Here is a 245,648-nt window from a genome sequence, read left to right as displayed (position 1 = left end):
CAAGGAAGTCAAAGACCAATCTCCATGGAGGCTGAGGAGTTGGAGCTTGCACAAACAGGCTGGTAAGCAGGGAAAGCTGACACAAAGTTGTGTGAGCTCCCAAGTAATTACATGGGGGTTGCATGGAAGAATGGGGAGGAAACTCCCTTTGTGTTGCTCTAGGTTAAGGAAGGATTTTAAACCAGATGCCAGCTGGGAAGGAGATAGAGGTGAAGCAGGGTGGCATGGTCAGAGCTGTCCTCGGATTCCCCCAGCACTTCCCAAGTGCTTGGCACGGCAGATCCTTATCTCCTGCAGGCTTTGAACCGCAGCTGCAAGGGGCACTGCCTCCTCCTTGTGCAAGAAGCAACTGGGCCTTCAAGCAGCCTAATTGCTGCCTCTCTTCTCAAGCAGGAGGGCCAGGGGGACTGCTGAACACAACGTGTGTGCTGGAGAAACACCCACCCGTGCTCCTGCCCGTACATGCTGGCTCCTACCTGCTGCATTCCTCCCTGCTTTCCGTCACCCAGAAACGTGCACCCCCTTGCAGGCCCAATCCCAGCTCTCTGTGTCAGGCTGCTGCCACTCCATGCACAAGTCCCTGCCCTCCCTAAGAGGAGTACTATGAAATTTCATTAAATTGGGTGTTCTGGGAATGCTAAGTTGGCCACTCACAGGGGTCAGCCCAGAGAAGCTGTGGCTGCCCCATCCCTGGAAGTGTTCAAGGCCAGGTTGGATGGGGCTTGGAGCAGCCTGGTCTGGTGGAAGCTGTCCCTGCCCCTGATGGAGGCAGGGGTAGAACTGGATAATCTCTAAGATCCCTTCCAACTCAAACCATTCTATGATTCTCTGATCTCTTCCTGACTGGTGCCATGGTCCACAGCTGGGACCTTGAGCCTTAAACCATTCTCAGCAGAGGATGTTGGTACCTGCAAGGCCCATCACAGGCAGTATTGCTATGCTTTCAGTCCTGCCAACAAAAAAATCAGTGAAACCCCATCCACCTCAAGGTGGATGTCCACAGCTTTGGTTCATCCCTGACTCCCTTGCCAGTCATCAGAGGTCAAGGGACAGCACCAGAGATTCAGGAGGGACTCATCTGAGACTGTCATGGACACTCCCTTCAGAGCTCCATCACCACAGAGGGACCCCCAGAACTCTCAGCTCGCTCAGACACATCCATGCTGGAGACCCCAAAGCCTTGGGACATGAACCATGGCTCACAGCTCTCCCTGTCCATGTTCCTATCCCACCTCAGCAAGCCAGGTCTCCACAGAGCAAGGAGGCAAAGGTTGCAGGGTCTTCAGTAAGTCCAGACCAGCCACAGTCCAGCCTCATAAGACTGGATTAAAAAATGTTTTCTGAGGGCTTCTTTGGTACATTCTGAACCATGATGAAACCTTCCTTTGATTATTTTGGACTGCTGCTGGCTGCCATGGCCAACGCTGGCCAGTGCTCCCAGGCACAGCAGAGCTCTCAGCACAGATCCCATCTGCCTGCTTGGGATCAGCCCTTTCACAACACCTCCACCTGAGGACATCCTGCTGCCTGAAAGGGTCTCCCCACTTCCCTCTGTGCCCAGGGATTCTTGAACCATCAGCTGTGCAGAGGAAAAGGTCTCACCTGCCCCCAGGACCTGGCAGACCCCAGGTCTGGGCACACGGTGCTGGAAGGTGGGAGGTGCTGCCCTGCTTGCACTGCATTATCTGGAAACTCCCATGCTGGTAGGGATGAAAATGTAGGGCAACTCTTGGATTGGAAAGAAAATTAAAATATTTGCAACAAATATAGCTGAAAAGTCAAGTGGGGAATTAGGCACTGCTTGGCAAAGGTACAGGAACACAGATCACCAGGGGTGGCTTTTGCCCTGGGAGCTTTCCCTGGGAAACAGAACAAGGAGGGGAAGGAGAAACTCCTTGCCCAGGCTCACCCAACAACCCCCACGGTTCAGAAAGGGAATCCTGCAAATTCCTGCTCCATGCCATGACCACAGCAAGGAGCTGTGCTGCCCTGTCTGAGCCACTCACCAGGCAGCACCTCGGGGCAGAATTTGTTTTCACCATGGGAGAGAAAGAACATTTGAGTGGCAGGAGAAGAGGCTTGCAGGGAGCTCGGAAAGGGCTGAGTCACTCGCTGTCGGCGTCAGCAGCTGAGGAGAAAAGCGTGACTGCCAAAGAGCCACCTGGAGCTTTGTCAGCTCATCCTTAAAAAAAAAAGAAATTGAAAAAAAAAAGGAAAAATAGCAAAAATCTCAACTGCCACACCGGAGAGCTGAATGTGCCGCACGCAGCCGGGGAGCTCGGTGCAGAAGCGGCGGCTGTGAAAATGAAAATATGAAAATATGAAAATATGAAAATATGAAAATATGAAAATATGAAAATATGAAAATATGAAAATATGAAAATATGAAAATATGAAAATATGAAAATATGAAAATGCCCTTCCCTGGCTGCAGGTGCTGGCTCCTGTTGCGACACCTCTCTTGGGGCTCGCAGCAGAGCAGGGGAGGCAGCACCCACTGTGCTCTCCCACAGCACCCGGGCAGCCTCCAGGGACGTGCCACAGCCAAGCCAGGCTCGGTCCAAGCACCGGGGGTGGAGGGGATTAGAGAGACCCGGAGCTGGCACAGGGAGGATGCAAGAGCTGCCTCCGCCTCGCAGAGATAACTGCGGCTGACTCACCTGAGCCAGGGCATCTTGTCTGGATATCAGGTGGAGACAGGGAGAAGCAATGCATTTAAATGAGCTTTGATCTTTAAAGCAAACAAGGCCTCCTTGTTTTGCAGCGCTCAGGCAGCCGGGCAAGGACGGCCGGGCTGGGTTTGGGGGGCCCAGTTCAGGGCACTCGGTTTTCATGGATGGGTGAAAGCACTCAAAACAAGGGCTGTGATAAAGGGCTTGTCATGAAAACTCACCTGGAGCTGTGAAATGCTGTCTTGTGGCTCTGTCTGCGTTGTAAATCTGCCAGGTTGAGTGAGGCAGCACAGCTGGGTAAGGCAGAGAGGCTGTGACTGCCCCAGCTGCAGCCAAGGGACACACCTGGCAAGAGGAGTCTACTCCTTCTGTTTGCAGCTCCTCAATTTGTTCTCCATTCTGGGAATATTTCAGGGTAAAGCTGTAAGGAACTAGGCTGACCCCCATGACTACCCTGCTTTGAGCAGGAGACCTCCTTCCAGCCTGAATCATTCTGTAGTCCTATGAAGATCCCAAAGAAGAAAAGGATATCTTATAGCTCATAGGGTGCAGAATTAGGTCACTGAAGGAGATTTTGGAGAGATACTGCCCTTGGGGCACGTACCTTCTCCTGACACTGCACCTGTCCCCTCCAGCTCCACCTGTTATGGATAAAATGTCCCTGGCTGCAGAGGGAATTATGTCCAGACTGCCTGCTCCCCCCACAGACAGCTCAGGATCCTCTCTAAGGTGTGATTGTACTGAGTTTCATAGGATCCTAGGATCACAGAATGATTTGAGTTGGAAGGGGTCTCAAAGATCATCCAGTTCCACCCCCTGCCATGGGCATGGACACCTTCACTATCCCAGGACACCTTCACTATCACTGTTGCTCCAAGCCCAGTCCAACCTGGCCTTGAACACTTCCAGGAATGGGGCATCCACAGCTTGTCAGAGGATTTCAACATCCACAGCTCCTCAGATGTGGATTCCAACTCATCTAAAGCAGTTAAATCACTTCCCTACATGCACCCATAACTCAGCCTGTCTTCTATTTTCTCTTGAGAGTATTTCTATCATGAGATGCAGATTTACCACACTCAAAGCCCTGCAATGAGATGTCTCTGTCTCCATCAGCTGTGATCCATCATGTCCTGAAGAGGCTGAGCTGGGGCCCCTCACATTTTGATCCCTCAATCCACCACTGGGGCCCTTTCCTGCTGGATAGACAGAAATCTGCATGGAAATGCAGGTGCCAAAGTGTGTCCTGTCCAGAAAAGGGTGGTGGAGCTGAGGGAGGGTCTGGAGAACAAATCTGATGAGGAATGGCTGAGGGAGCTGAGGCCTGGAGGAAAGGAGGAGGTTGGAGCCAGGTTGGGGCTGGTCTCTTCTCCCAAGTTACAAATGACCAGAGAAAATGGCCTCAAGTTGTACCTGGGGAGGTTTTGATTGGATATCAGGAAAAATTTCTTTTTCAGAAAGGATGATCAATCACTGGAAGAGGCCAGTCAGGGAAGCTGAGGAGTCACCATCCCTGCAGGTATTTAAAAGGTGTGTAGATGTGGCACTTGGGAGCACAGTTTAGTGGTGAACATGGTGGTTCTGGGTTAATGGTTGGACTTGATGCACTTAGAGGTCTTTTCCAATCTTGATAATTCTATGGTTCTGTGAAATGTTTTCATACTAAGAGCGATTGGCCAGTCCCTGTGGGTGTTTGTCCATTTTCTACCCCATTTTTCCCCCCTCACAGCTTCATCAGGAGCAATTTCACATTTATTTCCAGCTCACTGGAGGAAAAGGCTGCACAGCTTTGGGCCAAGGATTTTCCACTGAAGAAACAGATCCAGGCCCTGGTGATAGCCCACTGATCACCATTTTTGAGATCTGTCAGACAGCCAACTCTTAGCTCATTTAACACGTGCTCTACTGATAAGTGGTGCTTTTCCTCCCCACTGGAACACCACACTGTACAAATCTAATATTTTACAAGCATGTTGAATACACAGTTATGTTTATGGGCCAACCTTATGATCTAAAATAATGGCATCAAGCTGGTACAAGACCCCTGCTTCAGAAAACCACGCTGACTGGCATTTTTTATATTTATTCTATTTATGCTTTCATGAATCAGATTCTAGATCAGACTGTTTTTATTAACAATCAGCCTGTTGTTATTACCAGCCTGACATCACCCCTAGACATGTCTGGCCCACAAAGGCAGTTTTGCTGCTCAGCAGGCTCCTGAGGCTCAGCACCACCTTAGCACTGGTACCAGAGACCAGGAGAAGGTGTTGGCCCATGCATCAAGGCCTTTGCATCTTCCAAGGATCTGAGCTCCAGGCTTGCTTGGGTTGAGCCTGAGGCAGCTGTTCTGCATCCAAAAACCGGTTTCCTTACTTTGTCCTGAAGTTTGTATGAAACTCAGATAGAGGACAGATATTATGGCAGCTTCTAAACTCACGAGGGTTCATTGTGTGTTTCTTTGCACAGTGGCCAAGGAGAGGAGATGGTTGTGGGGAGCCTGGCAGGATACACCGGGTGAGGCCTGAGCTCAGGAGCTGCAGGAGAGGCACAGCCACAGTGACCCTGCAAAACTCCCTGTGTGTGACAGCAGTGCTGTGGTCCTTGACCCTCAGGCTGTGGGACAGCAGGGATCAGGCTGGGTGTGATTATAGATCATAGAATTATTTAGCTTGGGAAAAACCTCTAAGACCACTGAGTCCAACCATTAACCCAGCACCACTGTGTTCACCACTAAACCATGTCCCCAAGGGCCACATCTCAGTGTCTTTTGAACACTTCCAGGGACGGTGATTCAGTGGAGGGTGCACAGCTTTAGGAAAATGTCCCTGCCCCAAAAAGATTAGGAAGCAGCAGCAGCATCCCAAAAACATCAAATCCTACCCAAAACCAAAAGGTGAAGCAGCTGATCTGCTGAGACCACTGAAGCATACTCTCAAACCCTGTGTGACCATTTCCTCATCTCAGGCTCTGCTTGGGGCTGTTCGCCCTCATTTTATTCCACATATGCAGCATCCTCCGTAGCATGTGCTTCAATTCCTGATCTTCTGGGTCCCCTGAAAACCTCTAAAACTTATGTGAAAAAGAAGATACTTCAGATATTGAACCAAACCAAATCCTGGTGCAGTTTCACCTCCTCTCCCTGAGCTCACACCCAGCCCAGCCTCCTCCTCCTCCTCTCGCAGCTGGTGCTCCAGCAAAATCATTTGCACACTAAAAACCCCGCCAGACAAAGATCCAGCCGCCCACCCGTGCTCTCAGCCTGCCACCGGCGTAGAGAATCCCCGTCCTTAAGGACACAGCCTTGAACAAAAGCCAGGGAAATTGAAAAAAACCAAAAAAAACCAAAAAAAAAAAAAAAACTCAACAAAACAATCTTCTCTGCAGCCTGACCTTTTATTGTCTGAACGGGGCTGCCAAACCAAACCCGCGCTGCGGGTCCTTCCCGCTCCCTGCATCCTGCCCGAGATTCCTCCCCTCCCTGCAGCCCTGGCGGTGTCACTGGGGCTTCCCAGGAGTGAGGAAGACAATGGGGGGATTCTCGGGGTGGTGTGGGCGGCTTCCTCTTCCTCCATCCAAGGAGGGCCCGGGGGTTGGCTCGGTGGAGGGTGGGATCCGCAGCTCCTGGCAGATGGAGCAGTGAGCGAAGGTGGAAAAAGCATCCGCAGCCTTGCGGGGTTGGCAACATCTGAATGACCAGAGGGGACACGTCAGGTTTAAATAATCTTCTCCCCTCCAGGGCCCATACAAGACACTTCAGGAGGGAAAAAAAAAAAAAAAAAAGAGAGAGAGAAGAAAGAAAAGATAATCCCCCTGTGCATGCCTGGAGCCGGCCGCCAGAAGAAAAGCTTGGCTCAGGGCTGTGCTTGCCCCAGCAGAGCCTGCCTCGCTTTTGCTGCCCTTCACATTTCCCCACCACCCCCCGGCTCAGCCCGAGAGCTTCTGAGGACACGAGCTGAGCTGGAGCATCTTTGCCAGGACGTGGCAAACCCTGCGAGCGGAGCCGGGGCTTGTCCGCATCACACAGCGCCGGCTGCCTCTCATTAGCGCTGGGTGATAAATCCAGGGGGGAGATGACAGCCCAGCGGGACGAATCCAAGCGTCCTTCCCTTTCAATTCTCCTCCTCCCATCACACATGGCCGGGCTTGCCTGGTCCCATCATCCACCATCGCCCCCGGATGGGGAATGAGCCCTGACGGATGGAGCATTTCCTTTGTGCCCTCCTGTTGGGAGGCAGAGCTTGTCCCGGCCTCCCTGTCCTGCTGAAGGTGAAAGGAGATGCCATGACAGATGCCGTGGTCTCTCTCTCTCCCCCCTGAGAGGCCATGGAGAGACTCAGCCACGTTGTCCAGCGCAGAACTGCAGTGCCAGCTGGTCTGGAAAACCACTTTGGTTTGAGAGGCAGCTTGGGTGAAAAAACACCTGATCTCATGGCTTACTCCAGTGTCACTGTCCCCTCCCGAAAAACAGGCTGCAAAGAGATTTATGGAAGTCAGTCCTGCTGTGAACAGCCAAGAGAGGTGAGGCCCAGCATCCCCCCCTCCCTCCACAAGCCTTGATCCAGCCTGGCACAGGAGACTGAGAAGAGCTTGAAAAGCCAGGGTGCCACGGATGAGGATGTCTGCATGGAGGCTGGGTAGAGGCAGGTGGTAGAGAGGCTTCCATAGATCATTGAATCATAAAAGGGTGTGGGTGGGAAGGGACCTTAAAAGGTCATCCAGTCCAGACCCCAGTGAACCAGGTCAATCAGAGCCCCATCCATCCTGGTCTTGAATGTTTCCAAGAATGGGGCATCCACAACTGTCTGGGCAACCTGTGCTGATGCTTTACCACCCTCACTGTAACAAAACTTCTTTCTAATACCGAATCTAAATTGACACCTTTCAGTTTAAAGCCATTGCCCCCTGAACCATCACTACAGACCCTGCTACAAAGTCTGTTCTCATTTTTCTTATATGCCCCTTTCAGGTACAGAAAAAGGTCTTGCTGGAGCCTTCTCATCTCCAGCCTGAACAGCCCCAACTGTCCTGGGCTGTCTCTAGAGCAGAGGTGCTCCAGCCCTCTGAACTTTTTCATGGCCCTCCTCTAGACCCACCTCAAGAATTCCATGTCTGTCTTGTACCTGGATTGATAACAGGCATTGCCCTGACCCAGGTGCAGCAGCAGCACTTGGCTTTGTTGAACCTCATGAGATTCCATGGCCAACTTCCCAAGCTTGTCCAGGTCCCTCTGGATGGCACCGTGTCCCTCAGGCACATCCTTCAGGGTGGAGAGCACAGCTCAGCCCATTTTTGTGCCAGTGATTCTCTGTCCTCCATCCTTCCAAGCACAGGGAGGGGCCCCTCAGTGCCACAATCCCAAGGGCAGGGACTGCTTTTCCCCTACAAATCTGGAGGGAACAAAATCTCCTTGAGGGCTCTTCTACTCAGCATCATTTGGGTTGAAACTGCCTGGATTACTCACATAAATCTTGCTTCTTTAGGAAAACAAGGAAAAAAAGCTGGGCTGTGGTGTCAAAGTACTTTGCTGTGCCAAGAGCATCCCTGCTGGGTTTGCAAAGCCTTCCCTGGAGTCTTGCAAGCCCTCTCTGTCACTGGCACTTTGGGGAGACCATCAACCATCACTGGCCTGCCATGGTTTTGGGGACTGCCAGCCCCAGGGGTGATGGAGAACAATGTCCTCACTGCAGACCTACACAAACTGCTCTGAGCCCAGCCCTGCTGCTGTGCAGGGTGCACAAGCTGTGGATTGTTCCCCTTCTGAGGGAAAAAAGGGCTCATGACCATTTCTCAGCTCTGACCCCTGAAAAGAAAGGGGGCACCTCATTGTGGAGTCTCTGCACAGCCTTGTACAGTTGGGCTTTGGTTTATGGTGCATTTTCCATCACACCTTTATGGTGCATTTTCCTTCACACCAGACTTGTCTGCAATAAAAAGTGAGAGATGATGTAGGAAGATGAAAGCCTCAGATTTGGGGTTAAGTCAGGGTGGGATACATGCCAGATTGGGAAGGAGGAGCTGCAGGATGGGGCTTCATGATGATGCTCAGTTCCATTTGGGAGCACCTATTTCCTTCTGGAGGCATCTCAGACCCTGCCACCAGCCTGGGGAGGAAAACACCGCTGTGGGTTGGAGGATGAGGCAGCAGATGAGGGCATGGATGCAGAGGTGCAGCCTCAAACAGGCACTGATCTGCTGGTAGATCAATTCTCCTCCTTTGGAGCAGCCTGACCCATTTTTGGAGCACAGTTTCACTTGTTGGTGGCGGGCAGTGAACAGTGGGGTTGGCTGGCACATGTGGCTGGGGTGGGAGAGCTGCAGGCCCAGCTGCTCTCAGCCCAGCCCAGTGCTGGCCCAGCCATGTGTGAGGTATCAATGGCCTCTCCAGGAGCCCTGCAGCACCAGGGAAGGGTCCTAAGGCAAACTCCGTGGTCTTAGAGGAGAGAAGGGGACAGAAGGGATGTAATTCATGACAAGGCCAACTCACTTCTCCTTCTTTCCTCCCCACTAAGCTCCCTGGAGAAAACAGTAGGGGGAAATAAAAGGCTAAATAGAATAAAACAGGCTAAATAGAATAAAACAGACTAAATAGAACAAAAGAGAACACCTGGGAGCAGGTCTTTGTAACTCCAGCTGGAGTGGACTGCTCCTGAGCCAAGCCTAAAACACTTGAACAAGGCCAAGCTCGCCATCCCCCAGGCAGGCCATGTGAATGACAAACCCATCAGCCATGCTGGCAGCTCTCTTTCATGAGTTTCTTTATAAAGAAATATTATATAATTAACTGCAGGCCAATTAAACACATCAAACAATCATTGTTGATAACCTCCACCACCCTGTGCTGTCAGGAAATGTGAGAGTGGTTAAACAGGTCTGGGAATAACAACTCTGGTGGCTTGAGGGTGTCAGGGATGGGCCATGGCTGGTCACCTGGACACTGGAATGTCACAAGGCTCCTCCACATCTCCTGCCTTCCTGGCTCAGGTGGATGCCCCCAGTGTGGCTAACCAAACCTCCTGGCACCACAGCTCTGGGGCACAAGAGAAGGAAGACAAATCTGAAAATGAAACCAAGAGCCCTCCACAGGCTCCCGTTGGGATGGCCAAGGCCTTTTCCAGCCCCTGACACTCCAGAGCTCTCAGCTTTCTGCTGTAGCACCCACAGCAGGTTTGCAGTGAGTTTTCTTCAGTGTTTCTGCCCTGCTGCTCCAGGTTCTGGGAAAACTGCAGCCACTCAGAGCAAACTGGTGATGGAAAACCAAGCAGTATCATAAAAACAGCCCCAGGATTGTTCCAGCCAGTGCCATGCACGAGGGTAGAAAGCTTCTGTGGGCTCTGCTCTGCAGAAGGGTCTTCTGCAGCCTGAGGGGAGCAGAAGCTTCCCTGGGGCTGGTGGGCAGAGCCTGTGCACAGCAAGGGATGTTTCTGTCACAATCCTTACAGGAGATTGTTCATGAAATAACTTCACTGCTTGGAGCAGCTGGACCCAACCCTTCTTGAATGAACTCTCTCAGGTCCAGCCCAAGAAATTGCTCCTGGATCTTGGCTTTTCAGGAGCCCAGCAGCCTCCAGAGCAGTGGTGCTAGGAGGGTGCACCAGGGAGAGTGCTCTTCCACAGGTTTTCCAAAAGGAGAACCCCAGCATCTTGAGAATCCTTTTACTAAACCACAGACCTCACCTTGGACATTCAGTGTTCCCAGCTAAACGTTCCTCAGGAGTGCAGGAGGTAGGAGCTGTCTCCTGGTGGGCATTTCTCAGTAGTTATGTACAGAAAGAGACTTCCCCAGCCTGGGATCAGACAGCATAGGCTGGGTGCACCCCAAATTCAGCAAAATATCTAAGCACCCTTTCAGCTGATCTCTTCAGTCTAGATCTTCATGGTGCCTACATCAAACTGGGTAAGGGGAGCTGAAAGCCCTGAGATCCCTGGTGAGTGTTGGCTCAGGTTTTTTGCTCCTTTAGGTCATTTGTACTCATTACTATTGTGTCATTATTTGGGGAGCTGACACTGTAAAAATGGTCCCATCACACGGTGAGGCAGATAGATGTGAGAAAAGGCCTTTGATTTTTTGGGGGGCTTTATCTTAATTACACAGTTTAAATGCTTTGGAGATAATTTTTTTTTTTTTTTTTGCTTTTTTTCCAGTGCAAATGGAATGGGCAGTAATACCTTGTGCTTACAGGTAACTATATGATGTGCTTGCTTATTGGGCTAATAAGTACTGGGAAAAGATTAATGAAGGGCAGATATTTGAATAGTTAAGTACTATTTTTTTTCTGGTTTTGTTAAATGAGAGAAAGGATCGAGCGCCTTGACTGCTACACCAGCCACTCGCTGGAGCTGTAAGATTTGTGTTCCCTGTGCTCTTGGGCTAAGTTAACAAATATTTACAGGCTGGGGCTGTGGTTCAGCAGAGCACCCTCAGCTGTGTGCTCAAATCTCCTTGGCCTCAGTGGCATTTAAATGCAACCTTGTGCAATGTGCTAGATGTGAGGACCTTGGATTTTTTGGATAACAAAGACAACATTTGTCATTGCCAAACCAAGGGTCACCGAGTCACATTGCTGGCTAGCACAAAGCCCTTCATCCCCTTTGTTCTCTCTGAAATGGTGAAATAGTAGCTGACTAGGTGATTTTCACAAGTTTCTGCTTTTTTCTCTGTGTGTTTGTGTGTGAATGTTGTTGATTTCTAAATTACTTGGATGAAAATCATTTAACCGGGATCATAAGTTCACACTTACTTGATTTGCTTTTTTCTGCTGCTGCTGTAATCAGGAGATTTTCTCATATCCACAAGGAGAAGAAAGATTACTGAGAATGTCTGATGTCCTTTTATTGTGTGAAAATGCAGAAGGACTCACTCAGCAGGTGGCCAGAAGGGTCTCCTCCCCAGAGGGCTCATTCATCCCTGGCCAGGCTCATGGAGCACTCAGATCACACATTCAGTGTGCTCATTTCCCTTTTCCTTGCTCTTGTACTCCCTCTGCTGATCCCGAGGATCTGTTAGAAGAAAAATGCTTGTGCCAGAGATAAACAGAGAGGAGGAAAACAGCTCTATAGCAAAAAGTGAACCAACTCATCGCAGATGGAGAATACCCAAAGTTCAGAAAGCAGAAAAGAGAAAAAAACAGAGTGATAAATGAAGATGTAGCAAATATGGTTCCTCCTATCAGCTGATTCCTTCCTTCTGGTAACCAGTGACACAACCTGAGGGAATGGCTGGACCTGTGTCAGGGGAGGTTTAGATTGGATATTAGGAAAAGGAACAGATGGAATTTACCCTCCTACCCCCTTTCCAAACCATGACCATGGTCACCTGTCTGGCCCTCACTCACCCTCCTCTGTAGATTCCTCTTGATCCTTTGGGCTGAACTTGAGCTCTACTTGCATGTTGAGTGCCTACCCTACCTTTAGAAAAACCAAACCCAAAATTAGAAGACTCCTTGCTCAGAAAAGCTGGGGCTGTCCCATCCCTGGAAGTGTTCAAGGCCTGGCTGGATGTAGCTTGGAGCAATCTGGAATAGTGGAAGGTGTCCCTGCCCATGGCAGGAAACCAGATGGTCTCTAAGATCCCTTCCAACCCAAACCTTTCTGTGATTCTGTGATTTTTATGATTCTGCTTTGAGGGCCTGAAGAAACACAACCCACAGGGGCTCACTTAACCTTTCCCCAGGCCTTGCCTTTCATAAACCAAAGAGATAAAAACTGATGGGACTGCTGGGAAGCAGGGAAGAAGCACAGGATTGCTCTGTGTGTCCTTTGGAAGGTCCCAAAAGGAAAAGGTCCTTGACAAGGAGTTTATTTTCATTAAAAATTACAGGCCCAGCTCAACCAGTCAAATAAACAAAGAAAGTCTGTAAAACAGCAAGTGCAAAAGGTCCTGGTTATTTATAAAGGGCTTTTAAGTATATTAGGCCTAACACCAAGATAAATCAACCCTGCTAGGATTCCAGAGGCGTATCACATGTGGCCCTAGCTGTTGTCAGCTTTGTGCTGGAATATATTTAGTGGCCTGTTTCACTACAAACCTTCACAGCTTTTTCCCTAGTGATTCCCCCTTGAAAATTAATACTTTGGGACCAGACACAGGTTTTTGTCTTCAGTCACGTATTGATTTGATCAAATCCTTCATGGAATCATGGAATATTTTGGCTTGGGAAACGTGAAAGATCATCTTGTTGCAACCCCAGCCATGGGCAGGGACACCTCCCACTAGACCAGGTTTCTCCAAGCCTCATCCAGCCTGACCTTGAACATTTCCAGGGATGGGGAATCCATAGTTTCTCTGGACAACCAATTCCAGGGCCTCACCACCCTCACATGGGAGAATTTCTCCATCATACCTTGTCTAAATCTACCCTCCTTCTGCCTAAAGCCACTCCCCCTATACTCTCTTGGTGTGCTCTTGTCAAAAATCCCTCTTCACAACCATTCAAATCCATGCCACTGCATTCAACAGACATTTTGCCACCCAGTGTGTCACAGAATGGTGAAGGACCCTGTTCAAGACCAGGTTATTGGATCCAACAGGACTGGGAATTTTTTTCCCTGAAACAGGGACGTTCAGTACAGAGAGTCACCAACATCTGCCACTGTGAACTTCAGTTCAAATAAATCTCAGTGTGTGTGATTGCTTCTCAGCTGATCAGAAGGAAGATGAGGATGTTTTGGATCTTGTAGGATTTGTTCACATGGTCCTTTGAAGACCCTGGGCAAAGTCATGTGCTGGGAAGCAGCCATGTGCTTCTCTGCTGCTCCAGCTCAAACTTCTTGCATTTCAGATCACTCCTTACAGTGATCTGGCACAAACCCAGAATTTCTTTTTGGATGTTTTCTTCTCCAGTCCCACCAGAACAACTCTGTACCTTCCCGAGGGTCAGACCAAGGCCAGCACAACATGAGGTGTCCAGGAGTGCACAGAGCTGAGGAGGGTTTGACTGGGAATTCATGGTGTGATTGTTGGGACTGTTCTGGGAAGGGCCAGGAGCTGGATGTGAGGATCCTTGTGGGTCCCTTCCAACTCAGGCTATCCTAGGACTGACTATGGAATTGTCTACAAGGGGTTTATTTCATGCTAAGGGTGCAGTTTAGTGTCCTAACACAGGTGTTTCAGACCAAATGGGTGCTCCAACCTCCAGCTGCCACAAGAGGATATGGGTGTCTGAAGGATTCAGTGGCCTTCCATAAATATCTGTAGGGTATTTTGAACAGTACCAGATGTTTAGGCAACTTCTTAATTCTTTGTAAACCCCCAGAAACTTGGAAAGAAACTTTTGCCATTTAGTGCCTTGCACTGTAAAGTTAGGGATAGCCCCATTTCCAAGCCTCATTTCTGCTTTTTATTGCTGTTTGGAAAGAATGCCACATGAGGGAAGGGAACGCTTTAGAGGGAAAATATTCTTAGAGCAATGCCCAGATGGGTGCACATCACTGGGATCCCAGTCTGCTCCCCAAATAATCTGGCTGGCTTTGCACCCTGCTGGAGCAATCTGGACAGCTGATCCACCCTTCCAGAGAGGATTCAGGACAGGCTTTTCTGCCCCATTCTGTGATGAATTCAGACACCTCTGGGATCCCCTGCCTAGGAAGATGATGATTTTCTTTCACTGCCACAAGGCCAAGGGCAACATCACAGGTAAGTTTCCTGAAAGGGAATGCAGAGAGGGAAGAACATGGTTTGGGAAATCCTTTGGATTTGCTTATTTGATGCCAAATTCCTCAGCTGTTTCCAATTTGTTGAAATGAACTCCAGTTTAGTAACACCCAATAATTGCCTAATTGGTTTGAACTAATTGACTACATACAGCTCAGAAGATGCCAGCTGGTGATCCCCTGCCTTTCTGAGAGGGCTGTAGGAATTGTCTGCAGGAACAATTGCTCAGCAGGAAAGGCAAGTTATGCAAAATCAAGTTTTGCTGTGAGAAAAGCTGTGGTTTTGCTCAAATAATTAAAATTTTTTTTGTTTGTTTTTCTTCCCAGAAAACTCAAATTTAAAAAAAAATCTTCATTTGAACAAGGTTAGTGCCAAACATTTGCTTTTAACTTTGTGCCATGACACACACAGAGCCCTAGATCCTTATTTCAGCTGAGCTGTGTTGGTGGTGCCTGTGAACACAGTTTTGCTTTCTCCTTAGACAGAAAAGAAGCAGATTAAAACATTGAGACTGAGAAAAATAAAAATTTGGCTATTTGGCTGATGAGTTATATTATATAGCAACTTCTGTAGTTATTTGCTTCCATGACTAGAAAATAAAACTTTTTTTTCCCCTGGTGTGATCTCAGCTCTCCATCTTAAATAGAAAAGATTAATTATCTTAAAAATAAGTTAGAAAACTTTTAGCAATCCCAGAGACTCAGATGCTCCCTATGAAAAACAGAGGTCCAGCCTCCACTGCCCATTACTTTTCTTTCTTTCTTTCTTTCCTCTATCCCAGCATTCATCACCTTGCTCCCCGAATATTTCTGAGGGGAGAATCAGGCTGAAGATGCTGAGGATGAAGGTCATCTCTCCTTGAGCCGCTCAGTGCAGCAGAGCTGGTGCGGGACCAGCCACACCCCCCTTGTTCTGGTCAGGTTTTCACTCCCAGGCAGGTATTTCCCTGCTGGAGCTGCTCGGTTAATTCTGGGAACTTGCACCAGAGGGCGATGCCAGCCCATTTCCAGCTTCATCCCTGAAAAGGCAAACTCTGGATTGCATCCCTGGATTGTTTGGTTTGGGGTTTTTTTGTGTGTTGGTGGCTGATGCCTGCTGATATCCCTGAGCCAGGCAGGTGTCCCACTGCAGTGTTTCCTGCTAAGCTGTGCTCCCATAGGAATTCACTGCTGTACTTTGCCATTATCCTGTGGGGAGCAGACAGGTAGGAGAGAAAACAGCCTTCACTGGGTCCAGAACAAGGAAACATTCACAGGGATCACAGCATGGCTGGAAATAAGGGCTCAGAGCAGAGGGGGATGGAAGCTGCCAAGAGCAAGGTCAGGGCTGAGCAGCCAAAGAGGAAACTGCCCTGTCCACTGGCCCAGCAGAATCAGAATCATGGAATATCCTGAGTTGGAAGTGACACACAAGGATCATCAAGTCCAGCTCCTGGCCCTGCATGGGACAGTCCCAAGAATCCCACCATGAGCCTGAGAGCACTGAAATGCTCCTTGAGTTCTTGTCAGGCCATGACCACCCTGACCTCAAATAGACAGGTAGGTATTCCCACCTCAGAGGGTTAAAAGCAGCTTGCACAGAGCCCTGATAAATCTCTGATCACTGATCCCCCACATGCTGCAGAACTGACTTTGCAGTGATGTTAAGCAGATTTTGTAGTCTCTGAGTTTTTTGGGGCTCCCCTCCAGCATCTCCCAAGGGCCCACTGTCAGAGGCAGATTGCAGCCATCCCAGTCTGCCTGGCCACCAGCATTTTCACCACCCTGATGTATGCTCCCAGAATCTGTCAGGGAGCTGCTCAGTAAAGAGAAATTTGGTTTATAAAGCTTGCTCTTGGATGGGAAGTGCTGGCAGGGTGACAGGACAGACCCTGCAGGTGCCATCTGATCTCTGTCCAGGTGGGATCCCAGCCCTGCAGCCCAGAGGGTGGGAGGCAGAGCTCATGCCACGAGCTCTGTGCCTCATCTCCTGCCAATCCCTTGCCTTGGTTTGGGATGCAGCACGAGCAGGGCTGTGGGCTGCACACAGAAACACCTGCATGGACAAAAACCAGCATGATGAGCAGAGCTGGACACAAAACAGACCTGTCAAGACATTCCCTGGGAAAACTGAGCTGTTTCTGCACAGATCTCTGATGTGCTGGTCTGAAAAGCAGCAGCCAGTGAGAAGGGACTGGCTCCATTATCACACTGAGGATGCAGAGGGTGAAAGTTGGTTGAAAGATGCAACTTCCCAGCCTGGCCCATCTCTGCCCAGCATTTTTTAGGAATTATTTCCACCTGAACAAGACTGTGAATGTGATTTACCTGTTTGGATGTGTTGGAACTCAGCACATCCCTCCGGGTGTCCAGAGTTGCCGAGGACCCCGCCAGGGGGCTTGGAGACCCTGGCATGCTGCCCAGAACACCTGGGGATTTGATTTTGACCCTTGCAGCAAGTTGCCAACTTTGTATGAGGACATGAAAGTCACACAGGTTTGAATAGTGTAATAACAAAATGATCACAGGGTGAAAATGTAGATTTTAGGATTTTTGGTATGGAGGTTATGGGGACAAGATGGAGGAATCTGGGCGTGTCTAGCCTTTCTTTCTTCTTCTTGTTCTCCATTTGCTGCAGTGATGTTGGCACTTTGGGATTGGTTTAGAGTAGAAGTGCACTGTCTAACATTGGGAATTAAGTGTAAATATGTTATATGTAGTTTGTAGTAGAAAAGGACGACACCGCCTCGGGGGCGGTCAGAGTGCCTGTGGCTGCCCTGCAGAGCGGATCTCCGCTGGGCAGAAAGAAAATTTTATAGATAAGAATGAATAAACAACCTCAAGACCAAAAAGTGAAGAGTCCAGACTCGTTCTTCAGTTGTGCAGGCCGAAGCAGAGACATCCTGCACATCTCAGGGCAGCAAAAATCAACAGCAACCCGAGACAGATGGGAGCCTGGGCACCCTCCTGTGCAGAGGCGAAGGAAGGCTCTGGCGGGAAGCAGGGAGAAGGTGGCAGGGCTGAGGAAACAGTCTGGCCTCACTGGGACATGACATCTGCCATTGCTACTGCAATTTTAACTACCTGCTCTACACTGCCATGGTTTAAAAGCCCAGGTCACAGCCAGTGAAAATTCCCATCCCCCACTTGCTCCTGCAAACACAGCCTGATCCCAGGGGAATTCTGCATCAGAACCAAAATCTGTCCTAACATTAACATGTGCAAAGGTTTAGACCAGAGCTGTCAAACAAACCCTGATCAGTCATTGTTTAGCAGCTATGGATCCAAGCTACATAAATTGGTGACAGAGCTCACTGGGAATTCATCCACCTTTCTCTTCTGGAAGTTCTCAAGGAATTCAGCCATGACCCAGCTGATCTCTCCAGTCAGGCAGATGTGTTTGCAGGTGGTGTCAATCCCCTACATGACAGGATAAACAACATCTGAACACAGGAAGATGTTGCTTATCACATCTCTCAGGGAAGAGAGATGAAGGGAACAGAGAGCAGGATGAAGGCAGCTGGGAGGTAAATACTGCACAGAGTTGTCTCTCCCCTCTATTCCATGGAATGGGTAATACCATGATTTCCATATTCTCAGAGCTGAGAAAAAAAATTAAACCATCATTTTTATCCCCAGAAAATCAGAGGGAATGGGACAGATGTGGTTATTTTGTCTCACCCAGCCCACAGACTGGTCACATACCAGAGTTCACATCTCTGTTCCACCCTCATCCAACCCAGATACCCAACTTCCAAAGACTGCCACAAGTGAAACCATATTTACCCCTGTTATTCCAGAATCCCACAGTCTGGAAGGCTACCAACCTTTCCCAAACTGGACTCAGAGTCAAGATAACAGAGCCCAGTACATGGTTAATCATCACTGCCAAGAATCTCTACTGTCATCCACTTTCTAACAGCTGATATTCACAGCAGCAGGGATTTCAATCACTGTGATCCCTGTGCTGTGGGATTTTCACATCCTCCAGGCTCAGATAAAATGGCACAAACACTCCCTGCCCCTCTGGTTTTGGCCTCAAATTCAGATGGGGACCTGAGAAATTTTTCTCAACTGATGTTTCATTGAAATGGGTATGTTCCCATGGAAAGTTTCAGTTTCAATTATATCAGCACTTTTTATGGGGGAAAAAAATTAATCAGAAAACATTCCAGTCAGATCTAGACAAATTTGCTAATATTTACCCAAAAAAGACACTCATGGCAGACTTGTGTCTCATTATCAAGATATTTGGGCTTTCAGGTTATACCCAGAAATCTTTCTGATGTAGAAACAAGGCCTGAAAGGCTTTGGATTGATGACTTTAATATGTCTGTCTTTCCTTGATTAGAAGTGTTAGTGTTGGCCTGCCTTTGTTCTGCTGAAAAGCCTTTTCTGGATTCAAAGGCATATTTATTGCAATCTCCAAATTCTTCATCTGAACAGGGAAAGGAGGCTGAATCCCTAATAAAGACTTCCTTCTTCCCAGTGTTATTTATTCATTGGATAAAGATAGGCTAAAATAAACACAAATTACTCGTAGACTTAAAAACTTCAGTGATTAAAACATCATTCTCCTGGGCACACTCCACATAAATTTCTTGATTTCTAGGACACCATTTCTCAGTTTTCCCATTCAGCCTAAATTATCTCAGATGGCAAACAAAGCCAGTCTTTATCATGAATGAAGGTTACAGATTTTTGGAAATAAAGCCCTTTGTGCTTTCTGAGGTGGAATTCCTTAAATTGGGAACCAGTTAGGGCCAAATAGGGCCAAAAATAAAATGTTTTCTGACAGCTGATCATGCAAGAACTCAACCAGTATCCAGAGTCAGGCAGGCAAAGGGTTTGATAGCAGCAAATGGAAAGGGCTTTCCTTCTACACAATGCACGTAATTAATTTGTGGGACTCATTACCAAAGGAGGCCATGAAAGCCAACATTATGCATGAGATTACAAAGGATTTATAAAAAATTGTGGAGGATTTCATTGTGATAACTTAAGACAGTGGTCTGGCTGTGACTTCTACATCAGGAAATCCCTAAAATACTGAAAAACAAAGGCAGAGTCTGCCTTGGTTTGGGCATCTGTGTTTCAGACCCACTCAAGGGGCAGCAGACAGAGGTGCCCTGGCAGAGTTTAGCAGTTATTTATTGACCAGGGTGACAAGGAAAGATTGGGGATTAAGGACATCATTCTATATTTAATAGGATGTGAAGAACAGCTTTTCAACTGCTGTAAATCAGTTTGTGTTCCTGGTTTTCCATGAGCCTCTGGAGATTTTCCTTTTCCAGGGATGAAGTTCTTTTTGTCCTTTCCTGCCTGTGAGGACATCCATTTCCATCAAGCCCAGGGCATTGCTAAGGGTCCTGGCAAAGCTCTTGGGGCTTGCTGGAGTTTTCCTTGTGTCCCTTCAACCTCTGGATGTTCACAGGACCCTGACTCAGTGCTGTGCCCACACAGCCCATGCAGGTGTCTGATGGAGCTCAGGCACTTCAGCACCTTCCAAATGCAGGGGAGGAGCCTTTCTCCAATGCCAAGCCCTGCATCTTCCTCTCTTCTCCCTTGATCTTAAGCCTTTTTCTCTCCTTTCAGAACTGCCTTCAGCAGGGAGGGGAGAATTTCTTAGAAGTGCCCCAAGAGCAGCTAAGAGCTGGTTTGGGAGGGTTTTGATAGTGTGAGCTTCACTTAGCAATGAGAAACATGAACCTCTTGGGATCCACCAACCACCTGGACTTTGAGAGGCTGGAGAAAGGTATAAATCAATCCTCCAAACTAACCATGATAAGAAAAGCCAGTCCTCAGAAATAAAGGCAGAAACCCTCTCTTGACAGCAGAAGGATACTGTGCATACTAAGCACAGAGTGGGCACCTGCTTGGCAGCCCCCAACCCTTCCCAGAGGACAGATTTATCTCTTCCTACAGCATTTGCCACCATCTTAAAACATCTTGAGGTTTCTTTCCCTGTCATTCCCTAAATAAACTTTTCTAATATCCATAATATCAACTGGTCCCAGGTTCTCCAGGGACAGATGGCTCTATCACAGATCAGGATCAGATACTGATGTAGCACTCCAGAACTTTGCCTTCCTCACTTCCCACCCCTTGTGATACCCCATTTCCCTAAAACAATTCCCAGCCCAGCAGCCCAGCAGCTGAAAATGCTGCATGGAGAGGAGCTCTGTTCCTGCTCTGAAGGATTTATGCCAGCTGACTCAGTTTCTGGAGGCAGCTGGGGAGAAAGGTTGCCTCCAAACAAGAACAATTTATCTGGCAAGTTCTGTGGTTCCTCCTGATTGACACAGACTTGGCCGGGGATGGTGGCAGCCCATGGAAAACAGGACATTTCAGACCTTTCTCTGCTGGTTTGATTAGCATAGATCCCCCACAGAACTGACATCATATTCCAAACTATTTGGGATGAGAGGCAACATCTCCCTCTGAGCCAGTGGCTTTCCCTGTGTGAGTCAGGGGGTTCAGGGCAGGGACCAGCCTCACCCAGAGAGCAGAGCTGTGGCCCAGGGGCAGGCTCAGAGGTGCTCCTGGTGCATGCCCAGAACCCATCACACTTGTTTTTCCCAGGAGTTTGATGTCTAGGAGTTCTGGGTGTCTTGCCTGGCCCATCCACACCACAGAGCAATGGCTGCAGGAGGGTGCCCTAAAGCACCACAGCTACACGAGGCAAAGTGGGAAGCATCAGCCTCAGAGGCATGATCCTTCCTGTGCTGCATTCCAGCTTTCCTTCTGCCTCCAGACCAGTGAATCCCACCCCCCTGGCCACTTGCACCAGCCTGCAAGGCCCAAATTCTGACAGAAATGCCACAGGCAGCTCCTGTCCCCTGTATGATCCCATCACCCAGCCAAGGCTACTCCATGTGAGTGTAACAGAGACATATTTCAGAGTTAAACATCCTGCAGTTCAGTAGGGGCTGCCAAAGGGAAAAAAAAATTAGTTTCCTTCCTTTCTTTACATTTTTCTGGCTGGATACACCTCAGGGTCTTCTCTGGTGTTCATTAGTTACCTCTCCCCTGTCCTCAGTGGATGGATGCATCTCCAATCCAGCACAGGCCAGGAGCACAAGTCTAAACACTGAAAATCCCCTGCTTGATACCAGGAATCACTCTCATTTTGCCCAGTGCCAGCTCTAATGTCCAATGCTGCGTGATAATGGAAGCTCTCACTCCCATTTTGACATCTCAAGGCAGCACCACTGTGCCCTCTGAGACCACCTCCTTTCCTAGGCATGCTTTGGAGCCCCCTCCCATCTCTGAAATAGAAAAGTAGGGTACTGGGTCAAGCCTGGAGAGAGATTTGAGGTGTCCTCACACTCAGTTTTGTTTTCAGTATCAATTTCCAAGGAATTGTACCAAAAGAAACCTCACCAGGAGGTTGTTGTCTAATGCCACCCAGTTTGATGTATGTGAAAAACCACTTCACCTCCCTTTGGGCTGGTTTCTGCTCCTTCTGCTGCCAGCTCTTGATCCCTTCCTTTTCCCCAAGCAGAACTGGAGAGAGCAGCAGCTTCTCCTGAGCCTTGCACCCTGCAAAGGGCTCAGAGTAACCCCAAAAAGCTGAGCCAGTTTAACAACACACTTGTTTTACCCCTTTAACTAACTCAGCTTTTTCTTCCTGATTTGCTTTTGCTGACCCTGCAGCACAGTTTTCTGCCCTGCTCTGCAGCCCAGACCCTCCCAATCCCAAATCCCTGCAGCAATCCTGTTTATCATCAGAGGAAGGAGCCTTTGCAGCAGACAGACAGCAGCAAAGGGGTTTGCTGACTCTGCCTATGCCCCTGGGAGGCTCCAAGCCCATTTTTTCACCCCATGGCAGCCTGTCATCCCTGTGGGTTCAACCACTGTCCCATGGTGGACACTGGCATGGATGAGCTCCCTTGAGGAAAAGGAGACAAAGCTGCCAATGGATATTATAGCCCAGACAGCTGGATTTACACTCTGCTCCTCTGGCTTCACAACTTGTTGCTCTGCTTTGTGTCCAGCCCTGCTTGAATCTCCCCCCTCCCTCCTCTCCCTTTATGTATAGATATTTTATTGCAAACACTCTGCCTTTTACGACCGGATTTTTCACGCTCCGGACCACTTCCCCCATCAATTCTTTTGTCACTTTTACTGTCAGCAGCTCCTGGATAAAAATAACAAGAAGAGCCAGGTTTTGTGAGCTGGACTGTTCTCTGGGGAGAACCTACCAGAATAACCTGCCAGGAGAAGCAGTTGCTAATAATAATATGCCCTGTAAAGAGTGAAGAGCCCAGTGCATTGTAAGTCACTGTTTAATTGAAATTATGACCTCCTTTGAGACCTTCATCTGACCAGAGTGTTCATAAATCAGCCTCTCACAGCTGATCCCAGCCAGAAGCACACAGATGCTGCTGGAACTCCCCAATGAGACCCTGTTGCCATCAGAGCTGAGCTTTGTCCTGCTCCCACCCAACCATGGGAACCACCAGCCCCTCTCCCAGGCAATCCTTAGTGACTGATTTAAAAAGAACCATGCATTAAGTTAATTCCAGAGGAAAACTCATCCATTTCCAGACCCCTGCACCTTGCCTCATACCAGCAGTGTCACATTAGGAATGGGAAAAGCCCCAGAGCCAGGGAAGGCTGCTGGCTCTCCTTGCTTGCACCCTGTGAGTTTTGCAGCTAAGAAAGCAGAATAATCCCTATTTGCACACCTGATGTAACTAATGCTGGTTTTCCACCACCTTTGAGTAACTAGAAAGGGACTCTGTTAGAGAGGGATCTTCATAAAACCCACAAGAGCTCAACCAAGCAGAGTTGATCCTGCTTCTGTTCTTAACCCAAGCCCAACAGTCCCTATTTCTGTGTCAGCAGGAAAACACTCCTGGGATCACACTGGAATGTCATTTTTCATACTGTCAAACCACTGGCACAGCCAGCACTCTCCTACATGATTCCCTAACACAAAACTCAGGAGTTAAAGCCAGGCTTTCCCAGCAGACAATTTGCACACAGCCACCTCGTCCTGGATGTAAGGAGTGTTCAGCTGTGCCCTGGTCACTCCCACAGAGCTCAGGGGAGTGGGAAATTCCCTGACTCAGGACAATTTACTGTCACAGGCATCAGTGGCCTGTGCAGAGGAGCTGGCCTTGGATCTGCTGCCCTTCTTGCCCGAGCATGGCTCAGCCTGTAGAGCTTTGTAGGACTGTTCCTGATGGGACCAGGAGTCAGTGTGGCAGCCAGGGACTTTGCTCCAAGGTTGCCTACAAAACCAACAACTGGAACCCATCCTTCACAGCAGTTCCCAGCTGCTGTGACCAGCAGACCTGTTCTCTGTGATCAGAGAAGTTCCATCTCTCTGCTTGTCCTCCTCCACACCCTTCAACACCCAGCCCTGGTTTTAGAAACTCCAAGACACCTCTCAGCCTGAGCCTTTCTTACCACCACCTTTTGCTCCTTGCGCTGTTTGTATTCCCCAAATTATCTTCCTTTTAATCTTTGCAAAACAGACCTTCCTTGGCTGCTTCTGAGGCAGGAAAGAGAGGACACAGTCAGGCATTTTTCTTCTCCACAGCAGAAATCTGTGGGCTGCAGTTTTAGCTCTTTCCCTTCCCTTCCCAAGATAGTGTTGACTGTGCTTCTCATGGCAGCTCAAAAGAGCTTCCCAAATTTTCATAGAATGCTTAAATGGATTTTAAATGCTTAAAATGCAGCCAGTTTTGAACCTCCTGCCATGATAGGGGCACCTTCCACTATCCCAGGTTGCTTCAAGCCCTGTCCAACCTGGCCTTGAACACTTCCAGGGATGGGGCAGCCACAGCTTCTCTGGGCAGTCTGTGCCAGGCCATCAAAGTAAAAAATGTTTTGCTAATATCTAATCTAAACCTGCTCTCCTTCAGTTTACCCCTTCTTCCATCTCCCCATGCCCTTCTCTTTCAGTAGGTTGCCATTTTCTGGTAGAATAAAAGCCAAGTCTGAAAAGCCAACTCTGAAAAGCCAACTCTGAAAAACAAAGCAGGCACTTTGTTTTTCAGAGTTTCAAAAAGAGAGAGCAAAATTATTTTCACTTTACAACAGGCCTCCAACAGTTAAGCATTAAAGATGAGTCCATCATTTAAATTTTTCTCTTATTAGCATCTGAACAGACCATCCCATGTGTATTGTAGCTGAGTCTTTTCAGATGTTAATTATTTCTGATAAAAATACCTTCCTTAAAGATGGAAGTTTCTCCTTTAAGTGTTTGCATATCTGCCATACAACAAGGGTTACAGTAAACAAGGGCTGGCTTTGGCATAGAATTCAATTCCTTGCAGGGAAAGAAAAACTTGACTTAGATTCTAATAATTTTCTTTTGAAAAAATAATTTCTCTGAGTTTTTTCACAAGCATGGAAGGGAATGTGGTACAGCAGCTCATAAACACCTGGAAAATTAAGCAGCCCATCTCCAGAGATATGAATTTCATTTGTATTACAAACTAAACAGAGATACTAAAGTCGCACAGGTTTTTTCATTTGCATTCGTGAGACTGAGGGTTTCACAGACAAAATGACACAATTGTGACTGTAATTGGCAGGAGAGTGCAGTTCCCAAGTTGACAGGAAAAAAATTTCCTGTCCAAATTGGATTCGTATCAGTAAATGCCTCATTTTTAGTTCCTACAAACTGGAAAATTTCCAACTAAGGTGCACGCCCACCAGAGTTGGCATTTTATCAGTTCCATATCAGAAATTGATACCAACTGTGCTGCAGTGCCACAGGCAGCACCCATGTTCCCCTGCTCTTGGGTTTAATCCCTCTGAGAATTCACCCAGTGCTCCAAATCTGGCAGGTTCCAGAGTTCCTGGCCCATAATCCTGGCCAGCTTCCACTGATGTCTAACCTTGGACTGAGTAAAATCACTTTTAACCCAGTTTTTTTTTTTTTCCAAATGAAGAATTTTGTGCTTGCTGAATTGATTTTTTCCCATGACTCTTTAGCACAAAAAAAAAAAAAAAAAAGAAAAGAAGAATTTATATTTCCAGTTGCTACACAGGTCTTTTATGTGCCTGTCCTTGATTTTACACGGGTATCTGTGCAACCTCTCCTACCCAACCAAGGGCCAAGCATGTATAACATAACCACATAGCTAATAAAAGTGGTTATTTCAGACAGCCTGGAAACAGGAGATAAAACCACAGATTAAAAATAACTTCAACCCAGATGAAGTCAAGGTTGAAAACTTATCAACAGCTTTCAGGTAAGCAAGTTTTGGAGTGCAAGTGCCAAAAAAAAAGAAAAATAAAGTATTGCAAACACTGGGAAGTTACTTTAAGTTTAAAGAAATCTAATCACTTTGATGTAAAGAAATACAAAGGATAGGCAAAAAATTAATTCTAACTGTATGAAGTCCACATTTTACTGTGATGTAATTCTGTTTTAAGTCATCACATAGATTGAGGTGCCCAAGGTCACGTTCGATACTCTCACTTTTCACTTTTGTGATGCGATTTGGACAAAATTAACAAAAAAGACGTCAAGAGCCTTAAAAAAGTGGTTTTGCAGAAGGCCATGTGGGCAGTGGAATTTTCTTGCAATAACAGTCTTCCTGCTGGAGCAGTTTAAATCTGGATGAGGCGCTTGAGAACGAAGAGAAGAGAGAATCTCGTCCCGCTCCTGCCAGGGCATGTGGACAGGGTGACCTAACAAGTCTTTCCCATCTGCCATCCCTGTGGTTCTCTGAGAAATGAAATCCCACAGGACCCAGGGCCTGATCCTGAGAGGTGAACCCAGAGGACCAGACTTCACCCTGCTTAAGCTTTGCTATAAATAAATTTGTCTCGGGGCCAATTACTGGCATTTGCCTCTTTCTCAATCCTTTCAGTCAGAACCTCTTGGCATTTAATGATGTGATTTTTTCCAGCAATATGTGAATTGCTTTCACTTCTGTGTTTTTCCCAGCTGTCTGACTCAGAAATGTGGGCTGGCTTGGTTAAATCAAGGGTGCCAATGCTAGAGAAATGGGCAAAGATGTAAAAAAAAAAACAAACAACAACAAAACAAAACAAAACAAACATACCCCACACCCTTATTTTGCAAATATTTGTGCAAAGGAAGAAGTGAATGTGCCTCTCGTATGTCTCACCTTTGCTGAGATCATAGTGATCTCAGCAAAGCCAGTGGATGGCTTTTCTGGCAGGAAAATTGGTGTATAAAGCACACATTAAGTGAGCATTCAAAAGCAGTTCAAGAGGGTTAATTTTCACAGTGCAGCCTCATCCTAAGTGTCATTAATCTCAACAAAGATCAAATATTTTGCTGATTAACCTGTGTACCCTGCAAAAAGTTAACCAGACATGAAGCTGTCACTAACTGAGAAATGTTTACCACCACAAGATGAAAAATATTGTCTTATAATATGTACAATCAAGAAAACCTTCATCCCCTAGAGGGCAAATTAAAAACAGAAAAGGAGGGTAAATTTCTGGTCTGTGTTATTTAACTGAATGATGTTCTCAGCCTTCATTTCAATTTTTTCATATGTGCCTTCCAGTCTGGGGAAGGCATTTGACAACATTTTAGAACTGTTGAATTTTTCTTTTTGTTTTTGTGAGAAATCACTTATGTGCATTAAATCCACTATTTTCTGTCCAACTGGTAATTTACACAAGAAGTTTCTAATTTTTCTGCAATAATTTTGGCCTTCAAAAATGCCCTGGGACAGACATCTCAGTCCATCTAATGGATGTTATCAATTTAGTAACAGAATCACAGAATGGCTGAGTTTGGAAGGAACTGGTGGGGTTATGTGGTTCAACCTTCTCCCTCCAGACTAAGTTGCCAAGAACCTGAAAATTATTTTCACTCAGCTTTCAAATATGGAAAAACTGGAACTTTAAACATGCTAAAAATCATATGAAAGTACAGAAAATGTCCTTTTTTTCACAAGCCCATCTGGGGGCAGAAGGTGGCCTTCTGGCACATCCCAAGTTCTTCCCCACATGCTGGCCCCACTAGAAGATCAGCAGCACTGTTGATGCCAACCTGCTGTGTCCTGTGCCTGGCAGCTCCAAGAATTTGTCATCACCAGGGTTGCCCCTCAGTTCTTCATGGAGACTTTCTTCCCCTTCATGTCCCACTGGGCCAGAGGCCCAGGAATCAATGGTGGAAAAATGCTGATGAAAAAAAATAGCATCTGATAAAGATAAAAGCTTCCAAGTTATGTTAAGTAGCGCGCACACATATTATAATTTCTGCAGCAAGAGTGGCCAGAGAGTTTTTCCAGGCCTTTTCTCACCCACAGAGGGTCCTGAATCCTGGACAGAACATCTGTTCCATAATAGTTCTCCATGATTCAATAATGAAACCTCCATCCAGCCCAACTTCAGACCAGAAAACTGTTCCTTGACATCCCAGAACGAGATATAAAGGAGTCTTTTGGGGTACAAATAGGGGATTTTCTCCTTCTGATTCATCCCCTGGTTTTCATTTCCTATTTCCTGTCCACCCTTCACAGAATTACTGTCCATGGTGAAGATGAGGGGTGGATCCAGTGTGAGGCTGCCTCAAGAGGCCACTGAGCAACAAGATCAGAGGTGAAAAAATCCAAGTTGAATGAAGAAAATGTCTTGGTAGACATTGGTACCTTGAGATGTGGTAAGATGGACAGATCTGGGGATGGGCAGAGGGATTTTTAAGGTCCCTTCCACCCCTTCCAGTCCCATTCTGTGACTCTGGGGCACTCCTGGCTCTCTGTACCTTTTTCAGCACAGATTGGTCTGTGTCCATCTTGGACAGAACCACATCATGCACCTGAAAAAAAGGCAACAAAGAGAATGTCCTCCATGCCCTGCTGTGTTTATATTCATTGTCCCCATCCTTCCACCCAAGGCCTGTGTCTGGAAGGTGCTGGGTCCTTCCTGGTGGAAAAACCAAAAAAAGGCATTTTCTTCCCATATCCACACAGTCTCAGCACTGGACAGCTGGACTGTGTCCTGAGCTTCCACCCAGCCTGAGTGTGTGGAAACCCAGGGCACTGGGAATATTTCTCTGTCTGCTCTGGGATGCCCTGACCCCCAGGGGAGCACTGACTTTGACCCTCATTCATGGAGAAAGTTTCCTAGATTTCAAGATAGACTAGAATCCACAAAAGTGTGAAATAAATTATAGAGAGTAGTGTAGGTGTATCACTTGGTGAGAAATTTAGGTTTTGGGATTTTCAGTATGTTGTGGATGGAAACAAGATGGAGGGCACAGGGCGTCATCCTGGGTTCCTTCTTCATGCTGCTTCTTCCTTCTTCTTCTTGGGTTTGGGTGGCATTTTGTAATTGGGCAGAAAAGTCCACATTGTGGGCTCTTTGGGATCAGGTATTGGGTTAAAAGGGAAAATAATCTAGGTGTCAGCTCTTAATTGGATAGTTTAGTTTTAAAAGACCTTGGAACAAGAGATTGTTGGCCATTTTGTGCCTTGCTAATGAAAGCCTGCAGAAATCACAGTAATGAGACTGTTTTACTGATAAGAAATAATAAACACTTGAGTCCATACATGAAATACCGTTTCAAATGTCTTCAATCCAGACCCAGAGAAACCAACAACTGGGACCCCCACAAGAGAGGGCTTTGGAAGTTGACAACCCTTCAGCAACACAGTTATTCTGTAATAATCAGATCAGTTATCAGTGATAATGTGAAATGCATTTTTGGGGAAGGCTGGGGCCACACTGAAGAATGACTACACCTAAGGAAAAGACAACTGCATGCTCCTTCTCCCAGGATTTTCCCTACACTGAGCTAAAAACAGGCTGACCAGCAGGTTACCAGGCAGGCAGTGAGCTCAGGGAGGTGGAGATGACCATGCTGTACCTCTCCAAAGGACCTGGCTGGCTGTAGGATGCTCCCACCAGCATAGATTTCTCAACACAGTCCCAGGAAAGCAATCCCAGCAGTGCACAGTGCTGCCTGGTCTGCCCAAGCCAAAAGGCAAAAACCTTCCGTCCACAGCAGTCAAGTCTTCAGTTCAGTCTATGCAATGCCTTGCCCTCACCAAAAGGACTGGTTCCAAGGGGCAGAAATGGAGACCTGTTAATCTGAGCCCTGAGGAAAACAGAGGCAGCAAAGGTAGCAGGAATTAGGGCTGCTCTGTGCCTGGTAGGTTTGTGCTTTTGTACCTCTAGCCAGGAATGAAAGCTACTCCTCTTCAAAGGAAGATCATGTTCCTATCTCAGCTGACAACAAAACATCCAGTGCTTTCAGTGGCAGCAGGAAACAGCCTTGGGGGAAAAAAGGGCAAAGAAAGGCAGCAAATTCACTGTTGCCATAAATGGAGCTGCACATCAGCTTTCTATCTGCAGAGGCTTCGTGTGAGCCAAGCTCCCACCATCACCACAAGCCCTCAGCTGGTCAGGGCAGGTTTATGGCAGGGTGGACGTACACCAAGGAGCTGCTGAGCATCAGAACCCTGCTCTGCCCAGAGAGAACTCCCCACAGGCTGACATGGCCCACGTTAGGAGGTGATCAGGAGACAAGTGGCTTTTGCTAACCCATCATGCCAGGCCAAGGAGGCAGATGGGGGAAATCAGGTGTGGGGCTGGGAGCATCCCAGCATTGCCACAAGGCACCATCATCCAGTGGCTGCTCATTCCCTGCTGATTTCAGAGGCTGTCCTCATCTCCCCATGCTGCTGACACTCTGCAGATGAAGGTGATAGTACTGGGAAGGGTCTTTGGGGTGCTGTTTCAAAATACAGATTTCTTCAGGATTCTTTTTTTTTCCCCAGGAAACAGCACAGAGGCCAGGTTCCAAGGCAGATTGGCAGGCAAGCATCCTGGAATCTCCAGCTCTGGGCATTTCACCTGAAGGTCCACAGAAAGCCCAGGCTGCCCAGGAGCCCCCACATTAAGCAGCAGATAAACATGGCAGTAACCAGGCAGATGTGCACTACAGTCCATTTTGATTGGAGCTTTACCAGCCCAACTGGATTTGCTGGCATGTCAGTGCCATGCAATGCTCCAAGGCATGGGAGGGTCTGGACTATACGCCCACCTAAGGGTAATTATTCTTTATTTGTCTAGTGCATCACCTGGGCAGTTTGTCTGGTGGGACAGAAATTACTTCTCATTTTATCTATTCACAACACCTCCTTCCTGAAAGTCCTGCAGAGAAAATTAGAACATGATAGACTTGGAGATGCAGCTTTTCTCTTGGAGAAAAGCTCTTGGTTTTTCTCTTTCTGTTTCTTTTCTCTTCCTTTTTTTTTTTAAGGGAGGGAAGTGTTGACAACCTTTATGGAGGAAGGATGAATAAATATTTTATAAGATGAAAGAAGGAGGCAGGTGTGACATTAGCTCTCATCTTACAGAACTGTGGCTGGAAGGAGAAGGATGAGGGCATGGGTTTTTCAGGCATTCGTCTCCAGCTCTTGTATAAACAAAACTCTTATCCATCAAGTGAAGACTTTATGTCCCAGGGAATGTAACATTTTTTTCCTGAGAGCTCTTCAAAGGAAAAAAGGAAATGTAGTTCCAGAGCTGCACAACTTTCTGTAAGCCATTGTCATGGTTGATGTCACCATAAATAAACAAAGGAATGCTGGGGCCAACCATGACAAAAATGTCAAATTCTTCCTAGAACAGTCACCTTGCCTGCTCTGAGAGCAAAGCAAGCTCTTGTCCTGCTGGACAGAGGGGTCTTTAGAAAATGGAACAGAGCCTGGAAAGGCCACAGAGATCTAATTGCTGACCCACATTGTCACAAGTACCACCATTTTTGTCAGTGGACAGAATAGCCCCAAGAAAATTGTGCTCCAGGCCAGTCCTTCCTCATCATCCCTCATTTGTGTGGCCAGGGGTTTACATGTGGAGGATGGGGGCATTATCCTGCAACAAAACAAATGTTTGTTCTCTCCTCCCAAGTTTGCCTGAGAGGAATGAAAACAGGATGAAATGGTTTGCATGAATGGCACCTAGGAGGCAGAGCAGGGCAGAGCAGAGCAGAGCAAATTTGAGACTCCCAAATTTGGTGTCTGAATTTCCACTATAGGCACTGAAGTTACAGTCAGCAACCCTAGGACTCAATCCAGCCCAAACTCAGCTTGGGGTGGATTTACTTGCCTGAAAGGAGAAATCCACAGAGGTGTTCAAGGGTATCCAAGTCATCCACATGAGGCTCTTTCGAAAAGACACAGGATCTACTTTAAATAAAGAGTGTTTCAGCAACTGAATCCTATCCAGAACTGCTCCATGGGGGTCAATGACATTGACAAATCAGGTACAGATCTGTCCCCTGGGAAACATAAATGCTGTGTTTGCCTTGTGTTCACCTAAATGATTCCACAAAGTTTGGAGATAGTGTTAGGCAACTGTGCCATCTTTCCTGTGAGGTCTGAGGAAAACAAAGCTTTCAGCTCCCAAGGGTGCCAGAGCAGCATTTCCCCTGAAAGCTCTGAGGAGACACCTCAAAATAATCACCATTCTCCAGCTTAGTGTCATGCTGTTTTAATGCAACTTCTTGATTTTCAGAAACATTCATTATATTTTGGGCTTCCTACTACTTATGCACCATTTCCCACCTAGTCTTTGCAGTGGCTTCACCAGTGATGATGGAACCTCTGTACAAATTATGATCACCCTGTTTGAAGGGTTTGAAGAGTTTCTTCATCCTACAGGGCTACATTTGAATGTCAGTCATGTCAGCCTGTTTCCACTAGCTCAAAAATAAGGATTCAGAAGAAAACCCTGAGCCACCAGGCTGTGTCTGAACCCAAGGTCTGTATCCTCTGGGCTATTTCAATGTCTCCATTTGGTGTAAATGTCTCCACACTGTCAGTTCCTTCAGCATGGAGGCTGAGACAGCAACAGGACGTAACTGCATCCATTTTCCCACTAAAATAAGGATTTCTTTGACCCCATCCTAGACGTTTTCATTCCCTGGCTCTGGTGCACCAAGCTGTACATACATCACTTCTCCTGGACCCTTCAGCCATCCCCTGGGACCAGCAGGAGAACAACTTGTGTGAGTCAGCATCCTGCCTCCAACAGTGGACGCCCAAGAAAGAACATAGGCTTAGAACAAATGTGTAACAATATTTCCTTGAAACACTTCCCAGCATTCAGCAGCTTGTGGGTTGGGAATTTCCCAGGTAAGAAAAGGGATCTTTGCATTTTGTAGTCATCAGTGAACGTTTCTGCCAAACTTTTCCAGTCTCTTTTGGAGTGTACACAAACTTTGCATATCCACAGCCTCAGGTTTTATAACACAGAGTGCGAACAACCACCTCTTTTTTTCTCAGACATGGCTCTCAGTAATTTCTCTTGGTGTCCTCTAGTTCTTGAATTGGCAGGGACTCTGGAGAGTCATCCCTGAGTCCCCACCTTTGCACTGCAGGAGTCATATTGCCCAATGACCTTTCAATCCTCAATTTTCCTGAAACCCCAAAATTTGGCTGCACTGCTTCTCCTCACTGCAGGTCAGCAGAGGGAGCTGATGGTCTGAGCCCTTCCAGCAGCTGCTGTTGCTTTTTCTGTTCCAGGTTTTAACATTCAGTCTGAATATAAAACAATGCCCGTTGTTTCTCCCGGCTGCACAGCTGAAAGCTTCAGAGGAATGAAATCAAATAGCCAAGAAAGGCAATGCACTCAAAAGGAAGAATACTGGTAAATAAGATAATGTTTTATTGCAAACTAAGACAAATTTCAGGGCTTGTGCTAAGACAGCAGCCAAGAGAAAAAGAGAAGTAAGAAAAAACAATCCTGATTCAGACTCCTCAGCAAGGTTGACAACTCCACTTTGGTTTGTTTTTAACTAGTTTCTCTCTTATGCATTATCAGAATATGAAAGATCTTGCCTTGAATGCCCCATACAGTGGGGTCTGCAGGAGGAAAGCTTGACTTTTGTAGGAAACCCACTTTAATTCTCAGAGATGTCATCTGAAGTGTCTGTGCCTCAGTTTCTCCACTCCTCTATGCTTTATCTATTTTATTATAGCTGCATCAGGACAAGGAGCATGCCCTAGAGTCACAGAGGATGGAATGATGTGGGTTGGAAAGCAACCTAAAGATCAACCAGTTCCAACCCCCTGCCATGGGCACAGACACCTTTCACTAGACCAGGCTGGTGAGAGTCCCACCCAGGCCAGTCTTGAAACTTCCAGGGATGGGGGAGCCACAGATTCACTGGGAAACCTGAGCCAGGGCCTCACCACTCCCATCACCCTTGTCACATGTTCAGCTTGGAGGAACTGATTATCTGCAATTGTCTGAAAAAGCTCTATTTCCAGAGTCTTTCCCCAAATTCTTGAGCATGTTTCCCCTAAATACTTTCTGCACTGTAAAAGGACTTTGCCTGAGCTTAGGGGAAACCAGGAGCTGGCGGGATGTTGCCCAAGAGGAGGTGAGGTCTGCCATGAGATTTAGGGTGTGGGAAGCCCTGTCTGCAAACCCTGATCTCCCCACATGTCCCTAGCCCAAGGCCTGGACCCACCAGCTGAAATGTGCTCCCTGGGGAGCCAGCTGCATCAGGACAACCAGGAGCCTGATTCCTTCCAGTCTTCCAGAAGCTTCAAGGGGAAACAAATCTGGTTTTGGTCTGATTTGGACACAAACGAGCTCATTAAAAAAAAATTACAACCCAACACTTGATGAGATTTCCTGCCAAGAGGAAAGCCAGTGAGCTCGCACTCCCTCCATCACCCCTGGTTTTGGCATCCTCCAGGGCCCACCTGCTTTGGCCAAGTTTTGTTTGATCCACAGTGCAAAAGAGCCCTGTGTCTCCTCTTCTGGCAGCTGGATTGCACCACTGGGTAATTCTGTGGCTAAACTGTTTAAATAACGTTAATGTCTTTACAAATTCACTTTCAAAACAGCCTGAAGTGTTAAGCCAGTGGAGCTGAAGCAGCTTGCTGGGGCTTAGGCATGTTTAGATAAGAGTGGGTGCAGAGTAAGCTTTCCACATGAGCTACAGGAACCAGAGATTGCTGCCTCTCAGCCACCTCTCCTGCACTGCAGAGGGGTAGATGTTTGCTGCAGCAGGTCAAGGATGGAAAGCCAGCACAGCTAGAGGCTTTGGGAGCAGTATTTTTGTTCTTCTTGGCAGCCAACTCCCTCTGTGGCAGGTGCTGTTGGAGAAAACCACAGCAAAGCCATGGGCAGTCTCAGGTTTTCAAAACAGCAATTAAAAAAATAAATAATAAATAAAAATTAAAAAAAAAGGTTAGCTGACAGTGCTGAATGCACAATGAAAAATCAAGATTTGACGCAGGGCAAATCTGGCTCACACCCACCTACTTGAGGCAAAATTGCAATTCTCTGGCAGGTGTCCTGCTCTCTAGCTTTTATTCACGATGCTCCCTGGCTCCTCAGTTGATAAAGAGGAGCTTGAGGAATGCAACACAGCTTGCTGGAGGGCAAAACTGAGCTACATGAACCTGGGGAGAGTGCAAGGTACAAGGACACAAGTCCAAAAGCAGAGGCACAAACGTGGCAATGGGGACAGTGACTCTATTTCTCCATCCAGACCTTTTCTGTGCTCAGCACAGAAAGCTGGGAATACCAGAGCTGCCTGTGCTTGTGTGTATTTGCACACAGGCCCTGCCTGGTACCTGCACTGGCTTTGTGCCCACCACAGGTCATGCTGTGATGGTGAGAGAGTCATAACAGCATCATGCAGGATTATCTGAGCCTCTCAGCAGCCCAGATTTCACACAGGTCACCCATTGCACTCCTGTAATCACAGTTGTACTCCATAATCTCTCTTGGCCAAATAAAAATAGGTTGGGACAATGTTTGTGCTTTGATTTACATCAGGATAAATCAGCTGTTCTGCCCCAGTGGTCAGCTGTCTACAGGCAAAGGAAGAGTGAGGTGAGGTCAGCACAGACCTCTGGAGTGTCTGCAGAAGAGATTTAGTGTCTGACAGCATGGCTCAAACTTGTGTTTAGGAAACCAAACAAGTTCAAAAGAAAAATTAAGCACATGCTTAAACAATACAGATAATAAAACACTAAAACAAGTCAGTAATGGGAAGGGATGGATTTGCCAGTTCTTTTTCCTTCAAATCAAAACCAAAAACTTTTCCAGTGAAACATAATTTATGGCAAGTGAGATGCTCTCTGAAACACCCTTTGCCACAAACTCTGAAAGACTTGGGGGTTTTACCAAACAGGAAATATGGGTTTGCAGCCAGTGCAGAACCATCCTCACACTGGCACCAGCTAAGAGGAAAACCAGATATGACCAAGTAAAACCCAAACACCCCCAAAGCTGCATTCATCCTGTGTCCAACACAAACCAGCATCTGCTCCTTCCCTCTGGATCCACCCCCTTGTTTGTGCAGTGCCCCTGCCAAGAGCATCCACACTTTTTCCAAGTGCAAACCCAAAATCTCAGGAGAAGAGGAGGCTCAGGGGGGACCTCATCACTCTGTGCAACTCTCTGAAAAGAGACCAGAGCCAGGTGACAAGTGACAGAATGAAAGGAAATGGCCTCAAGTTGTGCCAGGGCAGGTTTAGATTGGATATAGGAAAAATTTCTTCACTGAAAGGGTGCTCAGGCACTGGAAGAAGCTGCCCTGAGAAGTGGTAGAATCACCATTCCTGGAAGTGCTAAAAAACCATGGATGTGGCATTTAAGAACACGGTTCAGTGGTGGACTTGGCAGTGCTGGGTTAATGGACTTGATGATCTTAGAGATCTTCCCCACCCTTAATGATTCTATGATTTATTAAACCACTGGCTCCAAACATGCTCTGCACAGAGCTGTTGGTGGCACAGAGCTTGTGCAGTCCCAGGGCTGGGTCTGGTGGCACAGTCTCATGCTCAGAGTTGGGTTTAGGTACTGTGTGGGACATAGTCCATGCTGCCATCCCATTCCCATGTCCCACAGGGCTGGCACACCTTCCATTGCACTGGATGGGGACTGCCAAGAGCTCCTGCTCTCTCATGAGCTTCTGCCCTGGAAGTGGTGAGAGGGATTTTTCCAGTCAGGAATAGAAAAAAAAATGCTAATACACATCATTTCATCAAGCTGCCCCATCTCCTCCCCTCCAACTGCAATCCCACAGGTTCTGCTACAAAGGAGCAGAAAGATGGGAACAAATCATTTAAAATGGGAAGTCTGGGGGAAATTATTTCACTTTGTCAGGTCAGTAGATGCTCCCCAAATATATTTTTCAATCTGTGCACATCTGGAGTTAATAGAGATGGTGAATAAGAGAATTCAGAGACTCATATGTGATGGCTGGCCACTGGTCATCTACAGGATCCTTTTTCTTAATACTTCCTCCCAAAATTGTTCTGGGCAAATTACCCAGCAATGACGCAAAATCCTGAGGCTGCTGAAGTCAGGAGGAGATCTGCCAGTGACTCTGAAGATTTTCAGTCTGGTTTTAGCCCTGATAGGAAGAGAGAGATCAAACCATGGAATCATTGAATATCCTGAGTTGGAAGCAACCCACAAGGGTCATCAAGTTCAGCCCCTGGCCCTGCACAGGACAATCACAAGAATCCCACCAAGTTCCTGAGATCGTTGTTCAAACTCTTCTTGAACTCTGTCAGGCTTGGTGCTGTGGCCACTTTCCTGGAGTTCCTGTTCCAAATGTCCTTGTACCTGTTCATCCCTCACCTGGGCTGGGGTCAGGTCCCCCTGCAGGCTCAGGTGTGTCAGAGTAACCCTGCTCAAAGCACCCACAAAGAAAACAGCACAGGAGGAGGCACAATTCCATGTTTGCTGAGGCTGGACACAGCCCAGGAGCCTTCCTTCATCCCTCCCCAGGAGAAGAACAGTCTGTGGTCCCACCCAAGGGACTCAAGGGACTTTTCTCTTCCCGCACCCTCAGTCCCCATGTCCTCAGGGCTCTCCCAGGTTGCATGAGGACAAAGGCACCTCATGCTGCTCCAGGTTTGCTGTGGATCCTCCCAGCTCAACTTCTCCAGCACGTGTGTCCTGCAGTCCTTCCCCAGCTCATGCCCTGCCATGATTCATGGCTCCTCCTCTTCCTTATAAGGGGACTTGGAACTCCACATTTCCTGCCCTAGGAAAGCCAATGCCAAAAATTGCCTTTTTCTCTGCTCTGCCACCAGCCCTGTCTGCTCCCCTGGTCCCCTGCCCATGCTGGGCAGAGACCCAGCCTGCTCCACAGTGCTCCCCACAAGAGTTCCTTGGGGTGCCCCTGTCCCACACCATCCCCTACCCCAGAGATGCCATCCACAGGCACGGGTCCCTTCTCCATATGGCAACCCCTGGTCATTCCCATGTCCCCAAATTATGGAGCATGTGCAGAAGGGCAGACTGTCCAGGGAACACATCCCTGCTGACCCAGACATGGGAAGTGGCTGTGGTGCAGCAACCTCTCTCTGTTTTATCCTGACTATTATGTTCATTTTCATCTAATTGCAGCCAAACCAGAATTTTTGCTTTTATGCTTCGAGGTGAGATTTTTTTCTATTTGGAAATAAATTTAAAAAAAAAAGGGTGAGGATTCTTTTAGAGAGCAAAAATGTAATAAAATTAAAGTAAGTAATAAAATAAAGTAATAAAATAAGTATATTATAATAAAGTGAAATAAAGCAAAGTAAAATAAAATAAAATAAAATAAAATAAAATAAAATAAAATAAAATAAAATAAAATAAAATAAAATAAAATAAGCACAGGAGTGCAGTAACTAACTCTTAGAGCCATTAAACTACATGTTTTTAACTGCCGAAGTCCTCAGTGGGAATATTTTGATCTGTAAATACAATCTGCCTTCTCAGCAGAACTTTCTTGTCCAGCAATTTCCTGACAAGGGTTTGTCAATCTTGACTGTGGCAAGCAGTTTGAAAATTCTGTTTTTGCAGCCAGGGAATACAGCAGATATGGCAAAAAGGGATTGGGAGATTCAGGAAGGCAAGTCACGAAAATTCAGGAAAACAGTTCAGGAAAACTCTCTTTTTGCAGCCAGGGAATACAGCAGATATGGAAAAAAGGGATTGGCAGATTCAGGAAAGCGATTCCCAGAAAAAGAATCTGGCTGGTGAGAAAAGGATGGAAAAGAAGAGGATGGAAAGGAAAACTCTCCTGAGACAGAAAATCCTTTGGAGGTGAGATGAGATGATGCAGCACTTCAGACCCACCAGCTCTCTCTCCAAACATCTACTTCTCCAGAATATGAAAATAAAAGAAGGGTACACAAAGGGACAAGTGTGGAGTGGGAATGAGTTGGTCAGGAATTCTGGAAAAGGAAAAACTGTTTTTTTCCAAACATGTTGGATGGGAGAAGAGCATCCAGCAGGTGGGTACCCAAGCCCAGCAGGATGGAGGATCATTGAACATTGATCATTGCTTCTCATTGAACATTTGCTTCTCATCCATTCCCTCCCACCTCGTGACAAGCACAGCACCCACAGTGACAACCCCTCCAGAACCATCTCAAAGAGAAGTCTGAGGAACAGGAAAAATTGATCCTGCTGGGTCTTATCCAAAGGGTAGAATGAGTTTTCTGCAATTTCCTCCTCCAATGTTTTCCGCTGCTGTGTCTCAGGGTAGTTTAGATCTGTGATCATTCCAGCTGCTTATCCAGTAGGATAAGCCTTCTTCCCTTTCCAGGCAAAGCCAGCTTGTCCAGTTCTCCAAAGGACTTCAGAGGGATGGAAGACTGCAGAAATCCCCAGGGCCCTGGCTGCAGTTGTGGTGCTCCTGGAAGGAGTGGGGATGTGTGGCCAGGGTGATTCCTGTTTGCAGCTCTCACACACTCAGTTGGAGTTTGCAGTCACAGAGATTTGGCTCCAAAGCCCAGGGTGTGATTTCAAATCCCACAGTCTGTGCCACCTCCCTGAATTGCAGCTGCTTTTCCATGTCCCTGGCAGGTGAACAAGGAGGAGGTGACACGTATTCTCACAGGCCTTGGGCAAATTTTGCTTTTGCTGCTCACATTTAACAGCCACATGTTGCCATTGACATTTATCTCTGCCGCCTTCTGTCTCTCCATGAAATGATCACAGCTCTCTGGATGGAAAATTTAGCTGCTCTGAGAATCAAGCTGTGCTGCTAGTTCCATGTGGGAAGGATGGGAAGTGGATTAAGAGGGGTTTCAAAACACAGATTGAAATGATGGGCTGGAACAGGATCTTGGTTTGGAAGCACCATGAAAACATCATCTCGGATTTTGGCATGCTGAAAGTCAGGAGTGAAGTGCATGCCAGGATTTTTCAGGCTGGGAAAAAAAAAAGAGAGAGCAATAGGAAGGATGCAGAGATTTACAAAACCATGAAAGGAACAGAAAGGGTAGTGATTTTTTCACTGTCTCTTTTAATGCAAAATCTAGGGGAATCTGATGAAACTAAAATAAGGAATCTTCAAGGCAAAATGCAAGTCAGTTGTTCATGTGAGATGTGGTCACACTGTGAAAATCCTCATCACGAGACTTTGTAGTGCTAAAAGAAGTTAGGCTGACAGGTCAGTCATTCCCAGAGTCCTCCTAGTCACTCTTTTTATTCTCATTAAAAATAAGTTCAATGGGTTCCTTTTCTCAGTCCCTGGGGACTTCACCAACTGCCATGACTATTTAAATATCTTAGAGAGTGGCTTGGCAACTGCCTCAACCAATTCCCCCAGGACTTTGGGATGCTTCTTGTCAGGTCTCACAGACTTATGTGTGCTCAGAATCCTCAGGTCATCACAAACCTGATCTCCTACAGTGGGAGGGACTTTGCTCAGCCAGTCCCTGCCTTGTAGCCCATCCAGTTTAGCTGTACAGATGATGTTTATGCTCCTGGGATGCTCCTGAGTGATTTGCTGCTGTAGACACAGCCTGTGCATCCCCTCAGCTCTAGGTATGATGGGACACATGAAGACAAAACAGCATAAAGTCTGAGCTGCAGTGACATTGAGGTGTTGGACGAGGTGAGTTCAGCTGTGACTTATATTCCCAATGTTCTTCATGGCTTGCAGCTGTCTGGGCATCTGTGGAGAACACTGTTCACCTGATCCAAAACTGGTGCTGATGCTCCCAAGCATCCACAATCACTCAGCATTGATTAAACACTCAGTCTCCCCCCAAGCTTGTCTCTCTCCGGCTCTCTGCTCTCAAGTTCAGTCTTCCCTCAGGGGAATTGCTGCACAACTTGGCTTTAACCAAAATAAACTGTCCTGGCACGAGTTCCTGTTTTTCAAGATATAGCTTTAAAATAACAAGGAGCAGATTTTCCCCTTCCTTGCTCTTACAGGCTCCATTGTGAAAGCTTCAAAGATAGTCACCTACAACACCATGGTGACCCCAGAGCACCCATATATTTATTCTCTCACGAGAGGCATTTCTGTAGCTGATGGAGATTTATAGGTTGAAAGCAGACAAGATTTTCCATTACTTGTAAAATTATGGACAAATCAGAGGGACAAAGATAGCTTGGGGCTTCCAAGTCATAAAACAACACTCAGCCCATCTGATTTTAAGTGTTTTAGACTTTATGTCAATATTGTTCTTCCATGGGGGGGTATGAAGAGGGACTCAGTGGGAAGAGGGACTCATCTACCCCAACAGCAGGAGAAATCTTTTGGAAACAACAACAAAACCACAGGCCTGGTAATCCCTGTTAACAAAACAAAGCTGCAGTTTGGATTGTGTGTACAAACTCAAATCAGGCAGATTTATTCCCGTGGTGCTATGGGACCAAAGAGATATCAAAATGGTCACACAAGTATTTTTGGAAACTCACCAAGTGCATCCTTTTGTCATCTGCTCTTTTCTACTTCAATTGGAAGGAATCGAGCCCCAAGCACTCTAATCCAGCTTGGATCTCCCACTCTGTTCCTCCTGTTATTTTAACTTTAGGCACAGCAGTCCTTTGAAAAAGTGCCCTGTTCCCACTGCCTGGGAGCTATGGGAAAAAGCTATCTTGGTCCTATCAGGAATGTGCCTCGCCTCTGCCCTGCGGTTGTGTTGCCTTCGGAGGAACTGGTGTCACGAAGCACTGCAGAAGGACAGGCCAGAGCGTTCCCTTGGAAAAGCTGGGGAAAGGAGGGGGACAAGTGGCTCAGGCTGTGCTGTTCCTTTGCTTCTGAGAAGCTGGAGGAAAGTTGGAGATACCTGGGTTGTTTTTCCTGGCTCCTTGGGGATGTTTTAGAGGTGGAAAGTTCAGGACAAGAAGAAGGATTTGAAAAACCCAATCGCTGTGAGCAGCTGGAGGCTGAGCTGGATTTGATAATCTTAAAAGGTCTTTTCCAACCTTAATGATTCTTCCATTCCAGGATGCTAAGGGAGATCCTGGGAAACATCTCACACAATGTTAGGAACCCACACATTTGCAAGTGAATCAAGACTTTTTTGGCTGATGTCTCTCCACAAGGTATAATGGGAGTTCAGAGCTTGTATACATGGATACACAGACATGGAGACTCCCACACATCTGGGTCTCCAGCCAGAGCTGAATCCCACCCTGGAGACAGTGAGATGAATTTCCAACCACCTAGCCAAAGGGTTTTATGGGTGTGGGTACCATAAGAATTACACAGCAAGTGTTGAGCGGGGAAGAACACGTTTTGTAGCTTGGGTTTGCTGCATGTCCTACCTGACACAGCTCCTGGAAATTCATCTTTCAACCCAAAGGTTCAGCACCTTTGAAGGTGGAAGAGCTTAAGAGAGAAAAATGATTCCAGTGAGTACATACAGACCCTCCATGTGAGCACCTGTACTTGCCTTCCAGCCAGGAGGGGTGTGAAGCTGGAATACATCACATGCTGAAGAGATACATCTGCTATTTCCCAAATAGAAGCATTATCCGTGTAAAGTTAGACTATCTTGCCCAAAATTCCTTAACAGAGCTACAAGGAGTAACCAGAAGTGGCAAGCTGAGAAATTGGGACACCCAGGCTCAGAAGGATGAGGGCCACTGTTCTCCATCTCACAGCCTGAGAGCTCCAAAAGTGTCTCATGCCAGTGTCTGAAAGTCCACCTGGGGATGGAAGATTTGTCCTCTCAGGAACTACAGGAGATCCATGACCTTCTGAACCAACTGATCAGACAGTATTTCTAAGGGTATCTCAAATACCACTAAAAGCACCTATTGAGGTAACTGGAGCCTGACCATTCCTGACCATCTGACTCCAACAGTTTGATTTCAAGGAGCATTTGGACAACACTCCCAGGACCATGGTGTGGTCTTTGGGGTGACCTGTGCAGGGCCTTCCAAATTAGCATATTCTGTGATCTTCTTATACACCCAAACCCAGCATCTCTACCAGATTTGGAGGTTTAGCTTGTGTCTCTTGGTTGCTCAAAGTCCTAAAATGGGCAGGTATTTCTTCCCTTTATGTCCATAGCAAAATTCTCACTGAACTCAGGGAGAAGAACCAGAAATCACAGCTCTCAGTTGTGGAAAATGCATTACAGACAAGTGATGAGGAGGAAAATCACAGAAAACAGCTCAGCTAAAGCTCCTCCAGACCACTGTCATTGCCCCCTTCACCTCAGCCTACTCCTCAAGCACATGGACCCCATCTGTGTCCCCAGGTACCAGGAACATTGTACTTGGTACCTGATGTGCCTTCCCCAAAAACCCTCAGCTGTGCAGAGCATGGAGAGCTCCAGTCTGGAAACACAAGCCACTCTGAGAAGAGCTCTTCCCCCACTTGCTGGGATGGGACAGAACAGGTTAATCCTTTTTCAAGGGTGCTAGGCCAGCTGCCAAGCCTGCCTGTGGGGAACCCATCCAAACTTGACTCATCCTCAAGTGACTCAGATTGTTCCCTTTGGTCCTTTGAAAAAGGTTATCAGTCTTCTTGCATCAGGCCAGAGCAGGGTTGATGGATGAGGGAGAAGGCAACATGCACCACACTTGGCCTCCTTCAGAGTGATTTGACACTGGCTATTCACTTGTCCTCCACAGAAATCCACTTTCCATATGTGAAATGAAGGGGTTTGCACTTCTCTGTAGCTCTGAGTACCTCAAGAGATGACCTTGGGCTAGCCAAGCATCCTGGCTTTACTGGACTGGGAGCCCATAAAAAGCAAAGCAGGGGCTGAGTCAAGCCCTAGGTATGCTGCCCTTGCAGCAGCACTCTGCAATAAATGCACTGGCCAGAGCACAAAGGCCAGTCAAAGAAAGAGCATGTCCAGTGCCAGCACTTCCTAGAACTGGGAACATCTCACTCTCCACAGACATCCCCAAGACCACACTGTTTTCCAGGCTCTGGAGAAACCTGGGAGAAAATGCCTCACCTTTGCTGAGCCACCAAAGCCAGGAGAGGAGATGATCAGCATCAAGCCACAGGTGGTCACTGCTTCTTTCTTCCTCCCTTGGAGCAAACAAGCTCCTCATCCTCACTCTCACAGATGGGTAGGATCTCCCTCACTGGGCATGTCAGAGAGTTTTCTGGTAAATAACTATTATGAACCTGTAGGAGAAGGACAGGAAGAGCAGGTGGGAAATTGGAAGAGCAGTAAGGATACCTGGAAAGGATTAGGGTGAGCTGGTTCTGCAGCAACACACTCAGCACCACCAGGTTCTACACTTGGTCTTGGAAACTGTCTCCTCTTCTCCTGAGCCCACATCTGCCCTTGCAGGCACGCCAGGGAACTTTTAAGACCCAGGATAACTTAGGAGGAGATTTAGGAATCCTTTTGACTCTATAATGCTGAAAGTGAAAGAACAGAACTGAAACTAAGAACAAAGAAGATCAAAATGCCACTTACAAATAATGGGATATCACAATAGCCCTAATTAGATCAAAGACACAAAAGACAGGTCATAACAAATATCATCTAGATGGGAGGTCATGCTTATGTCATTGTGTCCCACCCAAAGCAGTCAGAAGTGACCTTGGAAGACCTCAGAACCAGAGGCTGATTCTGGTAACAGCACAGTTATTTCTCAGTGCTTGATATGGGTTTGCCTCAGAGCTGTGCTGGCAGACAAAGATAAATAACATCAGTTTCCCATTAATCTATGCCACGTGGTCATTGGGTGCATGGAATCAAAACAATATTGCTGAGATCGACTTCTTTCCCCTGTTTTATACTCGTGGTCTTTTGCCAAAAGCTCCCAAAACCATCAATACAAACAAATCAATAACAGGACTGAAATAATTTCCAGGAATGAAATGTGTACTTTTTTCTAGTAAACACCTAAAGGAAAGAGTTTCGATTCCTTGCTCAAGCCCACAAAAAGGCTGTGTATAGTGCAAATTAAAAAAATATAAAATATACCAATGGACTAGCTATTCCTTAAATATTTTACTGCTGCTTTTTATGTCAATGCATCTTCTTGACAGGCTTTTGGCTGATGGCAGGTTGGTGGCTACCACCAGTTGTGTAAGTAGATGGAGGGAGCTCAATGCTTCAGTTTGCACAGCACATCCCCTCCAACAGGCTGGTACAGCAGCACAGGGGGTGATGTCAGAGGCCAAGTGCACATCAGAAAAGAAGCATTTTCTGAGCTCAGAAGGGTAATGACCCACGGCACTGTGTCCTTACCACATCTGCCCAAGTGTGGCCTCGCAGTCATCTCCAAACTGCTGCAGCAAAGGCCAGTCCTGCTTCACCCACCATGACCTCCCAAGCACACATGAGCTCCCACGCTCCTATTCTGCGGAAAGGCTGGTTGAGGAACTGCTCCAGCGTGGGATTAAGCAATTTTTCATTTTTCCAAGACCCTTTCACTTCCAATTCTCTTCAGTCAGTTCCTAGGAATCAACTCTAGCATTTTCCCAGTGCAATTGGGGCAGGAGAAACATTCAGTTGGATGGGAGGGGAGGGTGAAAAGACTGCAGAGCTCTGACTGAAGCAGAGGAAACAAACAGAACCCCAGGCATGACTCAGGCATGACTCCTATCCACCCACAGACAGAGACACAACTTCAGAATGTGGCCTTCAGCTCTAGAGAACAGTTCCCTGAGATCAGTAACTTTGTCACTACCACCAGACCCTTTTCACCTTCTCTGTTACTATCTTTTACTTCCTCCATGCCAGAGCAGACATCAAAAAAAAAAAAAAGTACTACATTTGCATCCTTTTAGGGCTCCTTTGCATCATCAGAGGAAATTTTTCATGTTTCAGACTCAGGCTCACAAGTGAATTTGTCTATGGAACATATTCCTGCACATACCACAGAGCATGTTGATGGTTTGCCATGTTCATACAAGAAGTTGACCACTTTAAATTGTAGTTCAGGGACAGCCCAGAGAGCTTCCTCTCCAAGGCAGGTTGCTGTCACCCCCTGCTCTGGGTGTAGACAAGGCTACTCAGTAGATACACACAGGAAGAGGAGCACTCAGCCATAAGCAACCTGGAATTTAAACAAAAGAGGAATTAAAATAATTTCAGGTTTCATTTGGTTGGTTTTTAACAAATTGTTTTGGGAAACTCTTTTATCCAAAATGACCATTCTGGAGAAGACCAGGAACAGCTAATGCATCTCAAGTAAAGACACATAAAGTCCTATGACAGCTCTTGCATGCCTATCACAGTGCATGACACATGCTTATCATAATTTGTGTGGAAGATCCTGCCTAGAAGCCAAAGGACAGAAAAGAAAATTCCCATTGATTTCATAGAATCATAGAATCATGGAATGGTCTGGGTTGGAGGGCACCTTAAAGATCATCTCGTTCCAACCCCTGCCATGGACAGGGACACCTCCCATTAGACCAGGTCACTCAGAGCCCCTTTCAGCCTGGCCTTGAACACTTCCAGGGATGGGACAGCCACAGCTTCTCTGGGCAACCTGTGCCAAGGTCTCACCACCCTCACAGGAAAGAATTTCATTCTAATATCCAGTCTGTCAGTTTAAAGCCATTCCCTCTTGGTCTATCACTACATGCCCTTGTCAAAAGTCCCTCTCCACCTTTTTCTACAGGAGATTTAGCTGCAAAACATTAACCCACAGGACTGCATCAGTAATGTTCAGATTCTTGACACTTACTCATCAACATGACAGGATTGCCAAGAAGTCCACCTAATTCCAGTCAGCTGATTTTGACCCAATAAAGTCCTGGCAATTCCTCCATTGGGTGTGCTGATCTACATAAAATAAATGTGTTGTTTCTTTTCCAAACATCTCACCTCATCCCAGCCACAGACCTTTGAGTTTGGTACACTTACAGCAAACTGGCTGAGAGAGAGCAAGGACACACTTAACACAAGTAGGGCAGGAAGAACATGAGTCCATGAAGCTGGAAATTAAAGGGAATAGATTTTTCCCTCCCTTTTTCTGCTCTAGGATAGATAAATCCCTCTAACGTCCAAGCTTATGTATTATCAGAGATGGCCACTGATTACATACCCACATATGAAATGAAACCACAGAATTACAGAATAATTGAAATAGGAAAAGACCCCCAAGATCATTGAGTGCAACCTTTGACCAAACACCACCATGTCAAGTAAAAGACAGCACTAAGTGCCACCTCCAGCTGTTTCTTGAATTTCCAGGGGTAGTGACTCCACCACTTCCATGGGCAGCCCATTCCAACACTTATATTCCTTGCAGTGAAGAATTGCATGTTACCTGTCAAAAGTCACTTTAAACAGCCAAGGTGCAAGTGCAAAAAGGGGCATTTCTGCCCTGAACTGGCATTTTTCTGATACACAGCTTGTGGTAGCCCTTGTCAAGGTTGGGAACCAGCCCAGCTGGCATTGGCATTGCTGCTATGCTGCTGGGCACCCATCCCATTGCACAGCAGGGATGGGAGCAGGTGGTTCCACCCAACCACCTCCATCAAAAGTTAAACTATGGAAAATTCCCAAGTGCCAGATGATCTGCCATTAACCAATCAGTCATGTGTGCCCTTCTCTGACCAGTTGAACTAGGACCCACATGAGTTGTGCTGTTGACTAATGGAAAGTTAAGCCTTAAGGGCTCTGAAGGTTGGGCTGATGACCCTCAAAATCTCTCTGCTTTGCCAGTTTGTTTGAGATATTTTGGCCTGTACAGAACATTGCTGTTGGGCTTTTATTTTTATTTTTAATCTTAATTTTAGCCAGAATGGCAGAGCAAGAGGATGGAAGAAATGTAGTAAGTGTATTTGAAATGGGCATGGAATTTTACACAGGGCACAGCTCCCAAAAATAGCTACAAAACAGACTGCTTTAAAAATTTTGAAATGACAGATTTTATTGGTGTTAGAAGAATGATTTCTCAGGGCTGTATTTACTGTGGCAAGCCTAGAAGGATGGGAACATGTGTTCCTACACAACAGAAAGGAGGAGATGTGCCATCACACAGCCAGACAGCTCATGGCACCAGGCTGCTCCACCATGCTTATCACAGTGGCACTGCAGTACTGTATGTTCAAATGCCTTTGTAGATATTGACTAAAGACTCTTGAAAATTTGCCCACATCACAGGAGAGGAAGAGGAAAAGTGAAGACACGGATTGGTCACAAACTGCTTCTTCACTCGGTCACTGTGGGAAAAAATATCCCCATGTTCATGTGTTAAGGAAAATCCTCGGATACAGTTTTGTGTATGAGTCTGGCCTCATACCTAAGTTTCTTTAATATGGGAAAGGAATAAGAGGAAAAGTTCGTAGCAAAATGAGCTCAGCCAAGTTCCCAGTATCATCGCAGTAAAGGTCCTTTCACAGAGGTGCAAAGCAAGGAAACTGCAGGCTCAGAATGCAACCTCCAACTCAGGCAAAAGCTCACTGGGAGAAACAATAACCCCTGGCAGGTCTCCAAACAAATCATTACATCTTTATGAGCCATTGTTTCCCATTGATGGACCTGCTCTCATTCACAAAAAGCTGCTTTTGTGAGGGAAGAGGAAAAAACACATTTGGAAACACATAAGTGAATCCCTGAGTGGTCAAGGTAGCATAGGAGCACTGTGAGAATCCAGCTGTTATTTACCCCAGACAGCTGTGTGGACAGTGTGGAAATGTCTTCATGGACAAATCCTCTTGCTGTATTCTTCTGTCCTTTATTCCTGCAAACTTTGCTGTGGAGTTTTCCCTTTGGAGCTAAAGTTTGGCTACAGCACCTCTAGCAGTTCCTCTTGCTTTCCATCCCACCAACACAGCCCACGTTGATCACAGGGCTCAAGCACTACTCAAGGGTTTAAATGAGGACAAAAGAGGCTGAAATCTGCTCTGTTTCATCCCTCCATTGATTAGTTGGCCAAGTGACAAGACCACTGCCCACCCAGCTTGGGAGAGGGTGCTGGGGCTCAATTTGGTTGTGCACCTGGTGGCACCTTGAGCCATTGGAGCTGTCCCTTGGCACTCAGTCATGGCATGTGGAAGCCCATGCAAATAAAGAAGAGCAAACAGAAGTGATCACTTCTGAAATGGCATCTACATGTGGGCAACAGACTGGAGATGCTCCTGGCTTGTGCATGAGTCTCTGTGTAGGCTACTCAGCTGTGTTGACAGGATGTCCAGTGGCTGGAGCAGGAATCTGGACACCCAGTGAACAGGAAAACACCAACACTTAGGATTCTTCACACCAGACTGAATCTGTGCTCTGATGTCTAGCGATGCCTGAGATGTTTTACTAAAACCTGCACTCCTCACAGGGCTGGGAGATGAGGGACAAGTCCTGCTGAAGACTTGTGAGCTCAGTGGCTTTTCAGCATCTCAGGTGGGACCAGGCACATCCATACAGACAGACAGACAGACAGAGTCGAGCCCCAAGCTTGTCTTCTCTGCTTTCTCCTCCCAGCCGAGCCATGCTGGGCCATGCCATGAAATGCACTGACATGCAGAGCTCAGGATGCCAGGCTGGGCTGGGGACCAGCCATGGGGACATGGCCACACGGTTCTGTGTGCCACTGCCAGCTGTGATGCCTCTCACAGCCCAGCCTGGCTCTGAAGAAGGACACAGCAGGATGGCTGGGAAAGGGATGCAAATGCTACTAAAGCAAAGAGCTCCCACTGTACTCACAAGGATTCCAAGAGTGGTGTGCCCCCCTCTGCTGGGTGAGAGGCATTTCTTTGGCAGCATGAAGGGCTGAACTCTTGTTTGACTCTACCTCTGCATGTTCACTTTTGGAGAGGCCTCTGCTCTTTCTGGAATGATGCAGATTTCCCTGCCCGCAGAAGTGGTTTGGAAGCAGCTGTTGGAGCAGAGAGAGCCCATTCTGCTCTCCCTCCCCAGGATACCTTGGATGTTCATGTCTTCAAAGTACAGAGCCAAGCTCCTGCAGGCTCCAAGAGCCACCTTTGCTCCCAGCACTAGGAACTGTAGGAAATATTTTCTCGCATCCTCAAAAACTCCTCAGATATGTGCCAGGCTAAATCTACACTCTCCCAGCTGCTCTATGTTCCTCTACACAGCATGGGATTGGAAAGCTCATCAGCTCATCTAAGTACCTAAAACATTTGGATGTTTGAAGCCTTAGGAGTCTGACACTGCCTGGGGCCCCTGTCCTGGAGGAAGAGGGAAGATGGGGAAAGGAGCATCTTGCTTGGAGCCATGAGCAGCTGAATATGTACCAGGGCATCCTAAAGGCAAGGAGCAGCCAAATCCTCCCTGCAGGGCCTGGAGAGCTGCTGTTCAGCTTTGAAGAAGAAACATCCCACAGACTGCAGCCCCCCAGAAGAGGATCTGTGGGACATCATCCTCCTGAAAGATTTGGGAGCCTACAGCCTCCCTAGCTCCCAGCTCAGGCTCAAAAACTGTGGTCCTAAACCTCTCTTTCACCAGCTGCTCTGAAACCTGAAGTCTCCAGTGTACCTAGGGGAGGCTTGACAATATTTTTCACTGTGAAGCTGAAGACACCTTCTCGAGCCTAGAGGTACCTGTATTTTCAGATCTGGTCTGCTTATCAGACCCACCTCAACACTGAGTCTTGCTGAGATCAGTGGCAGCTCAGACCAGGAGGCACCTCAGCACAAGCAGCCCTGCAGAAGAGCACCAAAAGATGAAGAACCTGCTTATTCAAATATTTTTTATTCAATAGCTTGGAAACTCACTCAAAATAGGGAGAGAACTCTTTTTCTCACTGCAAAGTCCCTCCTGTACACATCAGGATTCAAATCCACATGACCTGACCCTCAGTTACCAAGATAAAATATCCAGGGATGAGAGCCTCATACTCACTGCTGTAGAAAATTCCTGGTTTCCACTAGGACTCCCTGCACAGACAGGGCACATTATTGTGCAGCTCCATAGCCAAGGTCATGGAAGAGTCTCCACTCTAATGAACATTAAGATATTTTAAAAAAAGCAGACCCTGAATATATTCCTCCAGAGTTAACAGAGCAAGGACTGCAGGTCTCCAGCAAAGTTTTCTTATCTATGAGGCATGACAGAGAAAAGCCCCCAAATCTCTGCCATCCTTGAGTGTTATCAAGGACTATGTAATGAGAAGTGTCCACTTTTTATTCAAGTTGAGAGTTCTGAATCATGGCTTTCAAGTTCCTGCAGCCAGGTGCAATCTGTGTAGTGGCAGTAGATCTCATTTCCTGGATGTCCCTGAGAGCTCTAGCCAGGATATGGCACTTTGCTTTCAAACTAACACCTACATGACCATAAGATCTCCCTGAACAATCCTTCACACTTGTTAAAAGCTGTGAAATATTCTAAAAATGCCTGTCAGGTAAAGGAAGAGTTAATATTCCTGGGAGGTTATCACTAAAATGGGATTCCTGCCCAGGAGTGATGGCTTTATGGGCACAGCTCCACCGTGATGCTTTCTTCAGATCTAGCTGATCTGCCTTCCTCTGTTCAGGAGGTCCATTTGTAGTAAAAATCTATAAATAGTCTGATAGGTTGGGAGAAGAGATGAAAAAGGGCCAGTGCTCAGTCATTTAATGTATAGACAAAGACATGTTCACTTCATCTGTCATGTAAACCTCAACTACTCAAGTTTATCATTCACTGCCAAAAATGCTATTACAGCAGCTTGAGATTAGAAAGACAGTTTTATTCCTGTTCCTGACTGACCTTTGGATGGATTTTTCAACTCGGAAAAAGAAAAAAACACTTTATATGATCTGAACCGAAGCTTAGAAAAGTCTAACACATTTCTAAGTATAGATGTGGTGATTTACAAGGAACTCTTTTTCTGGTTTTTATAAGACTCTGTCTTTCTTCAGCCATGAACAGTGTATTGCTTCTGACAAGGACACCGGGAACCTTTGAGATAGAATTATTTATGACTGGGAGCGTGTGATCCAATGGATAAGAAACTGGACTTATTACTTGGCTCTGCCACAGATGTGCTGAACAACAAGAGCTTTCCCTTTCTGTGTCTCTTCTTCTCTGCAGTGATGGTACATCAGAGTGAAAAATCTATTTTCTCACTTCTGTTTTCCAAACAAACCAGTACAGCCCAATCATCCTGGCAGCACCAGATGATGCCTCCTTGTCTCTAATCCCTGCTCCCGGCAGGGTTTTTTTGGCACAGCCAAGTGTCCTCCAAACCAAATACATCAATGTCATCAGGTCATTGGTGCTCTTTATGAGTCTGTACCTGGATTCACACAGAGCAATCTCAGTGTCTGTTCTTGAAAGTTCACAATAAATTATTTGTATCAAGGTAGAGATTGTCTAATAATGGATGATACACCAGTTGTGTTAAGAGCTGGAAAAGTGATCCATGATCCAAAACCAGCACAGGTTTAATTGTTTAGATTACAGTTGGTGCAGCAGCACTGGGGCAAATTTTGTATTTGCCTTACCTGAGGCTCTGAGATCCAAGTGCTAAATGGTTTGCAGCACACTACTCAACAAAAACCTAAAAAAACCCCACCAGCTTTTAGGGCATGAAAGCCTGAGTCTGGAATTCCTGGAAGTTATGAGGTCATGCAAAGGCATCTGGCTTTGCTCGTGGCCAAAAGAAACCTTAAACATAGGTGTGATTGATATGCTGTGCACAATTTGGCATTAGTGATCTCACTTTCAGGCTCTGTTTCCTGATGGTGCTCTCCAAATCCCTTACAAATATCAGCCCTTTCCACACCCCCTAAAAATGTCCATGCACACTTTAGCTGCACAGTAAGTGTACAGGGCTGGGGGAGGGAAATTCTCTATGTAGAAGGTAGTGAGGTACTGGGACAGGCTTCCCAGAGAGGCTGTGGATGTCCCATCCCTGGAAGTGTTCAAGACCAGGTTGGATGGGACTCTGAGCCACCTGATCTTGTGGAAGGTGTCCCTGCCCATGGTAGGGGATTAAAACTAGATGGTCTTTAAGGTTCCTTCCGACCCAAACCACTCTAAGATTTCTATAATTTCTGTGTGAGGGTCAGGTCTCCAGTGTACCCATCTTCAGGCGACGAGCTACACCCAGGATTACCTGGTCTTCTTTCAGCATGAGCCCCTAAAACCTCCCATCGCTGACTGCACACATCACAAAACTTCATCTCCAGCTCATCCTCACTCCTCTCCCTTCCCGACCCCTCCCCTCTCCCTTGAAGACATCCTTTTTACCAAAACGAGCCGTGGAGGCTCCAAAAGACACTGACGTCAACGTAAAAGTAAACCAAGGAGGTCTGGTTCCTGTATCATCCATCCCGCGCCGAGCGCCGGGAGCGAGCCCACGGCCACTCGCTCCGGGAATCCGCAGCGGGCTCCGGGCTCGGCAGCTGAGCTTTCTCATCCCGGCGGGGTGAGTCCTGCCTGAGGCGTGATCCGGGCTGGGAGAGAGCGGGGAGAGGGAGGGACATTCACCGGCTGCAGCTTGGGAAGGCAGCGTGCTCTGATCCGGGCTGGGCTGAGAGTTTGGAGAGATCCAGATGGGGATGGGAGCCCTGGCAAGCTGGGTCGGGAGCGGAGCACGTGGGTTTGGATGCGAGATGGCTCCACGTGGGTGGGAATAGCGCTGGAGAGGAAGGAGAGTGTTCCTCACCAGGTGCTGGAGGGCTGGGGAGGTCAGAGCTGGTGCAAAGGAAAAGAGCATCTCATCGAGGGAAATGTTGGGTTTTCTATAAACTGAATTATCTGTTTGGATGGTAAAGAGCCCTGCGAGGGATTCTGCATAAAAACTTGAGTATTTCTGGTAAACTTCTATATACAGATTACTTGTGTCAAGTCCAGCTGCACACACACCTGTGCATCCCACAAGTGTCCCTATATAAAGATGCAGAGTTAGACACAGGATTTTTAGATTCAGGCCATGAAAAAATTATCTGAGAAGGCCCAAAATGAACTTTATAGTTTAAGTTCAGGAAACAAAACTTTCCCTAGGGAAATGATATGGAAATGTCCTTACTCTGATTGCTGTGTGGGTGGGGGAAGTGGCTTGGCCAGAGCTGGGATGGCTGAAAGGGATGAATGGCCTCACTAGGTCTGTTGGCAAGTCTCTGCCAACTGGGACATGTCTGGCCACAGTACAGCACAGAGAGAGCATCTCCCAGTGTTTACACAACCCACACTCAGTGGCAGTGTGATGAATTGGCAACGTGGCTCTTCGGAATCATTTCAGCTGTGTTTTGGTGACAGGAGGCGCCTTTTTCTCTAACATTTCTCACATGCCAGGGCCAATTGCTCTTCTTCAGCAAAAAGCCAGCCCTTTTCCTGAAATGACAGCTCCTTCTGCTAAGCTAGAACTCCCCCATTCAGAAATAAAACAGTGGACATACAAGTTTAATCCCCATTACTTGCGCGTGACGGTCCCAGTTGAAAACCACCAGGGCGAAAACCTCTGTCGCCCACGATTAGATGCAATGCTGCATCTCAGCTCATTCTGTAAATCTCTCCCTGAGCAGGAGAAAGCTGGGCAGCCGTGGAAAAAGGAGGCAGAAATGCCCACCATCCTCCTATGTAGCATCTGCCAGCAAAAGTGAGGGCAGAAGCCTCCCTTTGGCAGAAAGCTCTTTACTACGACATTTTCCATCTCCTTTGTGCACAGGTATCTCTGCCAACCCACAGTTAGAAGGAAAATCCCTATCTTCTTTCTTACAAGAACACATGGCAACTTAGCTATGCAATTGAGCAGCTATTTTATTCATCTGTTTCAGAGCATTTTCCCTCACCCTGCTCAAGCCTCCTAACCCATGTCCCCAGTGCACTGAGATAAAACACAGACATGGAGCCATTTCTCCCCTCTCCACAGAGCCTAAAGGTGCCAAAAGCACCCTAAAAGTCTTTCTTCCCCGGTTTTGAAGCAGAAGGCAAAAGCCAAGGAAGGATTTGCACATGAAACATCTCTCACAGCACGTTCTCTCCGAGGCAGAGCAAGCAGAACGGAGCAGGCTGCTGAACACAGCAATAAATCCCACCAGGCGCACGTACAGCACCACCACAGCTCTGCTCCCCCTCAAGTGCATCATGCCCTTGGGATGACGTGGTTCTCACAGGGATGCAGGCTGTCCTAGCCCTATATCCCCCCTCAGAGGGAGAAGACCAAATCCTGCACTCCAAATTGTCAGAAGGGCTGCAGGATTTTGGCAGTCCATGTTTTAAGGGGCTGGAGACAAGTAAAGGGGGATGTTTAGCAGGCAAGTGCTCATCACCTCAGGGTTCAAAGAAACCTCACCCATTAAGAACATGTGAATCTTGATGCCTAAAATCAGAAATCCAAATTCCTGAGCCCTTTTTAAAATGGGAGACAAAAATTCCCCATGGGAGTAACATTCTAAGTTCAGAATTTTTGGACTTCAAGTCCAGGTTGGATGGAGCTTTGTCTAGTGGAAGATATCCCTGCCATGGCAGGGGGCTTGGAACTAGATGATCTCTAAGTTTTCTTGCAACCCAAGCCATGCTGTGGTTCAATGATTCTGTGATTTCTCTTTCCACCTGGGCTGTTATAGCAGGTTTGTATAAATGTCCAGTCACCATGTTTAGGAGGAGATGAAACCACTTATTACCTAAAGGTACATGTTAGTGAACATCCCATGACACCTGGTAAAATCTACAGCCCCTTCTGAGGAATGTCTGCTACTTCTTAGCCAACTCATCTGTAAATACTCAAAGGACCCTTCCTGCTCTCTCTTTTGCCTCTCATCCATTTTTCATTTTAATGTGTTGCTTTTAGCTGTACATTTTTGCATTTGTTGCTTTTAGCTGTACATTTTTGCAGATCACAAATAGCTGAGCAAATCCTACTGATGGCTTAGCAGGGAAACACTTCCCATCCAGTAAATCCCAGAGAGGCACAGCAGAGTCCAGCCAAGCATGACAAAGTCCAGAGACAGAAGTAGTTGTGCTGAGGTGAAGGATCAATCAGGGGATTAGAAAAGTGAAGCCCAGAGCCAGAGTGAAGTATCAGTAAAGCTGTGAGGGTCAGATGGGATTAGGCTGAGCTGGCTGTGACAACTAAAGAAATGATGTCACCCATCAGGATGACACTAAGCAGGGATGCTGCTGTTCAGTCTCAGCATGATATTTACTGGGATCGATACACCATTAGTGTATAGACACAGAAGAACTAAATTCTTCATTACCTCTTACACATAATCTATAAAAGATGTACATCTCATCTATCACAGCCTGAAAAGCACCACTACAGTCATTACCACACAACAGAAAGGATGGCTTCTTCCACATTGATGCAAAAAAGATTTACTGTCAAATGTCCCTTCCTCTTCATGGCTCCAGCCTCCTTCTCTACAAATATCTGCCAAAAAGATGAGGCTCTGGGAAATGTCCCTAAGGCTGAAAATGTAGTGAATGGCTTCCAGTGTGCTGGTCCAGCAGACAGCTTCCCATCCTTGAATGTACTGAATTTGTCACCCTGTCTATGGGACACCTAGAGAGATGAATTTGGGCCACTCTGGGGAGCTGCCCCATATTGAAGCTATCACAAGTAGTCTTTAGCCTTATAGATGAGGGCAGGGATGCCTGTGGAGGTTTGCCAAAATTTTGTTTCATTCAGAGCTCCCAACAAATGCAAAGACCTACACATCAGTGTAGGTTGATTGCTGCAGGTAGGCATTAGCAAGGAGAAACAGCACTGAGCTCTGAGCACACTGACCCACACAGAGACCAGCACTGGCATTTGTAACCCACCAGGGTCCTCTCAAAATGGTGAACTCAGAAGGATGCAGCAAAGTGGGTGCCTGGGCACAGCAGGAGAGGGCACTGAGACAGCCTCAGCAGGAAAACAAACTTCTTGCATGACATGAAGGAGGTTTCTAGCACTCAAGTGCAGAGGGCATGAGATTGCTGGAGGTCACACACCTCCATCAAACAGAGCCACTAGTGTGCAACCAGCTTCTCCTCTCAGTGGGATCTATGGTCACCCTCTTGCTGGTCTGGCCATGTTCCAGCAGCTGATCCTGAGCAGAGCAAAGTGAACAGGCAGAGCGCACCTATTCCTGCACCCACCACAGTCTAACTGGTCATTATCCATCTCAACAGAGAGCTAGTGCATTATTAGGCATATCAGAATCACAGAAACACAGAATAGTCTGGGTTGAAAAGGACCTTAAAGGTTGGACCTTACTTCCAACTCTGCTGCCATGGCAGGGACACCTCCCACCATCCCAGGTTGCTCCAAGCCCCATCCAGCCTGGCCTTGAACACTTCCAGGGATGGGGCAGCCACAGCTTCTCTGGGCAACCCAGTCCAGATCCTCCTCACCTTCACAGTGAAGAATTTTTTGCTCATATCTAATCTAAATCTATCCTAGTTTAAAATCATTCCCCCTTGTCCTATCAGTAACTCCTTGTTCAAAAAGTATAGAATTGTAGAGCAGCTTAGGTTGGAAGAGACCTTAAGCAAGACATTCAGCCAGGTGCAATTTCACCTTTATTCCCAAAGTCTTTTTCTGGCAGAACAGAGAGAGAAAGCTGAGTTGTCATGCTTGGTTTCACCTGCTTGGCACTCACAGAGCTGCAGTTCCCCGGCAGCCAGGCTGGCTCCTTTTGCCTGGGTAGAATATGCCAAGCAATACATCTCTGAGAAAAATCCAGGCTGCCAAGCTGTGTTACGCTGTCTCCAGCTACCAATTATGTGGATAAATTGATTCTCGTTAGAGTGATGAAGTAGCACAACAAATACACTTTCAGGAACCAGGCATTTTTCACACACCAACTTTGAGGCTTCCCACTGCTTTGATCAAACACACAGAAAATTGTCTGCAGGCTGAAGTGGTGTCAGAGACACAGACTTGTGGAGGCTGAGGAAAACCACCAAGAGGCTTAAAATACACCAACTGGTCCACATTTGTGCACTATTTTGCAAGGCAGGTTGATCAGATGCTTTTTGAAGAGGCCACCATAAAGCTCACTCTGACCAGCAGCCGCCTCAGAGGATACCCAGGACTGAAATAGCAAGGGGCAGACGTCAGGAATCAGAGTCACTGGCAGGAGAGGGAAAGGAAGAGGAGTCGTGCTGCCTCTGTCCCCTGCCTAGATTAGATCTGTCTCATACCAGGGCTGCTCTTCTCCCACTCACAACAGTATCAAGTTCACCCAGAGAATCAGAGCTCCTAAGATGCTGACATTAATAATTCCCAAGTGTATTTTTCTTTGTGAGCGGCTTACCTAAGGAAGTGTAAGATTATTTTAAACACTCGGATTTATTAATACACCCAGGATGGCTCAAGCCACTGGTTCTTGTCCAAGGGAGTTCAGCAGTGGAGCTCAGCATCTTGACTCACAGTATTGGGACTGATATATGACTAGCTATGATCAGATGGCATATCTAAAAATACTGAGCCTGCAGTTTATTTTTCTTGGAAAATGGAAAGACACCCAAAGAAGCAGAGCCCAGTTTAGCAATCACAGCAGGCTGGATTTTTGCTTTAAAGAAGCCAGCAGAAGTTGCCCAAAAGGTCCCATCTTAGGTTGTGTTACAGCCATGGGATTAACCTGTGGCTCCAGCACTGTGGGGGAACCTCTGGCTGCTGCTGTGGCTCTAACTCTGAATTAGAGAGGACAGGGATGCTGATTGCACATCCCTGCCCTAGGAGACACAAGCAATAGGATTCCTCTTACCCAAAGGAAGCCTCTACACTGAGACCATCACAAACTGGGCTGGTCATCTGGTCCAGACTAGTGTTAATGAACTAAACTAAACATGATGAACCCACCTTGCACCATTCCCAGGGAAGCTGCCTGGACATCTCCACAGCTGTTATCAGGTTTGCCTTCTGTTGTCTTTTCTGTAGATTAAACAAGCCCAATTCTGCTGGTTTGCCCTCATGGGTCACGTTTGCTGGCCCTCAGGTCATTCCAGCTGGTTTGGTTTGGATGTTTTCCAAGGCAGAAACACATCCTCTTTCGTTAGTCAATTTAACACTATTTATTACATGTAATAGTGCTTTTGTAGAGAATAATCCGTCCAGGTGACATGAAAGGCAAATCAAACAGCACCTTGCAGCACTCCAAACATAAAAAAGACTGAAGCTGTCAGTACCAAGATGAAGGTATGGAAAGGAATGATTCAGCAGTGACAGGTGGAGCTTTTGCTCCTGATAAAAAATTTGCTTTGAGATCTTAAGCACAAACTAGAGTAGGGGCTTGGTCTTCCCTCCATCATGCCATCCACTGACCACCCCTCAGTGAGTTCAAGACCTCACCAGCAGGGACAACCTGGTGCTGTCTATAATCACATGCCAGACAGAGAAAATATCCCCTTGGATTTCTGAACCATCATGTTTCCACCTGACTCAGGTCTCAGCAGGTTTTCTCTGCTCCAGGTGCGAGACAAAAGAGTCCATGACCCCATGCCAAAACACACCACCACCACCACCACCAAAAATAGTACCAGCTGGGTTCTGCTGCCCAGCACCCTGTTCCAATTTTTTTTAGGAGAAAATTTATTATTTTGGCATTGCAGTTTCCAGTAAATCACATATGTGATTCTCTCCTTTCCTTCCTGAATATTTCCCAGAGCACTTCTGCACATTGTGCTTAGAGGAATAGTTTCAACCATAAGGAAACTGAAGCACCTCCCTAGAAAATGGGGTTTTTTTGTCCCCAGTGAGGCCCCTCACACAGAACTTGCTTCAAGGACATGATCTGTAATTCTAAGCAGCTGAGAACACAAAGGAACACATCCCCTCCAAAATAAAAGGAAAAAAAAGATCAGCAAACGTACCAGCTTCTTCCAGAGGCAGCAATTTTAGGAATCACTTGTAAGCAAGCAGCAGGGTGGTGGTTGGGATTTTTTTTCTTCCCAAATGGGGCCCTTTCTTTTCTTCCCATTCCTACAGGGCTTTTCATCACTGTGGCATTTCCTATGATAATCCCCCAGATTTATGCTGCCCTGTTCCAGATCAGAGCATTGCTGAGCTCTGTGCACGTCTAACAAAAGACAGCCCTGCCCTGACCCCTTCCAAATCTCTCCAAACCAGGCAAACAAAGGGAATGGGAGAGGAGGATTAACATGTTTGCAGAGAGTGAACAGGGAGAGGATGTCTTTCTCTAAAGCCTTTTTTGAGGTTTGTGGGTCCAAGTACCAGATTTTCCAAGTTGCAGGTGTCCTTCCTCCTGGGCTAGGTTACTAATACAGCAAAAAACCCCAAAAGTTGAACAGATGGCCCTGGGAGCCTCCTGCTGCCCCTTTCCAAATCTGTGGTCACTGCTAAATCAGAGCAGGTGGAGATACCAGACTGGGTCCTTAAATTCCCCACAACTTCCTTTCCATAGGTTTTCAAATGTTCCTCTGGACTCTACATCCTTGCAGGACACAGCACATCTTGAGTTCAAGGTTTTCTAGCTCAGCCCTGCCACGCTGCACTTCCCACTGCCACAAACACAGGAGCAGAGCACAGAGAGCTCTCTGGGGGCTCTTCAACCATCCAGGACCAACAATCCTGCCAATTCCTGCTCTGCAGCCTTCAAACCACAGCTGGGCAAGAGCCACTCCACCCAGCATTGACCTCCCAGGGCATGGTGCCCAAGTAATGCCAAAGCCCAAAGCTTGTGTAGCTTTTCCCTTCAAGCATTAGTGTCCCTGTGTGCCCAGTGACAAACAAAACCAACAGGAAATACTTTGCTGGGAATGGGGAGAGTTCTGCAGTGAGGTTATGACACTGGACATTGAGTTCTTGGCAATTAGCTTCTGAATCTTTGAAAATAACAAAAAAAAAAGAGTACAAGAGGTGACTGGCCAGACCTGGATTGGGGGGCCAGAAAGGTCACAGTGGGACCCTGCAAAGGATCCCCAAGAGGTTTGGATCAGTAGGGGCAGGTGAGACATGATATGCTTTGTTGGGTGGCCAAAGAGTCCTGGTGGCTCACTTTGCTGGTGCCTTGAACTGAGGAACCTTGTCAGAACCCTCACAGCTGTGAGACCTGTGGTAAACTGGGCAGACTGGGATGGAGAGAGGGATCCTGGCTCACCCTCACAGGGCGCATTTATAACAGGTAAGGGACTTCACACCCCTTGTCATGAAAGAACTGGAGACAGGCAGGACCAATGTGCTCCAAACCACTCAGGAAAGACCTCAGGGCTGCCCAGAGGAGCAGCTCTTTGTGCACTGCAGACATCTTCATTTTTCTTTCAGCTCAACAGGTCCATCAGCAAAAATGCCACAGCCTGGGGAGAAAACGGAGGGGGAACCAGTGGTCAGCAAAGCCAATTCCCAAATATGCAGCAGGCAGGCAGGAAACTGGCTCCTACACTCCTCCTCCCCCGTGCCTGACTCACCCAACAGGAGCCATGACCATCATTTTAGGGCACCACTTGTCTTTCCCTGTCCCTCATCAAGCAGATGAATCACAGCTGGATCCCAGCAGAGGCCTCATATGGTGAGAGTCTGATCTCCCTCCTTGCACAAACACACAGATGGGGATCCTGTTCAGAGGCAAGGATACAAAACTATGGTGGTTTCCAGCCCTTGCAGTCCTCTGAGGACAGCAAGTGACAGTCCAGCAAATGCCTGTGATCCTGAGCAGTTGGCAGAGGACACAGACTGTGTCCTGCAGAGCTGCTGACGTCAGGAAGGTACAGCTGCCTCTGGACCCTGCTGAGATGCCATCAAGAGAGCCAGCTCTTGATGAGGACCATATTTTGTAGCTCTCCACAGCCTCTGTTGCCCATGCTGACAGTCAGGTAAAAAGCCCTGGGGTACTGAATATCACTGGGGGAGCAATCTAAGCCCTCCTTCTCCAGGGATAAGTCGTTCGCATTTCTTTGTCTATTTGGTGTTTCTATCCCAGCATTGCAGGAAAGAGACAAAAGTCATCCCTTGAAACAGATTCTGTCTAAGAATTAAGAGAGGAAGCTCTGATCTTTTCCTCCAGTCCTTCCAGCTGCACCTTAGGCATAACCAGCATGAATGTCTCAGGGCTCAGATCCCAAAGCAGTCCCAGGATCTCCCAGATGTCCCAGCATGACACACCTGGATCACCAAAAGAACAGAGAAGAATGACCTCTCAACAGCCCAGCAGGTGAAGCCACATGTTGCTCTCTTTGGCTCCAAACAAGCAAGGGCCACAAGCTAAAAGCCAGGCTGGAGACAGATGCCAGCCTCAATCTTCAAGGTTCTTTCAACTGGACTTCCCTTGGATTCTACCAAAAGCACCAGAAAAACCCTGGATCTGCTTTCAGGGTCTGCCCATTTGCCATGATATTACCTCCATAAAGTACCAGCTCAGGAGCCACCAAAGAGGAGTGTTCCCACACACTTCTTTATGATAAGGAAGTGTGGTGGGGTTGAAGAACACCTGGCCTAAGTGGAAAATTCCTATATATTTGGGAAGAGCACTGTTGCCCACATATTCCCCCTCAATCAAAGGTGACTCCTGGAGGGAGGTCCAGTGCAAAAATTTCTCCACACCTGGTCCACCTGTGACAGCCTACATGCTTCTCTGGGTCAGTTCTGATTCACAGCATCCCATAATAGCCTTGGAGACCGTGGACAATCAAGATTTTAGGGCTCCTGGGCAGTGCATATCATAGAGACATACATGAATGTTTTCCAGCACTTTTTAAGGCCTGGGGATATTCTAGGGTATATTTACCAGAAGAAGGAGTCGTTGGAAAGGGTAAAATTAATGTAAACTCTCCTCAGTGCCATTCACTTTATCTGCCATGGCAAAAGGTTACTCCCTGGCAAACTCACATTGTTGCCTCTCCATCAAGCCTGCTGCTAAAAAGAGGTTTTCCAGATAGGACAATGAAGATCCCACCCTTCAGTGTCTTCCATGCAGTGAGGATCCCACTCTTTGGTGACCTGCACACAGTCATGGTCATGGGTAAAGGCTCCTCAGTTTTCTGAACTGTTATTTCTATGTCCAACACTTTCTTGAGTAAGAATTCTCCTTCACTGCTGAAGAAAATAATTCATTTGTGAGGATCTGTTCAGTATAACAGAACCAAAATCAGCTTTCTAAAAAAACACAGGCATGTTTGGACATTGGACTTGGGTCCTTGCAGAGCTGGTCAACAGAGACACCTTGAAAGCTGATCTGGCCATGTGCCTTGAGCCCATCTCAGCTCTGTTAAAGTTCATTATGCAGTGCCCAATCTCAATCTCTTCTCCCACAGCAGGGGATCAAAGGATGCTCAGTTCCCCTTTTTGAATAGGACTGGAAGAGTACACCCTTCTCCTGACAAAAACAGGACACATCTCCCCAGAGGGATGTGTGGTATCAACTTTCTCTCCACCTCCCTCCAGAGCTGTCTGGCCTCCTGCTTTTCTGCACTGTGTCACAGAAGATTTTAACCAGAGCCCTGTTCTATATGGCAAGGTTAAGGGATTGCTAGGAATTACCATGGGCTAGTAGCATCCTTCCCTGATGTCATTATTAGTCCTTCTACGTGCTGATTTTGACTGAGCCAATACCTTCTTCCACCTACAATCTCACTCCAATATTTAATACTGTTGTATATTCAATGAACAAGCTTGAAAATTTTCCACTTACTAAAGCTTTACTTTTTTTTTCTGCCTTTCTCACTCCCTCTGGGAGGGTGATAAATGACTGAAAATCAAGAGATGATAGAAGCTCTTCATTTATCAGCTATGGTTGCAACTCCTCCTGAGGTTGAGTGTGGGAACCGGGTCTGGGACAAAGCGTGGCCCTGAGCCCGGATGTGCCTTCTCCACCTTAACAACAGCATCTGCTTCCCAATATGGCATGTTCTACACTATCTCAGGCACAACTTGAAACTTTGCAGCTGTTGCCACTCAGAGCCTAGCTCTAAATCCAGCAAGGAGGGAGAGGCTGGGATAGTGGGGGAGTGCAGGGCACTGATTATCCCATGCACAGGGATGGGAACGCAGCTCTCATGCATTACGTGGAAGCAAAAAACCAAACCAGTCCTCACAAAGGAAGAACCAGACATTCCCAGAGAAGGTGGACAGAGTGCAGGTACCAATAGCTCATCCTGGAGAAAAGTCATCTCTTTCTTACAGTCTCACATTTGTAACTTCAGAGAGTCATTCCCTAAACATAAAAATTTTGTTGACAGGCTGGGGGAAACTTAAGCATTTGCCACCATAGGCATTGAGAATGATAGAATCATAGAATTCTGGAAAGGTCTGGGTTGCAAAAGACATTAAAGACCATCTAGTTCCAACCCCCTGCCATGGCAGAGACACTTTCCACTACACCAGGTTGCTCCAAGTCCCATCCAGCCTGGCCTTGAAGACTTCCAGGGATGGGGCAGGCACAGCTTCTCTGGGAAACCTGTCCTGGTGCCTCTATAGGGTCCAAGTTCACCCACCTTGCCCAAATTAGACCATGAGTTGGTTTCTTCTCTTTGTTTTTACCCCTGTTGAACTTCCACGATGGAGGGAACTGAAGGTAAGATGATCACCCAGACAGGGCTCATCAAGACTTTCCAATCACACTTGCTTCCCAAGCATAAGGAAGTGAGAAACAAATGAAAGTTCAGGCATATGCCTGAGCTAGAGGTCTGTGGTGGAATGCCTGGATCAGGTCTCCTGGATCAGGGGCTCATAAAGCTAAGGAGGATGTTCCTGAAACTGGGTGAACAGTCTGCTCCTCAATGTGCAGAAACTCAAAATAGAAAATCAATAAAATAACCAGACAAAAAGGATCAGCTCAGTCTTGCTGGGAAAGATCCAAGGGTGAAAAAGTAATTCCAGAAAATGAGGTCAACCTTCTCTAATAACCATAGCTACTGTTTGTGCTCCAGTGAGACATGCATGTGTGGAGTTTACCTCTCCTCTATTTATGGATTTGGCCTCTTGACCTGGAATTCAATGCCTCTCAGTTGATCCTGTCGTGTTGTGACAGGCCATATCCTGCGTGTTTATTGCATTGGCACCAGTGTTGTCTTTATCTAAAGTGTGATGCAGGCCAGGGCTGATACTAAAATCCAGCATCCATCCTCTCTGTATTTCTAAACAACCAATCTCAATGTAAGCTCTTGCTTTTTTTCTGCCTTTTCTCCCAGAGGAAATCTCTAATGCTACTGAAAAGCCCCTGGGGAGAGCATCTGTGCAAACCCCCCAAAAATATTGGGTTTTGGTACCAGTTTAGAGCAAGAAGTGGAACTTGAGATGGAACTTGGGGGATTTTGAGTCCTTAGTGCATCAACTATCAGAGATATCTTAAAAGCTGTTCTAGGGTGTGATTTGAACCCATCTCAAAAATGGGTTTTTTCATTAAGCTTTGCACAATGTCAGTCTCTTCTCATATAGCTAAGGGTGTAGAGATACTTAAATTCCCACTCTGAGAGACACCCGACACCCACAATGACTCTACCACAAGTAGGGAAGGATTGTATGAGGATGGAGGAACATGTTGGAGGGCTCCTTGGTGGAGCCTCAGACTCTCTATTGCCACCCATGCTCAGCCATTTCAGGCCTGGATAGATCTCATTATCTCCTCTCCCAAATGACTGAGCAGCCCTACCAAAGTGTGCAGGGTCACCCTTTGGTTCCCTGTGCCAGGGGTTTTCTCAGGGTCTGGACAGCTGGGGTGGTTCAAAGCACATCACAGGTTTTGCTGAATTTGGTTCAGCACCTTCCTGCAGCTGCCAGGGATGCTTCTCTCTAATAACAGTTCACATCAGGAAGAGGAAAAGAGGGATATTTTCCTCATGTCACGCATGGTGGTGGGATTGAAGTGGCCTTGAGCTGGCAAGTTCCCAGCAAAGAGATTTTGTTCCCACAGAGACACAAGAAAATTGACCTGGGGCCAGTTTTAGTTTACTAGAGATGTTCAGGCATTAGCACCGTGAGTACGGCTGGAGCCCTCTTCAGCATTTACAGCACTTCATAAATTTCAGAGAGATTTAGGGCAAGGAGCCAGATGTTTGGGGAGAAATTCTGAACACTACAGACAAGTGGAAATATTTTTTTTTTTGGTAGTGTATATTTTTTCCCATTAGTTGCAAGGCTATATTTAGAAGGGGGGTGGGGAGGGGGAAGAGAGGGAGAGAACGCAAGAGACAGATTAGGCATTTCTTCATATTCTGTAGTCACTCCAGTTGTTCTGCTTGTAGGAACAGATGTCTCTTTCCTGGGCTGATAGCATTCAGGTCCACAAGGAAATTTTCTTACCAGCAGCTCCTCTAACATAGAAGGGAGATCGGGCCAGAGGTAAGTCAGTCCTTCATGCAGGAATACATTGCAGGGACCATTGCAGGGAATGCTTTGGGATATTGGTCAGAGACAAAGAGGGGGGCCTGGGATGGGAGACAGTGGGGGGCCAGGAAGGATTTGCTGGATATTGGACTCCAAGTCCTGGCTATTGCAACAGGAAACCCTGGAAGGGGTGGGAGCAGAAAGGGTCCTGCACTGAACACGTGGATGAGCAGCTCGGGAAGTCTCTGGCTCTGTCCATGCAGCAGGTGTGGAAATCCCTTGGGAAGTGCCTGACCCAAAAAGCCAGGCTGTGCCAGCAGCTGGCAGGGGCTACAAGGAGCTTCTCCCTTGTGACTTTCTTTGCTCTTGGGATTTGGGCAGTGTAAGGATATTTGGTTGTTCTTCAAGGAGATGGAGGGTAATGGAAGTGTGCAAAGTTTCAGGCTTTCCCTCCTTGAAAAGTACTGTGACAGCTCTTGTGAGGAGGGGGGTGATGTCGTTTGTATATGTGTAATCCCAGGTGTAATTAAATTCTGGTGAAATGCATTCAGGAAGGTTTTGGAAGCCATGAGAAGAGATGGTGCACTGCCTGGAATGGGGTCAGCTTCAAGTGGGGATGTTTTACCTGTTTGGCTATGCAGCAGGGTGCAAGCTCAGCTCTAGGAGAGGTGCTGTCTTCCCTCTCTGAGCCCAGTTACGGGGTTAGTAGAAGGAGAAAGCAGATCCTTTCCAAGGTCCTTAGCAGACCCCTGCAGAAATGCTCCCTGCTTTCACAGCAGCACACTCACCAACAACGTGGAGAGTGTTAACAAATGCCTGAGTGTTTCCAGGTTAACCTGGTGAATCCAAAATTTGTAGAACTCTGAAGGCACTGTGGGGTCTGCACAGCACTGTCATATGTGCCTCGCTAAGGAAACCACAGAAACCAGCCTCCCAAAGGGTTAAGACATGGTTGTTCATCCTGGGATGCCTCAAAAACTCTCTGCTCCCTAACTGGGTCTCCCACCTCGCTGCATTCCCCAGGCCAAGACCACACATGGCTCTGTGCCTCAGTTTCTCCATGCAGCCAAGAGATCAGCACAGCTTGGAGTGAGTGCTGCGAGGCAGAGCTGGTACACCTGACCCCTCTGCATCACCCCTGCATCCCTACCTGCACTGGTGCCCTGTGCTCCCTGGGCTGTGAGCATTGTCTCACCAGTCCTGCGTTCCCTGGCTATGCAGGAGCCCAGGTATTTCCCCAATAATTAGAACTCTGCTGTTGTTCTTCTCTTACTGCCCTTCTCAGTTTCCAATCAAAGGACAGAGCAAGCAGGCAGCTGAAGGCAGAAAAAGGAGAAAGTGCTCAAAGAGTGCTAAATTTGCAATTTAAAATTTCCTTGTTAAAAGCAAGCAGCAGCACACAGGTCAGTTATTGTTTTTGCACTTGCCTGTGAAGTTCCTGCATGTGCCTAAATGGTAATTTTCACTGCACAGCTCTCCTTGCACACAGCCACAATAGCTGTTATTCCAAACTGACATTTCCAGCACTTTGTCTCAGGCACCCTGGAAACGCTCGATGGATTATTGTAATCCCTATAAAATCAAATGCATTTCTCTTTTATTGTTACAACCTCCCAAGAAGACAGGCTCAAATCCATCCTACTGGCTGAATCCATAAGAGTCCAAATCTATATGTTTTAAAATGTAACTTTAAAAAAAAAAATGTTAATCATCTTGGAAAAAAATTCTCTCAAAAATATGTGTTTTCCCCTCACATATAATGGTCCACAAGGGACAGAGAGGGATACACTCAGGAAGTCATGCTCTGATTTCTCTGAAAGTAACAGAGCTGGAAACACACAGCACCTACTGCAGAGATGTCACTCCATGCTCCCTTGTGACAGATGGCACTTGGTACGAGCCCTGACAGGGTATGAGATATTGGTCTTTTAAATGCTAGCAGCATGATTGATGGAGCATTCATCAAGACACTTGGCATTTCTGTCACTGCAAGGCCAAGATCTGATAACACAGAAAAGAGGGACATGAAAAATACAGTGGAATAGATAAGACATCGTAGACATCCAAGTATTTCAGGAGGGATTTTTCTACATAGTGTGGTATAAACAAGCAAAAAGAGGCAAACCCCCTTTATCATTACCTTTCTTATAGGTGACCAGTACTAGCAAGTCTCATCAGAGATGTGCTGGGGGACCTCTAGGTGCCCACCACTGCTGGGTGGATATTTGTAGGTCTGGAGGGGCAAAGTATGTACAATCCCACTTCTCTTTTTGCTTGCACATGCACATCTAGGCTCTTTCTTTCAAAGACTGAGGCATTGCTGCTGCAAATGGCCATAGAGGAGGTATAAACTCATAAGAAATCTGCCAGTATGTGAATTTCTTCCTCTGTGTATCTCTGGGAGCTTCATTTCAGTGTTTTCATGCATGCTCAGGACAAGGGCTGAGGGAGAACCATGCAGACCTTTCCAAGTTTTAAATAGATTGTCTCTGGGGTGTCCAGGACTGTGATCTGTCACCTGGCTTTAAGCAGCAGGTTCAAGCCTGGATGCAGAGAGTTGGCATTTGGTCCAAGCCAAGTGGCATCAGTCCCATCTGGGTCACTTTGCCCCGTGGAGAAGAGGAATGCACTTTGGAGAGCTGTGCTCTCCTTCATCTAACTGGCAGTGATCCCTCATGGCCTAGGGTGACCTGCTGGACTAAATCATTGCTTGGACACCCACAGGCTATTTCTTGTCACAAAATGAGCTAGGGATGAGGGTGCCTCACCTTCAAAGGATGTGATTTTGGCCTTGGGCCCATGGAGAGCACAGGATCCACCCGTGTGTACACACAGCGTTAAACTGGGTGTGGTGGGTGGAGCTCAGATCACAGCACGGAGCAATATCCATTGCCCATCCACAGCAGGGCCTTGGAGATGGAGGAGCACACAGAGGCAAACTGGGCATCTCAGGCAGGAGGCAAACAGCTCAACAGCACATCAACAACACCAACTCAACAACCAGCACTGCATCAGCCTCCACACATCCTCAATCTGTGATTGCTTACAGGTTTTGAAGGATTACCCCTTTGACTGAGACTGGACATACAAGTTTTCCCCCTTGCCAGATGGGAAATCTGATTTTCATGGCCAACATTAGAGATTCAAAAGTGAGTTTGGGGGGAGTTAATCTCTCTTGGCCTTGAGAGGAAGCTGTATGTATGAGCTGATTTGGTCTATTCAGCCTAGAGGAGACTGAGGGGAGACCTCATTGAAGTTAAATCTTCTTTGTGAAAGGAGGGGCAGGCACTGATCTCTGTAGTGAGCAGTGACAGGACCTGAGGTAATGGCCTGAACTGGTGTCCAGGTAAGCTTAGATTGGATATTGGGAAAAAGTTCTTCACCCAGAGGGTGGTTGGGCACTGCAACAGGCTCCCCAAGGAACTGGTCACACCACCAAGCCTGACAGAGCTCAAGAGCTTTTGGACAACTCTCTTGGGCTCATGGTGTGACCATGACCATCTTGGTGATGGTCCTGTGCAGGGGCAGGAGTTGGACTCTGCGATCTTTGTGGGTCCCCTCCAACTGAGGATATTCTGTGTTTCTGTGATTCCAGACAAAAGCTGTAATTCAGCACACGACCATTCAAACCACCAGACAAAGTAGGACTTGCTGGCCATCATATGGGCACATGGGCAAGCAGACCATGGCTGAATAGTGCCAACACCCAGCAATTAGCCATCATCTGTCCCAGTCAGGCTGGTTCTCCCATGTTTTGGCATAAATCTGAAATTATTTCTCTTCAGGAAAACAATGAGAAGCGGGCAATATTCTCTTTGTTTCACAGAAACCATCCAGCCCTGTTTGCTGTGTTTCAATGCCAAAGCAATTGTGAATTTGCAGGGAATAAGACCTAAAAGAAAGGATGTGTGTAGCAGAGAATGTTAACAAATGACTTGCAGGTTCACATTAGAGGAAACAAGGATCACTCTTAGTGCCTGTTTGTGTGGTTGTCAGCTCCTATTTCCTCCGTCCTCCTAATGTTTTTCAATCTGCTGCCTAATTTCAACTAGAATTTGGCAGAAGGGAAAGATCACCTCAATTTTCAGGAAATTAGGCAGCAAAGAAAGGAGAAAGTCAAACAAGTGTTGGAGCCAAGGGAAGAGCTGGAATGTGAGTGTTCATTAAGGCAGCCAAGTGTCCACATGGGAAAAAGTTATAATAAGTATCTCAAGCAGGGCAAAGCATTCCCCCAGCCCTGCGAGCCACTGTGAGACATGAGACTGCAAGAAATCAGGTGTCATTTAATCTGACACTCAGAAAACTATGTGTTTTGTGTCTCCAAAGTCCCTTTTATGTCCATGGCATTGGAGGGGAAGGAATAATCCAGCTCTGCTCTGGATTTGGCAATTTCTAACTGTAACTCCCCAGAAGGTGGGTGTTTCACCCACTTGTTCCAGCCACCCTCAGACCTGGAGGTTTAAAGGAGACATCAGTGCCCAGGAATCAAGTGAGAGCAGAGATCTGATGCCTACAAAAATGGGATCTTACCTGCCCTGAGAATAGCCCCATTTCTGCTTCAGAGTAGAATCTGCCTCCCCCAGAATTATCTCTCTTCTCACAGCCCAAGGGTCAGATGGGCACCAGCTTTTTCCTTTCAGCAGCTGGATTCATTCCCTTTCTCTCCCTTTTTTTCTCTGTTCCCCCTGTCAGCAAACCCACCCTCCCCAGGCTGAGCACAAGACACATAGAGCAAGCTCTACCACATATAGAGCAAGGTCGACATGCACAAAAACACCATATTTGGCCAGTTTGATCCAGAGTTGAGTGAGAGCTTGCCAGAAAGAGAATCATACAATTTAAATTGAAAGAGAGTGAGTTTAACCCTTCATTTATAAATATGATGATAAATCACCCAGGGAACTTTAAACACAGGAAGGCTGAAAAGCTAAACACACACTGCTGCCACCCCAGGCAGCAGAATAACACCAGCAGGCAGGACAGGGTGAGGGGAACAGGGAGGATGATAGAGGAGCCAGGTTGCCATATCAGATGTTCCAGTTCAGGACAGGGAGAGGAGAAAAGCTGAAGCTGTTTATACTAAATTACACTCGTGCTTGTTAACGTCCTTTTCAGCTTTCTGATCCCAGTGTGTGGCTCTGGTGTTCTCCGGGTCTGCACATAGAGATCCTTTCTGCACACCAATAAATAATCCTTTTGGCATGCAGTTAGGACAAAACTCAGTTGTCTGACCTGCCTTTTCTTTTGTAACCTATTATTTGAATTGCTGAGCCAGATCCAAAAGTCCCCTGGGCTAAGGAAGTGAACCCCGTTAATTTCAGCAAGGTCAGGGTGAGCCTTAAGGCTGTCACCAGGCACAAGGCTGGGTGAAGTGGATATGGATAGTCAAGGATCTCCTCCTGGAGCAGATATAGCACTGAGCTGCCCATGCTAAGTTAACAAGTGTGATGCCAAGCAGTGAGTGAGTGGGGGAAGAGGCTGCAGGACCTGTTTTCAGCACAGTGACCATCTGTTTCCTATTTGGCCCAAGAATGATGGAACTGGTTGTGTCACACAACAATGAGAAAGTATTTCAGAGCAAGTCCCCCTCTCCCAGTGCTGAGCAGGGACCTTTATCAGAACGAGGGAAAGCAGGTCAACCTACATTCTCTGTCCCTCCCTTTATCCCATTTCTACCCAGATTCCTGCTGTACTTTTAAGGAAATGCTACCCACAGTTTCCCAGACAGACAGAATCCAGCCTGAGAGGTATAATATAACAGCCTCAGCCAACTGGCACGGTCAGACAGCACTCAAAAGGATGCATGTTTACCTATCTTGGGCTTTGCAGACTGCCAGCTCCAAGAAACAGGGATTGCATGGAAATCTGGGGGGCTGAGAGCTCAGGAAGGTATGAAGCAGACTAAGCTCCAAGCTCTTTGAGGATTTTAGTAAGGGGGTTAACCCAAAATCTATTTGCTCTGTAAGTAAAGGTGGTTTTTGCAGCTCTGCATGAGCTCATGCCATAGTCACGAGTAATAAATAGTGCAAAACACAGCAAAATAAAGGTTTGCAGAGGCTGAAAAGCTTCTCATTAATTTAACCATGCCCCTCACTGACTTTCATATGCCACCACATCATAGTGATGAGTAGCTGAAATTACTCACTTTAACACCTGCATGTGTATGTCTGATGGTAGAGAAAGAGACCTGGTTGAGATAATATTTGAACTCAGTGAGAGGAAGAATTCAAAATCTTTGGAAATGTTTAGCTTTGCTCAGGCACAAGGTCAAAATGCCTTTCTGTGTTGCAAAAAGGGGCAAAGTACCTTTCTCACAGGCTTGGAGTCCCACAATGGAAAAATCCTTAGCAGCTGTAAACTGGGGGTTTGGTCCAGCTCCATCTCATTAAAACACTCAGAGGAATTCTGTTGCTTTGCTAGTCCAGTTCTCCATCCTTTCTGCTTGTGAGCCATGAGATGAGAGCAGTCCCACAAAGAAAGGAAGAGGCCATTCACCCAAACATCCATCAGTAACAATTTGATTAGATGAAGATTTTTCCCACCACAGCCCAAGAGGCAGCTTTTCCACAGACTGTCAGGGAGGAAATCTTCAGGATTAATTAAATTTACTGGGACTTCTTTCATGTAGTTGTTTGGATTTTGAGTTCAGATAGGGCAGCAATGGACTGGGAAAGCTCTAATGCAGCACTTCTTTGCATATTTAATTTGGCAAACACAATGTTACCTGCTGTTTTTCAGCAGTTTACAATATCTGGAGTTTATTTCCTTGCACATGGGGCTCAGTAGAAAAGGTGGCTATGTAAGCCAAGACATTGTGTATGCTGATTATTTTAATTTTCTATTTGTCTGTAACACATCCTACATCCCTCAAAGGTATTGTGAGGATGAGGAATATTTGAATGTATTTGGAATTGCTGATTTCATTGAGACAAGAAAGGCAAAATAAGATGAATATCAGGTATTTGTGATAAGGGATCTCAGACTGAACAAAAATCTCCCAGAGGAGGCAAGCTACTAACAAGAGGCAAAATCAGAGCAACCAGCCAGTGCCACGGAATTACAATGAGAAGACAAATGCATGTGCAATTCAATAGAGTTTACTGCAAGTTCAGGGATGGGTGATTTTGTCTTCTCCCCTTGCTCAGGTATGTGTCAACACAGATATACACTCTCACACTGCACTCCAGGGGCATCAAAGTCTTTCTTTATTCCTTGGCTTCCACAGTGCTCCTCCTGATAGCATCTGCAAGGAGAAAGCTGGGAGCAGATCCAGGCATCTGCTCATTTCAGTTTGTTTTCATAATTAAAGAGTGAAACAAACAAATAGAGAAGATGGTGAGAATTTTAGGAAATCAGTAGAAAACAGGCCAGGATTCTGCATCATCCCCATGAATCTTTCTCAGGTGCCAGACTTTGCAGTTCTACCACCTTCAGCCTATTTTGGGGGCAGTTTTTCCTGTTTTTCTCTGACAGTGTGCTTGGCACAAAATGTGAAGAGACAAGACTCTCCCTCAGGAGTCTGCAGGCTCAGTCAGAGCCAGACAAAATGCCATGAACATGTGTGCCACTTTGGCTGCCACCAGAGCTCAGTGCAGGGTGAAGTAATCTGGTCATTCCCAAAACACATGATGTTCCAGTGTCTGGTTTCTGCTGGGGATGGCCTAGAGAGAAAAGGGGACAGAAACTAGCATTGTTCCTCTTTGCCCAGTAGTTCTTTGGGCCATTACAGGTGGTCTGACCCCAGGTTTCAGGATTTCAGTCCTGCAGTGTATTCTGGCACTAAGTTGGATCTCAGGAGGGCTTTATGTTTGAGCATCAGCTATTCCAATGGACAATTCAACTCCTTGGGCTTCAGTGTCTATCCAAATTTAAAAAATTTACATTTGGTTAGAAATATCCTTCTGAGCTCAAGGACATTAAAAACCAACTTTTTCCTTCAAACCAGTTCCACAGACTGAGAGGCAAGAAGAAACTAGAGCAATCCCCAGATTCCAGGCCAACAAACCCACGATCCATCATGATGGCAAAGTCACTTCTCCAAGAATTTTCACACCTGGTCTTCTAAATTCTCAGTCCTAATCTCTGCTTTCTCTCAACAAATGTTCTGCTTCACTCTCACCCAGCTTGAATGAACCAAGCAGCGTAATCACAACAAGGCTGTAGCATCCCATGAGGACTATTGATTTTGAATGTTGACTATTGGCCAAACACTGGTGAGACACATTAGGAGTGTTGTATGCAGGAAATGCAGAGAGACATGGTGACCAGGCAGAAGAAGGCTTTGGCACTCAAACAGAGCTGCTGTGGTGTTCTCTGGACTCAGTACTGTCCCTGCAGAACATTTTCTTTTGGCCAGCAGGGACTCTCCTCAGGACCTATTTTTCACTTTTGTTCTAAGTAGCTTCCTCCGCCACTTTGTACACAGCCACCAACAGCTTGAAGTACCTCACAGGTGATACAGCACCTTTGGTCCATCCTCCTGATCCCCATAAGCAGCAAAAAAGATTGGAGGAGGGGAAAAAAATCTGCCAGAGGATGGGGTATGCTTGGGGGAACTGGACATTCAGACTCCCTCAGCAATTCCAGACTTCCACACTGAGACACCCAGCCCAGGCACACTGCAGTTCTGTGAGCACTGGGAGATGTGTTTGCAGCTCCTTGTCTCCCAGTCCTTCAGCATTTGGCTCATTAGCAGGGATTTCAAACCCTCATAAATCAACTCTTTCAGCATCATTCTCTGCTGATCCAAGCTGATTTTTTTAACCTCAAAGCCCTGCCCAGCCACTTTGAGATATTCCAGACATTTTTCAACCATTTATTTTTATTGAAACCAGCCAAGTCTCTGTATATATTTGGTCTTTTTTTTTTGTCTTTTAATATACAAATCAGTTTAAAATAGTGTATAAGTCAGGAATGATTTGCAAATTAAACTGTCAAACCCTGGCAGGACCAGTGGCTTACACCCTTAGCTTGAAATCTTCTGGCTGCTATTGCTGTGAACACAGATCTGTAGAAGATGCCACACAACCTGCTTCTGCTTTCTCAGACAATTCAGCCTTTCTCTGATTTTAGAGAAATCTTACAGCTCCTGAAAACACTGCTGCATGTAACTCTCTAATGGGATCACCTGCCCAAGGCAAGGGATATGATATTTTAGGAATCAAATGCTAGGGTTATGGTTATGCAAAGGTCTTCCAGCCTTAAAATCATTTTTGTACAAGGAAGAGGAAGAGAAACTTGAAGTGGAGTGTGTGTCTTTTCCCTAAAACATGCATCTGGAACCACTGCAAGGCACTAATTATAAGCTCAGGTATTTCCTTGCAATTATTGGTAATCCCATATTGGTAGATGGGGATCTACTACTCAGGATGTGTAAATATGTTGGTTAAAATGTTTTTAAGTGACAAGATTTTTGAGCCCTAAGGAATGCTGACATATTTATCACTATACCTCTATTTATTTTCTTCCAGATTGCTGGAAGTCAGTGACCATGCCGACCTCCTCCACCCAAATGTCACCCCTTGACTCTATCAACTCCACCGAGGAACCTAACTCCAACATCAACTTGTTCTCCAAGTTCATCAACTCAGACAAACAACTGTTCACAGATTTTTATAACGTGTGGATTGTCCTGATGGTAGTCAATGCCATCATTTTCCTGGTGGGTGTTGTGCTGAACAGCTTGGCGCTGTATGTCTTCTGCTTCCGTACCAAGACAAAAACCACCTCTGTTATTTACACCATCAACTTGATTGTAACTGATCTCCTGGTGGGCTTTTCCCTGCCTGTCCGGATCATCATGTTCTACAGTGCAGGGGATTGCAAGAATTGTTCCTTGGTTCACATCTTTGGCTACTTTGTCAACATGTACTGCAGCATCCTCTTCTTGACGTGCATCTGCGTTGACCGCTACCTGGCAATAGTGCAGGTGGAAGCCTCACGTAAATGGAGGAACCCCACCTGTGCCAAGGGGATCTGCATCTTCATTTGGATCTTTGCCACCGTGGTGACTTTCTCCATCCTGACCATGGCAATACGGTTTGCCAAGTGCTGCCTCTCCAAGATCCTGGTCCTGATGGTCTGCGAGTACTTCTTCCCCCTCATCATAATCATCTTCTTCACCACCAGGATTATGTGCGCCCTGTCCAAGCCCAGCCTCATGCACCAGAGTCGGGAGAGGAGAATGAGGGCTGTGCAGCTCCTTATCACCGTCCTCATCATCTTCATGATCTGCTTCACTCCTTTCCACGTGCTACAGGTCGCAATCTCCATCAACCCAGACATGCCCCACAACGTCAGCCTCCTCGTCTACCACGTGACAGTGACTCTGAGTAGCCTCAATAGCTGCATGGACCCCATTGTCTATTGCTTTGTCACCAATAACTTCCAGTCAACCATGAAAAACATCTTCAGGAAAACCGAGCCAGAGCAAACTAATGCAGACATCCTGGGTATGAACAAGAACTCCAAGGGCTCCAACGCAAACATCGCCTTCTCAAACACAATAGGAAGCCCTCTGAGCTTGCCATCACCAAGCAGTGTTCAGATATAACCCACATGTGATGGGACACGTTGCAGTAAACCAGTGCCATGATGCTGGAATATTGATAGGATGCACAATACAATAGTTTTTGAACTCTTTGTGTTTTAGGCTGAGGTTCAGACCAACAGTGGTGGAATTTATTCCTCAAGAACATTGTAGTCTGTTTGGAAATGGAACCTACAATGCTGTTAGTACCATACAAAAGAGAGTCCATTAATTACTGTTCCCAGCAGGGAAGTTTTCTTTGTATTTTAATACAGACGTTTTGCTAGCAACAATCTCTTTAATGTGGTTTTCTTTGCATGTTTGTCATCATAATGCAACACTTCTAGGATGACTTAGAAAGCAGGATAGCTCTGGTTTGTAATGAAAGATTTTGTGCTTATATACTTAAGAATAAAGGTCAAGAAGGATGTTTCCAGAGCTATCCACTACAAAGGTTTTAGATGCCAATGAAATGGGAAAGAAAGTATTCTAGCCCACATGTCACTAGTGACTACTCATTCCTTCCTGAAAAAGTCTGAACCTTCTCAGGGAAGAGATTAAGTCAAGCAGTGAAATCTCTTGGCTATAAGAAAAAATACATCTCAATGTATTTTTTCCCCAACACACATTGTCTGTGTTGAGGAGAGGTTAAGGATATGTTCCACCTGTATTTGGATCACTAAATCCCCTGAACTGCAGATGAGTATACAAAAATCTGTGAAAATGAACATGAATCCCAGCAAGCTCTGCTGTTCTGCTCTGTCTCCCTGAGGAATAGCCAAGATGAAAACCAGAACCAGACTATGAAGCTATACTACTCTGGTTTGGTTTTTCTTCCTGGCACGTTGTAACATCAGGGCTTGATGTCCTAATTCCCCCAGCAGCCCATCCACTCAGTCACTCAAAAGCCAATACTTCCAAGCACAGAAAAAGAATGCATCTCAGGCACCTATGTTGAAATCATTCACCCCAGGACAAACTCAGTAGGATGTTTTAAAGAGCCATATTTAAAGTCTCTTAAATGCCTAAAGAGGCTAAGGATGCTGCAAAATTCTAGCCCCAATAGTGGGGGAATTTTTTGGATGAGATTATATCAATGAAACCATGCAAATGCAAAAAAAAAAAAAAATATCCTAGTAAAACTGCAAAATCTGTGGCATGAACAGCAATAACTGCTGTTGTTTCTCCACATTTCCTCACTCTATGACCACTCCATCTGGAAGGCTACTATGATTTCATCAAGTCTAGTGATCAGCTTTTCCTAGTACTCACTGGTGTTACCTGTCAGAAGAGCAGGCATTGGTCCAAGTTAAAGCATCCTGGAGTAGTACTCTGCTTCCCTGAGATCTGACTGTGGTACAGCCATCTCCATTCCACAGGAACACAACATAAACAATGCCTCAAACTGCCTCTTGCAACAGGGTTTGCAAGAGTTTGCTTCTTGCAACACATATATGTTTAACCTAACCTATTTCCCTGACCAACCCAATGGGTATAAAATTTGAACCATCAATATCACTGCAATACAGGGAACTGGGTGTTCCAGTACCTGTTCCAGTGGAGTCTGTAATTGCTAGAGCCTGCAATGTGAGCTCTTTCCCAAGCAATGCAGCTGAGTCAGTGCCCTTCTGCTGGGACCTCTATTCCTTTGAAGAGGATTTTCCCTCCAGGGGTGGTGATGAGAGCCACCAACACTATGGCACTATCCCATGGGAGGTAAGACTGTAGTTCTGCTCATGGTTTCACTTCCCAGGGCCCAATTGTACCATGGCTTCCTTCTGCCTCATATATTTCCATATTCCTGTAAATCACTGATACAGGCACCTCACAGCCATCATCTTTCAAATGATGCATCAGCACACATGGATCAGGCTGTGACTTCTCGGCCAGGCTGACCATTTCACATTTCTGACACCATTTTCCACCAGTCCCTCTCTTGGAGAAAGCAATTTTTTGCCTCAGAGGTCTGCACTTCCCTTCAAACTCCCGAAAACTCAAGCCTACCAACCCACCACACATCCTCAGATCTTTCCATGCCTCCCAAGCTGCTTGTAATGAAAATGTGTGTCACATATACAGAGTTGTTAACAGCACTGTTTTGCCAAGGCTACTCAGAAAAACAGTAGAAAATGTGCAGGCCCTGTGCATAGCTTATTTTAGCTTCTTTGTTCCAACAACCCACAGATTCACACCTCCCATTCTCTTGCTATCAACAGTATTTTTGCCATATACAGAAATGTCTTAACATCTTTCTCAGTTCAGTTGTTCATTTGAGGTCAGTATAAAATCTCTAAGATGATTTGCTTAGATTTTTTTAAAGTTCCTAAACAATGTCTCAGTCAAAGCTCTGTCTGTCTGCTGTAAACTTCACTTGTGGTAGTCTGAATTCTCCTTACTGTCAGTGTATTATTCACTCCCCATAAAAGCCTTCTGAGACTGGATAATTCTCTTGATCTTTAATGCCTATTGCCTTATCCAGAGCTTTCAGCAGTTCTTCATTTTATAGCAGCTCCAAAACAGGGTCTGGTTCCTTATCAAAGACACAGTCTCTGAAAATTGGAAAGAGATCAATTTTTTCACAAACTAACCTATTTTCTGGTGACCTTTTGAGCTTTCTATATAATCTATACTGCTTAACATTGTGCTTTTCCTCAGGATGCTGTACTTGCTAAACTTCTTCCCTGTTTAAAATCACCCATTTGTGCTCGGGGCACAAAGTTGAAAACCAGAACCAAAACCACAGCTATCATTTTATTTCTATTATATTTCCTAGATATTCCTCCAAATGGCACAGTTTTGGGGGGCACCTTCCACCTGCCAGTTCCTATTGCTGTTGAAGCATCCATCTGTGTTTCTGGAGACTGGGGCAAGGTCTCTCACCCCCTGTTCTGCACCATCCCTCTGCTCAGGAGATCTCCTTGGATTGCCTCTTATTAATCACCAACAGGGATTAGAATTGTCCTGTTCCTACTCCAACCTGCCTTTTCTCTAATGAAAACAGCCAGACACGACAAAATAGGGACACCTTCAAGGACAATGTGAGTGATTCCATGCATCACTGAATACATGCAGAGACTGCCAAGGTAAAGCACACACACACAAGTCAGCTTTTGCAGGGCAGCCCTTTATGCAGAGTATTTAAAGATTTAGATGCCAAATTCTCGATGATTTCAAATTCAATCCAGTACTTAGCAGTCTTTGAGGATCTGGACCATTCCCTAGAGGCTGAAATAGTAATCAGGATGGATGGGCATTGCATGTCAAACTACCACCACCCGAGTCTGTGGTAGACAGAATGCGTTCCCTAAAGAGCTTAACAGCAATAAAGAGCTCTGTAAAAAGCCCCGAACTTTCAGGGAATTACAGCATTCATTCCTCTTTGATGTGCTGTGCTTCTCTTGTGCATCTAAAATCCTATAAAGTGAATTAGAAATATCCTCTTCTACCAGCTGCCCAGAGGCCAGCAAAGAAAGATGGTGAAAAATCTCTCACGTATTTCTTGGGAAACCTCGATCATTCCTGGGACACAAAATCTCTGACCATGAGCCTGAGTCACAGCACACAGATATCTGCAGTCTGTTGACATGCTAGGGGAAGGGAATCCAGAAATGGTTGAGTATCTTTCTCTCCCTGTTGTATGTCTCACCTGCATTGTATCCAGCACAGTCCATGATTCAAAGCACTTCTGTCTTTGCAAGGTTTTTCCTGTTCAAAAACCTGTAGCAAGGCAAAGCTGTACAACAGCCAACCCTCAGTCATACTGCAAATATATCAGGGCCCAGCAAAGCTGAAGATCTCCAATTCTGCACCAGAAAATGGGCCCCTGACCCCACATGTGGGGTTATCTGCCAGCCTAGCTTCCTCCTGGGCTCTGAGCAAGCTGTGCCCTCCCTCCACAACCTCTTGGTAACTGCCAAGAGGAAACAACACAGCCACGTGCAAGGGCAATTTCTTCCTTCCTTGTCCCTCTGGGGTTCGGCATCTCTGAGATGTGTGCACAAGAGTCTCATTAGTCAGGCTAATCAATATTACTAAGCACTGCTAGCAGGTGTGGGCTCTGTGGGCAGAAAGGCTGAGGAAAATGGAATTGCCATGTTAGGAATATGAGCACAGGTCACTGCTCTTCTGTACCTGTCTTCCAGGTGTAAGGGCAGGAGTTGCTCTAGGCCAGGATTTGGGAGAAGACAGGTCTGATCTCCACAGCTATTCTGGGACAGAGGAGAATGAGGAAGACACTGCAGAGGAACCCAAGCCACAAAGTAATAAAGGAGGAAGGAAAGGAGAAGGACCCAACAACTTAAACAACAATCTGAGTTCCACGAAGGGCAGGGCTAGTAAGAACAAGGATGAGGAAAGTAGGACAAGGGAAAACAGGGAATGCAGGGACATGATACCCTGCAAAGGATGACATAGGAAAACAAATGTGGGTTGGCTTGCTTTTCCCCTTCTGGACACAATTAGTCCCAAAACAGGAGCTCTGGGGAGGGTGCCAGTGCTTGGATCAGAGCTGAAAGACTCCCATTTTAGGAAGAAAAAGCTTTTAAAGCAGGGCACTTTATCGCCTTCCCATGGTGAGGCCCCGGAAAGGGACAAGTGTGATCTCCCCCCATTTGTCTGAGCTTTTGTGGTCATGCAGTAGAAAACAGGAAGGCCTCCAGTGTGCTGAGAAAGAGGAAGAGGGTGTCTATTCCTACACCCTTGGGAAGAGGGTGCTAGGGATGCAGGAGGGGATCTGGTGTGGTGTGGGTGCTCATGGACTCGTATCAGCATCCATTGTAAATGCTGGCTACATGATGAGCGGGACTGTCATGGGAAGTTCTGAGTGAGGCTTATGATAGGTGGTGCCACCTGTAATGTCACATCACAGCACATGTCCCCTGCTCTGCAAGGCACCCTAGGCAGGGCAGACTGGGATTGCAGCATGTGCCCTAACACAAGAAATAATCAATCACTTCACTGTAGTATTTCAGTGCTTTGTGGTGGGCCCTGTTCGGCTATTGGAGCTTAATGGGGATGCCAGGGAAAATATCCACTGCAACCATAGAACTGTAGGATCATTTGATTGGAAATGATATATAATGATAAGATCATCAAGTCCAAACCTTCCCCCAGCTATATCAAGGCCACCACTATGTGTCTAAGTGTCACATCTACATACCTTTCAAATATGTCATGGGATGATGACTCACAAACTTCCCGTCCTTCTGATTCCTTCTTCTTCAAATGCATCAAAAAGCACCAAAACTTCCATGGCAGAGATGTTTCTCTAAGTGTTCTTCTAAGCAGCCAGTGCTGGCAGGATATCAAGGTCTTAGTTCCTGAAACTGTCCTTCTTCATGATTCTTGTCAGTAGTGTCAGAGATCAGATTAATTTAGGTACGGAGATATGGATCTGAGTTCTAACACAAGGGATTTTGCTTTTCCTTCATAGCTTATGCAGAGCTAACAGCCCAGCTCAGGACTGAGGTTCTTCTTTCCAGCTGCTATGCAACAAGAAAGAGCCTGTCAGATGAAATAAAGCCGAGTTTACGTGCAGGAGAAAGTCCTTGTTCACCTCACAGCAATCTCAGGGAAAGCTCACAGAGAGGAGCTTCTGCCATCCCAATGAGAAGGTAATGGAATCATAAAATACCCTGAACTGGAAGTGACCCACAAGGATCATTGAACGCAACTCCTGGCCCGGCACAGGACCATCCCCAAGAGTCACACACCATGTGCTGAGAACTCTGATCCAAACCTATCTCCTCCAAGCTCATCACCTGTGATCTTTTCAGTAGGAAAAGCCAAAGAGCAAGGACTAGTCTGAACTCCAGTCCCAAAAGAAGCATTCTTGAGGATGTCTTGAAGGCCTTTGCGGGAGACCCCTTGGCTTCTCTTTGATCCCTCTGTAGACCTTAATATACCTCACTAACATGACTTTAAAGCAACCAAATTTCCCTCTAGGGGGTTCAAGTACCCAGGACCAAAATAGTGGAGAAGGTTTTGTTTAGAGCAGTTTTACTTCCGTCTCCTCCAAAAGAGGATTCTAAAAAAGGTCTAGAAGTGCTTGTTTGTCTCTACAGATGGAGAAAAATGGAAATTGCTGCAGATCAGTTAAACAGATTCCCCCAAGAGACTTGGCTAGGGGAAGTCCACATGGGAGTAGGGCATGGCATGAAAGCCTTGGGCCAGAGCCAGCTGTTGGCTCATCCGTCCTTTGAACCCACAGTCAGCATCTCTCCAGAGAAGGATCCTTATAAATTCATTCCTGAAGGAGCTTAGCTTTCATTAGACAGGAGCTTAGACCAAAGCCCAGTATGCAACCCCTTGATGTTTTGGATAGCTTGGAGACTGCCCAAATCCTGACTTCCCAGGGAAGGCCTCTCTTGATTGATAGTATTTAGAGCTGGAAATGCCACCCTGCCCACATTGCTTGGAAAACACGGTGTGCTCAAGACGCCGGTTCAGACGGACTCCCCTGCACAGCTGTCCATTTGCACAGCATGTGGTGGGAATCTGTTGATAGGTTCTTGACAGAAGTTATGGCTTGTTTATCTGGAAGCTTTACTTTGTGCCTCCTACCCAACCTGGAAACCCTTCCTCTTCTAACCTCTTGGCCTGCTATTATACACAGAATTGTCTACATTATAATTTTGGTAACCATGATTCATCTTACGACAAACACTGCGTAAAGCAAGCAGATTTGTATTGTAATAATTAAAGCAAATGATTGGATGGTTTATCCATACAATCGTAACAGTTCTGCCACTGCTAGTACTGTACCTGACCTGCAGAGTTTCAGTAAGTCACTGCAGGGTGTATTAACCCATGGAATATTAAAACAGGCTCGACCCTCCTGTTTCTCAAGGCTGGAAGGACTTGGAAGCCAGCAGAACTTCTTTCTAAGGTTATTGATTGCCTAATGGAGGTGAGAAAGTCTCTCCCAGTCATCCCAGGATCTACCCATTTAAACTACAGCCCCTTTTTCAGAAAGCCTCCAGTTCTGCTCTAATTTTTCTGAGGTTTAGAGAAGATACATCTCCTTCTTTGTCTTTGCAGTGTTACATTCCAAAGCCACAGATATTTGCTCTTTGTCTAAGAGATAACTACACCCTGAGATGCCAGACCTTTTTTCCCCAGCAAAGGTATTTGTAAACAACCCTCTATTCCTGCATTCCAAAAAAATTAAATTACTCTGTCTCTTCCTATGAGGCATGTTTCCAGGGTCAGTCTTTCTGGTGGTTATTTGCTGAGCTTCTTCAGATGTTTCAGCTGCCTTTTCCAGGTTGAGGCATGAGAGAACAATGGGATTGGGGAACAGAGGGGAGTTAATCCACCAGTTGATTTAAAATAGGTTAAACCCCTTCTTTACACTGCGGCAGAAGCAGGCTGATACAATTGGTTTAAGGAACACACTTGATGTTCTGGGACACAGGAGCACGGTGCTTCCATACCCACCACCCAGAGCTCCAGATCTGCCAGCCTCAAAGAGCATCCTTAACATTTTTTGCTTCCTTTCAGCCACCACGCTATCTGTCTAGACCTGCCCAGCAAAGCTCACATACTCTGCACTTGGCAGCCACATGTGAAGCCCTCCCAAGCCCAGATGGATTGGAGGAGTGGATGGGAGGGTGTTCTCTGTATGTTTTCTCTACAGCTGCCATGTCTAATACCAACAGCAGCAGCTGCCAGTGCAAGGGATGTGGATGTGCCATTTGTAACTTAACTTTCATGAACAATAGCGCAGCTGTTTGTGCTGCAAGATGCTGGGAGGCAAGAAAAATCAATTGGTTCTGCCATGAGCCTCCTGGAGGGTTATTTGTCAGCAATGCTGAGCAAGACAGCAGCAGAATCCCAAGGAAGGGATGCACCGAGGAGGGTAGGACACCTGCACAGAACACAGCTGTGCAGGTAAGGGTGGCAAATATGGAGTGCGTGTTTGCAGTAGTACCTGTGTGATAGACAAACAGGGCAAGGAGATGGCAGAGGCAGCTGCAGGCAGGGAAGCTCTCTCCTCTGTGGCAGGCAACAGGAGCCTGCAGGTTGTTTAATATACCCTCAAATTCTTGCTATGTGATGCAGATAAGACATCACCCAGATCCCAACCCAGCACTCACGAGCAGCCATGGAGGATTTCAGAGGAGTGTCTGGTGTCTGTTCTGGCCTGTTCCTGGAAGCCCTTCTCCCCTGCAGTTCCAGTGGCATTGTGCAGTTGGGGACTTTGCAATATCTCCTGCCCAAGGACCCCAGCATGTGGCTGAACACCTGCAAATCAGGTGAAACACCTAAAAATCAGGGGAAAAAATGCATCATAAATCCAAATGGAAAAGTTTGTGCAACAATGTGCTTGTGTGTACATGTGATGAGAGAAAGAAATGCTTCAATGTGACTGGGGAGAGGATTCACAGATATGAATGAATTCACCATGAAAGCACAAAGAGACCAGAGAGATGAGAGGCAGGACACAGGTACAGTGAGGAGGTGTGGGGTGAAAGCAAGAAGGAAATTAAGGCACAGTGTCTGCATTCAGGTTCTAGTGAAACATGTCAGGAGTTTATCTACACCACATCAAACTGTGTCCCTAAGGGGTCTGGGGAGTTTCCTCCTTGCCAGGAGTGTTTGTGGTGGGAGAGCAGACAGCAGCATGGGCACCAGCAGATGACATGAGCAGATCAAAACCACAAGATAACTTTTGTGGGGGAGGAAGCTTTTTAATGCAGCTTCAGTGGGGAAGGAGAGCCCTTCATTCTCCCTCCAGTTCCCCTCAAGGACAAAATTTCTTTCCCGTACATGGCAAGGTACAATTTTTTTCCCTGCCATCAGCAAAAATCTTTCACAGATTAAATATGTTCAAACAGCTCTCCAGGGGATCCTCTTTGTCCAGCTGTCAGTGCATAAAATCACAGGAAACAGCCTGCCTTAGGGCTTTGCTCAGCAACTGGAGAAAAGATAAAGCTGCTGGGACACAGGTGTAAATATCCCATCAGTTCTTTTTAGACTTGGGCTTCATGCTGTGAGGTCTCATCCCTTTTGCCTGCAGCAGGACCAGAGGACACTCAGCACCAGGCAGAATTGGTGTTACAACTGTCCTGGGTATTGTAGATGCTCCATTTGGCCCAGGTCCTTTTATCTTTCAGTGTTTTCACAGCCCTTCCCATATGGAACCTATAGAATATATTGATTTTGATTAACATGTACTGTTAATTTTTCCTGAACAAGATTTTTACTTAGGTTTCAGTTTTAAAAGCCCCATACACCTGCGTGGGGAGGAGCACAGACCTATGGCAGGCACACAGAGGGATAAAAGGCTCCAGGTGGGCAGGCAAATCACGACCAAGTGCTTGATTTATTTTTGAACTTCACTTCCAGTGCTTCCAGTCTCCAATTCCTCACAAGCTCTGTTCTGCACTTATATCCTTGTTACAGTCATTCTCCCTCTCTTCTCACCCATCCTCACTCACACCAGTACATCCAGAAACCCAGCTCTTCCTGCACAGAGGTGGGATCCTAAAACTGGGATACTCCAGCAACCCCAAGGCTGCTCTGCACCACTAAGTTCAATGTCATGTCAGCTGCCACCAGCCCTGGACACAGCAACTGGCCAGGAATCCCCAGCCTTGGCTGCCCTCCCACAGCAGCATCTGCCATGCCAGCATCCACAGGGAGACCATCACAGGACTTGTCCTCCAGCATCCCCTTCCCCAGCTTTCTGGAGCAGCTCAGAGCATCTCCACACCAATTTTGCTGTGTTTAAGTAGCTTTCCCAGGACCACTTAGGACACATCGCTTGGTCCAGGTGGCTGGTATCCCTGTGCTGAAGGAGTCTTTCCTTTTTTTTTCACATCTCTTCCCTTCCCACGGGAACAGGATGCCCTAATGACAAGACACTGTATTGTATCCTTCACTCATATGAGCATTACTGGTTACAATTACTGTCTAGGGAAATTTTATAAACACATACAACAGGTTTAAGCTTTCTTTTTATTTATTTTCATTAAGTACTTGTGGATAACAAAATGCCAAACTTTTAAAAAAAGCAGCAGTAAATCTGAAGATCTAAACAAGGTCAAGGAATCATCATCTTTTTCCTTGGAAAGTCTATATTTGTAAACTCATACAGGATGGGAAGAGGGAAGTTTGCTGAATTTCCCCCAGAGACTTCAGTGACCCACCATTACCTCTGCATTACACTGATGCAAGGCAGTGAGGATTTGCTTGCACCATCCTTTTCTACAGCTTTTTGGGATATTCTGCAGCAGAATGATTTCAGCAAATAGCATGGGAGTGTTTTAAGAGGCCTGACCTGCCAGCCAAGCAATGACCAAACCAACCACTGCCCTCTGCTGAACACAGCCCAGAATCCCCACAGAGCTCCCAGTGGTCCAGAAAATTATGGTCAAAATACTATTTTGCTGTCAGGATGGAAAAACTCAAACTATTCCCATAGATCATGAATCTTCCCTTCAGGTCAGCTGCCAAAATCCTATATGTCATGGCTTCCATGTTGTATTCCTGCTGCAATGGTGCACACAGCTCATTTAAGTACCTCCTTCAACCTCAGAATATTAATCACACTGTTAACTAATGCAGTTTGGGTTCAGTTTCCCTCAATACAAGAGCTCAAGGAGCCTTGGATGTTTTCTCATGCACACCTTGGTGTGCTGGACCCTGCAGAAATCCCTGGTAGGGTCCCCAGCTCACTGCTGACAATAGACAGCATTGTTTGTTCATGGGCCTGGACAGTAAGCACTGGGGAGAGTGTACCCCAAATTCTGTGCTCAGTTTTGTGCCCCTTATGACATGAAAGACATTGAGATGCTGGAGCAAGTCCAAAGAAGGACAATGGAGCTGAGGAAGGGGCTGGAGCACAAGTCCTGTGAGGAGCGGCTATGGGAGCTGTGGGGCTCAGCCTGGAGAAAAGGAGATTCAGAGGGGACCTTATCTCTCTCTACAACTCCCTAACAGAAGGTTGTAGCCAGGTAGGGGTCAACATCTTCTCCCAAGTAACAAGAGACTGAACAAGAAGTTGTGCCAGCATAGGTTTAGGTTGGCTATTTGGAAAAATGTTTTCACAAAAAGCATTGTCAAACATTGGAACAAACTGCCCAGGGAGGTGAAGGATTCACAAACTTGGAGGCATTTAAAAGACATGCAAATGTAGCACTTAGCTACATGGTTTAATGGGGGACTTGGCAGTGCTGGGTTAATGGTTGAACTTAATGATCTTAAAGGTCCACCTAAATGATTCTATGATTCTGTGGTTTCTTGTCCCACTCAGAGCTTGTCTCCAAATACCCAAGGGTCATCACTACTACTCCAGGGCAGTCCCTGCTTCAGGACCTCTGGCATGGCTGGAAATGGTCACCAGAGCTGCATTTAGGCAAAGACAGAGGGTGGGGAGGCCCTGGCACAGATTGCCCAGAGAATCTGTGGCTGCCCCATCCATGCAAGTGTTCCAGGCCAGGCTGGACTGGGCTTGGGGCAGCCTGGTGTTGGACAAAGCGTCCTCCGGGCACAGCAGTGGGAGGAGGTTGAGGCTCAGCCTTGTCATGGAGGGGCAGCTACGGGGCACATCCCCCCTGGGGCCCCTCAGGAGATCCCCTGCAGGGGCTGGGCCGTGCCTGCCCCTCGCTCTCCTCCGCCCCAGCCCCAGCCGGAGCTCGACGCTGGCTCCTGGGGCCTGGCAGGGCTGAGGGGAGCGGAGCGGGACCGGGCCCCTCATCAGGTTCCCCACAGGGACAGGGCCGTGCCTGCTCCTCATTCCCCTCAGACTCAGCCGGAGCTCGGCGCTGATTCCTGGGGCCTGGCCGGGCTGAGGGGAGCGGAGCGGGACCGGCACCTCAGCAGGTCCCCCACAACGGCTGGGCCATGCCCGCTGCTCGCTCCCCTCAGCCCCAGCCCCAGCCGGAGCCCGGCCCTGGTTGCCGGGGCCTGGCCGGGCCGAGGGGAGCGGAGCGGGACGGGCAGCGCGGCCGCCGCGAGATGGCGCTGAGGGAGAGGCCGAGGCGGGAGTGCAGCGGCCCCTCAGGGACGGGACCGTGGCCCTCCAGGGCGGGCTCAGACCTTGTCCTCCAGAGACAGCATCTCCTCTATCCTGTCCCCTCTCCAGCAGGACCGTCGGTCCCTTGATGTGGGGCACAGCGTCCCCTCAGTGACCGGATCTTCATTCCCTCAGTGGTCGGGCTCAGACCTCGTCCCCTCAATGATTGGATGCCCATCCCCTCAATGCAGGACTCCCCTTCCCTGCAGTAGGGGCTCTCACTACTCTGAGTTCTGCCTCCTCTAAGGCAGAACCCTCACTCTGTCCCTTGGATGGAAGGGGACTCAGATTATGTCCCCTCAGAGACAGGATAGCCCTGCCCTGCTGTGGGGCTCAAGACACACATGAGGCAGGACCTCTATGGTGGGGATCAGACCTTGACCCCTCAAAGCCAGAACCTGCAGACCCTCCATGGAGTGCTCAGACTGTGTCCCCTAAGAGGCAGGAGCACCCTGCCCTGTGGTGGAGCTCAGATCACGTCTCCTCAGGGGCAGGACTTCTGCTCCATCCCTCAGTGGGGTGCTCAGACCTCTTCCCCCAGGAGGCAGGGCCCCAACTCTGTCCCCTCTATGACCAGACCCTGTGTGTTGGAGCTCTCTGGACACTCCTCCAGCTGCCTGTGGTCAGAAGCAGGATCCAGACCAGATGTTGACAGATGTGGCCAAGGCCAACCACTGTGATCATGGCCACAGTAAGAAGCAAGGGTTCAGCAATAGAGGGAATCCACAGATGTGCTGGGCAGCCCTACTTCCCTCAGCCTGTGACACAGGAAAGAGGACACTCTTTGCCCACCTCCACACATAACATAGCTGTGCTGTGGCTCCATCGCTCAGCTGCTCTGGGCATTGAACAGTCTACGTGCTCCCAAAACCAGCAGCAGTCAGGCATGGGACATGGTCAGGGATGGGAATTGTCTTTGGGCATGGTCACAGCTGGGAGTTGGCTTTGGGTGATGCTGTGTAGGGGTAACTCCTCTAGCCAAGCACTGGAAGGGATGTCAGCCTGCTACAGGCCCTTCTGCTGTATGGCGACTGTACAAGAAGGGTTGCTCTGTTCTTACCTTCACACATGCTCATGTAAATGCCATGGGATAGCCCTGGGATAACCTCTCCCACTACAAATCCTTCCTCTGTATTTGATGAAGGCCTGGTTTGGTCTAAATGACCCCTTCCATCCTGTAGTCACACGAGGAGGTCACTATCTATGTCTTGACTTGTTTGCTGAGCCATGTTCAGTGTCCCAGAAACACCTGGCTTGAGCTGCTGTCATGGTCTGGAACACATCCACTCCAGGACAACTGGTCCCAGCCCAGGCCTCCATGAGAACTGTGGTTATCCAGCATGGGTGCACTGACTGAGAAATGCTCTGGGTCAGTCCAGTCACTGGAGCAGGTATGGGACTATTTTTTCATCTCCAATACAAACCTGCACAGTTACACACCACACTAGACCCTGACAGTTTCCTGTCTGAAACTGTTTCATTTGTCATCTTCTTGAGTTGCCAGCAAATCAGAGGGGGAAAAAATGCTATGACTTATCCCTTCCACCCTGACACACAAAGCGCTCCTGGTTAGATAATGCCCGCATCAGGAATTTCCTTTGCGTTACCAAGTCACTACAGAAGGAAAAGGTTCTCATAAGTCACCACACACCAGTCCTGGGAACCACTTACCTTGGAGCACAGAACTCCAAAACAGATCACCATGCTTTATGCATTGTCCCCAGGCAGTAACTGCATGTCTGAAAAAGCTTCCCAAAAGCTCTGTTTAGGGTCTTGCTCAACTACTGCCCTTCATGGGCATCCCCAGCAGTTCACAGTAAAGACTTGAAATGTAAAGAACTTAAAAGCCTCCAAGTACGATGTGCCATTTCAGAAAGGCAAGAGACAGCAAGTATGTTGCCAAGGTTATGGATCCATGTCAAATGATGTCACCCACCCTCTGCATTACAGAGAAGGAAGGACCCAGCCCAGTTCCTCTCTGACGTTAGGTCTGACTCTGGGACAATTTTTGGGTGTGAGAATGAGCTCGGCACTTGAAACATTTCTTTCTTCTTCTAAAAGCACAAGTGGAGTGCTCAACCTTGCCTCAAGCTAACTTTGATGTGGGTCCATCGAATGCTAACTGATAATGGAGAGAAAAAAAATCCCAGGAACAAACTGAACCTGAAGCAAAGTTCTGCATTCCTCCTGGCAGAAACCCTGAAACATGGGAATAATTAAACCCAGCCAAAATGGCACGTAACAAACTGAGAATGGCAATGATCATCTCCTTCCAGTGCCTTCCTCAGAATATTGATGAATTCCACACCCTCACTCCCTGTGCAGTTCTTTCCTCAACTTTACCTCTTGCACACTGAAAGAGGCTTGATGCCTTTCTTTGGAAAGGTTTCCTAAAAAGTCTCAGAGGCTTAGAAACACTATTCTCCTTCTCAAGCTGAAGATGTCCATGTCCAATTTACTCCCACTTGATCCTCCACTGGTTCTACCTTTTAACAGAAATACTTCTTTTGCCACAATATATTTAATATAAATACTTCTTTTTCACCCAGACTTCTTTTGCTTTGCTTACAAAGCATCTTTCAGCTTTGGCTGATTAAGCGATATGGATGTTTGTAGCAAAAAATATATCTTGCTTTCTCTCATCCAAGCATAGTCTGAATTTCCTGAGACTGTGCTGCACTCTGTGGACATGCTTCTAACCCTCAGTGATTAATTCCTCCTTGTTTTTCCTTAGGAGCAGAAATTTCTATGGTTCAAAATGCATCAAGAGAGACAATATTTTCCTTATCCCACTTCTGTCCCTCATTGCACAAAGCTGTGCCAGTGACACAGCCTTGCTGCAAAGCCATGAGGCATCCATATCCTGAGAATATTTTTTGACGTTCCTTTCCTAATCCATTTGAACCCCTTACAATTTGACAGGTCAGGCAGACCTAACAGGTTTTTCTCCCAGCTGGCAGAGCAGAACAGAAGAGTTCATCCCGCTTAAAGCAGGACCCAAACGACCACAGGTGGCCACAACAGCCTCCAGCCCTGTAAAATTCGTGATTCGGTGAGGTGCTCAGGGAGACAATCACCAGTAATCCCGGAGCCTTTCCCTCTAATTCACACTCACGAGGACAGGGCATGTAACCTGCCTGTGACTCATCTCGTTCTCAGGCAAAGTGCCACAAAGGAAGAACACTCAAAATGGTTCAGGACAACGCTGGGCTGCTTCGCTCCAAGTTAAACAGGAGAAGGAGAGGCAGCTGCAGAGTTGTTTCCAAACAGATCCACCGTGAAATGGTGACACAGCAATTCATACAAGACCAAAACAGAGGACAGATCTGACATAAGCAACCTCTTTTACAACCCAGCCTAAGGAGGGGGGCAGCTTACCTGGCTGGGGATTTGATCTATTTCTGAGTGACAAGTCAATGCAGAAAAACCTGTGTGCATCAGTTAGAAAGAGTTGTGTGCAGCAGCCAGACAACTCCAAAACCTGCCCCTTCCCCTCTTCTCTGCAGAGTTTTGTCCCATGGGTGAACATAGGCTGTTATTTCAGAGGCAGAGGTGTCCCCATCCTTGCAGATGAAATGTAGACTCCATGGAGGAAGTGCAGTGAGTGGATACATCTGGCTAAATATCCATGTGGAGAAATGGCATCATTACCACCTCAGCACTGATGTCCATCAGAGCTCTGGGATCTCCTATACCCTCTACCCTAAAACATTAACCTACCCTGGTAGATATTATGGTTTTCTCAGTATACTGACACCTTGCTTAGACTACATTAAGTTTCTATTTCTGCACTGTGAAAACTAAAGTAACTTTATTTCTAAGCAGTTTCATTCACTTTGTCCTGATTTAATGCACGCTCTTTCAACTCACCCCTTGGGTAGTCAATTTAAAATGCAAAGGTATCTCTGCAGAGATGAGCTCCCACCTAACTTCTCTGTGCTACTGCCTTGGCACATATCACAAGTTTATTTCTCTGTGCTTTATTTTAGCCTGGTTCTGGAAGTGGAAGCTCTGGAAACTCCAGCAGGAAGGACTAACCTGGCTAGTATTTGTAGGATGCTATCTACATCCTAGCTGAGACAATTTCAACATAAATGTTGACTGTACTTATTCTCCCCTGCATTTGCTCACACAAGACCCACCTAATCCTCTTCCCACTCGCATCCATCTGGTGAGCTGAGCCCAACCCTTCAGATCTGAGTTGATACCAAAGCTGTAGTGTTAGAAGGCAGAGAGTCCCAGGGAGAAGGGCAAATACAGCTACAGCCATTCAGGGAGAGGAGCTGGTATAGGCCAGCAGGAGCAGAAATGAATGGGGCAGGGGTGCTGGGTACAGCAGGTGTCCCTCTTAGACTATGGGGTTGCTGTCAAGTCTGGGGCCATGGTGGTTGAAGGGAAGAGGAGAGAGCTAACAGCTCAGAGAGCAATAGATAGAGTGCTCTGGTCTGACTCACTCAAAACTCTGAGTCCATCCTTTGCATGTAGGGAAATGTGGTGGGAGAGGTTCCTCCTTCTGTCCCTGAGGAGACAACACACAAGTCAACCTCATCAGTAGAGGGTGGTCCCAGCCAAAGACAAGGAAGAAGAAAAAGCGTTAGTGACTTTCATGAAGGGGCCCTGCTGCATCCCAAATAATCTTCCTTGCTGAGTACAGGAGCCAGCAAAGCTTAGAATCACAGAATCATAGAATATCCTGAGTTGGCTTTGTGTAATTCCCTTAGGTCCTGTAACTGGTCACCAGAAGAAAGACACTGATGCTGTCCCTCTGCTTCCCCTCTTGAGAAAGCTGTAGTTTGTCATAAGGACAATCCTCAATTTCCTCTTCTCCAAGCTGAATAAGCCAAGTGACTTCAACTAGTCCTAGCAGGATTTCTCCTACAGATGCTTCACCATCCTTTGGATGCTAACAGCTTAATATCTTTCTTGAATTGTGGTGCCCAAAAAAAGTGCACACAATATTCAAGGTGGGACGACCCCAGTGCAGAGCAGAGTAGAACAATCCCCTCCCTTGCCCAGCTGGTGATGCTGTACCTGATGGCCCCAGGACAGGGTTGACCCTCTTGGCTGCCAGGGCACTGCTGACCCACATTCAGCTTTCCACCGACCAGGACCCACAGGTCCCTTTCTGGAGCACTGATCCCAGGCTGTCCATATATCCAAAGTTCTCCCATCCCATGTGCAGAACCCATCAGTTGCCATTGTTGAACTCCATATGGTTGGTGTTTGTCCAGGCCTCTATTTCATCAAAATCTCTCTGTCTTTGAGGGACTCAACAGCTCCTCCCAGTTTAATTACCAGGGTAAATCCTCTTGCTTTTCTTAAAAACTGGGACAACATTTGCCAGGTTCCAGCCTGTGTTGCATGTAGATCCTACCAAGACAGAGAACATGATGAATGTCTTCAGGAGTGCTATTAAGCATGCAGAGGGAAGCTCACAGTGAGATGAAATGAGGTACTGTATATTTAAAAGTGTAAATAATGCCTCTGCTTGTACATCATATTTCCCACAGACTGGAAACTGCATTCTCAGGAATGTCCAAGCTGATCTGTATCTCTGTAAAAGCTTAGTCTTCATTAATCCAAGGAAATGCATCATTTGAAGGAAGCCTTTGTGCACTCCAGACACAAGCTTCTCCAAAATCACCCCCAGCTGAGGCAAACTGTTCCAAGACTTTACCATTCTGCTGCAGTACAGGCAGCCACAGTGTTTCAGCTGACATTCTGGTTCTGGGAGAAGGTTCAAGTCTGCCCAGGGTTATAACCAATAAGTGAAATTAGCAGTGGCTTCATCTCAGTTAACCTCAAATTGCCTCTGTCTACACAGACGTGCCTTGAAGCAATTGAACTCAAGCTTTCCCTTGGCACTGGATCAAGCACCATGGATTTGCATTTGAGTTTTAGCTCATACTTCACATAACATTTATGCAGACAACAGGCATATATGAGCACTTACCATCAGCTTCTCTTCCTTCTTCCTATTTCCACAGCAAATTGGCAAGGAGTGTTTCTGACAGGCTTCTAAAGCCCAAATGGTCAAAATAAATAGGTATGGTATTTATAGTCTGAGGCTATAGGAATAAAAATAATAAAAATAAAAATAAAAATCTGTAAAGCTCAGATTCAGCCTACATTAAAGCATGACCTTCAGAGGTCCCTTCTGACCCACACTATTCTGATTTTCTGCAAGCCCCTCCACACACAGCACAAGATTTTACTGTGCACAGAGATTGTATTTACATGTAACACATGGTTACTATAGGTGAAGAATTAGAATGCTTGCAAATTGTTCCCTTCAACCCCATAATTCCCAGCATTCTATGGCACAGAAGTCACAGGGACTGCCTTCAAAGATGCAGTTTCACCCACTGAGTCCCACTGCCTTCCCCACTGAGAGACACAGGCAGTTGGAAAAGTCAGTGGTGCTCTGGAGAGCCTGGGAATTTGGTTCATTGAAACCAGGTTCAGGAGCTGGTGATGCAGTTTGTTTATAGCAATGCCAACAACTCTTCATTCCTGCAAAATAAAGCTATGTGTGTATCATGGCCACATCTCTATGGCTGCCCTAAAGCTGGCAGCAATACCTTACTCAGATGTGCAGATGTAAGAAAATTACTTGATGCAGACAAGGACAGAGTTGTGCCCTGTGCTTTCCCAGATCTCCAGGATGTTGTTCAGCACAACACTCTGAGCTTCACCACACCAAGCTCTGCAGAAGAACATCCTTGCTGTCACCAGTGATGTGCTACAAAACTTTAGCAAGTGACAAGGCTCTTTGGGATCTGGCTAAAGAAATTCAGACACAGGCCAAAAGTGGAAGGTGGCCTACATGGAAAACAAGTTCTGCTGAGACACACCAGCCTTCATTCTCCTCTTTTGGGGATAACACCCACTCGGAAAATTTAAGCAGTCCATAAAAGTGAAGCAAACTGAATGATGGCTGGAAGAGGTGGCAGAAATCTGTCTCAGAGGTGAGCACAGTCTGAGCTACAGCAGATGTCTGCTTAGACACCAGTTAGACAAAATTCTCTTTTGCCTCTTTCCTTACAAAACCACAGTCAGATAAACATCAAAATCTTTTGATGTTCCTGAAATATTGTGGGGTCTTGGCAAAAGACACAGTGAGATGTCTGGGACTTGTTTACCTGGTACATGCATGTGATAGTTCAACAGCATTTCTCAGATCAAAAGGAGAGGCTAGGCCTTTTTTATTCCAAGTGCACAAGGTCTGAAACCCCCAGATCCCTTCATTTCTGTTTATTTAGCACTTCCTTTGTGCTGATGTTTCATTTCCATCTGAAAACCTTCACTTTTGGATTCAGGTGCTGTGATGTGAATCAGATGCTGTCAAGGAATAACAATCTGTCCTCTTAAAATGACAATGTATCCCTTGCTTTTAAAACAAGAATCGCTGGCATTGATATACTTCACAGTTACAATATTACTGCCTGCTGATCCCATTCCCCTTCAAACTGTCCCCCTTCCCACTGTCCTTCTGGACAAATGAACACTTGCAGATTATAACTCAGTTTTCCTATCTTTTGATTAATCCTCCCAGAGTCAGCCAGGTAGCCACATGTATCATTGCAAGGAATGTTTTCTACCTCTTCTTTCCTTTCAAACCATTATGCCCTGGAAAAATATCTCCATCCATCACTGCTGATAAATTTCAGACCATCTTTCTCAGTTCTCTCTAGAGACTGCAGGTTCCCACCAGCCCTTAGCCTGTCCTATGGCTCCACAGCCATAAGAGTGGCAGCTCCTGTTGTTTCAAAGATGCTTTTACAGCAGAGGCAAAACAGGAGGAAGGAGGATGCTCACAGAAACTTCCAGAGACTCCTTTCCTTAACAGCTTCCAAGCCCTTAGGATCAAGCAGAGGCATCTGGAAGACACCTGTGCCTCCAAGCCCTTCAGAAACCCTGTGGAACATCTCTGGCTGAGCATTCTCACCACACCATGGGCACTGAGGGGCTGAATGGACGTACTGCTCCTCTAGCAGACATAAAGCACACGTTGCACAGCTCCAGATCTTTTTGCCTTGGCCTGTTTATAAGAAAGGATGTCAGTGTCAGGCACTGCTCACTCAGCTGTGCTGTTCAGCACAGGGAAGGTGCTGGATCAGAGGCTGCTTGGTTTTCCCCTCTTAAACCCCTGGTACTACCCCTCATGGAAAATTCAGCCCAGACTCTGAGCTGTTACAAATGGCTATAGCAATATCAAAGGTGTTTAAGCTGCTGTAAATCAGGAAGGATCTGGATCCTTTACCTCTGGTCCATCCCTGCATGTGTCATGACTTTATAAGCAATAACTAAGAATAACATTTAGCCTCCCAGCCTGAATGCTGTGCAGAATATCAAAGTAATTCACCAGGAGTGCAACAACACGACTTTCTTCTGTCCTTCAGGATCATAAAAATGTCCTCACCTCCCACATCCAGGGAAACAGTGAAATCATTTATCCCCTAAATTATACAGAAATCAACAGAAGCAGCAGAGTCCTTGTTTTACCTGATGTTCCACTTGAGAAGGAGCAGCGTGAGAGGCTCTGTCATGGCAACTGCTCGTCCCTTGCAGACGAGCTGTCTCCAGGCCTCTCCGATTACATCTTTGCCGTTATAATTCACATCCTGCACTTATTAGTGATAAGGTCAATGGGAGCAATTACAATGGGAGCCGCTGAAAACTCTGTTGTTGCACATGCTCCCAACAACACTCACTGTGCTACAGAAACCAAAAATAACTTCCTGGTCTCCCAGAGTGGCATGGAAAATATTTCCCTGTATTTTCTAGGTTATGGATAGCTTCCCTTCTTTAGGTTTGCAGTGGCTATTTCTCCAGGAGAGCCAAATACAAATCTCCCTTGGGGCATGTACCATTTTCCTCTGCCTTCACCCTGGAGATCTCCATGTCCTCCTTATGAGGACAAGAAGTCACTCTCTCTCACTTCTCTGACTCCTATTTACATGTACACAGCTTTAGCTCAGTATTTTTCCCTTTCTTTTTTCCAGCATCCTCAGAGTTATCTCAGAGTTATCCTCTTACTTTAAGGCTTTTAATGCTTGTATGAAGGTGTGAGCTCTCAGTGCACACCCATGGCAGAGAGCAGTGACATCGCTTGTGTCCTCTGTTGTTCCTCTAAATAAAACACATGAAACCCCTGCAAGTCCCAGAGGCTCTTTTTGACTTCCCTTGTAAAGAGAAGGAGGTGTTCCAGGAGCTGCATTTCTTCCCTAAGAGAAAACACATCTGCACTGCCTAGACAGAGTGACAGCAATGGACCAGAAAAATTACTTCTGCTCAAGAGATCTAAAATTTCTGCTTCTTCCTACCACTTTCCCATTTCTTCCAATGCTGTCTGTCACTGCCTTCACCTGGGTCTGGCTGTAAGTGGCAAATGAAGAGACTGCCTCTCTGCACTGGCTTAAAAGCTCATGAATTATTTCTGATGGTCTATAAATGTTATTTGTTTTTGAGAAACAGTTGTAAATTACAGAACCACAGTGAATATTAGAGGAGACAGGAATGGAATATGAGAATCCAGCTGTGTTGAGAGTGAGAAAGAGGTGTATCCAGGGACCTTTGTGAAGGTCAGGTCCTGCAGATAAGTCACTGTGCCATAAAAGCCATTAGCACAAATTGTTTTCTAGGAAGAATCCAAGTCCCTTTTCCCCATGTGTTTGAAAATACAACTCACATACACATGGGGTGACCCTAGAACTGCCATTGCAGTGATACCTGAAAACCTTAGAGGCTATCAAGGCCCTGCTGTACTGTCCTATGGAGATGAGGTGAATCCCTGATCAAAGTAGGATAAACTGACAGGGCAGAGAGGGCAGAGCAGGCACAGGCAGTGCTGGGCAGGGGAAGAAGGGATTCAAAGCCCCTTCACTCTAAATTTATTCTTGCACTAGTCACAGAGAAAGATTCCTTTGCTGGGACTGATCTGTCTGGCTGATTCCAGTCTCCCAAAAAAGCACATGAAGTTCTGCAGTTTGAAGTATGCTAAAAGCTGTGACTTTCCCTGATCCAGATGCAAAAACCAGCTTTCTTGACAGCTACAGCTGTGGTAATGACTTGTTGTCAGAGCAAACATCTGTGTCTCATCTAACACACGGGGCAGCACAAAAAGGGACCAAGTTATTCTATAAAGAAACCTGATGGTCAGGCCAAGACAAGGAAGGCTTTAAGCTGGTCTGCACTGGTCTGCAGTCTCTAGAATACTATTAAATGTATGAGGATGTGCAAGGCCTGGAACAGGGTCCCATGCCCTTTCCTGACCTCACATGCTGCATCCAGTTAAGATACTGAGCATCACCCTGTGTAAGCAGGCAGCTGCTCAGGAAGACAGCCTGGATTATGTAAGAAGGGTCAAATCCTGTAGGAGTAGGGTCTCCTCTGAATGGTAAAATTCCTAACAACCATTCAGATCCCCTCCAAGCCTATGGCTCTCACCTTCTTCTTCTTGATCACCTGAAACCAAGATCAAAAAACTTGGACTCTACTCTCCAGCTCCTTGACCCTGTTCTCCCTGATTCCTGGTCCTTTTCAAGAGCAGACTTCCCTCCATCCATCCCACAAACCTCACCAGTCTTCTTTTTCTTTCATGCCTTCTACATCTTCCATGGCCCAAACCTTGGGTGTTTTAGAGCCAGCCCATGCCAACATAGGGAACAATTTGGTTTACTCCTGTGTCTTATGGGATCAGATGTGACAGCAGTGAACACAACAGAAAAGCTCTTCACTGGAGGAAATACAGGGAGACTGGAGTTCAGATCTGATGACTGGGAACCATTTCAAGTGTTAATCATTCTTTGTTGTTCTTTATCCAAGTTGAAGCTAAATCTTAATCTCCTTAATCCCACTATTTCCATGTGAAAGGTCTGCAGGCAATGTGGGAGATAAACTCATTTATTTCTCTTAGAAATTATGTCAAGGATGGGAAGATCCGCATAGGCAGGAATTTTTAGGTACAGTCCCCCAGGGTGTGAGAGCAGTGTTCTTTTTTCAAACCTGATTAATTCTGCATCAGCTGGGCACATTACAGACACCATTTTCCTGAAGTCTTCAGTGTATTCCCTGGGCCACAGCTGCTGCTTCTGCCACTACTTGCTATTTGTGGAGTGATTGCATCTGACAAATAGCAATGGGGAGACATTCAGCAATGACTCAGAGGCAAAGGCAATTTCACATCCAATTTTATATCCAAGGACAGCTCTTCACTGGTTACAGAAATATGAATGGATGAGGCTTACTCCCACTGCAGCACACTCTTGGGATCTTGTCACATCCTAAGCCATGAGTATCCATCACCCTTCAGCATTTCTCTGCTCCAGGCACTGGGGGCAATGACTATCAAGCCCTCAGCACATTTCTTGGGTTTCTCTTAGGTTGGTGACAGTGTGCTGAGTTTGGATGTACCTATTTATCCCTGAAGGAGCTGCCAGTGATTGATCTCTCCAACCTGAACTACCTTTGCAAGTTATCAGGATTCACTAACTGACTTTTCTTTCCCAGTCTGGGTGTCCTGAGACATTGCACATAGCTGTGCTGGGATCTTGCTGATTTTCTCATCTAGTGGCCATCTACACCTGCCATTTTTGCAGCCCTCTGCTGTTTGTCCCTTCTGGTGCTCCTACACCAATCTTCATCCAATTTCCATTCTTGCCAGTCCAAGCATTTCTATTATAATTCCCCAACACACACAAAATCCCTTCTCCTGCTAACAGCATAACAGTACCTTCAAGATGGGACAAGATGCTGCCACACAGGAATCTGCCCACACAGACCTCATCATCTGAGGCATTTCAAACACAGCTCCAAGTTCCTGTGGGAAATACTGCACGATCAACAAATTCAGGCTACTGCTCTTCAAATCCCTTTGCTAGAAACAACTGTAAACTTTTAGCCACTCTGGTGTAATCAGTCAAGAAATACCCTGAGCCAAGGGTTGCATGCTCACACCGAGTTGTCCCTAGGGGAACATTTATCTTTGGTGGCAGAGATTGGTGTGACTTTATCCCAGAGAGGGGTAAAACAACAGTAACCCTGCCTTCCTCCCTTTCAGCACCATTCCACAGAGCAGAAGCTCTCTCTGCTCCATCCTGGGGAGGCCTGTAACATGCTCCATGTCCACCAGTTTCACAGCACATGGCTGGGCAATTTGTGGAGTGGGAGCATGGTTAAGGGCAGCCTTATGCTGTAGTGATGAATTATCCATAGGGAACAACCAGCCTGACAGTACTGAGTGCTCAAGCTCCATCAGGGCAATGTCAATTGAGGCTATTTCCCTTCACATCCAGTCCTTTCTGCAGCACTGTCAAAAGCCCATTCAGGAAACCAAGCAGCAAGTGGCAGATGTCAGCAGTGCAGCTTGCAAGCTGCAACATTGTTGAGCTTCAGATACAATCCCAGAGCTGGCATATTCCCCCAACAATTAAAAATTGATCTGCAGTGCTCAGTTTCCAAAGCACCCATGATGGTGACAGAACATCAGTCAGGATGGGATATGGCCACAGTGGTGATTGTCCTGCACCTGCAGGACCCACCTGAGAGAAACCTTGTCCCCCCTGTGGGTAAAGCTACCCCTGTTACCACATCCCTGCTACCCCTGCACAGAGAATCATCGAATCACAGAATCATTTAGGTTGAATATTACATCTAAGATCATTTACAGGCATTAACCCAGCACTGCCAAGCCCATCACTAAACCATGCCCCTAAGTACCACATCTACACATCTTTTAAATACTTCCAGGTATGATGACTCCATGACTTCCATGGGCAGCCTGTTTTGATGTCTGACCACCCTTGTCAGACCACACTGTTCAAAACCCCATCCAGCCTGGCCTTGAACACTTCCAGGAATGGGACAGCCACAGCTTCTCTGGGCAACCTGTGCCAGGGCCTCACCACCTTCACAGTAAAGAATTTCTACCTAAGATATAATCTTTCATCTTAAAGCCATTCCCTCTTGTCCTATCACTGCCTTTGTCAAAAGTCCCTCTCCAGCTCTCTTGTAGCCCCTTCAGGTACAGGCAGGCTGCTGTAAGGTCACCCTGGAGCCTTCTCCAGGCTGAAAAACCCCAATTATCTCAGCCTGTCTTCATATGAGAGGTACTCCAGTCCTCTGAGCATCTTCATGGCCTCCTCTGGACTCACCACAACAGGTCCATATATTTCTAACATTGGGGACACCAGGGCATCACTCCAGGTGGAATCTCACCAGAGCAGAGCACAGGACAGAATCCCCTCCCTCACCTGCTGCCCTCGCTGCTTTTGTAGCTGCCTAGGACACAATTGGATTTCTGGGCTGCCAGTGTACACTGATAGCTCATATCCAGCCTCTCATCCCCCAGCACCATCACTGAGGCTGCTCTCAATCCATCCTATGCCCAGCTTGTTTGGGAATGCCCCAATGGAAGTGCAGAACTGTATACTTGGCCTTGTTGAACTTCATGGATTCTGACAGTAATGGTAATTTACAGTAGATATTAACACCTAATTTTACTCCCATTGTTATTAATATTAATTATAGCAATTTTTGTTATTCCTCTGTCAATTAGAAGAATAATAGACTTATTGCAGGTATTATGTGCTGTTGTCATTGACCTCTAACCCTGAAGCACATCAGAGTGCTCATCATGGATGAGGACACCCTGTTCCAGGCTTTCTCTGAGCCAGCCATGGTGGCCTGAGCCTCAAAGCACAAGAGGCTGCTTGGGGAGATGCTGGAGGGAGGTGAAGAAGTGGGGACATGAGACATGTCAGCACCCTGGCATGGTGAAAGTGTGCGAGTCGAGGAGTTGAGAGATCCAGAAGCATTCCCCATCTCCATCACAACCTTCCTGCCTGACCTCCAAGGAGGTATTTGGAAAGCCACTGGAGACAGGAGGCAGATGCAGCTTACAATGCTTAATTGCAGGTGTCTCCCTGTGTGTTAATGCCTGGTCTCACATTACAGCCACCAAGGAGCTCATCAGCACTCTCAGTGCAGACTAATTAGCAATTTAACTGAGTGAATGTACAGCTAACCCATTTGCCTAAACATAAGCACCACACATTATTTGAGATGCTGGAATGGATCCCTGACTAAACCTGCTGAATCTCTTCGTGGTGCAACTCCCCACCAGTTACATGGAGATATTACAGCTCACTCCTCTTCAGCTGAGTGTTCTGACATCCTACTCCCCATGATAAGAGGAGCACAGAGCTCTGTTCTCAACTGAGAGACATCAGTTATATTAGTAACAACACAAGAGTTTTGCTTTGTGGCAATGCCACAATGCTCAGCACCTGATTAACTCAGTTTTGGGCTTCTATATGAATCTCACATCTGCATGGAAATCTCAAGCCAAACACTACATCTATATTTTGAATATATTTACATATTTCAACCCATCCTGGAAGCTTATAACATCTGTGAATGAGAAGACAAGCCCAGCTACATAAGCTGACCACATCATTAACAGTGATTCACTGTTCCAGTCAGGAACATTGCAGAAACCAGCACTGGTCCTGCTAGCCACCCTCTTCTCCTCAGGAGTGACACATGACAAACAAGATTCCTTGTCCTTCCCCCAGGTGTACCACAGGTTGTACCAGAGACCTTCCCATGTCCACTCCAACCTGAATTATCCTGCAATCACAGACTCCTGCAACAAAGCATGGATGCATGATGTGAATGTTGTGCCCACCAGTGTGGTCCCATGTCAGGAAGGGTTCTTTAAGGGGCAGGTTTTTATTGATTTTGGAATAACATCAGTTGCGCCATTTGTCCTTCTCTCATATCTCCTCTGTGCCAGGAGGCCTGGGGGGCTCTGCCTTGACAGCAGACCTCAGGTTACCCTGGACAGACCTGGCTGTGGAAAGCCTGCCAAGGCAGCATGGCTGGGGCACACCTCTGCCTCCATCCATCTCTGAGCAACAGCACAGCAGGGCCAGAGCGTTGTTTTTGGCCCCCCTCCAGCAGGTCATTGACCTTCCTGCTTCTGAGCAGGGGTTTTGGCAACAAGACCCATGTTCAGTATTTATTTGTGAGTCAGACAGATAAATAGCAGTTAAGCCATGTCCAGAAAAGGGCAACAGAACTGGGGAAGGGTGTGGAGCATAAGTCTGGTGAGGAAAAGCTGAGGGAGCTGGGGGGGCTCAGTCTGGAGAAAAGGAGCTTCAGGGACGATCTTCTAGGTCTCTACAACTCACTGAAAGGAGGATGTAGCCAGGTGGGAGTGGGCCTCTTGTCCCACATAACATGTGACAGGACTATAGGAAATGGCCTCAAGGTGCACCAGGGCAGATTTCAGTTGGATATTATGCAAAATTTCTTCATGGAAGCAGTAGTCAGGCATTGGAACAGGCCACTCAGGGAAGTGGTGGAGTCACCATCCCTGAAGGGATTCAAAGGAGGTGTAGATGTGGCACTTGGGGAGGTGGTTTAATGGTGGAGTTGGCAGTGCTGGGTTAATGGTTGGACTCAGTGATTTTAGAGGTATTTTCCAACCTATATGACTCTATGGATTCTATTTCAGCTGCCTCTCCCTATGTGCTCCTTAGGATTGTGACTTGGAGCCTTGGGCTATGGCTAGACAGCCAGCCTGGATCCCCATCCCAGGAATTACCATTGGTGATGGTTGTTGGATGGAGCTTGTGATTTCTTCCTCCTGTCCCAGGGCCATGGGAAGGACTCTCTGTTACTCAGCACCCTGTTTAATCATTTACAGCAGGGCAAAGGTGGGGCAGGCACGGTGTCCCTGTGCTCTCAGTGCCTTGGGAGGAGTCACACAGGAGAGCCTCCCAGCCTGCCCATCCTGCTCCTGCAACCCCACACCAGGGTGACCCAGGGACTCCTCCCCTGCTGTGGCACAGCTCTCTGGGAAGGCTGAGCTATTTCAAAGGGGTTTCAAAACACTGTTTACTCCACATCCAGCCACAGATCTCCCAGGTAATGCCTTTCTTTTGCTTCACACTATGTACCTACTTGACCCACACCCAGTTCTTTGCCCTCCCCACCCAAGAAGAAATTAACTCCTTCCCACCCGTGGCAAGATTCCCTTTCACACCCAGGAAGCCCTGGCCATTTCTGGTGACACAATCTCTGTCCACAATGCTGACACTCTCTCTGAGCCTCAAAATGTTCCAATGGGCATCCCAGTACCTCCCTTGGGGTCAGGAGCACCTCTGCAGTTCCCCTCCCCACTGCCTTGCATTGGGGGTACTCACATTCCTGGATGAGTGCCTTGCTCAAGGATCTGTGTGTGTGTCAATTCCAGAATCCTCCACTCATGGCCCCAGAGCCCCAGGTCCTGAAAATACTGTGGGAACAAGAACATTGGTAAGACATAAACAAGCAGACTGTAAGAACCTGTGTGTCACTGACGGGAGGGCCTTGTTTCCAGAGAAACTGGGTGGATCTTCAAACCACTGAGAGCGGGATTGGGAAGGACATGAGGAGGTGACCTTGTCCTTCCCTCTGCCCCAAGGCAAGATCAAGCGTGCCTGAACCAGTCCTGAGAGCTCTCACTTTAACCTGCCTTTGGAACATCCAGGCCCACAACATTTGTTGCCTCCAGCTCTGACAAGTTCCTGCCTCAGTTTCCCTACCTGTAAAAGGAGGAATGGTCAGAACTAGTGGATCAATTGCTAGAGAGGAAAGAAGTGGGGAGGGAAACTTTTGGCTGGTGACTGATGATTCACAAACATCTGGTGAAAAGCAGTAAATAAGCCTGGACTTGTGTACCTATGGGCAGGATCTGTGACCCGATTTCCAGAGGATAACAGGTATCTCCTTTTAACTTGTAGCAAGCCTTGTTTTTTTGGTTTTTTTGGGGTTTTTTTTTGGCGTGGAGAAGTGTGGGAATCACAGAGCTGGACTTCCTAAGAAAGGTCAACATTTGCTAGATTAGGCCAGCATTCAACTGCAGTCAGCAGAGTGGCAAGAGGATCATTATTTGTGTCCTGTCCACTGCATGTATCTGACACTTGTGTGAGCACATGATTCCAAGTACACCCAAAAGGGTGTTTTTAAAAGGGTAGCATTTTTATGGCACTTACAACCTCAAGATTTGAACTTTACTGCCTTGAAAGACGTCTTGAGCCTCCAAAACTTATTGGTTATTGTGGGTCCATGTGTCTGGTCAAGAAGAGTCTGAAGACAGGAGATGACAAAGGCTCCAACATGGGCTGTTGGGTATCAAAGTAATTTGGGGCTCATGAAGAGGCACAAACCTATTTCAGCTGTCTGAAACCATGGATAGGCTGCACCTCTGCTGGAAAACATGAAGAGCCATGAAGAAAAGGAGGCTGAAAACCAGGCTTTTAACTGCAGATTTCTTTCCTGCACTATAAGCCCATACAATGCATTATAACAGCATTACAACATACATCCCAGAAACCTCCAATATGACAAAGGAGCAGGAAGAAAAAAATAAAACCAAAAAGGATTTTTTTTCTCAAATTTGAACAATAGTTTTGGCACATGCCAGAGCAAACTTAGCTGAAGTTGATTTGGTGTCCTATATCTTATTATGTTCCTAATTTAGCTCTGAAGTCACTGCTTCAGCCAGTGACTTGATACCCTAAACCTGTGTCATTAAATCATCTCACAGCTCTCTGGGGAGCAGATAAGATTCAGGATGGCCTCTCAGCATTACCGTGCAATTTAGGTCTCTATAATTCCCTTTAGCCAAGAAATATGATGAAAATGTATCTAGGAGACCAGTAATCAGCCATACAGCTTCTATTCTTGACAGATGCACAAGCCCAGCTTTCCACTGATAGTAATTGCTGAAAACCAGGACCTCATGATTTATCCAAGGCTCCTAAGAGCTTGATATCTGCTGTTCTACCAGCAAGGAAATGCAAAGTTTAAATATAAAACCTGCCTTGAAAAGTTCTGTGCAATCCAATCAGCCAGTATATTTCTTGCAGATGATAGCACACTGATCCTGGCGTAATCCAATGTTTCATAAATGTCTTAGAAGATTAAGGCATCATTTTCTGCCCAAATGACAGAGGAGATGCACATGTCTGCAGAGTAAACACTGGCAACACTCTTGCATAAGAGCCAGCAATATTGTTAAAATTCTCCTTTGTGCTTCCTTACAAGGGCAATTACATAACCAGAAGCCTTCCATCTATCAAAATAAATCCTTTTCATTAAACAAGATGCTGTAGTGTAAGTGCACAAACACACATCCATGGGAAGGAAGGCAAGGTGGCTGGATTGAATTGCATGACTGACCTGGAAAGAGGATTTTAACCCTGCAGTGACTCACCCCTGCTGGCTATTCTCTTTGGTTGATTTCTAGCTCTGACTCATGAATCATAGACCCCAACACTGTGCTTACAATCACACATGTCCCATTCTTTTTAACAGACAAGGCTTGTGCCTGCAAAGGAGAATGAGTCTGGCTGAAAGACCTGCAGGTGCAGAACTGCCAAAGAAACCTCACCAGCTGCTTGCCTAAATGGATCCTGCTCAGCCAGGCACCCTTAGGGACTAGGAGTTCTGCTGCTCCCTCTGCCAGAGGCTCTCTTAGTTCCCAGTTTATCCTAAACTGCAACAAGATCTGCAAGTTACAACAATTCCTGTCTGAATCCTAAGGTGACAACAGACAGGAGCAGGTGTCTGCATGTGGCCTTTCATCCAGATTCCATAGCATTCATGAAGAGAGACATTCCCTAGGATGAGATGTCCTAGTCAAGCCTGTTTCCCTCTGACTGTGGAGGGTGAATCTGTCACAATCTGCAGCACCTCTGCATCAGTTCTACAAACAGATACAGCAATGGGCAGCTTTGTCACCACCTCCTCTGGTAGTACACATAGCAGCTGGCCCAGGAAAAATCACATCAAGAGCCACATACATGTCATAAAGAACCATGTCCAGTTACAGAACCAGCAAATGTGCCAACTAACCTGGAATAAAAGATCCTGCTGTCTGATTCCCAACAAGAGACCCTGGGAGATCCTGGGCTTGCTCCCTCACAGGAAAGCTGTGGGATCTCTTGCCCTCACTGGGGCTTTCTCTTGAGCTGGCAGCTCAGATTAGGATGGATATATTCTCCTCAAGGGAGAAAAGGCCAAGTTGTGCAGGGACTCTGAGGATGCCCCTCAGGAACTGAGATGAGCCTCATGTCTCTGTTCTTCTTATTGCCATCCATGGTGCAGCTACAAGGGGAAAATTAGGGACAGAAAGGACTGGATTTAATACACATTATCTCCTCTGAGTCAGCTGAGGAGGGATGTAATTCACTGAAGTGCCTTCCCTCAGCGGGAGAAACTTTCCTGACTGCTGATAATGAAATAGCAGGAAACTGTATTTTCCTGCTCAGACCTGGCAAGCACACAGCACAGAGGGAGGATTTTTGAAAGAGGTCCTGTCAGAGAGCAGATAGTAACATGATAATTGGATGAAGGCAAATGGGAAGCAAGGAGAAGGAGGCCATGATGACAAGGTCAGAGTCTGCAAGACAGGAGTCTTCCTTCCCTGGAAAGGGAAGGAAAACAAGCACAAGGAAAAAGAGATGGACCAAGAAATAACTGGGATAGAGAGCTAGGGGCAGGACATGGGTGTCCCCAGAGAGTCCCCACCAGGAGCAGACATACAACATACAGCACAGCTGTGACCTGCTGGTGTGTATGAGCCTCCTAAAGGCTTTTCCCTACAGAGCAAAAACAGGAAACCAGATGAGTTTATTGCTAAGATCCCACATCATATTTAGGCTCATCCACTTGTGATCTAAAAGTCACACATTATCTTTCACTGCCATTTCTCTGGCTTCAATTCTGGCCTCTTGGGTTTCAAGTCAAAAACAATGAAGTGTCATAAACTACAGAATGGTTCAGTTGAAAAGGAAAATGAATCCCTGCTTCTGAGGCTGTAGGTGGATCACATGAGTGGCAAAAGGAGTTGATTTAATGAGCACAGAGATCAAGACTGGAGGATTCTGCTGTGGTCCTCCTTCCCATCACCAGCATGACCCAGGCTACAAAGCCATCCTCCTGCAGTGGCAGTTTTTGTGGTCTCTCAGATCAAGTCCAGGTCCCAGACTGGGAAACTACAAGGGCAACAAGGTAAGGGAGATGACCTAACAAACCCCTGCAAATCATTCACTGCAATGAACAAGCTGTCCTTGGAGAAGTGAATCAATGAAACCTGCTTTAAAAAGATTGGAAGGGTTTTTACAGATACATTTTGGGGATTTTTAGAAACTTCTCTGGGGTAATATGTAAAGTCCTCATAGCATTGTATTTCCATTAGTGGAGGCACTGAAAGAGATTTTTCCTTTGTCCAGCAATTAATATGTGCAAAAGTGATAGGAATTTTGATATCTACCATCATTGGCACTTCACCAGACTTGGCTGAAATGGGAAAGGATTCAAAGGTATGGACGATGAAGCAGGAAAGGCACATCAAGAGAAAGCAAGGCAGTATTAGTTTCCTATCTCCAGTATATCAGAAATCAACATCCTTAGCTACTTATTGCAGGAACTGGACCCTGAAAGGTATGAAAAGATGGCTCAGTAATTTCAGAGGTTCAGGATGATTTTGCCACTTCCCATTAGCATTTTCAGGAAAAGCTGGGCACCCAGTGGGAGGAGGAGAGCAAACACAAGGCGATTGTCTGAGTAACTTTCACATACGTGCACACAGGCGGCTGTGCACTGAATGCTCCCATTGAAAGTGTTTCAAAGCCAGGCACGAGATTGGTCATAGAAAAAAAAGTTTTTGTTGGAAAGTATTAGCACTGGAACTAAATACCTGTTGTGCTCTGCCCCTGGCAAGGTTGTAGCTTATCTCTGCAGCAGCAAGAAAGCAACACAAGCCCTCCAGCAAAACAGCAAACAGCAGCAGGATTAATTAATAACACCCAAAAATGAGACAGTGCAGGAACAAGCTACTACTACTGTACTCAGAGGCCAGACCTGCTCTTGGGAGCCACTTTCAAGCATTTGAGGATGAGACAACAAAAGGCTTATAAGATGAATTACTCTTTGCAAAAGACCCCCTGTGATGCAGTTTCCATGGGTCCAGACAAGGTAACACACAGGTTGTGGTGAGAACCAGGGCCACCATTCGTCCTCTGAGTCCTAGCAAGGTAAACACAATGCTTGGGACAGTAGAAATGTCAGAGCCTGCACCAGACAGAAGAAAAAAATACAAGGAAAACTGCTGATACTGCAGCTGGGGGGATTGAAAAGTTGAACTGACTTAGAGCAGGTCACTTCCACAGTGCTTGGAACTGCCTTCGAATTATCCGGTCAAATGAGCGTTAGATAAGCAGAGTCCTTCTGGGCCTGCAGGGGAATTCAGACAAGAGGGTTATTCAGCAGCTGGGTGATGACTAAAACTTTCTGAGGCAGGTGGGGGATAAATCCCTTCTGTGACCAGAGACTCAGCTGGTGCTGGAGGGCAGGCTGGGAGGGTGCCCAAGGTAACCGGGGTGACTGAGCTGGGCCAAGGTCAGGGTCCTTGTCTGTGTCTGTCCTGCCCAGTTACCACATCCCTGAGCTCTTTGAGGAACCTTGTTTCAAGAAGGGATTTTTTTTCTCTGATTTGTATTTCTGTCAGGTTTCCTAAGTTGCCAGGAAATCCCCTTATGCAATTGCTGTGCATGACTGTAACTTTGCTCCTGACCAACAGTTGTTTACCTCACCAGTGCAGGGCTCTCAGAAGCCCAAAGAAAGGTTTTTTCAACACGTGATGTGCAAATGGTGAATGAGGAGAGCAAGGTGTTTGGGATCAAAGGGTTTAAGCAAAGCATGTGATCTCTGTTCCCTCCATAACATCAGAGGCGAGGACAAATCCCTGTAGAAAAGCCAGAGGATGCCCACCCTCAGACACACCTCCAGTTGTAGAGATGGACAGGAGATGGAGAGCATTCCCATCTGGTGGGGATCATCTCTGCCTGCCTGCAGCCAGGGCTGGGCCTGCTCTGGGACCCTGGTGAGCACTCTGAGGCTTTGTGCAGAGGAGGGACCTGGAGAGAACCATATCTGCAGTCTGGCACAGGGCTATCCTTGGAGATAGCCTGGCTGGAGATGGAGAGGGCTGAGAGATTGGAGTCTGGCTGCTGCCAGTGCGTCACTGCAGAGCTGGGCAAGCTGCCTGTTCCCTAATGCCTCCACTCCTGGCAGAGCCTGGGATACAGCTCTGTCCCCACACTGGACTCTGAAATCAGCTGAAGGAGGCAGGGGTTGTTCATTAGCCATCCCAGGCCTGTCCCTGTGAGCCTTGTGAAGGGAAAAGGCACAGTTTCTCCTGCAGCCAGCAGGGTCACATACACAGCTGATGATTCAAAGTGTATCAGTAAGGTCAATGAAGGACACTGAAGTTATTGCTCCCCCTTCTCTTTCCTCTCCTCTTGTCTAAACAAAGATCTTCTCTTTTGTATGCTATCAGAGGAGAATGGAATAATTTTGGTCAGAAAGGTCCTCTGGGTGTCTCCAGTCCAATCTCCTGCTCTGAGAAGGGTCATCTTCAAACTTTGGTCAGGATCTTACCCAGGTGACTTCTGGTAATTTCCAGGTGTGGAGATAGCACAGTGTCCTGTGTACCTGACCCCTCTCCAAGTGAAAAAGATTTCCTTTGCCATGCAGGGCTCCATAACAGAAATGTTCAGACTGGAGGGAATGTGGATGTTCAGTGTGGATGCACCAGAAGGAACAAATGGCAGGGAAGGGCTGCACAAGCAGCACATTCTGGTGGCACCTGGCAGAACAAGCCAGCAACATCCCAGCACATCTCCATACACCATCTCAGGACATTCAGGATCGGACACAAAGGCCAGTGAGTAGATCCTGGTGACTTTCAGACATGGGACAGGATGGAGAGGCTCAGCTGCTGATATCCCTTGTCCTCCATGGCTTTGCAGGGAACCCTGGACAGATGACTTGGCCTCAAGTGTTTTGGTGCCAGACTGGTGGGTACACACAGCTGCTGTGGGCATGAAAGTCTGGATGCAGTAAGTGACAACTTTTGTTTTGATTTGGGTTTAAAATGTAATCAACTCCCAAGAAATTCCTCCTGTTATTTGTCAAATATCTGCATGAGCAGCAAGAACAAGCTCCTGCACCTTTGGCAGCAAGTCTTTAAGTATTTGCTGATAACTAACTTTCTCCACTCCATTTCATGTGTCTCCTCTGCTCTGCCTGATAAATTGGCACCCACATTTCCATCTCTGCTGAGCAAAAACTGATTAGGAGCAAACATAAGAGAAACAAACAATAGAAGGTTCCTGTCAGTTTGGAGATGAAAGGGTGCTTTTAAATCATTAAGAAAATAATTGAGGGGAGTTTTCTTCCTCCAAAGCAGGAGCCTAGATCAGCTTTTAATTATTTCTTCACCACTACAGCCCCCTTGGGAAGTTATTTCTCTGGCTGGTTGAGCTCATTGAGGCCCAGAAGCAAGAGCAGGAGCTGCAAGACAGGCTGTCTGGGCTCCCCCCTGATTCTGCCCCTGTCCCTGTCCCCTGCTGTGGGGAAACACAGCTCAGCCCTGCTCCTGATGGGCTGAGCCTGCCTGAGGGGTGGGTTTATGCAGCATATGTCACTGCAGCTGTGCTTTCACTGACTGACCACTATGGTGCTCTAGTGCTTCCTTGTCTTCTGCAAGTGTCAGGAAGATTAGGTGGTGTTTGCTCAGCACTGGACAGATGCAAGGGGAGGGGGAAGGTTCTCTGCCAGCTCTTCCTTCTCACTGAGCACATGCAATTCTCTCTCCTGTTTTAAAGGCCTGCCAGGATCCTTGTTCTTGCCTTTGCCTCCTCCTCTCCTGTGGCCCTTGCAGACCACTGTCCCAGAGCAGAGCATCTCCACCCAGCATGACAGGAGCCTTCTATGGGAATAAATCAAGGCTCTTAAAAAGTCCTTCTCTTTCCCATCTGGTTTTTGTGTCATCATAGAATCATAGAATGGTTTGGGTTGGAAGAGACCTTCAAGATCATCTTGCTCTAAACCCCCTGCTATAGGCAGTGGTACCTTCCACTAGACCAGGTTGCTCAGGGCTCCATCCCTTGAACACCTCCAGGGATGGGGAAGTCACAGCTTCTCTGGGCAACCTCTGCTAGTGCCTCACCACCCTCACAGTAAAGAATTTTTCTCCTAACATCTAATCTAAATCTGCCCTCTGTCAGTTTGAAGCCATTGCCCCTTGTCCTATCACTTGAGGGCCCTTGTCAGAACTCCCTCTCCAGCTCTGCTGTAGCTCTTTTAGGTCCTGTCACGGGTCTGGGGAAACCTTAGAGCCCCAGTTTATCTTCTCCAGGTGGAACAACCCCAGAGGTTCTCCATCCCTCAGAGCATGGCCCAAGTTCCACTCTGGACAAGCTGAGAAATATCTACAAGGCTGACTTGGCCATCAGCTCTGGGGTATAAAAAGTTCCCCTGCCAGCTCTCTGTGCCTTCCTCAGCTCTCTATGCTAATGCACAATTCCCTCTGTCTGAGACACTGTCAGGAGGAACTGAAAGTGGTGACACAGCACCACAGGTGACACACACCCCAGTGCCACCACACCAGGGTGCAGAGCAGCCTGGCTGCCTTGCTCTGAGCACACTCTGCAATGCAGGTGCCTTTCTCCCAAGAGTGACCAGCCAAGAGCTGCACCAGCTCAACAGCACAAAGCCAAGGCACGACCTGCCTCTGGCAGGGACATCCCATTTGTCTCATCTATGGTCCTGCTGGCTTGTCATTCCCCATGCTGAGCACTGCCTGCAGTCATTGGGCATCTCCTGATGCCTCCAGGTCTGGTCTGAGCTGGCAGAGTCTGCAGCAGGGCTGCTGTGTCCCACAGATCCCTTCTCCTGTGTGGGCACAGGTCAGGGTGTAGGAAGCACAGACAGAGCATGTGTAGCCAGGCTGGTCAATCCCACAGCCCCTGGGGTATGTCAGGAGCTCTGGTTTCATGGCCATGGCCCATTCTTGGCAGACCTTCCCCTCCCAGCACCTCCTGATCCCCCCAGCTGATGCCCTTCCATGTTTCCTTTTCTCCACCCTTTCTCCAGCTCCAGAACTGAAGTGAGCACATGTGCTCTGCTCCACTCTGCAGAGAGCTGTGGCCATTTCTCCAAGCCAGCAGTGCCATGGGGACAAACCCTGTGCTTTTAATGAGCCCCATGGGGAATAACCACGGAGAGTGCAGAAAAACATCAGCCAAACAGCACTGCAGCTCTGCACACTGAACTACTCTTTGAGGAATGAAGAAATCCCATTTTCTGTGACCCTGCATTTGCCCTGCTCCACTCCCTCTTTGCTGCCTGAAGCTTAGACACTGCCATGATTCATCCCCAGGAATAAGAGGCAGGTTAGCTCTGAGTTACTTCCAATCCCTCACACAGCCTGGTGCCTGCAAAATTCCACATTGCCACCAGCTGAACCAGCTGCTGCCGAGTGCTGAGCCAGACTCTGAGGCTCCTCTGTGTTGCAGATCAGAAGGGCTGTGGGGCAAGGATACAAAACCAGCAGCATTGCTTCAGGAGAGCAACACATATCTGGCTGCAGTGGGGAAAAGGGGAAGAATAACTGGACTTGCTTCCAGCTAAAGGCTGACTTCACTGAAGAGCATTTGACTCCATGCCAACCCCAGAGCTAGTGGATCTTGATGGGAAAAAAAGCAATCCAACAACAAAAGTTCAAAGTGATGCATTCCTGTACTTGGAGGGAGGTTTCATGAGGCCTTGAGTCAAAGGATTTTTTTAAACCTTATCCTTAGCATAACCAAAAGGAGGGCAGGAATCTCAGCAGTTGAGAGGACCTTCATCTGGCCAAACAGTTCTGAAAGCTTTCTGTCAAGGAGGATTCTCAGGTGACCGAGCTGTGAGCAATCTCTTCCCATGCTGGAGCCTCTGCTGGGGCAAGGCTCCTGCTGCTGCCAAACTTCCCAGCTTCAACAGAGGACAGCAGTTTGAGGCATCAAGGAGAATTTATGCATCCATCTCCTTGCCCTCCACCTTCTGGTCATGCTTCTGCTTAAGCATTGTCTCCTTCAAGCCCAGGTTTCCCTCACCAAGCACCTCTCTGGTGCTCCACTCTGCTCTTCATGTGCACATCCCAGTGCCATGGGAGCAGCTTGGGAAGGGGGCCAGCAAACACGGGGGTGGGCAGGACCCCTGCATGCTTTTCTTGCAGGGAAACAGGTGTGTTGCAGGCAGAGACATTGCACATCCACATGTCTCACTCATTTCAGGCACCTCTTTCACTCAGCTGTGTGAGGTCAGTGCAAAGACAAGGCATGAGGATGGCTCCCTCAAAGTCAAAGTCTCCCCAAATTTGTGTGCACACGAAGCAGAGATTTTGTAAGCAATTCTGCAGAGCGCCTCCTGGCCATGTAACACACTCACAAAGCTTCTCATGACTCTGGCTAAGAGGGACCAGTGACCAGCATCTGGTTCAGAGTCACAGGGTTTAAGGCACATGGAATGAACAGTACTCAGCAATCTGCCCTCTTGCAAAACCCAGCACTGACCACTTCTGCCAAGCCCGCAATTTCCTTTTGAGCAATAATTTTGCTGTGTTGATTTGGAGATTTCCAGCAATGGAGAACCTACTGTGCACCAGCTACCACAGGTGGCTGTTCACAGTGGTCTGCAGCCTCCACCAGTAAAAGCCAGGAGGGGATCAGACTGACTGGACACATCTGGCCTCTGCTCCACATCACTGGATGTGGTTTGGTTTTCCCAGTGGGGCTGAAGTGTTGTTCACCCCTTGTAAAGTCTTTGCATCCACCTCATCCAGGTCAGCGCCTTCTTTTTTGAACTTCATTGCTGCTTGGGGCACAGCTGTGTCTCATTATCCACAGTGACCAAGAGCAGCTGTGCTCTGTTCCCTGCTCTGATGCCCCTGATTCCCCTCAAGGCCATGTTACACAAGATCTTCTCAGATGTTCAAAAACCAAGAGCCACATCAGGGCAAGGAAAGGCTGAATCAACATCTGCTGGACAAGTTTCTCTCAAAGAAATCACAGAGAGGGTGCAGGACAGACACACAGGACCTGTGGATGTTATTATCTGGTTGTACTTTTATTAAGACTCCACATCATGTGCTCTCATAGTCTCCACTGACCCCCAGCACATTTTTGGTGACCCTGGTAGTGCCAGCAGCCTGGGATCTCAGTTCCAGTCATCCTGCCTTCTTGCAGGCCTATGGGTAGAGGCAGGTAATCTGTCCCCAGATCAGCTCATCCTTTCACCCAGGGACTGCTGCTTTAAGCCTGGGGACAGCCACTTTCATGGCATTTGTGTCCAGTGTGCAACTTGTTCTCCCCAGGAGCATCAGATCCCTGGAGACACTCTGGGCAACAGAGGTGCCCCATGGTGGAGATGTGGGGGATGTGGAAAGCCAGGATATGCCTTGTCCTCAAGTCCAACCCCAGACAAGCAGTTGTTGAATCCCTGTGAAAACTCACCACAAGCACTGATAAAGACAACCCCTTTGTATAATTTCAGTGACCAACAAACTGCTGAGCTCACCCCCATTCCCATCTCGGACATCCCTGTGGCCACTCCATCTCTGCTCTGGTTATCTCCCCAGGCTTTTCTGACTGAAGTCAAACCTCCTCCCCAGCATTCTGTGCCAGCAGAGAAGCCACTGTGCCTTTCAGCTGCCGATTTCACACGAATCTTTGATTTGCCAGCACCTGCCAGGTGGGACACGGCAGGATCCCGGAGCAGCACGAGAGCCGCAGGGATGATCGGCGCAATGCCTGAGCTGCAGCCGGATCTGGAGGGAGAGCACTCGCCTGTGAGATCTGACACGCTCATAACAATCCCAGCTGGCTGGCACACACACCGAGCCCAAAACACCCCAGGCCACCCCCCTCCCACCCTTCTGATACCATCACACCCCTCAGCAGTTAATTAAAAAAGGATTAAAGCAAGGCTGTAAGGACGTGGGCGATGCTGAGGTCAAGGGGTGCCTTGCAAAGCTACGCCAAGCCCCGCAGCTGGTGCTGGGACAGGGGGCTGCCTGCTGGTGACTTCAGCTTCTCCAAGAATAAGGCAGGTCTAATCCAAGACCCAGGCAACCTATCTGGGCTGCTTGCCTGTGGCAGTGCTGCTCTGTACAGAGAGCTGCAGGGCAAGGATTGGGATCAGGGATGTGGGAGCCTGCAGGGTAAGACAGCAAGCAGTTATGGCTTGTTTGCCAATGCTTCCATGCTGCCCTGCTGGCCCTTCCAGAGCTCATACCTTTATCCCACATGAGCCACATGCACCCATCCCAACCCTGGCAGTGAGGTTCATCTCGTGCAAGCAGTTCTGTTACAACAGTACAGGCTGTTCCTACCCGCTCCCTGTTTCCGAAAATATTAATGTTTCACCAGGGCAGCGCTCAGAGGCTTTTTCCAGCCAGAGTGATGCCAGGTACATAGGTCCTTCCCACATCCAGCCTCATTGAAAGCCCTGGGAATATGTGTGTGGATGAGGCACAGTGCCAAAGAGTCCCTCATCTTACCTGGCTGAGATGCCATGGTCATGGATGGCTGGAAGTCACCTGTGCACAGGGATTAACCCAGGGATTAAAGCTTCAGTATCAGTGAGTTACACCTTCAAGGGGGGACCTTTTTTCACAAGGAGGTGGAAAACACCCTGCCTGAGTCTGAGGATGCTCCTACCCTGTTCAAAGGTCTTTGGGAGCAGACTCCATGACATACCTGGGAAGCTCCCACATGGAGAGAAGCAGAGGGCAAAGCTCAGCAAATAGAGAGACTGTGGAAGATGCAATTTGCTGGCACAGAAACAAGACAACAGGTCCAGGTCTGAAACTCACCCCTGAGTGACAGGACATGTTGTATTGTGGCAGCAGAAGAGATGTCTCAGGCTGGTGATGGACTGCACCAACATTCCTGATGGGAACCCTCACAGCTTGTAATCCCTGCATGGAGAACTGTCCCTGCAGGACACAAATTGGGCCCTCAGCAGCAGATCCATGTCCCACCCAAGCCTATAACATGGGGCCAGTCCCTGCAGGGAAGTCAGGTGAGTCCATGGCATATTTAGTGCTCCCCACTTCACCCAAACCACTCTCACATCCCCCAATGCATTTTGGTTCAGCCCCAAACCCACCTCTTTCAGAGTAACTTGGCCAAAACAAGCCTGAAGAGCTCCACAAAGTTCTTCATGGTCTTTTTACCTCTTTCTTCTATGAAACCATTGCCTTTCCTTCCATCACCTAAGGGACTCCTGCTCCTTAGACCCAGCTGCTCCATGCAGAACCTGACCTTTTTTTATATCCTAAGCATTCCCAGTCACAGAATCACAGAATGGTTTGGGTTGGAAGGGACTATCAAGATCATCTCATTCCAACCCCCTGCCATGTGCAGGGGCACCTTCCACCAGAGCAGTTGCTCATGGCTCCATCCAGTCAGGCCTGGAACACTTCCAGGGATGGGGCAGCCACAGCTTCTCTGGACAACCTGTGTGAGTCCCAGTGACCTCAGTAATTGCTGTTGTCCCCTAACCAACCCATCCTACTGTCACCCAGGCTTGAAAATTTCCTCCCTCATTACCTTGCACTTGCCAGAGAAGGCTGATTCATCCACTCTCTGCCTCAGGCATCCCACTCAGCCACTGATGATTGAGTTACTCAACAATTAAGCAGAGCCTTAAATCTTTGCAGCACTTAACATGTATTGACTAATTAATCCAAGCCTTATCTGAGGTAGGTTAGTTCAGTCTTGTGTGTAGCTTCCAAACATGCCCACGGCCGCCTCACTGGTCAAAGGCAGAAGCTGCTCTGCAGAGAAGGATGGGAGGTCCATCATCCCCACTGCCCACCCTACAAAGAGGGGCCCATGTAGCACTGCCCTTCTGTGCTGTGACTTCAGAGACCACTGGGCCCAGGGGAGCACGTTCCCAGCCCAGGACTCTTGCCAAGCTTGCCCTCAAATGACCTTTTCTCCTGCATCTTCTCTGGCCCTCCATGATTGCTTCATTGCCTGCTGTCCCACCCAGTGGGGCTCTGGGCACATCCACCAGCTGAAGCCAACTTGCTTGGACAAGCACCAAGTTGCCTGAGGCTCTGCCAGACCTGGAATGCAGGTGGGATAAACCTTCCCCTGGGGTCTGGCTGGCAGCCATCCTGAGTTCTGCTGATGCAGGAGACCAAACCTGGCCTTGCGAGGTTACAGGTGAGCACAGCACACTGCCCTGCTGCATCCTGCTGAAGTGACACCAGGGGAGCCAGGCTTCCCCCTCAGCCTATTCACAGGGACTGTCTCAGCCACATCAAACCCCACATTCCAGTCCTGCTGGCAGCAGGGAACAAGGCCAGGTGTGGGAGGCAGGGAACCCATTCCCTGCATGGATGAGCTGCACAGGAACTTTGTGCAGATGAGTGGGATGGGAGGTGCAGGGACACACCCAGGGTTATGCAGAGAGTCCGTGGCAGAGGTCAGTGCCTCAGTGGCTTCTGGCCCTGGGCTTTGGGAGAGAGAAAGGGAGGGAGTTGGCAGTAGCTAAAGCCAGGGAGTTGGGGACATGAGTGGGTTCCCAGCACACAAGCCTTGGGGCCTGATCCTGAGTAAATCATCTCATTTTCCTCCAGTGCAGTCACTCGAGTTCCAAGACTAAAGGAAAATGCCATGTTCCTTGTGCCCACAGATTCCCAACCATTAGCTAAGACCAAGGCAGACATCAAAACTCTTGCCATGCCATGAGCCTCTTGCACTGGAGCATGGGATCCCCCCAGCACAACAATAGAGACCCAGAGATACAAGATTCTCTTTGATATAACACTGACACCAAAATGTTTCAGCCCACCTGAGTCCTTTGAGCACCTCTTGCCCTTTTTCTGCCTCTCTGTCAACCCCAGGGTTTCAGCTCAGTGATATCCCCAGCCTGACAGGCAGGTGATGAGCCTTGAGAGATGCATGATGTGAAGGACATGGCAGAAGAAAGGGACTTTGTCAACCTGGGGAGTCATGGAGCAGCCAGGTGGAAGAGATTTTAATCCAAACAACCTCACTCAGGAAAGCCAGGACCAGTGGAGTCTGGATCTGCACAGCTCATGTGGAGCTGTAACAGCAAGGTGCTGGTTTGAGTCAAAAGGCATTAGCCTGCAGGTTATAAAGGAATCTCTAGTGCTTGTACGGGTGTCTTTCACATGTCCTCTACCTCATGTGGCTAAGAATGGGTTCCTGCCTACCCCATGGATATCACCACCATTTGCTTGCTTTTTAATACATCTAACACCAAATGCAGAGTGTGCAGAATTCCCTATGAAATTCACCCCAGAAAATCCTGAGTAGTAAAGCAGAGCAACTTGTGGACCGACACTTTTCCTCTGGGTCTCAAACCATCACATATATTTATTTTTTTTTCCTTGACTGAATATGTGCTGATCTCATTCATCCTGGGAAAAGCACGGGGTGTTCTCATCCCGGCTATACCTGGCAAGCTGCACACACTGTGACAGAGGGAGAGAACTTCTGATCAGGCTCTGCAGTGGCTGCTGCCCAGCTTCTTGTGGCTCTTTCCTGGAGCGAGAGGCCGGCTTCTTCACCTGGCATTCCTGGGAGAGATGAAGGGTAAGTCAGCAAATCAGCTTCATGCACTGCACACATCCTCTGCTTTCAGCCATAGCAGAATTAGCTCAGGTCGGGATTTGCTGGTAGCTGGGCAGAAAAACATCAACAGGGCTTTTTTTACCCCCTCTCCACCTTCTTTGGAGGGAAAAAGCAAGAAAATGTTTTTAACGTGCTGCGAGCAGGCAGGCTGCGGGAGCCGTGGTCCCCGGCATAGCTCAGCAAGCACTGCCAGGGAAATCAACAGGGAACGTTCCTGATGCTATTTTAGACACCGGCAGAAAACGCCAGATAGCAACACCGAGTTCGACGGGGCTGCGCGAACCCGGAGCGGCGGCGGCGGCACGGAGCGCAGGGACCCGCTCCCGCCGCCGTGTGGGTTGTCAGTCGATTTGTCGATGAGCTCGCTAACCACGACGTTGCTTTGACATGTCAGCTGGCGAGCCGGCGTCTGGATGCCTCGGTGTCATGCAGGCAGCTCCGTCTGAGCCCTGCGGAGAGCAGCTTAGATCCGCTGGCCGGGGTTAGAAATGAGCCGCAGTTAAGCTGCTGAAAGGGATCCGCGCTGCCGCCAACGTGAGTGCTCCGCGCCTGCCCGAGCAGGTGGAAGATGCATGCCGGTCTCCAAGGGGGGATGCAGCTCTGGCCGGGTGACTGCCGGCTCCATCGGGAGCCTCCTGGCTTGTTTGCCTGGGAGAGGATGGAAAGAGGGCATCTTAAGGGATTGCTGCAGCCAGAGGTGCCGCTGAAGGCAGAGTGTGCGATTAAAGGCAGTATGCGAGCATAAAGATACCGCAACCTGATTTAGGAATAACGAATATAGCAAGGCTGGCTGCTGCAGGGAATGTCCCCTTTGTAAGTCGGGCTGTTTGGAGCAAAAAAAGAGCAATTATGCGGATTCTGCTGCAGCTCATTGTGCTTGGGTTAATTTGGGAAAAGGATGCTTGCTGGCAGCTGAAGGAGGCAGCCTGGCAGAGGGGTTAAAATGCACAATTACCAGACCAGGCTGCTGTTTTGAAATGGTACAATAATGCCAAGGCAGGGGAACATTGTTTGGTATGATTTATCTTCTGAGATAGTCAGGAGCAGGAAGACCTTAGCTTAGAGGGCTACTCTTAATAAAATTTAAAAAAAGAAAGATTTTCAAAGACAGACCCTATTTTGCAAAGCCCTGACACCACAATGACAGGCACTGCTGATACCAGCTGTCCTGCCTGCCATCTGAATGCCAGGCCTTCTCAGAAATGCTGCTTGTGAAAGATCCATCACAGGGAAGTTTTTACCACCCCCGTTTTGTGTGGGGGTGCGAAAGCACATCCGTGTTTGGGGAGAAGAGACATGAACTGCTCCTTGTACCCCAAACCTGGCTGTGCAGCCAAGGAATTTCTGTAGCTCTGATGATGAGTGTTAGGCAGGGCTGTGCTTTTAAAGGACAGCCTGGCTGGGTTTAACATGGTGATCCCTCCTGGAGCTTTCAGCACTCATGGTCTTGGGCATCTCATGGATAAAACTGGTGCCTGTTCTTCAAAAGCTGGTGTCAAATGCCTGGTGCTCCCATAGGACCTCCTGCATGGACACAGCAAGGACACAAGGTCCAAGCTGATTCACAGCTCCAGCTGGGATGGCATAGTGAAAATGCCATGGAGGGCGACTTGGCAGGGTTGATTTGGACAGGATGGGGATTGGAAAGGCAGGCAAATAGCAGTGAATCTTCCTGGAGAGGTGACCAGGGATCAAAAGGGAGAGATGGCATTGGTGTGTGCTGGGACAGGTCTGGGATGTGAAGGGGACAAGGGTTTGTGATGGCAGGGAGTGCTCCCAGTGCTAACCCATCACTGTCTGTACTTGTCAGCAATACACAAAGCCACAACTGAGAGATATTGTCTGTTTGCAAGAAAAGGGGAATTTGCTCCTTCCTCATTTCTCTATTAAACTTTGCACTGCAAACTGTGCCTCAGCTCTCCTTCCAGAGGGAAAAGAGCAGTTGCTGTGAAGGCTTATTTTTTAAAAGCAGTAGCACAAGGAACCTAAAGCACAACCTTCCTCTGACATAACCTTACTCTGGTCTCATTCCCAGTGGCTGCTTCAGGACTGACCAGAACCAAACCATTCAGCAGTGTAAGAGCACATTCTTTGCAGAAGCAGCAGCCTATCCTCGAGGGCTAGTTCATTTTCATTCATTAAATTTACTATTTGTATTATTTTGTTTAATGCTGTTGAGGGAAAAGGGCCCTCTCTACTGAGCATTCCTATTAAAACATGCCTGTTAAACCTCACTCCATGAAATCACAGGGGCTGGCTGGTGCTAGTGGCAGTCCTGCTGATGGTTCCAGTCCTGAAGGGTATGGAACCAAGCACAGACCAATGTTGCTGTTGTCAAAGGCCAGGGGTCTGCTGGTATGAGAGCAAGAACAATGAGGGAGGGAGGTTTTACAGCTCTCTAGCTGGCAGGAGATCTTCAGGATGTTTTTTTTCCTTCCCCCTTCATCTAATGTGAAAAAGGAGATAGAGTGAAGGCTGTCCCTTCATGCCTTGTTGACAGCTTGTCAGGAGAGGATGGGAGGAACCAGTTAACACCTGGGCATTCCTGTAATTTAGTTCTTCTAGCAACTAATGCTGGTTCATGATCTGTGTTTTCAGAAACCTCTCCATCCACTTCTGAAGCACAGTCACTGTTTTGCTCAGCAGGGATCAGAATCCTGGCTATCACTTGCTATTGACATGGGCATAGCATTTTATCCTTTACACCTTCCCACCATGAAAAGATGAAGCCCCACCAGCAAACAGATCCAGACTGCTCTATGGGGTGACATCACAGGGTGCCTTTCTCTGCCATGGAGCCCTGTGCCAGTGCAAGCTGCTCTGAGAACATGGACCCAGACCCAAAACTGGGTGAGGGCAAGGGCCTCCAACACCCCAGAGCAAGGGGAATTGTATCACATGCACAGCAAACACTTTGCCAGCGGCTGCACCATACACTGAAGCAACCACACAGCCTGCAGCCCTGATACAAAACCACTGACCTGAACAGCAGCCAGATCATTTTTCTTATGAGGATGCACCATTCTTGAGCAATTTTTCCAGCACATCCCACGCAAACAGGTTTTCTGTGAACACTGCATGGCAGCATTTACCATCTCATGCCAGCTCTTGTTTTTCCCTAATGGCAGGGGCTGGGAGGGCTCTCACGTAGCACTGGTGTGTCTGTGCCGGTGGGCACGGAGTCTGAGGGGTATCCTCATGGAAAACCAAGCACTAAATCATTTCATGTCACCAGTTCTGCTGAGGACAGAATTATAGGATGGTTTCGGTTGGAAGGGATCTTAAAGATCATCTATTTCCAAACTTAAGTTAGACAAGGTCACACCTTTCTGCAGAAATCTGAGATCCTGAACCTTGCATATACACACTAGTCTAAGAACACATCCTTCATCTTCTTATCACTGCAACAGCTTTCCCAGGAAGGGCACATTGACTCTTCCCAGCTGGCATGCAGGGGGTTGCAGAAGCAGTGTTGATACTTCAACACTGACACTAACTCCTGTTGTTTGGGATGTTATGCTAAATTAGTTGAATTCTTGGTGGTAAAAAGGAAATGTAGAGGGAAATGGATAGTGTCTGTAGAGTCTCACTTATGGCCCAGTGTATTTTGAGCCCACTCTGACCTGGAGTTTAAGCTACTGTGGAAGCAAGGAGATTTTAAGGCATTTTTTTGGCCCAATTTATCGACTTCCATTGCACAACAGCACCTCAGGGCAGCCAGGGTGTATCACCAGATACATTAACTGGGCTTCTTAGTGGTGAGTGATGGCCATGTGCTATTTGTTCATAACTAAGAGAAAGAAATGGCCAAAATCCCTCTCTTCCCACATGGCAGAAATGGAGGGTTGTTTCTACAGAAGCAGCCCTGCTCCTTGGCAGTGACTAGTTTTTGATCCAAGCTTGCAATCTTCTCATGTCCCTCATTTCTGTATGCAGGAGGGAGGAGGAAGCAAAAGCAGCTGTGCTTCTCCTGCTTGTCTGGCCCTGGTACTCCATACACTGATCTGATGGGAAGAGCAGGGAAAAAAAGTATTTATTCAAGATGATCTAATTAACATTTCCCATGTTGTCTCATTTGGTAAGAGACTGATACCCTATTTCTCCCTTGATCACCCTGAAAGGTCCATTAATTTTAACCTGCCAAAAAAGGATTGGTGGATATAAAATTTGACCCTCAAGCAAACAAAAAAAGAGCAGAAATTAAGTATTTTCCTTTATTTGTAATGCAATGCACTAAATAATGTTCAGAAGTGGTGGATGCCCAGAGAAAAGCATTTCATCAAATAATTTTACAAGGGACAGAAGAAGCAAACCCAAAAGTTATGGATTCAGTGGATAGAGTGGATTGAGCCCTGTCCCTGTGCAGTACTGCAGTCAGTCTGATCAACCTCCCATGTCTCTTGCACTTGTCCTGTCAGACCTATCTGAGGGTATTTGAGGTAATTCTTACCTCAGGCACAGAAGCAACTTCTGTCGGGATCACAACTATGCTGTGAGTTAGGAACTTCTGGATTTGATTCCTGTGTTCACAAACTTCAAGCAATTCTCTCCCTCTCCTGTTGGGAGAGGAAGAGAATGAGCTGGGTGGTAAGCCAGGTTCTTCTTGCCATTGTCAGAGGATTCAGTGTGCTTTGGAAGAGAGGCAAGAGACTTTAGGAAAACAATTCTCATATACACAAGTCTACAGAGAAAGCAATGATCAGCACATAAAGAAAAACACAGCTTAACTTTAGCAACCTACAAAATTCACAGCAGGAGTGCTGCACAGGGGGGGCTTGGCATGATATGTGAAAAATTTAAGTGTCCCCAAGAGTGAAAATACAGCTGCCAGTGTATTATGCAGTTCTCAGCTGAGCATCTGAATTCCCCCTCAGTGAGCTGCGCTAGGCTGCAGAGCAGTCTGTAATTGGGAAGTTTGGCAGTGATGACAGAGATGTTCCTGGCATCCATTTTGACCAGTCTGTTGTGCAGCCAGGTCTGCAGAGCCTCTCTGGGTACCAAAGAGAACAGAGGCCTCTCCTGCAACTGGACAAGAGCTGTGGCTCTCCACACATTGGACAGGATCCACTTCAGCCTCCGGCACAAAGCCCCGGGAGCAACGGAGCCGGGGCCACGTTGCCTCTTTGTACCGAGTCTGGGCAGACACATCCAGGTCACTCACTCCAGACAGCATTCATGACCTGTGTCTTTGCTGTTTTTCAGTTGCCCAGAGGGGAGCTCAGAGCCTTGGCAGCAGCCCTGTCACAGTCCCCAGAGTCCCTGGGCTGTCCTGCCTGCTGAAGCACGGCTGGAGCGTGTGGCAGCTCAGGAACTTGGGAAGAGGCCACCACGTCCAGCTTGGATGTGATGTGCCTCACCCCACGGTGCCTTTTGGGTTCATTTAGGCACTCAGTTCATTCTTCAATGGCTGAAGGGAGATCCAAGAACAGGATTTAGCTGTGGCTCACCCTCCCTTTCTACTCCTCAATCCTCTAGAAAGAATAAATGCTAAAGAGAATGAAGGTCATCCACGGTCAAGGCAAGTCCACGCTAATCCCTCTCTGGAGTCTTGGCCGAGTCCAGCTTTTAAGTCCTGGGAAGTATTAGGAAATGGATAATAGAACAGGAAATGCCAGATTTTGGTAGCTGTGAAAAGGAGAGACACACATTGCCCATGCCATAGAGACAAAGGAGAGGATTTCCCTCTCCTCCCAGGCTATGGATGCTAGAACTGAATGGACACGGTGTCCAAAGTGGGTGAAAAAAGACTGTGCCACTCTTCTTGTGGGGCTTACAGGGAGGGCCCACACTGGGAAAAAGCCAATGGCTTGAGGATGACTTTCATACTTGGTGCCTAACCCCTTCTGTGCTTGCCCATATGGAATTTTCAGTAGGCACCCTTGCATGCATTTCAGAGGGAAAGAAAACCTGTCTGACAGCCCATTGCTCTAGCAGATCTTTCCTTTCATTTCTGAGCCCAGCTCAAAAAGGACTTTTCTCTGCCATCCTGGAGAAAGAACTGAAAGTGCATGATCAGCTGAAAAAGCAAGCTCAAGCAGCTGCAAGCAAACCTGACACCTTCTGCAACATCCAAGAGATCAGAAACTTTATTTGCTTTGTTTCTACACAAGTGATCAATTGAAACCAATCGATGAAACACTGGGGGCTGGCACATTCCTGCCTCCACCCCGTGGGCTCTGCCTGATCCCAACAGCAGCCCAGAGCTGGCTCCCATGCTAATGCATGCTCAAGCACAGATCCTCCAGTGACATCTGATCCTCCAGGATATCCCATGGGTATCTAATTATTATCTAAAGCCCAGCCTGGGTAAAACAGAGTTTTTGATATCCCTTTTCTCCCACACCTTCTCCCTACATCTTCTCAAAACACAGTGGGCAGCATGATGTTTATCTGATGGTTTGTCTGTCATGCAGGCAACTGATTCTGATGCCACTTCATACCTCTCCTTCAAAGCCCATGAATTTAGGCTGCAGTTAAACCTTGCAGAATTTTTCAAGCCCAGCTTCTCCAGCCCTGCAGGTAAATCTCTTGCATATCTTTTCCTTCATCTGTTACTGAAGGACTTCTTGTGGGCCCTGATCACATTTCACTCTTACCCATTCACGATACCACCACTGAGATTTTTCTCCTAACCCTTCTCTTTTGTTCTGTTTCTCAGGCTGCATCCCTTCACTGGTTCATCCCTTCCCATAACACCAAACTCAGGTCTTTGCTCTCAGTGCCTTCTGACTTCTCTGTCCATAGCTCTTCCAACCAACAACCGGCCCACAATGGTGGCCAACCTCCTTTCTATCATGTCTTTGGAAGTGCTCCTCAAAAAACCTCCAAAAATCACTCTATGGTAGAAACCCATCTTTGCTCCCAGTATCTGCATACTGGTCGTGTTGCCACACAACACATTGGCAAATATCACTTTCCTTCTCCATGTTCCCATTTTCTGAGCCACCCATTTTCCTATGTCTTAATCTTGGAATAGCAGTCATGAGGATTTGTTGCGTAGCACAGCTCAGCCCAGCTGCAGCTTCTTGTCCTATGGCAACAGGAACCAGGAATAATAACAGCAAGGTGATGACTCATTAAAACCAATAACCTCAATAATTAGACTTACTTAACTTTTCCAATTGTATAAACAGCTGAGAAAAAAAATAGAATCTTATGCTTTTCCAATATTTTTCCTTCTTCCAGTTTCTCACACAGAAATTGTCAGTATTGGGCACTTGTCATAGTCAAATTTCCTCTCTCTCCACACAACAGTAAATTCATGGAGTGAACTGAAATGTTTGCTTTGTCCATATTCTGTGAGTGCTGAAGACTCTCCAGCATCTCTTTGCTCTGAGCAAGGAGGAGAACAGCTGCAGCTCTGCCTTGGTGCCAACATTGTTCCAGCTGCTGTTGCTATAGGAAAAAGGCAGAACTGTCCAAGTTTCGAGTTCCTGAAAAAATCTGTTTAAGTCAGCAGGGATAGAATCTGGATGCAAATTTCTCTCCAGATCTGATGATCAGTGGGTGCCATCTACCACTTCATTCAGCTGCTGCTGGTTGAAGCTGCACCCTGGTACAGCCTCTTTGCTCCCCCTGTGACCTGCCCCTCTTAACACTTCCCTGCCCATTGCCTCTTGTCAGAGGCAGAGAAAGAGGCTTGGACCAAGGAAAAAGCTGCCCATGGGATTAACTATGAGACAAGGAGCCATCACAAGTAGGACAGAACTCAGAGAGCACTGGAGGGAAAGGTAGCCTGGGGGCAAAATACTGGGACAAGCTAGCTGGTGAGATAAGGAGCAATCAGGCTGGCAGGGAGTGGGAGAGAGGAGGCAAGGAACCAGGGAAGAAGACCTGAGAGGACTGAGATGAAAAGGCAATGAAGTGACCAAACTGCTAAGAGAGGTGCGTATCATCCCTGAGCAGAGCCTCACACTCCACTCTTCTTTCTCAGTCCTTGTCCCTGCATTTTGGGCCCACCAGGACCTTGTGTTTAACTTTGTCCTTTTTAATTTCAAAGGATCTCAGTCCCCTGTAGCTGAAATGGCTGCTCTGGCCCCAGCAGGGCAACTGCCCTGCTGCCAGCATTGAGGGAACCTTAGTATGGATCAGACCTAAGGAACCTGGCTGCCAAACCTGCCCTACAGACCTCACCCCCGTCCCAAAAGAAGCACACCAGTGAGTACAATAATATGGAGTTAAAAATGGAAAGTGCTTTTGGAGAGAGATCAGCTGCTTTGTGAGGCAGCTGTATGTTCTGGAGCTCCTTTTGATGTAAATGTGTGAAATTACACATTTATTGCAGGATTCAAATGTAGCCATGGCAACATGATTATCAAACAGTTTCATATGGAAGTGTAAATCCATACAGGTTTCTGGCTGGCGAGATTAAACTGCCCAGAGACAGAGCTCAATGTATTCCAAGCCCAGACCCTCCATGCCCAAAAGGATTCATCTCCGGCTTCTGTGCCTGGGAAAAATTCCATTTCTTTGCAAGCAAATTGGCTCCACTCAAGTGGGCCAACCACCAAACAGATGGAGAAGAGCACTAAACAGGCCAGTACCCTCAGCAGAGAGAATTCACTGCTGCACAGGGTGACCCTTTCCTGAAGGCTGGTTTGGACAAACTCCTCTGCTCAGCCTTGCAAGGGGCAGGGACAGTTCAGGCAGGAGCTGTGTCTGCAGAGCAGGTTTAAGTTACACCTCGAGCATCATCAGGCTAAATTCATAGAGTCCCTGGGCATGAAAACAGGCTGGGCAGCCAAAGTCACCCCCTCACCCACAGTGTCCTCATGTGACAGCAATCTGGTGACATGGTGACATCTGAAGAGGGGACAGCAAAGCTGGCATGTGTACTGGCTGCAAGTAGGAAAGGGCTGTGCCCTTATAGCCTGGAAACCGTGACCTTGACGGTCATTCCTTGGAAACAGGGCCCATCCATTAATTTTCCACAGCTGTCAGTTCCAGGCTGAGCCACAGTGTCACAGCCAAGGAAAGTCAGGCACAGTCTCCTCCCCTGGATATGCAGCAGGCTCTGACACCTCATGTAACAGTGTCTGCACATAGACTGGGCTCAGCCCAGGGACCTTGTGTGTCTGGAGTGATAAGTGATGTGTATCATCAGGTGGACTGTGAAACAACAAGGGAAAAAAAAAAAGAGGAAAGAGAAAAGAAAAAGAAAAAGAAAAAGAAAAAGAAAAAGAAAAAGAAAAAGAAAAAGAAAAAGAAAAAGAAAAAGAAAAAGAAAAAGAAAAAGAAAAAGAAAGAGGAAAAGAGAAAAAAGGAACCTGCACCCCAGTACGGAAACAGACTGGTGGGAAGGAAATAGAGGTTTTAAATAGGCACTAAAAGATTGGCAGAATTTGGCTGTAAATGAAAACAGAGTAGTGGAAGGGCAGAACTTTGTCCTTGTTTTGCTTTTTTTTTTTCCTGAGCCTTGATGAGGCTCTTTCACTGAGAAACACAAAAGTAGGGCACAGTCCTGCAGCAGGCACCCGGGGTATCCACAGTCCTGAGGTTTGGGGATCTGCAGCATCCATCTGGAACCAGGGGAAAAGCAGGTTTTCTCCACAACAACGTGGTGAGCAGCTTCCTGGGACACCTGAAGCATTTGATGGCAATGCCCCGGAGCCATCACCTAGGAATTCACAGGATGGCTTCTCAGTAGGATGTTCCTATAGTTAATTAACCTCTGGTCCTGATTTTCAGCGGGAACATCTCTTGTTTTCATCTCCAGCAAATGGCTCTAATAGATTTGACAGCCTGCTTTTAACTGGCACCCTCTTCTGCTGCAGGTATTTCTGGGCAAAATCCCTTCTCACCTTCCCTGCTGCAGTGTAAACATCCTGGAGCTCCACCTCACTCCTGTTTCCAAAGCTGTGAAGTCCCAGATGGTCCATCAACCATCTTCCTCAGTTTCTTTCACTGCATCGTGAGATTTTCTAGCAGAACCTCTTTACCTTTTCTCGGGGACTTTTTTAATAGTGCTGTTTCACAGAAGATTTTTGGGTTGGGGAAAAATATAGGCTCTTGGCACTAAACATAGATCCTTCTCAGTAAACATGAGGCCCTTGATTTTAAAAGTGACAAACCTTGCTTCTTAATTTAAAAAAGATTAATTTTTCCCAAGCGTATTTAGAAAATAAAGAGAAACTGTTGCTGTGCTAATTGCTATTACCAAAAGATTTTCACATCATCTCCCACCTGTGGCCACACAAATACAGGTCAGAAAAATGGACTTGGAATTCCAGGCTGTAGCAGATCAAGTATCAGGTTTCTGGCTAACCATGAATTATCACTAAAATTTAAAGGCACCCAGCCCTGTCATTAATGCTGCCTGAATACCATGACTTGGGAGTGCTGCTGTGCTGTGCTGCCATGGCATCTGCTCCCCAAATTTGGCCTCTGCTCCTTGAGAGAATGAACCAAACCTCCCTAACAGGGGAGGTGAAGCTGTTACCCACATCTCCTAATTCCCCTCGCTGCAGTCCTTTCATCTCTATGCTATATTAGCATTCTGGAGAGCACTAATGGGTGTGAAGTGGCTTAAAGCCATTTTCTTTATTGCTGGATTAGTGCTGGAAGGGTATGAAACTGCCGGCGCTCGGCTCGAGCACGTCGAGAGCTTTCTGCTCCAAGCAGACACGAGAGCTCAGAGCCCCAGCCCGCTCGCACAGCCCAGCTCACTGCTTTTATGAATGGAGTTAAAAACAACACACGCCGTGAAAGTGCTGCTTAGAAGCTTTTTTTTTTTTTTCCTGATGTCCTGACTGCTCCGGCCAATACAAGCCCCAGTGCTCCGGAGCAGTGCACAGCCATGAAAACAAGGAAGTGGGCAGAAAAAGCAAAGCACAGGTTCCCTATCTGTTCCCTGCCTGCCTTTAGTTGAGCAATTATACAACTCCAGATCTGTGATTATTCCTGGCAAGGTTTGTTCATCTCATGGGAGACTTTTGGAACAACGCAGTGCTTTTGTAGGGAGTGTCAACCACCAGGCGAACGTGTCTTCCAGATCAGATTTTTTTTTTTTTTTAATATGTAAGTAATTGTTTCTTTACAGATTGGTCTTTGCCTTTTAATGACTCACATTTCTACCTTGTCAGCTTTCAGCACGGGCCCTGCCCTCCCTCCCAGTGCTACAATCCTCCCAGATCTCACCCACAGTGCCAGGTCACACCAGGTGAAATCCTGAAGGAGGAGAATCCATTTTGTTGGCGCCCTGTCCAGATGTTCTGCTTACAGGGGCTGCTTTTTGGAGGGCTGCAGAAACTAAAGGCACAGCAATCAGAAGGCATAAAACCGAGGTACAAACCTGCCTCTAAAACACTGAAATAGGGGTTTGTCTGTGGTTTATTTTTTGGACAAACCCAGATACATTTTCATGGCAATAGTGACAGATTCTCATTCCCAGCACTGCTGCTGTGCCAGGAGTCTCATTCCCACTCTGGCCTCCTGAGGTGCAAACATGCTCTTGAAAATAAGGAGGGAGAATGCTTAAACACCCATAAAACTAATAATTAGTTTTAAGCTCAGTGCAATATAACTGCATCTTTTAAGAGGGTTGGTTTTTGGTTTGGGTTTTTTTTTTTTTTTAAAGCTTTTCCCCCTTCATTGCTCTCTGAAAATCTATTCAACATGAGGCAGGGAGCAATTATGGAAAATTTCAGGCTGGATGGTTAAAGCATGGCCAGCTTGTAAAGTAATTGGAAAGGCAGAAAGAAAATGTTTGGCAACAGGGGATAAAAGGTGGTGTGTAAGTGGAGGATTTTTTCTTACTGCAAACTGTCCTCTCTGATATGTCAATTGTGTTTGGCCTGATCCCTTGACAGTCCATTAATTTTTTGTCCAATTGCAGGCTGCTGAGGGCAGATAAATTTCAGGCTATTATGGGAACACCCTAGAAGTTTGTATAGAAAGGAAACTCTCTGTTTCCTGTATCATCCTTCTGGGGATCTTGAAAGAGTTCACAAAAGCCACTTAAGCAAACTTTCTTTGCTGGATAACGGAAGGAAAGGAAGCTGTGAACAAGCAAACAACACTCAATTCCATGAGACAAGAGATACTCATAGGTCATTTGAGAGAAAGTAAAGTCTGTGAATGAAATACACACACACACACACGCAGAAGATATTTTGTACTCTGAAAATAATGGGTATTTTTTGCACCTCTGCTCTCTTTCTGATTAAAAACAATGTAAATCCTGCAAACCACCAGTGAGATAGGTGGTGGAACATCCATCCCTGCAAGGCATGAAATGTGTGGAGGGTTTTTGTGGTTCAAATAATACATCTCAGGATGAGCTGGAGATGGTCATGGATCAGCTGAACAGCTCTTTTCCTTTCCCCTTCCTTCCTTCCTTCCTTCCTTCCTTCCTTCCTTCCTTCCTTCCTTCCTTCCTTCCTTCCTTCCTTCCTTCCTTCCTTCCTTCCTTCCTTCCTTCCTTCCTTCCTTCCTTCCTTCCTTCCTTCCTTCCTTCCTTCCTTCCTTCCTTCCTTCCTTCCTTCCTTCCTTCCCTCCCTCCCTCCTTTCTTTAACAGTGCAGCTGCCACAGTTCTGCTACAAGCAGCTCGGTGTTTTTTGTCACCCAGACAAAAAGCAAAGGTGTGAAGAGCTCTAGGTTTCCCCAGGGCTGGCTTCAAGCACAAAATTCAGACAGAGCTCAGGGAGCTGGGGCAAAACTCAGGATTCAAGTGTTCAAAACTCAGCCTTCGAGCCCTGGAAATATTGGGGGGTTCCTCTTTATAGATTTGTCCCTGTCTCTGAATTTTACTCCAGTAATCTAAGGAGGTGACATTGGTCAAACAGTGAATCCCTTTTCCTGAGAAGTTTTAAATATCTTGGTTTCAGCTGCATTTCAGAGGGAGAACAAAACCACAGAGAGGATGAAATGCTGTAAGTTTGTTAAAATAAGCTCTTAGAGGAGAAGATTTGTAGCTCATCTGAAATATGGGGGTTGTGGTTTTTGATGTGAGTAAATCCAAGTGGTAGAGAGACCTTGTATCTATTCAAACCACAAGAAAACAGGTTCAAGTTTGCAGTCAACAACAATGCATGGTCATTTTAGAAGAAGAAATGGTTTGGGAGAATACTTGGTTAGCAGGAAACTACCTGGGCACTGACTGAAAAAATTTTTAAGGCCTTTAGGAAATCAGTTCATCAATTGTGAAAACATTTTTTTCTAGCAGATTCTGCAACATATGCCTATGGTCTGACCAAAACCACTAATGCTGGGGGGGGGGGGGGGGCAGAGAGAGAAAGAGCAAGGAAAATATATTGAATATTTAATATATTAAATATTTGCCAGCTGGAATAAAGAAAAAGGTTTTGTTGAAATTTTGGGCAATCCACTCAGGCCAGTTCTTGTTTCATTGGGACTGGGGAAGGCCTTTTCTGACAGAAATATAGCTGATTACTTGACAGGAAAAATCTAAATTCCTCAAAAACATTTCTCCTGGTCTCAAAGTTATCCACAGGAACAGTGCTTCCCTGGGGAGCTTGTTAAACCTCCCAAATAACCTCATTGCTAGGAGCTTTCTCTCAGTTTTACAAACTTCCTTACCTTCAGCTGTAAGCTCTTGAGTCTGCTCTCCAGGTTGCAAATGATCTCCATTCAAATCATCTGTTGTCCTTCTGTGCTCTGGCCCAGGTGAGGGCCAACACATCCCTGTGGAGAGCGTCCATCTGCCCAGCGTAACTGCATCACCAGTCCAAAGAAATGGGCTGGAACCTGTTCAAGGAGAAAAGTTCTTTATTCCTATTCTGACAGTAATACAAAACTTTTGGTCCCACCAAAGCAGCCTTGAGTCTTTGAGGTGCTTAAGTCTGGAGCTTAGTTGCCAGGCTCCTGATATAAATAAGGAAAGAAGCTGCTGAACTGATAGGATTGTCTAAGGAAGAAGAGCATCAGGAAAGCACAATTCCATCCTAATCTTCCTGGTCTTCGCTGTTGGCACAGTGTTCATGCACACAGGAAACCTTCAGGTCCCCCTTCAGCAGGTTGTGTTCTAGCCCTTGGAAGGTCTGGGAAGTGTTTGAGGGAAAATTATGAAATTGCTTGAGGAGAAACTGGAAAATGAAGCTGTTTTTATAGGGGTCAAAAGTGAGAACTGGAGGCTGATTTGTTCTGTGAAAGGGCCTGACCATGACCTGCCAGCCTTGGCAGGCTCACACAAGGTGTAGGACCGTGGCATGAGTCAATGTGTGCGGTTTCTTCAACAGAAAATTACACTTCTTTTTTTTTAGGGTTTCCTACCAAATCAACTAGATGAATTGATTCATCCCAAGACTAAACTCTTACAATTCCATAGGCTGAGTTCTGGGGTTCCACAGTGTACTGCCATGTATTTATTCCCACAAAAATGTCTGCAAATTGCATTACCTATCCCACATTCCAAAAGGCTTCTGTCCAGTGCAGACACTTGAGGAGAGCACTGTATTTGTGGGGGTCTTTGTAAGGGCCCCTACAGGGTTCAAGCAGTGCCTGGATAATGTCATAAGGTTTAGTTTTAGGTTCTGCAAGGAGCATTGAGCTGGAGTAAAAGACCCTTATGGGTCCTTTCCAAATTGAAGTATCCTATGATTCTATAGAGTACAAGGAGATGAAAAGGAAAGGAAAAGTTACTCCTTTTGGGAGTAAGTGATTTTAAAATCATTTAGGTTGAAAAACGAAACTAGAGCCCAAGAACAGTGGTGTGAAGTATCCACATTGTACTTCAGGTAGAGGGACTTTCACAAGTCCAACGCTCCATGAAAATCAATGACTGGGGTGACATTCAGGTCTAGGAAAAGGGGAAAATTGCTGAACACATAAGTAACTCAAAACAATTGTTTTGAGTTAATTCCAAAAACTGTGAATGTTTCAGTTTACACTCAGTTTTTAGGAGCAGCAGGTTGGGGGGGAATGATTAAAAGAATCCTGAAAAAATCCCAGTATTTTGTAGGGGATTTCCACTCCAATCAACTTTGGCATTTCATTTTTTTCCTCAAAGTTTAAAATTACTTTCATAACAAACACTTTAGGGTCTGCAGCTGCTTGGTTCTCTAGTTGTGTTTGGAAATTCAAGCAATTAGAATAAAAAGTATTTACCCAATTTGGTTTCTCAGTCACAAGTAAAACAGCCTGCTTGGGGTTATTCTTGAAACTTGGGTTGCTTAAGTAATTTAAATAGATTTCTATTTCAGAAACAACACAAGAGCCAACAATTTCACAACTAAAAGCTTGAGGGCTACAAAACTTGGCTTCACCTAAGACTCTTAACATTGTTTTTCATTATCTTAATCACTAGGTTCTTTACATACTAATTTTCCATCCCGTTGCCAACCAGTGCCAATCCAACTCGCTTTTCCATCACCCAGGTGAGTGTTACTCATGTTTTCATGGAAATGTGAAAACACTCTGAATACAGTCAGCACAACAGTGTCCATTTCTGTGACTGCTCATTGGCTTCTGCCAACACTGAGTCATATCTGCAGAAGTCACTAACACAGGTGTAGCTTCTGAGTTCTTTCCTAGGATTTTCCAAAAATATGGATAAGGCTGATGGTTGTCCAGATGCAGTTTTGATGACACAGGGCTAAACAATTTGTTTATGCTGGGACCCAAAATATTGCAAACACCAATTAGGTATGTGACTGATTAAGCAAGGGGAGAGATGAGATAAATCACAGCACGTGGTTCTAACAGGCCTTAGCAGAGCAGAGAATAAAGTGAATCCTCCAAGAAGGCTACAGAGGATTCAGGTCCCACCTGGTGATCAAAACAGTGGGCCCAGTAACACCTGCACAGTTTGAATCCAGCTGGAGCCACAAGGCTGCAAAACAAGCAGGCAGTGTGAACAGGGATAAATGCTCAGTTAACTAAAGGTCATCACTCAGTGTCTAGAGCTACAAACTAAGCATTTGTGTGGTGTTCAGGTAAGAAATAGTATTTTCTTCTCTCTGGGTTAGTTCAACTGCCTAGCATCTATTAATTAATCCATGAAAAAATTGTGTTATTATGAGAAAGCATTAAGTAACCAAGAACTATAGAATGGTTTGTGTTGAAAGGGACCTTGAAGCCCATTACATTCCAATCCCCCTGCCACAGGCAGGGACACTTTCCACAATCCCAGGTTGTTCCAATCCCCATCCAACCCGGTCTTGAACATTTCCAGGGATGGGGCATCCACAGCTTCTCTGGGTAACTCATGCCAGTGCTTCACTACCCTCTGAGTAAAGACTTTCTTCTTAATATCTAATCTTTACTCTTCCCTCTTTTAGCTTAAAACTGTTCCCCTTTGTTTTATCACTTTCTGGCTGTGTAAAAAGTCCCTCTCCATCTTTTTTTACAAGCTTCCATTAAGTGCTGAAAGGCCACAAGATCTCTGAGGTGAAACTTCAGAAAATTTGGCTTTATGGGAGGCAGCAGGAGTCTGTGCAAGCAGAAGACTAACTGATCTTTTTTTAGACATTCACCAGTGTAAGCTGAAAATATTACCAGTCAGCTTTCACCAAGGTAAAGCTAAAGTGAATTAAGTCACTTGAAAATCATCTCAGACTTAAACAGTATCCTGTACTTGAGGCTTTGGTTCAGAATTTTGGTTCTCTGCACACACAATATGATGAAAATATATCCATTTTTCAATAAAAATAGAGCAACCAAAATACAAATATCCCTGTGCAGCAATGGAAACCTCATAAACATCACAGTCATGGTTTCATAAGAGGCAGCTCAGAAGGAAAAGTGACTAATCTCAGCTCATTGCCCAAGTGCAGAGAAACAGAAAAGTTTCAGAAAAGTAAACAGAATTAAAGAAAAATTAAAAAGAGAGGTTCTGATGTCTCCAAGACAAGGGAAGCAGTGACTGAACTGAACAAGCCCTGCAGTTCTTAAGTGCTGTCTGGCAGCATCTTAACTGTTCTTGGCACTTGAGGACTGAAAGCCACAGTTCTTGAAGGACTGTCACGTCACCCCTTGACACCTATAAACTATTCTGAAACTTAATTCCTCACAGTTTTATTGTGAAGATAATTATAGACCACATAAACTCAAGAGGCAGGATAATTTCTGCAGCCATTAATATCAGGTTTCAGCTGTGCAAACCAGGAAAATAATGACAGAGAACTCTCATTCTTCAAGGCATGAACTCATGATGAGACCTCACAAGTGGCAGAGGCAGCAAACCCAACCTTACAGCCTGTATGAGCACCTTGTAACAGAGCTGCTATCATGAGCTGTTATTTTCCGTATGAGGGTGATGTGAGAGAAGTTATAGCTACTGCTTTTAGAGTCATACAATCATTTCAGTTGGAAAAGACCTTTAGGAACATAAAATCCAACCATTAACCCAGCACTGCCAAGTCCACCACTGAACTATCTCCCCAAGAGTGACAGAGATCACCTCGATCATCTCTCTTGTAGACAGTGATAAGGTCACCTCTCAGCCTCCTTTCCTCCAGGCTGAACACCCCCTGTACCCTCAGCCACTCATCATCCAGACTCTTCCCTAGCTCCTTCTTTGGACACACTCCAGGACCTCAATGTCCTTGTTGTTATGGGTCTAAAACTGAACAAAGGATTTGAGGTGTGACCTCACCAATGCCCAGCACAGGGGGATTCCAGGTTTCAGTGTAGGACGAGGGCAAAGGGAACCTACACCTCCACCACCCTGTTTGCTCAGGACTGTTGACATTGCTCTGGGGTGGCATGAACCAACTGGTTCCACATGGGTGGACTTTGGGCTGGTGACAGGGCAAAGGGCTGAGTCACACTCTACACCTTGAGTTCTGTTGGAAGCCCTTTGGCTCTCAGAATTAGAAGTCAATTTTGGCTAACATGGGCAACCTGAATGGACCTGAAAATCTGCCTGTCTGGGTGCCAGTCACAAATTCATACAATCTCCTGCTCTTCTTCATAAAACCTTCTTGCATCTTATCTGTGTCCAGATAAAATATCTTTGGCTGACTAGCCACAAGTTCATATCTGAAAAAAAAACAGAAGCATCCCAATGCTTTTAGGGAAAAAAAAATAGGCATCAAGGGACATGGGCCATTTTTTGTACAGCCATTAAAGTTCCATTGTAATGACAGCATGTGTTGGGGGAGGGTGGGAAGGATAAACAGCAGTTTCAAGTCCAGAGTCTGGGTCTCCCATCAGATATATCACCCTGGGGCTGAGTTACAGGCCGAATGTGTAGAAGTTGAGACTCATTTTTTATGTCCTGTTTATAAATCTCCTGGCTGGGAGACCTCACCTGGGTTTCTGGGTGCTCAGATTTGCTCCAAGCACAGCCTCAGGCTTCCCAAACCCACGGCCACTCCCAATCAGGAGACACCTCAGAGAGCTGGCTGTGTCAAATATCATTAAGTCTGAAAGCAAGTCAAAACAATCCCAAGGGCTTCTGTCCATCCAGAGGGAGAATTACCTTTTTTTTTTTTTTTTTATATCACAGCTTTGAAAGGATTTAGGAGCAGCAGCGTTCTTGGGAGGTTTGTATAATCTAGGAATCCCCTTGTTTCATATAAGGCAATTCACACTAGATCTGAACACTGGCAAACAGTCAGCTAAATCCATTATCGCATGATAATGCTCAAACATTTCATTAATTCCTAACCAGCTGTCCTCTGCTCCCTTACCCCTTTCATCATGCAAACATTTCTTTAACTGTCTAAGGGAGGGGAGAAGGGAGGATCAGCCGCAGCCTCATAAAATTCCTTCACCCGCTTGGCCTGCGGCAAGTTATTTCTTTTGACACGCGTGTAAAATAATATTGGGGGTGGTGTTTGTTTGGCTTGGCTGGATGGTGAGTTTTCATAACAATTTGGTAAGCCAAGTACCTGTGAAATGGAGTACAGAGAACTCATGGCAGCTTGTTGATGAGCCTGCCGTCTGGTTGATTAACATCTCATTAAATAGGGAAGACCCCTTGCTCCAGCATCTATGCCAAGACACAAGGCAAGGTGTTTGGAGCAGGATGCTGCTCTCCAGTGGTTTGAGGTCCTGTAGGTTATTTCTCTTTTAAAGTCCTCGGGTACTCCACGCCAAACAAACCAGGGGAAGTGAGGGTAAGCAAGGGATCAGTACCTTGGAGGGTTCTCCAGCTACGTGACTCACTGAAGTGGATACATGCATGCCAAGAGCCAGAGAGAGATTTTAAGGGGATTTCTGAACGCTTTTTTAAAAAAAAAGCTTTCCCTGAAGTGCCTCAAATCCCTCCATGTCGCTTAGGGACTCTCCAAAGACCAGGATTCGCCACTCTGCTGAGGAGGGACCTGAGGGGAGGGCTCAGGGGGTGTCTCCAATCCTGCTCTCAGCCTCAGTCCAGGGGCTTTTCTCCCAGCCCCTCTCCCAGGCAAACGTAGCACAGGTCTGGACAGCACATCAGGCTCCTGACTGACACTCGTTCCTCCCCTGCCAAGACATGAGAGTGCGTTTATTTATTATGGGTTAAATATTTGGAGTTGAGTAAGAACCTCAGAGGGAAAAGGTGGGTCTGTTTCCTTGGATTTTTTCCTACCCCCTCACTCAGTATGAAAAATCACATTCTTTTAAACTAAAATGTTAGGTTTATGGAAAAATTCCCCTTTCTGACTTTAGGCTCAGCTAAAAGCTGAGAATTAACAACTACTGAGTGAAAATAACATGAGGAAATACAGTGGAGTAATATCTGGACACGTCTGGACATGTCTGGACATTGCCAGAACGGGTCTAAAATGTCAGGCTGAGGTAAGGATCACACTTCACCACAACAGCAGGCAACAAAAGGACTGAAAAAGAAGTACTTTTAATTTTTTTTCAGTTATTTAAAAATGAGGTGTCAAAACATGAGGTAGCTGGGGCTGCCACAAACTCATGGGTAACAGCAAGCACATCTTAGAAGCTGTAATGATATCTTGAGATCCTTTCTTGGTGTTTTTAGGTGTGTTAGGGTCTCAGAATTTCTAATAAAGTAATTCAAGACTTTTTTTCTTACCACAGAACCATTAGACATTTCTATAAGTATAGGTATATGTTGTTTCTTCTGTGGAAGAACCTTTAATGTTTTATTAACGTGTATTGCAGTTTTGATACAATGGATGTTGTTTTGCTGTCAAGAGAAGGTGTTACACTGGTCTGTTATGGGTGTGTATCCTTTATCTTCACCATTTGACTACTTAAGATAATTATTTGGCCACTTTTTGTGTTTATAAACATCTGTAGTATGTCTTAAAAACCATCACTCTTTGAATGGACTTTGGACATCCTCACCAGAGGATGTTTAATTTAGTGAGTTGTGCATGACTGGTCATGCATGCTTTTCAGCCCTCAGTCTGAATTAGCCTAAAACCAAAAACATATTGATAACAGCATCATAGAACAAAATATTGCTCACTTTTTTTTTCTTTAGGACTTGTAATACAGTCTCTCTGTTAGACTCAAGATTCATCTTGCTTTTTAACAGATGTGTACAGTTCTTCCATTTTGCCTTCTGTGGTTTTCCTTTTCTGAAGTCTGGTATGCTTTGCGGTTTATTTATTCATGAGCTGTAGAAAAAGAAGTTCACCATTAAAAAAAACTTGTTTTGGAATATCTACTTAATGGTGTGTCAAGAAACAGAAAACAATTACACTTACGCAACGTAACGTGCATTTTTACATGCCACTTGCAGGCTGCTTTACGTATCCCCAGTTTATGTAAGTAATGAAAATTAAATATCATGCTAGTCTGCACAATGCAGTCAGCACAATTAAAGCTAGGAGACCTTAATTGGGAATAAAAAAAACACACACCAGTGCTAAAAAAACAGTCTTTTATGGCAAGTTTGCAGAGAGTTCTTCCAATTTGGCAGGGCTATGGCTGTCATGGGGAATGAAGTGTTTTCATGTCCTGAGAGTCACTGGGCACTGTGTGTTGATGGTTGTGTTCTGCAGATGTGACAAATCCATAATAAATGCCACATGTCACCCTCTCCATGGTGGCCTGGCACATACCCTGTCATAGGGCTGGACATGAGGAGAGGCAGCTCATAGCCTGTGGCAGGCAGAGCAGCAGGGGAAAGTGGGAGGCAGGATGGGACCTTGACTGCAGCCAAACATGAGGAAAAGGTATTATCCTCCTTCATGGTGAAGGCCAGTTTCAGCAACTTGGGGCCAGCATGTTTGCAGTGTCTCAGGTAGAGAACAGCACCCACTCCTGCACTTCCAAGTTGCTGGCTTGCAGCTGTACTTGGCACAACTTTGCCCTGAGTGGGGCAAGGGCTCTGTTTCTGTGCAAATGCCCACTACCTTGGCAGAGGCAGTGCAGGTAGAGCCTCCATCAGCCCTCAGGTTGCAACTTGTGCTCCCTTTCCAACCAAGAGCCCCCCTTCAACCAGGAGCGGTGTCAACACACTCGTCCTTCAACCCTGGGCAGAGGGAAAAACTCCTGCTACACAAACTGGGGAACAAGATGCTGGAAAGAAGCATTTCAGAAAGGGATCTGAGGGGTCCTGGTTGCTGGCAAGATGAATGCAAGTCAGCAGTGCCCTGGCACCCAGGACGACCAACCCTGTCCTGGTGCCATCAAGCACAACATCACCAGCTGGGCAAAGGAGGGGATTGTTCTGCTCTGCTCTGCTCTGCTCTGCACTGGGGTGGCCTCACCTTGAATATTGTGTGGGGTTTGGGTACCACAATATAAAATAGAAAGCTGTCAGAGAGCAACCAAAGGAGGGTAATGAAGATGCTGAAGGGCTTTGAGGAGACAAGGAATAGGAGGAACGGCCGAGGACACTTGGTCTGTTCACCCTGGAGGAGATTGAGGGGAGACTTCATTGCAGTCACAATTTCCTTGTAAGGGGAAGAGGGGCAGACACTGATCTCTTCTCTGTGGTGACCAGTGACAAGGGAATGCCCTGATGTAGTGTCCGGGAGATTTAAGTTGGATATTACAAAAAGGATCTTCACCCAGAGGGTAGTTGGGCACTGCAACAGTTTCCCAGGCAAGTGGTCACAGCACCAAGCATAGCAGAGCTCAGGGTGTGTTTGGACAGCTCTCGCAGGCACGAGAGTTTGTTTGGATTGTTGGGGATTGTCGGGGCTGTCCTGTGCAGGGCCAGGAGTTGGACTGGACTCCTGAATACTCTGTGTCACTCTGTGACGCTGCCATCCTCCCACACCGGCCCCACCATCGCCCGCCTCGACTCCCCTCACGTGGTCACCCCTGCGGCGGACGCCTGAGCGCCCCCGTAGCCCGCCCGCCGCCACCCAGCAACTCCCCCCGCCCGTCCCCACCCTGCCCGAGGCCACGCCCTCGTTACATATTCATGAACACGCCCACAGCCCGAGGGACGCCGCGCCTCTTGATACATATTCATAACCCACACCTCACGTACCCCCGGGAGGCCACGCCTCTCTCGCTGCATATTCATGACCCCGGGGGCGGGAGGGGGCGGAAGCGGAAGCGGAAGCGGGTGCCGGTTCCCGAGGACCCGGTATAAAGCGGCCGCCGCTGCCCGGTGCCGCCGCGTTCGCGCCGCCGTCAGTGACCTCGTCCCTTCCCTCCTTCCCTCCCTCATCCCCCCCGCCCTCCCCGGCGCCGCCGCCTCCCCCCTCCGCCGCACGGAGCAGGTCCCGGGTGCTGGGGGAGACCCGGGGGCAGGTAAGGGGGGCGGCGGGAGCTTGGGCTGTGAGGGGTGTCTGGAGTGAGGACGGCGTGTGGAGGCGAGGGGCGGCTGAGGAGCTGTGGGGTGACGGGGGTGAGGGGCTGGTGAAGGTGAGGAAGAGTCTGGGGTGAGGGGCTGGTGAAGGTGAGGAAGGCTTTGGGGTGAGGGGCTGGTGAAGGTGAGGAAGGCTTTGGGGTGAGGGGCTGGTGAAGGTGAGGAAGAGTCTGGGGTGAGGGGCTGGTGAAGGTGAGGAAGGGTTTGGGGTGAGGGGCTGGTGAAGGTGAGGAAGAGTCTGGGGTGAGGGGCTGGTGAAGGTGAGGAAGGGTTTGGGGTGAGGGGCTGGTGAAGGTGAGGAAGAGTCTGGGGTGAGGGGCTGGTGAAGGTGAGGAAGGGTTTGGGGTGAGGGGCTGGTGAAGGTGAGGAAGGGTTTGGGGTGAGGAAGATGAGGGGCTGGTGAGGATGAGGAAGGGTTTGGGATGAAGGAGGTGAGAGGCTAGTGAAGGTGAGGAATGTGAGAGGTTGGTGAAGTTGAGGAAGGGTTTAGGGTGAGGGAGGTGAGGGGCTAATCAGGATGAGAGATTTGGGGTTAGGAGCTGATAAGCTTTTTAGGTGAAGGAGTTATGGGACTGGAAAGGTGAGAGGGTTGGGGAGCTTTGGGATGTGGGTATGTAAAATCGTGGAGAAGACAATGAGGATCTTGGGAGTGAGGGACATGTTAGGCTGCAGAGGTGGAAATTGGAAATGCTGTGTGCTGTGGCAAGAAATCAGGTCAAAGGAACCTACAGAGGTTGGGAAGGGATGAAGAATGAGTAAGGTGATGTTGGAGAGACTTGTTTGGGGTGTCTGAGATAGCCACCCCTTTCTCATCAGAATTTGTTAAGCGCCCCTTTAGGGTTGTGTTAGGTGGAGACTGCGCTGGAAGCGGACTTGACAAAGGGACCAAAGATGGAAATTAGCGTGCCTTTTCAGACTGTTAAACTTCAGTAGTCTGCCATTTGAATAATTCCACACTTAATCTGTCACCTGATCTCAAAGCTTTATCACAAAACAATTGAGTCTCTCCTTGCCTGATATGATGGTGGGAGGGTACTGGGGAAAGAAATTACTTCCAACTTTGCTCTTAAAACTCCATGAATGCAGCAGTTTTCCTTAAGATCATGTTATCAGTGATCTGCAACTCTTGAGGTGCCTCAATTTAGGACCTTTAGCAGGTGCAGAAACTCTGCTTGACCTTGAAAAATATTCTCTCCATGGGGCAGTTTTCTGTTGGAGTGCTTTGCCTTCAGTATTTTCTAGGTATAGAGAGGAAAAAGGAGGGGAGGCAAAGATTTTGCCGAGGCTCTGACTTGGCACTGGGTGCGGTGAGTTGAATCAATGTTTCTGGAGCCTGGCTAATTCAGGGACTTACAAATGGAAAAGCATAGGAAAGATATTGCAGGATATTGAATGTTAGACAGAGGAGATGCTTTCTCCTTCAGGAAAAGAGATGATACAAGAATTGGATCTACAAGGAGAGGCAGCACTAGGTACAGACACAGCCAAATAACTGCATCATTATGAGGATCCGTGGGAAGGAATTGCACTGTTACAGCATGTATCCTCTGTGCTCTGCAAAAACTGCTCCAGTGTGAGCTGCATCATGTTCCACTGCTGTGATCAGACAGTGCTACTAAAATATTTAATGAAATATGGCTTGAGCAGGTGCTTGAGCTCAAAGAGTGAGCTTGTGAATACTTTCTGCTTCCCTCCCCAAGTCAGGCTTTTTTGAAAATATCTGGCAGAGGGGGGTTGCTGATGTGATTGCACTGCTTGTGTGGCTTGTGTGACTTCTTCCCTCCTACCAGTACTGTGAAAGATAAGGTCTTCCTTGCTTGGTTTGTTTAGTGATTATACTGGATTGATGAAATGTTCAACATGCCTAGTTTTCCCCTTCCTAAATAAGGGAAGAGGTTTCAGACAAGAGATGAAACTATTTACTTGACACTTTGGCTATAAATGCTTACAGAAGTGTTTTTTACTGTAAGTTTGAAAAGCTGACACTACCTTAAACTCCTAAAGATGCATCCAAAAAACATCTGTGAGTTCCTGTTTATGTCAAAGGTAGTGGCAGCTGCTGTCTTGGAAGTGAGAGCTTCATTCCTCTATTAATGAGATTAAATTGGATACTTAAGGGAGTTTTCATGACAAAATAACAATTTCCATGATCTAATGGGTGGGATCAGTGGAACAACTTCTATTTTAGTTTGCTATTTGGAGTGTCAGAGGCTGGTTTACATGGGTTGGCTTGTGCCTCTGCAAGCAAGTAAATGATAGCAGTTCTTGTGTTCAATTATGTATGACTGAGGCATCTTCAGCAAAAGGAAAATGTGTGGTTCTACAGATAAACCCTCCTGTATAGCTGTGGGTTAACTCCTGCAGGATCCTGCTGTTCTCTGCGAGTCTGTTGCTAAGAAAGGAATGAGCAGTATCTGCTGACGTGATCTTGCTTGGATGCTGTGGGGACTGCCTGCAATCGAGGGCAATCCTCTCCTTCCAAGATGAAATGTGCCTTGAAAATTCAGTCTGTTTTAAGTACAGTTGTATTGTGCTGCCTTGGGAGGTTGTTTTCTGCTGGAGATGTCCTTATTAGTCATGAGAAGGTGGCAGGAACACTGACTAACAGCTGATGAACCTGCTGCTCCTTCTGTGTTGTGTTACAGCAAAACTCAAGAAGTGCAACTTCGTTCATTTGCCTTTTCAGTGGGGTGGCACAAGTGGAATATTTTTGTGGCTTCCAGTGAAGCGTGGTGTAACTCTGACTGAAACAATGCACATGCTTGTATATCTAAGTGCATGTGACCTTAAGTTTTCCCACTGAAGCAGTGTTCAGCCTGTTTGAGGAGCTCTCTGAGGTAACTGCCTTGATTCTCCAGGTGGAAATCCAGGCTCTGAGAGAGCAGACTGAAGTTGGACCTGTCTCACAGGGCTGTGACCTCCAAGGTTAATTACCTTTAAACTCACTCCAGTCCTGGATTCTCTGGCAGCTAGAAAGTTAAGACTTGGTAATATAATGTTGCTCTGCTTGTATGCTGAGGCAGGAATGCATGGACTCTGCCTCTATCCCTGTATAAACTTAAATGGATCATTTATAAAAGCAAGGAGAATATTAACATTGCATGGTACCTGCAGAGTAATTCACTAGGGAACCTGCATCTAACATTTGAAAAACTTTTCATGCAGTCAAAATATGTTGCCAGCTTCAAAAAGATGTTGAAGCTTTAGGGGTCATGAATTCCTGGGTAGGAAGGTGATGCCTGGCATGACCTGCCAGGTGATGCCTGCAGTTGTGAACACAGCTGCATGTAACACTTCAGCAGACACTGATTTAAGCTATAAACAGTTCCTTTACACAAGAGCATTTGATCTTGTCTAGCCTGTAAACTCTGCTTGTGATGCACCATTTATTTGAGCACCTTATGACTTCCAGCAGCAATTCCTAGAGTAGAAAGCCAGTTCCACTGGTAGAATGTGGGCACTGCTACTTGCATATTGGGCAAAAGCAGTGAAATCCCTCACATTGCTCGTCACAAGAAGTTGGAGCTGGCAGCTGCTTTTGAGCTTAACTTGTGGTCTGTAACTCCTCTGCCCCTCTAAGAACATAAGCCATCCTAAAATAATTTCATCAAATGATCAAGCAGTATCTGTTGAGCAACAGTGTATGTGTGCTGGTGTCATGTTTGACATAAAAACAAGCTTCACTTGCCCTTCAAACTGACTGCAATGCTATAGGCTACTTTTAATAGTGTAAAAGCATGCTGAACAGAGGCAAAGCTATTGGAGTTGAAATGGAGCTTTCCAGCTGATCTGCCAGGCGAGCCCTGTGGAAGTGACAAGGCTGTCGTGACGGAGGAGGAAGCTTTAGCAGCTTGCAGAGGAATGAGTAATATGAAGAACTGTTTGTGCTGTGTTTTAGTTTTGCAAGGGTCACTCCCATGACCTTTATATCTGTAATACTTGTAAGATCCCAGGCTGTGACCTATTCCAACTCTAGGCATAAGATTCACCAAAACTGCCAACAGAACAGCCTTGTGTGCAGTTGTTTCCTTTAGAGATGGATTAACTGATCTGATACCTGTTCTGTTGGAGCTCATGGTCCTTCAGCTTAGTGTCAGCCTTACTGAACACTTTGATTCAGCAGTAGTCCCTTGACTTGGGGATTACAGAGTGCAGAGAGCATTGCTTAGCTTAATATACCAGCATTAAACATGACATGAGTGAAACAATACTTTTCCTAAGCAGAGCATTACACCTGCCCATAATGGCTGTATCAAGTCCAATAAACTTTCTAGCTATTGTGTGTTTAATGCTCCATGCAAAACCAGAAAACAATCCAGTTGTCAAAGTTGGAGCAGAATGCTGTCAGGATGAGTGACACCATGTGTGTAGCTTGACAGCTGATGTTTTAACCTGAGAGTCACCTTTCAGACAGGAGATCTGGGTAGCCCAGAAACCAAGCATGGCAGCAGACACATTAAGCTGTGGGGTGTTGTGAACCAGGGACTGCGTGCTTTCAGCGAGCTGCTGCTGTCAGGTGACTTCTACGGTCAGCAGCTTATCAGTTACCCACACATCTTGCAGTTGGGTCACAGCCCTGCCCAGAGAAACTACCCAAAGCTTCCACTGGTAAACAGATATAATATCCTGCTTCTGGGACTGTGAGGGGCTCTTGTATCCAAGCACTGAGTAATTACTGGTCTTCTAAATAAAATGATTACTCTTTAGTGTGGTAAAGAAGCATAATATTCCTCCAAGTGAAACAAGGTACTCTGCATGAAAAAGAGCTGATTTCCTGCTATTAAATCTAGACCTCCAATAGAGTTGCCCAAGACTGAATTTGCCTTAAGTTAAAAGCTGGGCTTTGGACACTCAGTGATGGGTTCAGAGCACTCAGTGTCTGAGCCATGGAGTGGTTTGTGCTGTGACCTAACTGGCACACGGTGGCTATTAACTAAAGCCCCTTCTTGCTGGTACTTCCAACAAGTGCTGTGCAGTCATTTGGACTGCAGCTGGCATACGGCTTTGTAACAACTCGGGACAAGCAGCCAGGTTTCCTCATCAAACTTGCTCTTGGCAAGTGACTCTGGCAAGCATCAGGACACAAGGCTTTTGTTGGGTAATGATTGGGTTTGGCTTAAGAGCTGCTCCTGACCTTGGTTTGGCTCTTGCTGGCATGGATTCTGCTCAAAACATGAATCTCAGTCTATAGATGGTGGGAAGTTGGTCTCTACAATGTGGACAACTACCGAAACTTAAGACCCAGTTAAAGATGGAGAAGACTTGATTTCCAGGACTCCCATTTATGGAGGATAAAGACTATTAAACTTTAGCTTTAGGAGGCCTGGCTGGCCTGACACTTCAGGCTTGACTCAATCTCTTTTGCAGTGTTACATGAAGACTGACTAATCTGGTGGCCTGAGGTGTTCTGGGAGGGGACTGAGACATACTTTCCTTGCACGACTGAAATTGTCAGTCAATAGCTGCTGCTCATGCAGCAAGGCACAAAAGGGTAGGAGATAAGATTTAGTCTTAAGAGTAAGCCAAAGATACTTTAAAGAAAATTCTAGTGTGTAAATGGCAGCAGAAAGGTGTTACCCTGAATTGTTTTGCTAAACTCTGTTTGAAGTGGATTTTGTCAGTATTCTGGGGAGAGAAGGTTGGTTCTCTCAGCAGAGTGGGGAGAGGACCTAGTTTCCTCATCTTGTTTTAAATGAGAGCTCTAATGTTTTTGTAACTGAAATTGAAACCAGTGTTATGCTGACCCTGCATATTTTCTATCCTCTGCTGGCTGGCCTGGACTACTTCTGCATGCAGTGTAGTTCATTTATTTTGGAGACTTGAAAACAAGCCATTATCACCCTTCAGTGCCAGATAAATAAATGATCTAACTGGGGGCCGAACCCAGTGTTCTTTTACAAAAGCACAACGGCATGTCACTCTTATCTTCTGCATTCTGCCCTTGAATATGTGATCAATCTTTCTGGACCACATCCAGAAACCAGTGGCTTAACCCAGCAAGCGATGACTGCAGAGCAGTCAGATTTCTGTGCCACTTCATTTCCTATCATCACTTACACACAGCAAACAGTCTTCCAGCACTGTTTAACCTACAACTTTCTTATCAATCACATGGAGATACAAATAACAGAAACAGGAGTCAACTCTTAAATAGTCTTGATGCTGGATCTGTGCCTCCAGGTAACTTGAGGGGGTGTTGATTTTTTTGTTTGGTCTTTTTTTGGGGGGGGGAGTGGGGGGCAGGGTAAAAAATCCTCCGATTTCGTGAGGGGAATATCTGAGCGAGTGCACTGGCCTGAGCAGTCTGGCTCTGGGTACTCCCAGAGGAGTGATCTGACAGTCTGAACTATTGCTCCTTAGAGTAGTGTGGCTGGCCAGCTAACTCCCAAGAGTTCAAAAAATAACCCAAAACAAATGCACAGCTTGCTTTAACACCAGCCCTTCCAGTGCATGTCCCATTTGCTGTCTGATTCGTAGCTGGAGGAATCAGCCTGTGATGCAGGCTTGTTCTTTTCCTTGGCTCTTGTTCTGCTTCTAACTTTGGTGTAGAGGGAAAAGGCTCCCATCTCTCAGTGCACAGGTACCCTAATTGTTTCCAACATCATAGCACTTCCACTTCCCTAAAAGTCAAATTCCTTTCAATGAACTGAAAAAAGAGAGTGAATGGGCAGTTACCTGTTCCCTTCACTTTCCTACAGTCATTTCTGACCTTACAGTTGGAGCTTTTTCTGCTGCTTTGTTTTCAAATCACCTTTCCAATTTGTCATCTTCCAGGTACAGTCTGTTCAAAGCTCTCATTATGCAGCTGCATAGCAGATCTTTCAGTCTACTGAAGAAATGGAATTGAATCAGATAAGGTGTGTCCCCTTCCAGACAATTGCTCTGGGATAGTTTGCGTGACAGCTCAGGGTGCCAGTTGAAAACAAGCCTTTTGACCCTATAGCACTAGTGGGATCTCTAATCTTCTTTGTATGCAAATGACACATGGACACTACCATGGCTGTTCAATTGTGTAGTAGCCCCCAATTAAGCTGTATATAAAAGGGTTTGGGTTCCCATACAGTGAATTTTGTGCTAACATCAGATGCCTGTGTGTCTAGTGAGTTTGGTATTACATTGTTAGTAAGTCTTTTACTGGTTAGGAGCAGCAGGATATATTTGTGGACAAGTAATAGCCTTGGTGTGATGACTTAAGATAAAGCCTCACTACTCTGTCCCAGGGTATTCTTAGCCTGGTCATGGCTAGATGTCTGTAACATCACTTTGTCAATGTAAAACCTAATGAGTTCTCAGGGATGTACAGTATAAACTTGACTCTGCTCTTTGAACAATTTCACTGCATCACCCCTACCTCTTTGTGGTAAAGATACACATAAAAAAACCCCCAGTGCTCAATTACTGCAAACTATGAAACATGTACATTCATCAGACTACAAACTTCCAGCTCATTCCAGCAGCCCAACACTGCATGGCATTTCCCTCAACTGCACTTAGTAGTTTTCTCTTCCTCATTAACTATGCTCCTAAATTAACACGTTCTAAGAGATCAGTTCCAGTTCTTTGTTAGGGCTGGTTACTGAATAACTGGTTGTAATTAATGCCTGAATTTATCACTGCTACAATACTGGCTACACTGTTCCCTGTGCTTCAGCCTCTTTAAGAAGCTCTTTGTCAACAGACTCCCTGTCTGGGTGGCTCTGTGAGGAGTCTGTGTATTGCTGAGTATCTCACTTGCAGGATCCTTCAATGAACCTGGTGAGTTGCCCTGATTGTGGATCGCAGCCTCATTCTGTCTGTTGGGAACTTAGTAACTGATGTGTGTCCCTGATGGCCTTTTTGAAGTTTTAGGGGCTACCTAGTGACAAAGCCATGCTGCTAAGTGGCCCATGGTGACACATCAGTGACAGAGAAAGCTTTAAATCCCTATGTGAAATTATTGTATTGACTGGATATATATATACACACACACACACACACACACACACACACACACCATAGCTTATAAAAGACAAATTCTTTAAGTAGGGAATAAGGTTTCAGCTTTACATGCAGAAATTGCTGCTGTCCAAATGATTTGGAGATCTTGGCCTAGAAGATGGGATAAGAAAGTTGCTGCAGTTCTGTGCTTCAGGCATTCACAGTAAAATTGTTTTCTCTGTGAAAAAAAAAAGTTTGAAATAAGGAGGTGTTGGTAGTGGTTCTCCAAGCTTTAATGCTAAAGGTATATCTTCTAATAAGGGCATGTGTTTGAATACTTCAGCTCTGTATTTATAACACCTTCACTATGCACTATCCTCTCCTTCTTGCATGTAAATGAATGTGGTCAGGGTGAAAGTACTGTGCAAATGAAAGCAACACTTGGTTTATCTCCAGTAGCAGCATTCAGTTCATTAATATTGCATTTCCCTGTAACTTAGTGGAAGCCTGCCTGTGTCAAAATATTAAATAAAAATGGGTTCTGTATTTTTGCATTAATGACTGTCCAGCATAATTTTTAATTCTTACCCGATGTAGTTATGCTTATACCATTATAATACTTCATTTTCTTACTCACTGTTGATGTAGGGTTTAAATAACTTCCTTTCTCATTGTCTGGATAATAGTCATATCTTTTCAAAGAATGAGAAAAATAAGAACACTGGCCAATTCTTGGCTTTCACCAGAGAAATTTTTAAAATATTGGACTGGACCGAGAGGAAAGCAGGAAGCCAAGGCTGGAAATTTCTCTACTCCATCCTATCTGAAAAAGCAAGCAAGAGCCCAGAATTTTCCTTCATTAATTTGTTGGCCTCATAGGACAATCTGGAGCTCTAAGTTGCTTGATGTGAGCAGCTAAGACTAAAGCTACACAAGTCTGTCTTTTTGCATCTGAAAGGGCTTAGGCTTGTAATAATGCTGTGACCCTTCCAGCCTTGCAGGGAATAATGAAAATACAGCAGGAATAATGAAAATACAGCAGGCTTACATGAGCAATGAATACATCCTGCATTGTTTATATCTGGGCCCCATAATTTCATGTTAGATCTTCACTCCCTTCTGAGACTAAGTAGTTTAGGTGCAGAATTAAACTGTAGATTGTGCAGCAAAAGCCTGAAAGTCTGGGAAGCTTTTTTTCATCAGGTAGGTGGGGGGTTTCACTCCCAGCCTGTGTGGGGAGGATGTATCCAAAGTGACAGACAGGTGTCACTGCTCACAGACTGGTGGGATTCAGCTGTGGCTGCAACATTGAACTGCCAGTGCTTCTGAAATAGTTTAATCTCAGCAAATGGTTGTCCAGCCTGCCCCTCATGGAAGGGAGTGTTTAACAAAAAGCATATGAGAAGGCACATACTTGAGTGCAGTTTATTTGCTGTTCAGCAAAGAAATCTGGGATCAAGCCTCTGAAGATCCTACCCAGATGGCTGATTTAGCCCATGTGTCCTAAAGTAAACTGGAGTCTGTTTTGATTACTCTGTTCTTCAGAAGGAATTCACGTTTCATACCTGGGAAATTTGTCTATGTAAATTTCAGTTCCACGTTTTGAAGGCTGAGTTTTGCTCTGCTTGCCAGTGAAGGTTTAAAACGCCTGGTTGATGCTCATTCTAACATGACAAGTATTCTTTCATTGGGTAGAATACAGAATACAGTTGCACATTTTATATTCATTGTGTTTTTCCAGACTTCATGTGTGAGTGGTGAGCAAGGGCACACAAAGTCCTCAGAGGAAGATGAAAAAGCTTTCATAGCAAAAACTTGTTTGAGTTATGCACACTGCTGTTCACATTACTAGAGATAAATAGGAAGAATTTTACAGGCACCATGTGAACTCTTTTCCTGCAGGTTTTATTTTTTCCTGATAAACTAAGACATTTTTATCCCCTAACTCTCTACCCCAATTAAGTTAACATAAACTGACTGCAGCTTGATTGAAAACCAGAATACAAGTTAAGGAGAGTAATGTGTCACATTATGGCTGTTTTAATGTAGAATTGAAACTTAAATTTAAATGTCTTTTGGCTTAAAAGGAAAGGTTTAAAACAAAATGGAAGTGACCTTTTGAATTATGCCTGTTCTACTATATGATCATATGTACTTCTCCAAAGAAGTCTATGGGTCAAAAGTCTCCCCATGTGTTTTGCAAAAGTCTTTATCTAGAGGCAATACATTGAATTTTGAAATTTGTTACTGGAAGAATAAAAGCTTAACAGGATGATAAATGGTTTTCACTTAAATGAGATAACAAGGATGTGGTGTCCCTGTTTCATCTGTTAAATCTTGACTGCTGTACAAAGCAACATTAAATTATTTTAAATCTATTTAGGCTCTTAAAACCTAAAACAGTTAAGGGTATATTATGGTTAACTGCTGATTGCTTTAATCAAATCTTATTCCTCTTGAAAATCTGTCAGGTGATTACTCAAATGATAAAAGCATTAGTTTATTGCATGTGCTGGTCCTGTGCTGTTCATAATTGAAAAAGTAAAATGACTAAGCACAATGCTCTCAGTAAAGCTGCCAAAATAAAATACACCCCAGAAGGGCAAGCCATGCATTTCATTAAAATAAGGTTCAGTAAGCATGAAATTTATCACCCTAAGGGCTTCCTCACTCTGACAAGTGACTAAAGTGTAAAATGTCAAATACCTCTGAATTGACCAGTAACTTGCATTAAGATTTTGTTAGGTGTACTTTCCTGTTCACAAGCTACAAGAAATGAATAGTTTTCTTCCTCAGCTTCCTGTGTTACTGCTGAAGACTCACACCTACACACGCAGCACATGCAAATGTCTGTGCCTTTGTGGGCTCAGGGACATGGGAAACTCTGTGTGCTCACAAGGAGGATGAAAGAATGGCAGGGAGCAACCTCAGCTTGTAGAACCATGAGAAGTTGATCCATGAGTGGGGCAAGGAAGGAGTGAACCTGCTGGTTGTCCTCCCCCTGATGGATAATAGCACTTCTGTTACCCATTGCATCTAGAAAATATTCTCTAAATCTCTAATTTGGCCTAATCATTACCTTCCTCATGGAGAGATCACATTATGTTGTTCTTTCAACAGCTTCTACATTTGAAGCCCTCTGTCAAGACTTTGTTTAAAAATAATCTCATGCCTTTCAGACTTTGTAGTCATGTCTTCTGGTTCCTGTCCTTTTGATTATTTCCTCTCTCAGTTTTTTCTGCTTGGCTCAATTTGATGTATAGCATGCTTTGCTCACTGAAGTGTTTGGCTTGAATGTTGTTGTGCTTGATGAGGAATCATTTGTCATATAAGGTGATCCTCCCCTCTAAAAGAACAATAGGACAAAAGTGAGAATATCTCCTTTCAACAGGATGTACTGACTTGGGTCATGTTTCTCTGCTGGAATCCACAGGTCTTCCTAAAAAACGTGCAACCCCTTCTCTAAACCACTATCAGGAAGCATTGTTTGAATAAATATTTGTTAGGTTTTTGGTTTTATTTCACACTATGGTTTTGAATCCTTGCAGAGAGATCCCTGATCAGTAAACCTGCTTGCAGTGCATGGGCTGATATTTCTGGACCAACACCAGAAATCTTCTGAAACCCTTCTTGGGAATACTGTTTTGGAATACTCCAGCTACTTGGGAGTACTCCAGCTACTCTTCATAGCAAAATTTGTGGGAGCTGTTGTAATGTCCTTTAAGTCTGAGTGTCCCACCCACTTCAGTGATGGTTTCATCAAAGTTTGACAGAGCCTGAATATATTCAGGAATGCATGGCACATCCTACTGCTTATTAAGACTTGTGAAATCCTATGTGATTGCTAATTTATTAAAACCTTCAAGTGTTTCAGAGTAGGATTTCCTTGGAAGATTTCTTGAGTGACCCAATTCAGGCAATTCTACTTGTCTAGAATCAATTCTAAAATCTCTTCCTTGAATCAGAGGCCTATAACAAGCTATCCATTATGCCAAAGTGCTTACACAAGGCTTTAAGAAATTCTAGGCAAAGTTAATGTCACCAGGATAACTGCCAGTTGCTCAAAGCCTCATGCACTTCATATTTTTGGTTTGCCTGCTCTTAACAGCTGTACACTTCAAGCAGGTGTAGCACTTGAATACTTAGGACTATATGTATCACCATATGAAGGTAACAACTTTTTGTCTGCTTTTCAAGGACTTGGGGTGGTAAAGTTGAATGACAAGTCAGTTAATTTCAACAAACTCTTACTTATAAATGCCTTGCAGACAATGAGACAGCAAAATAATTCAGGAATGAATGTTGTATCCCTTATCAATTCCACGTGTGATAAATGGATGTAGCTGGTTGTAATGTTAGAGAAAGGAATCTGTAAGTGTTAACTATCTTCATGGGAATTGGGGTGGAAGCCAAGCCACTATCTTGTACCAGAATAAACTGATAAGAGAAAGTGTTCAGTTAAAAGTAGAGCATTTGTTTAAAGAAATAGTCTGAAGATGTAAAACTCTTTGAAAATTTGAGATTAGGTAATATGTGCAGTATTCATTCAAGTACCTGACTTTAGTTTTGTAACTTTAACTCACCCCCTGGGAGATATGACAGCTGTCCTCCTGGTCTCCCCCATTTCTTTCCATAGATGCAAGCCTTTCATTTCTTCTGCAGCACAGAAAGAGAACATCCATTTGAAATTTATCTAGTCAGAAACACCAAACAGCTTCAGCCAGGTGTATGTGTGCTCCCATCATCCTTTGTCTGACTTCTGCCATTTGTGATACTCCTTGCTTGGGATGCTGCTGTGGGCAATCTCCTGGAAGACAAACAAGACAGTTTTGAAATTTGAGAAATTTAATATCTTATTGCAAGTAGAATCTTGCAATAATAAGTTGCAAGTTGATTAGGAGCTGACAGATCAGGCAGCTGCAAATGTAACATCTGGAATACTGTGAGGTCAGGCTCAGCTTTCCAGAGGAGCAGTGAGAAGACTCTGCATCCATTATACTTTTAGGATCAGAGAACAGAAAGCTCTGAGAGCTTAGAGAGCTGAGTCCCTGTCTTGTGGTGTGCCTGTTCCCAACAGCTGCTGCCAAACCATAAAGGTGATTAAACCACAGAAAAGAGTAGAAACTAAAACTCTTGTTCTGGTATTTCTTCTGCCATCTGAGCAGAGCAGCAGAGATAAATCCAGACTGAATGTGAGTGGAGCAAGATGAGGAAAAGTCAGTGATGGAACCACAAGTTTTAAGCACTATAATAAAAGGTGTGTGGGATGACAGATAGTGAATGAGAGCTATTTAACTGAACTCTCTTCATAAAGCCCATGCTCTTGCTAGATGCTATTACTCAAGTTTAGAGAATGCTCCTGTCAGTCTGGTGAGATGCATGAGCAGGTAGCCTCAGAGCACTGAAGGCAGCATTCACTGATCAGCTCACAGTTTGGTGAGTTCTTCCTCTGTTCTGTGAATAGCCCTACAGTTCCTGAGCTGAGGTCCTTTAATGCTAGCTGCCTGTTAGACTAATTCCAAAAATTTATCTGAGCAAGATGTTGCTGTTCCTGTTTATCCTTCAAATCAGCACCCACTCTCCAAGCTCTAGTTGGTGTGCCTTTTAGAACTATTAGGAGACACTCAGTCCTGAATTGAAGCTGTAGCTGTTATTTACACTCAGTCTGTGGAGTCCCTTTTATATTCCTCCCTCTGAAGATAGCTTACACTAACTGCACGTGTATTTTGGTGTCTCTTTAAACAATAAAGGCACAAAGCCAAATTTATCTTGTTGGCAGTTCAGGTTTCTACTTCTTTCTCTGGATTTCCCCCTTGGCTTGAGATTTCAGGATCTATCCAGGGTAATAGAATAAGGAAAAGAGATTGCTTGTTTTCTGAGTGCGCTTTGCAGAGAGGATCCCATCCCTTTCTGAGGATATTAGATGTCTAGTAGGATAACCTGCCAGCTCAGCTGTTACACTTCAGTATCAAACTACTTTGTGCACTTCAGTTCTGGTGTTTCCTTCATTGTTTTGCTCTTCACATATGCTGCTTTCAGTGCCTGCACACATTAAAGCAGCTCTGCCTACTTAGAGAAATACCTGTGATATTATCTGACCACAAATTCATTCTGCCTCTGAGAATGATCTGGAAAGGCACTACAGCTGGTATGCAATTAGCCTTGCATAAAGAAACAACCACTAGATTAGCTTTGTTTTCTAAACAATCAATCGTGCTCTCACTGCCCTGTTCTCTATGTCAGCAGCCCTGTATCTGCAGAATGACTCAAGTGCAATCACTTTGAATCTTACAGCTAAATTAACATTGGCTATGACTTGTTGATTTTAAATAACAATGCAGAGAAATCTCCTCTTCCTAGAAGAAGCCTGCCTAGTCCAGTAGACACTATTGCAACAATGTTTTTGTTCTTATGGATATTCAAGAAAAGCAGCTTTAGCATGTGAAAGGTTAATTCACTGAGGATGTTTTAGGTAATCCATCTGTGTTATCTGATTGTAACCTCCAACAAAATGCTTTCAGGAGGCGAGATGCCTTTCAAACAGCATTTGCTTGTTGTTTTGGGTGGGTTGGTTTTGGTTTTGTTTGGCAGAAGGTGGGAATAATAGCTCACAAGGGGAACCAATGTTCAAGGTATTTAAATATACATTAGCATCTCTACTGCCTTTACAACCTGCTTGTGGTAGTCCCAGCTGCCTTGTAACAAATAGTTATAGAGCAGCTGCTGAGAACCATTGATTCCTCTTAACCACTCTGCCTTGGAAACTTGCCTCTGTGGGGACTTGGAGAGATGCAAGACCCGTGATCTGGATGAAATGAGGATGCTTAGAGTCCCATGGATGAGATCTGCCACCATCTCACAGTGCAGCTTTGTCCCTTGGGTTATATGTTGAGTTTCCCTTGGAGGATGGCAGCTGTCTGTTTTGCTGGAAGCAGGCAGGAAAAGTTGTTGGGACTGACAGAGCGTGACTGAATTGTCTGACTGTGACAGGGCTAAACCTAGACTGGGAGTTGGGTTTGCTTTCAAATATTTTCACCTGCAAGAATTTCTATAGTGATTGCACTGATGTGACAGCAGGGTACAAACACTTCTGTGGTGCAGGAGTGCTGCAGGTCTCATCCCAGAGTGTCCAAATGTCTGCTTGTTGAAGTGGCATTGGAGGCTGGAGCTTGTGCATCCTCTAAGAGGAGAACAGCTGACAGTCATTCCCAAATTAGGTAAAAATGCCAAATTCTGGCAAGCCTTTGCCAAGTATTTCATAGTTCTCCAGAGTCACAAATGCAAGAGGTTTGTGTCCTCTAAATATTGCCCTGCTAGCTGGTCTTCATGTATCAAGTCCAGCTGCCAAGCACTTGTAACCTCTTATTATTTTAGTGTACATGTCAGTAAATATCTTATCCTGACAGTTCTAACAGGGTTAGAGCTTGGCAAAACACATTCTAAAATAGCATTTGTTCATCGTCCAAAATCAAAATGTCCTGATCAAGCTGCTCTTAAATGTGACCATCAGCTTTCTATGGGGCTGCTTATAAACCAGCTATCTAAAGCATTTTATTTGCACTAAAATGAATAGTTTGTACCTTGGCCTAAATACAGTCTGTTTATTATCTGTATTTCTGTCTCCTATAAGGCGTAACTCTTATGTGGTGTGGGTTTCCTACTTTGTTAAAAGTACTGGTTGTGGAAGTTCTTACTGTATTGATCCTAAATGCTGTAAATAAGGTCTGAAATCAGTGCTGATTTATCCATATTATTGACCAAACAGTAATTCTCTGATTTTAAGGTTTAGTAATTATTGGGGTTAAGAGGGAATTCTTAATTTTGTTTGTCTTGTTTTGTAATCTTACACCTTACTTAAAATACCCAGGCTGTGCATCACTGCTAGGTCAGTTCAAATGTTTATTTAAATAATTGAGAAACTAAATCAAATAGCTCCACTTCATGGCAGTGTACATAAACACGTCTGTCACGCTGGTATTTGGGACAGCCTCAAAAACTGGAGCAGGGATCTGCTCAAGTGCTCCAGCAATACTTTTTATGGAGTGTGCTTTCTCAACGTTTGTTTGTAATTATTTGTGCGGCTAAAGGGAGGCGCTGGAGATGTTTACCGAAGGTGCTGCACCCTAAACCTGCAGTTTCCTCTGTTAGCACCACCTCGTTCATCGCAGGTGTGGGGCCAGAGGGGTGGAAAGCAGCTCTTTTACCACACCCTTTGCAGCAGATTTAGGAGGAGGTGGTATTCTTTCGGTGCCAGGAAGTAAGAAAGAAATAAATGTTATCTCTAAACACCTTTTATTCCTTTCTTTCAGTACTGAAGTGATGAGTTCTATTTAATACTTCATCAGGGGATGTTTGAGTATTTTCCTTGGCTCAGATGGAGGGAAGCTCGGCAAAGCTTGCGTGGGGAAGGGAAGGAATCTCTCTCCCTTGTGCTGACAGGAGACAATTTCCAGCAATCCTGATGAGTCGGTGTGGGCTCAAGCTGCAGGTTAGGCTGTAAATGTTGGTTTCTTTACCAAGCAATCACGGTGATGAGGTTCCCCTTTGATCTGTGAGTCCACTCAAACAAGGCAAAATGAGAGCACTTAGTGCAAGATGATATAACCAGTTATATATACTTGTTTACAAACCCTTTGGAGAATCTGAAATGTGAGAAACCCTCTTCTGAGATGTTTTGGTTTTTCTCTGAGGGAGTAATTATTTCCTCAGAGTTAGTAAAATCTGGTCAAAACCTGACTTCTCCCTCTTTGTTGGAGGGTGAACAAAATTCTAGGGATGTTTTCAAAAGCTTCCTTTAACAGAGTTTTCTGAGATTGAATGATGGTAATGCGTTTAGGGACTGGTAATTGAAGATAATTCCAATGAATTAGACTTTGCAGACATTAATGATATGCTAGAGGAAGTCGGCTTATGAAGATCTATGCTGTGCTCTTTTTTTGTCTTGATCTATTGAATAGCTTCTGTAATTGTCTAATACATATTCTGTCAGTATTTGGGTTTCTTAAGTATTTGCAGCCTAAAGAAACCAGCCTGTGAATTTTCAGGCAGTGAATATGATTAGTTTAAATGCCAGTATGTGAAAATAATGTGCTTTTCACAGTAGTATCTGCAAGGGATGTCTAACTTTGCAGATACAGTCTAAGTAATCAGTCCTGGCTTGACTTTTTTTATGGATGAATATTCATGCAAAAACTCTAGTCTCAACCTATTATAGATAGTATTTCTTATTCTGGAAAACCATCAAAGGTTGCTCTGGTGTATTCCATTTTCCCCACTGCAGCTGGGAGGACAGCCTTGGTGAAAGAACTTGCTAAACAAATGCTACTGGCAACAATGTCCCAGTAGGATTATTCTTACACCACCAGCCCAGCTGGGTTAGACATTGCCCTTCCTTCTGCAGGAAGGTGGGATTGGTGCAGTTAATCCACTTGGTTATGTATTAAGAAGTTTGCTGATGATAGCCTTAATTTTGTTTTCCTCTGTTGCTCTACTTCATAGAGACAGAGGGAACAAATCTGTTTAATTCTGATGGGAGATAACATTTGGGGTCAACATGGTTTAAAAACTTGAGGATCTTTTAATAGGACATTCCAAGCTGGACCATAGCTTTAGCTCAGGCAGAGTGAAGTTTGTGCCTATCTGACCAAATCAGTGAGTTTTCTTAGTGGCTTGCAGCAGTGTCAGCCCATAACACCATGTTTGCACACCAGCCTGAGTGATCTCTGTCCCCATGAGGTTTTGAGTTTTGTGCCTTTGTGGTGACTTGGTTGTTGGGTTTTGGTTTTGAAAGCTGTTAGTGCTTGCTGTCTTGCCCTTTACCTAATTTTGGGTGTAGAACCTGCTAACTGGACATGCAGTTATCACAAATCAAGCATGCCTATGTGTTTGCTGTGCTGTGACACTGCTTCTTAGTGCTTGTTTTCTTCCCAGCATCCCTGGTCTCAGCTGTTACGTTTTCCATTAGCTCTGAAGGCTTCTCTACTGCTATTTATGCATGTACTCCCTTAGCTGTTTACTTGTTTAATGTATCTGTATTAATAAACATGAAGGTAATGTGAGTATAAATGACTTTTTTATATCAGTAAATCAAAATATAAGTTAAATCAGATAATGCCACCTCTCCAGTTTAACAAAATGAAGTATTTCCTACTAAAAACAGCAGCAGCCGTGATTTAACAATGTAATCTGATCTAATATTAGTAACAGGCTGTGCCTTTAGGGAGCAGTATAATATCCAATCCACTGAATAAAGTCTCACATTAAATTCTGGATCCCTCTTAAAAAGATGGCTTCCCAGAATTGTTTCAGTAATTGCATAAAGACCCATGATTTCCTACTTATTTTTCCCAGTAATGAATGGAGAAATTATGTTGGCCCCCAAAATACAAATAATGATGAAATAGTGCTGTCTTACAAAGCTGTTCTCCCTGGTGCCACAAGTATCTTCACCTCTCCACCTTACCTCTTGAGCTTTCTATTCTTCCTCATGTGTCCAGACAGGAAAATTCCAGCTGGGGAGTTTGTCATGCCCAGATTGCCATCTGTGACTGCATCACCACCTCTTCCAGCAGGAGCCAAAATCTTACTCTTGGTTATTTTCTGAGTAAGCTGTGAGGGGGTGGAAAGAGGGTCCCAAGAAAGCCAAGGGGGTTCTAGTCAAGGCCATGCTTTATGGAAAGAAGGAAGCAGGAAAACCTATGGAAGATTTAACTTAGGCAGGGCTGGAGTTTGTAAGCCTGTCAGGGTTTAATAATTTCTGGAATTTTGTATACATACCAAGGAGAGGGTGCAACAAGTCTTCATTAACCCTTCCAAAATCAAGCTGTTCACACCCTCCCTTTTATGTTTTGGATTGTGGTTTGGATATTTATTTGTTGGGGGAGTAGAGGATGTCAGATGTTCAGCGTTAAGAGTAGAAAAGCTGCCAGCATCATCTGCTTCTCTTAGATGAATTTGTATTAGAAACATCATGTTTTGGCTTAAACAGCAAGGTTGTAAAAGACATCAACTGACTTAGAGTGTGTGAGGAGTCCTGAAGGCAGGCAAAAGTTTGTGTTGGAAGAAGTGGGAAAAATGCTGTTTCTCCATGTGAGGTGGATTGCTTCATATTGTTTTAATTCACAACGTGCTGCAGAATGACTTACCCCTGTCCAGACCTTGCTTCTGTGGCCTAAATTGTGTGGTAGCTTCAAAAGTAGGTCATGATGCAAAAGCACTGTGCTGTTTCCAGTGGCTCTTTTCTCTTTTTTTTTTTTTTTTTTTTTTTTTTCAAATCTCAGGTTTCAAGATAAACTTGCTAAGAATCTGACCTGCAGTCGGTATTTGTCATAGGGTTGTTTGGGCAAGATGTCCTTGTAGAAGAAGCTGGTTTATGCTGTTGTGTTTCAATGCCTTTGATTACCTAAATGATGAATTAGATGTTAGGACATGTCAAATGTGGTTCTTTATTGCACCCAGTTAGCCTTAACCTTTTTCCTTTGGCAGGGTTTTAGTGATTCACAACAGGCCAGTCCAGGGTAATGTAAGACTGTTTTAAAGTGAGAGATTGACTTTCAGGAGCTGGAGGTAACATAGCTCATATATGGAAATATTGTTAAGTCATACATGATATAATTGATTTTTTTAAAAAGTATTTCTGAACAAGTGTAGTCTTCCCCCTCTGATAGGGTTAATACAGTTCTTTTTTAGAAAGTAGTAGCTACAAAGCTTTTAATGTTTGCATTTAGCTGTCAGAAGTCTTAAAGAGACTTGAAACAACTGCCTGCCTGTAATTGCTGCCCTTTTGAACCAAAGGCCTTATGACTCACCTATATAGCAAGTCACAGAGTTTGTCTACACTTTTATGATGGAACAACTTCATTAGATCACAGAAGGATACAGCCCTTCCTCTGAACTTCGAGTAGGGCAGTTGAGCACATTTATCCAGCTGGGCCAAGACTTCCAGGTATGTGTTCTAGATGCTTTTCTTCCTAGTGCAGTGACTGAACACTTCAGTATTGACATGGGCCAAAAAAACATCCCTTGTCACCAGTTCTGTTACTATAAACAGCAGCTAATTATTAGCAACAGAGCCACAAAACTGCCAGGGAGAAAATAGCTGCCTGTTGGCCAAGCAAGTGGTGTTCTGCCTTGCATCTGGCCAGTACAAGGAGAATACAGGAGAACTCTCCCAGCATGCCTGAGGATCCTTCTGCACAGCAGGTGTCTGGAGCTGAGCATATGAGTTTGCTTTTTGACCTTGTAGCTTCAGGGACCCACCAACAGCGCCTTTGTGAGCTGCAATTTCACCCTGGCTTTGGGTATTGCTGCCCAAAGGGACACTTCCCCCGCTGTTACTGTGGTATTGATCCCTGCAGCCAACAGGATTTTAGAAAGGATTTCTTTAGCTGCTTGGACCTGGTTTTGTCAGCTTCGTTTTCAGCCTGGATCAGTTACAGTGTCTGGTTCACTGCTGTGCTGCTCGTGTGGCTGCGCAGGAAGCAGTGGGAGTAAGGAACAAGGGGCAAAGAAAAGGAAGAACAGAATGGTGCTCTTAGAGGAAGTACTGGTTTATACCAGCTTCAAGTGAATGAGAAACCTAGAGTGTAAGCCGTGGAATAAGCTGGTAATGTATTTTATGTGATATTTCTTTACAAAATCAGTTGCCTGATCTTACAGAGTAGTTTTTAATGTATTTTGAGAATGGGCAAGGCTTTGTAAGCTGGTGCAGCCATGCTTGCAGAAGGGATTGAAGGTCAGTCTTGCCTTTAAGAACTTCTCTTTTACAGCAGCATTCTCTTTGTCTGTTGGTGTGGTGGAGCACAGAGCATTTGAACTCAAAACACCAATTTTGTCCAATTATGCTTGGACAAAATCCATTTTACTCTTGAAAAGGCACAAGCCCAAACGATGTGTCCTTTCAGAAGCCAGTCAGATGCCAAAGCAGAACCCATTGTCCACTTTGCATTGAATTGTGGAAGGAATAATAAGTAATGTTTGTCTGAAACATGGTGGTGGAAGTGCTCAGCCAAACATTTATTCAGCCTGAAGAAAAGACAGATAAACTCAGAATACCTTTCTTTCTAATGCTAATATTAAAGTTAAACTTAAATCAATCTAGATAACTCTTCAAGATATGGCCAGATTACTTGAAAACCTGAACATAAACCAACTTGGCAGAAAAGTCTTTGACAAATAAATGGAATGACTGGGCACTTACAGGCTTGTCAATCTGACATGATTCACAGGTGAAATATTGTGGTTGCTAGCATGGATGTCTGTGGGATGCACTCATTGAAGCATTGGAGGAGGGTGAGTTGTAAGGCTCTGCAGAGGAATGAAAATCCTCTCCTATTAGACTGGCAGCTTCTGCAGTCTTACACTTTTTTCCCAAGTAAATATTTGAAACTTTCATGAGGAAGTTCACCTACTTGGGTTTTTTGTGGTTTGGGGCTTTTTGATGTGTTGAGGAGAATGGATCACTGACAGGTCCTAATGTGACGATGACAACTGTGACTAGACTTATTAAAGCCTATTTAAATTCTGTAATAACTGATTAATTGATCCTTAGCTATTTTCCCTTGTCAACCTTCACAGTAATAAACAATGAAAAGTCATTGTATGCAAGGATAGCTCAAGGTGGCTCTTCATCCTTCCTCTCCATCAAGGTACCATCCTTTTACCATCAAGAAGGTAAAATTCATTTAAACTCTAGAATCTTAGAGTATTTCCAACATCATTAGAAAATAATTCCTATGAGTAAAACTGAGTGCAGCTCTTCATTATTTAAGACAGCTTTGGTCACACTGTACCCTTGCATGTAAAAGAGAGTCATGATAACGGAAGGGGCAGATCTTGAAGGCAGGAGATAACTACATGAATGACTGGAAGTTAATGCAATAAACTTCAAAGAAGAGGATGAGATAAGGGGTAGTTTATCTCTGTTCAATCCTCTCCTTTTTTCCTTAGATATTCAGTAGTGCTTGGGCAGAAGTATTTCCATTGTTTTCAGTTTGCTCATTCCAGTTTTTCATAGGCTGTGCTTATTTTTGTCGTTGTCTTGAGTTTTTATAATTAGTGCATACCACCTCTTCTGAGATTGTTTCCTACACCAGTAAATGCCTGAAGGAAGTGCTCAATGGCTTTATAGGAAGAAAACCATCTGAAAGATTTGAAATCTTCTCATGGTATGCAGTTGGGCCTATTTAACTGTTTTCTACTTGCTGGCTTTTTTACAGCTCAGAAAAATACATTTGTGATTACCTGAAACGTGCTGTGTACTCCACAGCTTACAGTCATATGCTTTGGCACTGGTTCAGAAATTCTAGTTACTTGTCAAACAGTGCATTCCAATTCCTTGTTAGCAAGAGAGATCTGGAAACAGGCATCAAAAATAGTTCAGTCTTAAACAATTTGGGCAGGATCACTGTTAACCTCATTTTATTTTGGTATTGATGGATGTACTACCAGTCTGCTGGCCTCCAGATGGTGGCATCACAAGTGCAGGAACACTGTTTGTCAAACCCCCAAGTCCTGAACTTAAAAACACACTGAGATGTGTGATAGAAGTCATTTGCCCGAGGCATCGTGTTGGATAATTATGCAGCATGAGCTCTTTGTGCATCCTAAGCATCATAGTGCTCCCTAGGGAAAAGAAAACCATGAAATTTTGTGGGCTACAGATATGACCTATATAACACTTGCTCTTCTTTGGCAAACCCTGAGGAAAGGCAGTGATTTTCCTTTGGTTCTTTGATGGTTCACAGACTCTGTCTGTGAAGAGTACCTATTTGAGGATTACTGATTTGTCAAGCCTGTAACATGTTTTGTGTTTGACACAGTCATATTATGCCTCAGTGGAAGGTAGGTAGTAAAAGTATAACAAAGATAAGATTGCAAGCAATTTGAGAAGCTTTATAAAATTTTGCTTACAGAGTAGGTTTTGGACTATATTACTCACCTGTTTTGTTGGAATATTAACTATTGCTTTATATGTTTTTGTCATTGCTAAAACATGGCCAAAGGTCAGAGTAAAATATGTGCAATTAAGCTGACAAAGAGCCAGTGTCATCAGTCCCCTCCTCCCATAAACCCTCGGCAAGATCAGAAATATTTCTGTATCTGAAGTTCTCTTCCCACCCAACCTGTGTACAATGCCCAACAGGAATCTTTTCCCATGGATGAAATTCTTCATTTTTCTGCTTTATTTGTTGTTAGTTATGAAAATACCCTTGAAAACCAGCCATGAAAAACAATTAGTGCTGGATGCAGACATCAGAGAATTCTGCATTGGTATTTTAATCCAGCTTCTCTACAGGTGCCATTTACTTTGGAGTTCTTTGCTGCATAAAAGCCTCTGTTATATTTACTTCCATCAAGTAAATTAATTTCTCTCCCTCTTTGAGAAGAAAGAACGCCAGTATTCAATCTTGCCAAATTCAAAATGAACTTGGAAAAAAAGAAGCAGAATATATATCAGTCTAAAATGAACATCAACACAACTGGGCAGGGCTTAGGAAAGAACTGAAGACCTTTCTGAGAGGCTCTTGTTATTCTCTGGCTCTTGTATTAGACCTGCACTTGGAGTCAGATGAAAGTGCTGCAGGAAGTCTAGCGTTATGCTTACCACAAAATTGACATAATGGAACAGTAATTCTCTGTTCTTTTAGATAAAACCTGTCCATTGTGCCTCCTCCTATTGCACTTGAACACTGTAACTGCTTTTTCTGGCATGTTTAGAATGTGCTGTTCTTATCTGTGTCAATTACAGCTTCAAAGTCTACCTCCATCTACCACCCATTATTCCTGGCTCTTAAATTATCTGATCACTCCCCATCATCTTCCACTTCAGAAATAACTTTTTCAGTCATCCCTTAAGAGCCTTGCTCAAATGGGCTAAATCTCAGATATCTGCTTTTGTCCTGCCTCTTTATCCTTTCCCAGAACAAATGCTCCTGGCTTGGTGTCATCCTCCTTGCCATGTGCAGGCTGCCCCAGTGCATCACAGAATATTCTGGAGTGGTGAACTGCCTTCCTCAGTGCCTCACCCTGGAACTGCATATGGAAGGAGGTGTTTAGGCAAAGGCAATTAAATCCTTCACAGGAGGGGAAATCAGGCATGAAAAAACAGTAGAAACTTTAAACCAGACTGTGCAGGAAAGTAATCCATGACCCTTAGTCTGTAATGCAACATAGATGTTCTGCTGAGGTTTGGATAAAAAGGGCTCATATGTATACTTTCAAATTCTACTGAATGTCATGATGCCTGAGTCTGCCAGCAGTTAAACATTTTATGACTAGTCTGTAATTAAAATAATTGCTCCTACTCCAGAACATGTATTTTGTAGGCTTTACTCTCTCAGAACTCGTGTTATGTAAGGTGGATGTGTTTTTTTTAATGCACAGAGTACTTTACATTTATTATAAACTACTTACATCTTAATTTCTGTTAATTCTGAGTGGGTAGAGAAATGCTTTCCAAGTCCTTTTTGTTCTGACCTATTTAATGCTTATAGATAAAACCTTGAACTTAAAACTTGGTTTATACTCTAGTTCAGTGAGTTATTTTAACTTTGTCATGTAATTTAAAGGTTTGTCCAGCTCAAAATAAAGTTTTAGCATTAGTTTGTTGTTGAGGTGGTCAAATGTGAGAGTTCCAGTAATCTTGGGGAGCATGGAAGAAGACATGTACCAAAAAAGATGCTTTTGAATGGAAGAATAAAATATGTGCAATAAACAACTCTTAGGAGGGTGTCAGCAGGAGGGAGTGCTCAAGGTGGTGTTCTCATGATGCACTTTTAGTAGAACAGTGTCTCAGTCCCACTGAAACAAAGCTGCTCTTGTGATTGAACACCAACCATGGCATCTGTTTCCTAAGGCTCAGTTTTAGGCTCACCACTTAATGATCTGGTGTGTGCTCAGGCCCACAAAGAGTTTTTGTGGCCACAACTGAAGAGATGGGGAATTGCAGCATGGGGACTTCTACTGAGGCCAGCTTTGCTGCCAGAGCCAGCATTTCATGGAACCGTATCCCTGAGGGGTTTGGTCCTGGGGTCACAGCTCAGTCACCCTGTGTGCAGAGATGTAAACATGCATCCTTCTAATACAAACTTGATGTAATCTGACTTTCTTATAAGAAGCTTTGTTTTCTTCTCCTAAGTGCTTAAACACATTTTGATTGGCATGGTGCAGTATTTGTACATCTGCTTAGATTTTGTCTATGGCACAAAGGAGGGGAAGGTACAGAAGAAGCTTGTCTTACCTGTTTAGAATATATTTTAATAATTTTAATGTGGAAGATACTGTACCATAGAATATATTTTAATAATTTTAATGTGGAAGATACTGTACCATTCTGCTTTCACAAATTTCAGCAGCCTCACAGGATGTGGGAGTAAGATGGTCTGGTCTTGTGTGCAGAAAGAAGATGAATTCATATGCTGTGTATATCTTCATTAAAGTTTAAATATTTAAATATCAATCCTTAGTTATATTCATCATGGCTTATTTTGCTCATGCTTCCTTGAGAAATATCTTCAGTATAAAATGGTGTGATAGTTACTGCAAAGTAACTTGCAAGTTCCAAAAATCTAAATGGAGATATGTGTGTGTGACCATGGTAATTGATGAATCATCTTCCTGGCATAGAACTGGAATATCCTATGCTGTTTCTGAAATGCAACGTGCTTTAAATTTCCCAGAATTTTAGTCTTGTGCTCGGTGTTCTGAGGATCTTGGACAAGTACCCTGACATTCTTCTGTGGCTTTGTGTAGGACCACAAACCAGAGGAACTGGAGTACAGTAAAGCATCATTTAAATACAAGGCACAACTGCTTTTCAATGGAAAGTGCAGAGGTAGGAGGGAACGTGGAATAAAGGACCCTACTCTAGGCAAGGACAATGGAAAGCATGAAGCAGGAAATAGGTTATATGGTTAAGGGGGGGACACAATATCCTGAAAAAGCCTATTGAAATTTTTAAATGCTTGCTCTTTGTTGCAGATTAATCAGCCACTCGATGGGGATTAACAGTGGAGCACCTCTTTGTGTCGCCTTTCCACCTCTGTGTAGCACAAATAACAACTTCAGCACTTCTTCAATAATAATTATGAAACTGGTATTAACTGAATGGCAATTATGGATTTTTAACTCTAACTCACAGTAAACCAGCAAGCCATATGTTGAAATTCTTACCAAATAGCTTTTCATTCTTAATGTCTCGTATCTCTACAAGAAGTTGCAAGATACCTGTTTGTACAAGAGGAATATAAGCATTACTTGCCTGAGGAACAGAAGCTGAAAGAGAAGACACCCTAACTTGTTCGTGGAGTTATGGTAGTATTATTTATATAGATATAACAAATACATATATTTTTTATGGTAATGAAAATGGCTCCTCAGAATGCTGACTCGGAATCTATGCAAGTTCAAGATCTACCTGTGGCACAGCTTCAGAAACCAGAAACCAAGGAGAATGAAAGTAGGGAGGAGACCATTAGTGAAGGATCCATAGACCGGATACCAATACGCCTGTGGGTGATGCATGGTGCAGTAATGTTTGGCAGGGAATTTTGTTATGCCATGGAGACAGCTTTGGTAACACCTGTATTGTTACAAATTGGTAAGTAATTCTCATTTCTGTGAGTCAAAGCTTTCTATATATTTTTGCATTGATTGAAGCCAGGCAAAGAGGGAAGATGTGTCTGCCAGCTAAAGGTACATAAGGTAAAAAGAATTTTAGTTTTTTTCCTTAGTGCCTGTAGCACAGACTCAACTGTGTGATCATGTTTAAGTGGGAAGGATTCCTACATGCATTCATCTTCTGTCTAATATTGCTTCCCTCTGTAAAAAATGTAGCCTGATTTAATTCTAAAATTCTCTACTACAAGGTAAGTGTCCTAGAAACTAGAAACAATGTTAGGCTATAAAGGCTTGCAGTGAAGCATTTTTTTAACTTATGGCAAAATGCTTCAGGTTACAGTACTTTACAATATCTAAACAGTTAGATAAATTGTTTTTTCCAGTTAACTACTGCATTTATTTCTAACCACTAGAGAGTCTTGTTTTGTGTGATTAATCTGCAGTTTACAGCATGTGAATGCACATGAATAAACTATGAATACCAATAGCCTTAGATGATAATGAGGGGAGTGGTGTGGTTAAAATAGGGATAGTCAGTGTTGAATTTCATGGTGAGTATTGTCATTAGGTTTCAAATAAACTGTTTACATTATTAAGAGTATCTGATATTGCCTTTATCAAATACAGAAACTGGTCAATCATATATCAGAAAATATGACATGACACAGAATGGAAATGCCAGATTGAGTGGGGAGCAAACCAACCATGTGTGTGCACTGTATAATTGTCTATATATTTGTATATTATATGTTTGCTTTGGCTTACCTGTGCAGGTGTACCTTACAGCTTGCTCAGCTGTGGCCAAACAGAAACACTCAACCAACTAAATAATAATGTTCAATGAATACTATTTACAACATTGACTAAAAATTTCCAGGTTAGCATATTGAATTAATCACATGGGGGGCTTTTTGTTTGTTTGACATGAGAAAAAGGCATTTTAGATTCAACTTTTGAGCATGTGATGTACAAGTCCTTTCATGCAGTCTTGCTGCAGTTAAAAATGTGTTTTCATATTAAATTGCAAGTTGGTTTATTTTGAGTGAATGGAGTGAATAATCATAGCAGTTAGTGCCATGGGAGATGCTGAGGAGTTAAGCCTCTATGTTTTCCTGAAAATGTTAATTTTCAGAGCTCATCAGATGATCTTCATGGATCTGTTGTTTGCATAGTTAAAACAGATTCTAAAAAGCTCCAAAAAAAAGAGCTTTTCTGATCAACCTACTTGCTAAATAAAACACATGCAGCTTCATCTAGGAATGTTTGTAATGTTCATAAATTGTTCTGTGAGGTTTTACCTTTTGGATAAGTTGAGATTTAGAGACTTCAGTCCCTTTTACTGGCAGCATTGATTCAATAACTGTCTACCATAAACTCAAAAACTTTCATCCTCCTTTGCATGGAGAAGATCCCTGCTTTTGTAAGTGACCTGTACGTTTTTGTTTGCTTTGTTTGTGCTGGCATTTGGATGATTAAAATGTATGGCTGGCTAAGCTGACTTTACCTTACCATAGGGTAAGGTCAGACAGTGTAAATAAACCATCCTCCTAATTACTGATCCGTCTTCCAGTTTACATTTCTTTTGTGAGCTTTTCTAGCTGTTTCCTCCAGATAATTGAAAAATATCTCTTCCCTTCCTTCCCTAACTCCAGTGATCAAAATAACATTGGGATTTGGGGGAAGGGAAGAAGAGGGCTCCCAGTTCTAGAAAAGCTGCAAATTGACAAAGAGATGTCAAAGTCTGTGGGGATGCAGCAATGATGTTCCAAGCCACAGAGATCAGAAATGGAGGTAGCAGTTACATATGTCAGTGCTTTGGGAGCTAATTGAAATCTTTCTGCTTGGCTTCTGTGCCATCAGCGTGGCTAAAAACAATGTTGGATTCACTGAAGGGTTAAGTTATTCACGGGTGACTTATCTGGCCTCTTTGTTAATTACCTCTTACATGGTTCTGTTTACCTTTATCAACCTCAACATCTGTCTGCCTCAGCATGAACTATATTTATTCCTCACTGGAGGGGGTTGCAATATAGCTGTCGAACTGATGTAATATTCCCTTTGCTTCTTGTTTTGGTAAAAGCAAAGATCAGTTTCTGTGAGATTAAATTGGTTTGAGAAACTATATTTGAGAATTGGCACCTGGGGAAGTGGGGTGACTCAACCAATTTTGCTTATAATACACTGAAGAACAAGAAGCCTTTTGGGTATCTGAAAAAAGATGACTCTTTACAGGCTGTGTTGAATATTAACAATTAAACCTTACAATGTGTGCTTGTGCTTTTCTGCACCTGGGAAAACTTTGATCACTGAAATAATCTGAGATTCTTATCAGATATTACCATGAAAACCTTAGCCACATTAGTATGGTGTTACACTTTCTGCTTGCAGTATTTGACTTTCTTTGCAGTTTGAGTACCCTGGATCAGAGGTATAGTTATGATTTGGCAGATGACCAACCTGTTCTACTTGGTCTGTAGCCCATAAGATTTTATCAGCTGAAGGAGATGGTCACTCAGATGGTCCCTTTCCAGTTTAGTGGTGGTTGAACTCATTGTGTTTAAGTTTCCTGAAGTTCTGAAATTTTAACAAGATAACTTGAAAGCATCAGTGAAAACTGCTTGACTCAATGCATACTGTGAATTGGAAAGGTGCTGAAGCACCCCAGTTACTGCACCCCTCTGAAAGAAACTCTAATTTGACTTTAATCATTGTCTTTATTGCTATAATTGATGTTACATTGCTGTGTCAGAAATGCAACTACAAATCTATAACAGCCTTGTAGTCATAACTGGGCTTTAGTAGCCTGGCAACAAGTGCAAGCCAAATATATATTACATGGTTTTTTTAATTACAGCTTGCTCTCTGGTTTCTTAGTATTTGCAGCTTAAGAATTCAAAATGAAGCGGTGAACTTGTTGAGAATTCAAACAATGTAAAAAAATGCCAAATATGAGAATTCTAGTCAGAGTCCAGATGAAATTATATTAGTTGACACTTGCAGAAATTATAACCTCTAAAAATCTCCATTAAACTTTTTGGGACCTGTTCAGTAAGCAATTTCTACCACCCAATGTTAAATTTTACTAGAAAATAAGCTTTCAGCACCTTCAGAACTTAAGTTTTACTTGTTCATGAGTCCAAGGATTGTGAGAAACTGAGTGATTCATGTTTTGCTTGACCATTAACACTGCTGTTTGCTTCCCCTGCACAGAAACTACAAATTCCATAGGAGCAGGATGAGGCCTTTGTCTTCTGAAACATCTGGTATTTAATGCTGCTTATCTGTGAGAGGGAATTAAAATCCCTGCTATTGTTTATAAATGACAGTGTATTTTCTTCCATCATTAAACTTGGCTTCTAAGGATTAAGTCTCTAAAATCATCCCAGTTCATAAGTTCATGGAAGATTTGGATACATGATAAATTTATTTTGCACAGGATTTTGCATGAATAAAAGTAAAAGGAGGAGAAACCAAAGACTGGTGTGATGTAAACTTGGAGAAACTGCTTTTTGAAGAGACTTGTTCAGTGAAATCACAATACATTATTCTGTTAAAAACACTCTAAACCATTAATAAATACATAACTTGGTAATTTCAGATTATTTCTACTTTATTTCAAACAAAATTTTTGTTTTAATACAAGATGTAAATCCATTTTAGTTCTTCTGAAAGGTGGGATGCCTGTACCTTTTTCATTAGGACTATGGAAGGGAAAAAAAAATCTGTATTTTGTGACTTGGAGTGGCTGCTGCTTTCAGCATGAAAAACTCACTGTCTGAGTAATGAGTAGTGGTAGCTGTAAACATGAATTTCACATTTTATATTTAATATGATAAAAGCTTTGTCAAGCCTTCACTGTTGCTTCAAAGGCTCTTTCAATGCTATTGAGATTTTTATGAATAGTTAATAGACCCAGAAGTGACTGTCAGCACCAGAGCTGTTCCTCTTTCCCCTGCATCAATTAAATATATTACACTGGTGCTCTTTAAAAGTATCTGTGTACATTTACATAGTTTCATAAGGAAGCATAAGGAAAATAAGTTTACATGTGCTGCTTACCTTTATAATGTCACTTAAATTTAGGGATGTTTGTCTGGTATGCTGCAGGAATAGCTGGGTTCTTTATGCATTTCATATCTGAGTGCCTCTCTGTGATGGCATCACTTTGTTTTACTGAGAGTTAATGGGTTCTTCTAGTAAACATTGGCTAGTCTACCATTAAATATTGAAGTTGGTCATTTTTAGCTTAACCCTGATCATCAGTGTTGTTTTTAGGCCACAACACTGAAAAACAGAATTTCTGGAAATTGTATATGTCACTGCTAATTATTAGATTTTATTAAAAAGAAAGGCTGAGCTACAGAGAGCAGAATATCGTAGATTACTTTTGTTTGGAAATTATTTCTCTCATTAGATTCTTTCAAATCAGCAAAATGCTGTAGTTGCTCTAGTTTCATATACATAGAAAAGCTGTTCAGGGGTTTGGGCTGTTATTTTACAGCTAAAGCAGTTATATATAATATCTCATTAAAAAAGAAATTGTCTAACATTCAAAATTCATCCAGCCTAAAGCTTAGCAGACTGTGCATAAAGGGTCTTGAAATCTAGTTCATGTGAAATTGCCAGGATGGAAAAAGTGTGTTAAGCAATAATCCAAACTGCTGATTTTGAGAAATCTCTGTGGTAGCTGAGAACTCATTATGCAGAAGAGATTCAATAGTCCAGAGTGAATTCTTTTAGTTTGCTGTAGTGACTCTCTCCATTGAAATGTAGTGTTGATACCTGCCTGAGAAGAATGCTTGTAGGTAAAGAGAGATTATGGAGATGTATTTAGAAACCAAGCATGAGATGTTACAGCTGAATTGGCTTCTAGGTCTGTTTCTTCAAAGGAATTAAGGTATCAATTGCTGACTCAATTCCTGTGGAAGCGGATAGCCTTCCTAAGGCTAAGCCTGAGATCAAAGGACATCTAAAAACCTGAAACATTTCTTGGGGAAGAAGGGAGCAAAGGGTTGCATGGGCTGTTAGAGGCTGCCTGTAATTTAAATGAAAAAGAGCTGAGTGGCTGGAAAGCCTCTTGCAGATGGAGGAAGCTCTTCAACACAAAGCAACACCAAGTCTATTTCAGCTCAGCTCCAGTAGTTGAGTTTATTCCTCATCTCTGCCAGAGGTTACATTAAGGTTATGTATTTTTAACTGCCTTTCTGCAAAGCTTCATCTTCCATTTCAGCTGTGTCCTACCTTACCTTGTTTTACCAGGAAGAAACTGATTTGCTATAACCTGGCCTTTTACTCCCAAAGTTAAATTCCTGTTCAATCCAGCTGCATCCGTGCTCCCAGACCTGGCTACATTTGATGCTGAGAGTGAATTGCAGGATCTCAATTTCTCTTTGGAAGAATTAATGGCTTGAGAGCTGACCTGTCCCAAGAGAGGGCTGTAACACAGCTAACCTGAGGGCAAGAATTGAATATACAGTGGATCCAGAAAACCTGGAATAATAATTAAATCCTTTTTTCAGCCTTGTTAGCTTTAGTTAGTCTGTAAGATCCTGTAAAGTTTGTATTCACATCTCATGTGGTGGATTGTATAAGACTACAAATACTGTGCCTGAGGCACATGTTAATTGCTCTATAAAACCTCCCCACCCATCTTTTTTTACTTATTGACTAATTTTATGTTCACTAAGGGGTTGTGTAAGACTAATTTTACTGTACTTCTTTTTAAACTAACAAGCAAGCAGGCTTTCATATCATGTATCACTCTTACATAAAATATCTTTTGACCTCAAAGCAATAGCAGCACAGATTTTGAACACAGATAGCCTTAGTGGAAGGTTGGGTTGAAGATATTTTTAAAGCCCTTTTAAAAGAAAGATGCTATGGAACTGTTAAGATTTTTAATCCTGGGGCAGTTAGGAGCATGTGCTTTATTTCCATATGAAGGCAAATGCCATGCAGTTTGGCAGTTGTGCAAGAGCTGTTCTTTACAGCATTTTTTATATCAATGTTCTGTTTTTCTTTAAGTAACACTGAATCTGGCATTCAGAGGCACCACTGATAACACATGGCAGATTTTCAGCTGGGTAATGTGAGGATTCCTGCTGGCTCTAGGGTCCTACAGACTGTGAGTTTGGATGAAAAGCCTTTCTAGGAGCGAGAAGTTAAGTGCAAATGGCTTCATAGGCTTCTCCCATAGCATGGAATATGGTTCCTATTGCTACTTACCAGTAGATAACTTTTTGTTCCCTTTTTTTTGGCTGAATAAGGCTCACTGGAGAAGCTACTTCTAAAATAAGGTTCATATTTATTATGGTGCTGCTTTTTCCCATTCTAAATCTTTAACAGAATTCCTTGAGCTTTTAATTGTGTGCTGTGGGAATGTTAATGTGGTTTGGGTTTTCTCCCCCCTAGCACAAAGAGTGTTCACAGTACAAACTGTTGTGTGAACACTCTTTGAATCCTCAGAAGTTTTCATTTTTAGAGTTTGTGTGGTCTGAGGATAGAGCAAGTGACCAGTATATGACACAAGAAATATGAGCAGGTCTGAAAACTGTGGGCTGATAGAAGCAGCACAGTGCAGGGTAAAGCAAACTGTGTGAAAATGCAGGCTGTCAACAAAGGATAGAGGTTTAAAAGCAGTTTTTTATTTCATTGTCACCTCTGTTCTTCAAATACTTTTTTTTCCTGCAGCAATAGACATTTTAGTCTATGATTTGTCAGAAGAGCTTGAAGCCTCCAAAAATAATCACTCTCTAAGAAGGAAATGTACGTCTCTATCCTTATGTAGCTGCTTCTTCCTACCTGTAGATATTTCCAGCATGCTTCCTACCTTTTATTTGGAGTAGCCAAGGGTTAAGAGAGGCTAAACTCTTTGTTATGACTTACTTTGAGATCTCTGTTCCCTTTCTTTTCCAAGTTCCTTTTCTCCTGCTCAAAGATCTAGTAAAGCACAGAAATAAGAACAATTCACTTACTAACTAACTGGAAGTTTAGGGGTGAACTAGATATGGGACCTTATTAAATTAAAGAATTTTTTTATAAAATTTTCATATCAGCTAATAGCATTAAATTCTTTTTTCAGTGTATTGTAAACAGGGTTTTATATATCTCTTATCACTGGGTCACCAAGTTGACTTGAAATTCTTTCCTCTCACACATACCAGACTCACCTTGTTGTGAGGCTCAAGGCAAGCCTTTCTGCTGCTTTCAAGGGCAGTTCTAGAGTAGAAATGGGCACAGATGGGAATAAAGGAACTTCAGGATCCCTGGATTTTTACTAAGATTTCCTGTGAGTAGTGGGGAAAAGATGAGAGAAGAAGGGACAGACTTTGGCCTCCTGGAAATGCACTAAAATTTGAGTGGTTTTAAACACACATTTATGCAATGTCTTTCTTAGCCTAAACCCTTCCTCTTAATCTGCTTTCCACTACATGCCCAACATCTCTTTGTACTTCTGTCTAAACACCCTCCTCTGGAAGAAGATGTCAGGAGAAGCCTTGACTGTACATACGTGAGTTTTTCTGCTCAGGATTTGAGTTTGACCCTCAGCTCTGACCCAGAGGTAACTTTGCCATAGCAATAACAGGTGAAACATGATAGTGCTTCCATGCTCCTTTATTACAAAGTAATTGCCACCAGGGCAATTTTCCAGCAGGCAATTGCCTGTTCTTTACTGTAAAAAGAAACCTTTTAGCTCTTGGATGGGGTTCTGGTGGCAGAGACTTGCAGATGCAGAACTGAGATTTGGATGCCCAGCATTGGAACTGGCAATCCCAGCTTACTTCAGTGGGTTTCTGTTCAATGTGGACTGAGGCAGGTTATAAAAAGAGAATGACTGGGAACTTTTTAGTGAACAGGAGTCTTACTTTTCAAGGAAATAGGATTAAAGCCACTTTGGAAATGAAAAGACTGTTAGCAGGCCAACTCTTGTAATGTTTTAATATAGGATTGTCAGAGCTGCAGCCCCTTGAGCTCTGTTCCCCTCAGTCTCCTGTGTGCTTGTTGCAAGAGTCTTTCTGTTGTGATGCCCCTCTGGGACCCCATTTAATCATCCTCTTTTCACCAAACAACAGCTGAAGAGGTTTCAAATACACTTCCTGCAGGCTGTTTTGCAAGAAATTATTGGAAATGTTTTGTGCTACTGATTCAGTTTGATAATATTTAATACAAGTCCATTTAACTAAATAGGGAAAATCCATGTTATAGATTATGTCTGCATTGGTTTGGATAAATCTCCTATAGGTCATGTAACTCCATAAACATCTTCCTTTCCCTGAAGTCTTGAATAGCTGGGTACAGATGGAGATTTTTCCAAAAACAGATGAACCCAACTCTGTTAACATTTGGTGATCTTCAGTTGGAGCCTCCAGGTGAATTTTTTCCAGGGTAGTAGATACAGAGCTTGTAAACTGAAGAATTTGAATCTGAGCTTCTATTTTTAGGGAATGGTGACTTCTGGGCTACAGTTTTCTACATCAAAGTTAGGTGCCATCTTTCCAGGCTTTTGGTACTGCTTCATGTGAGGAGAGAGCTTCCACACTTGGCTCAAAAATGTCTTAAAACACTTCCAGAGCAAGAATGCTTTTCCCCGTGGAGGTGCTGATATGGGGAAGGGTATCAGAACAGAAAGGCTCAGTCCCTACAGTGGCCTGGTTCTGTCCTTGGTATAAGCTTTGTCTCTGGCAAGTTTCCCATCATGAGGTAGTGCAATTGCTTTTATTATGCCCATAAATTTTGTATAGCTTCTGCTTAGATTATCTTCACCTTGAATGTCTATCCTCCCCTGAATCCCAGTGTCTGTTCTTTCTGGCTCAAGTGATAAACAAAGCTTGATAATTTTCTATGTGTTCTCTCTATTGGCTGTATAAAAACATGAATTTCCTGCTTTTATCAGTTGTGCTGCTCTGTAAACAATAGTCTTTCAATAATTCAGTCTATCAGAATTGAGCTTACCCACCCCCCCCACCCCCCAGGATAATCTGCAAATTCCAAAAATATCCTGCTTTAAATGAGCTCTTGATCTGGAAGTGTTTTAATACCTCTTACAAATGTTATATCTGGACACTTCTGGAAAGTAAAGTATTTCTTTGGAGAGTAGAGATCAAGTTCATGCCCTTAAGAGTTCATGTAGGTGGCAGGAAAATAAATATTAAATTACATATTCTAAAATTAGTATTAAACTTGGGCACTCCGGGAAGAATCTTCATGAATTTAAACTAAAGGGTCTCGGGTATTCAGATAAATGATTGTTTACTGGGGTTAATTAGTTGTAGTGGAGACAGTTGTGGTATTCATTATGTTTTCTTTGCCTGATTTGGAAAGTCAGAGTCAGTGTCCTACCAAGCCAGACATTTTCTGGCAAGGAAGAGTCATTACAGGCATACCTGCTGTCTTACATGGACTGCATCAGGTGACTTCAAAATGATTGTTTATCATACTCAGCTGCAATTTAAACAATTTGTGCAGCGATTGGATGTCACTGAAGTATCTGATCTGCTGTTTTCTTCCAAGCTGCAGCAGAAAAGAAGAGCAGATGCAGTGTGCTTTGCTCTTTTTTCCCCCTTTAAGTCATTATTCTGCAAAACTTTAAAGGAATAAATTTCTGGTTGCTAGACTTTGGTGTCAGTTTATCTCCTCTGTAGTGGTTTTGCACTACATGTGGTGTTTTAGAAAAAAGGGTTTGGGTATTCCTGATATTAATCCCTTTGTAAAATAGAATCATAGAATGGCTTGGGCTGCAAGGAACCTTCAAGACCATCCAGTTCCATCCCCCTGCCATGGGCAGGGAACCTTCCACTAGACCAGGGTGCTCAGAGCTCTGTCCAAGCTGGCCTTGGACATTTCCAGGGATGGGGCAGCCACAGCTTCTCTGGGCAACCTGTGCCAGGGCCTCACAGGGTAGAATTTTTTCCCAATATCCAATCTAAACCTATCCTCCAACACAAAGCAACAAAGCTTACTTAATACTGACCTTAAATAAGAGCAGAAGGAAACTGTCATCTGTATGAAATTAAAAGAGAACTTAAATTATTTCCTTTCCTTTCTGTTACAAGCAACAGAGTTATGCCAGAAACAGAGTTTTCAAGCCCAAACTGGCTGACATCTCAGAGCTCATGGCTGGGTCTGTGGTGAGCAGCAGTGTTGACACCCCTTCCTCAATGACTTCCTGGATCCCCCCACTACAGTCTCACTGCATACTTTTGAGAAGCTCAGGAAATGCATGGGGGAGCCTTCACAATATTTGAGGTTGGCATGAGAAAATAAAATTTTGTAATCAGTTAAAAGGCTGAGGGTGGTTCTTTCTCTGTAATTTAATTAAGCAATAGTGCACCAAGTGCTCCCCCTTCTCTGAGGTAGTCAAAGTCATGCGTCATAAATTTTGTGCCAGGGACTCCATTGGTCTGGAGAGAGTCAGTGTGTGCCAGAGGTTATTTTTCTGCACTGTGTATTCCTACCCTATTGATGTGGCAAATATGTTTAAAATAAGTTTTCAAATGTTTTTAAGCTGTAACATTCAGGAGAAGAGTTTGGTACAATTTTGTCAGATATGACAGGATTGCCAAATCTTGCAAATTATTTAGGTTTGAATCTTAAAAATTATTCAGGGTCTTTGTTGGATGGCTGAATGATGCTGTGTTGCTACATCTGTAACTTATGTATAACTTGTATATATGTATAAAGAACATATATTTATATAACATATAATATATACATGTATATATAATATATAAATAACTTGTTCCATTCTTTTGTAAGATTAAATAGCAAGAAAAAAATCACACACAGAGTGATAGAAAAGAAAACTGGTTTTCATAATATATAAAGACACTTGTCTAATTGTTGGAATAGAGTTCTGTTTTCTTCCTCCCCAGTAGGGTCTCTCATAATTTGCACATTTGGAAAGGAAAAGTTTGCTGTCATTTGTGCTAGTGTGCTCTGCTTGTTTAACTTCAGGTTTTATTGGTAAATTTATCTTTCCACATGTAGCTTCACTGATTGGGCAACATAATACATGTGAGTAAATATCACATTTAAGGGTCTGCAGTAAGAAGTAATATTCATCTTGTATTATTACATTTTATTCCAGACTATCAATTCCTGTTATTTGGTGCAAAGGGACTCCATGGATCTCATTATCCTTCACGTACAAATGCAGTTGTATAATTTTTAAACAGCTGAGTGAGGGTGGGGAGCCACTTCTCTGGGCCACAGTGAGTGAGTTATTTGGAGTGATGCCTGAGACTCTGCTCTAGTTACTAAAATTTCCTATAAGAGCAACCCTGTAGTATGACCCTGCAAGCTCAAAATACTAAGATCAAGGGGTTTATTAACTAGAATTTAGAAAACTTCAATGTGAAAGCAGCTCTGCTCTTAAATTTCCCCTGTACGTGTATAGAACGTGTTTCACGTAAGTTAATGTTCAAGCCAAAACATGCAAGTTAGGAAAGTTTGAAAGTTTGAGGCAGGTTCCATAAACACCAACAGTGTCTTTAATCAGCCCCAGAATTACATCTGAGAGGATGGTTTTCTATAATGCTTTACCACAAGGCAGGTGGTTGGTGGCATGAATAGCTACAGAGAAAACCCACATTTTTTTGGCAGGGAAAATCCTCAGTTGATTCAAACTCTCTGTCTGATAGTCCTCCTGCTTATATCTAGAGATTGTTCAGCCTGTGGTGAACTGCAGTGTTTTTCCTGGAGCAGTGTACATGGAAAACTGTGCCTGCAAACTCCAACATGCTGTTCATTTGTTGCAGCAAATGGGGAAAGCACTAATAGGATTTCTGTTCTGCTTGATGTAGCCACATGAGGAATTAACCTCAATAAAGGCAACTGCATAGAGGAATGCAGTTTCTCTTTAGGGGCTTAGGATAGGTTGTTTGCAAAATTCGCCTGTTTGGGTTTGTTTTTTTAAAGCAAACAATGAATAATGAGCTAGGAGAATCAGCATGTTTCTTTATATATTCATTCATATAATTCAGCAACACTTTTGAAACAGCAAATAATTTAAAAGCAGATGCTGTGTTACCACTCTCTGCTGACTTTCTGGTAGAGCTTCCCAGTAGCACAGTTTTGACCAAAATGATCCCAGACAGAGTGTTTATTCCTGTCATAAACAAACCTGTGGTCCAAAAGCTTTTAGAAAGTCCAGAAGGTTGATTTTTCAGCATGGTAACAATTAACAATGCACTTTTTGTAAGCTTGTCCTAAGAATGGTGCTTTTTTGTGAGGCTTTGAGTATTGAAAAGGGAAGTAAAGCACTTTGAGAGACTGCATTATGTCAATGGGCTAAGGAGTGTGGGTAGGATCAATTCAGCTTTTTTCTTTTCTGGCAGTTTGGGGTGAAAATGGCTTTTGGATATGAAGTGTATATTGGGTAGCTATAACATTTATTAGGTATTATATTTTTTTCTGTTGGGTCAACCAGGGTAATTGTAGAAGGAGCTGCCTGCACCACCTTCTGACCCTTAAAAGGACTATGAAAATGTGATCCCAGCTGAAATGTAAAGATCAACTGTCTGGTCACTAATCCCCAGGAAGAAAAAGGTTCTCACATGGTGTTTGCAGGGCTACACAGGCCAAAAAACACCTCCTTAAGTCAATGTTTTCATGTGACTTCCAAGCATGTAGTCAAGTATTAAAACTGGGGAAGGAAAGAATGCTTTTTATCAATGTGCAGAGACAAGCTCCTTGCATTTTACTCTTGAGGCTGGAAATGAACTGTTTTCTTTGCTGCTTGCAATTCAAGGGCACAAATATTGCGCTGACCGGACTCTGTCTGGCTGCCCGCTCAACAAAAAAAATACTTTTTTGGCTACCCTCAAGTCTGCTTGCCTTCCTTTTGCAAGTTCTGTTCCTGGATACACTGAGCAGATGCCATGCTGGACTATGTATATGCCAGTCATTTGTTTGGCAGGGTGAACCAGATCCTTTATGATTCCCTAGGGCTTGGGACTTGGTGGAGTGGAACAGACACATTGGGGGAAACTTCTGCTGCAGTGGATAGGAATTAATATCTTGGTGATGCCTTCCAGCCCTGTGTTTGCTACAATGGTGGTTTAAAAGTCTTGGCCATGAGCAAATCCCAGAACATTTGAGATCTCCTAGCCCTGCTGTTCATCTTGTCCTTGCTTAGTTATGTCAATCAGGCTTTCACCTACCCTTGAGGTCTGGGTAGAGCAGTGTGGAATGGTACTCAAAGCTTCCTTTGGGCACAAACTCTTTGCCCTGTGGAGCAGAACAGCACCAGAGCAAGGAGGGCACAGGCTGCACCTACTGCTGCCTCATGGTGCTGCTGGGCAGCCCCATATTGAATAGGTCTCCCTTAAGCCAGTGTGATTTAATTAAAAACTTGTTCTTAAGGTGAAAAGTTGTTTGTTGACCAGACTTTTTTAGGAGGTTGTTTCAGTCTGGGTCAAATACCCAGAGTTAACAGTTGAGGTTTGACTCCACTTGGAGTTACAGCTAGGAGTTAACACGAGTTTTTGGTTGGGATTTGATTCAGCCATGTAAGTACATGGTCATATTCTAGGGTATTAATGTGTTAATCACTGCAACAAAAGCTCCACTGTTGATTATAGAACAGGTTGCTGAAGGATTTTCTGTGTGTGTCTAGGAACCTTTTGAGTTTGGGAATTTTTGAGGAATTCAAGCCAAAGTGTCCTGTGTTTATAAATTTGTCGATATTCTAGAAACAGTGACGAAAAACCCTATTGAGCTTTGGATAAACTGGGATGCTGCATCTCTTCAGGCCACACATGTCACAGTAATTGATGTGTAATCTTGCAGCGGGAAGTGCTGCAGCGTTACGTAATGCCCCAGCCCAAGTGGGTCAGCACGGACGCTGCTGCCTTTCAATTACATCCCATAAGGGCGAGGGAAGGATCAGTGTGCTGAAACAGCTTATTGACTGCTGCAGTCATACATGGGCCTGCATACATTTAGACACTTAGTAGTGAAGGGAAATGGATGCTGATGTTGTGTGTGTGACCTTCGAGTCCTGTGTCTGCAGCTTGCTTAACCAGGCTGGGGATAAATACCCTGACATTGTGAAGTCAGCCTTGGATGATTCTATGATACAGAACACCACCTGTGTTTTTCTGGAACACTGAAGAAAGTTTTCAGATTTTTACTTGATGTAAACACCTCTGCTATACCCTTAAAACTGCTCAACAGTGGTGGTTAAAAGAAATTTTTTTATTAGTGCTGGTTCAGCACACTGGAAGTTGCATTAGATTTAATCTATATTCCATTTCAGCTTGTTAAACTCTGTGATGCAAATTTCTTATTACTGTCAAAGTGATATATTTCTAAATATTGGTTAATAAGTGAGAGAGCAAGAAAACTTAAAAACAAGTTTCCCAAGAGCCAAAAAGGACAGCACAGATAATCTGGCAGACTTGAGTGAATCAGCTTCAGCAGTAGGTGGGAGCCCTTGGCAATGTAGTCTTTCCTTGCTCTCTCTGCAGCTTATTTTCCTGCTGCAGCATGGGGAGAGCTTGTTTGGCATTCTCAGTATTTGAGCATAAAAGGTTCAGCTTCTGTCTTAAGTAAAGCTGTCACTTTACACTGTACCCTGGCAAAAATAAATACTGTGGGTTTGATAAGGATATAATTCAGTGGAACCTGTAGGAATTGCTCATTAGCTACAGTAAAAAAAAAATCTACAACAGCAGTTGATTCTGTGGCCTTTCCTTGAGCAGGGCAGGTTATATGCATTGCTTTTGATTCCTCCTCCTCTGCAGCAGCAGGAGTACCAAGTAAATCAAGTAATAGACATATGTGTCAATATTGGATAAGGAAGTAAGAAACTGGCTTGTTAAAAAGGCAGTAAGCTAGAAACAGTCTTCTACCTGAATTACCATAGGTTACCCCTGTGGAAGTAGGTTAGTAGGAGGATTAGAAACTTTAAAATAAACAATGGAAGCTTTAAAACCTATGCTTGACAGCATTTGTGATTATGCTAAAAAGAAAATCACATTTGCCTGCCTGCAGATCAGCCCATGTGTTCTCTCTCTGATTCCTCAAACCTCAGCTGTTCCCAGGCTTTTGCTTCCCCTCTCCCCCTTCCACACATACCTTTGGCTCACTTCTCTTAACATACGTTTCTCTTTCCTGACACAGCACCATAAAACTGGGTTATAAACCAGAAATTGTCAGGAAAGCCACATAAACCTTTCTACAACTTTGGCAGAGCAGCCGTGCAGCAGCAGAGCTTAATGAAACACTGACGACTCCCACAGCTGCCAAATATGAGAAGGGGAGGACAGTTGTAGGAGGGTGAGAAGCAATAATTGAGCAGAGACAGAAAATGGGAGAGCTGGATGATGAAATCCTTTAAGAGGCCTGTCACTTATTTCCTTAATTCCATTTTCCAGAAGTGTTATTTAACCCACCGAGGTTGCTGCTGGCATGCTATTGCATAGGGAGTTTCAAAAGGCAGAACAGCTTTGCCAGAAGGAGATATGACTCTTCTGCAGCTTAAAAACACCTCCAGAGCATTCTGTGTGAAACACCACACTAATATTTCTGTACTGAAGCTGTTGAAGGGCAAGGGCTTTGTTTTATTACCAGTTTAGCTGGTCTTTCAAAATGGATGGCTCTAGTCTAGGTGCAGACATGGCATGAAATAGTTTCCAAATTTTTGGGAGTTAATTCTGCTGTAACAGTGTTGACTTGTTTGCATCCAACTCCTAAGGAAATCAGAAATTTGAAATACAAGTTTTAAGAAAATGTCAGACAGTTTTCCTATATCTCTAACCTAATATCATAATTTTAATTTTCCTATTCATTATTTGTTCCTGTGTCTGTAACGTAGATGCAGATTTTGTCTTGAATCCTGTCCTTATGATAGGGAGTGACTAAAGCAGAAATGTGGGTGCATTTTAAAAGTCTGAATGTGTTGTAGAAGGTGTGAATATCACACCAATGTAGGCAGCAGGTTCCTGTCCTAGAAGACAGGCAGTGCCCCAGCCCTCTCCCCTACAGTGTCTCTTTCGTCCTCTGGGTTTTTCCTGACTATTCCAGACTTCTGCTGGTAGTTTTGGAAAGAATTTTCTGCTTTTTGCCCTTGGATGTCAGGTTTTTGCAGTGCCATGTTTTTATGTCTCTGTAATATTCCTATTAATTATTTGTTCTCTTGATTATCACTCTCCTCAGTGCCCATAACCCAATCCAATGGAGAAATTGTGCTTTATCCCTCTGGTCTTGTGCCCCATAAAAATTCCTTGTTTGCACAGAGGAGGCAGGCCTGTACATCCTCCAGGGCAGTAACAGAGCAGCTGAGTGAGCTGAGAGCTCAGCATCCCAGCCCTTGTGCAGCCATCCCTGCTGACAAGACCTTACAGGAGGGGGATGAGGGACAGGAGGGACTTCTTGCAAGTGGCTGATGTTTGTGTTCCCGCAGTGCAGGGCACGCGTGCTCCTGCCTGTGAGATGGGATAATGTGCTGACAGCTCCTGAATGTTGCAGGCTAAGCACAAGAGCTCTGATTCCACAGGCACAAGAGGAATTTCAGGATGTAAATTTTACCAGTGGGAAGACTGAAGGCACAGTTTTGAGATGCTGTTTATGCAGTAGGTTGTTCCTGAGACACTGAGCGAATCAAGATGCCTGACAGCTTGCTGGGCAATCATTTTAATGTAGGAAGCAAAGCAACAGTGAAAAACCTCACAGTTTTGTTCTGAGTTCTTCCACCTGCTCTCTTGCAACTGAACTGAGCCCCATGATCACAAGTATTGGTCAGTTTTTCACCAGTGTTGTGCTGTTTGCTGCTTCTTCCAAGCAGGTTCTGAACAAGCACTTGGCTTGAGCAAGTGCCTTATGCAGGCTGGGCAGGAGTAATTGAATGAAAAGCAAATTTTTAGTCTAAAAATCAAATCCTGTATAAGCTTCATTTCTTCTCACTCCAGCAGCTGTAAGATACTGTCACATTAGGGCAAATTAGAGTCTGTCTCATCTCATGTGCTGCCAGACTCTGATTTCAAGAAGTACTTTAAATTATTTCCTTCTTAAAAGCTTGTACTCTCGCTGCTCAGATCATAGTAATGGGCACCAGGACCAATTACTGTGCTTTCTGTGCTTTTTTTTATAGCCCTTCTCTGTTGGTCAGAGTTCCTGTTTCAATCCAGAGGTTAGAATGTGGTTTCTCATGGGTGCAAAAAACTCTATGTACAAGTGCTGACTGTACCTCAGTAGTGCTCAGACCACCAGTCAGGCCTATTGCAGTGCATTGGTTCAACGTATGTTGTCTCAGGTATGGTTTCTCTGGCAGCTCAGTGTCCCACTCTTACGCCATTAAACTCCTAAAATCTGAAGGGAGATAGCAAGAAGCAAAGAATATATGGTCAGTTTCATGTTGTCAGAACAGGCATTGCAGCTCGTTTGCAGTTTCTCTGGGAGACACAAATGTGTGATAAGTCTATATTTTCATTTTAAATATAAGGGAATGCATATTTAGCTGAATTTATGAAGTTGTTCTGAAACCCCTACTCCTCATATAGATCCCCCGAAGCAAAACTGCTTCAGTTTGCAGTGGTTCCTATAATTTTGATGTATAAGATAAAAAACAGATAGCAGAGTTTGAACTTTTCCACAGTTTTTTGACAAGGATTGGTTCTGCTTGGTGCACTCCTTAAAAATAGTCTAAACAAAGCAGATTGTATAAGCAATGTCGTTTTAAACAGATCAATGTGAAATATTTTTAGCAGCATGCAGTATTTTATACAAGGATGAAATTGTGGAATAGAAAGCATTTGCAGGGCACGACAGCTTCTTGTGTTCATTCAGAAATTTGTATGGTGTTTATTTAAAGTGTATAAACAAGTCTCTAGGTGATGATTTCTAACAAATGAAAATAGGACCATAGCATCCTATTCCCATATCAGATCTTATTGTTAAGCTTATAAAGAACTATTTTTCCCCCAATAGAACTTATCAAAAAGAGATTTTGAATAGAAACTGCTGCATGGGACTTAATCTTTCTTCCATGTAACTCGTGACCTCACGCAGCCCTTAGACTGATGGTGACACAGTGAGCATTTCCTGTGAACCGTGAGCAGTGCTGGTCCCACTATTGTTGGGCACTTTTTTTGTCTGGGAAAAAACAAACCCTTATTTACTAGAAGCCAGTGTCCTGTTTGTTTGTAGCTGGCTGGGAAATGCCATATTACAAGGGTCTCAGTGGCAGTCATCACTCCTAACAGAAGCTGTTGTTGTGTTTTGCTCTTTTTCTCACTGATTTGTATGAGACTTCTGAGTCTGCCTTGTGACCTGCTCCACATTTAGTTCACATTCAGCCACAAATACTAACCTTGTTTATCCAATATGTTTTTTCCCTCCTCAGTGTTTCCTCAGATTAGCTGTCAGTAAAAGGCTAAATAATAATCCTCCAGTTATTATTCCTCCCCCGTGAGGCCACCAGGCTGCTTTTCCAAGTTGGTGGATGGCAGTTTGCTCTAAGAGCTGCTACCTGGCAAGGCAAGTGTGGAGGTGGAAAATTACAGACAAAATAAAGGAACAGCATTAAATTGGTAATGGGATGCAGCTGCTTTGGCCTTTGAGTCTGCATGTCTGTCTGAGCAGCCTTTGGTAAAGGCATGTGCTGCATGAAACCACTCTTGGCCTTAGAAAATCAGTCCCAGCTGAGCTGTGGCCTGTTCTGTGGGGACACAGCAGCTCTCAGCAGTTGGGACATTTCACTTCTGGCTGCATGAGGTTGTGGACAGGCTGTCAAATGGATGACAATCTCATGGCTGTGCTGCCTTGAAATCCAGTCCAAGCCAGCATCTGTGCATCTGTTGTGCACATCAGAGACTGGATGCTGTAGGGCTGCTGGCCCAGCACGTAACCATAGCCAAGTTTATTTAAAATACACCCCCCAGCTGAGTCCTTGCCACTGAATGGGGGCGTCAGAAGGAACTTCTTGGTGTCAAAACATTCCCTCTGTCTCTACATTTCTGCTTATTGTTTTCTTTCCTGCCTCAGCTGCCTTCTGAACTGTCTTCCCATTTTAAAATATTGCATAAAATGGTGACATTCTGTACGTTTAGCAGCATGCATATACAGAAAAAGGAACCATTAGGATATGCAATTACCTTCCTCAACTTTCTAACGCCCTTGCAGACAGAACTTCTATAAAGTTTCATATTTGGAGCTCATTCTTGTGAGGCAGAAAACTTCTGGAAGACTTAGGGTGGTTTCTGTTGTTTTAACACAGACACACACAAACACACACATATACACACACAATTTCTTGAAGTATTTCAATTTTCAGACTTTTTTTTTCGTCTCCTGCCAAATCACGCAAGCCAACCTAAATATGCATATCATGTATGCAGACATTCAAGATACTAAAACCAGAACAGCCTCTTTTAAGGGAAGAATAGTATTTTGGGGTTGGAGTTCTCCTTGTCTGTCTGGAATGTTCTCATTTATATTAAAATGTCTAGCACTAAAGCAAGCTACTGTTGAAATGATGAAGGTCCTGCAGACTCTGCCAGCATGAAGGGTGAATTTTAGGAAAAGCATCTGCGAGGTCCCTTTTGAAGTCTCACTTCATGGGACAGTGGAGGTCGTGCTCAGTGCCTCAGAAGGCTCTTTCCTGGAAAACTCCTGGTAGAACATGGCTGTGAGCTTTACAAAAGTCTGATTTCCCAGCAACAATGCTGAGCACAGACATCAGAGGTGACACCTAAATCTGTACAGAGAAAGAAGACACTTCTGGGCGCTAGAGCTCTTCAGAGTTTTGGTTCACTGGGCAGACTGAGTTTATCAATTACACATCTCAACTTTCACATCTAGAAAGCAAACACAAAGGGAAACTCTGGATAATTCACTTTCCTGCCCACTGATACAATGATTGCTCTGTCTGCCTGTGCATTGCTCAGCTGAGGAGTCTCTCAGGTTGAGAAGGGAATTCTCCCAACAGCAGATTAATTTTTTCCTGTACTGCTTTTAGTTTTCATGTGTGCCTGCTTCCCACCAGGAGTCTTGTCTTACCCCACTCAGTTGTTTTCCACTTGAGTAACCAACTACATTCTGATATGACAAACTCACAGTTTACATACTTACAGTAAAGCCATACACATTACTTAATAAATGGTAACAGTTTGGAATTCTGCATAACTGTATGTAAAACATACATGATGACTTTATAAACTGCTGGCTTACTCTTGGAATGCAATTTATCAGGGCCCTGCCATTTAGCTTATGGAAGCAGTCCCATGGCATGGCTTCTCCAGCAAGAGAGAAAGCAGGTTGTGCTCATGTCAGTGATTCCTGCCATTACCCAATCTATGGGAATGGCTCGTGTTTCACTTGAAAGTTATCCCTTTCCTGTTTACTTGGGGGAGCACTCAAAGCTTTTTAGAAATTCTTCCATTTTTCTTGGCATGGGGCTGTTAATTCTTGTATAGATTTTTATCGTGGCCTTTTTTTCTAAAGATAGATATTTTGGCCGCTAATGAGTAGTTCAATAAAAAAAAAAAAATCAAAGTGGTTTTTCTAAAAAAGAATCTTGAAACATAATGTTCTTGGGGTTTCAAGTGTCCTTTTTACCCTTCCATAAAAGCTACATCCATGGCTCTGTTCTGAAATCATTGAGATTCATGTCTTCTGCAAAGTAAGCCATTTTCACTGTAAATATTTAGATTTAGGCTTTTATTTATAATACTTAGATGTTAGGAAGATCACCCTTTGCAATAAGTAAAAATAAATTCTTCCCAAGAAAGCATTTCAGTCTCTCTCCTCTGACTCACACATGGAAAGATAAAACTCATTAGTTTTAGTCATGCATCAAAGGTTAGGTAAAAAACCTTTTTTCTTCCTTTTTACTGACCTGTAAAATCAAACCAGACCTTAATCTGATTTTGAGTTATTACATGCAAAGTTGATCTTGAAAGTACTTGAAGTCAAGTACTGAATGTTTTTAAAATAATTTTAGGACATTTTTATGACAGTTAGCTGTGGCTCTAAAGCATAAAAAATACCTATCCGTCCAGTTCAGAAATGTGCAGGTTTTACACTTGAAGGAGAAATATTTGTAAACAGTTTTTAGTTCTTTGCCAAAGTAATTTCAAATCATCATTTCAAATGGTTTGTGAGTTTCCAGAACTGGTTTTTTTGTTAACACACCACAGAGAAGTGTCATTGCAGACTGCAGACAAGGTGGTGGCCTCAAGGACAGAGGGACAGTGAGCTATGCCAACCCCTGGTGTCCCTGATTTGCACTTCTTTTGCTTGTCTCTGATCTACCAGTGTTTCCTTGTTGTTTCTGCTCACAGTCTCCATTAAAACAAATTGTTTGTCTCAATGGATTATTAAAGAGAATCCTTGTGTCCATTTTACTTAAATATGTCTATTTGATTGTTTATTCACATAAGATGTGATGAGGCTTGTTAGGCTGATGACAGAGCTCTTGCCAGCTTCACCCCTGTGTTTATTTAAAGTCTCTGTGTGATTTACTGCAAACCATCCCAGCGTCTCACAAGTGTTTACTGATGGATGAGCTTGATTGAGACGTCCCAGCTCATAACTCACAAGTCACAACATAATTCAGAAAAGAAATGTCTGCTTTCAACACACAGCCCTTGTGCAGTGAAACACCATCAGGTTATTCCAGATGTTGGTGATCACTGCAATAAAGATCCATGACATTGGTTAAGCTGCAGCTTCTCACTGTGTTTGAAACAGGCTCTGCAGGGACTTGGCCTCACACAGTAGCAACCTTGGGTGCTGAACCACTGCTCCCAGGATGGCTCTGTGCAGGCTAAATGGGATGAGTGTTTACATGTTGCCATTTCTTCTGTGTCCTGCAGAAAAATCATTCACCCTAAATGAATCATGCCCAGCCTTTAGTTTTACTTGTCTTGAACTAAATGTTTCCTCTTCCCCATCATTAAACCAGTTCAGGCACTGGTGTCAACATCTTGGAGCAGGTGAGGTGCTAGTTAAACATGAGGTGCCTGAACCTGCTTGTGTGCTTGGGAAGCTGTTGAACCTGGTGAAGTTAAAAGGAATGTTAAAACCACAGGGGGATGGAAGTTTTCCTTGCACTTCTGCTTGAATTGCTGGCTTCCTGACTTGCATCTTTGATGAAGATAGTGTTCACGAAGAGAAGCTGGATGGTGCAAATAAATACTGCAGTCTGCAGGCACTGTGGCTTCTTGAACAAGAGCTTTAGGTCTAATATGCAAACACACACAGAGTTATGTCTCAGCTAATACTTCCATGTCAGCCAAGACATCACCAAACAGCAGGAAAAGCTAAGCAGGAGATAGTGATTTGAATCATGATGTGAACATGGTGCCACCTGTACAAACACAGCCCTTTCCTAAAGATCTAAATCCTGTGCAAAAGGAATCAACAGTTCCATGGTAAGTACTGATAGGGAATATTGGCCTCAGTGCAGGCCTGCAGCTGCCTGTAACAAGGAAAGGTGGCTGAACCACGATGCCACTCCCTGGGGCACAAGGTTCATGGCAAACACAGGTTGGGAACTTCCAGCAGGAGCAGGTCCCTTCCAATAACTCTGGACTCATCAGGGCAGCTGTCACTGTTAGCTTGTTCATTAGCCAAAGTTGAGTCAAATCACACAGACCTTGGCCTCAGACCTGGATTTTGAATCCTGATGATGAAATTGATTATTTATGCCAAGAAATATCTTGTTTTCCATGATATAATCTCTGTATCACCACAGAGTGTACAACACTCTTGGGAAAATCTGATCTGTCTCGTGGAAGAAGTCAGTGTTGCTAGTCAAGATTTGGTGCTACTTTTAAACAGCAGCAGATTAGACTTCCAAATTTGCATCAGAGGTTATTTTGGGCAGGGATTGGTATAATCCTGCTTGGTAATGGATGCCTCAATGTGCTGGACAGGGAGCACAAGGTACAGGTTGATCTCGCCAGCAAAGGTCAAATGCTGCTTGCACTCACCAAATATGGGTTTGGATAATAAATGGTTTTCCTTCCTGGGATAAAGACACTGAGTTTTTCTGTCTTGGCATCAGTTGGACTGCAAGAAATAGATTGTTTTGTTTTTAACGTTATTCTAAGAACCGTGCTGGAGTGTTACCTGCCCTGTGCTGATAAACGAGCGGGAGGAAGGTCCCAGAGGAGCCAGCATGGCTGCTGCTGTGGCCAGTCTGCCATCTGCAGGCCACTGCTCCGTGCTGGGGATGTGCAGAGCAGGGCTTGGGAACTCTTTCTTCTCCAGAAATTATTAATTCTAGCAAGTTGTTGCTTTCTAGTAAGTGCTATGTAGTAGATTTTAACTTTTTTCCATCTGATCCTATGAATAGTCACCTCTGTTCTTAAAGAAAGCAAAGACAGTGGGGACAAGGAAACCTTGGATTTATCTAAGTTGCTGAATAATTGCTAATTGTTGTTTTTATTGTCTATCATTCATTTTTGTAAGTAAACATTTTTGTGCTTAGAAATGGGACGTTTCATAAGACATTCAAATTCTGTCCTTCATTCTCAGTCCATAAAATCTTTAATAACCCTTTTGTGGGGCTGGTCTTAGATGAAAGCAGCACCACTAATAATGTTCATTTTTGAATCTTAAAGGCTTTGTTGAGCAGGGGATCTGTGTATATGGCAGCCAGGCAGCTTCCCCAACATCTTTGGTTTTATTTTCCAATAAACAATATACAAATCAATAGAGGACTCAGTAGCAGAAATACTCCAATTGTTACTTTCTTATTGCCCAGGTATTTGAAAGGCAAACAATCTGTGCTTTCCTTAGCTGTTTTTTAACCATCACTGAAGGATCTTAAATGACTTTTTAAGTTGGGAGAGAATTCACTGTAAATCAATTTACCCTTTTCAATGCTGTAACAAAACTCAGTGTATAGAGTGAGATGTTTGGTGTGTACCACATGACCTTTCTATCATTTTTGTTTTGTTTTAGGTCTTCCTGAACAATACTACAGCCTCACTTGGTTCCTCAGCCCAATCCTGGGCTTGATCTTCACTCCACTCATAGGTTCGGCCAGTGACCGCTGCACGCTGAGCTGGGGCCGCCGGCGGCCTTTCATCCTTGCTCTCTGCATTGGTGTCCTCTTTGGAGTTGCACTTTTCCTTAATGGCTCTGTGATAGGTAAATAACAAGGAAATGCCCTACGTGCATCCCCTGCTAATGTACCTGCTTTGAGATTGTAGTGCAGGAAGTAATGATAATGTTCTGCAGTTGGTTTACCTCATATTTAACCTTAAAATCATTAGAAATCTCCACAACCCTGCACTTGAGCTCTGTCCATCTTGCCTGTTATTATTTGAACTCAGAGTTACAGCACTGTGCTGAGCATTGTGCAATCCTAGCTGTAACTGGTATTAATAACAATGTTATTAATACAATGGTTGCCAGAATAATGTTTGCAGTCGCTGAGACGAATTTGGTCGATCCTTGACATGGGAAAATTGTAGCAACCTGTTCACAGGGAAATGTTTCCTGTTGTGATCCATTTTCCCTTTAATGCATATCTGGCAACACATCCTGTTTCCAGCATTATTTCAAAAATTATCTTTTCACTTTTTCTTGTGCTTTTCTTAGACCCAGTATTGAAAAAGTCCAGAACACAGTTAATATTTGTTTATCAAAAACTATGTGGGAAAATAATTTTTCCTGAGCCCCCATCAAAGCTGGTAAAAATAGTTTCCCTTGAACACAGTTTACTACGAATTTAATCTACAATCTCTTTGTAAATTTATTGTAGGAGAGGTGACAGCAAGTACTTTTCGGAAAATGTTTACAAAATGATTGGACTGATGCAAACAAAAGGAACTTAGCACCTAATAACATCCTCTTGGCTCTCTTTTTTTGGGGTTAGATGCAGCTCTATTGTGAAACAGGTCTACTAATTGAGGGAAATGAGTGGAATGTTACCTTGGCTTAGCCTGTTAAAGCCAGACTGGAATGCCATATGATTGGCTTCAATTCTTTGCAAACTGCAGTGGACAAATTATTCAAATAGATGATATTCAGTTTATGCTTTTTTAATTTATCCCAACAATAAATATTATTTATTTGAATTGTTACCATATGGCATGGTCCTGGGTTGACTGTACGGTTTGATATCAATTGTATTTAGTTGTCATCAATTATATTTAGTTGTTGTGTCTCCAAGATTTATTCCTCTTCCTTCAGATGTTTGCAGGATGTTAGGCTGCAACCCCCTTACAAGATTTTAAGTAATAAGAGCTCTCAGTTCCACACAGTAGTTTAGATCAGGAGCCATTGATACTGTCAGGTAAACCTCAGGCTCTGTTTATAGGCTTATTTTGAAGCCTTTTAATAAATCAGCACAAAATATTGACAATTTTTCTGCTTTGCTTGCCTATCCTCAGTCTCCAGTTACTTGCAATCCTAATTACAATTTGGGACAACAGGAGATGCTGCAAAGACTGTATCAGACCCTCTTTCATAATGTGGCCTCTGGCAGTAGAAGTCATAGGGAGAGGAACCAAAAGCACAGAGGTTGGCTAATCCCAATCGTGATACAGCCATGTCCCAGGAGAACACCTTACCCAACTCCTCTTCTCTCCTGCCCTGTTCAGATTTCCAGCATATCTACAGCAGTGTTGGTGTTTTCTGCTGTAGGGTTCAGCTGAATGTGGAACATTTATAAATTTCTTTAGCCTTCAAAGAGCTTGGTATAAATGAGGATTCAATATGCAGGAATCAGCGCTTGAGATTTAGATGATTTTTGGTGGCTTAGCCAGTTCATCTCCTTCCACAGACATTTTAATCAGTTACACTAATGGTTTTATAAGCCTCACATGTGTAACTTCTAAATCTCTGTGATTCAAGTAATTCGTGCTTTTGTCACTGGTTCATCTCATGACAAATTATCCAGCTCTGCACTAATGCTGCCTTTCTACTCTGTAGACAAAAAGCATTTCATCTTATGCTGTCAACAGAAGCTGACTGATGCTTTTTGCAATGCAAAATACATCCGTGTTGCTTCATCCTTAAAAGTTTTGCTTATAAAAAGCAATCTAGAAAATAGGAGTGTTTAAGAAAAGCAAAGAGAGCAATGAAGGGGTTAAATTTCACTTTACCCTGGTGTGACATTAAGCATTGTGTGAGGAATGCTGCCAGCAGTGCAGTTACCTGTGCATGTGTCTGACAGGTGAAATATGTCATTTTGGATGCTCCCCTCTCCCACCATGGCTGTCTTTTATAAAAATAGCCTTCAGCACCCAAAGGAAAATACATGGGATGAATATGAAATAATATTCAGTGCTCCCAGATGTTTAAGAGATGCTTTATAAAATAACATTTTGATAAATGTCAGTCTTAAGAACATAAAACCCGTCTGTGTCCCAGGCCTTCCATGATTCTGTGCCAAAGAGCTGAAATTGCCATTTTGCTCCATAAAGAAGTTTTTGCAGTGAACATGTTGGCCACCTCTCTCTTAAGGTGTTAAGCTTGTTCTTAGGAGTTTGCCCTTTTTAAGTGAGATGCTCAGACAGCTCTCCCATTTCTCCCTAGGTCTGGCTATTGGTGATGTCCCGGACAAGCAGCCCATTGGAATCGTTCTCACTGTGCTTGGGGTGGTGGTGTTGGACTTCTGCGCCGATGCAACGGAAGGGCCAATTCGGGCCTACTTGTTGGATGTGGTGGACAGTGAAGAACAAGACATGGCCCTGAACATCCATGCATTTTCAGCTGGTATGGAGTTAGCTGAGATGTTTTTGGCAGCTGTTCAGTCTTCCTGAAGACCAGGTCATGGCTGAATTGATCATTCCTGAACTCACTTCTCACTTTTTTCTGTTCTACAGGTCTTGGAGGAGCAATTGGTTATATGTTAGGAGGGCTGGACTGGACACAGACCTTCTTGGGTAGCATTTTTAAATCTCAAGAGCAAGTCCTTTTTTTCTTTGCAGCCATTATTTTCTCTGTCTCCGTTGCTCTCCACCTTTTCAGCATTGAAGAAGAGCAATATAACCCTCAGCAGGACAGGATTGATGATGAAGGAGACACACTTTCCAGTGCCAAATTCAGTGGCAGTCTCCCCCCACTGAATCGGCTGAATGTAATTAGTGAGGAAGAGCCCTATGGAGCTTCCATGTTCCATGATGAGGTTCAGTCAGAGCACGACCTCAATATGGAGTTCCTTGAGGTGAACATTGTGAGAAGCAAGAGTGACTCAGTTCTGCACATGCCTGATGCCACATTGGAAATTGAATCGGAGCTGCTTTTCCTGCATGACATTGAACCCTCCATTTTTCAGGATGCTTCATATCCAAACACTCCCCACAACACGAGCCAGGAGATCATGAAGTCCAAGCTCAACCACCTGTCTGCTTTCCTCAGGGAGAACGAGAAGGAGGAGGAAATGTTGCTTGATAATCGTTTAAATGAAGATAAAGTCCCAAACATCAACGGCTCCCTACCAAAGGAGTTCCTCAACGGCCACGCCAGAATAGGCATGAAGCAATCCAGCACTTCCAACTCCATGCGGCGGCGCCGGCACATGTTCTACCGGCAGCCATCCTACACCTTCTCGTACTACGGCAAGATCGGCTCCCACCGGTACCGCTTCCGCCGCGCCAACGCCATCGTGCTCATCAAATCCTCGCGCAGCATGAACGACATCTATGACATGCAGAAACGGCAGCGGCAGCGCTGCCGGCACCGCAACCAGAGCGGCACCACCAACTCCAGCGGGGACACGGAGAGCGAAGAGGGCGAGACCGAAACCACCGTCAGGCTCTTGTGGCTCTCCATGCTGAAGATGCCCAAGGAGCTGCTGAGGCTGTGCGTCTGCCACCTCCTGACCTGGTTTTCCATCATTGCTGAAGCTGTGTTCTATACGGATTTCATGGGACAGGTCATTTTCCAGGGCGATCCAAAGGTAGGAGAGCCGTTCCCATGGGCAGACCTGCTCAGAGTCCCTCGTTTCTGAGATGTGCTCAGTACAATAAAGTGGTGTTTGGTGTCTGTGTCTGTTGCAGGCCCCTTCAAACTCGACTGAGCTGCATGCCTACAATGCTGGGGTTCAGATGGGATGCTGGGGGCTGGTGATTTATGCTGCTACTGCTGCTGTTTGTTCAGGTAAGAGACTGTGCAGTCACACAGTGGAATACACCTCATGCATGTATTTCTAAGGTAAAAGTGAATCATGGAATATCCTGAGTTAAAAGGGACCCATAAAGATCATCCAACTCCTTGCCCTCCTGAAATGGTGTTGCTTCAGTTGGTATCCACCTCCTTGTTTAAGGTAAAGGATATTTTGGAAAAGCATTTCTTGTGGCCATGAGGGGAAGGGCTTCTTTAAGAATCAATATTAAAAAGTTCCTCCAAATGTAGAGGTGGAAATATGAACAGATGGTTAAGTGGCATAAAGCACAAAATGAAATCAAAGGATATTCAGTGGCATTTAACAAGCCTTCAGGAAACTAAACTCATGCTTGGTAGATATAAGCATATGCAAGAGGGTTCTTGCAAAGACTGTTTTTAAATCAAAATTATAAATATGTATTTCTGAAAGTCATTCTGCAGATAATTTGCACTTGCAATAGACTCTGAAATTCAGAGTTTTTGCCAAAGTTAAATTCTGCCTTTTGCAGCACACAGCAGGCATGTCTGCTCAGCTCAGTACTGTGGGGACAGGCTCTTTCTGAAGCAGGAACACATCCTGTTCCCAGCGAGGCCTGGGCTGTGCTGGTCAAACAGCCCAAATATGAGCATCCACCTCCTAAACAGGGTATAGGGCTGCCATGACCACATCAATCCCCTAAAATTTTAGTGAGTAAACTGATATTTAAGGGGAAATGGCTTCAAACAAAAAAAAAAAAGTAGGTTTAGAGTGGATACTGGGAAAAAATTCTTCCCTGTGAGGGTAGTGAGGTTCTGGCACAGGTTGCCCAGAGAAGCTGTGGTTGCCCCATCCCTGAAAGTGTTCTGGGCCAGGTTGGATGGGGCTTGGAGCAACCTGAGATAGTAGTAGGTGTCCCTGCCCATGGCAAGGTTGGTTGCAACTGGATGGTCTTAAAGGCCCCTTCCAACTCAAACCATTCTATGATTCCTGTTTTATTCTTTATCTCTGCAGCCTTGTTGCAGAAATACTTGGACAACTACGACCTTAGCATAAAAGTGATCTACATCCTGGGCACGCTGGGCTTTTCCCTTGGCACTGCAGTGATGGCCATGTTCCCCAACGTGTACGTCACCATGATAATGATCAGCACGATGGGAATTGTCTCCATGAGCATCTCCTACTGCCCCTACGCGCTTTTGGGACAATACCATGAGATAAAACAGGTATGTGGAATATTTGGAGTATGTATGTGAATCAAGGCAGAACATCCATGTTTCTCTTAAGATCACAGTGGCAAAATAGGTTTGTTAAATGCCATTATTGAAGATAACTGCTTGGTTGGGATGTGTGCCAAAGCTTGAATGGATAGTAAATAGCAGGAGCTGGTGCTGAAATCAGATAGTCTTCACACTGAGTTGGCTCAGAGGGGGTCACAATTGCTTTTTCCTATGCTGAGGTAAAATAATCTGGGGGCATATGGCAGATGAAGAGAAATTAAATCATTATTGGAGTGAATATTTACTATCTATCTAGTTGTTACTCCTGTCTTGATGTGGTATGGTAGTGTTACTCATGTTTTTCACAGTCTTAGATTTTGAAGTGAGTCTGGAAATGCAGCTGTAATTTTGGGGATGCATAAAGCAAAACAATTCTGCTGGAAACAAGGGCAATTTTACTTCCCAACAGTGTCATTCCACTGTTCCATTTGGATCACAAACTACAGGAGGAACTTTTGTTACAAGTTCCTGAATTGCGACTGGGAGGGGGATTCCTTGTTATCATAGGATTAATGTTTTCATGTAGTACCAAATGTTTCATGTAAAGCTGTTTTTACAAAACCTAATCTTGGAGCTGATGTGGGCTGGAAGTGACCCTGTCAATACCTGCCTTGCACTGCAGGGTCCTGAGGAGGCTGTTGAGGAGCAGATAAAGAGGCTCTGGAGTTGTGTCATGGTGCTGCACAAAGATGATGTGAAGTTGACCATGGGGCTGAGAAATTTGAGGGAAGTTCTGATGTTTAAGTATTGCTTTCATCCATTGTTTTACCTCCTACCGCCTTTCTTATCTTCTTGCAGTACATTCACCACAGCCCTGGGAACTCGAAGCGAGGGTTTGGCATCGACTGCGCCATCCTGTCGTGTCAGGTTTACATCTCTCAGATCCTGGTGGCCTCCGCGCTCGGCGGCGTGGTGGACATGGTGGGCACGGTCAGAGTCATCCCCATGGTGGCTTCTGTGGGATCCTTCCTGGGCTTTTTGACAGCGACTTTCTTGGTGATTTACCCCGAAGTCAACGAAGAGCCAAAGGAAGAGCCCAAGGGCCTGGGTTCTCCAGAGACAGCCGAAGGCAGCGGCGCAGGCACGGAGAAGCCGACGGTGCTGAAGCTGACGCGCAAAGGAGCCGCGGCGGCGGAGCCGGAGGGCGAGTCAGCCGTGTGAGGCCACTGACTCTTGTTCACCCACATTCCAAGGAGTGCAGGTGCAGGATCAAGAACTTTTGTTGTGGTTTTTTTTTTTCCAGGAAAGCGAATTAGGACCTTCACTACTTGTGGCTAAAATTTGCAGAAGAAAAGGCAGTTTCATGCAAAATTGTAAATGAAATTCTGTAGTCCTTCCTCTAGGTTTGAGCAGGTCGCTCTGATGCTAATTGCTTTCTCTACAACTTAGAAATGTCATTTCTGGACACTTTTTTATTAAGAATACATTTAGATTTCAAATAAGTTTTATTAATCTGCATGAGACTCACAGTGTATACAATTAGCAGTTAGAAAAATTAAGTTTTCAGCTGTTTTTAAACTAACAGAAAATGGAAGCTATCTCGACCTATAGTCTCTTGCCATTTTTTTGTCTGAACATTTCAGATTTCACTATGCTTAGACATCAATCGATTTTTTTCACGAGCATGATATTACTGGTCTGACAGCTACGTTAATTTTAGACTTCATGTTTTTGTTAGTGCAATTACTGCAGACTCCTTTTATTTGCAATTATTTTCAAGGGAAAAAAAAAGCAATTACTGCAGTTTCTAAGAAATTGCCGTGAATTCTTTTAGTCATACTATTCACAACCACTCCCAAATCTGCTGCTTCTCAGGAGAGGGTGACACTTGGTGCTGGATGTCAGCTGTAGATGGAAGGAGCAGCAGCTGGGAGAGGTGACCAGCACTCACAGGTTTCTTTATCACAAGTGCTGCATTTTATGAATGTTGTTGGAATACGCTGTGACAATTTTTAGCTGAGAGTTTCACGTGCTGGTGAACTCGGGGGTTTTCTCAGCATTTAAACCTGATCATCTCTGGATGAAGCTGCCGTGGAGAAAGGGCATCTCTGGGGTCAGCTTTGTGGAAGGGTGCATGTGGATTCTCTTCCGTAGGGAAAGGAAGTCATTGATTAATTGCACTTTTTACGATCCTTTAACCTCCTGGCTGGGAATGCAGCAGCCGAGGTAAAGGCACGGGGTCAGTACAACAAGGAGAACCCAAGGCCTACCTCTGTCACTTTATGGCATAGTCTGGGTGTATAAAAATCTGTGTCAGAAACAGTTTTTAGGCCTTAAAATTCAAATGTTGCTGTTCCAGTCCCTGTGTTGGAGGAATTGTGGGCCAGAGCTCTTCTGAGCTGCCATACCAATGTTGTCAGCACATCCTCCATGTCCCCTTCTGTGATTCAGGACACAGCTGCAGTGCAAAGATACTTTTCTGGAAAGAAGTTCAAAGAGTTTTGCTAACTTGATTTAAAATAGGTTTGGATCATTATCCAGCAGCCATTTAAAGCAACTTTTGAAACTTGTACTTCACAAACTTCTGATTGTCATTTGTAAGATATGTTTGTGATGCTGTTGACTCATTTTGGCTTGGGGCCCCCCAGGCTGCCTCAATCCGTGTGCTGGACAGGCAAACACAGCACGGTGTGAGATTCCTGCTGCCTCAAACTCCTCCTCCTCCAAGACTTGCAAATGCCTGTGTCAATCATGCTGCAATCCCGGCATTCAGACAAAGAAGCTATATTTCAATATGAAAAGCAGTTTTTAATGAATTACTTGAATTGTCAATGTTTTTGAGAAATGGATGTTTGGGTGTGTTTGTAGGTGGCATCTGTGGGTTTCTCTGAAGGCTTCCAGTCAATGCCTATGGCCTTTGCTATCAAGGGTGATGATGTTTTTAGGTTGGTGACATCACAGAGCACTGAAGTACATGTAATCACACAGGACTTGAGGTTGTATTTGTTTTTCCAAGTGTCTCGAGGAAGTCTTTCTTTTTCTATGGTGAATATTTTTTCTGTAGAACATGTACTGTGAACTGTGTTCAGCCAGGGGAGCAATACTACTGAAGAGTGTGAGACCTTACTGAAGAAAGCAGTTGTGAGAAATTCTGCCGTGAATTTTATCATCTCAGTTACATTTAATATATTCTGGTGATGTTCATGTGTGAGAGACAAGTGTTGTGTTTCACCCTAGAACTGGCATTCATGTAAGTTACATGCTGAGTTACACATTTTAAAGTGGCTTTAATATTTTAGTTTTGAAGCTCCTTGAAGATTCTGCTTTTGGTTAAATAACCATGTCAAGTACTCCTTATTTTAATCTCTACTGCTGGAAAGGTTCTTCAACAGTTTAAAAACCTGCATCTTCTGAGTGGTGCCAGCCTTACCTTTTTCCCAAGGGTTCCATGGACCAGCATGGATCAAATCTCCATTACTCCACACTGCACTTTCTAAGCCAAGATCTCTTTCACTGCACCGTCACACTGACCAAGTAGCTGCAGAGAGGGTGGAGAGGCTGCAGCTCCCTCTGACTTCAGATCCCACAGAGGGAACATGAAACCATTTTAGGAGTGAGCTCACCCATGTTTATGGAGCTCTCTCAGCCAGGGAAGGGCAAGGACAGAGGAAAGACCTTTCATTTGAAACCCAGAGGCTTCAAGCAAAGGCAGGGCAGGGCCAGTTTTGTCACAGACTGCATTTGGCATGGCTTCATTTCTAAGAACTGGATGTTAAAATCTGTGTTTGGAGTTGTTTATGGGGCTCATAACGCAGGAATACGCACACTGCCACAGCAGGAAGCTGATTTCACTCCCTGGTAAAGGCAAAGGAAATAATTATTCATTGTAAATGTGCTGAAGTTTTTGTAGTGTTGCCAGAAAAGAATTAACTTGGGGAGTCCCAGCCATCTCCTCCTGTCCTTGGGCCAGCCTGGGAAACCCCCACACTGGCTTCACCTGCTGAGGTGTCCCAAGGGCTTTTCCTTGGATGTGAAAGTCATCTTTTAGCCCCAGCACTGCTCAGTGTAGAGTGGGCAATGATTTATTTCTTCATCTGTCCCTTACTTTATCTTTTCATACAGAAATGATTTTTTTTGGCCATAATTAAAGTAGTACAGTTTTATGTGTTTGTTGCAGATCTTGTGGAAAGAAAAGTTTTAGGTGGCTTTTCTCATTATTCCTGGTGACAATTAACATCTTTTGTTTTGTTTGTATTCCTGTCCAGTTGAAGTCATCCCATTGGACCATCAGTGTAGTAGGATAAGGTTTAGGGGTTCAGTTCTGTGTTGTTCAGTACTATAAACAATTTGAACATGTTCTGCTGCAGTGATGTGTGACACAAGGCAGCTGCACATCTCGAGATGTTTCATGTGACAGCAGAGGAGCTTTAACTTTCGCCCCTCAGAAAGGTGCAGTGTGGCTTTGGCCCTGTTGGGTTATTCCAGTCCAGTGAGATCTGTGCTGTTTGTCGACAGCAATTTCAGACTCCAGAAGCAATAATTTCTTAGTTTCTCTTCTTGCTGGTTTGATGACTTTCATAGAGATTTATTGCCTAAATAGCCTTTTAATAACACAAATATGGTGTTTTGCTGGTGCTGGCTGTGAGTAGTTGTGGAAAGATAGGGATTGTTCATCATCAGGAGGGAGGAGGCCAGTAAATCCAATGGAGGTTTGTGCTCTTGAAACACACAGTGTCCTTTTCCCCTTTCATTTGGAGCCTTTTTCTAGGCTCTGAAATATTCCCAGCACATCAATGCCAATGCTGGCACTCAGACCCCAGGATGGAACAGGCTGCGTGAGGTTTTCCTCATAGGCAAGGACTGAGTCCTTCTCATCCTTCTCCCACCTCATCTGAACCCCCCAGCACTTGGAATGACAGCAGCAACCACGGTGCTTTTTGCCAGGTACCTCATTAAAACCTCGTTTGCATCATTAAGAACATGTCCCCTGCCCTTGGTCTGGGATGAGCGTGGCTTCCTCCAGCATCCACCATGAAAAGCAGGATTTTCCTGGCTGCCAGATCTCACAGCCATGCAGGTTGGGGTCTATGAGTAAAGGCAGAGAGGGTCACACTGTTCCTGGGAGAGCTGGGACATCTGGGCAGAGGGAAGCACAGGAGGCAGGTGCTGAGATCTGGGGGTTTTTAGGGATGTGTGTGTGTCTGTACCTCTGTGTTTGTACATTTCCAGACACACTGCTTGGGCCAAAATACCTTTGGGGGTTGTGTGTGCTGTCACTGTACTCCACAATGTTTTCAACTGAGTTCTTCCAGGTTTCCCTCATCCTAGTCCAATGCAAGACAAGCTCAGCTATAAATATGTATCCTATTAAAATGAACAAATGAACTCCTGCATGATATTCCAAGCACATGTAGCAGCTTCAGCATCTGAAGTGTCTGTGGTGAAAGAGAAGTTGGTTTTCTTTGCAGCTGTTTTGTCCTCGTTTCCTTTGAATAGGCCAAATAAATGTAATGGACACCAAATATTGCACAGAAATGTTATGGATGACTGTGTGAAAGAAATACCAAATTTTATTTTTCTTTGCAGAAACTTTATGGTTCCAGAGAGTCTTTTAGCTGTTTTCCTTCCTTAAATGACAAAGCTGAACGTTTGTAAAGCACGTCACAAAATGGTCATTTGGAAAAAGTGGAGCTACCCAAAGTTTTCTCTTTGTCATGTTGCATCCAAAGGAGCTGCAGCAGCTCAAACACCAACTGGGGTTTGAATTTGAGGCTCAGCAGTTCAGAAACTGCCTTAGAAAACAAAAAAAGGCTCAATTCCTTCTCCTGGCATGGCACTCGCACCCAGTGATCTGCTCATTAAGGTGTTCCAGGCTTTCCTGTTGTTTAAATTAAAATTACCTCCTGGAAAACCGATTTGGTTTGGTTCCTCAACCCAAGCAGCTTCACCTGAATTTTCACCTCAGCTTCCCTCACCCTTGGGAGTACCAGGGCTGCCCAGGAGGGACAAATACATCCCCCACCAAAAGAGAGCATCTGCTGTAATTAAAGGGCTTTTGATGCCCTTGCAACCTGCTAAAATTTTAAGGAAAATGCAGAGCATGGTTCAATTTGACCTGCTCTGGCACATTTATTCTTAAATTTGGAAGTCTGGGGTGAAGCTCTGGGAGCATTTAATCAAACTTAATGATGTCACCTTATTTACTGTGCACCTACTCAGTCCTTAACAACAGCCAAATTGTAATAAATTACCCAAAAATCCAGACTTTTCTCTCAACAAATTGGCAGTTCCCAATGTGAATTTGTTTTGCCTGATGTAACATGAACACTAAGCCCTTTAAGTAGCCAAATGACCAGCTTATTTTAAATGCCTCGTATTACTAGAAAGCTGCATATAGGCATCTCATAGTGGGGAAAAAATTAAAAAAAAAAAAAAAGAAAAAAAGAGAATATTTAGTTCCTTTGTGAACTGGCCATATGACAACTACTTTTTTATCAACTTATTAAGTTGGGGCACTATAATAGCTCTTGCTGAGTTTAGCAATGTTTATAAGCATGTGTTAAACACATAATGTTGTTTTATGAGGAAAAAGGGATAAAGAAAAGTGATGTCACAGATGAATGTTTGAGTGCGTAGATGGCATAATGTATGTATGATTTTTATTTCTACACTGTTGAGCTTATTTTCTGTTTAAAGGTTAAAAAAAATGTTGCATGAGAACTGTTTTATTGTGTTCTGCACTTTCTGTTCTTTTTTGTATAATCTTGATTTTTTTTTTCATTTATGCATAGAAAAGAAAAAAATCAGTTTAGAAATATTCTACTCCACGAGACATTGTGTTCCAATCTGTTGTTCCGAAGTTCGATCTTAATAAACATTTCAGTAAGAGTTGGTGGCTCGTGTCCCTGTGCTGTTTGTAGGGAAGGTGAGCAGAGGGACACCTGGTCCCTGAGCTGTGCAAGGCAAGTAACACTCACCTGCACCCCAGAGCTTTGTGAGTATTTCCAAAAATGCTACTGCCAAACAGTGCCTGGCAAGAATGCAGGTGTTGCAATTCAGAGATGGTTCTAAGCTCACCTGACACTTGAGGGTTCAGGTGTAACCCAGGAGACAGCACAGGTGGAGCAAAATGGGGATACCTGGGGCAGGTGTGTGTCCCCAGCTCCAGGCTCTGCTCTGACAAAGGGTGGTGGCTGTCACACAGAATCTGTCACCACTCATGCCATTGCTAGGGCTGAAGAGCTGAGGGTCTCCCCAATCACCTCTGAGTCTATGATTTAATAGACACAAGCAGCTCCCAAAGAAATCATTTCACATCCAAACTCATCAACCTCTGGGACCATTGGCAACAAGAGGGGAAAGCTGGAGCCAGATCACAAACACTAGCTGATGGGTAAACTTGCAGTGAAGAGCTCACTTGTCCCATTTGGTTTCTAGTTTCCTTGACAGATTTCATCTGTGATTCTCCCTAAAGGAAATTCCTCAGAACAAGTATCAGCAGCTCTTGATTCATTTTTCATAGAATCATCCAGAATTAATTACACTGGAAAATACCTCCAAGACTGACTCCAGCATATGACCAATCACCACCTTTGTTAAGTAGACCAGAGCACTGAGTGTCACATCCAGTCTTTCCTTAAACAACTTGAGGAAAGGTGACTCCACCATCTCCCTGGGCAGCCCCTCTCAGTGCTTGGCAACCCTTTCCATGGAGAAATTCTTCCTAATACTCAAACTAAACTTCCCCTGGTGCTAATTGAGGCTATTTCAGCTTGTCCTGTTCATAGGATGGACTTGATTAATCCCAAGGTCTTTTCCAACCCTAGCTGATTCTGTGATTCAATGCTTGTGACTTAGAAGGAGGCTGATGCCCACCTGGCTACAGCCTCCTCTCAGGGAGTTGTAGAGAGTGACAGAGTCTTGCCTGAGCCTCCTTTCCTCCAGACTGAGAGCCCACAGATCCCTCAGCTACTCCTCACCAGGCTCATGCTCCAGAGCTTTCCAGGTGCCGTAGTCTATCCTGGACACGCCTCCGCAGTTCAAACAATAGAAACACCATCAAGGTGTGGCCTCCCCACTGCCCAGCACAGAGGGACAGTCACCCCCGGATCCTGCTGGCCACACTGGTGCTGACACAGAAGCTCAGGATGCCACCCTCCCCCTTGCCCACTTAGGCACACACCAGCTCAGATTTGGACACTGTCAAGCAGCAGCCCAGGGCCTTTCCTGCTGGGAACATTTCCAGCCAATCTGCCCCAGGCTGGGTCACTGCAGGAGCTCCTAGGGACACAAGGGCAGGACCCAGGCCTTGCTCTTCTTGAACCTCACCCCACTGGCCTCACAGCACCCAGCCAGCCTCTAGAGCCTTGTCACCCTCCAGCACATTGACACTCCCACCCAACTTGGTCTCATCACAATTTTACTGCTGAGGGTACCCTCTATGGTCTTGTCCACATCCACAGGACAGACACTGAACAGAACTGCACCCAGGGGACACTGCTAGTGACCAGGCAACACTGGATGTGACAGCATTCCCCATCACTCTCTGGACACGGCCATCGTGACAGTTCTTAACCCAGCAAACAGTGCCCCTGCACAAGGCCTGGGCTTTTCCAGGACTCTGCTGTGGGAGATGGAGTCAAAGGTTTTGCTCAAGTCCAGGGAGACTCCATGCCCCGCTTTTCCCTCAGGCCTGAGGTGGCTCATCTAGGGCCCAAGGGATATCAGGTTGCTCAGGCAGGACCTGCCTTTCCTAAACCCAAACTCCCTGGGCCTGAACCCTCAGCTGCCCTCTCTGGGCCCTGTGATCCCCCTCACCATGATCTATCTGCTCCAGAACCTTGCTGGGCCCCGAGGTCAGGCTGACAGGCCTGCAGTTCCCCACAGCCTCCCTGTGGCCCTTCTGGGCCTGGATGTCACACTGCCACCTCCAGGCATCTGGGACCTCCCCAGCTGGCAGGGAATGATGACAATGAAGGATGGCAGAGTGGCTTAGGGAGCTCTTCCATGGGCTCCCTCAGCATCCCTGGGGGACTCTGGGCCAGGCCCACACACTTGCCAGTGTCCAAGTGGCTGCACAGGTCACTGACGACTTCCTCTGGGATTGCAGGGGGTCTGCTCTGCTCCCTGCCCCTGTGTGCCAGCTCAGGGGACTGCTTGTCCTCAGGATAACCCATCTGACTGTTGAAGGCTGAGGCAAAGAAGGCATTCCATGCCTGAGCCTTTCCTCGTCCCTTGTGACCATATTCCCCTCATCCCCACATCAATTAAGGAAGGGTGATGTTCCTTGATGCTTCTGTTTTCCTAATCTTTTTTAACAAAGACCTTTTGTTCTCTTTGAAGGTAATGGCCAGATGAAATTCAGACAGGTTTTTGCCGTTCTGATGACCTTTTTACCTGGGATCAGGGCAGGGACACGTGGGGGGCTGGGTGGGAATCACACTTTGGCACAGCACAGGGCTTCCTTGGGCATGTTTAGGGGAAGAACACACAAGGTGGGACAGGAGAGAGCTGCAGGTCTATGAGAGAAGAACAAGTGTAGGCAAATTGAGGGACAAAGGCCTAAACAAGGCCTCTGTGACCAGGGACCTGTTCTGTCCTCCATTTTTCTGCATGGAAACCACCAGACCCCTGGGACCATGGGCGGCCATGCCCACCAGGCCTTTGTGACCCGCGGTGACATCGTGCCCAGAGACCATTGTGATGCAGGTCCATGTCATGGCCCTCGGGGCTATAAATACCCTGCAGTGGCCACTCCCAGGAGAGCAGCTCTCTGAGGAGGCAGCAGCTTCTCTGGAGGCAGCAGCTTCTCAGGACACAGCAGCTCACCTTGGTGATTCTGGCCAGTGTCTGGCACAGCAGCCTGAAGATGTGGAAGCAGCAGGAGGCGAATGCCCATGGCCAGCCCCGGCAGGGGCAGCCACTGCTGCACAAAGGGCTTGGGCCAGCTTGGAAGCACCTGGGGCACTCTGAGACAGATGTGCTCATCAAGGTGCAGGCAGGGCATGGGGACAACACCTGTAGGGAACTGTTCACGGGCCTGGGCCCGTATATGTGGGGGAAGAGGTCCACCCTGAGAGCCTCCAGGTGGGTAAATGCCCACCAGGAGGCACAGGGAATTTGGTGGCCAGCCAAGCAAAGAGCGTGGCACAAGCGGCTGTGCCCAAAGGATGAGGCGACTTTGGTGGATCGTTTGCATAAAAAGAGGGAGGAGCTGGGCAGGTTGGAAGACAAAGTCCATGCAGAGATGTTTAGAGCCACCTTCTCCTCCCTGTACAACAAAGAAAGTCCCATGACGTCCAAGAGCATTCTCAGGGATCCACCAAGCCCCATCCTGGAGCCACCTGCAGGCCATTGCGAGAGGCACAGCACATCCTGTGTGACAAAAGATGCCACAGGAGAGACACCGAAGTACTCAGAGCTTGTGTCTCTTGACCAGTTGTTGGCAGAGCTGTGCCCTGTCTCTGATGACTCTCTGTCCTGTGATGCTCCTGTCAAGGAGCTCCCCGAAAACTGGGAGCAAGAAGAGCTCCTGGACACAGAAGCAGAAGGACAGAGGGACAGAGAGCCAGAGAGTGCCTTGTTTCTCCCACCACTGCAAGACAAAGATGGATGTGTCCTCAGGGACACATCAAGTGTCAGCCCGGGACTTGCTGCAGGCTCCCAGGGGCTGTGCAGCACTTCGGGAGTGACCAAAGACTCAGCAGGAGAGACAGAAAACAACACAGAGACAGCACCTCCTGACCGCTTGGTGCACCTGCGCTCTGCCTCTGACACTGAGCCATCCTGTGATGCTCTTCTAAACGAGCTCCTGGAAAAGCGGCAGAGAGGAAAGCTCCTTGGCAGAGCTGGGCCAGGAGAGTGGGACAGCGAGGCAGAGAGCTCGTTGTCTCTCACACCGGGAGATGACGAAGAGCCAGAACATTCTACATTGGACAGCGATCCCGACAGCAAGGGGCACAGCGAGCCTCTCCCCAGGGCACGGCCGGAAGAGCCAAAGGGGTTTGCGGGTTGCCCCTCGCCTGCCGAGGCTGTGGACGAGGCCGAGGCAGCAGGCATGGAGGCTGGCTGTGCCCAGGCCGCCCCTCCCCAGCAAAAGCCCTGTGGGGATGAGCCGCCGGCAGGAGCTTGCCCGGTGCCTGGCCAGCCCCTCACACCCTTTGTTCCTGCTTGCCCCGCTGGCAGCGCAGCCGTCCCGCAGCCCCCGGCCCCACGGCCATGGCGCTCCATGGCCAAGAGGGCCCGGCGGGCTCTGCGCCGCCTTTTCTCCTTCAGCTGCCTCAGGGGGCAGCCAGAGGAGTGAGCCCGGGGCCAGCAGCAGGACGATGGCCAAAGATGCCGGGGCTCACCCTGGGGACACCCAGCTCCCAGGGGCAGTGTCAGGTCCCAGAGGGAACAGCTCCAGGGAGATGAAGACTCGGGATGCATGGATGGATGGGTGGATGGTGGCCAAGGCAACCACTTGCCAAAGGCAGGCCCTGCTGCCGGCCACAGCGCCTCACCCCAAGCCAACAGCAAGGCAGCCTGGTCAGGGAGATCCAGCTGAGGAAGGATGACAGCACTGCCTTGTAGAATCCCTGAGGAGCTGAATTTAGGCCTGGGCTGCATTTTCAGGGGGCATCCCAACCCTGCCCCAAGCTAGGCTTAGGAGTTGAGAAATGCTCCTTGGGCCTCAGCATTGCAGATAAATAAAGGCAAACCTGTTCTCTCTTCACATGAGAAATAGCACAGTGCCTCCCTGGATACCAACAACAACAACTGGAGAAAGGTGTTAACTCGGTTGAACGATTCGGGCATCCTCACCTCTAGAGGAACCACTGTGAATCCAGTGCAGAGAAACGCAGGGTGAGGGAAGACCAACAAGTTGCTACTGGAGCCCAGCCCCTTGCACTGCTGCTTGTTTAATCTCTTCCTCACCTCACCCCAGCCCGGCTCTTCCCCATGCCTCAACACTCCAACTCTTCCCCACCCCCCTCCCAGAACTTCCCAAGCACAACCCCTCCATTCTCCCACCCCAACCACCCTGCATTCCCCCTCTTACCTTCTCACCCTCCTCATTCCCATCCCCACATTTACAGTGAACTAAATCTCTGTTGTTGATTTTGATAGATGGTCCTGTTGGCAACTTAGTTCAGGCAGAGGCGTCTCTCACTAATCTCATCTCAACAGGGCCACACATCTGCTCACAACACCCAAGGTGTGGCCTCCCCAGTGCCCAGCACAGAGGGACAGTCACTGCCCTGGTCCTGCTGGCCACACCAGTGCTGACACAGAAGGCCAGGAGACCATGGGCCTCCCTACCCAGCTGGGCACACACATTGGCTCAGGTTTGGCTTCTCTCAGCCAGCACCCCAAGTCCTTTTCTACTGGGCAGATTTCCAGCCACTCTGCCCCCAGCCTGGGCCACTGCAGGGGCTTTTTGGGACACAAGGGCAGGACCCAGGCCTTGCTCTTCTTGAACCTCACCCTGCTGACCTTGCACCATCCACTGAGCCTGTCCACATCCCAACTACCCTCCAGCAACAGTGGCACCCTAACCCAATCTGGTGTTTTCACCCTTGGCCTTAAAAACACTGGGGAATGAAGTCACCCATGCTACTACCTCTCACATGCTAAGTGAGCACTCTGGCAACTGCACTAATTCCCCTTTTGGCCAAACAAAGCTCATCCATACACTTTTCCCTGGCCATGAGTTTAAGGAAGATGTGAAAACTTTAAACAAAATAGACTGTACATCAGGCCCAGCCTATGCAGTTGCTTTTTCAGCAGTACAGAGAGGAGAATGGGGACCTTCCTCACTGGTGCAGGAGCCTCTCCAGATACCTGCAGGACACCCAGAGAGGGGCTGTGCTGGGTTTGGGTGGGATAGAGCTGAGTTACTTCCTAGTAGCTACTTCCCTCCCCTCCTGGTCCTACTTTGCCTCACCTTGAGGGACACCTGTACCTGGAGAGCCCAAAGTGAGGGAGGGATTAGGTGCAAGGGAATTTCCTGCATCCCTGTCTTCTGGCACACTGACAAGTGAAGGGGCCCTGTGCCATGTGTAGGAGGAGGGGAAACCTTCTTGATCCCTTCCAGCACCATGGCAGGATGAGGCCTGGAAAGAGGGACAAGAAGCAGAAACTCTTGCAATCTGTTGTTCCTTTAGGGTGATCCCCCTGCTCTGCTCAGGGGATGTGACTCATCCCTGGCCCTGGGACTCTGTGATCCTTGTCCAAGAGAAGGAGGTCCCTGCTTAGGCTGGAGCAGAGTGCTGGGTCTGGGCTGGCTGGACTGTGCTGTGGTGGGGGTGAGGACAGTGGATCTGGGTCAGCCCCTGAGCTGTTGCTCATTACAGAATAACCCACAGTGGCCTTGCAGTGGTTCAGAACAGCCTGGAGAGGAGCTGCTCCAGCACTGCCTCAACTTCCCGGTCTGGACCAAGACCAACCAAAAACCAGTACTGTACCTCCCCCAGCCCAGTCTGCCCCAGTGGGACCAGTCCCTGCATTCTCCAGGCTCTGCAGCAGCTGGGTTATCTCCCATCCTGGGGGGCAGGGGTGGCACATTGTCCCCACGTCCCCATGTCCATCCCCAGGTGAAACCTCGTGCATTTGCAGACCCTGCAGCAGTGGCAGCCTGGCTGTGGAACACTCCCTGCACACAGAGCTCACTGGGGACACGGGCTGTGCCTGTGGGATGTTACCATCTTCTAGGTGACATCCTACACCCCCCACACTGGGGTCCCATGTGCTGGGCAACCCTTCATATCTCAAAAAGGGGCTTGGGGCAGCCACCCTGCAGGGCCAGAGATGAGTTTCAGCAGAACAATGGCCCAAATCCTGGGGACAAGGGTGGCTGGTGGTAGCATTCTGTGCATTTGTGCAGCAGTGTCCCTGTCCTGAGAGCTGGGGTGGCACCCACTGCCTCTGAGAGCAGGGGACCTGTGCCAAGACACCAGAGAACTCACCATGGAGAGGGAAGCAAGATGCCAGGAGGAATCCTGCAGGTTACAGTGGCAGATGAAATGGATGCAGACAGGTAAGGAATGCACAGCAGGGGATGAAGATGGGGCTTAGTTCCATTTGCCCCCAAAAGGACTCAGCTGGCACTGAAGGAGAATGGGGCCTGGTCCCTTTAAACCCCCCAGCAGCCTGTAAGCACAGGCTGGGAGGCAGAGGAAGGGGCTGTTTCCTCCCTCCCTGCATGGCCCTTTTAGGGAGATCACAGCCAGCACACAACAGCCTGGATTTCCAAGCAGCTCCCATCTCCACAGCTGGGTTATTTCTGGAAGCAGACACTGCCATCCCTTGGTTTAACCAAAGAATCACAGAACAGCTCAGTTTGGAAGTGACTTATATGGATCATTGAATCCAACTCCCTGCTCTACACAGTGCCTCCAAAAACTGGACCATAGGACCAAGAGCACTGTGGGCTCCTGGCAGGTCTCTCTGCTCCTCTCAGGTTTCTCAGGTTGGGAGACCAGGCAAAAAAAAAAGCAAAAAGGAACTGAACAAACATTAACCTTGAGGTTTCCAAGAAACAGGCAGCATTTCCCTGAGAGAGATGGGAAGGGGATGGGGGCACCAGCTGGACTCAGAGTCTCAGATAGAGGCTGACCAAGCCCAACAGCAGCACAGCCTTAGAGCCAGGGAGGGATGGGGGAGTGCTGAGCCCAGTCACTCACAGCCTCCCTTCTCCTGCCAGGGGCAGCTCCTGCTCCCTTTGTCCCTTCTCTGGGAGACAGTGACTCACAGAGACAACCACACCTGGCCAAGCTCTCACTGGCAGAGGGGAAAAATGCAGCTCTGAGGAGCTCAGAGCATCCTTCACCTGTGCCTTCCCACCACCAAGGACCCACGGGAAGTACCTGAAACTACTGAAAACAGAACAGAACCCCACAGTGCTGTGACCGCAGGTCCATTCCCACAGCTGAAATCCTGGAGCAAAGTTGAGATGGTCAGTGAGCACCTAAAAAACAGCTAAGAAGACAAAAGCAGGTCTAAAGAGTATGCCAGGAATGAAAATCAATAAAGAGAGCTACAGGTGGGCAGCAGGTTGGTACAGCTGGTTCATTTCTGCAGCCAGGGAAAGTTCATTAACAGCCCTTGTGTGTTCAGTAAATTCCGTATTTAATTCCTGTAATTACCCCAAGCAGCCTGACCATGCCAGGGAAGGAAAGAAGGAACCTGGAAATCACACATATGGGGCTCAAAAGGGGACATGTTACAGCAGAAGCTGTTTCAGAAAGGAGAACAAGTAGAGAAAAAACCCCAGGTAATTATTTGTTACAGCACACAGAGAGGAGCAAGTCAGTGCTAAAATCATCATTCTCGAGTATCAACAGGAAAACAAACAAAGTACAGAGGCCAGAGTATCAATATAGTGTTTAATATTCTTAAATTGATATAAAAGCTAAAAAAAGTAAAATTTCTGTTGCCATGATATGATAAAAACTTTTATCAGCAGAAATATTATACAGAGTCATAAAATTTCTAGTCATAATATTTTCCAGTTGTTTATATCCTTCTATTTAGCCCTACACTGGTTTATATTTATTAAGAAAAGTAGCAGCCCATTTTGTCCTTTTATTTACAGTCTTTTAGACACTGTTTTCCACTCTGCACTGATGCAGATAAAGTTATTCTGCACAGATTTATCTGCAGATAAATGTCACCAGTGAAAAAACCACTGTGCATCAGGCACCAAGCAGGGAATGCTGCTCTGGAGACTCTTCCAGGCTGCAGCTCCTGGTGCTTGCTCCAGGGTTTGAGGAGAGGTTTTAGGACTGTGCAGAACTTAAAAATAAAGCAGGTTCTACCCAAAATAACAGCAGTTCCTCTGATTGCAGGAACAAGAACTGAAGGGAGGAGGGGCAGAGGTTGGTCTGCACAGAGACTGAGAGGTACTTCCAAAAGCAAATATAATATATACAGGAATTAAATAAATTAATGCTTCAGTTAAAAAAAAATCAGTTTCACAAACTGTTCCAAATGCCAAGTGCTGTGCATTGCTTTCAAAGAAAAAATACATTAAAAAAAATATTCATTGGAAATACATTGTTTCAGCTGGAGAGCTTTCAGTGCTGTGGGGAGAGTCTGCCTGTGCCTGCATTTTAAACACAACAGCCCCAGAAATCCCCCCAGGGGTAAGGGACACTGACCACCTACAGCTCTGAGCTCAGGAAGATGATCACAGTGACAACCCTGCATGTCCAAGTGCACTTGGTTTTTTCCTTTCAGTGCCCTTTTCCACCTATAACAGGCTGTAAAAACATCATGAAATCCTTTTTTTAATCAACCTTGCACTGCTGAGAGAGAGCTCCCATGGAATTACTGAGCTGGCTCTGGTGTTCCCAATGTGACCTGCCCCAGCAGGTAACCCCAACCCTCCACACCACCTCATGTCCAGTTGGAGGACAGTGTCCTGTCTTCTCCCATTTCTGTTCCTTTACCAAATGTGCAGGAGCAGGACAAGGTGTGAGGGAAGATTTGCTTCCATTTCCATTTTCTACAACGCAGGGATGGAAACCCAATAAATACAAGACAATAACACTGGCAGGTGGTTGAAGTAGATGCAAAATGCTGAAGTAAACACAGTCCCAGGTCCATGCCTCTCCCCAGAGGAGGCAGACACATCTGGAATAGTGTGGCTATCCAGCCTTCCAGATGGCAATCTTCCCTTCTTCCTTCCCCGAGCCGCTGAGGACGTACCTGTCCTCGGCCGAGCACAGCGCCTTCACCGCGTCACCGTGGCCGAGCAGCTCCTTCTCCACACTCTTCCTCTCAGCACTGACCACGTAGATCCTCCCTTTGTTCTTGCCCTGCAGCTTCCCACTGCTGCCAACCCACAGCTGGGGGAACAAAACAAACCCACACTTTTACTATTTCACATTTCAGTCCAAGACACAGTCAAGGAGGTTTATGTGGCACATTGGTACAGTGAAGGTTCCCTCATGCTTGGCTGGAAAAGGGGAACACTGAAAATTTCCTTCTCAGTATAAATAAGGGGCTTGGCCACTATTGCTTCTGGCCACCTCCAAGTCTCCTCAACTGTTGTGGCATGAGTTGAGGGCTCCTGGAGGTTGTCTCTGTTCCCCTCAGTTCAGGAAATCCCCTGTGCCCCACACTGGAATGTTCAGCTGCTGATTGTGCCTGCACTGGGGCTGCTCTCCCTCACCCCTGTCTAAGGCACAGTGTGCCCAAACTACAAGAGCAGAGGAAATCCAGGGAAGAGCAACTAAAACTGCCAAGAGAAAGGAGTAGCTGTGTCCTGGGGTCATATGAGCAAAGATCAGAAAGTGGCTTGGGTTGAAGGGGACTTTAAAGATCTCATTTCAATCCCCTGCCACGGTCAGGGACAGCTTCCATGAGACCAGGATGCTCAGGGCTCCATCCATGAATGGGATGGGGGCAGCCACAGCTTCTCTGGGCAATCTGTGCCAGGGCCTCACCACCCTCACAGGGAAGATGGAAAAGCCAAGACTCCTTAGGTTGGAGAGAAGGCAGCTAAGAAGCCTTTACAAAAGGTTTTTGAACTAACAGAAGAGCAGATAAGCTGAATGTAGAACCACTGTTCCACCTGAAATTAAGGAAGTCAGGGACATGTGGGAACTAGAAATTGTTCTGTTTCACTGAGAAGAAAGTACTTCCCTGTACAGGGCTGGCAGTGAAATTCATGAACCTGCTGCTCTCCAGGGAACTGTGGCACCAGCAAGTTCAAAATGAAAACACAGCCACAGAGATTGGGTCAAATAATAGGTAATAAAAGACATAGGCCAAGGTGCCAGACAGAACACATCCTATTTCAGACAGACACAGCATGCAGCTGGGTTTCTCTCCAGTTTCTTACAGAAAACAATGGCTTGTTTTTAATTAAAGCCTGTGACTGACAGCCCCACCAATGTTGTTGTGAGCCTTTACCAGGCTGCAAGTTCCCTCTCCATAACTCATTGCTGTGTAGAGGGAACAGGAGTGTGAGTGGTGGCACAGGGTCTGCTTGGAGCCTGTCACTAGAGGTGTCCCCCAAGGGTCAGTACTGGGCCCAGTACTGTTTAACTTATTCATAAATTACTTAAAGAAGAAAAGAAAAAGGAACAAAGTTCTTCAGTAGAACAAAAGAGAGCTTAATGCCTTGGGGGGTTCCAAACAATCCTTTCACTCCCTTGAAACAGAGGTTAAATATATCAATCTCTGTCTTGGGAAAGAATATCCTAAAATGATTTTCCATTTTAGTACAAAAGTTCAACCAGAGGCTGAATACAGAGAAAATCTCCCTATTCCATTTAAAAAAAATAATTTTTGAGGAAGGAAGGAGGGAAAATCTGAGGATTCCAAAAGTTGTTTTCCCAGTAGATATACATTAGCTATTTATTTGCAAAGTAACCTTGAATGGGCCCCTGTGGTAGCACAACTACAATCACTTGCACAGCTCCTGATCCCACATAAAAGCAGGTACACAGAGGCCAATAGTGACATGGACACAAGATGCCAAGGCAGGAATCCACTGGCTCCTTTGGTCTGTCCTGAGTTAGAAATGTGGTAACTAATCAAGGAAAAGGTCATCTACAAAAACAGGCCAATTAATTGGCATTTGTTGTTTGTCTGGTAACCTTTTTTCAAGGCTTAGTCTGAGGAGCCCTGAGATAAAATATCAAAGGACCTAAACTTTCCATTTCTACAGTTTCCTGGAAATGTCAATGGCTAATAAATGTCACCAGACATTTAACTACTGATGAGGGCTTTTGCTTGCCATGCATTTTGGGGTACACCTGCAACAGCCATTTGTGTTAGGCAGTCTTTAGCTTCTCTAATTTCAAAGAGGAATCAACATTCCAAACCTCATGTACATATGCACCCACCCAGTGAGGAAGCAATGACAACCCATGACAGCTACAAACAAACAAAACTTCAGTACAGAAATCCACAAGAGGCAAAAAACAGTCCAGATGTCTCTCACCTGATTTTTAACTCTTATCATACAAGTAATTTCAGAGCAATCCTGAAGATGAATCTTTTGAGGTGTATTTGAAAGGTCTTTAGTGTTCCAAATGTACAGGTCACTACTCCCCGAGTAAGAGGCCCACACTTCATCTCTCTAAAGTAAAGAAAGATACATTTAAGCACTGCTGACAGAAAATGTATCCAAATTACCAGGGTTTGTAATACCACATGGCCCTGTCTCCATTAAACTGCATCACCAGAGTAAGTGCAATACCTCTGGAAAGAGCTGGAAGCCAAGGAAAGAGGAACAGACATCCTTCAGGTGGTGCTCGATTTTCATCTGCGCTCGAAACTCCTGAGTTGACACTACAAGAATGCAACTTCTGGTACCTTCAATATTAAACATACAAAGTTAGTAACATGTGCCCACTTCTTCCCTCTCTACAAAACATGGATGAAAAAACAGCAAAATAAAATGGAAGATCCAACAACTGTCTTGTTTCTTTAGGTGAAGATGATTTTTGTAATTATTACAGTTTGAGGAAGGCACTTACAGCACCACAGTTGGTCATTATGAAGCTTCATAGAGGTGAGATTTTGGCAGGGCAGCTGACAGACACGGTTCACTTTGAGAGTGCTGATGTTCCAAGCAATCACCATTCCATCTAAACTGCTGGAATATGCTTCACTGCTGGCACAGATTAAAAACATTAAGAAGTATAGTGTGCATTCATGTTCAGAAAAGAGTGCACACACAAAAGAGACTTACTTGCAAAATAACCAATTTTACAGTAATCCAAATTAATGTTCATTTTTAAGTTATCTTCAGTATTATCCTTTACAAACTCTGTATCAACTAGAAACACTGCAGGCTAACTCAGAGCTCACAGAATGAGAGCACATTACATTATGCATGAGGAGTAGAGCACCACAAAACATTCCCTATAATTCCTCTGAACAATGTTGCCTGATGGATTTTCTCTTGAGTTAGAACAAAAATATCTCAAACTGTTCTTATTTGCTACTGCACCCGAGAAAACAAATTATACTATCTCTTTTCTTTTTACCTTTAACATTTGTTGTTTTAGAATGAGCAAACCTTTTTCAGAAGGTTCCAACAAGACTTAAATTCTTCCTGAAACCCAGTCACATCTGCTGCACCACTGGCAGACCTATTGACCCTGGAGCTGCTTTTCCCATGGGAAAACAGCAGCTTAAGACCTTCAGCCAACACTCTTTTCAGTGCTACCAAAAGATCAAAAGCATTTTGCCTGAACAGAACAATAATTGTATTATTTTTTTTATAAACAGGCAGGAAAAATCCAGAAGCTTGCTGTAAACATGTAGTCAATGATGTGCTCAAAGCAAAAGTGAAGTGGTCTTTAAACTGCATCTGTATCAGCTCTTCACTGGATGCTGCCAGTTCCTGGCTGTTCTCATCTTCATCCAGAAGAGCATTCACTCCTTTATCCTCTTTGTTCCAAACTACACAGTGTTCTTTATTTAAAAAGGAAATTCTTAGTTGACATACACAATCTGGGAACTACAAAAATGAGCTAAATGAAGACTTTATCAGCAGGATAAACCCCCCCATTTAAAGCAAGAAATTCTTTCAACATCTAGGAAAATCAAATTAGATCTACCTGGGTGTTCCATTCTTCTCCACAATGATGTCTGTAACGTCAGAGCGATGATCATTCAGTTGTTTATTACAAGACATACTGTGGGTGTTGATGATGTAAATAATGGAGTCCTGAGAACCAATCCACACTTGACTCTGTTCCACCATGACCATGCAAGTCTGGGGAGAAAAAGCTCAGGGTTAAATAAAGCCTAGGAGAGAAATGTAACATGGAAAAGGCTGTATTCAGATGATCACTCTAGGAGATGCAGACTTGGCTCTACAGTGTTTTATCCTTTGCTCTACTCTATAAATAGTGAGAGGACAGATCTCTTTGCAAAGTTTATCCTTCAGTAAATAGGATTTATAATTTATCTTAGGGACTGGCTAAAGGTGTGCTTCCTGCCCAAACAAAGTAGAAGTTACAGAGGGCATCAGGGGAACTAGGGAGGTTTGTGTGCTCCTTTCCTCTGGATTGGAAGCCAATCAAACTGTCCAATGTAGCCACACTTCCTAGTTCATCCAAAAGTAGTGTTCAAGAAAATACTGTCTCCTCTGCTGTCTCTTGAATGTCCTTCCCCTCCATCACACATTCTTCATTTACCTCCCTCCAGCCATCACTTGCAACTTTTTTTATCTTCTTTTAGGTATCTTACTCTTCTGGAATTCCATCTTTCCTCCACCCAGCTCTTCACCATCAGCTTTACCCCTCCCTTTCTGACTCTCTCTCACACTCATCCACAGCAATCTCTTTTATCTTTCACAAAAGTGACATGTCCAATCCCTTTTCCCAGGTTGCATGCCTAGTTCAGATTCCCTTTTCACAGAATTACTCTTTCAGGTTGTCTTTCACAAACCACTCCCTTTCACCTGCTAGTTCAGACACTTTCTTTCAGAGCTCTCTCTCTCTTTCAATAGCCTCTACCTGGTTTCCTTACACTTCTTCCCAATCTCCAGTTCTTCAGTATGGGTGAATTTTTATCTGTTCCTAGGATTCCCCTTCTGTTTTGGTTAATTGTCTTTTATTCTTTCTCTTCAACCATTTCAACCCTGCTTTCCTGCCCTAGGAACCCATCAGGCCCCTCCTAAATCCAATCCATCACTTCTCACCACATTGACTTGTTTTACTATTCATCCATTTAGCCTCCTTCCTGCTTTTCTCAAAAATGTTCACTTTTCCAGGTTAACTGAAGCCCAAACAACCCAACAACTTTTAAGGAATGATGTGATTTGGGGTTACAGCAACAAAAGCACACCCAGCTGCAGCAGGAGCTGTGATCCTGTGCCAGTCTCACCAGTTTAGAGCGGCCCATTTTGAAGCAGTGTTGCTGGATAGACCAGGTAGAGGCATCAAAGACCACAACCTTCCCCTCATTTAAAGCACACCAGAGTTTTGGATGAGCATTGTCCAGTCTTTCTGAAGGGTCAAGATGCCCTAGAAATAAAGCAGAGAAGATGAGAGAAGTCAAAGAAAACATAATATTTTTGGAGACCAGTGGGAAAGGCATTATTAGGCAGAGCAGGTTTGTAATGAAATGCATCTTCTGGAATTTGCATCATCAGTTATTGACTGACACAGTTCTCACAATGCATTGTGCTTGTTATCATCTGTTTGCTGAGTTCACCCAATGATTTAATCTTACACTCCAAAGATACTCAGAGCAGAGATAACCTCTTTCATTGATGACTAAGAGCTGAGCTCACTGAGACTGCAATAAGGCTTTTAAGCCCTATAAATACAACTAATAAATTCACTCACTCTTGTCTACTCCACCAAAGCCTCTCATAGTATGAAGAAAGAAAGAAAAGCATCACTGAAACCAACACCCTCTACAATGTTCTTTGCACTGTGGTTCAAACTAACTCACCCCCAGGCCTCTACTGAAAAATAAAAACCTAACAATGAATATTGATCAATGGGGGAGCATCATCCATCCATCCACCTGGCTCAGTAAGTGAGCCAGAAATCTTAATGAGAAATCAGCCTATTAACACAGAATTGAAGTCTGTGATAAGGCACATGTGCAGAGAAAGGCAAATTAAGACAGTGAAAACTATGCCTTGGAGTATCTTAATGTGCAACATTACTGTTCTTTTTAAATTATTTTTTCTGGTTTAGTATTCAACACACAACCAATCCATGTCAGAATGTGAACACATCAGGCAGGCATAATACCAGGTGTTCTAAGATAATGTGCTTTATAGGCTAATTAAAGCTGGGCTAATCTAGAGAGAGCAACACATCACCTTACCTGGAGTATAAAGCAAGACATCTATTGCCTGTGGAAATGTCTCACCAGCTGAGGGGTTGATCTTGTGCTTTAGTGTCTCTGAAGTTGTTTTGGGGACCATCATAGGCACTAAAATATATTTTTAGAAGGTAATGAAGCACACATTTAAGCCTGAACTCCAATTCTTATGAGATATCAATTCTACACCATTCATTCACATTTCTCACTTTTCTTTCCCTCTAGCTTTAGCTGAGAGCCCAAACACCATTTGTATGAATTCTGGTAGCAGAGACATCCACCACCCAAGGAGGCTAAAAAGCCAAGACAAAACCACAGCATCCAAGATGGAGACAGAAGCAAAAACCAAAACCTAGCCAAACAAAAAGAAAAAAAAAAGTGGGGGGGAATAAAAAGAAAAAAAATCCCTAAAACCCCTAAACTTTCTACTTACTATTAAATAAATTGCATTTGTGAAAGTGCTAATGTCTTCTTGTATTTCTAAACATAACCAGTTTGAAAACATACACACTGAAAGAGCAGAAGGAGATGATGCAACACCAACAGGCTTTGCAGCATTGCTGTGACTGACCTTCATTTTTCATCCTGTCAAAATAAGACAGTTTAGAGGCTGCATAGATGCTTTTGGAGGACTGCAGGGCACCAACCACAGCATCCATCAGGAGAACATTTGTCAGTGCTTGCTGGATATACTGAGGATCCTAAAAACAGAAGTCTTGTTGTAGTTTATCTATTGTTCATTATTCTTACAAGACACCATGCTCAAAATCACAACACTTGTCATGCTTAGCACAAGCACCAGGCAGGATTGCAGCACAATTCCTGCCACTTGCTGGCAGACCCCACTCCCACATCCCATGTTCCAAGCCAGGTCCTGGAGCAGGGAGTCAGAAGCCAGTGTTATTACAGGAATACTTCAGATCTGACACAACCTTGATACAGGATGTGCAAACAAAAACAAAAAGCAGACATAGGATGAATACCCATTTCCAAGCTGGATTTTTCTTCATGGGAGAGAAGCACCATAAAATTCTAAGACTAGTGCATGAATTATTTAGAATAGAGACAGACAGCATATTCTTCGTATTACTTGGTTATAAATTCCCATATTTATACCTTGTGATCATATGCCATTTTCTTTCCAGCCCACATTTCTTTCACTATCAGGTACCAGAGATCACACTCAGTTTTAAGGTTGGCTTCAAAGACTTCTTTTTTAGATAATGTTTTAATCCTCAGAGTAGGTATTCTCAAAAGAAGGAAAGCTACAGTTGTGCTCTTAACTTCCTGGAAAGTTACAGGAAAGAGAAAACAAAGAGAATGTACCCAAATAACAGATGATTCAGCACTCAGCCCACAGGGCAGCTTTGTCTAATTACAGCTAATTATTTCAGTTGTCCATACACCCAATTAAGCAGAGCTGGATTTATGAAAATAAGTTTAATCATCATACAGCCTTAGCTCCACAGTGGATATAAGGTGACCCACTGATACCTCAGCTACATGGGCACATTTAATGCTCATGTTATTAAACTTATCTACTCCATAGCCATTTCTCTGAAGGTATAACCTCTTGATTTTCAGTCATGAAATTTTTGGTCCAAACCCCCAGGATTTTACCTAATCACTCTCATAGTGACTTCAGCACTGTTTCCTACTCTCCTTACTGAATCCTTATGTTGAGAGCCAGCTCACTCTGCAGAATGGGACATAACCTATATCCCAGGCATGCCAGAGGAGAGGAAGTTGATGCTCACCTCTATATCCCTGAAAGCAGCAATTGGGACATAGCCAGGACGGCCTCCCTCAGTCAGCAGGAACAGGCGCTTCTGGGTCAGAGCTATTTTCCCCACACCATAGTTGGTTTTAACTGAGCAGGATAACTTGTACACACATTCATTTTTATCTAGATGCTCAATTACTGCTGGTGGCAGATTCACCTCTTGAGCTTCTGCTTCAGTTTCTTTCCAGTAGTTGTAGAAATCTCGGAATGTTTCAGGATCAATTTGTTTCTGCTGTCCTAAAAGAATTTTAAAACCCCTTTAGTGTGAGAAACTATTACACAGATTTGTACAGGAAGATGGGTTTAGAAAGACAGTAACTGTCAAATTGTGCCTCTTTATTGTGCATATAAGTATAGACATTCTAGGCACATGTCCCTATCCCAAGGTTATCTCAGGCACTATCCTGATATATCCCCCACCAAGGTACAACCATCCCTCACTGATGGACTATGTGAAATGTGTGACTAAAGTCACTCCAGCTCCGCCTAAACATAAAGGAATAGTATAAAAGTGAGTTAAGAATGGGGAGAAGTTAGAGAAGACTCCATATAAATTCTGGGATCAGTCAACAGGGCTGAACCTGTCTTCTCCCTATAGGATCACCTACTGGGTAACAATCATACTCTAGGCACACTGAATCATTATTTCCACCTGGCTCTTACTGGAGATTAGAGCTTGTCCATATAAAGCTTTGAATTAATATATTGCTTTAAATGCATTTTTGCAGTCAAATATTACAACCAGCAATTCTCAGACTTTAACCTCTGATAATTTTACTAATAGAGAGTGTTCTTTTTTAAGCTGTTAATGTGAGTCCTGCAAGAATGCTGGCAGTGGGTAAAGGACACCCAGGAGGGGTCTCTCTGTTTGGCAGGGGACCCTCCTCCCTGCAGCAGCTGCTCAGTGAAGGGTTTCCACAATGGAACACTGACAGACTGGTCAGGCACAAGGGGCTCAGCTCCCAGGGCACTGACAGACCAACCAACACTAAGAGCTTGAGTAAATCTCCCTTTTTCAAGTGACAATGCTAAATAATAACAACCAAAAAAACCCTCAGCAAACTCATACTCACCTACTGTCAGGGCATCAAATAACCGGTGGATAGTGTCTATATCCCTGACAATCCCAGACTCCTGAATTCTCTTCACAAAGTCATCCAGCTGCATGTGTGTTTTTGGCAATTCAAAATTTTTTACATGGTCATCCATTTTCAGAACTTCCCTTTGTTTTTCCATCACTCGACTTATCAGCCTCTTGAGCTCAGGTTTGCGGTCTGCCTGCAAGCGCTCCGAGCGAGGCAGGGTCTCCACTATTTTTCTTACAAGATCAGTAGGGAAAATTCTTAAGTCTGTTTTTTCTAGGTTCTGAAAGTCAGAAAGTGCATTTAGTAGTTTTCCTTGCATCAAGCTAACAAGGCCCCGGAGGTAGAAGTACCTTGCCAGCAAGGCGGAGTTCTCGGGGGGTAAGGCACTGATAGCTTTGCTGAGGTGGTTGAAGAAGTCTGTGTAATAGGAGTGAACACACTGGAACAGCAGAGGAAAATGAATTTCAGGGATTTTGAATGTGGTGATGGATTTGGAGGGTGTTCTCATGGCTAGAAATAAACACCAAGAGAGTACATTGATCAGGGAAAGGAGCAGAAGTGTAAATATCTTCACAATCAGCAATACTACAAACAACAAACAGAATCCTCATCACAGCAATTACAAGAAACAGGAAGGATTAAGCTGTGCTAGGGACACAAATACATTTCTGTATCTATTGCCCCTATTATGAGAATATTCCCTAATCAGATAATATCAACTCTGGAAAAGTTAAAGAAAAAAGGAAAGAAAAAAACCCATGGAGTTCTTTCTAAACTGTGTTAAGTTTAAGTTTCTGTTTAAATTAAAGGTAGTAGAGAACTGGACATAAGGTGGGTGAGGACTCAGAAATCAATTCTCCAATATCAATCCCACTGGGACCAATCACTCTTCTGTGGTCCAGCAAAACTTCCAGCAGGATACAGACTGGCTTCACAAGCCAGGGGAAGCACAGACAGGCCCCAGCTCAAAGTGACTCGGCCCATCATTTCTTCCCAGTGGCTGACAGTGTTTCTGTGACAATTACAGAATCACAGAATAATGAGGTTGGAAGAGACCTCTAAGATCATCAAGTCCAACCTATGCCCGAACACCTCAACTAGACTAGAGCACCAAGTGCCAGGTCCAGTCTTTCTTTAAACACCTCCAGAGATGGTGATTCTACCATCTCCCTGGGAAGAGCATTCCAGGTACTTTATTAATTCTTTCGGTGAAAAATTTGTTCCTAATATCCAACCTAGACCTTCCCTGACGTAGCTTGAGACTCTGTCCTCTTGTTCTGTCAGTGCTGCCTGGTGGAAGAGACCAACCCCACCTGTGCACAACCTCCCTTCAGGAAGTTGTAGAGAGCAATAAGGTCACCTCTGAGCCTCCTCTTCTCCAGGCTAAACAGCCCCAGCTCCTTCAAACATTCCTCAAATCACTGAGTGATGTCACCCCAAAAGACAACAGCAGAGTCTTTGTCCATCCCAGTGTTCCCTTACCAACACCTCTTTCCACTTTTCGCAGTGAGGAGTTCCTGGAGGGGCCCTCTGGCAGTTTGATGTCCTGCAGGTTGGGCATGCTGATCACCATGCGCCGGCTGGCCTTGCGCGCGGCGCTCACGCGCTTGGAGGCCATTTTCTCTATCGTCAGCCTTCTGGGGGTGGGAAACATCAAATCTAACCTGAGGGAAATAAAAACAACACATCACTGGGTTCAGAGCTCACACATAGACACTAAATTACTGCCTGGTTTTTTTTTTTCTTTTTTGTATAATAGTATTAAATCTACAATTTCAACAGCTGTTCATGTAACCCTTTAACAATAATCATAATTAAATGAGTTAGCAATGAATCATAATCTTATTTATAGATGACCTAAACTCATCCCAATAGAGACAAAAGGACTTTTATCACTGATAACATCAAAAGATTCAAAACCAGAATAAGAAGTGAGAAAACTCTACCTGTCCTCTTCAGACTGGGTACTCAAGTCAAGCCGAGCAAAAGCATCCATCTTTCTGTTCAGACGAGCTTTAAGGAAAGAGTGAAACATGTAGGTCTCTAAAACCTGTGAGACACAAAGGAGTTAACTGTGGATCATTTATAAATTTACACTTTTAGTAGCATGTCTTGCTCATTTTTATTACCCTTACTCATGCAAAACTGAGACATTTCAATTTAGCAATCACAAAAATAAAAAGATTGGAAACTTCAAGAGAAAACTAGTTAAGTTTCCATTCACCTTCTGGACTTGGATGATACTTGCTTAGTGGCAAACAGTAATCTCAAACTGCCCTCCAAGAGGTGAAACCAAACAAAAATGAGAAATACTGAGCAAAACAGAGCTACAAGTTTAGTATTATCTTTTCTACTTAAGCCAAGTGCTGATAGTACTGGCTATGGTTTGGAATAAGAATTTGGGAGTACTCTAAATTAACATTATGTCATCATACTGAAAAGACAAGTGAATCATCTTTTCTTCTGATAACCCCAAAAATTTTTCCCTGCTCAGGTAATTATTGTGGTGTCATCCAGAAATAACTTTCTAAAAAGGTCAAATTGCTACTTTTAGGATAGAGGACACAACAAAAACTTCCAGGTGTGAATTAAAAAGAGGGAAAGCCACCACCTCTCATCACTGCACAGTTTAACAAGGTGAAATCTGGCATTTGAGGCAATACAACATGTCTATTATACAAATGTTCAAATGCCTCTTACTAATCCACTTGCAATGCACAATGTAAAACAGCATCTCCAAAAGCATTAGCATTCCCAATTTCCAGTATTCCTCCAGTAGGTGGCACAGTTTGCCAGCAATTGTATGCCCAGGAGATTCCAAATCTTAGTCCGTTCTAGTGGATTTTTTGAGGTTTTTTAATATAATTCCAGACACTACTAGTAACTACTCCATAGTGTGTTATTTTCTAAGGTTTACTTGAAAGCAAACCTGCTACTTTGCTATTTGGTATTTAAGTGAGTCAGCTGCTCAAAGTTCTTCTTAAATATGTACATCTGAGTTTTTAACTAATATTAAATTTCAATTCATAAAATTGTCACCATTTCATTTATAGCATTAGAAATTGCTGCTGAAAATATTTTAATTATTTCTATTAATCTGAAATCCTGGTCAAAAGATTTCCAATCAATTTCTCTCCTGAGGATATATTAAGATTTTCCTTTTAGTCTGTTTGTTTTTAAGAAGGTTTGCACATAGCAACAATATTCAATTGGAAGCTTTATCCAACAAATACTGTTTCTCATGTAGGATTTATTACTTTGTTACCTTCAAATTTCCAGATATTGGCATTAATCCTAAAATACAAATTTATTAATAGCAGATATTCACAGCACTTAATTTACCTTTTTGTAGAATGGCTGGTCTCCTATTGCCCTTGTTTTCAGAAATTCTTCACTGTTAAACACTCTGTGTTCATAATTTAGATGGTCTTTTACCTCCCTGGAGACACAAATAAATAAATAGATAAATCTGCTTGGAGATTTGTAAGCAAGTCATACTTTTGAAATAGCAGCAGCCCACTGGTACTACTAGAAATATGCTGTGGCATCAGAAGACAAAATAAAAATGTGCTGCAGGATTAGAAGGCAAAATCAGTTTTAATGAACAAGTCTGTGTTACTGAATCATAGAAAAAAGAATTCAAATTCTTACAAGTAAGGTAGTCTATCTGCTGCCAAACTCACATACACTCTGTAAGACTTAGTAAGCCATGAAGGAGCATCTGTGTAAATCATGATTTAGGCTCCAATCCTGGAATTCCATTTACATACACAGTTCCTGAATCACACACAACCCACTGGAACACAAAAGACAAGTGCACCTATCATGGGCAATTTGAAAGACATGACCTGACCTCACATTGTCCCATCACATTGCATCTGTAACAGGCACATGAAAAACAGGGTTCTTAGTACATCTTGTTAAAGTTTATCCAACCAATGGGGTCAGGAAAAGGTATGGTCAATGAAAGTATATAGTTCTATGTAATTCTGTATAATTTAGCACTGTCTGCTTTAAACAGGGAACCTTCACACACACACAAAATTACTACAATGCTTTGCTGAAGATAGAACAAGTGCATCAGAAAGTTACTTTCCTTCACTCTTGGATGCTGATAGAATTAGGAGATAGAAGAAACAAGGCTGAAAAAAAGAACAAAGAAAAAGTTTGAAGGAAAGAAGAAAATAAGTAAAAGAATCAACCACTTTGTGATACATATTATCTCTTAGAGAGCAAAGCATGTGTTCATTTTATTCAGCCAAATGTTTAGTGCATTAAAGAGTTCAAGCTGTTATGAGCAAAAATGCATTTCTCCTCATCTTTGTCTGGAATTACTGTTGCCAAACACTGAAATCCACAAAATCCACTGTGGAAATAAATGCATTTCAGTTTCCATAATCAGCTATCTGTAAAGGCTGTTTTATTCCTCACACCCAGCAGCTACTGTCCTTCTTGGAGGGTCCAGACACCTGCAGGAACTCTCCTTAAGCTGATCCAATAACAGATACCTGGTATTTGAACTCTAACCCAGCTCCTTCTGACTTAAAGTGTCAAGGAGAATTCCCATGAGCAATTCAGCTGCTGATCCAAAGGGAAGAACCACATCCAGCAAGCGGCCACATCATTGTTAAAATGCCAGTCCCAAACACAGCTAGTACCCCACATTTCTTACCATAGAATTATGGAATACCCTGAGCAGGAAGGGACCTACAAGGACCATTGAGTCCAGCTCCAGGCCAATTGTCCCTTCTTGTGCCAAAACTTTGCCCTTGAGCTTAAACAGCTCCTCCTTCATTCTCAGGAGTTGCATTCTTCAGGTATCTCATCCATTCTCAGCCCAAACACACCCAGGTGTTCTGAACTCTTGTTCCTGCTTTCAGCTCTTCTATCCTGTCCTGGTTTGCATTCATGTGCCTCTAACAAGAGGGACCAAAACTTACTGATATCCCTGCTGGGCCCTAAGCTTCTCCAAGGACTGCACTTCTCTTCCTGAAATCTTCCTACAAAAGACAAGCTAAAAATCATAAGAGCTTTCTTTATCTAAGATATTTGAGCAATGTATATATACATCAAAACATCAATGACTTTTATTCCATCAGGCTACAGGACTGCCTTCTCATATTCCCTAACAAAACCTAAGCTCTACAAAATATCTATAAAGTATAAGACAAAATGAGAATATTTTCACTGATGTGCCTTAACCAGTACCACATGCTCTCACAACAGAAAATATTACACCCACTTACCTGAAGATATTAACAATTAACTGCAACATGGTTTGCTGCACATCCATGTTCAGTTTCTGCTGCCAAACCCTCCTGCGGGTTTGGAGCTCACCAAGGTCTGTGCTGGCTCGGAGATGGCAGAGCTCCAGATCAAAGTGCAGCTGCAGACCCTCCACTCTACACACAGAAGAAAACTATTAACTTACATCCTAACATCAACAATTTTTTCATACCTTTAAAAAAAAAAAAGTAATTTAGACCCATGCATCTTACAGCTAGAGAAGTGCAAGATTGATTTACAAGTGCTGACAGGCTAACAAGATTGGGGAGCCTCACTTAATTAAATCACAGTGCACTCAGTCATCTTTGTAAAATTCAGAGTATAATCTGTATCAATAATAAAAAGAAACAAGCATTCCAGTTGTTGCAAAATAATTTGGCGATTATGACTGCTTAAAGCCACTTCTGTGCTAATTATTTAAATTTTCAATTTGCCCTTTTATAAAATACAGTGGGGTATGAATGAAATAATATGAATGAAATAATATTATAATAATAAAGAATACAAAATAAAAAAACTTGGAGCATCAAGCATGGTTAATGCACTAAGACAGACACATCTTCAAGATCTTGTCACCTTTTTATGAAAGTTTCTGCTGCTTGTGCTGGAACATCTGGAATCTCAAGTTCCTCTTCAACCATTTTTGAATGTGAAATATCTCCATTATCTATATTAATTAGAATTAAATCTTCACCTTCCTTTTAACAAAAAAAAAAAAATAGAATGACTGTACATTTATTGCAAAAATATTTACTTCTTATTTACATACTTCTCAGGCAATTAATTCAATCAAGGAAGTAAGTCAGAAAAGGACTGAAATTTTTTCCACAAGTAGAAAATTGTATGGATAAATAAACAACTACATTCAAGAAAAATAAATGCAATTGCCTTAACAGATGCTAATCCCAGTACATAAAACTCCTAGTAATCTAATATTCCCTAATATGGAAGGGGACAAATGCACTGCAAGTAAAAATCAGGAGTGGTAATGCTGTGAAACATACCGTGCTCACTTCATCAAAATGGTCAATATGACATCCCATGAGGAAAGACGTTGGAGCCATCACAAAATCCAGCATTTGCCTGGACAGGATGGGCACAAAAGTGTGCTGCCACTGAAGGGGGTGAAGGTACAGCATAAAGCATTCAGCAATGAGTGTCAGCAGAGCCCAGTCAGAAGAGAAGAAAACGATTCTCTGCTCAGTCAAAATACAGGTCATGATCTGGAAACAAAGCCAGAATGTTAAATGTTTGCAAAGAGGTATCTAGAACACATTAGAAATGCAAATATTTCATCTGTTTGTGAGAGTCAACATCAAAATTCTCATTCTTAGTAGCTAACTTACAGTTATAAAATGCAATAATGTCCATTTCAAGATCCATCAGCAGCACCATTTAGGATTTGAGATACTTTTATTCACATCATACATGTTTGGGCAAAACCCCCCCAAAAATAAGGCCGAACTGCCAACTCTCATGACTGAGGAGGTTTCTTAGAGAAAGTGGCTTAGATAAAACTGATGACCTTAACTTAACTTCACAGGTGGCCTTTGAGCAGGGAATTGGATCAGGAAACCTACAAAGAACACTCCAGCTAATATTATTTTAAGATTCTGTGAAGCAATGAAAAAAATTCTTTGCAAATAGCTTTTTGTATTTTGTATTTCCACACCATTTACACCTTATTTGTATGAGAGTGCCAATTGTCATCAATCCTTTCCACAGGCCACTTTTTTAAACATGAAAAAAATTATTATAAATCTTGTAGAAATGCACGTAGTGAAAATTCAAAACAAAATCTGTCAATTGGCTTGGGTAGTTACATTTTAAAATATATTCATAAGAAATTTAGCACCTATCTCTAGACCACAGGCAAAGAAATGTAATATCCTTTAATCTAATCAGGTCCATCAATAACAAAATATCTTATGAAGAAGTAGAGTTTATTTTGCCATAGCTCTAATATTCAGAACTAAGACTATTCTGAATTCCTGGGTTTAATAAAGTTTTTTGAGTATAAATAAATAAATAAACATCTTGATTTTTTTCCCTAAACTACAAATTACCAATATTGTCAATCTCTAAAACATTTAAAAGTATGAATTAATTTTACCTGCAGCACCTGCTCTGGCTTGAAACACAGCAATGGAAGATGGAGATCCAAGTCAATAATTGGACTGTCTGGATCCTCTCGTGAAGGAATTATTATTTGAAGTGGTTTCATGTGAAATACCTGTATTATAACAGGTAACATAGAAACAGAAATAACAGATGGTTTCTGCTTAGTCCTTAATGAAAATGTTCCCACAGCACATTTAATTCAGGATTTTAATTCCAACTACAAAATACGAACTCTAATTGAGAGCAAAAAGACAGGTATTTGCATACTGCAGAAAAGTAAAATAAAAAGAGAGGGAAATATTAAAAGACATAATGAGTAGTTTGAAAGATTAATATGTACTTGTCTCCTCTCATTCTCACAAAGTGATTGGCCAGTACATTTTTTTAAAAAATGTCTTTTAACAGAATTAAACTTGCTTTATTATAAGCGTAACAAAATAATTGATTATATATTTGTAGATACAACTGGGAAACCAAAACTGTTCATAAAATTCATACAGGAAACAGCAAAAAAATATGAACAAAATAAGTGAGCATAAGTTGTCATGCTAAGAAAATAAAACAAGCCAAAAGGAATGAGGTCTCTCAGAGTTTCAGATACTTCAGCTCAAATCTCTGGGGGTCGGGTCCTGCACGTGCTGCACATTTCAGCACTCACAGCTGGTTTAGCCAATCACTCAGATATTTTCCAGCTATGCTATTTTTCCTCCCCTCCTAACCCCTCATCCCAGGGTCAAGGAAAGCAGCTAAGGAAGAGCCCTTGGCTGAAGTTCTGCTTCCCTAGAAGCCACTGCCGTAGATAACAGAGTGTGTGCTGAAATCTCTGACCCAGCTGACATCTGGCTGGACTTGGGAAGGGTCAGAAAGGAACAAATACACAGCACTGAATACAAATGTTGATGTGAGTTTCCCCTCTCAGCTTGCTCTTATCCAGGCAGCAGCCAACTCAACATTTCATCCACTGCACACTGTTCTGCTGCTCCCAGACCTGCCCAGGCATCATCTCACACCACAAATAGCTGGCATGAGCCAAAACCTTCCTAGAGGAGTGTTGAAAACTAAAGAACATGGCTGGTATGCCAGCACTCCAGCCTGAACCCTGGTCACACTGTTATTTTCTCTACTAATAATGCATAGCCTGATTTTTAAAGCACAGGTATTGACATCAGTTTCACATCACCAAGTAATCTCTGACCTGACACTCATGAATGTCACCCAGTTCATTGAAAACAGCATCTTAGTATGTTAGAAGACATAATGTTAAAATCATGATGAAATTTAGGAGGAATAATTACCAAGTGGAGTGATCCTGGTGGGGGGCTGGGGATTAAAAACAGCTTTGCTGCAAATTCTTTTATGTGCTCCTCGACATCTAAATCCCTCAAAGGTCGTAGCTGCACTAGTAAGCTGTAATTAAATGATAGGAAATTACTTATCAATAGTAACATGCAAACACAAAAAAACTCTTTCTGCTGATAATCTAAAAAAAATTATTAGGAGTAATGAAGCTATTATTTCAGCTAATTAATTTCTAATTTATTAGATACTTCAGCAGCTTCATTAAATTTTAATGATGCTTCTGTGTCAGAAGCAGAGATTTTTGTACTCCCATGCATAAAATACTGCTGCATTATATCCATCAGGGGACACAGCACAGTGGTTTGATGGCCAAAGGAAACCATGTATGAGGTGTAGCTACAGCAAGTGTCTTCTAGAGACTGCTTGAGGAACCAACACCCACAGCTGCAACACCTGGTGCTCCTCCATCCCCAGCATCAGACACCAGCTCAGAGATGGAAAACAGCACCAGAGGAAAAGAGAGGTTGTAGATCTGAGCTTGACTGCAGAGGAATGTGAAGCAAGAGCCATATTTAGCATAAGGCTTAGGCCTGTATGGACACTGCTCTTTGCTGTCATTCCTGCCCACACAAAGAATAAGAACATTTGTGCAAACCTGCTAAATGTTTTTAAACTGCATTATCCTAACAAAGGTCACACGGTTTATATATTACACTAAATAAATTCTGTTACATTTAAACATACACACAATCAAGACTGAAGACTACTAAGTCCCACAGCATTTCTGAAATGTAACAATTAGCAAGTTAGGTATTTTTGGTCACAAAGGGTGTTTTGTTCAATAGAAGATTCCCTTGCACGTTTATAGGAAAAACCCCAAATATTTAAAAAATCAGAAATCTAGGCCTGCAAATCTATATATAGAGAAACCAGGAACTGAATACAGTTATCTTCTCCCTGGAGGTTTTTACTTCAGTTTGCAGCTTTACTGGTTTCCTGCAGAAGAACAATTGCTCTTCAGGAAGGAAGCAACTGAATAGGTTAAGAGATATATAAGGATCCAAGCCCCCTTTTTGTGTACAGCATTTAGATTTCAGAAAAAACTAAATACATTCTGTCATATATTACTGGCCTTTCAAATGAAATATTTAAATTCACTATTTTCCTATTTGAAGAAAGCCCTGGGCTGTTACCTAAATATTCCTAAAAAGTCCATCAGCTCTTCAGGGGTGCAGAGAAAGGGGAATTTAAGAATTATCAAGGAAAATCAGACAGTTGAACCAATCATTTAAATAAATACTCTGTCACAATTAGTGATGCCACAGATTTGGCCAAACAAAGTAAGCAAACCTGCCTTTTTTTTCCTTTCCTTTGGGACAAAAAGCTCTTATCAAGACAGTAAATGTGACAAGAGACACAAGACAGAGAAAGCAGCAGATGTAGAGAGAGGACAGAGCTCCCTGTTCAGGACATGGTGCCCCATCAATGCAGCCTAACAGCAGCTGACAGCTCTGCACTGCAAACGTCTGCAGAAATATATGAAGTAATCTCTGAAACACTCAAGTGGAGAGCTAAGGAGTTTATGAACCTTTCATTACTGCTATTAACTGTCCACAGACAGGTGTTTCAGAAAGCAAGAGCAGCTCAGAATAGGCCCTTTGTACTGCCTCAGTGCTGGCAGCTATTTGCACACTCCCACCTTTTCTCAAGGCAGCTGAAAGGATGAATACACAGGTTGGAAGATTTACTGTTTGAATGGAGCCTATTCATCCATCCAAGACAGGAGTTCATCCAGGAGATTACTGCCAGGAATATTTCACTTTTCATGCAGTGTAACAGACTGAAGTAATACCACATGTGCAAAGTGCCAAAACCTCTGAAGTTAAACTGAACCTTTTCAAAAAATGTAGAATAATCCAACAGCCACTGTGCTGTGAAACCATTTAGGTGCACATCTGCTTGCTCTGGAGAAAGGCAGACACACCCAACACAAAATGTTCTGGATTTGGAAGCACTGAGTGCTAGAATTATGGAAATTAGTTATAAAATTAATGTCACAGAATACCCAGACCTTCATTACTATGATGACAGCTTGCAGATTCCCTTGCAGTTCAAAGCACCTACCTGAATTTATAGTTTGATGTTGCCTGTGCATCTCAGCTTGGTTCGGTTTTCAGTCATGATTTCTACTCTGCCACTTGAAAAGGTTTAGGAACCTGAATTTTATCTAAGAATATTTACATTAAAAAATACTTTTGATGATTGTTCTGACTGAAAACAAATACCACCTCACCTATAAGCAATTCTGTGCACTTAGGTACTGAAGAAAATAATCTGTGCACAGAATTCTGGAGGGAAAAGAAACCTTTTGCTGCAAAAAATCATCCTGGATGGAAGCAGAACCCCTTTAGATGCTACTTGAACATCAGATCTTCAGGAGCAACAGCATTCTTGCACTAGGTATCACAATGAAAGGGCTACACACTAGAAATAGGTGGTTTGAGGTCCACCAGCAAGAGCTTTGAGAACTCCTGCCTGGAGAATGATGAATCAGTTGAAGCATCCTGCAGAACAGCTCTGCAGCATACCAAGGATACAAGTATGCTGTTGAAAGTGTTATTATCTGTAAAGTATAAGAGGCACTGCTACCTGAGTAGCATTCAAGCAACAAAAACACTTGATTAGATATTAACCCATTGGTCACCTGATGACACACAGTAACTCCCCTCTGGTTTACAGAAACACAATGTCAGTGCTTTGTAATGTCCCAAAAAGTCAAGAATATCTGCAACTGTACAGGGCACTACACTCAAAATATCTCATAGAGGTCTTGGCTGCAATTGTTTATGTTGCATTCAGAACAGCCACACACCCCAGCAGCTGTTTCATGCCACATGGAATCATTTCAGTAGTACAAGCAAAATAAGATAAACCTGTACCTCTCCACCCCTTCCCCCCCCTCCACCCTAGTGTACTCTGGCACAGTGAAACACTTTTTCTAAAAAAAAAAAACAACCCAAAGCACCAAAATCAGAAGGGCAGACATTCTGAAATGAGCCATTACATACTATCAAGAAAAAGGAAATTAAAAAACAGAATAAAATTTAATGGAAACCTAATGAGTTGAGTTTCCAGCACCATGGGAAATGCCAACACCAAATTCAGCTCTCTCACTGGCATTCACCCCCCCTCCAGTTACACACACTCCCATCTCACAGATGCAACAGCAAAAAGGGGAAGAGCTGTGCAGCTGTGTGAAAAATTCCCCAGTTAAAAGACCAAGACAACACACAAGACTAACGTGGAAGGTTACTGTCCTGTTGAACTTCCCTATAATTATTCACATATTTACAAATCACTTGAAGCTCAGATTGTACAGTACTGATCAACTGAACTCCTCTCAGAAACCAGTACAGACTCAAAAGAGAAATCTGTGGACATTAATGCTTTAAATAGGTGCCAAACCCTACTATATATGATCAAGGCAGAGGTGTTTAATTATAATGTTTAAATAGTTATTAAGTTTAAAATACCCACCCAGAGGCAGGATCAGATCTAGGGGTTAATTCTACCTGATTACTGTCTCCTCTAAACAGATACAAGGACTAGAAACACTTTCACAACATCTGAAATTTTCCATGGCTGTCCTGAAGATTTTCCCACTTCTCCCTCAGTGGGCTCTTTTAAAATCCATTTGCTAATTGAATGCTTCTCCCAGCTCAGAGATGTCTCACTTCAGAGAAGAAATTACTCATTTATGAATATTCTACATAAACCACTGATGAGCAATGTAACTGTCAAACTGAATCCATTTCCCACACAGTGCAAAGCTGGTGTGAGGTGAGCCCTCTCACAGGCTGAGCTGACAGTAGAAAAGCAGCAGGAATCCACTATAAAAGCTGGATGGAAACAGTAGCCACAGCTGTAGTCACAGCTGGAAGAGTTCCATATGCAGATTAGCAGCAACTTGAGATTTGAGACTTCTAAAAGGCAGCACTGAATCAGTTCCTGCAATACCAAGGGCTGATGTAATCCACTTAAATTGTTATCCACTTAAATATAAAGGGAGGGGGGAGTGATCTGGGCAGGAAAGGAGAAAGGAAAACAAACATTTCCTTTTTATTTCACTGAACATTTCTTTTGATTTCCCACTGACCCGTGCACACCCTGTTTCCATTATGTTGAAGTGCCTTTTCCACATTAAACAGACAGAGCAGAGGTACACGTCCTTAAAAGGGCTGCCAGAGTGACTCATTGCTGATCTCACAGCCTTTTTGAGCCAATGTCTAAGATGCCCAGGAGGAAGGCACTGCTTTGCTCCTCCAGGGCTCTCTTCATGCAGCCCAGGGAGAGCCAGACAGTGCTCCAAGAAGATCCAAATGCACAGCACAGGGATAAAGAGGTGCATGGGGTGGGAAATGAGTGCTCAGCTCTCATTTGGGCTGGAGCCAGGTCAGGGGCTGGGGATGCACCTCAGCTGGCACCCAGGGAGTGCTCCCCTGCTCATCTGCTCGGGATATGAGCATCATCAGAGCACAGGGGAACACTCAAGCTCCAGCCTAGAACCCCAACATCTTTCAACTTATCTACAAGAAGCAAATACCTGCAACTGAATTCAGATCTGAGTCCAGAAAGCTTGACTGCAATTTAGTGAAGAAAACCTCTTCTACCTTTGGACAACAGGTCTGCAAGTGAAGACACACTGTAATGGCCAATGTACCCAGGCAGATTCCCTGATCTGAGAAGGTTTTAATCCAAAATAGATGCAAATAGATCTTAACAATTTAACAATAAAGTAACCTCAAAATAAGAGAAATTACTTTATAACAAGACAGATCCATATTCACTTACCTTTTACATAATCTACACTGCAGAGTATTTGACTGTTTCTAACCAGTGTATCCTAAGAATTTCTCTCCTAGTTCTACAACATCCAAGTAACCACTCTACTTCCTCAAGTGACTTAGATTATTTCCCTAATGTGTCATTAACTGCTTATTAATACATATATTCACGTTCTTATGACATTTATTTGGTGCATTACAAAAAGGTTTTTGTGCTTTGAAAGCAATTTTCATAAGAGTGGAAAAAACCACTCCAAAAAAAGCCAATAATATCTGTAAAATATCCATTCCCTACACATTAGCAAAAAATCCCCAAAGAAAATGAAGATAACATCATAATACCCTTAGTATTCAGAATTTGCACTTACTGTCTGGGCAACACTGACATAGCATTTCTTCTTTTCCTCTCCCACAAAACCTTGACATAAAACCAACCACTGCATCACACAGCTCTCCTGGCCACATCAAGCAAATTCAGGTATTAAAAAACTGCAGTCATTTCCAGCAGAAACACACAGGGGAGCAAATCTTACCAAGAGAGGCAATCCTTGAGGGCACTAAAATATGGGTATCTGGATATAACACAAACAGCACAGGGTACAAAGCAGGCAGGCACTTTCCCAGTCTGTGCAGATTCCCAAGGGCCCTGCCCATTGGAGGAGGAGGAGCCATCCTGCAAGAAAACTGCACATTAATGACTTTATGTTAATCATGAATTTATGGCTGATATTTTCTTGAGAACCTTAGAGATGTGATATCCTATTCCCTCTATATTTCAAAGGGATTTTGAAGTCTATCTCCCTTTCGGTCTTCAGAAAAATGTCAGCCTACAAGACTTAAATAACATGTATTAAAAAGAATTTCAGCACAAAATCTATTTAGAAAGAACATCTTTCATTGCTTGGAAAGAACAATCTTTACCAAAAAAACATCCAGGGGACAAAGTCTGCTCCTCAATATCCAAATCTCCTAAATGAAATCCATAGCTGTTTTTCCTAATGAAATTTGTTCCAAAGTATTTCATTTAAAATGGCACCATAAAAGTATGATTTGTCCTGTGCTCCCCCTAACATAAAAACACACCTGTTAACTAATTTGATAAATTAAACCTCACATTATTTTCAAAGTGTTTTGCTTTTATATCTTTTAATAAGTTTTAATAGAAGAATGAGTTAAATCACATACTTGCATAGACTGGTAGTACTGTGCAACAACTCCATATGTTCTGTTACCACAGACATCAGTGAAGACCAGGAAATGGATGTGGTCCTCTTTTAACTCAGAAGTTACATAAAGTCCTCCTGAAATGAAGGCAGCAACCATATTTTTAATTATATATTTTACTACAGTAGTGTGAAAGACAATTCATGACAAATACTGCACATTGCCACTTCATTTCAAGAGAAGTGCTTCATTTTAAGGGATTAAAATGTAATATACAGTCCATTTGAACTAAGGGTTGTTACAGAGGTTGTAAGCTGCACATTACTGAAGAAGCAAAAATGAAATTATTCTACATTTTCAGAGGCAAAATACAAGAAATGGGTTTAAATCACTTTTTTCCCCAAGATATTAAAAAGGTCTGCAATAATGACACACATATTAAAATTTCTCCAATTAAACCTGGAGGAAATATTCACTACTTCAGGCATATCAAAATGAAAAGTGAGAAAGTACTCAGCCATTTTGGGGTGAAAAATAATTTTTCAAGTGTGTGCATGTTTGCACTTCACTCAAAGCAAGATTTACCAACAAGGGCTAAAAAATAAGGGCTGAACTATGGGTCAAGAAATATTTACATTAAAACAATTCTCCACAAGAAGTGTGAACCCTCACGTACCTGGGAAGCAGAGCTGTGGCAAAGCAATGAGATCAATGTCCTTTGGAACTGTCACATCTTCTGTGTCAGGTGCTTTCTGCTCCCCGTTGAGGCTCTTGACATTTTCAACCTTGGGTCTGTCTTTTTTCTTTCGGAAGGAGCGGCGTTTGCTTTTATTCAAGTTATTGCCAGCATGAATCATCTGAACATCATCTCTGCTGATAAATGGAGGCACAAATACTGAAAGAACTTCTGGATCAAGGGGAGGAGGATTTCTGAGTTTTCTTTGAGTGCCCTATAGAAAAAAAATAACAAACAAAACAAATTCTAAGATGACACTCATCCTGATAGGTGGGGTTTTTTTTTTCATAATTTTTAATCTTGGTTTTCTTTTACCCTTAAAATTGTGGGTTTCAAATATATTTTTCTGCTCCCTAAATAATTGATTTTTTCTTTTAAGTTGTTGTTTTATGCATGTTAATGCGAGGAATCCTTCATCATTCAAAATGTCCCATATCAGTATTACGCCTTTGGCCAAAGAAACTAACAGATATCACATACCATATTTCCTCCTTTTCAGTGTTAAGATATAATCAAACTATATTTAAAATAAACACTGGCAACAGAAAAAAAACAACAGGCAGTAAATAAATGAAAAGAAACAGAAACAGCTGAGCCTCTTAGATAAGTCTTTGTTCGACTTCAGGAAAAGCTTCTTTTCAACTCAGAACAAATAACATGCACCAAAAACAAAAGCAAATGCACTCCCCAAAAAAAACCCCAACAAACTCTAAACAACACAAACACAGACTTTCACAAGACAAGGCTTAATTTTATAAGGCAATTAACAAAGCACAATTAAAAACTACAATCATTGCTGCAATAAATACAACTTTGAGACACTGAAGCCATGAGAATCCCTCCATATACTGATCACTCAGTGGAACAGGCACCCCAAGAGCACCTATGAAATTACAACATTTTGCACAGGCAGCTTTGCAAAGTGTGACTGGCCTGAAAGCCCTCACTGCCCTGCAATGAAAAGCTGTGCAGGAAGTGATCAGAGAGATTTCCTCATACTGGGGAGCACTTTTTGTATTCTTGACCATACAGTTGAGCCAAGTAGCTGCATTTCCAATTACTTCATTGCAATTTTAATTCTTCCTGCAAGGTTAAAAATACAAGCAAAAGCTTTGTTTAACCAATGGATATTTGGAAACAGGAAAGGCGAGCCCCACTGTGGTAAAATGTTGTTTTGTTTTTAACTTTTTGTAAACATCTTCAAAGTCAGAGGAGGTGAAGCATACATGCTGGTTTTATCACCAGATATGATGCAAGATGCTCCTTGAGAACCAGAGCTGGCCTCACCCATCATTTCCCCATTTCAAAAAAAAAAAAAAAAAGCTACAACATAGAAAGCTCTGTTGCCAATGTTCCACTGTCCAGGTTTTGAGACAGAAGTCTCAGCTCTTACATCCCAGCATGTATGTCCACTAATAGTTTTCTTTTCCACATCTGAGCATCATAGGAAAAATGTGAAGGAATGCTTCATCACATATTAGTTATGGTCTCTTAAATTCCATAAACTAAACTGTAATTATAATAGGATATTCTAAAGAAACTACTTCACTTAAAGGAAGAAGTGAAAAACATACTTTTAATGAACAAAGAGCCTGAACTAAAAGTAAACTGGTGTGAAAAAGAAAAGTTCAGGTAAGTGTCCAGTAGGATAGTCAAAAGATAGGAGTGACTTTGAAAAGCACATCATGAATTGGGGTACTGAGTGCCACATCCTTTCATGCTAGTGTGACACTTCAAGTGTCATTTCCTTAGTTGGCAGCTGACAAAGGCAGTGAAGAAACTGGGAACACGGATAAATTCACCATGATCACCCTCCAACTAATGCAGCTAAACATTTCAGGAGGAAATTAAGAATTAAGGCTCAGCCCTGAGGCAGTTGTGCAAGAAAAACACAGACAGTACTCCAGCAGCAGCATTTTCAACTTGGCAGATTTGCCCTGCTGAGGTTTTCACACAGAGTTGCTTTGACAGGGCAATCCCTGACTTACACTGAGGCATCTCTGTGCTCCAAAGTGCTGGATGGCAGCCAGCAGTTTAATGGCCTCACAGCCTAACAGCTCCTGAAATGGCAGATCCTTGATGTCTTGAACTACTACAGAGACATGAAACACCATTTTCCCCCACAGAACAGCTCTGTCAGCACTGTCACTGACCCACAGACACAGTCTGCAGCATTTGAGTCAGCTCGTATTAATGTCTTGGCCAAAGTCACATTTTTACTCCTTGAGTTCAGGGATAGTGAATAGGCAGCAACAGAACAATATTCACTTGTTTCTGCTATTCTTTGAACATTTTATCTTTTCTGCTGCTAGTGTTACTTCTTCACTTTGAAATACTTCCCTTTTGTAGCTTCTTGCTACCAAATCTCCTTGCATCATACATAGATTCTTACCAACAGCAGTGGGGGATTTTACTCCATCCCCATTTGAGGGTGTTCCTGTAACAGCACTGCTGTAAAGGACACTGATACAAGACAGACTTTTACAATGACTGCACTATTTAGACACAGACAGCAGTGTGTTGAAACCACAAATCAGAGCATGACTTCAGCTATCTGGTGTTTCCTTGACCTCATTCTCCTCTTCCCATCGTTGAAGAAGTTAATTTCACTTTGATTGCCATGAAAGAACTGGTTTCTTTACCAAATAATTAGGCAGGGAAAGTATGAAGCCTCAGAAAAATTAGATTGGGCAGGACAATTAGGTTGTAGCAATAGGACAAAAGGGAATGGTTTTAAACCAACAGAGGGCATATTTAGATTAGATATTAGGAAGAAATTCTTTACTGTGAGGGTGGTGAGGCACTGGAACAGGTTGCCCAGAGAAGCTGTGGATGCTCCATCTCTGAAAGTGTCCAAAGTCAGGCTGGATGGAGCTCTGAGCAAGCTGGTTTAGTGGAAGGTGTTCCTGCCCCACGGCAGGGGCATCAGAACTGGGTGATCTTTAAGGTCCCTTCCAACCCGAACAATTGTAGGATGATCCCTGCACATTCTTCTGCAACACTCTGCTCAAACTAATGATAAAGCTGACATTAGGTCTGGTTGCATTGGGTTTCATCCAGTCAAGCTTCAGAAGTCCATTGGGAAGGAGATTCTCCCTCCCTTACGCCCCAGCCCTCAGTGCAGCTTCTTCTGGTCTCACTCTTGTTTGCCAGCAGCTCTCCAATATAAAGGTACCCAAATGTGGGACAATATTCCAGATGTGAACTCAAGGGTTTTGAGTAATAAAAATAATAACAATAATCCCTTCCCCTTGCCTGTGAGCCACAGTCCTGATGATGCAGGCCATTACACAGTTACTTATCAGACAATCACACAACAGATTGGGTTGGGAGGGACCTTAAATTATCATCTCATTTGAATCCTCCTGCCATGGGCAGGGGCATCTTCCACTAAACAGAGCCACCCAAAACCCCACCCAATTTGACCTTGAACACTTCCAGGGATGGTGAACCCACAGCTTCCCTGACCAACCTGTGCCAGTCCCTCACTACCCTCACAGTAAAATTCTCCCTAATGTCTAATCTAACCCTGCCCTCTGTCAGTTGCAGCTGTTCCTCCCATTCTATCACTCCATGCCCTTGTCAGAAGTCCCTCTCCAGCTCTCTTGGAGACCCTTCAGGTACTGAAAATCCACAATAAGGTGACCCCAGAGCCTTTTCTTCTCCAGGCCAAACAGCCTCAAGTCTCTCAGTCTTTCCTCATATGAGAAGTGCTCCTCTAATAATTCTTCTGGCCCTCTGGACCCAATCCCAAGAGTTCCATGTCTTTCCTGTGCTAAGGACCCCAGAGCTGGATTAGCACTCCAGGTAGAGCAGAGGGGTTGAATCTCCTCCCTCACCTGCTGCCCACTCTGCTTTGGATGCAGCCCAGGACATGTTTGGCTTTCTGGGCTGCAAATGCACATGGCCAGGGCATATCCAGCCTCTCATCCACCAGCACTCCCAAGTCCTCCTTGGCAGGGCTCCCTGCATCACCCAGTCTGTACCAATAGCAGGGACTGCCTTGACTTAGGGGCAGCACCTTGCACTTGGCTTTGGTGATTCCCAGGGTTCCCATGGTTTCACTTCTAGAGCTTTTCCAGTTGCTTTTCACTGCAACAAGCACACACTGCTGACTGATGCTCAATCTGATCACACCTCATTTCTTTCAGGCACCTTGACAGCCAGGGAGGCATTACAGAAGCAGAAAAAAATTGTTTTGGTGAGCAATTGTCTGCATCAGCAGGGCCAGAGAGCACGAGACAGCTCTGTACCACTGACTGTGTTGGGCAGATACAGAACCCACTGATGGAACCTGTCAAAGATCTGAGACATGTCACAGACAGCTTGCATACACTTGCCAAAACCCAGCTTTATAGCTGTAGACAACTTAGGGAAAAGAAGCACCACTTCTGCTCATTTCATTCTTACAAAATACACACTTCCAGTGCTAAGAAAGAAATCTCTAGCTGAAAATAGCAGCCTTTGATCTTTTCAAACTGAAATCTCAGAGTGACAATTTTCTTGGCAATAAGGATAAGCAATGGATGACAGCCCAGAAATTTCTGTTTCAGGAGCTTCAGTGGAAAACTACTTTTTTTTTCCTGGAGTCCCCATTGACAACAGGTCAGTCATACAAAACTCTTCTTACTTTGGGGGTGGGTTATATCATTGTCCCACTGACTTCATTTGCTTTATCACTCCATGTTTAAATACAGCTAAGAATGCACCAACACACTGTGAACACCACGATTTGAAGGACTATCAGGATTTTTACCCACTGTAAATCTGTAAATATCATCAGAGATCCACTACTTTCATTTGGAATGTCATCTTCGCTCAGTGAAGCCTTTTCTTTCTACAATTACTAAAATCAGCCATAAAAACATATTCCCCTCTCCTCATATAGATAGTGCTGCAGAAAGAAAAGGAAGTGGAGTAAATCTGTAAGCTTTCCCTAAGACAGTGACTGGAAACCCTGTGATGCAACAGTTTGCAGGGACTTTACTGAAGTTCATATTGACAAAAGAAGGGACTACTTTGTTTTCTGATACCTTTTTGTATCTTGAGCAAAGAAACAATTCAGAACCTGCAGTATGATCAGAATATCAGAATGGCTTCTGCTTTCTGTAGCAAATTTCTTATTTGTTGTTCCACAGGGGTTTTTTTCAGAAAGCAGTGAGAACTAAGCAAACTGGAAAGAATAAGAAATTCTCTTTCCTTTGGGTTCACTTCTCATGCTTCTGATAAAACACCATGTACACACATATTTCAAAAGTCTGGTGCTGACATTTAGGAACTATTTTCCCCTTCTGAAGTACACATGAATGAGATCCTGGAGTGTGAACCTCTGCTTGGCTGTTATCACTTAAGAAGCTGACATCAGCAAAAGCCGTCTCCTGAGCGTCTCCTGAGCGAGTGAACAAGCCCAACAAAGACTTCTTTATCTAATGCTATTAGAGCACAATCAAATTCAAGTTCAAGCAGAGCAACTGAGATCCCTGGGAGCTGTCTGGCCTTTTTTTCCACGTGCTGGCACAACTGCTCTTCCCACAGTGGGGCAGCTCGTAGGTACAGAACAAACCCATCAGCACACTTGAACAGAGCAGATCCAGGAGGAGAGGGCTGTCATTGTGAGGCCACATGCGAAAATTATAAACAAATTATAAACCACATATTCAAAGCAGTAACCGACCCACCAGTTCCTGCCGTATCCAAGTGGTTCAGGTTACGCCAAACTCAGAGCATTTGAGCTCACGGGGATTTAGCTCTGGTGTTTTCCTGAGGATAAGAGTGACCAGTCTTTATTCTTTTGCTTTTCTCTCCAGCGGAGCCAGGTCGTGCAGTAACACCCAGTAAAGAACGCATCGTTAAGCGTTTTGCTGTCCCTGCTTAAATAAACCTACAGTGAGTTGTCCATCTAAACTCAGACCTTTGGGAAAGTGCAGCTACCTCACACCGCTACCAAATTCTCTCTGTTTTGCTGACCTTTGCCTGTCAAAACAACTTTCTGTGGGGACATTTCAGCTCCACGCGCTGACAAACCCAGCCTCCCGCACTGGCATCGCCCGCCCGAACCCCGCTCACCTGGAGCAGCGCCCGCACCCGCTCTGTGGGCGCCCCGACCAGCAGACAGATCTCCAGCAGGCCCGAGGGCAGCACGTCCTCCATGGCACAGCCGGGACAGGGCGGCTCCTTCCCTGAGGGCAGCGGCTCCTTCCCTCGGGACAGCGGCGCCTTCCCGCCCTCAGCACCGCCCGGGCCCGCCCCGCGGGGTGGGGAGGAGCGCCAACGCCGCACACAGGAACCCTCCCCGCCGGTCGCTACTCTGCGCACGTTGATTGGCTGTTTCCCTGTCACTCTAAGTAGCTGTGACCAATCAGAATGCTAGGACGTGCGGTGGGCCGGGAGGGGGCGGGGCTTCGGGGTGAGTGCGCTGAGGGGGCGGAGGGCCGGGAGCTGCGGTGCTCCGGTCTGAGGTGTTGA

General features: G+C 44.9%; 3 protein-coding genes across 3 annotated transcripts; 2 read left to right on the top strand and 1 right to left on the bottom strand.

Moving 5' to 3' along the window:
• Positions 1–52,679: 52,679 nt before the first annotated feature.
• GPR20 (G protein-coupled receptor 20) lies at positions 52,680–76,146 on the top strand. Its single transcript, XM_066548539.1, has 3 exons — positions 52,680–52,769; positions 65,471–65,567; positions 75,023–76,146. Exon 3 carries the CDS (start codon positions 75,043–75,045, stop codon positions 76,102–76,104), a length of 1,062 nt encoding a protein of 353 aa, XP_066404636.1. The 5' UTR covers positions 52,680–52,769; positions 65,471–65,567; positions 75,023–75,042; the 3' UTR covers positions 76,105–76,146.
• A 43,362-nt stretch (positions 76,147–119,508) lies between these two features.
• SLC45A4 (solute carrier family 45 member 4) lies at positions 119,509–204,965 on the top strand. Its single transcript, XM_066566822.1, has 8 exons — positions 119,509–119,610; positions 168,177–168,795; positions 192,726–192,914; positions 195,309–195,488; positions 195,599–196,674; positions 196,775–196,874; positions 197,872–198,083; positions 198,936–204,965. The coding sequence occupies exons 2-8, from the start codon at positions 168,552–168,554 to the stop codon at positions 199,296–199,298; spliced, it is 2,364 nt and encodes a 787-aa protein (XP_066422919.1). The 5' UTR covers positions 119,509–119,610; positions 168,177–168,551; the 3' UTR covers positions 199,299–204,965.
• Positions 204,966–213,423: 8,458 nt separating this feature from the next.
• On the bottom strand, positions 213,424–245,333 carry DENND3 (DENN domain containing 3). The gene is made up of 23 exons (XM_066548526.1): positions 245,250–245,333; positions 239,124–239,397; positions 238,469–238,584; positions 237,817–237,956; positions 232,436–232,547; positions 231,133–231,252; positions 230,024–230,242; positions 229,596–229,717; positions 228,980–229,135; positions 227,076–227,172; positions 225,680–225,783; positions 225,216–225,397; positions 223,722–224,243; positions 222,623–222,885; positions 221,982–222,152; positions 221,437–221,566; positions 220,869–220,976; positions 219,912–220,051; positions 218,639–218,796; positions 217,550–217,683; positions 217,270–217,385; positions 217,012–217,149; positions 213,424–214,906 (listed from the first exon to the last, which is right to left on the bottom strand). Exons 1-23 carry the CDS (start codon positions 245,331–245,333, stop codon positions 214,706–214,708), a joined length of 3,807 nt encoding a protein of 1,268 aa, XP_066404623.1. The 3' UTR covers positions 213,424–214,705.
• Between the last annotated feature and the right edge of the window lie 315 nt (positions 245,334–245,648).

The sequence above is a fragment of the Molothrus aeneus genome, chromosome 1 (assembly GCF_037042795.1).
Source record: "Molothrus aeneus isolate 106 chromosome 1, BPBGC_Maene_1.0, whole genome shotgun sequence".
NCBI lineage: Eukaryota > Metazoa > Chordata > Aves > Passeriformes > Icteridae > Molothrus > Molothrus aeneus.
This window is presented reverse-complemented; position numbering and strand designations above follow the sequence as displayed.

Coding starts and splice junctions, on each gene's coding strand:
- GPR20 (XM_066548539.1), top strand. CDS start 75,043: ATGCCGACCTCCTCCACCCAAATGTCACCCCTTGACTCTATCAACTCC.
- SLC45A4 (XM_066566822.1), top strand. CDS start 168,552: ATGGTAATGAAAATGGCTCCTCAGAATGCTGACTCGGAATCTATGCAA. Junction 168,796..192,725: donor ACCTGTATTGTTACAAATTG/GTAAGTAATTCT, acceptor GTTTTGTTTTAG/GTCTTCCTGAACAATACTAC. Junction 196,675..196,774: donor TTTTCCAGGGCGATCCAAAG/GTAGGAGAGCCG, acceptor TGTCTGTTGCAG/GCCCCTTCAAACTCGACTGA.
- DENND3 (XM_066548526.1), bottom strand. CDS start 245,333: ATGGAGGACGTGCTGCCCTCGGGCCTGCTGGAGATCTGTCTGCTGGTC. Junction 220,052..220,868: donor TGTCTTGCTTTATACTCCAG/GTAAGGTGATGT, acceptor CTTTATTTCTAG/GGCATCTTGACCCTTCAGAA. Junction 218,797..219,911: donor AAATGGGCCGCTCTAAACTG/GTGAGACTGGCA, acceptor TTTTCTCCCCAG/ACTTGCATGGTCATGGTGGA.